The following is a 288358-nucleotide window of genomic DNA, read 5'->3' as shown; positions in this document are numbered from 1 at the left end:
CTATACACTGACATGTATTGTAACGTTAGGTACATTTCTTAAATGTTTAAGTGCTCTCTGGTTTAATCATTTTTTGTTAAATTTCATGTCGTTTTTTATATCCATAACGTATTCCTCAGATTTTTATTTATTTATATATTTCACATTATCATATCGACTTCGAAAATTAAGAAAAAATGGTGAATCATACAACCTTTAATGAGGAGTGTTTTCCGCTTTTACGTGGGATGCCAAACGCCGATGCCTGTTCAGGATAAAATTACAATTTCATCAGGTAATCTATAAGTAATATATCTAATCAACATCACCTAGTGTTCAATCAGTCTCGTTACAATTTACTAATAAACTAAAATACTAAGTAAACGTTTAAAAAGTTACAGTTAAATGCTGCTCTAAAGATTATTAACCACACACAAACCACCACATAGTTATAACATAAAATCAAATATCTTTATCATTACAGAATATATAAAATTATAGGATCATTTTGATTTTGAGTTTATATTGGTTGTCAATCTCACCAACTGTGTTCTTGATAAATTTCTGTTTCCGCTCTCAGTAGATAAGGTATTAGGATATCCCGAGGTTGCCATCTGTCCATTTAAAAATATCGTTTATTATATCTACATGTACCTGTATATAATGCTAATGCGATGGATTCTGCTGCTTTTCGGTATTGGATAGCCAGATGTTATCAAGTCTCATCATCAATAACCAATTACTTAAAAGATAACCACATGAATTATATTGTATTAGTTCTTGAATTCGTTTTATTTACAAATACGTTATAACCCCATTGGTCTTCCTCTTTTATTCTTTTAGACAACCAGCAATACAATTTCTATTTCATCTGGGCCTGGAATCGGCTCAGGCCTTCAGAAAGAGCATGAGATTTGTACCTGCTAGTTCAATTAACGTTTATAAGAGGCGACTAAATGTGGAAACATACTTAATCTTTTCCTATCACTAACGGAAGTTTTCAAATGCCTTCATGAAGACTTTGTCGGGTTTTTTTTTTCCATTTAACTGAGCGTTTGCCCATCTGATGATGATGTTGTATTTCAGTATGAGAACACTATAAATCCGTCCGTCAGTGGGGATATCATTCGTGTATATCATTCTAAAATTCTTGTTAAATCGAGCACTACCAGACCAAAAGTCTTTCTCTTCGTCCAGACAAGCGTCTTGTTTTTAGTTTTAATACTACGAAAAAGTAAGAATATTTTCTGTACAAAATTCATTGATTAATCAAACTTTTTCCCAACAAAAGGTATTACGACTCGGCAAATCATTTGTTTTAATTCTTTAAAAAAAACACAACTAAATAACAATTACCACATGCATTAGACTACTTCCTGATACAATAGACAATTCAACTAACGGTTAATGCTATCACTACATCGCCAGACAGATCACACATCTTTAGTACTAACGTCGAATTGCTGCAAATCAGTCATATCTTGCACTTAATATAATCTAAAAACGAAATCGATCGATTATATTTCATGATTTTTTTTTCTATTTCTTGATAAACGAAAGAAGAAAAGAAAGAGCATCACGTTTGTATCATTCAAATGTTTATACACTAACACATCTTAGACATCCCGTAGAGTTCATAGTTACAGTTGATTTGCTAACACTTTCCAGATGAATTGAGATTTGGACAAGAGAAAATATTGGTATGTAACACAGTGTTAAAGGGGTCAATAATGAAATATGAAGTCCTATTTCTTTCTTGTTTTAATTATCGGTATTGATGTTTTGCGAAAGCGTGTTTTTCTATAATTCTGCATGCAAGAGTAACGTAAAATTACTTTGGACAGTGTGGTTAGCAAATCAAACGGAACAGACATTTTTCGAGATTTAAACATCCGGAAGTTAATTTACAAAGGTGAGACAAATTAAAAACTACCAAAGGCATCATATTGTCACGGACTCTGGACGAAAACTATATAAAATTGAAGATGTATAGTTTATACATGTATTCCAGGAATCATCAAGATGAAAATTTGCTATTAAGATCAAATCTACGACTTACTAAATAATCAGGGAAAAAATGTTGACGTACCTTTGATGAACGTAGAACGGACAGGCGATGAATTGAGTTTAGAATGTATTGCGACGAAAATATCACAGTATACACCAAAACTGCTGCCACTATCAAAATTTTCATCCATTCTCGATTCCGCTGAGACATCTTCTCTAGTTACAATTCTGGAAAATACATCACAAAAGATCACCAAGGAATACCCCATACCACAGACCATTAGGATCATTGGTGTGATAGATACCTGTATAATGAATATTAACTTAATATGATATGTATGATAATTATAATTGATGTGATACTTACTAATTGTATTGTCAAATTAAAGAAATTATCCATTTTAATTCTTAATTTATTCTAAATAGTAAAACATATGTAATCAGTGTAATTGTATCAGTGAAAGCCTATGTTGTCCATGCATATGTTGAGTAATGTCCAGATCATTTATTAATAGGCAATTGTTTATTTCATTGTAGAGTATTTACGTACACGTGTAACGGAAATAAAATAATGTTTATCAAGAAATACACCAGGGTTAATGATAAGTCAGCAATGGATCACCTCTTGTTAGTTTAGTCATTAAGACTAATGTCTCCTTTTTGGGGGCCATTTCGTACTGTCCATATGAGTCACAACAAAAACTATTTCCTAAGGAAATAATTGGCGTTTAGATGATATATGTTAAAGTTCACATGTTTACATGGAGGTTCAAACTCATATCCTCTTCTTAATACTGATATTCCCACTGTTATAATAAAACTGGCAACGCAAGTTAAAAAGCTTTCATTTTGAAATGAAAAAAAAACGAAATGGTTTGGAGATGTTCCCTGTGTTAAAAACATATCTTCCGGTCATTTTTTCCAATTTTTTGGCAGACTGAGCTGCGGAGTTTGAGGTTTTTTTTCAGTAATCTACCTCTCTTATCTTAATATATGCGGTTAAACTATATTTTACAAAACAAAAAAACAAAAAACAAAACATTTTCCGGGCCATGTTTTAAGTTCTTTACAGTGTCCAATAAGAACATTGATCATTGAAATGCCTCTCTATATGATATGTATGTATGATATAAGTCACACCTGTCAAACAGATTTCATGGTCAACAACAGATCATGCTTCCAAGTATATATAATCAAATTCGGTCAAACAGTTCCCCTATCATATATAATTATAGACACTTGAATGCAGAATGGCCTGTTTATTCCGTGCATTGTGATACACATTAGCTAACTATGGTCCCATAAAGCATACATTTTTCGGATTTATCGCAGTGTATATATAAGTTTACAAACACAGTACACAAACAAATGTATATTGTCAATCAAATATCACTAATCTATTTCATTTTTAGGGAAGACATCCATACAAGTGTAGCTAAGCATATATAAAATGTTGAGTTTTAATATCGGTCAAATATCGGCAAATATCTTAATTTTGAAGTATGTTTTATACAGCTAAGTGTATATGAAATAGCTTACTGACACAATCGGTTGTCGGCCGAATATCAATTGCTATGATTCTTTTTATAGAATAATAAATCATGTATTTACCAGTGGATTCAGTGCATATACAAAATACTTACATTGTCGGATATCGCTCAAATATTAGCAAGTAAGCTTCTTTATAGAATACATCACTTCTCTGAATGCTTCTTGCGATTTTCTTTCAATTAAGACTTGACCACAGAAGTATTGTTTTAGGCCGGGGTGCTTCTCCACCGTAAGTCTTGGGTACATTTGTACGTCTTGATCATAAGCTTGGGGTACGTATCGATTAGGTTACATTACGATCGTAAAGTATAAAGTGTACTGACAATTGTTTGACAATGTTAAAAGATCGCAATCTTCCGTTTGATATGCCGGGGTACGTCTCGGTTAATGTATTGTGTATACTGTGAATGGACTAACAATATTATACCAATACTTCACGGATAATTGAATCAAAATTAAATACACACAGATATCAAAACGATCGTCCAACCTGACGGACAGGATAGCCTCGGTTATGTTATGGCTAAAACGTATATGTTACATTCGGCGTAATGTATTTTAAGGCATATGAGAGCGGGTGTCGTGAAGATAAAACAAAGAGCGCTACAGTCATATATTACGTTTGAAGTTGGTCACGGTGAGAGGTCACGTTTGTTTGTTTGTTTTTTTAGGAAGCACACTTTTAGCCCACCTTTCCAAAAGAGCCGTGCATGAACTTTACGCTATGGCCCAGCGTCCGTCGTCTGTCAACATTTCCGTTAAATCGCTTTTGAACCTGAACGCCTTGATGGATATTAATGAAATTTAGTCTAGGGAATTATAAGTTAAATGAGATTAATGTTGTATATATGGGGTGGAGAGTGGCTGAATATGATGAAAATTGGTCTTGTTCTTCATTGAGTAGGCAGGTCTAATGTTTTATACACGGATGTTGGGGCTCCCTTGGAGCCTGAGAGAGGAGCCTCATCATTACTGAAATAACCAGGCGATAGATACAGGTCTGTCGAGTCGCTCGTTTAATGAGTAGTGTCGAGTACTGAATGCGACCTTTTTAGGGTAACCAAAAGTACGTTTTATTATATTACTTACGATATAACTGAGCATTTAGTGCTATTAATTCCGTCGGTAGTTACTCGTCAGAGGTACCGACAGAATAAACGAAGGGAAGTAACTCTGATATGTCAGAATGGGTGACCTGCTTGTTGTCTTTGGCGGTATGCTTCATTGACGTACACTGAAGTGTTATACATTCGCCATCAATCCCGTGCTACTACAAGGAGACAGACACAACCATACCACACACAGACACACTTGAACAGACGTACCCTTAAACAGAAACTCCATACTTACGGTAGCATACTTGCATATATACGTGCTTATTTATATTCAGCCCACACAAAAATAGACAATACATGCACCATCTTTCTCACAGTAAAAGCACCATCACCATCATCACCACCAATACACACGCAGCGTATAGCGTATATATACGTCCTTTTCATGTAAACATAATACTTTAACTTAACCATCTTTACACATGGATCATAACTTTACGTTTTAGTACATTTTAAGGGCTAAGAATCTCACAGAGCCATGTTTATCATCAGTCCACCTTTTCTATTGATTCTTTTAATCATTGTATTCGTTGTTTTACATGTTACTCGTTTAAATAAATTCCTATGCATTTCAATAATTTTATATCTCTATATCGTTGTAGGAGTAATTTTCTCTCAAGGAAAATTTTGAATAAAGACACAGTTGAACAACTGCCTACCCTTCTATTAGAGACGTGGTAGTGTTTGTATATTGTATAACCAATCAGGGACATAAGAATGGTAAATTCTTTATACTTCTTATCAACAATCGTATATCCTATCACGACATAATATATATTTCTTAGCTGAACATTGTAATTATGTTTTTGTAAAACATCATCTATCAAATTCCATACATCTGCAGTATGACTCTAATTTTGTTTTATAAATGCTAAGTAAAGAAACGTATTATCTACCTGGGCAATTTTTACACCCCGTCCTTTATCAAAGACCAATAAATAATTGTTTTGTTTCCACTATTATTTTTTTTCTAGATATTTTAAACAACCACTTTATAGGTTATCAAACAATTTTTCATTTTTCATCGGTGACTGAGTGGTTAAGATGTCCCGACAATTTATCACTAGCCCTTCACCTCTAGGTTGCGAGTTTGAAATCAACGCGGGGTAGTTGCCAGGTTCTGACCGTAGGCCACTCCCCGGTTACTCTTTTTTCTCTATCCCAAAACCTGGAACGTCCTTAAATGACCATGCCCGTTAATAGGACGTTAAACAAAATAAAACCTACATCATTTTATATACTCGTTTTTATTTTGTTTCTTTTCTCACTGGCTTTCACTTTATCCCCCTTAACCTATTTTACTGAAAATAGAAAATAAGTGTTTTACAAAGATTTCTTGCAAAGTTGGTTTTTCTAAAGATTTTCGAAAATGGTATCACTAATTTTTTGAAACCAGCTTGATCAGAAGGCTTGATTTAAAAATCCATCAAAAGGCACCCTGGATACTTAAAGGGCCTGCATCTCTGAAATCGTGATAATGAGAACGAATCCTTGATTATTGGATCACCTGGAATTTGTAAAAACAATATGTAGGAGGAATATGGATGAAACTTACCTTAAATGGGAATTTAAAAACTTTTTACATGTTTTTTTATAAAGCTTAATCGAAAGATGTCAATGCAAGTTACGTTGATAACGAAAACGTTGTTGAAACCGTCGACTGGAAATAAATACCGAAACTTGTTCGGTGTTAAGGGAGATTATTGGAAGCAAAATGTTATCAGGATAAAAAAAAAATCAGATCACTAACACAATCTTACGAACCGTGCTTTAGGGCTATCAGATATTGGATATATAGTTGTCTGAAAGTCACACGCCGGTGTTCATCTAGGTACAGCTTTATATAGTACTTTAGGAAGTTAATAGCAACCGCCTTATTATTTATTGTTCTCAGAATAACCTTAAACATTACAATTCCACAGCAAAGATACCACGTATACTAGTATAACATTAAAATTGAATTCGTCATTTGATATACCTTGGTAATGGGAGCGTCACAAAATACATATCGTAGCGACGAGGTGCATATTAGGATAAACTTTAAGGATATAAGAGAGGGGGAAATATAGAAATAAAATAAATGATTGAACCTCCACTACAAATAGAAAGAAGATAAAAAATACCTTTTTTGGTGTTTGTTCCTACCCCTATAACCGTGATAATTTAACTTGTATTGGAGGCTTGGTTACCACATTATTATCAGCGTAATCATTATTGTATGTGGTATGTCAAGGTTGAATGCATTGCCAGATAGGCTATGTTTTATCTATATGTTATCTCGAAAGTATCAACGACATTGTGATTCGAGGGCCCTTTAGTTTATCATGTAGCGATTTACATGTCCTTCAAGTGTAACGTTGACAGGATACGAGGTTAGGATTTAAAGCCTAGTGTTAAATGGTACCCATATCTAATACTACGTTTTTTTTTATCTCGGTAAAGCATAGACACTGTCATCAGGCTATTCCTAATTGATTACTATCATTTCATTTTGTCCATGTGTTATCAACGAGCTGTGTTAGTATCAGTAATAATTTCATCAGAATTACATCCATGCCAAAAACCCTTGTAGATCATTACATCTGCTAAGCACGATATAGCAGTTCTAATTTCCTACCTTTTACTTTCTCAATGACTGTGTTACGGTTAGAGCGTCGGCCACATAACCTCCTGTTAAATCCGAGGTGCACGATTCCCTATCCTTGTTGGTTCACGGGAAGCTAAAACTGGCCAGTATGTGCTGTAGTGGTTGTGTCCTTTGTCAATACGCTTACCCTCATTTCTCCGGATAGCATGCGACGAGCCTCGCGTATGTTGGAAAAATGTTTCATGGAGAGAGAAAAAGATTGTATTTATGGAATAACATTAAGGGCAGTGATATGACGGATTTATCAAGATGACTGGGTATTTATTAAAATGAAACATGATCGACAGATTATTCCATAAACATATATCACTGGAGAATTATTACAATGAAATATGATCGACAACTTATTCCATAAACATCCAGGAGACAACAGAAACAGGTAAAAATCCCACTAAGTGACCTTTGCTGTTGACAGGATTCAAAACAACGAAACCAAACCCATATACAAGCGATCAATTAACATAAACAGAGGGACAGGTGTGTTTAGACTGTAAATGTTTTGGCTTGTGTCACTTCTAATGAGCAGAACAGATCAATGAGAAAAGAAACAAGTATCTTTGATTTACGTTCAACCATTTTGTTCTTACAACCAGGTATAGAATCAAAGAAATATAGATATGAAATTATAAATATGTTCTTACTAATTCTAATGCTATTTTAATAACAGGAAATACCCAACTTTCTATTTAGGTTATTTATATCACATCTATAAAAAGCTCAAACGTCACATGGTAAGTTTTATGAATGAATGTCACATGTGAACATGGGGCCTTTATCGATGTATAGGAGAAACGTAAAATGGTTGGGTATTGAGTTGAGTATGTGGGTGTAAAAAGTACACGATCTAAGGGTGGTTGCGTTCAGTGTTGTTTAAACGTCCTCTAAATAGTCAAGGTCATTTAAATACATCAATCACGACGTAAAAGCCTTAACATGCAAACAATAGATAGGAAATCTTACCTTTAATCAGGTCGGATATATGCTAAGTACGTCTTCCAAGGCAAGAGTCTCTATATTGTTGTTCGTATCCTACCATCGACTTTGAATGGTAATCAAACGCTGTAATAAATTTTTTTTTCTGTTTTTTTTTTTTTATTTAAGATGTACTTTTATAATATCTATAACATTGTCTTCAAAGTGTAGGGATCAGCCGATAATAAAAATAAATAATTGTATTATATCGACAATAAATATTCATATTTACTATTAAATGATCTTTACTAGAAAGAAAGTTTGTCTTGAATTTATAATCATTTGTTAAAGGGAATTATCATTTATGTTAAGCCTCTTTTTAAATATCTCCATATCTTGATAACATTGTGTCTGTTCTGAACTGTTTGAATTTACATTGTGTACAATACATTATGTCTTTGGTAATGGTTATATTGTATATACATTTATAGTTTACTGCACACTCCATGAACTCTGATATATAGCTCAGTTGTAAATAGGCTTTTGTCAATAAATTAAATTTAAAAGGCGTCTACAGGTGACAAACTGGAGCGTGATTGTATCTCCACTCACACTTCGTGCTGTTTACAGTACCGCCGATTACATAATATTTGCAACGTCAGACATTTGATAAAAGGAAAGTAAGAACGGGTATATCGGTAAGGTGTGATTGCTTACGATTTACATTTAACATGGTTAACAAATGATGGACACGTTTCTATAGTTTTTACGTTTTACTTAACAGATTGTTACCCAGTCATAAGCACTGTATTTCTCTTGAAAGCATGTCTAAGACACTGACAAAAAGGTTATCACAATGCACTTCATGGATATTATATATCCTTTATCGGAAAATGATTCTTCTGTAACGTTGCTTGAGCTGTTTTTCACAAAGGAATGATACGGTACTGTGACAATTCTCCAATAACGTCAGTGCTGTGCTAAATATTTTGCTGTTGTTGAGAATTCGTAGTTTTTAATGGAAACGCAAATATAGCCAAAATAAAACTCCCGCGAAATAGAACCGCTAAGTTTCTCTTACTTTCCGTCTTTTCTACTTAGGTAAAGATCCCAACAGGAGGTACTCTATATAGCGGTGTGATATGATTAATTTGTTAAATGATCGTTGATATGATACGACACAAATAAAGACCTTTTATATTTATCTGGTTTTCACCGAGATTTACACCAGGGGTCGAGTCAGAATAAGTTGCTTACCGTTCTATTACAAATGTTCCGTACTTCTTTATATATAATATATATGCATATTTTGTCTTTGTCTTCCCGTGTTTATAGTTACAATTTTGCTGAGGTGTCGGTATTGTATATTTGTTGATGTTTCATTATTTTGACGTCGCAAGTTACTACAAGTTATATCACAAATACAATTTCACACACTCACTTCCCTCACACACGAATCCCCTCTCTCACACACGAGCTTCCCTCACACACGATCACTCCCTCAGACTCACCTCCCGCACACACTTACCTCCCTTACACACTCACCGCCCTCTCATACGAGTCCCCTCTCTCACACACTCACCTCCCTCACTCACAAGTCTCCTCTATCAAAGACGGACCTTTATCAAACACGGACCTCCCTGACACACGGACCTCCCTCACACACTCACCTCCCTCACTCACAAGTCTCCTCTATCAAAGATGGACCTTTATCAAACACGGACCTCCCTCACACACCCACCTCCCTCACACACCCACCTCCCTCACAAACGAGTTCTATGTCTCCGTCAGCCTTCCCTCCGTCACACACTAACCTCCCTTCACACACGAGTCCCCTCTCAAACACGCGGGTTCCCTCACAAATGAGGCCTTTCTCACACACTCTCACCTCCTCAAACACGAGCCCTTTCTCTCGCACATGAACCTCCCTCACACACTCACCTCTCTCACACACGATCACTCTCTCATACACGATCACTCTCTCACACACTCACACTCTCTCACACACGATCACTCTCTCATACACGATCACTCTCACACACGAACACTCTCTCACACACGAACACTCTCTCACACACGAACACTCTCTCACACACGAACACTCTCTCACACACGATCACTCTCTCACACACGATCACTCTCTCACACACGAACACTCTCTCACACACTCACCTCTCTCACACACGAACACTCTCTCACACACTCACCTCCCTCACACACATACCTCCCTCACAGACTCACCTTCCTAACACACGAGTCCCCTCTATCAAACACGGACCTTCCTCACACTCACCTCCCTCACAAACGAAACCTCTGTCTCCGTCAGCCTTACCTCCGTGACACACGAGCCCTTTCTCTCACACGCTCACCTCCCTTCAAACACGAGTCCCCTCTCTTACATACAGACCTCCCTCACACACGAGCCCCCTCTCTCAATACACTCACCTCCCCCAAACACAAGCCATTTCTCTCGCACGAGAACCTCACTCACACACGAGTCCCCTCTCACACGTGGACCTCCCTCAAGCACAAGCTATCTCTCTCACATGGACCTCTCTCTCTCACACACATGGACCTCTCTTAAACAAGAGCCCTCTCTCCATACACTAACCTCCCTCACACACGAACCCTCTCTCACACACTCACCTCCCTAAAACAAGAGCCCTCTCTTCATACACTCACCTCCCTCACACACGAGCCCTTTCTCTCGCATACGAACCTCCCTCACACACGAGTCCCCTCTTGCACGCGGACCTCATGCTCGAGCCATCTCTCTCATACCGACCTCCCTCATACACGAGACCTCTCTCTCACACATGGACCTCCCTAAAACAACAGCCCTCTCTCCATACACTAATCTCCCTCACACACAAGTCTTCTCTCTCACAAACGATCCCTCTCTCCATACACTCTTTTCCCTAAGACATGAGCCCTCTCTGTCACATACTCACCTCCCTCCCTCACCCACGAGACCTCTTACACACGCACCTCACTCACACAGGAATTTTTTCTCTATCTCACACACGTATTAAGTATGTATTAAAATAATTCATCTAATTATTTCACACAGATGTAATTCACATTTCAACAAAGTCGTCTTCGTAGCAGTAATACTGACTTGAATGCCGCTGTATAAAGGATATGGAAATGTTTAATAGTCTTAAGCCAGCAGGTAACATGCAATTCTTGTATTACTCCATGAAAAAAAAAGATAAGTAGGTCAAGGTTAATTACAACTAAATGTCCACGTTATTTCAGAAGCTTCACAAATAACAGCTTTCGATTTCTTATACGTCGCAGTGACAGTGAGTAGAGGTCGTATGATTTCGGTGAGTGGTCCACTTGATAATTCAAGTTTAATAATTTACATATATATGTGTATAAATTGTTGCCCCTTGTTTATCATTCACACTTCAGGGAACTTGAACTCTTGACTATCTCCTCATCAGGATTCCACTTAAAAAGGATCTACAGTCATATCAATAGCCTGTCAAGCATTTAGAATGGTGAGTATATTTAAAAAAAAAAGCTTGTTTTCCTTTGTTGGATACCAGGATATACCGTCATATATGCGTTTTTACCAATATCGATAACCTCACTATCTGGACACTGACTGGTAGGAACTTGGCCGTCCGAGGACGTAAAATTATAAGGCTAGTATTTATTTGAAATCCCATTTTCAGAAGGAGGCAGAAAATACCTCATTACTGAAAAACGTAACTAAGCAATATATATGACTCCTATTTGACTGATATCAACCAAATGTTGTGAGAGAATTAACACTGTATAATAAGGTAAGGCTGACTCTTAAGAGAAATGAGGGGCGAGACCATAAGGGACATTTTGATTATATTGCTAAAAACGACTACTTTACCAGTTATGACATTATAGTGAACTTGATCATGATTAAACAGAGAGTCAACTGACCAAAGGTCAGTGTAACAGGATCTTGGTCAAAGGTCAATTTTTTTTTTTTTGTTTTCTTCACTGGTCATCATTTTTGTGGCACGATGAAGCAAAGTTGATAAGGACTCAACAAGGAGTCAAGTGACCAAAGGTCAAGGTAATCAATTCAGAGGTCAATGTCAATATTCTTTAGATCAATTCTATATCAAAAGGCTTACAGTGAGCTTATGCCATACTGTGTCGTCTGTCATCTGTCTGTTATCTGACTACAAGTCAAGGTTATTAAAACAGAATTACACATAGAATCAAGTGACCCAAAAGTGAAATCAGTAGCGCAGAAGATAGGGTCAAACATAATATTTTCTCACTGATAAACATGTTATTTTGAAATTATATAGCAAAGATAGTGGAATATATAGTGGAATATAGTGGAATATATATAAGTCAACTGACTAGGATCTCAGGATCACTGGGTCAATTTTTACAATGGGAGTCCAGGTCACATATACACTGTTAACCCCATCGCCCAAAATAGATTAAATAAGAGTTTTGATATTGACGAAGATACAAATATCGTTTCAATACCTGTACCAGTTACAAACTGATATGGCAACAATACAGTGATCTTAATATAAAGAGACATTTTTATAAAAGTCTAAAAGAAACAATTACCCATGTATTATGGAATTGTATAAAAAAAAGTATCTTATCTGATTGAAAAAGAAAAAGATATCATTAACAAGGTTCGTATAAGGATGACTTTCTGTGACAACAGGAGAAAAAATTAAAATGAAGAAATGATAAATTTACCGGCTTTTGTTCTTATATTACCGTGCTATTAAACCTTGTATTAGAGGCTCAGGTTACGCACGGTATCATTGACGTATTACTGGGTGTATTTTCTTGTTCTTTGAAGGTATGATATATATACAGATCAGCTTTATTTAATTTGAATGTTATCTTCAGTATCTGCATACTAACAACGTTAACGTATTAAAACTCGAGGGTCCTTTAAATCGTTTACCTGCCATTCATGTATTTCTGTGGGGATACCAAAATAGGATTTAAAAGCTGATAAAAATGTTGTTGTTTAGCGATACACAGCACCCCTATTAAGTTATTTGGACAGGGGAGGGTCTGACGTATCAACCTGCTTAACTAAACATGCCTTTTATAATGTTAAGGGTGCTTAATATATCGCCACCTAAATATTTCCCATTGTCTGGGTTTACATGTGCGATTCAAACGACACTCACTGCATACCTGCCCATTCACAAATCTTATTTATGGGATTGCATCAAGGATAGATAGAGGACAGCTTATATATCGAAATTAATGGTTATTTATTTATTTGCTCTTTGTTTAACGAATCCGTCTTGGTAGCATGATACTGACTTTCATACAATTATGAAAATATTATGAAGCGAACAGGTAACATGCTATGTTGGTGTATGCATATACTGCGTAAAAAAGAATAAGAATGTCCAGGTAAATCACGATGTCAATGCGTGTACATAAATAGGTATCTGCTTGCGTATCTTGCTTTACACTTGAATAACGATTGGTTGATATCGAGGAGTGACCGTCCCGAAATTCCTAGCAGCTATAAAAAGAGTTATGTAATACACATCTACCTGGGTATAAACTATTGCCTGGCTTTTTATCACTCACACTTCAGTCAAGGTACTTGATAACAACTCTTGACTATCTCCTCTTCATTTTCAGATAAAATGGAACTTACGCTGATCGCAGCCTTTCTTACATTCACAATAGTAACCTGTCGGTTATTAAGTATGGTGAGTATATTGTTAGAATTTGTTTTCATTTGTTGGATACCAGGATAGGAATTGTCGAAAAGCCGACGCAATCTGCTCCTTTATCAAGACACAGGTAAATCACAAACGATCACACATAGACATAGCACTTGGAACAATTACATAAATTTAGTAGCTTAACAAATAAAGATATCGTTATGTTTGTGAAAATGACCGTTTCGGTCGCTAATTAATTTGCCGAGAGCCTTTCCTAATTAATTAGAAAACATCTTAGGTGGTTAGATGGTAAAAGTAAATAAATAAACAAACAATATAACTAAAGGTTCAACAAAATAACATCGCTAGTTAATCGATGAGATGGCAGCGCGTGCTATGTAGTAAATGTTTTTGGTTTTCTACGCAGTATATTCATTTCGTCTCACAAACAACAAGATATATATACGTTTTCATCAAAATCGATAGCCCAATTATCTAAACACTGATATCATCCTACCCTGGCGGTGCGATGACGTAAGCATTATTAGGCTATTATTCATCACAAATATATTTCTTTCAGAATGAGGCAGAAAATACCTATATTACTGAAAAGGGTATAGCATGTATCCTCTGTCCCCCGGGATACTTCTACATAGATGACTGTCGAATTGAAAACACTATGGCGGTGTGTAAGTCTTGTCCTAAAGGCAGCTTCTCTAGTACCTATAGCAGAGCTATACACTGTGAGGTCTGTATGAAACACTGTGAGTCCAACACTCTGGTAACGGTACAGGAGTGTAACGGTACAACAAACATGGTGTGTGATTGTCCACCTGGAATGATACTGGAGAACCCGGATGACAAACACCATGCCAAGTGCACACCTTTCCAGGGATGCGATCCAGGTTTTGGTGTACTCGTTCAAGGTAGGTGTTCTTATATGTTTCCCGAATTGTTTAGGACCGAGCATAGAACAAAAGCTGTTCAATTAATGAAACCATATTTTTGTTCTTATTCATATTTTGACATGTTTAGATTTTTATTTTATCTGTATCTGCCTGTCCGAAGCACAAACAGATGTTGTACTAAATCAATTAAATCCTATTATCTGATCTCGTTAACAACCTCCCTATCTTGTATGAGTTCGGTTATTAACCGATTTGGTTACAAAAATGTCACCGTTCAGACACGTGTTACAATAACTACAACAAGAGGCCAAGGGCCTCGTAGCTCTCTGGACGTTGATTTGAAATCCAGCTTGTTTGTATATACAGTTACGTGCCAATTTTAGTCTTTCAATTTTTTATAATTTTGCTATATATTCTTTGTATTTTCAACTTTTCCAATGAATTTTCCTGACTTTGTGTATTGATCGTTTTAAATGAAATTTTGTACTCTTATAGAGAATTGTTTCCTGTTTCATCTCATAATATTTTCACTGTTTGCCGATGTATATGACTACAGAAATCATTTTTTTTTTTTACAATACCTAATTTTTTGAACGCCATTTTGACGTTATTTTAGTAACATCATATAGAGAAATGGCGTCACACGGAAATTATCAGTGTAGACAATTCTGTATTGCTCCATAAATACTCAACGGAAAAATAAATAAATATTATGAGAAGACACTATGGATATTTTATAACAAATAGACAGATTTTGTCAAAATCCATTCATAAACAATTGGAAATACTAAGAATACATAGTAATGTTTCATATCAGTGTTTGCCAGGGATGTATATACGTATACCTCGCGAGACACTCTGTACACTGTAGCAGACGACATAATTTGTATAAAGTAACACGCATAGCAGCAAATTTTTGCAGCGGCATAGGGATACGTGTGTTGCAGCACATTACTATATACACATTACAGTGGGTTGATATAGGAACTTTGCCTCATAACTCCTCAGAATAACGTTCGGCATGTCCCTGTGACACCGAGTATGTCCAAAATGACACCGTAAATTGACGATTACTCTAAAATTAAAGCATTTAACAACTTAAATTTCTTGTCAAATCTAGTTCGTGTCGACCCCTATCATGTGTCTTGAAATCCATTCTGACAGTCCCACTGTTTCTGATATCCTCTGTCCACAAAATTTTGATAATTCTACTTCCGGCAAAAACATGAGAATGACTGCGTAAGCTCTCCTGGACTCCGTCCAGAGAGCTAATAACGATAACTTCCTGTAAATAAACTTCGTATGAGATGGTGAATTTATGTTTGATATACTTTCTGGATCTAGATTACGGTTAATTTTGAACTGCAGTTCACAGTGCGTTATAATACATAATCATTGTAATCATTCTCCTCCTTTCTTCTAAATATCTCCCGTGTCACTGCTGCATCTTTCAGCCTTTTTGTCGACCATTTTTAGCTCTCTGGACGTAGTCCAGGAGAGCTTACGCAGTCATTCTCATGTTTTTGCCGGAAGTAGAATTATTAAAATTTTGTGGACAGAGGATATCAGAAGTAGTGGGACTGTCAGAATGGATTTCAAGACACATGATTGGGGTCGACACGAACTAGATTTGACAAGAAATTTGAGTTGTTAAATGTTTTCATTTTCGAGTAATCGTCAATTTACGGTGTCATTTTGGACATACTCGGTGTCACAGGGACATGCCGAACGTTATTCTGAGGAGTTATGAGGCAAAGTTCCTATATCAACCCACTGTAATGTGTATATAGTAATGTGCTGCAACACACGTATCCCTGTGCCGCTGCAAAAAATTGCTGCTATGCGTGTTACTTTATACACATTATGTCGTCTGCTACAGTGTACAGGGTGTCTCGCGAAGTATACGTATACGTCCCTGGCAAACAACTAATTGTTTATCTTCTCTCATAATGATAACTTAATTTCTTGAAAGCATGGGAATGGAGCTTTCTATCTCCAGAGCTATTACTTAGCAATGAAATATGTCCTGTTACCCAGTGTATAGCTTTAAATAACTAATACATATAACTGTTGACAAATGTGTTTTGAGTATGTTTAAATATGGTAAATATCAGAAAACTTGTGATAATTTAAATCAAATTTGGAGAGAATATAGGTTTCTAATTGATTATAGTCATATGCATATATATTGATGATTTGTATTATGTAGTGATAATGTGTAAGCTGAAAGCATGTCGCATTGATACTATATTGATGACCAATTTGACATGTGACCTTTGATGACTTATAAATGTATATGATTTCTCTAGTCATATGCATCGGAAAACAGTGAAAATATTATGAGATGAAACAGGAAACAATTCTCTATAAGAGTACAAAATTTCATTTGAAACGATCAATACATAAAATCAAGAAAATTCATTGAAAAAGTTGAAAATACAAAGAAAACATACATGTAGCAAAATTAAAAAAAAAAAAAATGAAAGTACAAACAAGCTTGATTTCAAATCAACGTCCAGAGAGTTACGAGGCCCTTGGCCTCTTGTTTCTTGTGGAATTTGTTAGGATTTACATCCAGGCCATGGCATAATGCCAGGGAATAACTACTGCTTAAATAACATAATTACTTTGTTAATAGGTACATCCCAGAGAGAACCTGTATGCGCAGAATGCAAACCAGGTATAACATTTTCACCAAAACTGTCATCCAGCGAGCCCTGTTATCCGTGTACCCAATGTCCAGATGATGACTTTGTACAGGAATGTAACACTACACATGACAGAATATGTGATATCCAACGTAAGTGTTTGTCTTCACTATTTAGTTATTTTTTTCATACGAGCGGCTGTCGATGCCGTAATTTTTTCACTGTTATGGTATATCTAAGGTCCGGTTATTTTAATTATCTTTAGCCTGGATATTTTTATGATGTATGCGTCAAATCTCTCGTTTAAACAATTCAACACGATTAGTGTACATCCATTATTTCACAGGTTCAGCGAGAACTATATGGTACCGTCTTATTTCTGAGTTAGCTTAGGTCACTTAACATGTGTATGGCAAATGCATGATATCAACTTGTATGGAAACTGTATGATTTTAAGTGACTGTAAATGACAGCGTACCCGTTATGTTGTTAAGGTAACCATGGGGACGGTAAACTTTCAATGTCAAACCGGCTGTTCTATCAATAGGACTGTACGGTCGGTAAAATAACTCATCTTAGTTTTTATCAAACCAGTATCTACGTCATAAACAGCATAAAGATTTATATAGACTACAATAGACATATAATGTGATATAATTACTTTTCAGAATCTTGGAATGAAGACGCAGCGATACCTTCTCTGATAGTAAACAGTGTTTTGGTCTTCATAATCATGCTTATTACAATAATGATAGTAATAGCAAAGAAAAGAGGATGGTTTCAAATAGCTAAGAAAGAACAGTCTGCTGACATCGAAGAAAGCGAAGAGAGGCTTACTGTCTCGAGCAGGTAACATATTTGTGAAATGTCTTGAAGTCAATTTTAAACCATGGATTGAATGGGGTCGGCGTTTAATGCTTGATATGTTTAACATTTCCTTTGATCTGATTGATGCCACAGATGTTTTTCAATGACTGTTGACAATATGATCAAAATGATATCCGTTTGATTAAGTTTTACCTCTTCAGTTCTTACAGTCACTGATATTATAACAATATTATTGATGATAGAGACGAGAATCGGTTGGTTATGTTGACTCTTTCACGTGTCATTCAGATCGTTTATTCACTTGCTTGCATGGTTGGTTTTCCTTCCTTAAACTAGCCCGCACAATGTGACGGGGTGTAGTGTCTGTTTGAGTTGTCGTCGTCTATATGTTAATGGTGGTAATACTATGAAGTCAGCATCAGTTCCGCGCTGTAAATAAGGGTTAAACAGAAACATACCAAACACTCCCTAAACACATACATAGAGTACACTACACCCCTGTATATCGCACAGGAAGGAGTCGTCTTTAAATTATCGTAGTTGTTGATGGGACGTTTAACGATACTTCACTTATCAACACGACGGTCATTTAATGACGGTATATACTTTAATTAACCACTTCAAAGGCCGCTTCTTCATTTCACCTTAATTTGACAGCACAATTTTATGGACCATGTTAAGTTGTAACAACACACCCGTCCGCATGAGACCCGTTCTTATTGTGACAAGTTACACCCACTAAACAAACAACCGGACAATTACAAAATGCATTTAAACAATCGATTATGTCACAGGTAGAGTAGGTACATATAAACTGGCGCTGTAGGGATTAGATAATTTGACATTACATTAGGTGATTTCAGGTCACACAACCACGTCATTCATGCCTTATCAATCTATCTGCGAATTTTAAATCTTTAGCAGATATATCTATATTACCGCCTGCTTTATTTTCACAGCGATTCCGGTTTGGACAGATATTCCCAAGATATCCGGATAGATCAATTGACTTTATAACCCGGGACCAATAATCATATCCTCTTATTTACATTTGATTGGAAGAGAGTGATACGTGATCTCTATCGTGGTATGTTTCTTTAAATATTATATGAAAATTTAACCAATTGTTACACTGTATAAAGGTTTGCAGTTTCTGATTGTTTAATTTAAATATAACAATGTTGGTCATTATTAATTTTTGGTCAAATGATATCGTTGATGGAAACTTAGACATTAAGATACTCACTAGAAAAGTATGAGTCATCAATTACAAGTGTCTACTGAAGCGAAAAGTATGAGTCATCAATTACAAGTGTCTACTGGAGCGAAAAGTATGAGTCTTCAATAACAGGTGTCTACTGAAGCGAAAAGTATGAGTCATCAATTACAAGTGTCTACTGGAGCGAAAAGTATGAGTCATCAATTACAAGTGTCTACTGGAGCGAAAAGTATGAGTCATCAATTACAAGTGTCTACTGGAGCCAAAAGTATGAGTCATCAATTACAAGTGTCTACTGGAGCCAAAAGTATGAGTCATCAATTACAAGTGTCTACTGGAGCGAAAAATATGAGTCATCAATCTACGAAAACCGTAGCTTCCGTCCTTACCAAACATCAAAGGAATGCTCTTTTGAACAAACTGCTGACTAAGTTTCCATCTGAATTTCATGACAACTTTGCCACGACTTTAGCAAATCGGAAGAAGCGTTTGTCCAATGTTTCTAACCAACCCAAAGTAGGAGCAAAAACAGGCAATGGATTTTAAAAGTGACGAAAGTTTGTCAACCTGAGGATCTAACACGTAATATACTACGGTGAACGTGGTTATTTTAGCGGGGGGTTAATTTCGCGATTTCGATATGTAAAGTATAAGCGTAGTGGTAATTTTCTCCCGATCGATCCCCCTCTATTTGCAGTTTGATATTATTTGATATCAAAATGACACGCGTGGGGATATTTTCCCGATTGAAATGGCTCGAGTTCTAGTCAAAACAAAGCTCCTACTGTGTGCCAAATTTGTAAGCAATATGTGAATCAGATAGGCTTATTGTGTCCTCATGAAACATGCAGGTTTTGTTGAAATTTAAAACAGATAATACATTACCTGTCATTAGCATGGCCAATGGAGACCTTATCTAGTCATAACTGTATTAGGAATAAAGTAGAAAGGGGTGTGTCACTTGTATGATCTAATACTCTTCTTTTGTTGTTGAACTATTATTTATGTTTGTATGTGTATTGTAATCCAGTTCATTGTGTATTGTAGAACTATTATTTATGTTTGTATGTGTATTGTAATCCAGTTCATTGTGTATTGTAGAATTGATGCAATAAACGTTCAGAACTGTTGAAGCCTGGTTTACGTGATGTTTTTTTAGCTAAAAGTGTTTCGTTGTACATGAAGAAACTTTCCTCAACATATTTTCATTTCTTTCAGCCTGGTATTATTCCTGTATATTTTATTTATCTAACAGAAGACATTTAAAAAATCAATCATTCACAAATACTTTTGTACGAAAATCAGTTGGTTACATTTGTCGTTCGTGAAAATAAGGTTCTTGTTATATTACAGACATAATTCCAACCTAAACAAATGTCCTTTACAAATCTGAATGTGTATATATTAGATTGGGGTTATTAAGCCAGCCTCTATACGAGGCTGAAGCATTTTAGCAGCCATTAACCTCAGAATAACCAATGGGCAAAAAATGGCTCGACCTCATCACCAGGGAGACTGCTGCTGTGCATTCTCCACACCAACCAACCAACCAAAAACAAAACATGCATCGTAACAGCCGTTTAAATCCATATGGGGGTCTGTAAAGCCTAAATGTCGCACGAGGTCAAAATATGTTATAAGAAGTAAAACGAAACCAATTTTATGTTCTCCTTAATCATCTGAACAATATGAGACACTTCAATCGAACAAGCAATTTAAAAGTAAGTATTTCAACAATATCGGAATTTCTTAGTCAATCATTCTTTGATGCCATTCTTTGTAATCAGAACATCGTCACAAAATGCATCTCGAAGGAACAAGGTTCATATCGGTTTCTCAAGGAACGCAAAGAGAGACAAACAAAACGTAACACCGAAAATAAAACTAAAAATTAAAAAAAAAAATAAAAAAAAATTATATCCAGATTACCTATGATTGGTGTCATGTTCATATAAATATATATTAAGATTTGTATTGTTTCCAACTTTATAATTAGGGTATTGGTTATTGAATTGATTTGCCATTACAAGATATACACAAGATGTGTTGTTTACACATAAAGTCCATTGATACTGCTATCATTGGAGTATCAATTATCATAATGACTATGGCCAATCCGCCTATTTCATCACCAATCGTCCCACAGTCTCATCAGGCTTGAACTGCCTGATTGAAACATATCATTACATAATGTATCCACGAACTGTGACGGCATCCGAAATATTGCAAGCAAATGCATGATTTAAAAGTGTCGACCTTTACTTTATGAACGCTTTGATATTCACATGAGAATTCAGGCTATTTGCCAATCGAATAGTTTCCTTTGTTAGCATGTACATGTGTTATCCATACAACACTCCCAGTTTACCAGCTCATTCAGCTTTAATTATTTATATACTCGAGGACAGAAAGAGGGCGGGTTGTTTGTTTGTAATCTACGGCGTATAGAAAGAAAGTTGTATATTTATGGGTGACTATTTGTGACGGGTTCATGCTGATTCGGTAACAATGGAGATCACGTTCCAATAAGTTCACGCCTTAGAATCAGGAACGTGACAGGAACGCAAATATTGGCGTCCTTAAAAACATAACAGGACAGTCATTTTATCTTTATTGAAGCGCCATTAGTTACTTAATACATTCGATTCTTTCTTTTTTTTTTTGAAGGGGGGGGGGGGGGGGGGGGTTAATGATGTTAAACTTACTCTTAATAGCCAGTCATATGAACGAGCAAAGTGTCTGGGTCACTTATGACGTTTGGCAGTTTACATATGCCGCCATCTTTGCTCTTCATGTTTTTGCCTTAGAAGTGATGTGAGATTCTTGTTTCTGGAACATGTTCTGTGCTTCATTATCGATGTTAGGTAAATATGAACATTGTTTTTGTGTTCGGGAACAGACAAGAGCAATGTAGTGGTCCCAAAGATACTCCTGCAGATATAGTTTTAAGCCTTATATGAATATTAGACTACAATACAGATATTTAGCCTTTCTAGGACTAGTCGGTGATGCGACATCAGACAGCATTTTCGTCCCTCTGGAAAACGTCAGTGATACCAAACATACAAGAGCAGTTTCATACCAGGTGTAAGTGTAACTACAACAACACCTTACGTCATTAGACACCCACGAAACAAAAGAGGCCGCGACCCCTTAACTGGGATAAATTACTGATGAACAAGTAGAAAGTCCATCAAGAGAAAACGGGAATATAATCCACATAATTGATAACTTTAAATAAATAAATTATTTGCTGCGCTCTTTATTGAGACAGAAAACCTATAATAAAAACTTATCGTCGAAAGTTAAATGGCTTGCAAGGTCTTTACTTTTTACTTACTCATTTCTAATGGAACGCAAAATATTTTATGCTATCTTGTAAGCTTGTGTGTGACTTGTGTGACTACGAGATGGCATTATTATATGAAGGACAGAAAACAACCCAGGAATAAACCATATCATGTATATTCATGTTCACACATATTTTATGTCAGAGGTGCGTTCTAGTATTTACCCTTTAATGTACCTAGCTAGATGTATTACGTAATTTAAACAAAAAATGTCATAGGCGCTATAAATAAAAAAGGTGGAGTCATCAGTGAACTTTACAAAAAGGAGTGGCGTACAACGTCACACGAAACCGAGGTATACCACGTACCTCTACGCCAGACTTTTATTAATGAACCGGAGTTACATAGGATACCGGTGTACTCTGTAGGTGAGTGATATTGTGTAAATTGTACACGATCTGAAGAGAACTGGGATTGTATAGTTATCTTTTAATTCCATGAAGACTTGCTTTAGCTGGTAAAAGGAGATAAAATCGTTGACAACCCTCACGTTAACCTAGTAATAACGGGTAAGTAAACACAATGTCTATACTGTACATATGTATAGTTATTGTTATACATGTTTAATTATATTTTAAAAAAGAAAGGATTAAAATGAATTTACAAAATGCAACTGATATGTTTTATTAAAATGTTTTTGTTGTTGGGTAACAAAACTGGCGCTTTTAAGTAAGTAAAGTCCAAAAATGAAATATATTTTGTATTCCGTTTTGTATAAGCGTTTCACAATTTCGTAGAATATAACATTCAATATCAATAATGACTCCAGTATAAATCAGTTCCACACCGATATCGATATCGAACACAGTGAGTAAAACTATACTATGTATATATAGAAAAGCTGAATAGGGATGGGTACGTGTGTGTGTGTGTATATATACGCTGTGTCCTGCTGAACAGCCATACACCTACGCACCTGTATATATATATATTCTTTATTGTTCAAAAGGCGGCCTATTTTCTTACACTTAACATTGTTTCATTGCTCCCCCCCCCCCCCCCTCCCCCCCCCCCCCCCTTTTTTTTTTTTTACACCATGGCAAGAGCGTCGTACGATTTCGGTGATTGGTCCGCTGAAGTAACACCATGATATATAAATAGATACAGGTGTCTGTATACCTACATGTGTATATAAAGATTTGCGGAGCCCATTTCCTGATTATTTATTCTACATCCAGTAACAACTAATTTCTATTCATTTTCTATTTCAGTTGCAATGGAAAGGTTCACAAAAATTGCCATTTCTGTAACGGTCCTTACAGTTTCCTGTCTTGCATCTGATATGGTGAGTATATCTATATGAACTTTCCCGGACGGACTATTTAAATCGACTTTATTAATTCTAATTAGGGCTTTTCACTTCGTGGTGAAAAGACCTATTGTTTCTGTTATGTTTCTTCTTATTATTATTCTTCTTCTGCATTTCATTTTGTAGAAACTGTAACGCCAAACTGGTTAAAGTTATTCAGATTTCTTTTTCAGCCTTTATTATAGAATGATTTGAAGGGGTGCAGGAAATAAAAATTAAATAGGTAGAAAAATCCAAAATGGCCGCCATGACGTCAAAGCTTATTTTGCTTAAATAGCCACAACTCAAAAACAGTATAAGGTTTAAAATATTCAAAGGTATATTCATGTAGGATTAATCTGGGGCCAACTTTTACATAATTACGGCTTTGAGGTTAGAGGTCAAACAAAAAAGCTCGCTGGAGGTCAAGTTATGCTATTTTTAATTTTTTTTCATTTTTTTACTATTTTTGAAAACTTCTTCTACAGATCAATAGAGTATGTCATTCCAATGATATTGATACCTTCGGTGTCTTAATAGCACTTCCGGTTAATGTAGTACGCCATTTTGAAAATGTCCCTTTATATTCTATATTAAAAATCGTTTTACATTTTAAACTTCTCAAATTCCACCAGTGCAACTCAGCACAAACTTTGACAAAATGACAAGGAGATAATACTGACCAAGTCTTGCTATCATGTGGTCAGTCCAAAATCCAATATGGCCACCATGACGTCATGTATTGAAAAGTTTAAAATGGCCATAACTAAAAAAAATATTCTTCTACACAGGTTATGTAATTATGTTATTTGTAGATAATTCCTTGAGCTAGCTTTTTGCTACTAAAAGTTTTCAGGTCAGAGGTCAAACAAAAAAGCTCGCTGGAGGTCAAGTTATGCTATTTTTAGATTTTTTTTCATTTTTTACTAAGTTTGAAAACTTCTACAGATCAATAGAGTATGTCATTCCGATGATATTGATACCATCCGTGTCTTAATAACACTTCCGGTTAATGTAATACGTCATTTTGAAAATTTCCCTATATATTCTATATTAAAAATCGTTTTACATTTTAAACTTCTTCTCAAATTCCACCAGTGCAACTCAGCACAAACTTTGACAAAATGACAAGGAGATAGTACTGACCAAGTCTTGTTATCATGTGGTCAGTCCGAAATCCAATATGGCCACCATGACGTCATGTATTGAAAAGTTTAAAATGGACATAACTAAAAAATAACTGTTATCTCCCCTCGTCCAACTCCTTTGTTGAAACGTTATATCTCAGATGCCAGATTAATTCAATACTAGAATGTGGATGACCTATCAATTGTTCTAAAATAGTTTTTTATGTTTGGAAATACCAAGCCTTTAGGTCATTTATGCTAAGTAGTGAAAAGCCCGTCAAATTGTTAACCAACAATTTCTAGTTGTTCATTGTCATCGTGGGTCTCACCTTCCATAGACACGACCTTCCGTATTACCTTGACTAAGTTTCAATGTTACCTCCCGCACCCCTCCTCACCCCAAGGAGACCACAGAGTCACTGATAGCGGGACATGGACCACGGAAAGGATATTTTTTCAACAAGGAGTCCGCTCTGTGGTCCACCCCAAGTGGCACTCCTGGATAATACGATCTCTTCGACAAATTAGCAATGCAGCATAATGGTCATTTGGGAGTCTGACTTAATCATACAATAGAATATATTGTAAAATGTTTTTTTTCATATACCACAATCCAACATTCGTAATATGAAATGGCTGTAGATTCACCCCATGCCTAAACTATTACATATATAAACTTTGTTATTACATACAAGATGAAAATTCTATGGAAATTTGAAATTCTGAAATTTATCAGACTTGTGATATATTCCGTCCCCATCCAGCATTGTCCATTCCGTGTCCATCCTCCATTTTATTAGTCAAACTTCGTCTATATAGACTCTTAGATTCGTTGACGATTCAATAATGTTAATTTAATTTCGTTTTCTCTTTTTTGTTTGATTGGTTGTTTTTGTTTTTGTTTTTTTTTGGGGGGGGGGGGATGTTTTTTGTTTTTGTTTGGAGGGGGGGGGGGGGGGGGGGGGTTGTTAACAATACATCATACAAACAAATATGAATGTATACAACACCGCATTGTCAAAAGAATCAGACAGGATGCTCAGCAAAAACAAATTCAAGTTAGACTTGACAAAAACATGTTAAGGTCAGTATAAAAGTTATATATATTTAAAAGAGTTAAGTGGAGAGAAACAATATTCGCCAATCCAAAACTTTAATAGAAGGTTAAATTTACAAAAATAGATCAATGCCAATGCAAGATTTTTTTTAAGTAGTATTAATCTTTAATTACGTGAAAGCACATTATCTTTCTGTCAGGTCTTTTAATGATTCGATGTTATTTCTATTGCATCTATCTCACAACTTGGAGCTGCTAATGCTTTGTGTTTTTTACGATCATTTCAGACAGAAAACACCTACAACACAGAAAGTGGCATGGAATGTATCGTGTGTCCTCCCGGACATTTCTACACAAATGACTGTCAGGTTCCGAATACTATAGCCGTGTGTAAGAGGTGCCCTGATGGTACCTTTATCGGGAACTATAGCAAAGCTATATACTGTGAGAAATGTATGCCTCATTGTGAATCACCTATCCTGGTCACAGTTCAACATTGTACCGCTACAACAAATATGGTGTGTGATTGTCCACCTGGAATGATACTGGAGAATCCTCATGACAAGTACCATCCCAACTGTACACCTTTCCAGGGATGTGAACCAGGATTCGGAGTACTTGTTCAAGGTAGGTTTTGTTATAAGGGACTTGTTTGAATTTTTTTTTTCTGTTTCCACCCGACGTAGTGATCCACTTTCCACTGTTTGTGTCATTTCACCCAGATTCACATTGGTGTCATTTCTGCCTCTCCTCACCAGTTATGTCAATGACCCACAGAGCCCTCTACATAAACCTTTGTTACTAATATCCACAGCCAGCACTATATCAGCCTCGAATTCGTACCTCCACTGACAGGTACCACACTTTCCTTCTCGTCTGTGACAGTTTATAACCATGTCGACATACCTGGTCCTCTATCGTTTGTTGTCGTCATCAATTCTCCGTACCTACCAGACTGACTGGAAGACAAAACAGTGTCTGACCTTTTGTTGGCTGTTGTTGGGATTTACTCGCAGCTGACAACCTGCTGCAGCACTCAGTAGTCAACTATCGTCCGTACTTCCTCCATTACTCTACTCCCCTGACAAAATTGACGAATACCAGGCATCCTTCGTCTCTCTTAGAGGTTTTTTTCTGTTCCTATCCAAGATCACTCCTTCAGAGGCTGATAAATGCTCCATAGTTACATTGTTGGTAATGTCCTGACGCAAGTAAACTTGTTTGAGAAGGTTAACACAACTTTATTAACTCTCGGCGATATCATTTGAAATTTTCAAGAATACACTTGGTATGCAAGCTACACACATGTAGCTAATCCAGTAAGGAGGGTATCAAGTTCCGCCAACCTCTCCCATTACAGTGTGTTTGTCATATGCATCATTTTGCATAGCTAGCATTCTAGATACATATGCATGTGTAGGTGTATATCTATGACCGTTGATTTATGATTACGTCTATAATTATTATCATTGTAAAAACGATATATGATCTTAATCACAGTAAGGACATTAAAATAGAGACAGTCTATAGATAATATGTCGTCAAGAACAGCAACAGATATCTGCTACTGACCTAGTTATGATAGGGTAGCATGTCCCGCCTGTCACTCCTGTGTTTAAGTATTTTATTATTCTGCACTGCACTCAGATAACCTGTCGTCAGATTCAGTAATGAATAGATATCTACAATATTTCGACTTCGTATATATAGTAAATTAAGAAAATGATAAAACGAATAGATTGAAGTCAGTTGGGAATAAAATCAGAATAATGGGTATGATTTCTTTTTCGGGCCAAGAGCTTCGTGACCTTTAGCCTCTTGTTTTCAAATCTCTCAAATTAAAGTACAGGTATGATGACATATTTAAATAACAGTTCAAGGCGTGTTAGCATAACAGAGGACACATTTTAGATAGCTCTATGTTTACTGCTTTATATCTTAACTTTTTTATGTTTTTACCATTTAAACCTATTGCTATGGGCTTACCCCCAAGAAATTGACATGCCGGTTACAAGGATGAAATACCGAGTTATATATAGCACAATCACTTTATTTACAGGTACATCTATACAGGAACCTAAATGTGAGGAATGCAGACCAGGCCTTACATTTTCACCAGAACTGTCATCCAGCGAGCCCTGTTATCCGTGTACACAATGTCCAGATGATGACTTTGTACAGGAATGTAACACTACACATAACAGTATATGTAATGTCCCACGTAAGTATTTAACTTCACTGATTCATGCGCCGGCAATCGATTGGGTATTTTTTTACAGTTATGATATACATGGCGATGTATATTATGCTCCATTTTTTTCGTAGTAATTACATCTTTTGTGTATGTAATAACATTTATGGAAAGTCAATCTTTCAGGCCGAAATTACAAGCAAATATAACTTATTCTCTTATCATCTTGCAACAAGCACAGGTTGGCTGTTTATTGCAAAATACATATGGAAGTGAACTCACTGATGTAACCCGAGCATGATTTAGTGTACGACTACTAGTAGTACTAATATTATAATACGTCGTGTATTTTACTTTTGCATGCCAAACTCTAGATAGATCGACCCGAGGGAATTTCCATTAGAGTAACAAATTGTACAAAATTAAGTATTAAAAGGAGTTACGAAAAAATATATTTAAGATACTTAAATTAAATTGTAGATATCATCATCAGAAGAAAAATAGATGCGTTGTCTTTGAATTACAGTATATTTACAGTCGATTGTATAACCCAGTAAAACAGGAAATCTAGGAAATTACAGGCTCCTCAACATCATTTACCTGCCTCCATCGTAATGTAATACGGCAACATCTTACAACTAAGCTATCAAGCTGTATAATCTGAGTTACTATTTAAGTTTTATAACTGAAAACTATTATTATACTATTATATTCGCCTGTGTTATACTTGTCAGTTGGACGGCACTGGAACAGTTAATCACTGGTGTTACTGTGTTAATAGGAAGTGAATCAAAACAAAACATGACAACACTTGACATTACTTTATATACTTTTATTTAGATTAATTAGAGATATGGAAAGCAAAATATGGTTTATCAAGTATTTTCAATTTTCAGAACCCTGGTGTGAAGTTGTGGTAATACCTTCTTTAATATCAAACGGCGTCCTTGCTATTGTCATAATCGCATTATTAGCGATAATAACAGGGATGAAAAGAGGATGGTTTTGTAAACTCAACAGAAATCAGTATAACAACAACGACGAGGAAATACTACCAAATCAACAGCAAACACAGCAGGTAAGCGTTTCTATATAACTCCTTTAATATAACATACTGTTAATATCGCCAGTGAATTATGACGGCGTATATGTAATAGAATTTGGAATCATTTTATTCTCAACTTTTATCGATCATAGGAACTAATGTCCAAATCTTCTATTAATTGTCCATTTCACGGGAACCTGAACTTTATTTTTGCATCGAATGCTATAAAGTTAACTCGACTGCACTTTAATATCTTTTGGGGGTTGGTTGGATGGTTGGTTTATTGGGAAAATATTATTTTGTGATTCACGTGCTTCTGTTCTGATACAATTATAGTTTTATACCGCCTCATCTTAAATGCACTTCTATGTTATAAATACTGTAACATTATTGTACACTTACATACACTTTGTTGAACAGCTGATTAATAAAACATAATATGATACAGTATAAATCCTATGATCTGACCCTCTCGATATATCCTGACCTCACTGCACATAAAATAAGTATTTGGAGGGAAATGGAAAAGTTTTTGTTATATAATTCGTCGTTAATATTTGTTTTTAATAAGTATCTTACCTTGAAAATTACACATTTAAGTTCATCAACATCAACTAAATAATCAAAACGTTTATTAAGTAAATTTTAAACGGGCGACCATACACTTTTTTCACAGTGATTCCGGACTGGACAGGTATTATGATGACACGGAACTGAAGCAATTGCCTACAGAACCGATGATGACCTGGGACGCGATATTTCGTTACTTATCCTGTCAATTAACATCGAACTGGAGGGCCGTTATCAGCGATCTATTCAAAGGTATGTTTCTATGAAATGCTCCATTTGCTCTTAATTGACATGCGGCATATAAATCCTTTATTAGATTTTAATAGTATAAATAGACCTTCGGTTTTTACAATAAAACCATGAAAATTGATATCATATGAATTCAATAAATCTAGTTGGGCAAATAAACAGAATTAAATTATAGTGTAATCGTGTATTTTCTCTTTGTTTTAGCCATTGATGTAGGGGATTGTGATACAATCATAGAACAGATAGAACTCGACAATCACACAGTCAAGGAGAAGATTTACCAGTGTCTATTGAAGTGGAACGAAAGCGGACGTCCTCGATCAACTAGCACCCTGGTACTCGTCCTATCCAAACACAGAATGGAAACTCTTCTGAAAAACTTGAAAACCAAATTTCCATCTGAATTTCCTCCCGGCTCGTGTATGACATGACGCCAGTCTGGAGACGTGATTCAATGTTTCTAGTAAACCCAAACTAGGAACCCAAATTGGAATCTGCAATCAGTGGATTATAAAAGCGGAATAATTCGTCATCAAAATGCAATAAGATGATGAAATAACATTGCTTCGATTCTATCTACAGAGGTGTTTTCACTTTGGCAAACCGGTTTTGATTACCCGATCAGATCTGTCATCAGTATGACAACCTGGGGTGTTCGGATACTGCAATGTTCTTCCGCAATATAGCATTACTCGCGCTTCAATCTGGTTGTAGAGTGATTTATATCAGCTGATATAACTTGTTTCGCAATTGATGAAAGACATGGATCAATGCATCAAATTACATCATTATGCTATCGAATAACCCTCATTTTGTATCGACAAGATTCTATGTCTTATGTATCTTTTGTAACCTCCTTTGACTTTAATGTATTTTACAAAGGCCATTTACAAAACGGGGTAATACAAACAAAGGTAATTCCTATATCCTGCGTCTATAAAGGTGAGCAAACTCATTGTAATTACAATGCGTAAGCTTCTCGTTTTAACGAATTCATTCAAACAGATGTTTAATGTTCGAATAATTCTTTTATTTGAGTGAAGCGATAGGAAAATGGCAGATATGTTGTGATTTAAATCTATGTTCAAACATTCTGTCTTCAATTTAATTCAATTGCTATTATTTAGCTGAGCATAATAATGATTTATGTAACAAGCTCATTTTCTATTGTAACCGAAGATTTGGCTATTTAAATACTTGCAGTTGTAGTGAGATAATATATGATTCTTATATAGACATTGAACGTGATCTGTATTTCAGATCTTTTTTTTTTTTTTTTTTGTATAAATAGAGATTTGTATCTTATAGATCTGAGGACAAGATATTTTGTATATTTGGAATAAATCTGAAAAGTTATTAAAATAAGACGAGGAAAACAATCTAACATTTATTTTGTGTAATATTTTTGGTATTGTCCTCTTACCTTCTATTTAATTGAACATAATTACATCCCAATATACTAATATTTGAAACAAAAACTATGAAATCGAGTTTTACATACATGTTTTGTTTAGAGGAAAGATATTTTATGATCTGATATAACCTGGTATTATACGCTTTTAAATGTTTCTGTTTTGTTACTCCCTAGGTGTGGAACAACCTTCCTAATGAGCATAGCTAATCTAAAACCTTTGAGTCCTTTATTAATCCTTTAACTCTCTGGGTTTTGAACAACCTTCTTAATGAGCATAGTTTAGCTAAAACCTTTGAGTCATTTTCTGGGCTTTATCACTTCAAGGTTAACCCTTGTGCTAACTGCACACAACCTATCGTGTGAGGTGTCAGGTTACATGATATAGTCCAATACAACATGTGATACTTTAGTCAATTTCTGTTTTCAATACCATAAGCATTTCTGTGTCAGTTCCTAATGAAATGTTACATCATATTTCATATACGTATATATACTTGTTACACAATGCGATTTTTGTTCATCTTTGCTAAATAAACCATCGTTTAACCCCCTTACTCCCAACCACGCCAAACTACGCCAAACTACGCCAATAGCACTTCGGTGTAAGATAAATGGTCGTATCTCCTTTATTTGTTTACCTATTAAAATACCGAATATACCTAGTAAAACAGGAGAAAATATCCAACAACATTTGTTCTTTGTAAAATTTCATTTGACAAACTTTTTTGATGTATTTCATGAGTTGAAAAAACAAGCCAACTTTTATTTCGACTATTTTGAATTGTTGACGTCGTGTTTCAGCCGGCGTAATCGTCATAGCGCGGATTCGATTTTGTATCTCTCATTACATAAAAGATAGCGAGATGTAATGTCTGTAATTCACAGTAGTGGTAGTTTATACTCTTAATTTTATGTTTATTCCACTATTTTACAGGAATCCTCCAAAATGTGATGTTTTTTGTCAATAAAGTACATGTGATGTCTATGGTTCTATACCGTACGCAGCACAAATCGACAAATTTTAATGATTTTTTTCATAAGAAATAGTAATACATTACATATACAATTGAAGCCAAGAAAAAACTGATCAAAATGCACAATTCTATCATTCATAACGTACCAAATAAATGATGCAAAGTTTCCACAAATCCGCATATATATATGAACGAAACACCGCAGTAACTTGAATTGACGTCGTGCAAGAGCGAGTCGATAACAAGCACTTGCGCGAGTACGATCGACAACTTTTAGTTTCTGCTGTTTTCATAACGCAATAAAATGGTCTTGGTTTCATCAGAAAAAATTACTTTTGTCTCAAGATAAGTAAAGTGATAGCACGTATTTTGATATCTACAAATAAGAAATAAATAAAAATAAAGCCGACGACAGCAAAATCTATTTATAGTAATCGGGTATTTCCTAGATGATCACTTTCGGTTTCTAAATGGTGAGACAGACATGTGCCTGGTGTCGATTGATTTCGCGGACCTCACATATTACCGATACAAGTCGTCACCAAAATAATATACAGTGACCACTGTCAACTCAACTAACAAACTGTGAAGTGACACTGGGCATTATGAAGAGTTGCAGACGTACAGTGTAAATGGACACAAACAGACAAACAATCGTGTTCAGATTGAGATAGGCCTACATAATTATGTAGGTAAGGTAAGTACATTGTACATGTACATAAAGGGAAGTTCTGTGAACACGAGAATACAAAATGTACCAGCAATATCTGATATGTTAACTTTACAAATATATAGATATACATTGTGTGTATACATGAGTTTCTGCATTTAATGTTGTTTTAATTTCATTTATTGTGTTATAAGATAGGCCTGCATTTGTACAGATACAATTGGGTCCAAATGAAATGTGACCAGTTAAAAAAATATTCACTTTAAAAACAACGCTTTAGTTCTTGTAATATTTTCTCTCTCTCTCTCTCTTTTTTTTTTTTTTTTTTTCTATTTTTTTTTTGGGGGGGGGGGGGGGGGATGGGGGTGTTACACTTGATTTCATCAATACTGTATTTTGTATCAGAATTATCAATATTTATCTCTACAAATTTAATTTAGATTTTACTTTACCTCAGTACATTACATGCTTTTGTATATAATCATACTGGAACAAATAGTAAAAAGTTCTTGTTGTATGTATGTATGAACTAAAATTGGATAAATTTGTTTTTATTGCATTTTACATAATGAAATAAATGGGAGATGAAAAAGTGAGACCTTTTAATGAATTTCAGTTTTGCAACAGAGGAACATTATATATATAATTAAGAAAAAAATTTGCATGGTATTGTTGTTATACCAAATAGCTGTTCTTGAGTTTAGCTGGTTGTGATTTCTACAATGTTTGGATCATGGTGTGCTAGTATAGGTTGGATTCATACAAATGTAATCATGTAAGGGCACATATCCCCAACCCCATATATATAAAGTTTGTGTAGTGTTACTGTGCTTACCGCAAATGGATTAGGATCAACATATGACACCCCAGCTTTGGTCCGAATTCAAGCATTATTTGTTGTGTCACAGTGTCAGACTTTTTTTTATGTGAAATAGACTGATACATGTATAAATTTATACAGATATAGAGATATAGATAGATGTACATGTACCAGTAAGTATTCTATGCCAGTAAAGACTGGAAACATTATTGAAAAAAAATAATTTGAATAAATCAAAGGCAGAATGCTGGTTAGCTAGTAATTATCATTTTATGCTTCATTATGATTAATCCTCTAAGGATGCACACAATACAGAAATAATAGGTAATTACAAGTTTTCGAAGTTATTATTAGTGAGGAGGGGGCACTGAAGCAGGTTGGGCGAGTTTGTTTAACTTTCTAAAAGTTCATTTCAAGGCTTTTTGAAATATTCCACATTAATAATCTCAAGTTATTTTTTTTCTTGTATTTTTTAAGCAGGACCATGGGAAATAGGATTTTTTTAAAGTGAAACAAGCAATCAATGACATGTGAATAATATAGCTTATTTTGTATTTCAGGTATTGCCCAATTACTTGTACAATTGGAGCTGTCTCAATTTTACTAGCAAGCTTGGTGTACAAAATTTAATGTGAACATTGGCTTATGGATGATTCTGCCTAATATATGACATCAAAGGTAAGTTAATAGACTTACCTAATTACAAATTCACTACAATTAAAATGTTTATTATCTTATAGCTTCTGAGGATATTTGGTTTTGTTTAAATTGATCATTATTTCTGCTTTGCTATATGTATGTGAGCTCATTTCCTATACTTCATTATTGACTGTTTCATTTGAAATTTTGAAGTGAGCATTATATATTACCATATTCTTTAGAATAAATCTGTAATGCCTTGCAAATAAGATATTTTATTAGTGTATATACATGTATCTGGATGCTTATGATATTGATTTTCTCCCATTTCAAATTTCAGGTACATCAGCTTTAGGACTTTATTTATATGGATATATGTGGTGTGACCAGTATTGAAGATAAATGCCATCCCCTGCCACCAGAGACAGCAGATTTAGGCATCTTTTCCCTTTAGCTACACTCTCCTACTATTCTGTCATTGATTAAAATTACAGAACTTAATATTTGTGTTGTTGTTGTTTTTGCAACTGGTACCAAGTTGAAACATGCAATTTTGATTGAGTAAATTATTATTTTCAAAAACATGGTACATCAATTTATCATTTATACCAAATATGGCTTGTCTGGCCATGGTAATAAATATAGTTCAGAATTCTTTATAATCCATAATAAACATGTAACCAACCAAGTTTAAATGTTTATATCAATCAACTTGTTTGTCTGCCAAACTGGATTATTCAAGCTGAACATTTCATCAATAACATATGTCCTTTGGGGAGCTTGGACTTTCTTCACCTGTCTATATTTCTACATGTCTATTGTCTATGAATTATTGTCTATGAATTAAGTCTAGGATTGCTCAGCCAGGAAGACATACATACATAGAATGATGCACAAAGATGGTTATAACCATTTGATTTGCATGCCTTCAATAATTTTAATTTTTATCAGTAAATCTGTTTTTAGTATACTAGTAGTACCAAATGCTAGTTATTATGACCTTTTTGTTAATCATCCTATCTCTGTGAACAAGTGTCTAATTATGGCAGGTATAGAGAAACTAGAACAAATACAACAAGTGAAGTAGATATGAAACATCAAAATGGTCACTTGCTAAATTGGTAGCCATGACAACTAGAAATGGATACAGAATGTACATAGATTCTACATATTGAAGAGAGAAATTGCAATTTTACATTTTCTACATAATGGTAAAATTCACATTGATAAAATCAGCTTTAATATCTTGATTTGGAGACACATGTTAGCTGTTGAATAAAACCATAAAATAGGAAAGGAATATATACATGTATAACTAAATATAACTTTTGAAAGATTAATTATTAATGTTTGAACCATTAAAACAACAACCTACTTATGGATATGATTTATACAATGTAATTAACATTTATAATCATATACAGCAATCTAAGCTGCAAACTGTTTTGCATTTTACATTTTTATTCAGATGGGAGCACATGCGCATGTTTCTTTAGGTAAAATATCGCATTTTTACATATTTTCACTTCTGGTTGCCATGGTAACGTTTTAAATAATAATAAAAGAACTTTTGATATAAAATCTGGATAGGTCCCCTTTACAAGTTTCAATATATATATAGACTGCTGACTAAACTATTATACCTGTAATACAAAACCAAATTTCTTACCATGAAGTCTAGGCAGATAAAACGGAAATAAAAACATAAACAAAAATAACTACTTTTAATTTCAGTCGGTAACCATAACAACAACTGCAAATAAATAGAAAATACTACTTTTGTTTGTATTAATCCTCCTTCCTCAAGAATCTGATATATCATTAATGTTATAAATTAGCATTTAATTCACTCTCATTGGCTTAAAATTTATAAACATATAAAATAAGTTACTTTTTTCAAAAAATCATAAATTTTGGTTACCATGGTAACATCAATAATGCAAAAACAACACTTTTATTACCAAATTTGAAAAGGTTATATTCTCAAGTTTCTAAATATATATGGGTTGTTTACCAAAAATATTGACGCAAAAGTGTGAAAAATCATGATGAACTAAAATGTTGGATTTTTTTCAGTTCCATTAAAAAATCCTGGGAGTTAAGGGGTTAAACTGTTTGTATGGTTGTGTGGCATTCCTTATGATAATAGCGGACAGAACAAAACACACGAAGTCAACTCCAAAAAAAACCAGTTCATAGATGTGAACTAAGTAGGAGTGGTTAAGATAGGAAAAACGCTAAGAGCTAACAAAGTAAAAGAATTCTGATCGACAATATCTTTGTGACCAGACCTTTCAACAAAAAATCGAATGAAGCGTGTTTCGTTGATTTGACCTAGATTTGTATGACGAGTGCCGTTGATTTGACATATTTCTTTATGAAGGGTGTCGTCGATTTGACCTAGATTTGTGTGACGAGTGTCGTTGATTTGACATATTTCTTTATGGGGGGTGTCGTCGATTTGACCTAGATTTGTGTGAATGGTGTCGTCGATTTGACCTAGATTTGAATAGCGCGTGTAGTTGATTTGACCGAGATTGATGTGACGGGTATCGTTGTTACCTAAATTTGTATTACGGGTGTCGTTTTGACTTAGATATGTATGACGGGGTGTCATTGTGACCTAGATTTGTATAACGAGTTTCGTTGTGACATAGATTTGTATGACGGGTGTCATTGTGACCTAGATTTGTATAACGAGTTTCGTTGTGACAGATTTGTATGACGGGTGTCGTTGTGACCTAGATTTGTATGATGGGTGTCGTTGTGACCTAGATTTGTATGACGGGTGTCGTCGATAAGGCAGAAGACGCTTACTCCTTCGGAACATCTGATCTTATCTTCCTGATACTAGAATGACAGTTAGACAAATAATTACAGCCACACATACATAAATATTAAAAAAGATTTTGACGAACACGAACTAGATTGAGGCTATAAAGAGGGTGTTTTCTACTTACTTGCAGTTCAGTTATTAGAGGTGTCATAAGGAACTACCGATGGGCAATTATGTTTGTTGTACATTTTAATTATGTAGGAGTATATATTTTACCTATAATCCTAATTAACATATGGTTTTTACTGGTATATGTGAGTGGTGTATACTTGACGTATCAGACATGCCCATTCAATAACTGATCACTGATAAACAGGCGACAAAATATATCGGAATGGGTATTTAATCATGACAAAAAGATAACAGCCTGGCAGATAGTTATAACGTGTTAATGTCATAAGTACCTATAAGCAGTCGTTATGTCAGAGCACCTCACTTCCAAGGCAAAAGAAACAGGGTTACTCGACATTGCCTCGGTGGATACGGAACGCCGTCTTGTTTTATTCTGTGAAAACAGAACCGTACAGGACTTATGTGTGTTTACATTATGCATGATATCAGTATCATTGGTATTTGTATCATCATTTATTTCAATCAAACATGACCTTAGCTGTTGCGAGGAAAAAAATCAGAACCAAACAAACATCACCACAGCTTTAATATAATGAGTTAAGCGACAGCATTTTCTAGAATACATATATTTAATGAGTTTGATTTTTAAAATGTAAGGGTGTATTTAAATGAATATGCATAATGACATAAAACTGTTATTGATGTGTGCTGTATAAAACTCCTGTTATGTATATACCGAGATGATCATTATAGCTTGGCGACTGGAAAATGTGAACTCGCAATCCTAAGATACCCCCCCCCCCCCCCCCCCCCGTTTTTTTTTCTCATTCCGTTTTTAACCTGTTGAGACGTTGACGTTATTATCGGTATTTTTATCTCTTACCCAAAACCCATTTTTATTTTCCGTGACAAACTATTTTATCATGACTATTTTTATCTGCTAGTCTTTCCTCTTTTATCCTGTTTACGCTCTACTTCATTATTTCCATTTCTTTACTCTAACCCTTTAATTCTGTTAACCCTTAATTATGGACATTTTCATCTCTTTGCTCCATCCCTTCTACTTCATCATAGTTATTTTCATCTCCCTGCGAAAACCTTTTTTATCCTGTTGATATTTACCTAATTATGGATATATCAATCCCGTTACCTCACCTCTTTTATCTTGTAGATACACTACTTTATTATGAGTAATTTTACCACCTTTTCTATCTTGTTTTTTTGTAGACATTTTCATACCCTTTCCCCATCTCTATTATCCTCGTGAACTGTGTTTACTTTATTATGTGTATCTTTATATCCTTGCTCCCATCTTTTATCTTGTTGATACTCTACTTAATCTTGCTTATATCTATCTTCTTGTCCCAACTTTTTTATCCTGTAGACACTCTACTTTTTCGTTGTAATGTTTATATTATGTATATAATGTTGTATATTCGGTCATCTTTCACAATTATATTTTAATTTCCTTGCCCGATCTCTTTTACCCTTCAACAATTTATTTATTATGTGTATTTTTATCTCCTTGCAAAAAAAACAACAATAAAAATAAATAAAACAAACAAACAAACAAAAAACCCTCTTATCCTCTTCAACAACATCCATTCATTGAATCGTCATACTAGTGTTATTATTCAGGTTAGCATTATTTATGTATTTCTACAATGTACATATTTAATTAGTGTGTTATTAAACATAATTTTTCTTATAAGAGTGTGTTTAAATGAATCAGATTAACGACAATAAACTGTTTTATTTAAATGGAGAAATGCTTTTGGACGTGGGTTTACTTGATTCGGGTTGACCTAATACTTACAATAGCAAGCTAAATATGCGACGCGTGTTTTATATAACTCCTTTTATGTGTATCTCAAGAGGGGCTATTATAGCAGGTTCGTCGACTGGAAAATGTGCTCTTATGATCCAACAATATAATTCGCTTATTGAAAGATTTTATCAATAGATCATATTTTTTAAGTGACGTATACGTTGGCAGTACAGAAATGTAATTGTACCTTCCTTAACAAACCGAAGTAGTTTCTAGCAACGCCGTAAATAGATAATAACATTATACATTGCGTAATGTTTCAGACGAGGGACACAGGTAAAAAGCGAGTAACCGCAGTTTGATATTCAGGTTTTGTTTGAGATATGAAGACGGTGTTCATGGATGACGAACACTTAGGAGGTGTTATCATAGAGAAATGATCACCTCTGAGCCCGATCACATGATCACTTCTTTTCTTTCTTTCCTCCTGTTGGTGTCCCCCACAAACACATTTATCATTTACTATCAAATGAATTCATTGTAGATAACTATTAGTGCCATTTTTATCATTTAATCGTTTACAAATGGTTAGAAATTAAGCGTTTTGTTGTTTTAGTTTGTTTAAACTTTCAACAATGTGTCGTGTTAAGATAATGTTGACGTTGAACATTTTAGAACGAAGAGCGAAGAATCACGGCGCATATATATATATTTATATGTGTGTGTTTACGTAATGCATTGGTAAATATCATATGATTTCAATTATTGTCATCAGCGATAACATCATTATATATAAGTAGATACCGATGTAATCATATAACATTAACTGATACCAAGCATCTACCCTTCAGTCTGCGTTTTTAGTATTGAATATTTTGTTTTTGAGATTTCATTTGAAATGGAAAGGTCCACACATATTGCTACTTTCCTAACGGTCATGACTGTTATTTGTTTGGCAGTTTGTTTGGTGAGTTAATGTTTTCTAAACTTTTTGAATGTTTAAAGGAACAAACTATATCACCTAATGATGACTTGTAGAATTATTCATTTTGTTTGTCGTTACGATCTAATGAAAGGACATATTTATTTCTCAATTGTGTAAATGTAATCGTGATAATTGGTCAATTTATTATGATTCTATTTTAACTAAATCTCAATTTTAATTGAAAGCTACTACTATCTTATGCGTGTTTTGTACAATGCTTTCAGAAGGTGGAAAATACCTACATCACTGACGATGATAGGACATGTGTGTTGTGTCCCCCCGGACACTTCTACACAAATGACTGCGTGGTTGAAGACACAAGAGCCTTATGTGAGCAGTGTCCTACAGGTACTTTTATGAGTAGCCATAACAGGGCTATATACTGTGAGAGATGTATGCCTAATTGCGAATCATCTATCCTGATTACGGTTCAGAAGTGTACAGCTACAACCAATATGGTGTGTGATTGTCCACCTGGAATGATACTCGAGAATCCCAATGACAAAGGTAATGCCAAGTGTAAACGTTTTGAGGGATGTGAACCAGGATTCGGAGTACTCGAGCAAGGTAGGTTTTGTTATTAGTGGCTCAAGTCGCTCAACGAACAAACGCTGTTCAATCAATACATATATATCATACTAATCAGTTATAATCACTTAAATTTTCTTAAATTTCGCAAAGTTATCACCAGACACTTGTTTGCGAATACACGATATTCCAATCGTTGATCTAAAATTGACTTTGCGAATGAATAGCTTTTAGAATCATGGACATTTCAATATCCCCATATTAGTAACAGTGAAAATTAATTACATGCCATATTTAAGTGTATTTCTGTATGTGACATTTCTTAAGTTGTAGACATTTTCCCTTTTACGTTATCTGCCCGTACTAAGCCAAAAGCGTCAGTCTACTATTTGTAAATGAAATGCAGTTTATACGCATGTTCTCAGCCATATCATCCTGTATTATATTGAGTATAAGTTGTCTTAGGTCAAACTGAGGTCAATGTTGCAATGAAGGATGTTATCTTGACCTTAAGGACCCCAGTTTAATCCATTCGTATTTATTTATTGCACAATCACTTTGTTTACAGGTACATCCCTTCATGAACCTAAATGTGCGGAGTGCATACAAGGCAATACATTTTCACCAATATTGTCAGCCAACGAGTCTTGCTATCTGTGTACTCCTTGTTCAGATGATGACTTTGTACAGGAATGTAACACTACACATAACAGTATATGTAATGTCCCACGTAAGTTGTTCTTCATTGATGAATTCTTTTTTCTCATGCAGGGACTAAACGATAGGATATTTTTTCCACAGTTCATATCTTCATAGATGTTGTTACTATCGAACTCTATCAAATCAATATTTCAAACCAACAAAAATAACTGAACTAACATCAACTATATCTTTGAGTTTATATGTTGACCACAAAGGCTTATTACATAATATATTCATTTTTTGAATAATTGACTGCGTTGTCTTTCAATGGCAACATCTTTGTTGACCTTGTCAATTACATAAATCCTAAAATCTAAGAAATTACAAACTCCTCAACATCATTCACTCTACTCCATCATAATTTACTACGTCACCATCTTACAACTGCGTGAAAGGTTCAACGTGACGATTTCATTTTTATCATTGTTAACTTGACATATTCATCTGTATAATATTTGTCAGTGGGATGACAATGTAATAATTAATCGGTGACGTTGATATCAATACGCCTTAATGTGTTATAGGATTTGGATCAGTGCAAGAAAAACACAACATTTGACATGCTATACTTTAATATAGATTGAGCAGACCTAACGGAAGCAGTATATTAAGATTTTTTGATTTTTTTTTTCTATTTTCAGAACACTGGAGTGAAGATGTAGTAATACCTTCTTTAATTATAAACGGCGTCCTTATTGTCGTGATCGTTTTAATGATAAGTATAGGCAAGAAGCGAGGATGGTTTTGTAAATCGAGACAAAAACCTTCCGACAATACGGAGGAGGAACGCCACACCATGAACAGCGAACAAAGCAGGTAACATTTTCTATATAACTTTTATAACATAGTATTAAAATCGCCATTGAATTTTGATGTCGTATTTTGTTGCATTTTCCATTATCTCATTCTCACCCTCTATTCATCATAGTACTTATGTTTAAACCTTCAATGAATTGTTTATTCCACTGGAGCTTTAAGTTATTGGTAGCATAGAATACGATAAAGATAACTAGGTTGCACTAAGATATGGTTGGTTGGTTTATTTTATGGCTGGCTTACTGGCAGGCTTGTTGGTTTGGTTGTCAGTTAGTTTGATGGTTCGAGTAGTTTACATGTTAGTATTGACCAACTGTATGATGACATAGAGCTACTTGTAGAGGAATTTGTGAATGTTTCAACTACCCTTAAGAAAACTGTATATTGTGTCCACCTTTATAATCACCTATACTTTTTTCACAGAGAATCCGGAGTGGACAGGTGCTCTGTTGACAGAGACCTTGAGCCTACAGCGATCTGTTCAAATTCGACGGTATGTTTCTAAAAATACAAATGTAAGATGTTAAAAAATCTCAAATGAAATGCTCCATATGCACTTTATAAGCAAGCTGTAACTAAATTATATTTATGTTTTTATCTGATATTAATAGATTTTCAATGACTGAGTTCTTTGGATTACGTGTTTGCCTTTAAATATATCAGCGTTATCTGAATAATGTGTAATCAGGCTTTGCTCACAATTGACTTATCTGATAATCTGATACAGATAGTAGTTTGTTTTATATTGTTTGGTTTGGGAGTCGTTTATTCCATTTAAATTACTATAAGTCACAAGTGATATAGGCCAAATGTTTTATATTGGTTAGATTGGGGGTCGATTAACCCATTAAAATTACTAGAAGTCACAAGCAAATATACCTAATATTTTATATTGGTTAGTTTGGGAGTCGATTAACCCATTAAAATTACTAGAAGTCACAAGTAAATATACCTAATATTTTATATTGGTTAGTTTGGGAGAAGATTAATTATGCATATATATATATATATATATACATACATGCATGTTTACATGCATACATACATACATACATACATACATACATACACACACACACACACACACATACATACATACATACATACATACATACATACATACACACATACATACATACATACATACATACATACACACACACACACACACATACATACATACATACATACATACATACACACATACATACATACATACATACATACACACATACATATATACATACATTCATACATACACACATACACACATACATACATACATACATACATACATACATACATACATACATTCATTCATTACATTTAACTGTTGTGTAATTGTGTATTTTTTTTACTATCTCTTTGTTTCTGAGATAGGTGTTGGAGACTGCGATATAATCATAGAACAGATAGAAATGGACAATCACACAGTCAAGGGCCTATTTACCAGTGTCTATTGAAGTGGAACGAACTCTTTTGAAAAACGTGTTCCATCTGTTTCCATCTGAATGTCAACACATTTCCAGTTCTAACAATATATAGTACAGGAAAACATGTTACTGTTTAAATAAAAGACTTTATTTCAAGTCGATAACACTTTGATTTATTTATTTATTTATTTATTCAACGGGCTTTGCGTCCGCTATTACTGCGTTCTGGCCTTTCAGCTGACGAGGATAACGCTTTGAGTAAAAAGACTTGTTTTAACAAGTGGTCGACAAGAGAATGTACGATATCTACACTATACAAATATTATTAAAATAACATTATCGCAGACAAATTTAAGAGTATCATATTAAAGTCATGAAAATTGTTTATTACATAAAAGTAGTGCATACAAAGTAGAAATAAAAGCACGTTACAACTGTTCGATATACATGTACATACATATCAATCTGAAAAATTGTAAAATTTGACAGATTACATGCTAAGGTAGCTTGTACAGATAAATGTATATATAATTTGTCAAGTAGTAATCACGACAGTACAGACAAGTAAAGTGTCGAATTTCCGAGGCAATCTGCCTCTTTAACAAGAAACAAGTAAATTACAAACGATCACATATAGCCATAGAACATGGAACAGTTACACAAATTTAGTAGGTAAACAACGAAAATGTCGTTATGTTGGTGAAAACGATCCCCTCGGTCGATAATTAATTCGCCAATGGCCTATTATAATTAACTAGAAAAAGTCGTAGGTGTTGTACAGATGGTAAAAGAGTAAATTAATATATATAAATGTTGACTGAAGGTCAGTATTGGCCTTTACAAAAATGTATAATGGTTTGGATAAACTGTGAACGTGGGTTTGCATTCATCTTTGAAGGTTTCCAGTTTTCGACCCTTAGTCACATTTTCAGGTCAATCATTCCAATGTGATGGTCCATTATATTTGAAAGAATATTTCATCTTTTCTGTCTTATGTTTGGGTAATACGTTTTACCTGCAGTTCCTGACCTAGTTTTATTTATCATGGACACTGGAAACCAGGATATTGAATTTTAAATACTTTGGATATAGTTTGCTGATAACCTTAACCATCCGTACAAATTCATTGTACTTGATCCGGTTTCTGAAAGGTAGCCATTTAAGATTTACATGTTCAAGCTATCTCAAGTTCACATCCTAACATCACAGCACATAGTTGTGTGCCTGATTATATTTCTGACCTGACCTTAATGTTACGTCATAGCCACCTAATCTAAAGGTATCTATATATAAAACATAAAGCTTATCGGCGATAGCCACCAGCCAGTGGGCCTTAACTGGCACCCCTCCATTGAAATGTGATAACTTTACGGACAGTGCCTTTTGGACGGCTATAGGTGTAAGGCGATCCTAGCCCTTCGGATCAGATTATCTAAAATCCATAGAGACCTATGAACCTGATATGCATATCCCTTTTCTATGTTTATAATACATGGGGAGTGGACGCTATATGACTACTAATTGCTTTCTATTGTCTAGGTGCTCGTACGTGTTTGGTCCATACACTCATACATTGAGAGAGAACGGATTGTTATTCGTGAACCAATGGTTCTTGGGACTGTTTAGGTATTCAGTACAAATTCAACAGACAGGATGCACATAAGGGATCGGTATTTACTTGTTTGCAAATTAAAAAAGAGGTGTATTTGAAAAAAGATACTGGCCGAAGATGAATATAAAATCTACCCTACATCCATTTTCCCTTGTACGATTCGTCGGCGATCCTAGGGACCAGAAGTGTCTTTAATGCCACATATATGAAGTTGAGAAGCGAACAAATTGTCATTTGAATGTTTATCAGAAAGAAGCAAATTAACATGGAATTATATTCTTTGATGATGCCGCTATTTATAAACGTTCCTCGGAAACAAAAGAATCAATGTTCACCCTAACAAACGCTAAACCCCTGACGAATACATCACGAGGTCATCAATTGAAATAATTTGCGTTTTAGATTTAAAATTGTCTAAGAATCGGTGGGAATGGCAGATGAAAACAAATATATTTGCTTGATGTTGTCTATCTAAACCTTAACTATCACAAAAAGAAAGCAAATACACCCACGTATGAAACTTTAATTTGATATGTTATGTATTTTATTGACAGACACAATAAATGTCGTAACTAATAATTACTACGGAGATAATATTAAATACATTAAGAAAGATCGTCATTTTACTGATAGATTAAGTCAAATAAACTGTTAGGTCGTGGGCGATAGACGTACGGCCAGTAGGGACACTATGAAAACATTTATAGGTGTACTATCCAGAAATATGCGTTCTGGTTTGCACCCTTTACGTGTAGTTATATATGTACCTGAGGTAGCCCAGCTATATGTAGGTATATTGGTGTAATTGTACAGTGCAGCAATAACTACCTTACGTCACTTCCTTCAAGTCACGAGATTCGATGAATGGTTACGGTACATGTGTTGGTGGAAAGATTACGCTATCCCTCGTGGGTATGTATTGTGTGTCAACGTGTTATACGATCTCAGGAAAACACGGATTTCTGCATTATCTTTATATCCGTCAAACATGACTTAGGTAGTGAAGTAAAGTCATAAACAACCTGTCCTTTAATATAGGGTAAGTGAGAGAAAGTTCTAGAATATTCACATTTACTTGTTCATTTAACCAAAAAAAATGTCCGTGTTGTATTTTAAAGAAGGACACATTGAATTGAATCTGTATCACGTAATTCAACTATTTGATTTAGATTGAGAATGTTTGTATCGTGGGGTGACTTACTTTGTGTTAGCTCGATATACGCAGTAGTTAACACAATACTAAGGTGTGTTAACCAAACCCATGTATACAGACATAGTGATCACTTAAGTTATGTAGGTTTCTTTATGTTGACAAGAACATGTAATTTAATCAATACATTATCATAAAAGACTAGCTGAATAGCTCTACTTGGACATGGTGACGAGACAAACAAACCACTCACAAAATAACTTGGTTGCTCTTTATCTTCCCCTGCTGTTGTAAGCACAAACAGTTTGTGCTATTTATTCTAAATAACTGAAGGTAATGTATATAAGTCGTATCTTTCATTTCGATAATTTTAATGCAAATATTTTACAGACCTTGAACATTCTAGAACGAAGACACACGGCGTTCGTAAATAAGTTTACATGTACACACACACACACCCTCACACACACACATACTACACGGAGATATATACAAATAGCATATATAGAGATTGGCCGTTTCTCCAAATAATTTTATCAAGAAGTTTCAGATGCCTCTCAGAAGAACAATACATGTGGTAGAGGTATGCATTTTTTCTATAATATGCTGGGGTGGTGTGACATTGTTTATATATCGTACGATATTCAAGGATTGGCCCATTAAGATAACACCATTATATAAAAATAGGTATATGCAATGATATATTCACCTGTGTATTAACGGTAACAGATACAAAGTCACTATGATTCTAGAGTTATTATTTTCAGCTGTGCTTATTCCTCATGGGATCAGGTAAAATGGGAAGGTCTACGCTTCTAACAGTTATAACAGTGACCTGTCTGGCAGTTAAAGTGGTGAGTAAATCTATACTGTTTCTTGTTGACGGAGTATCCTATTTCACCCAATGATTATACATTTATAGTGTACCCTGAACGAAAAATTATATTTAAATATGTTATTGGTATTGATTAATAAACAAGAATGCAGAAAACCGCATCAAAATCGGTCGACCAATTACCGAGTAATTGCGATTTTTCTCGAAAACACACCTGAAGCCCAAAGCCGAATACCTCGTTTTGGTGACCTCGACCTGTGACGTCACAGGTTGAACACGATCGGAGCCGCCATATAGGAAATATATAGAAACAAACGTGAACACGTGCCTGTAATTAATGCGAATAAGACAACAAAAATGAAAGTGCTGAATAAACTCTCTGAGTTATATTTGTGAATTAGTTAATTACAAGTGCTACCGAAACCAAGGACATATAATTTTCTTTTTAAACGGGCCATATACAACATGTAGCATCTTACTAATTTTCTATTATAACAGGCAAAATACAACGTGTATCATCTTATTTATTTTCTATTATAACAGGTCGTATAAAACATGTGTATTTAGATATTTTTATTTTTTTATTTTAACGGGTCGTTGTAACATGTATGACATTTGAATAACGGGCCGTTTATAGCGACTTACATCATATAGCCTTTATTATGAGGGCATGACCGGTTTGTTTCGGTTATAATACTTCTAGTAATACAAGTTTAAAATGCAATTCATACAAGATGTGAAATAAATGCTAATCATTTTGAATTTTTTATTAGCCAAAACAACAATGATACCGTTATTTGTGACTTTTGGGTAATTGTCCGCAATTGATAAAACGTGTCCATGAAAGATCAGTTACTCCCAGACAAGATTCATGGAGTAAATTTTCAACAGAATGGGTATATATATATATATGAATGAGGTAACTTAGGTTAATTATTCTATAGCCAAACCTTTGAGATACGATTTTTTTTCGTTTGTAAGGAAAACGAAGCTCACTGAATTCCAAAAAGAATGTGTTTGATTTCAGCAATTTGAAAATGTATTCCCTCTAGTATACACGCAAACTGTAAAAGCATGTCTTCGGAACTGAATTGAAGTGCACAGAAACCAAACGCGTGAACTCACAAGCAATTATCTGCGTGTGCCGATTAGAACACCAGAAATCACAGGTGCAGTGACAGGTGTGACGAGCTTGTGGACCGTAATTTCACACCTGGTAATTGTTTAGCGGTATACTAACCCATTCAATTTTGAGAATTCGTAATTCTCCGAACATGTTTATACATCTTTTAAAAGCCCCTTTTTAAGTGAAGATATGACTTGCGACACGAATGGAAAGCAAAACCACAAGGATCTCGATCACTTCATAATAATGACACAATTAAAAAAATAATAGCAAAAATACATAAAATTAAAAAAAATATCATACACGAAAATCATTGCGAGTTAATAAGTTTTAGTATTGATTATGATTAGTCACGATGAAATCAATTGTATGTTTTTTATCATAAAATACGGAGCTAAAATGATGGTTTTAATAAGTACCTATGCTTTATACCTGTACAGAAAATCGAAAGTATCAATTATATTATAATTGTTGCGAATCATTTTTATATAATTTCCCTGACAACGATCGTATATGAATTATATCTTTCTCAAGCATTTAATCGTCCTTAATCCCCGAGACTATGGCATGTAAAATATGGGATAAAATCTGTATATGTAGAAGTTTGTTGTAGACTTCAACACTGGTATTCATACGGGAGAGGGATTTAGTCTATTGTAGATCATGATGATTATAATATATTACTTTCTAAATTAAGTGTCCTTCATGACTAGAAGCGGGTTTTGTATAGACTATAACGCATGAATATACTGTACGTGTGTTCGTCTTTTCTCACAAACCAGAGTATCCAGAACTGTTGTATTGTTCGTATGTTTATTTGAATAATATTTTGCGAATGAAATGGCACATTATTTTATTTTAAAATGTTGATGCTGTGTTCCTTTCTTTATGAGTAATGAGTAAAAAATGGTAAACACATAACTAATATACATTTATTGGTGATTGACCGATTATTACACCAGTCTGTGTTAACCAAGCGGTCATTTTCAGAGTCAATTTCACTAAAAAAAAATTTCAACTTAAACTTATATTGTTGGATTCCGACTTCTTGTCGGCAATATTCGCCAAATTCAACAACCTCAAATCTCATGTCCAGATCGTATTCAGACATGTTTGTGCTGCTACTGTTCACACTGTCCTCTATGTTGCTGGCCACCATACCAGTCACTCCGTTCAACCTTTGACGTCATAGACTGAAGAGTTCCAAATCAGCGTGACTGACCGATACGCTGATTAGCAGTCGACCGACAGGTGCAAATCGCGTACTTCGATGTGCGATATCTCGGCACTCGGCCAACCGATTTTGATGCGGTTTGCGACATTCTTCTTTGGTGGTTACAAAGAATAACATATTTGATTATCGTTTTTCGTTCAGGGTACACTTTTATGTTCTTTGTCATGAATCTTATCGCAATATACACAACATTGACTGTGGTGTTCATATATCATTGACTGTGTTGTTTATATATCATTGACTGTTGTTTATACATCATTAACTGGATCGAATATGTGACATTAACTGTGATGAGGCGGAAACACTATCTAGCTGATGATATCTGCATTATGAAATTCATTAAAACTGGGTATCAACACTAAAAACCTTTATCTTACATGTAGAGTCCTAAAGTATTTCATTACTGACATTAGTCATTCTAGAGCGACGACGCACGGCCCACGATCCATACAGATATATTTAGGATTTTAAGTTACTTTTTTAGATATGTCACTTCATTTTCCATATTATACCGTCACAATTGATTAATGACTGGTACAGTCCGTGAAATCCGACCCAGTGTATATTAACTAGTGCCGTGTGCAAAAATTGTATACGGCCACATTAACCTGACAACAAGGCGAGAATGTACAATTTAAATTCATGGACATGGTAGATGTATCGTTTATAACGAAGCCACCCTAGCAAAAGATCAATGTACCATTCTAGTTATATGTGCATATTCTTTGTTGAAAGTTCAAAAGCCAAGCAAAACAAAAAAAACTTTTTGTTCCATCCCATTGAGGCTTAATGAGTGTTAGAGGAAGAACTTTGTTTAATTGACAAGATATTATTGTTTTAAAGGTTTAATTCATTTTTGTTCTATTTCATGAATCTTTAAAGCTAATACATTGTCTGTTTTTTTGTACAATACTTTCAGAAAGCAGAAAATACCTACATAACTGACAATGGTAGGACATGTGTGTTGTGTCCCCCCGGACACTTCTACATAGATGACTGCCGGGTTCCAGACACAATAGCCTTATGTAAGCCATGTCCACAAGGCACTTTCTCGAGTAACTTCAACAGAGCTAAACACTGTGCAGCATGTATGCCTCATTGTGAGTCCGATATCCTGGTCACGGTTCAGATGTGTAACGCCACAACCAATATGGTGTGTGATTGTCCTCCAGGGGAAATACTGGCGAACCCACATGACAAATACCATGCCAACTGTACACCTTTCCAGGGATGTGAACCAGGATCAGGAGTACTTGTTCAAGGTAGGTTTTGTTATGAGCAGATCGAGTATATATATTGTTACGAACAAACTGTGTTCAACCAATGAAATATATACTGTATATCACTAAGATAATCGCGAATACTTTTTTTGAGACCTTGGCAAATGAAAAACAAGACTCTGCAATACTCCCATGTCTACCACAATATGCTATGTAATTCCACTCTCCCAAGCCATTGTATAAATGTGCCGACTGTTGAATACATATGTGATATTCCACTTCCAATAATGGAATATAACTTTTCGGTCTTATGATTGGTCAAGAGTTCGAACATTGACCCGAGCTGCAATTGTTATTGACGTCATCAATAATCGAATGTCTTCACATCACCGGGTCCCACGTCACATCACCGGGTCCCGGCCGTCACATGTACACCTTATTTGCATACGCGAAATAAGACTTGGTCATGTTTTCCTGATTCAAGCCGATGTTATTGTGGTAGAAACAGGTCACACGACTCGTGATTTTTGGATATGGTATTTATTTCACATTCGTAAGTTATGTTTTTTAAAGTTGCCAAAGACACTCACTAAAGCTTTTGTCTTCTGTAACCTTAAAAAATAACTTACTCATGTAAAATAAATTATATATCCAGCAATCAATTGTTGTGTTACCTCTATGTCTTTAATCGATAGCTTAGTCGACATCCAAAAGTGTTAATTTCTTTCAATATTCCCGAAGGATTTAAATTTGAAATTGATTCTCAGTGCGCATTAACGCTCAATATAATTTCATGTGAAATATAAGTGATTTACAGTATGTTTCATTTATTGAATTCTGAAGTTGTTCGGATTTTCCACTGAGGTCACGGCTGCAATAAAAAGTTTTGTGATACCCTGACCCTGGTGACTGCAGTGTATTTTCAACTGTCGCTGAAATTAAATCATGATACAAAAAAGAAATATTGAGATTAAAACACACAATCTTTTTTTACAGGTACATCGCTTCAGGAACCTAAATGTGCAAAATGCCGACCAGGCATAACATTTTCACCAGAACTGTCATCCAGCGAGCCCTGTTATCCGTGTACCCAATGTCCAAATGATGACTTTGTACAGGAATGTAACACTACACATGACAGAATATGTAATGTCCCACGTAAGTTTTTCTGTGTTGGCTGAAACCCTTTTTTTATTGTTTGTTATCAGATAGCAATGCAGGAAGTTCATAATTTTGCGGTTCAGACATTTTATATTGATTGTAGTTGCCATTATTGTATGGGTGTAACTACTTTGCAATCACAAAAAATATTTCATGTTATAAGTCACTAGGTGGCTTTCTCAGTAATTAATTTAAACGTCACCCTGTGGGTGGCCATTTCAATTTCATATAGTTGTTGGAGTTATTCTTGATATGTTTGGAGGGCCATAATTGTAGCGTTCTTACAACCTATAAATTCCATGCAGGGATTTTACAGCAGACAATAAATATATACGGACCTTCTTATACGCATTAGGATATGGAGACTAAAAATAGTAATTTTTCTGATGTTGGTACTTTTCCGTCGATCATTTATTCTAAGTACGTTGTCATTATTTCAGTTGAAATAAAACAGAAAAATCAGCTTTAAAGAGTAACATTGTCAGTAGCGATTGTAACTTACTCAGTGTAAACTCAAATGATAATGCATAAGAAAACACAACACTTTATTGCTAATTGCAGCATGATGTTTGACTTCAAATCTGGCATTCATTAGACTATAAATACAATTCAAAGATCGCCTAATACTTAATACTAGTATGAATATACAGTAATATTCGACTTTATCACTTGTTTACATTTTCAGAACCCTGGTATGACAAAGTGGCTATTCCGTCTTTGATATTAAACGGAAGTTTTATCATAATAGCCATGATAAAAATAATGATGATGGTAATGAAATTAGTCTCAAAGAATGGCGGATGTCCTCGGAAAGCGAACAGAGAGAAGTCTGCTAATCAGGAGGAATGCATACCCATGAATACCGGCTCCAATGTATCCAGCAGGTAACGATTTTGCATTTCTGTAACATCAAAACGAAAATGGAAAATGTAACGTTCTTTTTTATTTCTCTTATTACTATGACCTTTCCTGGTATACGACAATTAAAAGTGTCCTCAGACGAATACAATTACAATTTGGTATATTCTACAAGAAAGCAGAACGCTTTCCATGGATTCATTACTCGACTCAAGTGACTCGATTCGGCTTCGTCCGTGTTTCATTCAACCTTGGTAAACATATGTTTGCATAACGTTGTTTACCGTATAGGCTCTGATATCGCTATTAGTCAGCCCATTTCATTTTAGTTTATTCTGATTTTTGGATATAATCACCTCCGTTGTATTGCTGATATCTCGGGGTCTTAATAGGGTATTACGTTTATGTACAATCGTTAGATTTAAGCTTCAACATGAATTTATTCAATGGTATCAGTTTGGATTTTCAGCGTTTTATTTTACAACTTAGTTTGCCCATTTCTCAAAAGTACAAGAAAAAGAAAGGTTCTGTCAACATACTAGTAATTCGGTCATTCGATGGTACATGGTACTTGCAGCTTAATAAAGATTAACTGTTGTAGCAGTACATATGTATTTAGTCTACTTAAGCCACCTATTTATTTCTATAGTGAACTGGAACTTACAAAGACAAAACAGTCGACTTGGGCACCAATATTTCAGTTCCCTGGGTATCGTTTCACAAAGCTTCGTAACTTACGAACTTGCATAAGTCACATTTACGAATTACTAAGCGTTTCACAAAAACTTCGTTCGTAAGTTACGCAAAAACCATTGGGTAACTTTACGACATATCAACCCTGTCGTAGCTTACGAAAAAAAATTGAAATCCCGCGCAGGCATGCCCTTTTGAACAGAAACGTCGTACTCATTTAAAAATTAGCATAAGAGAACGACTATGCCTTGTGAGCGATTGTTTCGAGGTTAAACCGGGTTTTGAAAGTCGAGGAGGGTGCCGGCAAAATACACATTGTCATGAAACTAATTGTACGCATTTTCGCAGACTGTGCCAACCTATGGTCTATTTTAAGAACATTATGTATGTCTTTGGGCATTGAGCAAAATCTGTGAAAATTGCGTTGTTACTGTTTGTTTTAACCCATGATGATTTATTTCTTTAAAAAACTATCGACTCGATTGAAGACGAGAATATCTGGTTCCTACATTTAATTAATGCGATACTTTTTTTCTATATTGAGATCAGTAAGTCTTTACTGGTGATATCGGAAGGAGATTCTGCGAAGGCAATATCAATTTTTCTCGAAATGAAAGCGGAAGAACTGAACTAACATATGCCGAGGAGTTAACTTTTTTCAGGGAGGAGAGGGCTTTGGGCTTATTATAACGAATTATTCAGATTTCTATTATTTCAAACACACTTAAATAGTCGATCTTGTTGTATATTGACATTTCATTCCTTTGCCTTCTGTGTTTCAGCCCTTGATGTAAGAGATTGCAATACAATTATACAGCAAGTAATACACGACAATGACACGGACAAAGAGAGGATTTATCAGTGTCTGCTAAAGTGGCAAGAACTCGGGAATCCTCCATCAACAAACATCCTGGTCCATGTCTTATCCAAACATCAGAAGAAAACTCTTTTGAAAAAATTGCACACTAAGATGTCATCTGAATTTAATACCAGTTCCGGTACATGACGCCGGTCACAGCACGTGTTTCCAAGTTTCTTAAAAGCCAAACCTACGAACAAAAACCTGGAATCTGCACTTAATGGATTTTAAGAGCGGAAAGGTGTTCGTCATCAACACGCGATGTAGAGATAGCATCTTCTCTCTTTCATAATAATGATAACGAGTGCTAATTGTAATGCGGGACCGTAACAGAAAGCTCAAACCTCAAAGCCCTTATTACATTTCATCAAAATCGAATAATATTTAGATGTCCCCCAACCAAAGGCCAGAAAATGGTGGCCATTTCGTTTTGGGAAATTCATAATTGGAGTTTTATATGCCAATATATTATAAATACATAGACGTCTCAAAATGGTTCACAAATTCGATAATGAGTGGCCGGGTGACGCAGTAAGTGGCACAGTTATTTAATATAGGTTAATGCTGAATCGATCAAGAAAGTGGGTTATACATAAAGATATACCAGATAATGTTGTTATCGCCATTACGTAATGCTATTTCTATACACAAAAGAGTTTCAATGTGCATAACTTGCCATGCGCCTTTAATGTGCATAACCTACCATGCGCCTTTAATCTGTGACGGACTCATTACCATTACGCCATACTATTTATATACACAAAAGATTTTCAGTGTACATCATTGTCATGCGCCTTTAATCTGTGATGGACCTAGAAGGATTAATTTGTTGTATGGTATAACCACTGCGTCATGTTATATCTATTTGTAAAGGAGACCTTTAATCTGTGACAAAGCTAGAAGGATTAACTAGTTGCATGTTATCACAATTGCGTCATGTTATTCATATATATGTGTCATTATTAATATTTCACCTTTGTTCTCTGACGAACTTAAAAGGATTAACTACTATGTTGTGGTCATAATTAAGTCATAGTATTTCTATTTTAAATGGTGACTCTTTACATATATAAAGATATATATAAATTTGAATTTCCTATCGTAGTTGTACCGAGAGAAATATTTATAATATATTTACAATTCCTATCCATGTATGTAAATACATTGCGATCCATGTATTCATATCATCTAATAGACGACTTCCACAATGGTCATGTCAGGGTATTAAGCTGACCATCACTGCGCCATTGAAACGTTCTTTTTTAAGAACGCCGATGTGGCGCAGCGTTATAAGTTGCGGGTATTTCTGGCTAGGCGATTGGGTGCCGTAGAGAGTTCGAGGCCCGGTCAAAAAGTTGTCTTCCTTCGTCATTTGTGTTGCTAAGTTATATAAAGAGATATATATATGTATGTGTGTGTGTATTTGAATTCTACTAAAGTGACTGTTTCTTTTGAGTATGAATTTGAGCAGCTTATCATCATATATATGGATTAATAACGTTTCATTCGACATACAGGTTGAAAGGTTTAGATGGATTTCTCTAAAATTGAAAATATTGACTAATATTATGTTTTCTACTGTAAGAAACATGCTTCTTTAAGGCATAATTATTTGCATCACGTTTATTTAAAATCATTTAAGGGGCATCTAAACAGCAAATCCAGTCAAAACATTGATATTTTACAGGCCTATAAATCCCTATAATGGTGCAATGTCACAGTAGTAACATGATGAACTTTTAGTATGTATCATGGCAAACCCTGGGTCTTGCTGTTGACATGGAATTTGTTAAGCTGTTTGTAAATTTCAACAAAACGTTGTTTTTTTTTAATGATCGCTTCCCAAGTAAGTGATATCTTAAAAAAACAAATCAACGTCTTACATCTGTAAAATACAATGACATGCAAGATGTGGTGCTGATGTTTGTTATAAGTATTCGTCTTCAATTTTACAGAAAGTAGTTAGGGGAAAGAAGGTTTTCATTTTAATTGACAATATCATAAAGTGAATGTGACTAAAAGGAATTATCCTCATATATGGTAATAAAACAACTCTGCTTTGTGACTCCCTGTGTGTGGCAAAACTTTCCAAATGCATTTCAGATGAATGTTTGTCATACGTGTTAGGTCTGCGTCTCATCTGGAACAGCAAGATCTGCCTACTTACTTATCTGCCATGTGTGATGACTTGTACACCTTTAACTTAGTTCTACATGTTTTACAACAAAAAGGTTACATTCATATTTGTGCAATATATATTTGCAATACATTGTATTTTCTTTCTTACGTAGCATAGAACAATAACGCCTGTGATGTTCCTATTTTAGATCTTAGTTGACTTAATTTCATTTTTTTACCAAGATTATCACTTTGTATTGTATAATGTCTTATGCTGATCTCATATTAATTAAGATATACATGATAGACATTTTCATATTTTTTTTTATATAAACATGTACAATATAAGATGAGTATATTTTCTGAACATTTCGGTTTAAGAACATTATTGAATAACATTGCTTACCAAATTTCTTGCGTTATATTCCAATATTGTATCCCTGTCCAGTGATGTAGTATATAAGTACTGAGGTATGATTGTAGCATTGAATAGCATTACAATGCTAGTATCATTATATGTCCATATACGTGACGGTAATTAAAAAAATACAAAAATGAATACGGTTATAATTATTTTTATTGCTAGTATTAACAAACAACAGACAATATCAATATAAAAACAAAATATTAAGTCTATCGCGAAATCTAGACGAAGGTAAAATAAAACGAATGATTTTCATTGAGATAAAATGTGTTCAGGAGTGTGTTAGCGTTTTCTTCTTCATCGACAACATCAAGCAAGCAAATCTGAGTGTAATTCAGGTTAAGTCTCATTTCTTAAGATGATAATTATGATTGTGACAATTAACCAATAAACATTCAAACAAGAATGGGACCCTAATGATCTTCATCAACCTGTACCTCTCCAAATCAGTCGCTGAAATCGTGATGACGGCCCTTGAATAATTAAACAGAATGAAATATTAGGTTCTAAGTAGTCATCGTTTATCTTATCATTTAGATAGAAATTAGATACGATTTTAGAGTATTTGATGTTAAAACTGTATATGTCAAAAGGGTTATAAGAATATATATATGCAATACCCAAATTATACCTGCCTTTTGACGTTTATTCTTCTTGGCCTAGTTGATTAAAAATGTGATTAGCTTGTTTTGTAAAAAAAAAAATCATTTCCCATTTACTGTCAAGCCTTCGTGTATATATTCCTTATACCAAAACAAGTAGGGAAATATTGAGGAGTGTTTAATTTAATTAAATTTTGTCAAGCTAGTTTTTACCAAAAATATTTTATGGAGAATCGAAAGAGTGACATAGTATTTAGCCTAATCACAAATAAAAGATCTATGAGAATACTGATTGTAGGTCAAACTTGGATACACAAAACGAAGGCAAAATATACACAAACTATAGGCGGTATCTATATACAACACACAAAAGATGTAAAAACATACACAAGCATATTCGCACTATCTCAAATTAAATATTTGTAAATAGGTTATTCATGTACATAGATATATATGTGGGCACGACCAAGGTAAATGAAATTCCTTCTATAATGTGCTCGTTTGTGGAATTGTTGATACGCATCCTTATTGAAAATCGACAGGAGCTACTTCCCTGGCGAGGAACTACGTAAAACTCCTGTTTGAAATGTTGGCAAAAGAGAAATTTGTCGTTTTCTTTAGTTATTATTAGGTTATTACATATTTTGTCGGTATTCACGGGGCTGCAGTATTCTTGTTTCATGAATAATTAATTATATTCTTTTCTTACCCTTCACGTGCGTTACCCTGTACCTATGTACTATTTTAACCTATCGAATTTTTTTTTTTTGGGGGGGGGGGGGGGGGGGGGGGCAAACTGACGAGAAACATCACAAAACCACATTCGTTTCCATGTCTAAAATATATCCAAAACTGCAGCTGAGATGATACGATTTTTATGCACTGAGAGTCATTACTATCTATTAATTGGTGGCGTCATAACTACATTCCTTGAATCCCTTGTCACCTTAGCTATTTTTTGGATGAGATCTCATTGAAATACCAATTAAATTCGTCTGCATTTTTGACACAGTATCGTCATACAAAACAAAACGATAGAAAATAGACACAAAGATATAGACAGTATCGTCATACAAAACAATGCGAAGGCAAAATTAACACAAAAAATATAGGCAGTATCGTCATACAAAACAATGCGAAGGCAAAATAAACACAAAAAATATAGGCAGTATCGTCAATTACAAGATTCAAAAATAAAAATAAAAAACAGCTTCAAACCACTAAAATAAATTTTCGTTATGGAGTTGGTTCATGTTCAGCAGCAGCTGATATACTATACTTGTCTGGTTCCCTTAACGAGGTGTTAAAATGTAGTGCCGTTAAGGGGAAACAACTCCATTATATGTAATGGCATGTTGTACTGGTAGAAAGGAATCAGTTGGCAACATTTCATTATAAATAGAACCTAGCCGTCACTTTCCCATGTACGACCAGTTGGAAGTAAGAAGTGGATCCATGTCTTAGATACCAGTCGTCTCCCCAAACTGTACCCTACTTCTACCGTATTGTCCGTTTAGATGTTTGTCAAATACAGCAACACAAACAAATGTACGTGAAAATACAAGTGCAAAAAAGAATCCATGTTCAACAAGTTATAAAATTCTGGTAATCATCCTTCAAGGTTCAAGGCCGAAGGTCACAATTTACATTCAAAATAAAAATTGAAAAAGCTTGTGTTCAAGATTTATGATAAAGTCATCAACATATTCTGTTCAAATCCACACATGGCAATGTATCATCATGTTCTAAGATCATATGTCGGACTTGACCACTCTTTAGTTTTCAGTCGAAATTAAAAATGACCTACTTGAAAAATATCTTAAAAGTCTATCTGTATAATTACATACAGTGTAACTTTCTGAGCGGATGGGCCATATCTATGTGGGCCGCTGCTCGGTATCCTTTTTATATTGATTAAATGGATTATAATATTAAATTTGAAACATAACGGTCCTGATCGCAGAGGTGGACGCGTTATTTCTTGATCATTAAGGCTACAATGTCCAGAAAGACGACTGCCGATACCACGCCAACAATGATGACCACTCCAAGAGATCCGATACCATTCGCAGATGTCCTCATGTCCATCATGCTTATCTTTCTTGCCCGGTGTAGCGTCAGAGTTGACTTGTTAACGGTAAGCTCGGTTTTCAGATCATGTAACAGGGTCAGTATTTTCTCTATCTCGGTTTTGTTTCCAGACGCAAGCAGGGATGCCATGGTAACGCTATCCCAAGTAGCTTTGTGACAGCACATTTCTGCACAGCTTTCCGCGGGAGTAGTCTGGGGGACTAAATAATGAAAATGTTAAGCTTTATGTCATGTTTATGCATATTACGTCATGAGTTTGGTTATGTTTACTCAGTTTATCGAGACGTAACTTACACACACCGTTTTATTTGAAGATGTTGCGTAAATGTTTGGCATTTGTTGAATCTCATTATGTTTCAATAACTACGCGTTGTACAATGTAAAAATGACTGTACAGCAAGCCGGAGAACTATAATCATTGCTTTACCAAAGAGGAATAAAAGAAATCATTTGATAAACATATATATGACTGACCTTCTGAACTGGTTGTGGTCCGCTGTAACCCGGATGCAGTTTTGGGTTCAGGATCGACGGACTTGATTTCAGTTGTAATCTGTCTACCTTCTGATTCCGAAACAGTGCTGGAGCTGACTGTTGAGACTGTTGATCCATGAATGGTGCTAAAATTTCAACAAAACATAAAGATGTGATGTGAATGGTAGTGAAAGAAGTATGCAACACGTTAGTCAATGACCGCGGGTCATCGGCCGAAAGTTTATGATATCTAATCAGCAAACGAGGACCAAAGGGCATGCATAACTCACCTGGATATTTCAGCAATATTTAAAAATCACTTTCAGTTATATTTAAATTATTTTCCTATTTCTTAGGCTGCTTCTCCCATTAATGGTTCCCCTATTGGACACCATCCTTGCGGTCCAAGGAAAGCAGTGACCAACATTGGATCACCTTTGACCTTCAATGTCAAGCTCCAGATCAAATGTCATCAAAACCGATTGAGTTGAGACTTAGCGGCGGTTTAGAGTATTTACTGTCATTTCCCCGTATTTGGTCCCCGTCTCTCGCCCAAAAGGAGCAACAATCTGATAATAAATGTTGGATCTCATTTGTCCATTAATACAGAAGACCAAACTTAATCAAAATCCGTTGAGCCTTTCAGGATAAGTAGCGATTTAAATCATTTACCCTCTTTTTCAAATCGAACGGACATACGACGGGCGCTTCACCATGGCATAAATTAAAACATTTTTATTCAGAATTGATTGATTTTTTTTCATCTGATCAACGTGAGAGAGGATAGTCACCGAAGCATCATACAAAGTCTTGTCTGTGATGTACCATCGGTCATTCACGTAGATAAATGGTCAGCTATGGTTCTTGATGAAGGTAGTAACAATTAGCATTGCTTTTGTTTGGTGAATACCTGGGGTCGACAGTGAATAGACTAGGTGTTGACGGGTCAGCTGTTGTAGAGACCAAGGAGGCGGATGGTGCTCTGGTTGTTGGATAGTAGGTTGATAAAGGTGTGTCCTCTCTGGCTGCCACAGCATCCCCCGGTTTACCGTTAATATCAGCTGTATTCATATGTAAACGAAACATTTATAACAATTTTACCTGTAAAAATTATCAATGAAAAAAATGATATTTTCACTGCAGTGATGAGCAGTGAAAATATAATATTTTTGTCGGAACTACCTTCCTGATGTACGCCAGGACGAGTTACATTTTATGATCAATAATATATATATATATCCAATTATACTGTTTACATAAATAGTGGATCAAATATTACGTTTTGGTGATTAATAAACACGAGGAGGAGTTTATCAGTGGTGTTTATTATTTCAATATATGTTTTTAATATAGAGCTATTGTGTAGCGTATAAGCATTTTGAAAAGCAAACTAAGACTGATCAGCTAACTCGATCAGTTGTCATTTAGACGGATTCATCCAGCTACTTTCCAGTAGGCAGGTAAAGTAATACATTTAATAAAAGCATTTGAAGGCCTCTTTCGAAATGTTATAAAAAGTTCATTCAATGGTACCAACGAGTGAAAAAATAAAAAATAAACTGCCATATCAGTTAAATATATTTGATAATAAACGGTAAGCTAATGAATTTGCTCTATATACATGGTAAATGTCTGTATGTGAAGGATTTGCAGAAAATTGCATTGTTCAGTTCTTAAAAAAGAAGTTCAAACAGGCAAACTCTATGACACCCGTCCTCAAAGTAAAGAGATAGTTAATCGTATACATTTATAATTATCAGCATGTAATTTGGACACCATGATTACAAGATGTAAATATCATAGTAACGGATGTTTTTGGTCACTCTGTTTTATCATCATTACAGGTAATTAACATTAAACATTAATTGTTTTACAACCAGTGCAAATACCAGGTGGTTCGATTCCATTGAATTAAGTATATTTCAGACAACATCAATACGTATGACACTCTTTTGAAATACAAAACTGAATATATTACATTTATTGGACTATGTTGCTCCTCATAAACATTTGGAAATGTCACTCTCCCTAATATGGGTGTGATATATCTTAAAGTATTTTTTCTGGTCTTACCAAATGACACACTTTGAGTGTTTAACAAATTAAAGTAAAACAAGACGAACTAAAGTTAGTCATCACATTATAGCGCCTATTGTTCCAAATGAGTTCTTAATTCTTGACCAATACAATATGTATATAGGAAAATAACGCCGTCTTGTCAAGGATTCTTATCTTCTACTCACGATAGTATCCTTGTATAACCAGGAAATCGGCTTGTTCGTATGGCATGTCTTCAAAATATAAAACGAAAAAGAGGCAGCAGATGTGATTCAGACACAATTATGATGACACTACAATCAGTGACGCAGACCTGTTTGACTATGCGTCCCTTAAAGTGCTGGGCAGTAATTGATTTTAAATTGACATGTCCTGGAAAAATTTCCAACAAGAACGAATGCTCAAATTAAGATAATAATGATGCAATTAAAAGGAAGTAACATGTTATTTACACAGAATTCATTAACATTTATCATCCGTTGACACCGTTCTTAAATGGCACTGTATGAAGGACAACACCGAGCGACACATAACTAAAATATGTGTTGCAAAAGGTAAAAGCCGAAACAAACATCCATTTCCGTCCTGTATATATATATCCATGAATACATAGACTTAAGGAAGATTAAGGGTTCCCACCTTTGAATGAAAAAATATCTTTGTTGGAGTGTGATGTATCAGTGTTCGGTGTGGGACGTTTCAATAAGTCTTGTGTGGCTTTTCAATCCTTTTAAATTGTACATGTTTTACACATAATTAATTCAAATCACGAACAGACAACGTTTCACTTAACGGGAGGGGAAAAAAGAAAATTGGGTGTCGCATATATTCATCATCAACGTCGCTAGTCCATCGTCACAGTCGGTAGTCATTGATCATCACAGTCGGTAATCATTTATCATCACAGTCGGTAATCATTTATCATCACAGTCGGTAATCATTTATCATCACAGTCGGTAGTTATTTATCATCACAGTCGGTAGTTATTTATCATCACAGTCAGTAATCATGTATCATCACAGTCGGTAATCATTTATCATCACAGTCGGTAATCATTTATCATCACAGTCGGTAGTTATTTATCATCACAGTCAGTAATCATGTATCATCACAGTCGGTAGTTATTAACCATCACAGTCGGTAGTCATTTATCATCACAATCGGTAGTTATTTATCATCACAGTCAGTAATCATGTATCATCACAGTCGGTAATCATTTATCATCACAGTCGGTAATCATTTATCATCACAGTCGGTAGTTATTTATCATCACAGTCAGTAATCATTTATCATCACAGTGGTAGTTATTTATCATCACAGTCGGTAGTTATTTATCATCACAGTCGGTAGATATTTATCATCACCGTTGGTAGTTATTTATCATCACAGTCGGTAGTTATTTACCATCACAGTCGGTAGTTATTTATCATCACAGTCAGTAATCATTTATCATCACAGTCGGTAGTTATTTATCATCACAGTCGATAGTTATTTACCATCACAGTCGGTAGATATTTATCATCACAGTTGGTAATCATTTATCATCACAGTCGGTAGTTATTTATCATCACAGTCGGTAGTTATTTATCATCACAGTCGATAGTTATTTACCATCACAGTCGGTAATCATTTATCATCACAGTCGGTAGTTATTTATCATCACAGTCGATAGTTATTTACCATCACAGTCGGTAGATATTTATCATCACCGTTGGTAATCATTTATCATCACAGTCGGTAGTTATTTATCATCACAGTCGGTAGTTATTCATCATCACAGTCGGTAGTTATTTATCATCACAGTCGGTAGTTATTTATCATCACAGTCGGTAGTTATTTATCATTACAGTCGGTAGTCATTTATCATCACAGTCGGTAGTTATTTATCATCATAGTCGGTAGTTATTTATCATCACAGTCGGTAGTTATTTACCATCACAGTCGGTAGTTATTTATCATCACAGTCGGTAGTCATTTATCATCACAGTCGGTAGTCATTTATCATCACAGTCGGTAGTTATTTACCATCACAGTCGGTAGTTATTTATCATCACAGTCGGTAGTCATTTATCATCACAGTCGGTAGTTATTTATCATCACAGTCAGTAATCATTTATCATCACAGTCGGTAGTTATTTATCATCACAGTCGGTAGTTATTTATCATCACAGTCGGTAGTCATTTATCATCACAGTCGGTAGTCATTTATCATCACAGTCGGTAGTTATTTACCATCACAGTCGGTAGTTATTTATCATCACAGTCGGTAGTCATTTATCATCACAGTCGGTAGTCATTTATCATCACAGTCGGTAATCATTTATCATCACAGTCGGTAGTTATTTATCATCACAGTCGGTAGTTATTTATCATCACAGTCGGTTGACATTGATCATCACAGTCGGTAGTTATTAGTCATTACAAACTTATTATAAATTATCAGATAACACATGTGATTCAATTTACTAAGCTACTTACATGAGTATTGGAAGGTCAAGCCAACAGTTCCTAATTTTGTGTTTTCTTGTATGAGTAAATCAACAAATTGAACTCCCTCATACAGATGCGAACCGGTCTCCTCATCCTCACTTTCCTGTAATAACCAGAAAAAATAAGCTAACATAACTCACTCTTCCCACAAAGGGTTCACCTTCCAATTTAAATCATACTGAAGGAGGAAGAAATTCAAATATCGAAAAATATGTGATGTTTTAACGATATAAATACGTATGACCAGCCGAGTAATTCCAATTATATTCGAAGCAATACAAAGAAATTCGGACCATCGGGAGATCATGCCAGCATTGCACAATATCAAGATTGCTGGCACTTCTATCTTAATTAGAATAATGTTAACTCTTGCCCAATCCTGCCAATGTCTATTTCTGTCCAAAGGATATAAACGCATTTTAATATTGACACACACGTCAAACAAAAATAGACTAGCATATCCCTTCACTTACTTTGCCCGCTAAGTATACATGTTAAATAAAAATAGACTAACATATCCCACCACTTACTTCGTCCTCTAGGTTTACATGTTTCGCGCCACTTACTTAGACCTCTAGGTTTACTTGTTTCGCGCCACTTACTTCGTCCTCTAGGTTTACATGTTTCGCGCTACTTACTTCGTCCTCTAGGTTTACATGTTTCGCGAAACTGACTTCTACTTCGTCCTCTAGGTTTACATGTTTCGCGCTACTTACTTCGTCCTCTAGGTTTACATGTTTCGCGAAACTGACTTCTACTTCGTCCTCTAGGTTTACATGTTTCGCGCTACTTACTTCGTCCTCTAGGTTTACATGTTTCGCGCCACTTACTTCGTCCTCTAGGTTTACATGTTTCGCGCTACTTACTTCGTCCTCTAGGTTTACATGTTTCGCGCCACTTACTTCGTCCTCTAGGTTTACATGTTTCGCTCTACTTACTTCGTCCTCTAGGTTTACTCGTTTCGCGCCACCTACTTCGTCCTCTACGTTTACTTGTTTCGCGCCACTTTCTTCGTCCTCTATGTGTACTTGTTTCGCGCCACTTACTTCTACTTCGTCCTCTAGGTTTACTTGTTTCGCGCCACTTACTTCTACTTCGTCCTCTAGGTTTACTTGTTTCGCTCTACTTACTTCGTCCTCTAGGTTTACATGTTTCGCGCCACTTACTTCGTCTTCTAGGTTTACATGTTTCGCGAAACTGACTTCTACTTCGACCTCTAGGCTTACTTGTTTCGCTCTACTTACTTCGTCCTCTAGGTTTACATGTTTCGCGAAACTGACTTCTACTTCGTCCTCTAGGTTTACATGTTTCGCGCTACTTACTTCGTCCTCTAGGTTTACATGTTTCGCGCCACTTACTTCGTCCTCTAGGTTTAAATGTTTCGCGCTACTTACTTCGTCCTCTAGGTTTACATGTTTCGCGCCACTTACTTCGTCCTCTAGGTTTACATGTTTCGCTCTACTTACTTCGTCCTCTAGGTTTACTCGTTTCGCGCCACTTACTTCGTCCTCTAGGTTTACTTGTTTCGCGCCACTTACTTCGTCCTCTATGTTTACTTGTTTCGCGCCACTTACTTCTACTTCGTCCTCTAGGTTTACTTGTTTCGCGCCACTTACTTCTACTTCGTCCTCTAGGTTTACTTGTTTCGCACTACTTACTTCGTCCTCTAGGTTTACTTGTTTCGCGCCACTTACTTCGTCCTCTAGGTTTACATGTTTCGCGCCACTTACTTCGTCCTCTAGGTTTACATGTTTCGCGCTACTTACTTCTACTTCGTCCTCTAGGTTTACTTGTTTCGCGCCACTTACTTCTACTTCGTCCTCTAGGTTTACTTGTTTCGCACTACTTACTTCGTCCTCTAGGTTTACATGTTTCGCGCCACTTACTTCGTCCTCTAGGTTTACATGTTTCGCGCCACTTACTTCGTCCTCTAGGTTTACATGTTTCGTGCCACTTACTTAGACCTCTAGGTTTACATGTTTCGCGCCACTTACTTCGTCCTCTAGGTTTACATGTGTCGCTCTACTTACTTCGTCCTCTAGGTTTACTCGTTTCGCGCCACTTACTTCGTCCTCTAGGTTTACTTGTTTCGCGCCACTTACTTCGTCCTCTATGTTTACTTGTTTCGCGCCACTTACTTCTACTTCGTCCTCTAGGTTTACTTGTTTCGCGCCACTTACTTCTACTTCGTCCTCTAGGTTTACATGTTTCGCGCTACTTACTTCGTCCTCTAGGTTTACATGTTTCGCGCCACTTACTTCGTCCTCTAGGTTTACATGTGTCGCTCTACTTACTTCGTCCTCTAGGTTTACTCGTTTCGCGCCACTTACTTCGTCCTCTAGGTTTACTTGTTTCGCCGCCACTTACTCGTCCTCTAGTTTACTTGTTTCGCGCCACTTACTTCTACTTCGTCCTCTAGGTTTACTTGTTTCGCGCCACTTACTTCTACTTCGTCCTCTAGGTTTACATGTTTCGCGCTACTTACTTCGTCCTCTAGGTTTACATGTTTCGCGCCACTTACTTCGTCCTCTAGGTTTACATGTGTCGCTCTACTTACTTCGTCCTCTAGGTTTACTCGTTTCGCGCCACTTACTTCGTCCTTTAGGTTTACTTGTTTCGCGCCACTTACTTCGTCCTCTATGTTTACTTGTTTCGCGCCACTTACTTCTACTTCGTCCTCTAGGTTTACTTGTTTTCGCGCCACTTACTTCTACTTCGTCCTCTAGGTTTACTTGTTTCGCTCTACTTACTTCGTCCTCTAGGTTTACATGTTTCGCGCCACTTACTTCGTCCTCTAGGTTTACATGTTTCGCGAAACTGACTTCTACTTCGACCTCTAGGCTTACTTGTTTCGCTCTACTTACTTCGTCCTCTAGGTTTACATGTTTCGCGCCACTTACTTCGTCCTCTAGGTTTACATGTTTCGCGAAACTGACTTCTACTTCGTCCTCTAGGTTTACATGTTTCGCGCTACTTACTTCGTCCTCTAGGTTTACATGTTTCGCGCCACTTACTTCGTCCTCTAGGTTTACATGTTTCGCGCTACTTACTTCGTCCTCTAGGTTTACATGTTTCGCGCCACTTACTTCGTCCTCTAGGTTTACATGTTTCGCTCTACTTACTTCGTCCTCTAGGTTTACTCGTTTCGCGCCACTTACTTCGTCCTCTAGGTTTACTTGTTTCGCGCCACTTACTTCGTCCTCTATGTTTACTTGTTTCGCGCCACTTACTTCTACTTCGTCCTCTAGGTTTACATGTTTCGCGCCACTTACTTCGTCCTCTAGGTTTACTTGTTTCGCGCCACTTACTTCTACTTCGTCCTCTAGGTTTACATGTTTCGCGCCACTTACTTCGTCGTCTAGGTTTACATGTTTCGCGCCACTTACTTCTACTTCGTCCTCTAGGTTTACATGTTTCGCGCCACTAACTTCTACTTCGTCCTCTAGGTTTACATGTTTCGTTCCACTAACTTCTACTTCGTCCTCTAGGTTTACATGTTTCGCACTACTTACTTCGTCCTCTAGGTTTACATGTTTCGCGCCACTAACTTCTACTTCGTCCTCTAGGTTTACATTTTTCGCGGCACTTACTTCGTCCTCTAGGTTTACATGTTTCGCGCTACTTACTTCGTCCTCTAGGTTTACATGTTTCGCGCTACTTACTTCGTCCTCTAGGTTTACATGTTTCGCGCTACTTACTTCGTCCTCTAGGTTTACATGTTTCGCGCCACTTACTTCGTCCTCTAGGTTTACATGTTTCGCGCCACTTACTTCGTGCTCTAGGTTTACATGTTTCGCGCCACTTACTTCGTCCTCTAGGTTTACATGTTTCGCGCCACTTACTTCGTCCTCTAGGTTTACATGTTTCGCGCTACTTACTTCGTCCTCTAGGTTTACATGTTTCGCGCCACTTACTTCGTCCTCTAGGTTTACATGTTTCGCGCGATTTACTTCGTGCTCTAGGTTTACATGTTTCGCGCTACTTACTTCGTCCTCTAGGTTTACATGTTTCGCGCCACTTACTTCGTCCTCTAGGTTTACATGTTTCGCGCCACTTACTTCGTCCTCTAGGTTTACATGTTTCGCGCCACTTACTTCGTCCTCTAGGTTTACATGTTTCGTTCCACTTACTTCTACCTCGTCCTCTAGGTTTACATGTTTCGCGCTACTTACTTCGTCCTCTAGGTTTACATGTTTCGCGACACTTACTTCGTCCTCTGGGTTTACATGTTTCGCGCCACTTACTTCGTCCTCTAGGTTTACATGTTTCGCGCCACTAACTTCTACTTCGTCCTCTAGGTTTACATGTTTCGCGCTACTTACTTCGTCCTATAGGTTTACATGTTTCGCGCTACTTACTTCGTCCTCTGGGTTTACATGTTTCGCGCCACTTACTTCGTCCTCTAGGTTGACATGTTTCGCGCCACTTACTTCTACTTCGTCCTCTATGTTTACATGTTTCCCGTCGCTGTATCGTAGTTCCAGAACGTACGGGTTATCATCACCATCAACTTTTACGACGGGGGTGTTATAAAGTAATATCCCAAGGGAAAGTTTGCAAGTAAGGGAGAAAACTGATGTTCTGTTGTAAACATATCTGCATTCAGCGAATCTAGTGAGTACTGTCGCACTCTTGCTGTTTTCCAATTGAACAAAAACTCTTTCTGTGTTGACTTCCATGTCATCAAGAATTTCTGAAAACGAATATAAATCACATTTTTCATATAAAGGAAGCATTTAAAAAACAAAAAACAAAAAATTTTCTTACCATTTCAAGATAAGCTGACCTGCTTTGCCATCAATCTCACTTCAAAACTCTTAATTCAGTCTTTTTATATATACAAATATTTTACCAGCAATGTCACCGATCGTTTCCCGTGTTGACGTCAGCAGTAATGCTTGATTTTCCTCCCTCTTTGAATCCCAAACAAACGCCATGCCTCCATACTGCCCGGTAGAGTTGTCCGTGTACTCGTATTTGAATAAGACACCAGAACTACAAAATCAATATAACAATAACAAATAGTTCTCTCCCATGTCCTTCCGTATTCAAATCATCATTGAAATGTTATAATATTTCGTCTTCTACACAATCCTTCTAATAGCATTTATCAATATTTAAAAAAAATATAGAGCAAAACTTCTCCAAATTATCAGATTGATTTTGTAAAAAAAAAAAAAAAAAAAACACAATTGGAATTGACAAATTATAGATAACCCAATTTCCCTACAGGTCCCATGTTTACTGGTCGGATTTAAATAGAATGAAACCACACTTTTATTTTTAAAAGTCTAATAAGTAGTAAACTGTAGTTGACAGTCATAACTTGAGATGTGTGTTGATACATGTATATATTAGTCTGTTCTAGGTCTTAATGCGATAGCACGCGTACTTTCAAAGAAACATTTGTTTCCTGGTTTGAACAGATAGTGTCATTTTGAGACGAGGTCTCTTTTTAACAATTGGTGACTACCTCAATGAACATCCTACGGGAGGTACATCGTATGCTGTTCAGGACAACTAAATGTCTTGACCAAGGACAAAACCACTACTGCACAGAGCGACCCGTTTCTCAGCCTTAGAAGAAATACAAACCGTGAAGCGTAGGGAGTGTTGGTTCATGCATCTCGAAATTTCACCTTGAGTTACACGCGTACGGTCACCGCTGTAATCGACTGAGATATCACGGCCATACGCAGAGAATCTAGCCCGGTTGTTTACCAAGCTAAACATGCCACTGTAGGAACATGCGTTCAGACTAATTAAACTTAACCCAGTACCAAACTAAATCGGTCACGGTAGGAACATGCGTTCAGACTAATTAAAGTTAACCCAGTACCAAACTAAACCAGTCACTGTAGGAACATGCGTTCAGACTAATTAAACTTAACCAAGTATACCAAGCTAAACCAGTCACTGTGGGACAATGCGTTCAGACTAATTAAAGTTAACCCAGTACCAAACTAAACCAGTCACTGTAGGAACATGCGTTTAGACTAATTGAATCAATGAATGAACGTTCTCTTTAGTCCAATACCGATGTTGATACCGAACCTACATATTGATTATTATGTTTCTTTAAGTATGAAAGACAAATTGCTTATTAATGTGAGCTTCATCTAATATATATAAATTATATACTAGTACGTAAATTCAGTTTCTCTTATTCTTCCATGAATCGGCAAAATCTTTTTCCCATAATAGACACAAGTCATGGAATATCGAATCAACTGTGGCATGCAATCACCGTAGGTGGGTGAATCAGGGAAGAAAGGACCCTTTTCATATATTTTAAGAAATGAAAATAAAAAGAAATTTGTCAGGGCTAACAGAGTATTCAGAATGGTACTGTATACAACAAATGTGATACTATGATTTGATATGGCATTGTTATTAAGGCTGTTTAAATCTGAAGGCTGTGATACCAAACTCATATGTCGTTTTTTGTGTTAAGCTCGCAGTATTTTAATAACTACAGGTTATGTTATCATTAAAATATACCGATGTTGCTGTTTTTATCAGAAATACGAACACATTTACCTGTTTGGGAAAATCAACTCATATTTATACCGAAATCAATTTGGAGGACTATCCGATAATGCACTTGACCTCGAAATGCATTCCGTGGAAGATAACCCCCGGTTTTGTACCGGAGATGACTATCTAAAGATGTATATTCACAATTCGAAAGGAATGTGTAATAACAAAAGACTAAATGGCAATGTTGTATCGGTAGGACGCGAACAATCTTCATAATGCCGCCAGAATTAGACCAAAACAAAAAAAAAACACATTTTCTTCTACATCACTGACAACATCTGCTCTCACGTACATTATAATATCGCTATTTAAATCTCGTTAGTTAATAATTTATAAACAGTATGATCAAAAGCGTACAACCAACCAGCCCTGATAAAAAATTAAATATCAAATTTAAAATCATTTTTCCACGGTATATGACTATGACAACCCATGCCTTCCTTTATTATCTAAATAATAAATGTCGGCGTGTCCATGACCCTGATTGTTTGGTGGGCTTTTTTTGTGTTTTTGTTTGTTAATTTATTTATATATTTTGAATGTTGTTGATGGGTCATTAAGAATTATCGAGGTTAACCATTTATTAATATCCGCCAGGTAACTAGGGAGTTTTATCCTCTGCTGTGAGCCGCTCAAACGACCAGACAATGTTGCCGTATGGATCTATTTGGATCTATACCTCATGACTTCCTTATGATTCTCTAGTAATTCGTCGCCTAAATGACGTTTATAGTATCAACCAAGACCACCATGAAATCAGCACTTGGTGCTCTCGGCTTACGAAAGGATAAAGGGAGAAAACAAGGGAAATTGGAGATATGAGGGCACTTAGCAATACTCTTGTGTATATCGGTCTCCACTTAGCAATACTCTTGTGTATATCAGTCTTCGTGTATTTTATTTGAACATCCCCTAGTGTGTATAGTATACTTTTATTAAGTGTTACATGAGAACATAACCTTTTGTATAATCCATAATTGCCATATCGAATTCAAGAATTTTAATCATATACTCCAAAACATTAACACTAAAGTCTATGGAAAAACAATTGGTTGTTGATTTCTATAATGATAATACAATGTAATATAATTATTCAATACGGCATTGATATTTAAGGATGACTAAGTCTGCCCTGTGCGCGAGCACCATAAATCGCGGCCTGGATCGGCTGCCATGGCAACGATAAGGACGGTGATTTACCGGTGTTTAATCTACATACTTACATGATATGTTTTGAATTGTTTTTTTAGATACAGTAACTGTAAAATAAATTACGATCCATTTTATCCGTGTATAAGCGTTGTTCGATCATGCCGCCTTCAATTCTAGAAACACTCAATAGTTCCAATATCGATACATAAACATAATCACTTGCTCTGTGAATCGCCCCAGTGTATATCCAGTTACTATAAATCACTGCTGATCAAAGAAATGCAATAAGGAAAAATATTTTTTGTAAAAATATCTGAATTCGTCAAAACAAAACATGAATATAATGTGCTGATTTGGCAACCTTGCTTTATTTTTACACCGCAGAATACTTTCAAATAATACTAGAAATTATCACGGACAATTTGACAGGCATTTAACACCCTTGACAAACTTATGGGAGCATTTACCTTGATGGCCTTTCATGTCGGTCAAGGTCATCCATTTAAATAAACTTGTTAGACCGTCATTCAAGCATGCGATAGACCCAATTTCAACTCCCTTGGCCTCTTGGCTATTCAGAGGTCAGTTAAAGATTTTAGCCAATTTGACACCTGTGGCATTGACTGTACATCAGGGTCATTCATTTTAACAAACTTGGTATCGCTTTACCCCAGCATGCTACAGACTAAATATCAAGTCCTTGAGCATCTCGATCATTAGGATCATTGAGACATTAAAATCATTAGAATGACATACTGCATCATACTTTGAAAGAATCTAAAATATCTTCTGAAAATAGACGAACTCAACCCCTTAGCGAGCTTTTTAAATCAACCTCTGGCCTTAAATACGTTTGGAGTTATGGCCATTTTAAACTATTTGGAGATGACGTTATGGCGGCCATATTTGATTGTGTGACCAACTTAATGATAGATGACCGCACACCTTTGACATATGTCATACAATTTTGAGAAATACCCTTGTCTCAAGAAGAAGAAGAAGAAGAAGAAAATAGAAGAAAAACAATAAGTAGTTTCACCATTTGGTGAAAAGCCCAAAATATGAAGATTGAACGGCACTCTTCTTTAGTATCAAAGTATGCTTAAGAATCACATCGTGTTTGTTAAAACAATAAAATGCGGTAAATAAGTATTGTGTTATGGCGTCCCTCGTGTCGATCTCGTTACTAAATCAATTAATTAATTGTATTCTACGGTTTAATTTTGATGGTTTTCAATTGCAAGTTCGAGAAAATATGCGTCTGGGAATGTTATCATTCGAGTAGGCTGTAAGTAACATAGGAAAATGGTCGAAATTGAATGAGTTGGATATTGTGTTCTGTGGTCAATAAAACGCTAACCCGAAGTGTCGAGATCAACACTTCTTAACAACGAGACGTGGGTAGAGGACAAACGTACTGTATACTAGGTTATATTTATATTGTATCTCAAAGTTGATTTCTTATATGAAATTAACGAGCAAACCAGCACTCTGATGACAACGTTTCAAGGTTTGACATCAAATCAAACTTTGATTACAATGGGCCGAGACAAGGAACAGGGTAATCTATAGTTATAAACAGTGATTACAATGGGCCGAGACAAACAAACAGGGTAATCTATAGTTATAAACAGTGATTACAATGGACTGAGACAAACAACCGGGTAATCTATAGTTATAAACAGTGATTACAATGGGCCGAGACAAACAAACAGGGTAATCTATAGTTATAAACAGTGATTACAATGGGCTGAGACAAGGAACAGGGTAATCTATAGTTATAAACATTGATTACAATGGGCTGAGACAAACAACAGGGTAATATATAGTTATAAACAGTGATTACAATGGGCTGAGACAAGGGACAGGGTAATCTATAGTTATAAACAGTGATTATAATGGACTGAGACAAGGGACAGGGTAATCTATAGTTATAAACAGTGATTACAATGGGCTGAGACAAGGAACAGGGTAATCTATAGTTATAAACAGTGATTACAATGGGCTGAGACAAGGAACAGGGTAATCTATAGTTATAAACAGTGATTACAATGGACTGAGACAAACAACACGGTAATCTATAGTTATAAACAGTGATTATAATGGACTGAGACAAACAACACGGTAATCTATAGTTATAAACAGTGATTATAATGGACTGAGACAAGGAACAGGGTAATCTATAGTTATAAACAGTGAATACAATGGACTGAGACAAACAACACGGTAATCTATAGTTATAAACAGTGATTACAATGGGCTGAGACACACAACACGGTAATCTATAGTTATAAACAGTGATTACAATGGGCTGAGACAAGGAACAGGGTAATCTATAGTTATAAACAGTGAATACAATGGGCTGAGACAAACAACACGGTAATCTATAGTTATAAACAGTGATTATAATGGACTGAGACAAGGAACAGGGTAATCTATAGTTATAAACAGTGAATACAATGGACTGAGACAAACAACACGGTAATTTATAGTTATAAACAGTGATTACAATGGACTGAGACAAGGAACAGGGTAATCTATAGTTATAAACATTGATTACAATGGGCCGAGACAAACAACAGGGTAATCTTTACTTATAAACAGTGATTACAATGGGCCGAGACAAAACAAACAGGGTAATCTATAGTTATAAACAGTGATTACAATGGGCCGAGACAAACAACACGGTAATCTATAGTTATACACAGTGATTACAATGGGCCGAGACAAACAACACGGTAATATATAGTTATAAACAGTGATAACAATGGGCTGAGACAAACAACCGGGTAATCTATAGTTATAAACAGTGATTACAATGGACTGAGACAAAAAACAGGGTAATCTATAGTTATAAACAGTGATTACAATGGACTGAGACAAACAACGGGGTAATCTTTAGTTATAAACAGTGATTACAATGGGCTGAGACAAACAACAGGGTAATCTATAGTTATAAATAGTGATTACAATGGGCCGAAACAATCAACAGGGTAATCTTAAACATTGATTACAATGGGCTGCGACAAACAACAACGTAATCTATAGTTATACACAGTGATTACAATGAGCTGGGATAAGAAACAGGTTAATCTATAGTTATAAACAGTGATTACAATGGGCCGAGACAAACAATAAGGTAATCTATAGTTATAAACAGTGATTACAATTGGCTGAGACAAACAACAAGGTAATCTATAGTTATAAACAGGGATTACAATTGGCTGAGACAAACAACAGTGTAATATATAGTTATAAACAGTGATTACAATGGGCCGAGACAAACAATAAGGTAATCTATAGTTATAAACAGTGATTACAATGGGCTGAGACGAATAACAGGGTAATCTATAGTTATAAACCGTGGTTACAATGGGCTGTGACAAACAACAGGGTAATATATAGTTATAAACAGTGATTACAATGGGCTGAGACGAATAACAGGGTAATCTATAGTTATAAACCGTGGTTACAATGGGCTGTGACAAACAACAGGGTAATTTATAGTTATAAACATTGATTACAATGGGCCGAGACAAGGAACAGGGTAATCTATAGTTATAAACAGTGATTACAATGGGCCGAGACAAACAAACAGGGTAATCTATAGTTATAAACAGTGATTACAATGGACTGAGACAAACAACCGGGTAATCTATAGTTATAAACAGTGATTACAATGGGCCGAGACAAACAAACAGGGTAATCTATAGTTATAAACAGTGATTACAATGGGCTGAGACAAGGAACAGGGTAATCTATAGTTATAAACATTGATTACAATGGGCTGAGACAAACAACAGGGTAATATATAGTTATAAACAGTGATTACAATAGGCTGAGACAAGGGACAGGGTAATCTATAGTTATAAACAGTGATTATAATGGACTGAGACAAGGGACAGGGTAATCTATAGTTATAAACAGTGATTACAATGGGCTGAGACAAGGAACAGGGTAATCTATAGTTATAAACAGTGATTACAATGGGCTGAGACAAGGAACAGGGTAATCTATAGTTATAAACAGTGATTACAATGGACTGAGACAAACAACACGGTAATCTATAGTTATAAACAGTGATTATAATGGACTGAGACAAACAACACGGTAATCTATAGTTATAAACAGTGATTATAATGGACTGAGACAAGGAACAGGGTAATCTATAGTTATAAACAGTGAATACAATGGACTGAGACAAACAACACGGTAATCTATAGTTATAAACAGTGATTACAATGGGCTGAGACAAACAACACGGTAATCTATAGTTATAAACAGTGATTACAATGGGCTGAGACAAGGAACAGGGTAATCTATAGTTATAAACAGTGATTACAATGGGCTGAGACAAACAACACGGTAATCTATAGTTATAAACAGTGATTATAATGGACTGAGACAAGGAACAGGGTAATCTATAGTTATAAACAGTGAATACAATGGGCTGAGACAAACAACACGGTAATCTATAGTTATAAACATGATAAAAGGGGACGGGGAAAGGGAAACGGGGTAATCTATAGTATAACTTGATTAAAAATGGGCCGAGAAAAACAAAAGGAAATCTTTATTTAAAAACCAGTGATTACAAGGGGAGACAAAAAAAAACAGGGTAATCTATAGTTTAAACAGGTTTACAAGGGCCGAGACAAAAAACAGGTAACTATAGTTTAACGTGATTACAAGGGCCGAGACAAACAAAGGAAAATTATATTTATAAACAGTGAAACAATGGGCTGGACAAAAAAGGGTACAAAAGTTATAACCTGTTAACGGACGGGGAAAAAAACGGGGAAAACAGGGGATAAAACGGAAAAAAAACCCCCCCCCCCCCCCCCCCCCCCCCCCCCCCCCCCAAAAAAACCCCCCCCCCCCCCCCCCACCCCCCCCCCCCCTTTCCCCCCCCCCCCCCCCCCCCCCCCCCCCCCCCCCCCCCCCCCCCCCCCCCCTTTTTTCCCCTGGGTAACATAGTTAAAACCGGGGTTCAAGGGCGTGACAAAAAAACGGGGTTTAATTTATAGTTATAAAATTGATTAAATGGGCCGTCAAAAAATAAAAAATTTAGTTATAAACAGTGATTAAAAGGGGTAGCAAACAACGGTAATTATTTTATAAACAGTGATTACTGGGCAACGAATAACGGGGTAATATAGTTAAAAACCGTGGTTACAATGGCTGTGCAAACACGGGAATCTTATTTTAAAAACATGATACAGGGGCTAGAGAAGGAACGGGGAATCTAAGTTAAAAAAAATGATTAAAAAGGGCTGAGCAAAAAAAACAGGGTAATCAATTTATAAAAAGTGATAAAAGGGCCGGAAAAAAAAAAAGGGAACAAAATTACAAACTGATTAAATGGGCCGGACAAACAATGGTAATCTTAGTTATAAACAGGTTACAATTGGCTGAGAAAAACAAAAAGGGTTTAATTATAGTTATAAAGGTTTACAGGTTTGGGCGTAAACAGGGTAATTAAGTTATAAACCGGGTTACAAGGGCTTGACAAAAAACAGGGGAACTTTTTATAAACAGTGTTAAAAGGGCTGGGGACAAACAAATGAATATTAGTTAAAAAACATGATACAATGGGCTGAGGAAAAACGGGAATCTAATTATAAACCGGGTTTTTACAAGGGCTGTGACAAAAAAACGGGTAATCTATGTAAAAAACCTGAACAAGGGGCGAGCAAACAACACGGTAATCTAGGGTTAAAAAACAGTGATTACAATGGGCTGACAACAACAAGGTAATCTATAGTTTTAAACAGTGTTTACAAGGGGCTGAGACAAACACCGGAATCTATGGTTTAAACGGTTAAAATGGGCTGAGAAAAACAAAATCTATATTTTTAAAAACTTTGTTAAAATGGGCTGAGACAAACAACAGTGTAATATTATAACATAACAATGAGCTAGACAATACATCAGGTATCATTTTACAACTGGTACATGGCTTTAAAACAACAACATTGACAAACATGGACTTATGATGGCCTTGGCATATCGGTCAAGGTCATCAGTTTAAAAAATCATTGGTAGACAAACCGATCATTTAAATGCATGCGATAAAACCAAGTACTATATTTACAGACTCCCATGGCCTGAAACATAGAGGAATCAAGTTTAAAAGTTTTACAATTCTGGACACCGTCATTATAGTATCAACAGGGATTACAATTTTAACAAACTTATTATAGATACGTTTACTGGGCCGAGATCTACAACTAATAATCAAGTTTGAGCACTCGTATTAGATCATTGAGACTTTAGAAATAGAAGCTACTGTCATCATATTTGAAAAGTGTAAAATAGCTTGAAAACAGACGAATCAACCCTTAACGTGTTATCAACTGGCTGAGACCTAAATACGTTGTATTATCCATTTTAAACAGTATGCTGGGATGACGATACGGTAATTTATTGTTACCAACTGTAATGCGTATAAAGAGGTTTACGCTTAACACCTGTTGACATATACAACAACGGTAATCTATAGTTATAAACTAGTGATTACAATGGGCTGAGACGAATACAACAGGGTAATCTATAGTTATAAACAGTGATTACAATGGGCCTGATGAACAAACAACAGGGTATCTATAGTTATAAACAGTAATTACGAATGGGCTGAAGACAAACAACAGTAGTAATCATATAGGTATAAACAGTGATTTACAATGGGCTGAGACCTGAACTAACAGGTTAATCTATAGTTATAAACAGTGATTACAATGGGCTGAGACAAACAACAAGGGTAATCTATAGTTATAAACAGTGATTACAATGGGCTGAGACAAACAACACGGTAATCTATGGTTATAAACAGTGATTACAATGGGCTGAGACAAACAACAAGGTAATCTATAGTTATAAACAGTGATTACAATGGGCTGAGACAAACAACAGGGTAATCTATAGTTATAAACAGTGATTACAATGGGCTGAGACAAACAACGGGGTAATCTTTAGTTATAAACAGTGATTACAATGGGCTGAGACAAACAACAGGGTAATCTATAGTTATAAATAGTGATTACAATGGGCCGAAACAATCAACAGGGTAATCTTAAACATTGATTACAATGGGCTGCGACAAACAACAACGTAATCTATAGTTATACACAGTGATTACAATGAGCTGGGATAAGAAACAGGTTAATCTATAGTTATAAACAGTGATTACAATGGGCCGAGACAAACAATAAGGTAATCTATAGTTATAAACAGTGATTACAATTGGCTGAGACAAACAACAAGGTAATCTATAGTTATAAACAGGGATTACAATTGGCTGAGACAAACAACAGTGTAATATATAGTTATAAACAGTGATTACAATGGGCCGAGACAAACAATAAGGTAATCTATAGTTATAAACAGTGATTACAATGGGCTGAGACGAATAACAGGGTAATCTATAGTTATAAACAGTGGTTACAATGGGCTGTGACAAACAACAGGGTAATCTATAGTTATAAACAGTGATTACAATGGGCTGAGACAAACAACAGTGTAATATATAGTTATAAACAGTGATTACAATGGGCTGAGACGAATAACAGGGTAATCTATAGTTATAAACCGTGGTTACAATGGGCTGTGACAAACAACAGGGTAATTTATAGTTATAAACATTGATTACAATGGGCCGATACAAACAATAAGATAATCTATAGTTATAAACAGTGATTACAATGGGCTGAGACACACAACACGGTAATCTATAGTTATAAACAGTGATTACAATGGGCTGAGACAAGGAACAGGGTAATCTATAGTTATAAACAGTGAATACAATGGGCTGAGACAAACAACACGGTAATCTATAGTTATAAACAGTGATTATAATGGACTGAGACAAGGAACAGGGTAATCTATAGTTATAAACAGTGAATACAATGGGCTGAGACAAACAACAGGGTAATCTATAGTTATAAACAGTGATTACAATGGGCCGAGAAAAACAACAAGGTAATCAAAAGTTACAAACAGTGATTACAATGGGCCGGGACAAACAATAAGGTAATCTATAGTTATAAACAGTGATTACAATTGGCTGAGACAAACAACAAGGTAATCTATAGTTATAAACAGTGATTACAATGGGCTGAGACGAATAACAGGGTAATCTATAGTTATAAACCGTGGTTACAATGGGCTGTGACAAACAACAGGGTAATCTATAGTTATAAACAGTGATTACAATGGGCTGAGACAAACAACAGTGTAATATATAGTTATAAACAGTGATTACAATGGGCTGAGACGAATAACAGGGTAATCTATAGTTATAAACCGTGGTTACAATGGGCTGTGACAAACAACAGGGTAATCTATAGTTATAAACAGTGATTACAATGGGCTGAGACAAACAACACGGTAATCTATAGTTATAAACAGTGATTACAATGGGCTGAGACAAACAACAAGGTAATCTATAGTTATAAACAGTGATTACAATGGGCTGAGAGAAGGAACAGGGTAATCTATAGTTATAAACAGTGATTACAATGGGCCGAGACAAACAACAGGGTAATCTATAGTTATAAACAGTGATTACAATGGGCTGAGACAAACAACAGTGTAATATATAGTTATAAACAGTGATAACAATGGGCTGAGACGAATAACAGGGTAATCTATAGTTATAACAGTGGTTACAATGGGCTGTGACAAACAACAGGGTAATCTATAGTTATAAACACTGATTACAATGGGCTGAGATGAACAACGAGTTATCTATAGTTATAAAAGTGATAACAATGGACTGAGACAAACAACAGTGTAATATATAGTTATAAATAGTGATTACAATGGGCCGAGACAAACAACAAGGTAATCTATAGTTATAAACAGTGATTACAATGGACTGAGACAAACAACGGGGTAATCTTTAGTTATAAACAGTGATTACAATGGGCCGAGACAAACAACAGGGTAATCTTAAACAGTGATTACAATGGGCTGCGACAAACAACAGGGTAATCTATAGTTATAAACAATGATTACAATTGGCCGAGACAAACAACAGGGTAATCTATAGTTATAAACAGTGATTACAATGGGCTGAGACAAACAACAGGGTAATCTATAGTTATAAACAGTGATTACAATGGGCCGAGACAAAACAACAGGGTAATCTATAGTTATAAACAGTAATTACGATGGGCTGAGACAAACAACAGAGTAATCTATAGTTATAAACAGTGATTACAATGGGCTGAGACAAACAACAGTGTAATCTATAGTTATAAACAGTGATTACAATTGGCTGAGACAAACAACAAGGTAATCTATAGTTATAAACAGTGATTACAATGGGCTGAGACGAATAACAGGGTAATCTATAGTTATAAACAGTGATTACAATGGGCCGAGACAAACAACAAGGTAATCTATAGTTATAAACAGTGATTACAATGGGCTGAGACAAACAACAGTGTAATATATAGTTATAAACAGTGATTACAATGGGCTGAGACGAATAACAGGGTAATCTATAGTTATAAACAGTGGTTACAATGGGCTGAGACAAACAACAGGGTAATCTATAGTTATAAACACTGATTACAATGGGCTGAGATAAACAACGAGGTTATCTATAGTTATAAACAGTGATTACAATGGGCTGAGACAAACAACAGGGTAATATATAGTTATAAACAGTGATTACAATGGACTGAGACAAGAACAGGGTAATCTATAGTTATAAACAGTGATTACAATGGGCCTGAGACAAACAACAGGGTAATCTATAGTTATAAACAGTGATTACAATGGGCTGAGACAAACAACAGGGTAATCTATAGTTATAAACAGTGATTACAATGGGCCGAGACAAACAACACGGTAATCTATAGTTATAAACAGTGATTACAATGGGCTGAGACAAGGAACAGGGTAATCTATAGTTATAAACAGTGATTACAATGGGCTGAGACAAACAACAGGGTAATCTATAGTTATAAACAGTGATTACAATGGGCTGAGACAAGGAACAGAGTAATCTATAGTTATAAACAGTGATTACAATGGGCTGAGACAAACAACATGGTAATCTATAGTTATAAACAGTGATAACAATGGGCTGAGACAAACAACAGGGTAATCTATAGTTATAAACAGTGATTACAATGGGCTGAGACAAACAACAGGGTAATCTATAGTTATAAACAGTGATTACAATGGGCCGAGACAAACAACAAGGTAATCTATAGTTATAAACAGTGATTACAATGGGCCGAGACAAACAACAAGGTAATCTATAGTTATAAACAGTGATTACAATGGACTGAGACAAACAACGGGGTAATCTATAGTTATAAACAGTGATTACAATGGGCCGAGACAAACAACAGGGTAATCTATAGTTATAAATAGTGATTACAATGGGCTGAGACAAACAACAGGGTAATCTATAGTTATAAACAGTGATTACAATTGGCTGAGACAAACAACAAGGTAATCTATAGTTATAAACAGTGATTACAATGGGCTGAGAGAAGGAACAGGGTAATCTATAGTTATAAACAGTGATTACAATGGGCCGAGACAAACAACAAAGTAATCTATAGTTATAAACAGTGATTACAATGGGCTGAGACAAACAACGGGGTAATCTTTAGTTATAAACAGTGATTACAATGGGCCGAGACAAACAACAGGGTAATCTTAAACAGTGATTACAATGGGCTGCGACAAACAACAGGGTAATCTATAGTTACAAACAGTGATTACAATGGGCCGAGACAAACAACAACGTAATCTATAGTTATAAATAGTGATTACAATGGGCTGAGACAAACAACAGGGTAATCTATAGTTATAAACAGTGATTACAATGGGCCGAGACAAAACAACAGGGTAATCTATAGTTATAAACAGTAATTACGATGGGCTGAGACAAACAACAGGGTAATCTATAGTTATAAACAGTGATTACAATTGGCTGAGACAAACAACAAGGTAATCTATAGTTATAAACAGTGATTACAATGGGCTGAGAGAAGGAACAGGGTAATCTATAGTTATAAACAGTGATTACAATGGGCCGAGACAAACAACAAAGTAATCTATAGTTATAAACAGTGATTACAATGGGCTGAGACAAACAACAGTGTAATATATAGTTATAAACAGTGATTACAATGGGCTGAGACGAATAACAAGGTAATCTATAGTTATAAACAGTGGTTACAATGGGCTGTGACAAACAACAGGGTAATCTATAGTTATAAACACTGATTACAATGGGCTGAGATGAACAACGAGTTATCTATAGTTATAAAAAGTGATAACAATGGACTGAGACAAACAACAGTGTAATATATAGTTATAAATAGTGATTACAATGGGCCGAGACAAACAACAAGGTAATCTATAGTTATAAACAGTGATTACAATGGACTGAGACAAACAACGGGGTAATCTTTAGTTATAAACAGTGATTACAATGGGCCGAGACAAACAACAGGGTAATCTTAAACAGTGATTACAATGGGCTGCGACAAACAACAGGGTAATCTATAGTTACAAACAATGATTACAATTGGCCGAGACAAACAACAACGTAATCTATAGTTATAAATAGTGATTACAATGGGCTGAGACAAACAACAGGGTAATCTATAGTTATAAACAGTGATTACAATGGGCCGAGACAAAACAACAGGGTAATCTATAGTTATAAACAGTAATTACGATGGGCTGAGACAAACAACAGAGTAATCTATAGTTATAAACAGTGATTACAATGGGCTGAGACAAACAACAGTGTAATCTATAGTTATAAACAGTGATTACAATTGGCTGAGACAAACAACAAGGTAATCTATAGTTATAAACAGTGATTACAATGGGCTGAGAGAAGGAACAGGGTAATCTATAGTTACAAACAGTGATTACAATGGGCCGAGACAAACAACAAAGTAATCTATAGTTATAAACAGTGATTACAATGGGCTGAGACAAACAACAGTGTAATATATAGTTATAAACAGTGATTACAATGGGCTGAGACGAATAACAGGGTAATCTATAGTTATAAACAGTGGTTACAATGGGCTGTGACAAACAACAGGGTAATCTATAGTTATAAACACTGATTACAATGGGCTGAGATGAACAACGAGTTATCTATAGTTATAAACAGTGATAACAATGGGCTGAGACAAACAACAGTGTAATATATAGTTATAAACAGTGATTACAATGGACTGAGACAAGGAACAGGGTAATCTATAGTTATAAACATTGATTACAATGGGCCGAGACAAACAACAGGGTAATCTATAGTTATAAACAGTGATTACAATGGGCCGAGACAAAACAAACAGGGTAATCTATAGTTATAAACAGTGATTACAATGGGCCGAGACAAACAACACGGTAATCTATAGTTATAAACAGTGATTACAATGGGCCGAGACAAACAACAGGGTAATCTTAAACAGTGATTACAATGGGCTGAGACAAACAACAGGGTAATCTATAGTTATAAACAGTAATTACGATGGGCTGGGATTAGGAACAGGTTAATCTATAGTTATAAACAGTGATTACAATGGGCTGAGACAAACAACAGAGTAATATATAGTTATAAACAGTGATTACAATGGGCTGAGACAAACAACAGTGTAATATATAGTTATAAACAGTGATTACAATGGGCCGAGACAAACAATAAGGTAATCTATAGTTATAAACAGTGATTACAATTGGCTGAGACAAACAACAAGGTAATCTATAGTTATAAACAGTGATTACAATGGGCTGAGACAAGGAACAGGGTAATCTATAGTTATAAACAGTGATTACAATGGGCCGAGACAAACAACAAGGTAATATATAGTTATAAACAGTGATTACAATGGGCTGAGACAAGGAACAGGGTAATCTATAGTTATAAACAGTGATTACAATGGGCCGAGACAAACAACAAGGTAATATATAGTTATAAACAGTGATTACAATGGGCTGAGACAAACAACAGTGTAATATATAGTTTTAAACAGTGATTACAATGGGCTGAGACGAATAACAGGGTAATCTATAGTTATAAACAGTGGTTACAATGGGCTGTGACAAACAACAGGGTAATCTATAGTTATAAACAGTGATTACAATGGGCTGAGACAAACAACAAGGTAATCTATAGTTATAAACAGTGATTACAATGGGCTGAGACAAACAACAGTGTAATATATAGTTATAAACAGTGATTACAATGGGCTGAGACGAATAACAGGGTAATCTATAGTTATAAACAGTGGTTACAATGGGCTGTGACAAACAACAGGATAATATATAGTTATAAACAGTGATTACATTGGGCTGAGACGAATAACAGGGTAATCTATAGTTATAAACAGTGATTACAATGGGCTGAGACTAACAACAGGGTAATCTATGTAGTTGTAAACAGTGATTACAATGGGCTGAGACAAGGAAGGCAAATCCTAGTCGTCCGCATTTCCTCTATGGATAAAAAATTCATACAGAGCCTTTAAGATTTTAATACTAATCATAACGTAATCACCTGTTCAGATCGACTCGGCTGTTCTCAGTGAAGTGATTTGTCAGGTACATTGATTTCATCCATGAATCAAATGTGAAGAGATTGGATTCAATTCTGAATTCCGCTGACATCAACACCTTTGAAGCTCCATCTTTGTACTGCACGGCGTCTACATGGACCTTAAACACAGAAAATAGGTTCCAACATTAGCCCATTGATTTTAAATTCGTTCATGCAAACTATCAAGAACGTTACAAATAAAACAATATATATATAACATCAGTTGTTACACACGAAATAAAGTAACACATATAAACAAAATATTTATATATGAATTCAGTAATCCTAATACCATCCTTTTTCAAATCACTGATCGTAGACTGTGTTGGTTGTGTTTTATTCTCAGAGGTTTTGGCGTTAATGTTCTCGTCATGTTTTTATTACTTTGAATAGCGACCCCATGACTTAACATATATTAATAATTAAACGCTTATAAGATTGTATTGATTGTCAATATACATATAATCTATAAATAGAATGGTTCCCGTTAAGCGTTTACTTGTTATATTTACGGTAAGCTATGTTTAACATCCTTAATAAATACGTGCTTTATTTTCACCCATTTCACTTATTGTTCTTTTGAAATGGTAGTATCTTTAAATCAAATTCTTTTCTGTAATTGATTCAAAACCAATCTGACACAAAGGATAAAGCCTTTACGTGACGATGATCAACATAGCTCCAAAATTTATAATAGTTGATAACAATGGTCTTAGAATCACGTCATATAAACTGGACTGCATCTAACTGCACAAAGATGCAACCTAGAGTACAATTGAAGCAATTTGATACTTCGGCGCCAAATATAGATATCAACAAAAAAAGTAGAAGCAAGTATTCATGCGAATATATATATAGGGATTGGATTTCACTTTTATGTTAACCATGCTTTTATGGAGCAATTCCTCTAAGAATATATTCTATGGGGCGCGCGCTAGCGCCCCATTTAGAATATATTCTTAGAGGAATTGCTCCATAAAAGCATGGTTAACATAAAAGTGAAATCCAATCCCTATATTTACACTTACGGATGTTGTTTCTATAAGTCTTTGTGATTACAATGTTTTTTCTTTGTAAAAAAAAATCATATAAAAGTCGGACACAGTGGGAGGAGTCAATTATTAGAACAGCCAATGGTGACGCTTCACAACAAATTGAGACTTTTTTTCCGCGGTAAAAAAAAGTTCTGTTTTTTATTATGATATTAACATAAATAACAAAAACATTTTGATAGATTATCATATTTAATATTGTCAAACGTTATTTTTATACATTTGTAACTTAAATTGTAAATGTAAACAAAGCCATGTGCTTGGCGAAAGTAGTTCCCGTACCTTGTCATATTTTCATACGCAAGTTCAAAGGTCAATGTTTCCATGCAAGAATGGTAAACAAATCGGTCTGGTATTGTTATATAGTGACAAAACTTTGCAAGTGTAAATATACTGTTATATCCCGAGTTTTCCCTTGCCAACGGTCAGAACAACCACGCCTGTTGTCAGGGCCAGAGGGAACTTGGAATAATACTGATACAGATCCATCGCCTCTCATTTTGATGGAGTGGATCATAGGAACTGGGATTTGGTAGTAAGTTTTATTTCTTGTTCTGGCTGTGAGAAGAATCCGGGGTTGTTTCTGATTTTCAAGAAGCATGAATTTTACATAATAAAAAAATATCTACTACAGAAATTCAACACAACCCTGAATAAAAAGAAATCACTTACAATAGAAATTCAACATATTCCAGTAAAATGAATTACCCACTACAGAATTGTAGCATCTTCCCAGTAAAAATCACATACTACAGAATATTTTCATCTTCCCAGTAAAACTTAAGTGGCTTTGTTCGCCACGAGAAGAGCTGCACTCTCACCAAATATTCAACAATAGAGTAAAATGTAAAAGTAATTCCCAACTTTGTTCCAACGAACCTTCAACAGCCCCACACCTTTGTCCCCTAACATCACCGACGAGTGCTAGAAGGACGAAAAAAATGTATAATATCCCTAGCATCAATGGCGTATCCTGAAAGGACGAAACAACTGTATAATGGCACTAACATCACTGGCGAGTCCTAGAAGGACATAAGACGTCCCTAGGCATCACGATGTGCAAGGAAGGTTTTATTTCACGATTTAGCTTATATTGTGTTTTATTAAATTGATATTGGTGCGTCTTTTATACAATGTCTAAAATGACGAATACACATTGTTACCTCTAGCGGTGGGTAGTTTGACCAGATATCGACCAGCGATGAGACAAATGGGTCATCACCCTTTACATGAGGTAGAAGGTCCAATACTGTCGTGTTTGTTGTTGAGGTCCTCTTAATTGCCTCCCAGGCGTCAATGGGACTAATGGTAGCAGCATGCGTAACGTTGTACACAAGGAGAGGTTCCAATTCGAAAGTAGCAGCACCTGAGATGACACAAAACAGACGGCACCATCATAAAAGGACGCAGTGGGTATGGAATCTCGATATATAACTACAAAAATGTGAACTGTTAATTATCATACTGTTCAAGATGCGATAATAGATGATATATTAAGGGAGCCCTGTTGCCCGAGAACACGACTTCAATCCAATAAATATATATTATGGCGGAATTAAAAGAATCTATATATATATAGAGGACATCTAACAGTGTCTCCAGTAATACCAATTATATTTCACGATCTTTTGATCTTTCTCACTCGTGAAATCAAAATCAAAATGTTAGCCATACAAGTAAAATAAATTTGGTTTTACTATTGACATATTTGACATTCTGTTTATTACATTTTTATAGCAAAATATACCGGGTCAGCTTTCAAGTTTCCCCATTGTCCTTTGTAAGCAGTATTTTGATTGGTCAAATCAGAAAAAGAGAATTTGTTCACTAATGAAAATATCACTTTTAGTTTAGAGAATGATTAAGTGTCGATACTTCAATGGTAAAAATGTAATAAATATATATATTATGCTGCAGGGAAATGAAATATGTGTACCGTAAAAAACATAAACAAAAACATAAACAACTTGCAATGTGAACAGAGAGGTGATATGTTATCTTCTGTTTTGGTTGACATTGTTATGTTCCATTGACAAGGTAAGGTCAAGGTCATTAAAGAACGGCTTTCTCAGCTCAAACAAACCGGTCACCTATGGCATGGCGCAAGGGCCATCGTCCATCAACATTTCCTAAAATTGCTGCTAGTATAGAAAGACTGATCAGATTTTAAATATTTATAGTATGGAGCTACAGTTGGCGGATGAGACGCAACGTTAAAGAAACATGGTGTATGACTTTCATGTGAGAATGTCCAGCAGGTATGGGATTAAAATGGTACTTGCCAAATTGAATAATTGGAAAGAGGCAAATACGATTCTACCCTTTTTTCTTCTTTTTTTTTTCTAATATATGTCTTGTAATTGATCAACGAAACAAAGTCTATAAATGTGTACTGGAGCTGTTTGGATTAACATTTACGTTCTATTAACACAATGTTGGACGATGATTAAAAGCAAAAGGACCGCTGAATGGACACTTATATATTACTCTCAGAACATGCACCAAATGTACAGTTTGTCGCGACAAAAGAGAACGAATAGCCTACTGTTTAGGGGCAAACTTGTCTCGCCATTTTGACAACACCATTCCCTAAATGATATAACATAGCTTTTTTAAAAGTAGATGTTGCTTTACGATAAATTATCTACCTGGCGTAGGTTAATGATAAAGTTATGATATAAAGTAAAGTTACCTGTACAGATCAATAAATCCACGATGATAACAGTCACTTGTATTATAGTCATTCTCATGTTCTTCACTCGACACACTAGTCTCCCCACGCAGTGCTGGCTGATGGGTCCTCGACTTCGGGTTACAATCTAAAACTGTAAACTCTTTTATGACAGTAAACACCTATTCAATATTTGATCGATAAAAGTAATTTACCTTAACAAAGCTGTGCCGCTTTATCAGATATGGAGATTCTATAAAGGACAATTCCTTTCTATTATTCATACATTTAAGTTTAAAAATTGATACAATGTTTAAGATACTCGAAAAACACAGTGGATTAATGGGCTGTAACTGTTATATGTCCTATAAACATGAACAAAGCACTATTCTCTATAAAGCAGTCCAGCCTTGGGAATAATATAGTTGAAAATGTCGGGGGGGGGGGGGGGGGGGGGGGGGGGGGATTGCAAAAAAAAAAAAAAAAAGACAAAAAGAAAACAGAATCAACTCAATAAGTTATCCCATGAAATATCAAGATAAGTGCAATTTTACAAGTAATATATATCCAGGGTGTGTTAATTTCCATATCATTCAGTGTAGGTAAAATGTGTGCATATTCAAGTTATCTATCAAGCCCATTTCTTCCCGTCGTATGTTAATTTCAGTACAAATATTACTACTCTTTTACCAACGGTAGAGTATTATTGGGTATGATAAATTTAGGGATAGGTCAGTTTCTAAACATCTTGATGAATGAATATATTGTTTCATGATTAAGTGTATCATATTAATTACCTTGTTACTGATCTCATTCAGGTTAGAAGAAAATATATGAAAGAAAGAGAGTGAACAATTTATGCATTTTGTGAAAAACAGTGGGTGCGATGTTGGCTATGTAACGTCTTTAAATCCCTTTAAATGATTCATGTATAAGTTTGAAATCTAACAAAAGTCCATGATGTTATTCACAATTACCCTGTGTCTCATTAATCAGTAATGACTTTACAGACAACTAACTTACAAGGAGTGTTTTCACGGTATAGATAAACAAAGGTCATCCTGTAGAAGATATTTTGATTGGCTGCTTAATGGAATATTGCTTAATTTGCATATCAATATGGATAATTATAGACCCACAGTCATATGAGAACAAACGGTATACAACAAGCAGCGAAAATGTACGTGCATGTGTTGTGTGCTTTGGTTTGCTTATTTCGAATTTTTTCCATGGGAACAATTATCAATAACAAATTCAGAGAGGTTACAAAGATAAGGGAGGAAAACTTTGCTGGATCCGTTTTAGGTTCATCATTCGTTCGTTTCAAGATGGATTGTGCTAAAACCTGTTCGTCGTCCATATGTGTGTCCTTCTCCTTCAACTCTATCACGCGAGAGTGCAAGTCATACGGTGTCGAATTCTGCCACAAGGACGACAGCATGACGTCATCAGTTGTCAAGTTCTACACGAAGATCGTAAAGTTTGAATGTAAGTGTAATACGTTTAATTCATTTCACGATGTCCTCAGCTCTTTATAAATAGATTTGCCCTTCGTCCCTTAATAGCAGTATAGAATGTTTCCCCAATACACCTACAGTATTTTGTTTTCATGTAAAATAATGTAAACACAATAATAGTAATGATATCCATAAAGGACTTTGAAAACAGCATTACCCCCAAAAAAATACTACATCTTACATGTGTCAAAACATTAAAGCTATCGAATAAGTAGTATACAGATACAAAGTTTAAGAGTAATTGATTATTGATATAAGCATAAAGTTACAATACTAGACTACGAGATCCACTTGGGACCTCGATCCTTATAATAAAAAAAATAAAATTATGAAATTGCCATCACATATAAATAATTTCATCTACGAAATGAGGATTGGTCTTGCATTTAAGCAAATGTGATTATTTTGGGTGCCACAAAATAACAGAAAGGGTCAAAGTCGAAATTTTCCAAATAACAAATCGCCATACTACACTTTTAATTTAAAGCAAGTTTGAGTATTTTCCAAAGCACAGTAAAATGCATTATTTTTACCATGATATAAAGAATATTTCGAGATAACTTGCACAGGAAACTTACCGCAAAAAACGCAAAACATTTTTCAACCAAATCTAGCATCACTATCTTCACATGATTTTCTTCACTATTTATCTTAATTTATCATCGTTTGCCTTAGATGATTTTCTTTACGTTTTGCCGTATCTTATTGTCTTAACGTATTGCATTGTCTTTACTTATAACATTATCCTTACTTATTACCTTATCAAAACTTATTACATTGTCTTTACTTATTACATTATCTCAACTTATTACATTATCCTTACTTATTACTCATGACATTATCTTTACTTATTACTCATTCATCTATGCCTTTGGTCGACGCTGCAGTTCACCATACATGAATGAGTAGTTTAAAATTCCAGTTTGATTTAACATGTCAATGTAACTTGATTTCCTATGGTATTGATTGACTATTTACTGTACATGCAATCCGTTCACAACACACAGCGCGCCAATGGACCATGACAATCTACAGTATTTTGATAATATGGGAATCACTGGGGCCACATGATATTTTACCTGTATTTTAAGCCCAGACTATCGTTGTCCGTGGCCTAAGTCAGGATAAGCGGAAAACGGACATAACTCTTTGAATGGTATATATGTTGATATGTTATGTAGCTGTTTAAATATAGCTAAAATATATGTTTTTATTGTAATAACTTTGATCACTTTATATTGAGCAAATGTTAGAAATGATCATGTTCTGGATATGTTAACCCTCTTCTGATTAGTCAGACAGTTGATCACGTGTTGGTTTATAAAAGCTTTAAGTCTCGACGACCACACCATTTGCATTTCATTAGAAAGAACCTGACTGTGATGTCCGTTTCCAAGATGTCAGACGACTTTCAAGAATTTAATTAACGTTTCTGTTGCTGGCAACACAAGGAAATAATAGAGGACAACCTTGAATGTTGCCCGGCAATATCCTGGCGAGATACGTACCCAAACTGACTTCGGTCATTTTCTAAATAACGGCTTGTCAAACTTCCAATTAAACTGCTTTACTTACAGTGCTTCGAATGAAAAGAAATCAAATCATTACAAATAGGCGTGACTTTTAGATAATATTTATGACGACGAGGATTTTAAATCTTGGCATAATTCATTATAATTTCATTATCTTTACTTATTACATTATCTTTACTTATTACATTATCTTTGCTTATTACATTTATCTTTACTTATTGCATTATCTTTACTTATTATCTAAATGTAATCACTTCACGTAGTGCCCTAGCAAGTTGTCTTAACATATACCATAACTGCTTGTCTGAACCTGTCGTATAAGGTATAATCTTAACTCATTAATTTAATTGATTGTCTTAAATTAGTGTCTTTACTTATTGTCCTACTCCATTATCTGAACTCTTGTCTTAATTCATTGCCTTAACTTATTGTTTTAAATTCTTTCCATAGCTGATTGTCTGAACTTATCTAAATGTATCATCTTAACTCATTATCTTACCTTACTACCGTATTTTTTATCTGAAATTATTGTTTTAACTTCACTGATGTTAACCGTATGCTGTACATTGGAAGTCTTTACATTGCCAAGTAAGACGATCATCGTTCTTACTATCAAACATTACTTAGAGTAATTATGAAAGGTTTCAGTGAAAGAAATTCTGTTTTGCACAGTGTTCTATACATCAGCGACATGAATCATTGTTATTCCATATTAAAATCATTGTCTGAGAAATAGCGGTTTGTTTTATCTGTATGTCTATATTCCTAAATAATGCTGATGCCCTTGTTTAGTGGGGTTCGAGCTTCTGTGAATGGTTGACTACCAATGAATTATGGTACGCCGCTGTAACATGCACTGTATATATAAACGTATATGTTTAAACTTATCGTCATTTAATTGAATCAAGGTTAAATTTTGTATAGCCTCGGTGCAATTCAATTTAACATAAGTTTAAATAAAACGATGTAAATATATGTAAAGTGAACAGAACCTATGTAAAATGAATTGAACCGAGGAATGTTTTCTTGACAAAGAAATCAAACAGGTCAGAAAGTGACAAACACGTATAGAGAATATTTATTTTCAGATCTTTTTACATCACATAGATATCAGAAAGCGAGCTTTGATAAGCTCTAATGAAAATTATAGTTAATAGACATGAACATTAAAAGAACTTGTCAAATAACAATGATGTATATCTACATATACTGCAATCTAGTGTTATGAAAAGCATCTAATGCATGAATTGTAACATATAGTTATAATGTTCATAAACATAAATGTGTTTAACAGCATATATATATGTGCGTGTGTTTGTGTGTATATAATTAAAAGTAAAAAGTGTCCTTGTGATGGATATACATAAAATTTGATAAAAACACAAACCAGAAAATCACAAGCGCTCTGAAAGTAAGGGAAATCGCTGAGCAAGCTCTGAAAGTAAATGTTTAAAAAGGGTGTCATAATTATAAATGACTAATCAAAAGATAATAATCATTTTACTTCTTGTAATTTTGTATGATTTTTCACAAAAAATGATGTTAAAACTACCTTTCTCTCAAACCAATGTAGTATTGGTATCATTGACACTATTAAAACTATATGACCAGTGTTGATATTTAAATACCTCGTTTGGTTACCCTTACACCTAGAAATACTGATGAAGCATAAAAGAGGAACTCAAGATTTGTACAAGTTATTATGCCAAGATAGTACTGTATTCGCTGGAGAAAAACAAGTGAAAAGAATCAATGAATTTGATGATGACACATGGAAATTGATATATATGATTTCTTTCACAGTAACTAAGCATTCATAATTACAATGGCTTCACTACAGAATAAATCAACAAAACAACAACTAAGTCTACACCTACAGCGGCTCTTAACAATAGTGTTCTTTGTTTTCAATGTAAGACTATGATATACACTATAACTCACACACTATGGGAATGAGAGAAAGTACAATACTTTTTGCAAAATGTTGAGTTCCTTCTTGATGCATTGTTCATCCTATTTGATTTTAACAAGGTATCCTTCGTTTTAGGATTCAATAAAAATAGTATAGGAAGTAGGGTAGATCATACCATCATCTTTATAAAACTATACATGTATAAACCGAGATGTTTATCATTGTCATTGTCAGTAGCTGCTTTTAGAAACTTTATCAAAGATACATATTTTACTCAGAGATTTTTTCTTATGATAAAAGTGAATTATTTTGATTGAAATTTAATTCCAAAAGGAAAAAATCGGAAAATCTTATTGATATTGCTCAAACCATGTTTTTGCCGAAATATCAACATAATATCTTTAGAATATATACTTCTAAATACATCAATGTTAGACTCCTTTAACTTTTTTAGTCTTATTTTCCAATCTACACGACTAGAGCCTGATTTTCCTATCACTTCTTCACAATGCTCATTTATAACGGACATAACCTAGAGTTCGCTGTAGGTTGAGTTGATATTAACATTATAAGTCATATCTGGAAATATTATAGAGATAATGTGACCGTATCTGCAGTTTATTAATTATGAATAATCAGTGAATGAATGGAAATGTATGGAAATGTATGGGAGTTATAATGTTTATGTACGATATACAGTATTAGCATAGTTTTCAACTCGAAAAAAGGGCAATTCTTTTAATGACAATACTAGTCATACTGTTGACGAATTTAGATATCAAACTTCCTCAGTATGGTCAGTCCTGATCTCAAACTCCCTAACAGGTCAGATATTTATGGACGAGTTCGGATTTCCAACTTCCCTAAGAGTCCCTATGAACCGGATTGTCAACTTTGTCACTATCCGATATTGCCTGGTCACCTCCCCTATCACGCGTTCAAACCTAACTCGTTATACACAGTATTACAGATCTCATCAATGTTCAGTGTTAATTGACGACAGCATTTATACCTATCGCTTCTGATAGACAGTATTACAGATCTCATCAAATCTCCTTATACAAAGTATTACAGATCTCATCAATGTTCAGTATTAATTGACGTCCGTGTTTATACCTATCTCTGCTCATAGACAGTATTACATATCTCATCAAATCTCGTTATACAAAGTATTACAGATCTCATCAATGTTCAGTATTAATTGACGTCCGTGTTTATACCTAGCTCTGCTGATAGACAGTATTACAGATCTCATCAAATCTCGTTATACAAAGTATTACAGATCTCATCAATGTTCAGTATTAATTGACGTCCACGTTTATACCTATCGCTTCTGATAGACAGTATTACCGATCTCATCAATATTCAGTATTAATTGACGTCCGTGTTTATACCTATCTCTCCTAATAGACAGTATTACAAATCTCATCAATGTTCAGTGTTAATTGACGACCGTTTTTATGCATACCTCTCGTGATACACAGTATTACTGATCTCATCAATGTTCATTGTTAATTGACGACAGCATTTATACCTATCTCTTCTGATAGACAGTATTACATATCTCATCAATGTTCAGTGTTAATTGACATCCGCGTTTATACCCATTTCCTGGTAGACATTATTACTGATCTCATCAATGTTCAGTTGATTATAGTCGTTTCCATCATCTTGGGGTTCATCCCGAAGCCCCGCGTGTATACCCATTTCCTGATAGACAGTATTACCAATCTCTTCAATGTTCAGTTGATTACAGTCGTTTCCATCATCTTGTTGTTCATCCCGAAGCCCCGCGTTTATACCCATGTCCTGATAGTCATTATTACTGATCTCATCAATGTTCACTTGATTATAGTCGTGTACATATATCTTGGGGTTCATCCCGGAGGTGGCGCATCTCTATGGAAACATTTCTGTCCCTGACAATTTTAGTTGTTTTAGATTTTCGATAATTGATATCAAAACCAGCCACAGATATAACAAGTAATAAAAGAATTACGATGATAATAGCGATGAATCCTGCGGTACTGATACATATAACACCGTCGTCCTCCTCCATCGGTCTGACGTCAGTTATTGTGTTACAGTCATGGCCGGGGGTACAACCGTCAACTGGAATAGTTTGTGTACTGGGTGTTAGTATACTGGGTGTTAGTGTGGTGGGTGACAGTGTGGTGGGTGTCAGTGTGGTGGGTGACAGTGTGGTGGGTGTCAGTGTGGTGGGTGACAGTGTGGTGGGTGTCAGTGTGGTGGGTGACAGTGTGGTGGGTGACAGTGTGGTGGGTGTCAGTGTGGAGGGTATCAGTGTTGTGGGTGTCAGTGTTGTAGACGGAGGTATCAAAGAAGAGCCACCATTTATCACACATAACCTTGGGTACGAGTTTTTACATCTCTTTATATTATATCGGACTGACCCTCTTCCATCTTTCACCAACACAACACAAAGCTCCACTGTGGTTGGACGTTCGGTTACAAGGTTTTGTTTTCTAAAGACGCCTGTCCAGTACAAAGTATCATGTTTTAAAGCGATACTTCTTTTTAAGTATGTTTCATTGGCGAAAAAGAATAAATGTTTTTGGACTTCTAAGGCCGCTGTCCACCAGTCAAATTTAGGGAATACGCGATTGATTCTTCCTCTTTCACCGATATTTTTCAAATACCTGTCACAGTTTCTAGGCTGGACCCGTTCATTCTGTCGTCCTGTATGACGTAGTGCCAAACAATTGTACGGTCCACCACTAACCTTCTGTTCGATTGGACGATATTGGCAAAAACAACCTAAATTCGGGTCCCTAAAATATTCACCACAAAATCCATTGTAACTAGGAAAACAGTTTTTAGTTTGACATAAGGTGGGCCTTCTGTGATCATACTCCTTACAATAACAACACCTATCAAACAATGAGAATATTGACTTGTTACAGTAATGATAACATTCCACGATAGGGTCCGTTCGTCCACTCAGTCTATGAACACATTGCCCGTCATGGAGGGGGGCTGTACACCCTTCAAAGTTTATCCACTGGGTATGTTCCACGTACACGCCGATCTGTACTGGTGACGTGGATATCAGTGTAGATTGAGGACCAACATACACTTTGCCATGAGTTAACGTTTTGAAATCAGGCGGTATCCATAATTTACAGTTTTCTCCTGATTTTCCCAGAGCCAATTCGCATGATAGAGGCTTACATAACCACGACAACATGGCCAACAACAGTAAATCCGTGTTACACTCCATTTTCGGCGGCATGTCAACAGTTAATATGCGATGGCGTCAATACCTTGAACACGTCTAAACCTTCCAAATGTATATATATGTGTATCTAGCTGTAGTTATCTGTAATCAATTTCATTTCCGTTTAACGTTATCATTCATAGTAACATGAATCAGGTTTCCGTTAATCTACTTGCATAAGAATACATTGACAAAAAGGTACTTGGTATATCGTGCGTGTCTCCCGGAACTGCCTCTTAAAGATGTGGCCGAGCGCCATGAAACTAAGTTATATACATCGCCCTTTAATTAGAGTTTGAGTGGGATAAGACCATCACTTTATCTGTCCACGACTTGATATCCGGGATGTGATTCAACATTAATGTTCAATCTGTGCTATGACATATATTATATTAAAAAACAATCATTTAAACAAAGCTTTCATTGAATTCAACCTCGATTATACCTATACAGTCTAAAAAGGGTTCAATTTAACCTAAATGTAACTGAATTGAACTTAGATGCAATTTGATTATAGAGTACTTATGTTCGATTGAATTAAATCTTGGTATAAATACAACAGTTTTTGAGTTCTCTTTCAATTTTACATTAGCCCTTGATGCTATTTTGTTTACTTGTACTTCACACTTCAAACTTTCTGCCGGCCACCGTCAAATCCTATTAACATAGTGTCGGGACACTTTAACACTAGCCCTCCACCTCTGGGCTGCGAGTTCGAAACCTACGTGGGGCAGTTGCCAGGTTCTGACCGTAGGCCAGTGGTTTTTCTCTGGGTACTCCGGCTTTCCTCCACCGCCAAAATCTGGCACGTCCTTAAATGACCCTGGCTGTTAATAGGACGTTAAACAAAAAAAAAAAAAAAAAAAAAAACCAAACCGTCAAATCCTATTAACATAATGTTGAATGATGATGTATTTTTATCAGATTCATCATAATTTTATTAACTTTCACAATATCAAATGGATTGGACATCAGGCTAAGACTATGTAAGTCCTTTACGATTAATTCTCGTAAAGGGAGAGAACTCCAATTTATTTTTTAGTGTTACATAAATTATCACCATACCATTGATGCAGATTTAGTGATAAGCTGCCATGTAAACAGGTCATAATGTCCCTGTGTATAAACTAATCGACCATTTACCCGACAGAGGTTCCTGACAGACCATCGGTAACTCTATATGCATATTATGGTATTGCATATTAGAAAGAGCTTTAATATGTAGGGGAAAAGTACTTAATGTTTTAAGATCATTCATATAATATGATAAGTATAGTATGATTATAAATCAACAGTATAGTGTACAAAAGACTGTTGGTGACACATAACAATATCCATCATGTTCAGTTAGTCAAAACTTAATATTATTTTTTTTTCATTTTTTTATTCAAAATTCTTGCATTTAGGAATTACATAATAAAGTTTTATCTTACATATTCTTCCTCACAACTTCCATCCAGATACATTACAAAATATTTGATTGCATAAGGATTCGTTGTCAAATGAGGCTTACTAATCTTGAACCTTAATGCTTTTTGAAAATGATATACATGGTCTATGTGTCAAATGTGTTTATCAATGCGTCCTATAAATAGTAAAATTTCTTTGAAGTTTTAAGAATAAACACAATATTTCTAATGGAATTCATGATGTTATTAACTATGCATATTCTCCTTTCCCCGTGGTGTTCAAATTTTCGTTTGTTTCTGGATTTGCCATTTTGTAACAAAGTATTCAAAATTAAAGACGAATTAAAATCTAAATGATAACAAGAAAACATAACATCTGTTTCAGGAATAGTATCAAATTCATCTTGGTTGGAAATTCTGTTGATTGCTATATTTTTAAATGGTGCTAAAGTTTTCCATATTCTTTTGTTAAAAAAACATCAAAAATAAGTGTTGTTGCGTTTCATGATTGACATAACAAAAATTAAATTGTCCATCTGATAGACCCATTTTCATCAGTTTATAATTTGTAGAGACTAAATTATGAATACATTTCCACTGAAACTCTTTACTTTTTCTGTCTGCTAGAGATATTTTTAGCTTTTTCCATACAATTTCCCCATCAAATAATTTATTTACTTATAATGATTCCCATTTTTGCTGCGCTTTAGGTTCATATCTTTGTTCCAGTATAATATTTAACAGTAATTTGTTGCCAGTTAAGTTAACCACTTATTAGGTATTGCATGTTTAATTCTTGAAAATTCCGAAATCCAGTTTTCTTTTTTTCTTAGCTTTTACAGTAGCATTGTCTGATGTCATCAAAGTGTTGCTTTGTTTTTAATCGTGGTTATTCCGGATTGTGTCCAGTTCTTTGGAAATAAGGGATTTCTTTTTGAAGATTATGTTATTATTTCCAAAAAGCATTTGATTTTTAATACCATCTTTTCCTGGATATCTTGGATAGATATTGTAAAATATTGCCACTCTGATAGTTGAACTATACAACATTCTGTATTCTCTATATATCTGCTATTTAGTGTTATGATACCTTGATAAATCTGAGTATGAAAAGCATCTAATGCATAAATTGTAACATATAGTTATAATGTTCATAAACATAAAGGTGTTCAACAGCATATATATATATATGTGTGTGTTTATAATAAAAATAAATAGTGTCCTTGCGATGTATATACATAATTTAAATAAAAACACAAACCAGAAAATCCCAAGTGCTTTTGCTTGCTTTAGGTAAGCGAAAGCGCTTGTGATTTTCTGGTTTGTGTTAATAAACTTTACATGTGGCTGTTCCAGTATTGCTATTTGTGCATCCTAAGTTTAAGCAAAGAAAAAGTTTTGGCCAATTCAAGTCTATCTGAAAATCAAATTGATTTGAAAGCTATATTGAATGCTGAATGAAAGTTATAAATGTGTAAAGTATTTCATACTGAAAAATACTTCCATGTGTACATATATACACTATATTCATGTACTAGATTTTAGAGGGGGAAATCAAAGGGGTTTATATGGAAGAATGCTTAATGTAAGATACCAGTGTGTATGAAACTGGATTCGATATGCAAGTGTTTTTACTTTCATCTACGGTATATTTTTCTTCCTGTTTATGTACATGCAGATTGTAATCTGGTAACAGTGTACAGAGGAAAAAGGTTTGTGCAAGTCTACACATATGCATATCGTATCAAAATAAAACTAGAGTAAACAAATTTTTGAAATATATAATATAAATTATTGTTATGATATAGTAACAATACATGAAAAGCAAAAATATATATATATATATATACAAAGTAGTATGGAATGATAAACATAAAATCTATGATGTCATATACCATATTAATACATAAACAATACATGAAAGATTGCAAATACTAAGACATGGTAAATTCAAATATAGATATATACATTTGCAAAAAAAACTCTTGAATTAAAATTAATTAATTTAATTAAATTAATATCCAGAACTAAAACTGCAATGAAGAAGTCGACAGTCTAGTACAAGGAATAGAATTCCATGTAGACTTAGCGATTATTCAAAGCAATTGTAAAAAAGACACTTTATTGGAAAGATATGTTTCAATCATGGAAGAAATTACAGATAAAAAAAAATTTTATGAAAGAAAAAAAATAGATTGAAAATGCCTATTGGGAATAACTATTTTGGTGGAGAACAAGAGTTGTAATTTGCATAATTTTTCACAAACATTATGTGGAAAACTATCTTTCACTCAAATCAATGTTTTATTGGTATAATTGACACTATTAAAAACTATATGTCCTGTGTTGATACTTTAAATACTTCGATTAGTTATCCTTACCCTTAAACCTAGAAATATTGATGAAGCATAAAAGAGGAACTCAAGATTTGTACAAGTTATTACAAGATAGTACTATATTCGCTGGGGGAAAAAAACAAGTGAAATGAATCAATGAATTTGATGATGACACATGGAAATTGATTCATATGATTTCTTTTACAGTAACTAAACATTCAAAATTACAATATCTTCACTACAGAATAAATCAACACATTTCAACAAGAAATTCTATACCTACAGCGGCTCTTAACAACAGTGTTCTTTGTTTTCAATGTAAGATTATGATATACACTATAACTCACACACTATGGGAATGAGACAAATTACAATACTTTTTTCAAAATGTTGAGTTCCTTCTTGATGCATTGTTCATCCTATTTGATTTTAACAAGGTATCCTTCGTTTTAGGATTCAATAAAAATAGTATAGGAAGTAGGGTAGATCATACCATCATCTTTATAAAACTATACATGTATAAACCGAGATGTTTATCATTGTCATTGTCAGTAGCTGCTTTTAGAAACTTTATCAAAGATACATATTTTACTCAAAGATTTTTTCTTATGATAAAAGTGAATTATTTTGATTGAAATTTAATTCCAAAAGGAAAAAATCGGAAAATCTTATTGATATTGCTCAAACCATGTTTTTGCCGAAATATCAACATAATATCTTTAGAATATATACTTCTAAATACATCAATGTTAGACTCCTTTAACTTTTTTAGTCTTATTTTCCAATCTACACGACTAGAGCCTGATTTTCCTATCACTTCTTCACAATGCTCATATATAACGGACATAACCTAGAGTTCGCTGTAGGTTGAGTTGATATTAACATTATAAGTCATATCTGGAAATATTATAGAGATTATGTGACCGTATCTGCAGTTTATTAATTATGAATAATCAGTGAATGAATGGAAATGTATGGAAATGTATGGGAGTTATAATGTTATGTACGATATAATAGTTATCAACTCGAAAAAAGGGCAATTTTATTTAATGACAATACTAGTCATACTGTTGACGAATTTAGATATCTAACGTCCTTAGCATGGTCAGTTCTGATCTCAAACTTCGCTAACAGGTCAGATATTTATGGACGAGTTCGGATTTCCAACTTCCCTAAGTGAATCATAGTGTCCCTATGAACCGGATTGTCAACGTTGCCACTATCTGATATTGCCTGGTCACCTCCCCTATCACGCGTTTAAACCTATCTCGTTATACACAGTATTTCTGACCTCATCAATGTTCAGTGTTAATTGACGACAGCGTTTATACCTATCTCTTCTGATACACAGTATTACAGATCTCATCAATGTTCAATGTTAATTGACGTCCACGTTTATACCTATCTCTCCTGATAGACATTATTATAGATCTTATCAATGTTCCGTGTTAAGTCATGTCCGTGTTTATATCTATCTCTTCTGATAGACAGTATTACAGATCTCATCAATGTTCAGTGTTAATTGACATCCGCGTTTGTACCTATCTCGTGATAGGCAGTATTACCCATCTCATCAATGTTCAGTTGATTATAGTCGTTTCCATCATCTTGTTGTTCATCCCGAAGCCCCGCGTTTATACCCATCTCCTGATAAACATTATTACTGATCTCATCAATGTTCAGTTGATTGTAGTCGTTTCCATCATGTTGGGGTTCATTCCGGAGCTGGCGCATCTCTGTGGAAACATTTCTGTCCCTGACCAGTTCAGATGTTTTAGATTTTCGATAATTGATAACAAAACCAGCCACAGATATAACAAGTAATAAAATAATTACGATGATAATAGCAATGAATCCTGCGGTACTGATACATATAACATCGTCCTCCGTCGGTCTGACGTCGGTTGTGTTGCATACATGTCCAGGGGTACAACTGTCGACTGGAATGGTTTGTGTACTGGGTGTTAGTATACTGGGTGTTAGTGTGGTGGGTGTCAGTGTTGTAGTCGGAGGTATCAAAGAAGAGCCACCATTTATCACACATAACCTTGGGTACGAATTATTACATCTCTTTATATTAAATCGGACTGATCCTCCTCCATCTTTCACCAACACACCACAAAACTCCACTGTGTTTGGGCGTTCGGTTACAAGCATGTGTTTTCTGAAGACGCCTGTCCAGTACAAAGTATTTTGATTGAAAGCGATACTTCTTTTTAAGTATGTTTCATTGGCGAAAAAGTACAAATCTCTTTGTACTCCTAAGGCCGCTGTCCACCAGTCAGATTTAGTGAATACGTGATTTTGTTTTCCTCTTTTACCGATATATTTCAAATCCTTGTCACAGCTTTCAGGCTGGACTCGTACATTCTGTCCTGTTGTATGACGTAGTGCCAAACAGTTGTACGGTCCACCGCTAACAGTCTGTTCGATTGGACGATATTGACAAAAACAACCTGAATTCCGGTCCCTAAAATATTCACCACAAAATCCATTGTATTTAGGAAAACAGTTTTTAGTTTGACATAAGGTGGGCCTTCTGTGATCATACTCCTTACAATAACAACACCCATTAAACAATGAGAATATTGACTTGTTACAGTAATGATAACATTCCACGATAGGGTCCGTTCGTCCACTCAGTCTATGAACACATTGTCCGTCATGGAGGTGGGCTGTACATCCTTCAAAGTTAATCCACTTGGTATGTTCCACATACTGTATAGTTGTTTAATTTCGCGGGGTGAACATTTCGCGTTTTTCTGTTCAGGACTATTTCGCGGGGAGAAAATTTCGCGTATTTTCAATTTCTTACAAACATGAATTATATAGGGAAATAGAAGAAATTATACTTACGATGTACACATTTTATGTGACTCTAATATGATATCGTGAAACAGTAGAAACTACATGTATACTTACGATGTACATGTTCTGCTTAACAATATGCTTTAAATAAAGATTGTTTATTATTCATTGTCATAGTGGTCACTCATCACAATGTGAAAAATATTCACGGGTATTTAATTTCGCGGACATTACCTTGACCGCAAATATAGCGAAATTAAACCCCCCGTGAATAAAAGCAACTATACAGTACACGCCGATCTGCACAAGAGACACAGAACTTAGTACAGATGGGGAACCAACATCCACTTTGTCGTTTGGAGTTACAGTTTTGAAATCAGGAGGTACCCATAATTTACAGTTTTCACCTGGTTGTCCCAGAGCCAATTCGCATGATAGAGGCTTACATAACCACGACAACATGGCCAACAACAGTAAATCCGTGTTACACTCCATTTTCGGCGGCATGTCAACAGTTAATATGCGATGGCGTCAATACCTTGAACACGTCTAAACCTTCCAAATGTATATATGTGTATCTAGCTGTAGTTATCTGTAATCAATTTCATTTCCGTTTAACGTTATCATTCATAGTAACATGAATCAGGTTTCCGTTAATCTACTTGCATAAGAATACATTGACAAAAAGGTACTTGGTATATCGTGCGTGTCTCCCGGAACTGCCTCTTAAATATGTGGCCGAGCGCCATGAAACTAAGTTATATACATCGCCCTTTAATTAGAGTTTGAGTGGGATAAGACCATCACTTTATCTGTCCACGACTTGATATCCGGGATGTGATTCAACATTAATGTTCAATCTGTGCTATGACATATATTATATTAAAAAACAATCATTTAAACAAAGCTTTCATTGAATTCAACCTCGATTATACCTATACAGTCTAAAAAGGGTTCAATTTAACCTAAATGTAACTGAATTGAACTTAGATGCAATTTGATTATAGAGTACTTATGTTCGATTGAATTAAATCTTGGTATAAATACGACAGTTTTTAAGTTCTCTTTCAATTTTACATTAGCCCTTGATGCTATTTTGTATACTTGTACTTCACACCTCAAACTTCCTGCCGGCCACAGTCAAATCCTATCAACATAGTGTTGAATGATGATCTGTATTTTTATCAGATTTATCATAATTTTATTGACTTTCACAATATCAAATGGATTGGACATCAGGCTAAGACTATGTAAGTCCTTTACGATTAATTCTCGTAAATGGAGAGAACTCCAATTCATTTTTTAGTGTTACATCAATTATCACCATACCATTGGTGCAGATTTAGTGATAAGCTGCCATGTAAACAGGTCATAAATGTCCCTGTGTATAAACTAATCGACCATTTACCCGACAGAGATTCCTGACAGATCATCGGTTACTCTATATGCATATTATGGTATTGCATATTAGAAAGAGCTTTAATTTGAAGAAAAAAAAGTACTTACTGTTTTAAGATCATTCATATAATATGATAAGTATAGTATGATTATAAATCAACATTATAGTGTACAAAAGACTGTTGGTGACAAATAACCATATCCATCATGTTCAGTCAGTCAAAACTTAATATTATTTTTTCATTTTCATACTCAAAATTTTTGCATTTAGGAATTACTTGATAAAGTTTTATCTTACATGTTTTTCCTCACAATATCCATCCAGATACATTAAAAAATATTTGATCGCATAAGGATTCATTATAGTAATTTTGGGTTATACAGTATGTATTTGATTAAATTTAGTGTATTTTCTCAAATATTTTGAGACTAACTAATCTAGAACCTTAATGTTTTTTGAAAATAATAAACATGTGTCAAATGTGTTTATCAAAGCGACCATTCATAGTAAAATATTTTTGAAGTTTTGATAATAAACACAATATTTCTAATGGAATTCATGATGTTATTAACTATTCATATTTACTTTCCCCATGGCTTTCAAATTTTCGGGGTTTTTTTTCTGGATTTCCAAATATGACATTTTGCAATTAAGAAGATAGTATTCAAAATTAAAGACAAATTAAGATTTAAATGATAACAAGCAAACATAACATCTGTTTCGGAAATAGTATAAAGTTGGTTTGAAATTCTGTTGATTGCTCTATTTATAAATGGTGCTAAAGTTTGCCATATTCCTTTGGTAAATACATATAAAAATAAGTGTTGTTGCGTTTCATTATTGATATTACAAAAAAATAATTTTCCATCTGATTGACCCATTTTCATAAGTTTATAATTTGTAGACTATATTGTTAATACATTTCCCCTGAAACCCTTTACTTTTTCTGTCTGCTATAGATATTTTCCCAATCAAATAGTGTATTTACTTATAATGATTCCCATTGTTCATATCTTTGTTCCAGTATAATATCTAACAGTAATTTGTTGCCAGTTAAGTTAACCACTTATTAGGTATAGCATGTTTAATTCTTGAAAATTCCGAAATCCAATTATCTTTTTGTCTTAGCTTTTGTAGTAGTGTTTCTGATGTTATAAAAGTTTTGCTTTGTTCATCCCATATGTCTTTGGGGCCGCGTTGGCCGTGTGGTTAAGGTGTCTCAACACTTTAACATTAGCCCTCCACCTCCGCGTGGGGCAGTTGCCAGGTACTCACCGTAGGCCGGTGGTTTTTCTCCGGGTACTCCGGCTTTCCATCACCTTGAAAACCAGGCTGCTAATAGGACGTTTAACAAAAACAAAACAAAATGTCTTTGATCGTGGATATTTTGGATTATGCAGTTCTTTAAAATGAAGGGATTTCTTCTGAAGATTATGTTATCAATTCCAAAAAGCATTTGATTTGTAATACCATCTTTTCCTGGATGTCTTGGATAGATATTGTAAAATATTACCACTCTGATGGTTGAACTACATGATATGCTGGTGTTTTACTGAGATCTAGAGATTTTAAACTGCTACATTTACAAAGAAACAGGTTTACACCATTTATCGTCATATGATTGATGTCAATAATTTCCCCAATTCATTCCATGTTTGAAGTTCCGAATCTATGTTCTTTTATTCTTTTATGTTTGCAAATCATATCAATGCCATATTTAGTCTACCCTTCAGTTTGTCTCTATAGCAAGTTTCTTTCGACACTTTTTTTTAAACTTTGCTTTTCCATGGAAAGGAATATATAAGGAGGCTTGGAAGAAAGCCATTTGTTAGGCTGACTATTAGATTTAGTGTAAGTCGTTTCAATCCATTGTGTAAGTCTGTTACGAAAACCAAATTTCTCTAGACTTGTTTAACCCATTCCCATTCTACTCGATCAAATGCCTTTTCTTGATCCAAATTGATTATACCACCCTAAATATGTTCCACGTTTACATATTTCGTGATGTCTTGAATTAATCGTATATTTTCCTCGATGTTACTGCCTTTTACGAAACATTTTTGATCTGGATATATGATGTTTGGTAAAAAAAAAAAAGTGTTTATTTCCCCAGCTAATATTTTAGTTATTATCTTGTAGTTATTATTTAATAGAGTAATTCGAAACCAATTTTTTATTTCTTCTCTTATTCCTTGTTTATACAGCAAAGTTATTATACCTCTATTCTGGCTCTCAGTTAATTCGTTTGTCTGGAAAACATGTGGCATTACCTCTATGAGCTAATTTTTATCAAGTTACCATAGTTATTGTAAAATTCTGAAATTATATTATCGGTACCCGGTGATTTATTTCATTTAAGGTAATCAACATCAGAATTTATTTCATTTTCAGTAGGAATTACATCACCAATTTCTTTTTCATTGTCACTTAATTTCATGTCTACATTTTGTAATAGCTCATATACCATAACTTCATCTATAAATTCAGTTTTAAATAAGTTTGAATAAAAGAGTACTTCCTCTTTCAAAATATCTTCAATATTGTATTTGTATGTACCATCTTTTGATAGAACCCCAATTTTATTAACCCCTCTAGTTTTTTCAAAACCGACAGAAAATATTTAGTTGATTTTTCACTTAATTCATACCATTTAACCCTTGATCTAATTCTGGCCGCTGTAGCCTTTTGTTGATAATAGGCCTCTAATGTTTGCTGAATAGCATTTAATGCTGCATCATTTATGTCTTTAGTTTATTTTCCTCTTCCTTAATGTGATTTTCCTTCACATTTACTATTTTACTTGCAGTTATGCAAATATCTTTTATTTTTAGTTTTGGTATGTCCCAATATTCTTTAATCGTCCCGAATTCCTGCTTTTTTGTTGTCCACGAGTTCCAAAAACTAGTGAATGCATTTTTAAATGGATCACTCTCTAAATCATTTTCAATACCCTGGCGCTTTTTACAATTTATACGTTTTATATTGAGCACCATAGTGAAGGGACAAGACTATATGGATACATTGGTGACATTAGCATCAAGATCTTTAGATATATAAAACTTATCAACTCGAGAACGTGTATGTCCTCTTCTAAAAGTAAATGCCCTTTTGTTAGGATATCTCCTTCTCCAAATATCTTCTAACTTAACTGCCATATCCTCTAGTTTCTCATTCCCCGCATCATTTACGTCCCTTGAAATATCTCTATCTAAATCTGTATTCAATACACAATTAAATTCTCCCCCAATGATCACTTTATTTACACTGTACTTATTTGTTGATAGTTCCTGTTTCAAAGAAGAGTAAAACATTTTATTTTCCTTAGCTTCGTTTGGTGCGTATGCATTAACTAATGTTATGATAGAAACATTGTATTGAAATGTTATTATAATATACCGTCCATCTTTATCCCTTAGTTCTTCAGTAGGTTTTACATTTAATCCTTTCCTAAATGAAACAGTCACTCCTCTCGAAGCTGATGTTCCATTTGACCAATAACTATCACTATCCCATTCACCTTTCCTTCTAAATAAAGAATTATTATCACCACAGTGAGTTTCTTGACAAAAGGCAAAATAGAAAAGATGGGACCTTTTTTGCTTTGGCATTTAAGACATTAACATTAATTGTGAATATCTTCAAATTATCCATAATAATTAATAGATATGAAAAAGAAAAATTCCAAGTACAATTAAAACATTTAAATGGTTAGACGTAAACACGATACACATAATTGATATATACTGAAACGAAAAAGAAACGCAACTTCAAATTGTAGGTTTAATAAAATAATACTTGTGAGCATTATGTTTAAATTTCATATGTAATAGTTAATATTGAATATTGATGTAACATCCTTTAAATGTTTAGAGATTTTTAAGAACAGGTCACTTTGCTAGAAGGTCATGATTGGTAGTACCCTACGTGAATCCAAGTTGAAATGGCAGCAGTTTTGAAACCGTGCCCTAATATCGTGTGTGTCCTCCTCGAACAGTTATCACATCTCTAATTCTTTGTTGCATTGAGTTCATCAGGGCATTGACTTTCCGTATTGGAATGTTATTCCATTCTTGGACGAGTGCATTTGCTAACTGAGGGAGGGTATTTGGGGGGTTACGGCGATTTCGAATTCTTCTGTCTAATTCATCCCACAAATGCTCGATTGGGGACAGGTCGGGGCTATATGGAGGCCAATCTATAGGAACAATGTTCTGTGTCGCAAGAAAGTCTCTACAGACTCTTGCAACGTGTGGTCTCGCGTTATCTTGCTGAAAGGTTAGATGATGCTGCCTAACAAACGGCACAACATGGGGCCTAAGGATCTCATCCCGATAGCGTACGGCCGTTAAATTCCCATTGACTATCACCAAAGGCGTCTTCAAACCATGGGAGATTCCCGCCCAAACCATAACTGATCCACCCCCAAATCGGTCGTGTTCCAAAACACAGGCGTCAGCAAAACGTTCGCCTCGACGCCGGTACACACGTTGACGGCCATCTGCTCGAAATAACGTGAATCGAGATTCATCGGTGAAGAGCATAGACCTCCAACGTCTCATAGGAAAACGTCTGGGCATATGTGCCGTTGCCCATTGCATACGACGTGCTCGACGTTGCGGTGTTAGTGGTAAACCAACGTACTGTCGCCTTGCACGCAAATTAGCCTCACGCAGTCTGTTGATCACTGTTTGGGGATGAATTCGACGGTTATGATTACCAATCGTATTCCTTGCCGTTTCAGCGGCCGTTAATCTCCTGTTACGCAGGTGTGCCAACCTAAGAACCCGGTCTTGACGTCGCGACGTTACGCGTGGACGTCCTGATCTCGGCTGGTCATCGACTCTTCCTGTTGCGTTAAGACGTGAAACTAATCGACTAATAGTCGATTTGTGAACTCTGAATTGTCGAGCGACGTGAAGTTGCGTGTTCCCTGCCAGAAGCATCGCTATAGCACGTCCTCTATCAACCTTTGATAACCGTGGCATAATTGTAAAAGGAATTATTGTTTGCAAAAGTATTGGCGATGATGTGGCTCAATGTTAGTGATGAATTGATACTGGTTTGAATGAAAAAAGAACGCATATGTTTGTACAGGCACGGTTTTTGATGTTTTTACCGCGCCGGAAGTGCATAGGTCTCTAGTCACACTTGGGTGATTTTGAAGATTGGTATGGGTGTTAGGCAGGGTGCATGTTTATTTCCGCGATTTTTATACAGATATGTATATTTAATACAAAATTAATCACAATTTTCCATGTTGCGTTTCTTTTTCGTTTCAGTATATAATATTAGCATTTAAAGTCAAGTACAAATTTAACTTTAAATGGCAATTAATGATATAACAACAAAAACAAGTATTACTTAAACATTCTTTATCTGTTCCTTATAAAACATATATTCGTGCTGTATTGGATTACGCACCTGCAGGCTGGGATGGGTGTTTTAGCAAGATTCAGAAAATCTTGCGAAAGTCCAGTTAATTGCAGCTCAATTAGTTACTGGTCTACCCATATATATATCAACAGAAAACCTTACTAAGAGACAGGATGGGTACTTTGATCTGAAGGTTGCAAACATTCTATAACACATTTGAATATATTTTATATATTTTATTATTAATATTGCGTTTTTGCACATATTTTATTATTAATGTGTTATTTGTACATATTTTATTACTAATATTATATTTGTACATATCTTATTACTAATATTATATTTGTACATATTTTATTACAAATATTATATTTGTACAGATTGTATTACTAATATCATATTTGCACATATTTTATTACAAATATTATATTTGTACATATTTTTTACTAATATTATATTTGTACAGATTTTATTACTAATATCATATTTGTACATATTTTATTACTAATATTATATTTGTTCATATTTTACTGCTTATATCCTTCTAATAAAGCTCTCCGTCACTGTGGAGACATCCCCACCGGCTACTGTTCTGGAGTGTACACCCTTCACCCGACTGGCCACAGTAAAGTCGATGTGTTTTGTGATATGGATACTGCTGGTGGACCATGGACGGTAAGTCGTCTGCAAAAAATCACAGGCGCTTGCAAAATGTTATTTTCATTTTTTTTTTTTTTTTTTTACAGTGGTATGTGTAATCTGTTAAGCTGAAGCTTGTACTTAACAGATTACACATACCACTGTCATATCAAACAAAAATTGAAAGTCATATTTTCTATGCAAGCGCCTGCGCAACAAATAATAAATATGGACAAAATGTCAGTTTAGCTAGTTACAGATTTACTGTCTGATAACCTCGTCTATTTTTAGAAACATAAACGCTGTAAAATTGTCCAAGAATTGTCCGTATTTGTAACAGTAGCATTTCGACTTTTAATGCTAAAGTAAACAACACATGTTTCGAGAATTGCAGGCAGGTATATATGTCAATCATCTTGAACACTTAAGGCCAACAACATGATCTGTAGTCAGACGTGTTTGTAGATACACCTGTTGGTGTTTCCAACTACAGAATTGACCTAGATTTAAACCCCCATTAGTTACCCCGGGGGAGCTGTAGTTTGATACAACACATTTTCAACCTACGACTTACCCCGGGGAATTGTAGTTTGGTACAACTCTATACACCCCACTAGTTACCCCGGGGAATTGTAGTTTGGTACAACTCTATACACCCCACTAGTTACCCCGGGGAATTGTAGTTTGGTACAACTCTATACACCCCACTAGTTACCCCGGGGAATTGTAGTTTGGTACAACTCTATACACCCCACTAGTTACCCCGGGGGAGCTCTAGTTTGGTACAACTCTATACACCCCACTAGTTACCCCGGGGGAGTTCTAGTTTGGTACAACTCTTTACACCCCACTAGTTACCCCGGGGGAGCTCTAGTTTGGTACAACACTTTACACCCCACTAGTTACCCCGGGGAGCTCTAGTTTGGTACAACTCTATACACCCCACTAGTTACCCCGGGGGATCTGTAGTGTAATACAACTCTTTACACCCCACTACTTACCCCGGGGAGCTGTAGTTTTCTGGACCCGTTTGACTGATAAGCAAACCTATTCAGCATGCTGTTCGGCACCATTAACTGTGGGATACTGTCTATATAGAACGTACACCTTGAAGATCGTGTAGAGATAACTTTCTGTCCTCGCCAATATAATGAATATTTTATAGAACTGGAACGTTTTATTTACAGGACTGAAATGATTATATAAATATTGAATGTATAAACATTTGACATCCTCTCTACAGCTTAGGTCGTTTTGGTTTATATTTTGATCCTTTATGGCAGTGCAAGAACTATGTTTATAAAGCTTAAACAACGTATTAAAAAAAAATTCAAACTAGAAAAAAATGGTAAAGGTAGAATTCTAAAAAGACAGCATTAATAAGGAACTGGTAACTAAACTCATATACTATAGTACAGGTATTTCACAAGGCATATCCTATAGTACAGGTATTCCACAAGGCATATCCTATAGAACAGGTATTTCACAAGGCATATTCTATAGTACAGGTATGTCACAAGGCATATCCTATAGTACAGGTATTTCACAAGGCATATCCCATAGAACAGGTATTTCACAAGGCATATCTTATAGTACAGGTATTTCACAAGGCATATCCCATAGAACAGGTATTTAACAAAGCATATCTTATAGTACAGGTATTTCACAAGGCATATATGATAGTACAGGTATTTCACAAGGCATATCCTATAGTACAGGTATTTCTCACAAGGCATATCCTATAGTACAGGTATTCCACAAGGCATATCCTATAGTACAAGTATTTCACAAGGCATATCTTATAGTTCAGGTAATTCACAAGGCATATCCTATAGTACAGGTATTTCACAAGGCATTTCCTATAGTACAGGTATTTCAAAAGGCATATCTTATAGTACATGTATTTCACAAGGCATATCCTATAGTACAGGTATTTCACAAGTCATATCTTATAGTACAAGTATTTCACAAGGCATATCCTATAGTACAGGTTTTTGCACAAGGCATATCCTATAGTACAGATATGTCACAAGGCATATCCTATAGTACAGGTTTTTGCACAAGGCATATCCTATAGTACAGGTATGTCACAAGGCATATATCCTATAGTACATGTATTTCACAAGGCATTTCCTATAGTACAGGTATTTCAAAAGGCATATCTGATAGTACAGGTATTTCACAAGGCATATCCTATAGTACAGGTATTTCACAAGGCATATCCTATAGTACAGGTATTTCACAAGGCATATCTTATAGTACAAGTATTTCACAAGGCATATCCTATAGTACAGGTATTTCTCACAAGGCATATCCTATAGTACAGGTATTCCACAAGGCATATCCTATAGTACAAGTATTTCACAAGGCATATCTTATAGTTCAGGTAATTAACAAGGCATATCCTATAGTACAGGTATTTCACAAGGCATTTCCTATAGTACAGGTATTTCAAAAGGCATATCTTATAGTACAGGTATTTCACAAGGCATATCCTATAGTACAGGTATTTCACAAGGCATATCTTATAGTACAGGTATTTCACAAGGCATATCCTATAGTACAGGTTTTCGCACAAGGCATATCCTATAGTACAGGTATGTCACAAGGCACATCCTATAGTACAGGTTTTTGCACAAGGCATATCCTATAGTACAGGTATTTCACAAGGCCTATCCTATAGTACAAGTATTTCACAAGGCATATCCTACAGTACAGGTATTTCACAGGGCATATCCTATAGTACAGGTATTTCACAAGGCATATCATATAGTACAAGTATTTCACAAGGCATATCCTACAGTACAGGTATTTCACAAGGCCTATCCTATAGTACAAGTATTTCACAAGGAATATCCTATAGTACAGGTATTTCACAGGGCATATCCTATAGTACAAGTATTTCACAAGGCATATCTGATAGTACAGGTATTTTACAAGCCATATCAGATAGTACAGGTATTTCACAAGGCCTATCCTATAGTACAAGTATTTCACAAGGAATATCCTATAGTACAGGTATTTCACAAGGCATATCCTATAGTACAGGTATTTCACAAGGCATATCTGATAGTACAAGTATTCCACAAGGTATATCTGATAGTACAGGTATTTCACAAGGCATATCCTATAGAACAGGTATTTCACAAGGCATATCCTATAGTACAGGTATTTCACAAGGAATATCCTATAGTACAGCTATTTCACAAGGCATATCTTATAGTACAGGTATTTCACAAGGCATATCCTATAGAACAGGTATTTCACAAGGCATATCTTATAGTACAGGTATTTCACAAGGCATATCCTATAGAACAGGTATTTCACAAGGCATATCCTATAGTACAGGTATTTCACAAGGCATATCCTATAGTACAGCTATTTCACAAGGCATATCTTATAGTACAGGTATTTCACAAGGCATCTCTTATAGTACAAGTATTTCACAAGGCATATCCTATAGTACAGGTTTTTGCACAAGGCATATCCTATAGTACAGGTATGTCACAAGGCATATCCTATAGTACAGGTTTTTGCACAAGGCATATCCTATAGTACAGGTATGTCACCAGGCATATCCTATAGTACAGGTATTTCACAAGGCATATCTGATAGTACAGGTATTTCACAAGGCATATCCTATAGTACAGATATTTCACAAGGCATATCCATTAGTACAGGTATTTCACAAGCCATATCAGATAGTACAGGTATTTCACAAGGCATATCCTATAGTACATGTATTTCACAAGGCATATCCTATAGTACGGGTATTTCACAAAGCATATCTGATAGTACATGTATTTCACAAGGCATATCCTATAGTACAGGTATTTCACAAGGCATATCTGATAGTACAAGTATTTTACAAGGCATATCCTATAGTACAGGTTTTTGCACAAGGCATATCCTATAGTACAGGTATGTCACAAGGCATATCCTATAGTACAGGTTTTTGCACAAGGCATATCCTATAGTACAGGTATGTCACAAGGCATATATCCTATAGTACATGTATTTCACAAGGCATATCCTATAGTACGGGTATTTCACAAGGCATATCTGATAGTACAGGTATTTCACAAGGCATATCCTATAGTACAGGTATTTCACAAGGCATATCCTATAGTACAGGTATTTCACAAGCCATATCCTATAGTACAAGTATTTCACAAGGCATATCCTATAGTACAGGTATTTCACAAGGTATATCTGATAGTACAGGTATTTCACAAGGCATATCCTATAGTACAAGTATTTCACAAGGCATTTCCTATAGTACAGGTATTTCAAAAGGCATTTCCTATAGTACAGGTATTTCACAAGGCATATCCTATAGTACGGGTATTTCACAAGGCATATCTGATAGTACAGGTATTTCACAAGGCATATCCTATAGTACAGGTATTTCACAAGGCATATCCTATAGTACAGGTATTTTACAAGCCATATCCTATAGTACAAGTATTTCACAAGGCATATCTTATAGTACAAGTATTTCACAAGGCATATCCTATAGTACAGGTATTTCTCACAAGGCATATCCTATAGTACAGGTATTCCACAAGGCATATCCTATAGTACAAGTATTTCACAAGGCATATCTTATAGTTCAGGTAATTAACAAGGCATATCCTATAGTACAGGTATTTCACAAGGCATTTCCTATAGTACAGGTATTTCAAAAGGCATATCTTATAGTACAGGTATTTCACAAGGCATATCCTATAGTACAGGTATTTCACAAGGCCTATCTTATAGTACAGGTATTTCACAAGTCATATCTTATAGTACAAGTATTTCACAAGGCATATCCTATAGTACAGGTTTTTGCACAAGGCATATCCTATAGTACAGGTATGTCACAAGGCATATCCTATAGTACAGGTTTTTGCATAAGGCATATCCTATAGTACAGGTATTTTACAAGCCATATCAGATAGTACAGGTATTTCACAAGGCATATCCTATAGTACATGTATTTCACAAGGCATATCCTATAGTACAGGTATTTCACAAGGCATATCCTATAGTACAAGTATTTCACAAGGCATATCTTATAGTACAAGTATTTCACAAGGCTTATTATATAGTACAAGTATTTCACAAGGCATATCCTATAGAACATGTATTTCACAAGGCATATCCTATAGTACAGGTATTTCACAAGGCATATCCTATAGTACAGGTATTTCACAAGGCATATCCTATAGTACAAGTATTTCACAAGGCATATCCTATAGTACAGGTATTTCACAAGGCATATCCTATAGTACAGGTATTTCACAAGGCATATCCTATAGTACAAGTATTTCACAAGGCATATCTGATAGTTCAGGTAATTCACAAGGCATATCCTATAGTACAGGTATTTCACAAGGCATATCTTATAGAACAGGTATTTCAAAAGGCATATCTTATAGTACAGGTATTTCACAAGGCATATCATATAGTACAGCTATTTCACAAGGCATATCTTACAGTACAGGTATTTCACAAGTCATATCTTATAGTACAAGTATTTCACAAGGCATATCCTATAGTACAGGTTTTTGCACAAGGCATATCCTATAGTACAGGTATGACACAAGGCATATCCTATAGTACAGCTATTTCACAAGGCATATCCTATAGTACAGCTATTTCACAAGGCATATTCTATAGTACAAGTATTTCACAAGGCATATCCTATAGTACAAGTATTTCACAATGCATATCCTATAGTACAGGTATTTCACAAGGCATATCCTATAGTACAAGTATTTCACAAGGCATATCTTATAGTTCAGGTAATTCACAAGGCATCTCCTATAGTACAGGTATTTCACAAGGCATTTCCTATAGTACAGGTATTTCACAAGGCATATCCTATAGTACAGCTATTTCACAAGGCATATCTTATAGTACAGGTATTTCACAAGGCATCTCTTATAGTACAAGTATTTCACAAGGCATATCCTATAGTACAGGTTTTTGCACAAGGCATATCCTATAGTACAGGTATGTCACAAGGCATATCCTATAGTACAGGTTTTTGCACAAGGCATATCCTATAGTACAGGTATGTCACAAGGCATATCCTATAGTACAGGTATTTCACAAGGCATATCTGATAGTACAGGTATTTCACAAGGCATATCCTATAGTACAGGTATTTCACAAGGCATATCTGATAGTACAGGTATTTCACAAGGCATATCCTATAGTACAGGTATGTCACAAGGCATATCCTATAGTACATGTATTTCACAAGGCATATCTTATAGAACATGTATTTCACAAGGCATATCCTGTAGTACGGGTATTTCACAAAGCATATCTGATAGTACATGTATTTCACAAGGCATATCCTATAGTACAGGTATTTCACAAGGCATATCTGATAGTACAAGTATTTTACAAGGCATATCCTATAGTACAGGTTTTTGCACAAGGCATATCCTATAGTACAGGTATGTCACAAGGCATATCCTATAGTACAGGTTTTTGCACAAGGCATATCCTATAGTACAGGTATGTCACAAGGCATATATCCTATAGTACATGTATTTCACAAGGCATATCCTATAGTACGGGTATTTCACAAGGCATATCTGATAGTACAGGTATTTCACAAGGCATATCCTATAGTACAGGTATTTCACAAGGCATAGTCTATAGTACATGTATTTCAAAAGGCATTTCCTATAGTACAGGTATTTCACAAGGCATAGTCTATAGTACAAGTATTTCACAAGGCATATCCTATAGAACATGTATTTCACAAGGCATATCCTATAGTACAGGTATTTAACAAAGCATATCTTATAGTACAGGTATTTCACAAGGCATATCCTATAGAACATGTATTTCACAAGGCATATCTTATAGTACAGGTATTTCACAAGTCATATCCTATAGTACAAGTATTTCACAAGGCATTTCCTATAGTACAGGTATTTCACAAGGCATATCTTATAGTACAGGTATTTCACAAGTCATATCCTATAGTACAAGTATTTCACAAGGCATATCTGATAGTACAGGTATTTCACAAGGCATATCCTATAGTACAGGTATGTCACAAGGCATATCCTATAGTACAGGTTTTTGCACAAGGCATATCCTATAGTACAGGTATGTCACAAAGCATATCTTATAGTACAGGTATTTCACAAGGCATATTCCATAGTACAGGTATTTCACAAGGCATATCTGATAGTACAGGTATTTCACAAGGCATATCCTATAGTACAGGTATTTCACAAGGCATATCTTATAGTACAGGTAATTCACAAGGCATATCCTATAGTACAGGTATTGCACAAGGCATATATGATAGTACAGGTATTTCACAAGGCATATCTGATAGTACAGGTATTTCCCAAGCAGTATTTCAAATGTAAGCCATAGAGAAATTGTATGAAATAATCTCATAGAGGGGTTGTTAAAAAGGGAGTCGTGGTGTGCAAACAACTTTCTTTCAATTTCGATTATAACGAAGTGAACCGAAGCAGCAGAATTTACCGGAAACTATGACGGCACACATAGCCGTTGATCACCGGCATGACAAGAATCTAACTCTGCCGAGACCAAATCACAATTGACATTCAACAATGAAGGCAGAATTTCATCATACTGTGACTGGGGCGGTGTTAAACTACCGTTTCCATATATGGAATTATAAGTAGGAATTATGTTACCATTTTATGTAACGTTCTTAAACATTTATGTACAACAATAAATATTTCTACAAATATCTACTTGTTTTATTTTCTAGATTTTCGCTAGACGATACGATGGCTCAGTGGACTTTTTCAGAACGTGGAAAGGTTACAGGAACGGCTTTGGATATTTGTTAGGAGAGTTCTGGCTAGGTATGCTGTATCATACTGTCACTTCATTTAGATTTAAAATGTATAGAGGATATCTAACAGTGTCTTAAGACACTGTAAGATATTCTGTTTATTACATTTTTTATCAACGAAAAACCTACCCCGTATGCTAACATAATTGTCGGGCTTTCTGATTGGTCAATTATTTTGGTATTTTCTAATCATTAATTTGATTGGTCAAATCAGCAAAAGTGATATTTTTCACAATATGATGAAAAATATCACTTTTATAGAATGAATTATTTATATTTCACTGGTAAAAATGTAAATAAAAAACAACAATTGCGAAACAAATTAGTATACTACGACGATGTATGCATAAACAAGAACAAAACTTGTACATTTCCGAAATCCATCGGTTTCACTTACAGAAGCAGTGTTTCAGTGTGGTACACATAACATGGTAATAAGATACTCGGAATGTGGATGAATGAGTAAGGGGATACGAAACGGCTAGGAAATCAGCGCTCACAGGGGGTGGGGGTGGTAACTCTTACGAACTGAACGTAGACGTCACGTTCGATTGGAGGTTTCTTAATCGGCTAGTAGGGCGCTATGAAAACTTATAGAAAAGCATACTTCTATAAGAGGAATGTCCCATGTCAGAGACCGTGAGACATAGCAGAGTAGTTATCCTCGGTCAAAGAGAACGTTAGTGACGGTCGAGTAAGTATGATGATAAATGGGTTCGTGTCCGATTTTTAAGATTAAGAAACATGACAGACCGCGGTTTCAATTGAATTCTACCATACCTGGCTATGAAGGATCACCTGTGGGGTCGAGAAAAGACACATACACGCACGCACACTCTCTCCTCACACTCACACTCCCACACACACGCACACAGCCACACACACCCACATGCACTCAGTACTATGACTATTACCTATCTGTTTTCTTTTCACAGGATTTGAGAATCTTAGGCTCCTGCTAGCTCAGGATATGCTACTTCGGATCGAAATGGAAGGATGGACCACAGGCTTAAAGTATGCCGAGTACAGCACGTTCTACATATCTGACGAGGCATCCAAGTACGCGTTGACCATTGGTGGTTTTAGCTCTCCAGACGGACTGTGTAAGTTTCCGGGCTCCATCTGGTTGGTTTGTCTAATCAGACAACATCCAATCAAGACATACTCGTTTTTATTTGTATATCCATGCTTCGGTACATCAGTATTGTGTCCCTATGTACTAGTACATTGCATCTCATCTAAAATCATTACTTTCACTCTAATAACTATATAACCTTTGACCTTTACTGTTTTGGTCAACTTAGGTACAAAGGTCGTATCATGAATGTCTTTGTCTTTCTGGGTTACAAAGCAAAGGTTCCGTTCCTATGTATAGACAATCATTGATATTAATCTAGAAATGCTGCATTCAAAGTTCAGAACGAGATCGTCGACTATTGCTAAGTTTCCCTCACGTGCATGACAGATAACCTGACGTGAGCCCTAAGTCGGTTACTAAGCAGAGTAAACTGTTTTGTTTTTCGCCTCGAGAGGCTGCGATCTTACGTGATGGAGACACTTTAAAAGCGTGATTCGGTGGACGACAACCCCAGAACAATGGTTGTTGTAGGAACCAAGTAATTTTAACTTTAAAAAGGTTAGACTGTCCGATCCATTATGTGTAGGGAAGTCTAAGTTTCGTTATATCAGGCAGACGGGGCAGGCGACGTGTCTATAACTGGACGAAATCCAACAACTTTAGTTTTACTTTATTTAGATCATTTCCTTCTCTCATTTATCATAATTATTGTAGAATCGGAATATAAAAGCAGAGCAGTCCCAAATAAAGTATTTTATTCGAGTAAGTTGACGGTTAAGACTGTAAGGACAATTTTCTGAAATTTAACCGGATGTTGTGTTCAGAGTGTGTTTGTATTCCTTCCTTTTCGCTCGCTCAACGTTTAAGACAGGAACTAAGCAATGTCATCTGAGTCATTAGGAAAACATTGAAGTAGTAAGAAAATGCATACTTATTTTTAACGGTTACATAATTATGTAAATGTCCTACATTTCAATTTCCAATTTTGCTTGGGATTCCAAGCCTCCGAAATATACAGATGGAAAACTCACATTAGTGTACATCAACAAAAATGTCAATTCTAGAAAGTAAATAATAAACAAAAGAAAACTGTCCCTTATGTTTCAGTATACATTGTAGGATAAAGATTCAAAAATATTTTCTTGTTACAGTTGACGCCTTGAAATATCACAACAACAGATGTTTCACCACCTTTGACAATGTTAACAGCGGCTTCAGTCGTGACTGTACTACTGACGCACATGGAGCATGGTGGTACGGCGCATGTCTAGATTCCAACCTGTTTGGTATGTACAAACAAGAGGACGATTACAACGCCATGGTATGGGAGTACTTCTACAGCACTGATACCAGATACACAGCTGTTAGGACAGTGGTAATGATGCTTCGTAAAGCATAGACTATTAGTGTCGGGGATCTAGTTTGTACTAGACATACAACACAACAGACCCTGTATCGGGCACCTGTTCATCAAAGTCAGAAGCTCTGTTGATTCTCAAAGTCGTTTAAGATCAAATCTACCCCAATATAACTCTTCTACGATTAGTGAATCATTTTCGGCGTACCGCTGGATTTTTCGTTTCTATGTCCTCTGTATTAGGACGACACAATGGTACATTAGCGGTACCTCATACAAATCTGCGTCTAACCAGAGCTGATTTGGTGACAACGTAACCCCTTTTTTTCAAATAAGATCATGACGTCACCCATAGAACTTTACCACGGTCTTCATCAATCTGTATATCTCAAAACGTTGTCTTGTCAACAAAAAATGAATGGAATAGTAGCTAGTTATCGGAGATATTCGAAAGAATATTGGTCGGTCATCCAGATGAAAGCTCTAGTTCTACCTATTGTTTGCCCGTTGTTAGTATAATGTGACCGATATGTCTTTCCATTGTCATCGACATTCAGTATACGTCGGTATACTTCGTTTTACTTCGTTTTACTTCGTTATACTTAAGGGATAGAAACACGAACGTAACGCGGCCTCCCAAAACACAGACACTCATCAAACGCATGTATGTCATACACAGGGGAGGTTGTCCTTATATGGCAATAGCTGTCGATGTATCTCATACACAGGGGAGGTTGTCCTTATATGACAATAGCTGTCGATGACACACAGGGGAGGTTGTCCTTATATGGCAATAGCTGTCGATGTATCTCATATACAGGGGAGGTTGTCCGTACATGACAATAGCTGTCGATGTATCTCATACACAGGGGAGGTTGTCCTTATATTACAATAGCTGTAGATGTATGTCATACACAGGGGAGGTCGTCCTTATATGACAATAGCTGTCGATGTATCTCATACACAGGGGAGGTCGTCCTTATATGACAATAGCTGTAGATGTATGTCACACACAGGGGAGGTCGTCCTTATATGACAATAGCTGTAGATGTATGTCATACACAGGGGAGGTCGTCCTTATATAACAATAGCTGTCGATAGTACGTTAAGTAAGACAAAACCAACCTAAACTCCTCTGACTCTGTCCCACTTGTTTAACCCATGCAGAAAACATTACCATAAAAACCCGTGAAATTTGCGCACCAGTGTAGTTTGAGCAGGTACTTTTTGGGGCTGAAAATGCTGGGGGAAAAGCTTATATCGTATTAAAAACGATGTCCTGAAGTCGATGTATGAAAATGACACTACCACAGATAAGCACAAAATTTTGTTCAAATCATTCTACTAAATACTTGATGAAGTAAATAATTTTGTCATTTTGTGTTTGTAATGGGGAAATAGCAAATTTGCGTCTTATTTTCTCTAAATAGTATCACTGTATCCCTGTACATCCCATAACAGGTGACCGCTTGTTCATAAAAAGGTGTGTCTGTGCCCTCCCTCTGTATGGAGACGCGAAAGTGATCTTAATGAGTCTTTATATTTCCTTTTTTTCGTAACGCTTCAAATCTTCGTTTTTTGCATTAGTAGTCAGGGCGTAATCGTAAATGAGTGGAATAGCAGATTATTATCAGAAATGAAACAATTCAGATGTTTATATCTCACTTCTATTTTCACTGATATGATTGGGTTAAACGTTACCACGTGACATACTATAGCTGAGACATTTTCCCGAAACTGCAGTACGAGGGCGACAACTCCGTGCCAAGCTCGCGGGCCATATTATGACGTCAATATGTCACTGTTCCCACTGACGACAAGTGGAACAGTACACTTGGTGGAGAACTTGAATCTACGATAAAGAAAATAAGGTCCAACAAGTGCTGCAGTAAAATTACCTGTCAATGGATTTACACTTTACATCACTGTCTGTGTGGTCAACTTCATTGTTAAATGTTAAAAAATATTGGTTTTTGAATTTTTCTTTATGTTTATTAAATAATAAAGAACATTTACATTTGTTCATTTTCGTTCTGTATAATAAATTAACTATGGCACTATGTGCCGGGACAAATGCAGTATTGTCTCCCTGGTCAGGGTTATTTCTCCATGAGGGTCCCTCTTCAAAGGGCCATATTTGCATTTTAACGTCATTGGTTATGGTTGATAAAATTTAGAAAAATAGCGATATTCTTCGATATATCATGTGATATGGGGTCGTGGATTTATGTGAAATTATCAATTTGTTGTTCAATAGGAACGGCGGGCAATATATGGTTACAATGAGGCCGCTTTTGTGGTGCAATCTGCCTTCCCCTTACCTGGTATTTATCTCAAAGGAGCCGATCTCTGTATAATCGGATTGTTTCCTAAAAGGAGTCCTGAATGAGGCGCAAATTACTCTGCGGCTGCCATCCAACATTGGGGACCTTAATATTCTTTGTTCCTGGCCTTTTCCCTGTGTTTGGTGTCTCTCCGAAACTCATTTCGTAAAGATAGGACTTTATAATTTAATATCTCTCTCTCGATCGATCGATCGAAACAACTAGGTATACCCCATCAACGATGTTTTGGTGGAGTGTACTATAATACCTGCATTAAGGTTATAGGATTTGTAGCTGTTGTCTCTATGGCATGGTCGATAGAGGCGAAAAAACAAGGGGAACTTATTTTCTTCGTAATGGTTCGTTTGACACTGCCTCATTCTTTGTCATTAGCTGAGCGTTCGCCCCTTTGAGTAGTCTTCTTCCTTGGCCGGGATATAACAATGTCTAAAAATGAAAGCTGCCACTCCTGATTATCACTCAGCATTTTGGGAGTATGACGACTGTTTCACCTGGTGACAGTATAATGTGACCGGGGAGAGTATGACGACTGTTTCGGCTGGTGTCAGTATGCGCGATAGTAACTGACTATGTTTAGAGACTCTGGTATGTCTCGGCCAGGGGACAGAATCCAAAACTTCCTCACAGGGTCGAACGCTCAAGTAAAGGCCATAGAACATAACCCAAAGCCTTCCTCCCACGGGCGAACTCTCAACTAAAGGTCAGGGGACAGAATCCAAAGCTTTCCTCATAGAGGTGAGCGCTCAACTAAAGAACAGGAGACATAACCCCGAGCTTACTCACATGGGCGAATTCCCAACTAAAGGCCTTAGGGCAGAACCCAAAGCTTCTTCACAGGGGCGAACTCCCAACTAAAGGCTTTGGGGCAGAACCCAAAGCTTCTGCACAGGGGCGAACACTCAGCTAAAGGCTAGGTGACAGCACCCAAAGTTTCATCACGGGGGCGAACGCTGAATTAAAGGCCAAATATAATGGTTCGTTTGACACTGCCTCATTCTTTGTCATTAGCTGAGCGTTCGCCCCTTTGAGTAGTCTTGTTCCTTGGCCGGGATATAACAATGTCTAAAAATGAAAGCTGCCACTCCTGATTATCACTCAGCATTTTGGGAGTATGACGACTGTTTCACCTGGTGACAGTATAATGTGACCGGGGAGAGTATGACGACTGTTTCGCCCGGTGTCAGTATGTGACCGGGGAGAATATGACGACTGTTTCGGCTGGTGTCAGTATAATGTGACCGGGGAGAGTATGACGACTGTTTCGCCCGGTGTCAGTATAATGTGACCGGGGAGAGTATGACGACTGTTTCGCCTGGTGACAGTATAATGTGACCGGGGAGAGTATGACGACTGTTTCGCCCGGTGTCAGTATAATGTGACCGGGGAGAGTATGACGACTGTTTCGCCTGGTGACAGTATAATGTGACCGGGGAGAGTATGACGACTGTTTCGCCCGGTGTCAGTATAATGTGACCGGGGAGAATATGACGACTGTTTCGCCCGGTGTCAGTATAATGTGACCGGGGAGAGTATGACGACTGTTTCGGCTGGTGTCAGTATGCGCGATAGTAACTGACTATGTTTAGAGACTCTGGTATGTCTCGGCCAGGGAACAGAACCCAAAACTTCCTCACAGGGTCGAACGCTCAAATAAAGGCCATAGAACATAACCCAAAGCCTTCCTCCCACGGGCGAACTCTCAACTAAAGGCCAGGGGACAGAACCCAAAACTTCCTCACATGGACGAACGCTCAAATAAAGGCCATAGAACATAACCCAAAGCCTTCCTCACACGGGCGAACTCTCAACTTAAGGTCAGGGGACAGAATCCAAAGCTTTCCTCATAGAGGTGAGCGCTCAACTAAAGAACAAGAGACATAACCCCGAGCTTACTCCTAGGGGCGAACGCTCAACTAAAGGTCAGGGGACAGAACCCAAAGCTTTCTCAAAGGGGCGAACGCTCAGCTAAAAGCCAGGGGCAGAACCCAAAGCTTCCTCACATGGGCGAACTCCCAACTAAAGGCCTTTGGGCAGAACCCAAGGCTTCTTCACAGGGGCGAACGCTCAGCTAAAGGCGAGGTGACAGCACCCAAAGTTTCCTCACAGGGGCGAACGCTGAATTAAAGGCCAAAAGTTGAAATTTCAAGAATTGTATATTGACAGCAGTGAACTCCATTAGATAATACTCGTTACTTATTATATTTACGTTGGTCAAAACTTATCAAATGGATAACTATATTTAAGTAAAAGGGACCACACCTCTCAGTCCAACCAGTCATAGGAACCGAATTCCTATTCTGAAAACACTGTAACTTTACACAACGACATAAATAAATGAAATAATATACATATGCATTGTAGATATTTTATTAATATTTTTATACATGAAGCCTTGTAAAGAATTGTATAAAATATCGACTAATTTAAGTTACGTATAACCATTCTCGTTGATTTTATACAAATAAATATACAGATGAAAGCATGCAGTCATCTAACATCACTTTTACTAAATCATCAACAATTGTAAAGTCTTGTAGTCTTTAATGCATTATTTAAAACAGTTAGTATAATGTCATCTTCATATTATTGATCAGGTGTATTAAGTTAATATGACATTCTGGGTTAAGTTTTAAGTTCCAACAAGGAAGTATGCTGGTATTTCACTGGGCTTACGACCGACTCCGAAGGATGGGTATTGGTCTTATTAGACTGTTAGTCGCCGTTTAAACCGTTCTCTATGCAGTCGACGTCTTATTTCGCTAATTAGTTATTCGCTTCGAGTTAATTTGTATCCACATAATATAAACGTATTTAACTTAGAGATAAAACATTGATATGTGTAAAAAGGTTTTCTTTAAACGTACTGAAATGAAACCACCAGTCAGCCACAGTACACAGTCACTTGTATGTTTTATTTAGAATTCAGACGTATACATATCGTACTGCCACAAATCACAGTCATTTGTATGTTTGATTTAGAATTTAGACGCAGCGTACTGCCACAAATCACAGTCACTTGTAAGTTTGATTTAGAATTTAGACGTATACATAGCGTACTGCCACAAATCACAGTCACTTGTATGTTTGATTTAGAATTTAGACGTAGCGTACTGTTTGACTTAGAATTTAGACGCAGCGTACTGCCACAGATCACAGTCACTTGTATGTTTGATTTAGAATTAAGACGTAGCGTACTGCCACAAATCACAGTCACTTGTATATTTGATTTAGAATTTAGACGCAGCGTACAGCTACAAATCACTGTCACTTGTATGTTTGATTTAGAATTTAGACGCAGCTTACAGCTACAAATCACAGTCACTTGTATGTTTTATTTAGAATTTAGACGTATACATAGCGTACTGCCACAAATCACTGTCACTTGTATGTTTTATTTAGAATTTAGACGTAGCGTACTGTTTGACTTAGAATTTAGACGCAACGTACTGCCACAGATCACAGTCACTTGTATATTTGATTTAGAATTTAGACGCAGCGTACAGCTACAAATCACTGTCACTTGTATGTTTGATTTAGAATTTAGACGCAGCTTACAGCTACAAATCACAGTCACTTGTATGTTTGATTTAGAATTAAGACGTAGCGTACAGCTACAAATCACAGTCACTTGTATGTTTGATTTAGAATTAAGACGTAGCGTACTGCCACAAAGCACAGTCAATTGTATGTATGACTTTAACGTAATGTACTCGTTGTCGTCAATAGTTATAGGATCGCTGTAGCCCAACATACTTCTTTCTCAAAGAAAGACAGGGTTCGACACTTAGGCAACATAAAACGATAACATGTTTCACGGAAAGGGCTTCATATAAGTTTGAAAACTTGTGCCCAATCCTCTTGTATATATTGATACAAATAAAATATGTTTAAATCAATGTTTCACGGAACTACAGTAACATATTATTCCGGAAAAGTGAGAAAAACAACAAAATAAAAAAGTTACGTAACACGTTTTTTCTCGCCGATTTAATTAGCGTGTTTATAAGTTACACGAATTAGAAAAGAAAAAAAACGTCCCTGTAGATACAAAAAAAAATGGACCTCGCATGCATTTGTGTGGTCCTTTAGAAAATGTATACTTCCGGTTTCATAATTTAAGTTCAGAAATTGAGTTTCTGTAAGCCGAATCCTGCTAAGCAAGATTATCTAATATATCTTTGTTCTGCTTACGGCGAATGTGATATTTATTTACCGTAAATGGTGTACACAAACAAGATAATAACAAAAGCAATCACCAACATGTAATCAGTTAAACGAACAAAAATAAAAACTCTACTAAGTATTAAAAAAATATAAACTTAACTATTCTACGAAACTAATAAAACAAAATATGCACAAAAACATCAAACTAAGACAGAAGCTAACAATTAATATGAACATGATTTTCTTTTGGCATTTTACGATTATAAGTATCATATGGGAGTTATTTCCCTTGTATTACCACATACTGGGAATGAATTGCGTGGATTTTTATAACATTCGAGATATATGAAAGCAGCTATAGGTGAGGTTTTTGTTTGGGTTTTTTTATGGTTATTCATTTTCCCCTTTGACCTACTTAAGTAGTAACTAAATATATCTATTGTATACATGTTTCTCACAGGAAATGAAAACTCCTGAGCCACTTTACGAAAAACATTGCTAAACAACTTAGAGACTGAGACCAGGATGCATGTGACGTCATGAAGACGTGGGCTGTAACAACGAGATTTTAAAGCCAATCACAGCTCCTATGTGTCATCACACCGTACCTCGATACACAGAAAACAAGATGGTCGATCGTCATCACTTCACTATAGCCAGGCTGTTCCGTCTAATGTGATTACATATGTGTATAAACAACAACCAATCACTGCACTGTTTCCAAATGGTGACGCATGCTCAAACAAAGTCTGTTTGCGATAGCTGGACCAAGAGGATGAGCAAAGTCGACCAGACATGCGCATTGTAACTTCTTATTTCTCTACACATGCACATTACATGTTCGCTTCTACAATAGTTAGATCGTAGGCCATAAGGCCGTGTGGTAGTCGTTATAGATACCAAGTCGTGTGGTAGTCGTTGTAGATAGATTTCGAGAACAAAGGAAACAATGAGATCATATAACAATATAATACATGTATAACTTACAGTTTGATAACAATTACATTTCGTGTAATAAAGGTTAATCTCGGAGATGTACGTATATCGTGTAGTTTTAACAAGTGTCGGTGTTCGACCAATCGACAATTTTGTAGATGTAACGAGGAACTAGATATCATTTTCAAAATATATATTCAAACATTTATTTGAACCATTATATTGATAATCAAAGTGACCGACTTTGACAGCTTGTCCATCATTAATGCTGTGCCTTCAACACGACAATTTACTTCAATTGCTTATCAACGTTATTGCAAGAACGTGATTTTGCCAAAAAGTGTTGAATCGCAAACATTTCTCATGATCAAAACATCCTAATTTACCAATTTATACTTTTCGCGTAATATAATTCGCAATGAAAAAGAGCACTTTGCGGGGGGGGGGTTGAAAGAAAAAAAGTCAGAGCGTCGTGCGAGCAACGTTTGAGATCGACTTCAGAAACATTGAAAAATAATATCTACACGTCACAAACGACAGAAAAAAAACATGATAAAGAGATATTAATTGTAGTTCTGAGGTAAACTCCAATCGTAAAACAGAAAGAGTACAACGGAATATTATGAAGACTAGATGATACAATGAGATATTTTACATCGGTTCCTGATTCTATAAGTAAACTGTTTATTATTATTATAAAAGACACAATAAATACAAAAGCACTATTTAAAAAAAAGTTCAATAAAAACGATGAACATATCATTCTAGATAAAAAAAAAATGAAAATAAGAAATCTATTTGTAAAAACTATATAGGTATTAATATTAAAAGAGCTGGTTTGAAAGTAACCATCAGAATGACTAGTACTAGTACATAGATATCACCCATGTATTTCTACTTTAACAGTTACAAACGGATGTAAACTCGACAGATGAACGGCTGTGACAAAATAATTTCATTTGAACTCATTTTTACTATTAATAGGTTATCATGATAGTCACCGTGTGTAATGAAATCAGAGTTATATATATATGAGATCAATCGCAACATCCCGGCCGATTCCGTCGAATTACGGAATCAATCGCAACATCCCGGCCGATTCCGTCGAATAACGGAATCAATCGCAACACATTCCGACCCTTGACGAAATTGGCCGACATTGTGCAGGCATTGTGACGTCAGAGTTAAATGAGCACTGTGAAAGGCTGTTAATTATAAACCATAGTCAATAGAGTATAGTTAAATACACACTGCATAGTGTGTTAAAGGCACATAAACTCCTAAACTTAACAACATTAAAATCAAAAGGTTTAAGGAATATCAGATTTTTTTTTCTCGAGGATGTCCCTCAGTCCATGGTTTCAGCAACGTTCGTCACTTAAGGAAACTCTTAGCTTGTGTAAAGGAACGTTGTTGAAATGGGACCAGGCCACATATACAGTACATATATAATTGTTTGGAAACGTAAAAATAACAATACTTTATACAAACCGTTTCCTTAATTTGGTTCTTATCAAAATGGTCGAGAAATGCACAAATGTGGCAGAAATAAAACTCAAACACGAACGTGAAGCAACGACCTTAAGCTCCCCAGCCGTTCTATCGATTGAACAAAAGGGAAACCCGCCACACATACATTGCAAAAATTAAGTGTTATAGCCAACATTTTTGCTTAGATTCACACTGATAGAAAGACTGATATTATTCATTTTTGGCTAATTATGATAGCATTACCAGACACTTGGCTGATTACAGTAGCACCCTAGATAGTACAGTCTTAAAGAAGTGAGACCACACGTTCTGTGTTGTATCTCTAACAAAGAAAACTTGTATCCAAACTGTACAATAAAAATAATGGCGGGACTCTCTACCGCAATGTCACATGAATGACCAAACGGTAAACGTGTAATGTGAACCGCCAAAGCTATGGTTCCTGGAATTCTTTACTGTAAACAGAAAGTCTATAATCCCGTAAGATCCAATGTTTTTCTGCCCGGCTGTTCTATCTTAAAACCTCAGCCTTTGTGCGAAAATTTTCATTGCCTTTAGTTTCGTACACAACTCTTCGTAACCAACGATGTGAAATACCCGGATGAGCTCGTCGATGGTCGCTAGGGGCCCTTTAAAGTCCTTCCAAAACAACATGGCGTTGTAGACTCTGTCCTGAATTCTGTCTTTCCCGTGATATGTCTGTTCCAGTTCCGTGATTTTTGTGTCTGGGAATCGGAATTTCTTCATCATGTACCGGATTTCGTTTTTATCCAAAGACGTTTTGATCTCCTCAAACATCTTCAGCAGCAGTAGTTCTGACGTAAATAAGAAAAATGTTACATGGGGATGTGTAGCTCACAGGGGGATAACTCAATGAAAATGGAATTTACCATACATATTTCGTATTTACTGGATGGACTGGTCAATATACTTAACGACCATATGATTTTTTTCAGAAAAAGTATAAATATCGTAAATCTCATTTTTAAAGGCTTCGCCAAAGATCTATTTTATTTGGTTGTATACCTGACGAACGTTACTACTATATTGTCCGACCATTTCTATAATACATACACTTAACGTTTTACGAAGGGACGAACTATATATCATGAATTCAAGCATGTGGTCAACAAAGACACTTTGGTTGTTAAAGGCAGTGAATTTAAACAAACAGTTGTTAATTGATCCAAGTTACAAACAGTCCATTCGACACAGACTCTTTAAAAATGATATACAGTAAATTGATCATTTTCATCTCATTTAAACATATTCATTATGATTTAATATCGGTTAATCATGAATTGCACTTAGAGAAACAACACTTCTTACATGTCTTAAATATATTGTAATTTGTAGATTTTGTCCCACTGGACATCCATTTTAAGGTATTTTGCTTGCTGCTCACTATCTATCAAGATGCCATACTAAAAATTAGCGTTTCAAATGAGATCACCGTGATAAAAATGTTAACATAAAAGAAAAAATGTGTGACAGATCAACTTGAGTTTTCTTATGAACTAAAGGACATGGAACAAGAAAAAACTGATGCACCTCGTAATTAACGACGTCATATAAAAAAGAACCCTCTCTTTTATGTTATGGAATCGTTTGCCGGATATTGTCTCAATTGTGTATGAGCGACAAAATATTCACAGATAGATATATACATTGATATTTGATTTTGTAAAAGGTGCTGTGTGTTCACCCGTTGTCAGTATAATATGATGGGGTTGAGTGTCCTGCTGATTATCTTCGACAGTATGCTTCAGTGAGGTAGCACTATAAATCGGTATCAGTTCCACTCTATCACAAGGAGACAAACATACCGCATACTCCTAACACATACACCACACGAATGGATCTGGTACACAGGGGAGGTCGACTTTAAATAGATGTCGCTGGCGATACGACGTTAAACAATACTAAACCTGAACAGGTGTTGTTATTATACCCCAGGATTATACTTCTTCAAATCGTCTGTAACGTAAACAATGCTTTAACATATCCTACTCATATGTTAGTGAATTAGAAATAATCAAACTAGCCCAAAACAAATATGTTCGAATGAAAATTATGAGGTCTTAACTTACCTTCACGTTCCATCGCTCGTCTAATGAACCGACCAATCGGTTGCATGACACCACTAACACAGATATCCATTGGCGGAGTCTTCATCGGGTTGTTATAGAGACGCAGGTCTTTTAATCCTGATAGGTTGTCAAAATTTTCCGGAAGTGACGTCAATGAGTTATTATTCAAATGAAGCACTTTGAGATTTTTTAGCTCACATAGAGCCTCTGGCAATACGCAAATGTCGTTGTTATCTGCTACAAACGACTGGATGTTCTTCATGCCGTTGATGGTGTTGGGGAGGGTTCGCAGTGAGTTATTGGACACTATTAGATAGGACAGCCCAGAAAACTCAACCTCGTCTGGAAGTGATGGCGTCGGATGGCCGTTTTTCTGGTCGTACTTTAGACGCTCAAGATTTGGTATAGCAAACACAATTTTTGGAAATTGCAAAAACTGGTTATTTGAAATATCCAAATCGGTAAGTTCATCCATCCCTTCAAATTCTTCTGGAATGTCGTCCAGTAAGTTGTCAGAAAGATCTAACACATGGAGGTTTTTGATGCCACAAAACTCCGGGTCCAGACTTCGGATCTGATTATTACTCAAATTTAGAACACGCATTCGCTCAAATCTGGAAACTTCATTTGGTATAACCTGTAGCTGGTTATGACGTATGTCTAAGACCTCCAGTCCGCGGAGTGAACACAACGATTTCGGGAACTCAGTGAACGCATTTCTGCTAAGGTTTATCTGCTTCATTTTACTCATATTTCCAAAATCTTCCGGAAGTTCTGAAGCTTTGTTTCCGTCAGCGAGAAATATTTCCAGACCATGAAGGGAACTGATAGCTGGAGGGAGTATTTCAAAAGCATTGTCCGATAAAACTAAAGAATGTAATCGACGCAGATTCTCGAGCTCAACCGGAAGGTCAGAAATCTTGTTCTTCAGCAAGCTTATGACCTCCAAATTTGAGCACCAGCAAAGATTCTCCGGGATTTCCTCGATGCAGTTGTTTCCGACGTATATTTCCTTGAGATTGTACAAGTTGGATATATTATCCGGGATAACCTTTATCTTATTGTTTTCAAGACCTAACACCTCTATCAAATTTAGGTCACAAAGTTCATCTGGAATGGCCTCAATCTGGTTATTGTTAAGTCCTAATATTATCAGATTCTTGAGATTGCCGATTTCCGGTTGTATCTCTTTTAACTTGTTTCCACTGAAAGCAAGCTCTGTCAAAGTTTCCATCCAATATACTTGAACGGGAACGAACTCAAACTCATTGTCGTCCAGGAGAAGTTGTTCAAGACAAGTGAAATTTTCTGTTTCTCTCGGTAGGTTTGTGATATGGTTTCCGGATAAAGCGAGTCTGCGCAGTTCTTCTATCTTGCACACTTCCGGTGTGATGAAGTCCAGTATATTTCTTTCCAATGCAAGTACTTTCAAACTTTGACAGTGACCTATGGTGTTTGGAAGTTCGGAAATCCTGTTTTCACTCAGAATAAGATATTCCAGCTGCTCCAGATATCCAATCTGTGCTGGGATACGTGTCAGTCTGTTTCCGTTTAAAACCAACTCGCGCATGTCCAGAAGACTTGCAATATCCGGTCGTATTTCACAGATCTCGTTATTTGAACAATCAAGAACGCGGAGATGATAGAGCAGATATACACTACTGGAAATGGAACCGAGTTTATTGTTGGGCACTTCGAGTATCTCTAGATTTACTAGTCTCTCTATGTCGTCCGGGATACTCGTTAAGCCATTGTCTGCAAGCATCAGATGTGTGAGCTTTTCGAACGCAAAAACACCTTCCGGTACGACCATTAACATCTGCTCGTTCAGGTCCATTGTCACATTTTGTCCGTCGTCAAATAAATAGTCTTCTACGTTCAGTGGTTCTGGCTCCTCTTCCACTTCTGTCAATTCCTGTGAAGTTTCTCCGACGCCATTAGGAGCATCCTCGGGATTCTCCTGAGGAACGTCCTGATCCTCCGGGGGTTCTAATGGATCCACGGACCCGTCCATGCCTGTAAATTGTAAAAAAAAATATACCAATTAAAACCAAATGCAAAGTTCATATTTAAAAGTATACATGTACTATGATATACGTCCCTCATACGATGTCTGATACCACGCCATTATAGGACTGAATTTTACCATCTTTTTTCATGGGTTATTTGGTTTACGACCAAAGCCTTGCAGTCAGGACCGGAAGTCAAGTAAATCAGTCAAACCGATACACATAACAGGACAGTTCTCATACATAGTTCATTCTCCGTCATGATTAATGAGGTCATTCTGTGATTTACCAAACTTTAGAACCGTATTTTACGAAGAACAGTTATAAAGTTAAAGTCATTGTTATAGGTACTTTCTCCTTTGTCAATCTCTTCCTTTCTGAGACCTGAAAACAAATCTAATTTGTCTGTTCAATCTAGTCGCTGACACTATAAATAATCAGTTCGACATTTGTCACGTGGCTCTACTTAGCTTTTTCCTCTCTCAGGAAACCTGTAATCAGTCGACATGAAAAATCAATACGGAATTCAGTTTAACACTTTTTTCTGTCTATATAGAAGTTAAAAATACAACTCGGTGTGAAGTTTATATCGCAGGACTACCTTATTAGCGATCTTTGGTTTATCGATTTCTTTCGAGACAGATTCCAGCACTTTCTTCACAGCGAGTAAAAAACTTCTTGTGACGTTTGTTATGAAAGCGTAGCCTTATAAATCGTATTGTGTGTATGACTGGGACCGTAAGCAATAGTAAACAAATTTTAACCTTATACATCTATAGGTAGTATTCTAATACACCGAAAACTCCATACTGGATATCTATGAACTTTAGGTGAGGTGGATATGATGTGTTTGTGAACCCGATAATAACATATTAACAGAGAGTCTATAGAACACGGAATTTTCGGTATACATATACAGTTTATTGGGATACCGTTTACTAGAGAAGTGCGATTAACGGAATGTGGATTTTGAAAGCTTAAAGATCTTCTGATTGATATTAAACCCTCAAAACGTTTTGATTTGTCTTCACTTTACACTGCCATTCTACGTACATTCCAAACTTATTGAACGCCTTCGTTCTCTTGTAGTCAGATTTTTTTTCAAAAAAAAGGCGAACGGCGATATAAGTACATTTGGACATAGTTGTAAACTATACGGGATTTATACATGCAACTAGCTCATAGAAAGTACATCGAAATCGTGAGGATGATTGAATTTCTGATCGACAACATATTTCTTCAGTTCAGTGACCAGGTCCCCCAACAAGTTAATGGCATGAGAACAGACTGTATCCCTCAGTTGGATGACTTGGGTTTTTTTTTTATTTATTAATTATTTTTTCCTACGAAGCTGATGATGTTGAAGAGCTTGTTGTCGGATCAGGTGACGGAGGCCTTGAAGTGTCCTTCAATTTCAGCTACGGATATATTGACGACATGTTATCTACTTGATTGAGCCTGTGGGACTTGAAACCAATGACACTATACATACTCTTTACTTACATCGTAAACACATGAACAGCTTACAACTATTTAAAGCATTATGAAAAATGATTTCAGTTTCCTAGTTGTTAATGTTCCCATTTATAGGTATTAGCATATCCTTTGTCGATGCTTTTTACATGCCTAGTGGTTCTCCCCTTTTCTCCTTTTCTTCCTCAAAAAAAATGGTATGATAATGTAAATTTATGTATAATATACCAATTGCATATTCTTCTTTATTTTGTACATTATTAAGGAAAGAGTGGTCACATAAGTTGCAATAACTTGTACCTAATCCGTTTGTAAACTTTTTGCAACAAAATATGTTTAAACATTGTGTTGTCAAATACTGCTCACTCAAGCGCCACACTTTTAAAAATTGAATATAATTAAAACATATAAATGTAATGGTGTATTACGTGGTGTGGGTAACTGACTGATCCATTGGACCGAGATAGAATCTGATGTCACAATAACGCCAGGGCCACTAATCACTGTGGGGTGTTTAATATATACTGCAAGCACGGTCCAAATGGATATGTATGTACATATTTATACTGCAAACACGGTCCAAATGGATATATGTACATATTATATACATATTAATCATATATATAGCTATGTACATGTATATGGACCGCGGGTCGGGATTCCGGGCCAAGTCCTATCAATACTTACACGTTTACTCTGACGGACTAATGGCTTGTCCATTACCCCCGACACCTAGTTTACAAACTAGGTGTTGGAATCGATTTCTATATTGACATAAATGATTACGTGTAGTAATTATTTATAATCACCGATGTGACATTTTTTTACCGTATTCAGATATGTGATATAGCCTACATTGACCCGCTAGACAGAGGCGGAATGTATGAGGTATTCTGAATAACGAATGTCATGTTCGGCTTCAGATTTCAGTGTTTTTAATTCATGTTACATATAGGGCCAGGTCGTGAAAGCATGGTTAGCTTACAAACAAAAATGAAACAAATACTCATCAAACATAAGCAATAATATTATTCAAAACAAATTGCAATACGCTGAATACAAATTTGAACAAAATAAATATTATTTTTTATTTTGCTTGTATATATCTCAAAAGTTTTATTTTCGAAACTTGTGTTATGTACATGACATTACTGGTCTTTAGAAATCATATTATTTTAATTAAGTTGGTTTATGATTTAAAGAAAGATAATTCAAATTCCGGATATTTTTATATTTTCTAATTTTGTTTTATTAGTTTATACTTGATCCGGATTCTCCGAATCCGTTTTGCGAGTTAGTTGGAAAGAAGAATATAAGATGGAAGCTGTTATAAAGATTCTCCTGTTTTATAGTACATTTTAGATAATTCCCTCACAGCCAAGCATAAACATTACATGGTGGAGAATCCTCAGGTCATCTTAAGCGAATATGTAAGGTAAATGTAGGTTATGGACAAGTGTATCGTTTTCACCGACTCGAGATTTGCCGGTGCTCGATTGGGCGAGTTGACTCTAAAAGTTTCCCGGGGTTCGACGCTTGGGGACCACGCACGATTTTTACGGGATTTTGACCACTCTGGATATGAACTATATGTTATATGTGCTGGTAGTAACGATATCCCGGACAATATTGCGGATTAATCAGACAACAACAAAAATACTAAATACAACAACATCGTTTTGACAATTTTAGACATTGAACGTGAAATTCTAAATCGAAATCCTACTGCTCGCGTATTATTTGGCACCATTCCTCCAATAGATCTCCAAAACTCGATCAGAAAGTACCCTCATAAATCATGTTTGACTCCATCAGCAGTATGTGTAAGACGTCAAAAGCAATTTGAGGACTTTGTCATGAAATTGAACACTTTTATTTGTAATTTTAATAACACACGCACAAGATCACACTTGGCCCTCCATACAGATCTTCGCATCCACAGATCACGTGGGAGGATTTCACAATTTTCTTACTTTAAACTGTATGATGGCCTACACCCACGACGCAGCCTGTTAACAGTATGGCAGGAGAAAATAGTCCATGTGTGTCAGGGGCTAGTTCAATAAATTAACATTTTGTGTTGTGTTTACTTAATTAACAGCTGACTAGTAATTTTCATATATATATTGTCGAAAGCCCACCGGCCGACATTCTTATACTAATTATTCATTTATTGACATTATTCAATTTGTTCAATATATTGTTAATTTGCTTGTGGACATTTGTCGAAAGCCCACCGGCCGACTTATATATTGTGTTTATTTTGTGTCGAAAGCCCACCGGCCGACATATATTGATTATTTTGTGGACATATGTCGAAAGCCCACCGGCCGACTTATATATTGTGTTTATTTTGTGTCGAAAGCCCACCGGCCGACATATATTGATTATTTTGTGGACATATGTCGAAAGCCCACTGGCCGACATATATTGTGTTTATTTTGTGTCGAAAGCCCACCGGCCGACATATTTATTATTTTGTGGACATATGTCGAAAGCCCACCGGCCGACTGATATATTGTGATTATTTTGTGTCGAAAGCCCACCGGCCGACATTGTCATGCTGGGTATTGCCATAACATTATTGTTATAGTCTGTCGAAAGCCCACAGGCCGACAAAGTGCACTATATCATGCTATGAATGTAACACCAGTGACAGTGGCTGCGGACCCTGATGAAACATCTTTACAAATTCTTTCGGATAGCTTTTTGGAACTGAACACAAATTTTGTTACACCTTGTTATAATCAACGCCAACCAACTATACATGAAAGTACTCCAATACCACTTTTAAACTTGGAATATGATATTACTTTTCCAAGCCTTCCAGAATTTTCTCTAGATTCACTACAGCATGATTTAGAGTCATGTACAGATTCTACTCTAGAGTTTTCTATAGATTCATTGAATGTTAGGTCAGGTGATCATTTTACCACTGAGACTGTCACCACCGACACTTCATCAATAACAAATTCAGTAGAGACATCAATTAAGACCATACCTTCAGAACATTTAGAAGTTAATTTGCCTGTGGACATTTGTGAAATGGCTAAATCAATTAGTTGTCAAAAATTTTCGGGGTACCCACATGAAAATGGAGATAAATTTATAAATGAATTCAATTCATATGCAACTTTAATCAATGTGGACTCTGTAAATACATCAAGGAAAATAGCAGCATTTCACCTACATCTGCAGGGACCTGCCTTGACCTGGTTTAATACATTAGACAGTGCCCACAAACAATCATGGGACAATCTTTTGGGTGCGTTCAAAGAGAGATTCCTGACACTAGATTGGCAGAGCCCACGCATGATGGTGGAGAGCACCAACTTTCAGGGACTGTCTCTTATTTCTGGCCAGCCTTTGGAGGACTTTTACTGTCAAGTCCTTGAAAAAGGTAACTTGATTGGAAAACCCGATTTTGAAGTGCTCTCCAAATTTATAAGTGGCTTGCCCCATGAGCTTGCCTTCTTTGTTCGTGCAGGATGTCCACGCAACATTGATGCAGCCCTGTCATCGGCGAAGATGGGTGAAACCTGTGGGTACAGGAAACATGATGTCCCTTCATCACCCACCGAAAAAATATGTGCTGCGGTCAAACCCAGGGATGATGACATCAATGATCTCAAAACCCAGGTACAAGCATTAACAGACTTGGTCAAAGACTTTGCTGTTGGCCAAGCCAAAGGTACAGGAACAACATCATACAGGCCCAGACAGTCGCAGCACAAAACATCCTTTCAGCAACAACCCTGGCAAAATCAAGCACCACACCAGAGTCCAGCACATCAGGGTAAACATCAAGCACATCAGGGTCAACATCAACCAAATCAGGGTCAACATCAACCACATCAGGGTCAACATTATGCACATCAGGGTCAACATCAAGTACATCGGGGTCAACATCAATCACATCAGGGTCAACATCAAGCACACCAGGGTCAACATCTACCACACCAGAGAAGAGTTGAGTGTTTTGCTTGTTTTGGTGAAGGTCACACTAAACGGACGTGTTACTGGAATGGAGTAGGGGAATCAACACCTTCTCTTCAGTGCCAGCTTTGCTTTCAGTATGGACACAGAGCACTTGCCTGCCTTATGTTTGTTACACGGGGACAGGGAAACCTGCAAGACCTGACGGGAACACACCCCAGCCCGCCGGGAACAGCTATGTAAATGGTTTGGGGTCTGAGAAGAAAAATAGTAACTTTATATACATGCCTGTTACAGTACATACTTTGAAATTAGCAGCGCTCATCGACTCAGGGAGTTCAATCAACGTTGTAAGCAACAAACTCTTTGAGGCTCTTCCAAATCATGCTAAATTTAATTTTCAACCAACACCTGATGACAAAATTATTTTGGCAAACAACCAGTCAGTGTCAATCTTCGGTACTGTAATCCTCAAGATACAAGTACAAAACAAGGTACATAATGTGCTTGCTCATATCTTGCCACATACTTCACATCCGTTGATTCTGGGATCTTGCTATTTAAGAGAAAAAGGTGTTATTCTCAACTTTGCGGACAATTCATATAGCTTTCCATCAACACGTGTGAGATGCATGGAGCGCACCATCATCCAGCCAAATTCTGAAGTAGTAATATGGGGACAGTTACCAGTCCAAGCCTTATATGGATGTCAAGGAATGTGTACTAGTAGCTCATACAGTGCTCACAATCACCTTCTTGTAGCCAAGACCCTTGTTACAGTTTCACAACAGAACACTGTTCCAGTAAAGCTTTTGAACCCAACATCATCGCCTATCACTATTTTTAAGGGCAAGCCAATCGCACATTTTGACCACGTTTCTTCTGACGATGAAGTTTCCGATGTCGATGACAAAGTTGTGCAAAACATTCAACTTTCAACATCATCGACTGATACAGATACTCAATGTAATTATTCCGAGGCCAGATTTCAAGAAAATTTTAATCTTTCAGACCATCTGTCATCAATACAAAAGGAACAGATGAGAACATTGCTATCAAACCACAAGGATTTGTTTGTGACTTCAGACAATCCTGGATTAGGTTTCACCAAGGTTGTTCAACACAAGATTCTTTTGAAACCGGATGTAAAACCTAAACACCAAAGACCATATCGGCTACCTCCTGATAAGCGAGAAGTTCTTCGTCATCAGCTGGATGAACTCCTTGAACAAGGGATCATTGTTCCAGTCAGCGAGACTGAAGAAATTATCATCACAAGTCCTGTTGTGTTGGTCACTAAGAGAGCACAGACAAGTCAGCCAATCACAAGACAGTCTAGTTTATCTCAATTCAGGTTTTGTGTTGACTTTCGTTATTTAAATTCTCAAACGCAGCCATTTCAATATGAGATTCCGAATCTACAAGAACTAACTGAGTCGTTCTCAAATCAAACTCCTCGATACTTTACTTCAATAGATTTGAGTTCAGGATTTTTTCAAATGCCTATTGACGTTGACAGTTCTAAATATACAGCTTTCAATACATGTTTTGGAACCTTCAAGTTTCATCGTCTTCCCATGGGTCTCAGTTCAGCACCGAGTACATTTCAATTACTCATGGATAAAGTACTGAGGGGATTAACATTTAAGTCATGTTTATGTTATCTTGATGACATTTTGATAACATCTGCAACCTTTGATCAACATTTGAAGGACATATCAGAGGTATTTCAGAGACTACAGTCTTCAGGACTCAAATTAGGACCAAGGAAATGTTCCTTTGCAGAAGAGTCTTGTGTGTTTCTAGGTCACCACATTTCCAAGGACGGGATTTCACCACCTCCAGAAAGAGTTCAAGCAATCAGAGCTCTCCCTACACCGACGGACCTCAAAGGGTTGCGTAGACTTCTAGGCATGTTCAATTGGTTTCGGAAATTCATTCCACAATATAGTTCTGTTGCTGAACCTTTACTTCGCCTGACCAGAAAGGGGATCTCTTTCCGGTGGACAGCATTACAAGAAGAGGCATTGCAACGGTTGAAGGACTTACTAGTACATTCTGAAGTACTCGCCTTTCCAAACTATGATATCCCTTTCCACCTGGCAGTTGATACATCTTCACATGGCATTGGATACATGTTGTACCAGTGTTATCCCAGTGAGTCCGGAAATAAATCGGATGTCGTACAACGTGTTGTACGTTTTGGTTCCAAATCACTGAGTCGATATCAGCGTTCGTACGGTCCTACAAAGCTAGAACTTTTAGGAATGGTTACGGCAGTATTAGATTGCAAGTCCTATGTCCAAGGTCGTCACTTCTTTGTTGAATGTGACCATCAGGCTTTGCGGCCTCTGTTTCAGAAACAGATGAGAGGAGCCATATATGAAAGATGGGTCGCCATCCTCCAACAGTTCAACTTCAAGCTAGAGTATAAGCCAGCGGCTGAAATGATTGTACCAGATGCATTGTCTCGCTGTATTGAGCACAACCCACGTGATCCCATTCAAAGCCCTGTTGAGGACGATCCTTTCTTTCCATATGCAGATGACAACACAGGACATATTCAACTACCTGGAGGACATCATCTTAAAGATCTCGTCGGAGTTGCATCATCTGATTTCCACTCGCTTGACGAGGTGAACAATATTCGGTCTATTCAACCTCATTTACAGGTTCCTGTTGTTCACTCTAAGCCTGGTAACGTTCCTTCTCATGATGAGGATGACGGATATGACGGTGATTCCGAAGACAAACATCATGCTCGGAGTAACAGAAGGCGAAAGACTCGTCAAAACAGACATCCTTCGTTTTTACGGAAGGATCCCGTGTTTTATGGTTCAGAGGACAAATCTGACATTAGAGGCCACACTCACAATGACAAGAACAAAATTTCTGTTCCGGTTGACAGTCAAACAGGAAAAATGAAGAAGCAGATTGATTGTGAGTTTAGCAAGAAAGATTCAACATCAGAAATAATATCTACTTCTGAAGACAATATATTCATGGCAACTACTCAGAACGATACTTCAGGACACGAACAGTTTGCTTTCACTACACAAGATGATGATACTGATCTTAAACATTTCACTGCATCAACAGACATTGATTTGTCATCTGACCAGACAATGTCTGCCTTTAAGGCTATGAAGGACATGGAGAAGGTAAACTTTGACCACAATAGCATATGCAAAATGCAGCGAAAGGATTCGAAGTTTGGACCAATCATCTCTTATCTGGAAAGACAGGAACTACCAAAGGATGTTCACTCTTATGTCACAGAGCTGACCAAGCGCCTTGAGCTAATTCGGAAAGAATCGAAGAGCAATGCTGTTGCAGCTAAAGTGGCTCTGCAGGATAGGATTAATTTAAAGGCTAAACCTTTGGACCTTGATAACGGCGACTATGTGTATATGGCCAAGGACCCTACGGGTCAAGGACAGAAATTGCAAGATCGTTATGTAGGTCCATTTGTGGTTATTGACTTGCCAAGTCCACACATGGTGTCCTTACGCAACAAGGAGACAAACAAAGCTCTTCCGAGGCCTGTGCATATAAATAGACTCAAGATGGCCTATATCCGTACAACGGACCCAGTTAGATTCTTCAAAAACAATGAAGAATCTTCGGATTCAACCGATGACATTTCTGTTGAGCCCACAGGCCACAGCTTACAAGGCGATTCCAAAATATATGTTGTTAACGAAGGAAAAACTCTTTCATCCGACTCCACAGCCGATGCATCTGTTGAGCCCACCGGCCACAGTTCAGATCGAAATCATGAAGCTTCTAAACAAGCCACCGTCACCCCGGAAACTTACAAGAATGAAAACAGCGAAGTTCCTGCTCGACCTATATCTGCTCCAAGGCCAATACGAACTGTCCGAAAACCAGTTAGATTTCGTGATGTGGACCACATCAACCCGTCCGACGTCTCGTGTACCAGTAGTGCCTCTGGAAAGGTACAGAGAATTTTGGCTAAGAGACAGAATGGTAGAACTTTTGAGTACCTTGTACATATGAAGGGAGAACCAGCGCAGAACGCAATTTGGCTTCCTTTGCGTGACTTGGCTAGCAATGCTAGGCAAGGACTTAAGCGACGCCCTCCGCCGCTCATTTAGAAATATATAGATTAAAGGATAATCAGTATTAACGTTCTTAACTGAACAATACATGTACGAGTTACTTTTGATACATACATTCCATTTTATAATACATGTTTACATAATGATGTTGTATGTAGTACATAATGACATACTGTTGAATTAGTATTTTGACTATCATCATATATTTCATTCATCTTATTATTGATGAATGTTTTGAAAATATTATATTTCTACTAGCCATGGTTGTAATGATAGTATTTTGATGTTGAATTTTCTCACACAAAAGTTGAGTTGTATTACTATACTAGTCATACTAGATTTTCTAGTCAGGACATAGTTTGTATTTGTATTATCACACTAGGGATACTAGATTTTTGTATTACTATACTAGTCACACTAGATTCTCTAGTCAGGACATAGTTTGTATTTGTATTATCACTAGTGATACTAAGTTTGTATTCTATTATCACACTAGTGAAACTAGATTTTTGTATTACTTTACTAGTCATACTAGATTCTCTAGTCAGGACCTAGTAAAGCCATTTTCAGGTCATAGTAAAAGTCCTGCTTTGTTGATTTTGCCTGTCATTTATCTTCTTACATATCTTGTGGCACATCCTGTTGATATTATTCACAGAGTTGCAAGTACTCATGTATTGTTAGTATTTGGCAAAGCAATATGCTTAATTTTGTTTAGGTAGCACATTTTCTGTTTTTGGATTTTGAATTTAATTTGATTTTCTTGTTTCTAAAACTGTACACCAGTATATTCCTATATTGAACTTTGAATAATTCAAATATTGGCTAATAAGTAATACTCTACTTATCATTGTCGAACTGGTTCATTTGAATGGATTTATATTACAAGATGTTTGTGATATGATAACATTTTGTATAGCATTGTACTCTGTATTTCTAATTTTTGATTGAAGATTGAATTCCTATGTTTATTGTCATTAGGTTAGGGTGTGATTTCTTATGACCAGTGTATAAATTCACAGGGTTCATTTTTTGAAGGGGGGCATGTTATGTACATGACATTACTGGTCTTTAGAAATCATATTATTTTAATTAAGTTGGTTTATGATTTAAAGAAAGATAATTCAAATTCCGGATATTTTTATATTTTCTAATTTTGTTTTATTAGTTTATACTTGATCCGGATTCTCCGAATCCGTTTTGCGAGTTAGTTTAAGAAGAATAAAAGATGGAAGCTGTTATAAAGATTCTCCTGTTTTATAGTACATTTTAGATAATTCCCTCACAGCCAAGCATAAACATTACACTTGTATTAAAATCTTATCAAGCTTGTCCTTTTTTAACAAACAGTCTGGCCGCGACGTGTATTATTTTAGTCCAGGTGTGTTTTTGTATGTCATTAATTAGGTAGGCTCGAAAAGCTTAATATATTACAAACATATCAAGTAGCATTTATCGATTACACCTTTATATAATGTATTCGTGTATGTATTGATCTGTTTTCAAATTATCCACATCTGTCTTTTAATCCCCTCTATATCGCGTTCTATATACGGTTTATGTATTTGTACAGAAATCATAACGGCGAGTTATTAATCAAAACGTTTTGATATCATTGTGGTAGTTAAAATCAGCCCAAATGTACATCAACGAAATCCGTCTTTGAAAACTATTCCTGTACATAATGCATGTATTGACAGCTTAAAATATTGATAAAAACGTCACTGGCCTTTTACTCTGATTCAGGTTTGTAAAGAGATCTGCTAAAAAGCATGCCACACTAACTCCGAATAAAAACACGTGTCTGCCAACTCTCTCCCCAAACCCTGTACTATAAAACACTATTCTACTTCGTATTCAATCACTTGTTTTGGTATTCTATATTAGTATATTATATTCTAAGGACATGTAGTTTCTGCGTTTTAGTGTTTCAATAGTTTGTCTCGTTGGCTGACAGACCTTGTTATAGTCAATAGATATTGTTTATTTTGTTTAACGTCTTATTAACAACCAGTGTCATTTAAGGACGTGTCAGGTTTTGGAGGTGGAGGAAAGCCGGAGTACTCGGAGAAAAGAATAAGCTCTAGTTCTTTTAATTTGTAATGATCATCGTGGGAGATTTCACAATGATAAAGTATTGACATTTTGTTATCGGGAAAACCCTAGTATGTTCACAGCACATACATCACTTTATACCAAGATAATTCAATACCCTAGTTTCTGAATCTCCCGGCATTCCTTTATTGTCCACGTCGCAATCTTCTTTACCATGTTTTCTCACAAGATGATGAACCCGTAACCCGTAAAATACCCACTGATAAAAGGTCGTCACGTGTAATATAAAGCTATATAGGTAGACAAATGATATTGATTTCCACTTTACATCAAATCAGGATCCATTTTGAATTACAAATTTTTCGAGCGAATGATTTACAAGTAAATGACAAAACAAATATTGGCCGCCCAGCCTAAATGTTTCAACAGGATTTTTAATGATCGAAATACCAATTCATTTCAGTACAACATTGTTTCTTGTACATATAAACTTTCAGCTGATTGACATTTTCAAATGCTTTTAAAAGTAATTTACAGTAGAAATGGATAGAGCATTAAGACAGCTGTATCCTTTTAAAGATCTAAGTGGTGGCTGATTTATAGACAACGGGATTGTCAGTTAATAGTAGGGTCGATAACAGTGTACATGTGATACCGCGTGACTTGGATATACATAACTTTGTAACAACAATATGTATGTAGTCGGGAATCTAGGGACGACTATGAAAATCAAAGTGGTGATACAAATCCGGAACATTGATACAGAGGGGAAACCATGACTATTAAAATGTCGAGGGACTCAAAAGTTGGCATGGAGGTTTGGGTGGGAGAGGATAGTGTGTGGTTATGGGCAAATCATGTAGGGGGAATAAGCTTTAACATTTAGCAAACAAATCCGATACACAGAGGTATGAAAGCATAATTAAGGTTCCTTGTTTTATTGTAAACATTGAAAAATGGGAATTAAATTCAAGGCATTATGAAGGGATGGAATGGTTTCAAAACGGGCAAGTGGTCATTGTAATAGAAAAAAAAACTAGCGTGAAAAATTGTGTACAGTAAGGTTTAGCGATAGATAGACTAGATTTGATCAAACTTCGGTAAATACCTTTATTTAACACACCATATCTAAAGTGATTAATACGGGGATTTTCAACCGCCAGTCAACAGACAGATCCAACCAACTGGTTTTAAAAACTAACGATGACTGACGAATATTGGAATTAAAGGCAGTTAATTGATGGGTCCGGATACATATACAATTTTTGTATTGTAATGGCAACTAATGATAATTAAATCGACGGTAATAATAATTTCAAAATGGAGAAAAAACAAAGCAGATATCAATATCATGTACGAATAATAATTATCATAATCTAAAAAAGAGTCGATACAAAAACATGATATCGACTTCATTTTTTAGCATCATCATTCAATCCTCCATGCCCGGCAAAATTAAGCAGGTGCCCCTTTTAATTAAATCTACCATTTAAACGGCATATCTAATTTAATTTAAGTAGCTCAACACTTTTTTTAAATGTCACTGTATTATTACTGTGTTGATAGTGCTTCTTTAAGTATATTTACTAGTATACATATATGTGCGCTACATATACATATGTATATTACATATGTGTATATATTACATTAATACACATACACGTATAATGTACGTGTATACATCAATGTTGTGCGAACACTGTCTAATCACAATTACGACTGACATACAAGCATTCGTTAAAACAGATATTACTATAGCAACATACCTGTCTCTTTCATTTAACTGTAATTGACACACATATATCCAGATAAAATTGGAATTAGCCGGTCCCGTCAAATCACCGAGGACGCTTTGGGTTGCCAAGTGCGAATAACGCGATCGGCGATAAGTCTGCGTGAAGTAACGAGAAGTGGGAGTAATCACGCGCATGACCGGAACTGAAAAACTATAAACATAAACAGCTTGCGTTCTGGGTGCTCCGACAAGTCAACAGAGGAACCTGCGAAGAACAGAACATGGCAGCCTCCACCACACACACATACCGAAGAAAGAAACTGCTGTAGATTGCTTCATTTGTGACTGATCGGCTTTGACCATTGCTTTTTGTGAGAAAATGTGCTACAATATTTCCAACATATGAGCACCGTTTATCTCGAACGAGGCGTTGGACAGTTGCATTACACAAGTCTCTATGCAGAAGCTGTTATACGCGACTGAGGTGAAGAATGGTATGTCTGGGGTAATATGTCATCGAAGCATGTGACATTATACATGGTCACTCCAAAGACTTTTATCAGCTCTGACAACGTGAGCGTGACAACAAATCGTTCAAGTTTTAAAAGATAAAATGTAAATAGTAGTACGCATCTTACGTTAGTAACACTATAGCCCGAGATTCCTCTGGCCCTGATACCATTTCCGACGTAGGAAGGTGTCAGGGTCAGAGGAAACTCGTGTTAGTAACACTGTATATAGCTATAAATTGAAGTGTACGTCTATATATGTAAACATAAAGAGTAACGAAACTTGGTATACATTTGTTTTTTTCGAAAAACCATTTTTCAAAAAAAAAAAAAATAGGAAATGAATAGGTGCACTTCTAGCTCAGGCAGGGGACTTTGTATTGCTGTTGCAATACTATCCATCCTTGTTGATATTCCATTACCTTCAATTTAAAAAGAATTATTTATTGTTATCACCTATCAATCAGTTACAATTTGAAATGTTTTCCTTTATTTATATTACAGACTATTTCAAAGCCTAGAACACAAATCACATGATCCTTTTATTACTAGTGTAGTAGGAGTCAGTGGGAACATACAGTGGCCAGAACGGGGGTTTGAACCCGGGACCTCCGAACACTAGCCGGATGCTCTACTGATTGAGCCACCTTGTCTTCGATTAGCGACCCGGTCCAGTGTTGCTACACTAGTACTGCCAATGAACATGGGTATACAAAAAAGTGTATTATTCTGGTTATATATTTTGGATAATGTTTACATTATTTCAATAATGTTACAGTATATTATTCTCAGTTATTTTTGGGTTTATGAAGTCATAGAAAAAAAACGTGAAGTGTCTATGAATAAAAATGCCCCTCCATTTTTAGGTCATTTGACCCAAAGTGTCAGGATGACCTAAAGTCATCATGCTTCGTCCATTGTCATGTGCCGTGCATACACTTTTCACATTTCAAACTTCTCAAATTCCAATAGTGGGATTGAGCTGAAACTTGCATGAAATGATCTTGAGATGGTCCTTGTAACTGGGGTGGGTTAGGTCCCAGGTGGATGAGAAAATAGGACAACTCCAAAAGGTTGTTCTTATAATTTATTTAATCCATTTCGGTTCAGTATCCGAATTCCAGATTCAATTCAAGTTCTGTAATAAATACAAATAAAACACAATTAGATCTCACAAATGCAAAACACTTGCATTCATAAATACATCCATGCATTCATACATGTATACATGCATACATGTATACCCCACACACACACATACATACATACATACATACATACATATCCTAGGCCTTATTCATTTAACTAACTTCTAACAATGTATAAAATGCTAGATCAATTAACTACACAATATATGAATGCATCACATCCACAGTATAAGGGGAGATAATCTATCCCTTATCTACATTTAACCTTATATTAATAAATATAATACAGAATTATATTTCCAAGTTACAAATACTTATTTTACACGAAACTACATCATTCATGTACTCATAATAAACATGTACCTGCTATGGGCTGAACTTTCTCTGGCAATCTAATCTTCTGATTAGATCTAAACAGGTTGACCCAGGGTCCTATACACAAATAAAATATACTAATTAGCAAAGTTGCAATAATTAAGGTATCTCCACATAAAATACAATATTGACATTATGTCTTTACAATAATACATTGTATACACTTGATATACACTTGATAGATTATTATGGATTTACAAAATCAGTCTTACAACATTTTGTCAGACTTGTATCAAACCAACATCAAAAATAGACAATTTCATACTATTTACAAGAGTATGTGAAATACATGTTAGTAAAGAATAGAAAGAAAACTTACAGGAGTAGATCACTGAATTTATCTTCCAAAACCACGTCAGAAATCTATCGCCATAACTTTTGAAATGCCGGACGGATGTACAGGTAGAACTGGTACCACCTTCTTGAACTTCCAGCAGAAAAACTGCCAGATTCAACACAAAGACTTAGACACAAACAATAAAAGTGGAGGGAAAATATAAACCAATAAAAACATATGTACTATCTTATCATAACCAATAAAACCCATGTTGACAATCATGTGACCAACATAATGGTTTGACGCAAAAGCCTTATTACTTACACCTGTATATACCTATACAGGTAACAACCTGTATCTACCTATACAGGTAACATACACTCTTCCATACTCACACACACACACATTCCTAGTCACTACAGGTAAACACACACACAAAGACATGCATGGACATACCTGGACAACACACTGCATAGTGATTAGATGAATGTGAGGTGCTGGTGCATTGATGATGATGCTACTTAATAAATGACTAATTACTAAATTAGATACAATATAACTATATAAATCACCCTGCCACAGTCCTGACCAAGCATTGTTATTTTTCAGGTCGGTCGGAAATCCAAGTGTTGTTATTTTTTTGCCTCATAGAAACTTTGACATGGCAGCCACGGCAGCCATTTTGTAACATATGATTGCACAATCATGGTTTTCCTGAACACACCTATTTCAAACTTCTTCTCAAATTCCACCAGTGAGATTCAGCTCTAACTTACCAGAAATGATCCTGAGATAGTCTTGATCAAGTGTTGTTATTTTTCGGGTTGATCCAAATTACAAGATGGCCACTATGGCTAACATAGAGATGAAAATGTTCAGCCTTTTTGAGAATATCAGTGTAATGTAAACTTGTAATTTTTCGCATTGAAAAGATTGAGTAATCTAATTTTCAGCCTTTTTGCCCTTAGTCCATTTTCATCTCTGCTAACAGTTTCACTATACTCGCTACAGAGAATGCATACTACAATATTATACGGGTCTTTAATTTAGAGTCAGATGACCGTTAAGGCCCTTGGGCCTCTTGTTTGTCTATGACTTCATAAACCCAAAAATAATTGAGAGTAATGCTTATAATTTAAGTTAAATAACTCAATGCAATACTAATAAGACAATTCCCATTTATTTATTTATCTATTTATTTGCAATAAAAAAAAAGGTAAGTGTGGCGCATTTATATCAAAACCATAAATAATTTTAACCAATGCTTGTGCCACTTTTGAATTTCCTGCGAAAAGGGCAGTGATAAATCGGTTTGATCCAGTTCGCACGGGTCTCGTTTGCAGCTTTATCAACAACTCATTTTCGAAGGACCAAGGTGAGCTTATGCCATACCGTGGCGTCCGTCCGTCCGTCGGTCCGTCAACAATTGACTTCTTCTTCATAACCACTGATCAGAATTTGACCAAATTTGGTCAGAAGCATCCCTATGGGTAGGGGACTCAAAATTGCACAAATTATGGGGCTGACCCCCCAGGGGCCTGAGGGGCGGGGCCAAAAGGGGTCAATTTGGCTATATTGATATAAACAACTTCTTCTCTGAAACCGAGCAAAGGATACTGCTCCTATTTGTCTGGAAGTATCACTATGGGGTGGGGATTCAAAATTGTACAAATGGTGGTGCTGACCCCCAGGGGCCTGAGGGGCGGGGCCAAAAGGGTCAATTTGGCCATATTGATATAAACGACTTCTTCTCTGAAACCGAGCAAAGGATATTGCTCCTATTTGTCTGGAAGCATCACTATGGGGTGGGGATTCAAAATTGTACAAATGGTGGTGCTGACCCCCTAGGGGCCTGAGGGGCGAGGCAAAAATGGGTCAATATAGCTACCATATTGATATAAACGACTTCTTCTCTGGAACAGAGCAAAGGATATCACTCATATTTGCCTGGTAGCATAACTTTGGGGTGGGGATTCAAAATTGTACAAATGATGGGACTGACCCCCTAGGGGCCTGAGGGGCGAGGCAAAAATGGGTCAATATAGCTATATTGATATAAACGACTTCTTCTCTGGAACCGAGCAAAGGATATCACTCATATTTGCCTGGTAGCATCACTTTGGGGTGAGGATTCAAAATTGTACAAATGATGGGGCTGAACCCAGGGGCCGGAAGGGCGGGGCCAAATGTGGTCATTTGGGCTATATTGATATAAACGACTTCTTCTCTGAAACCGAACAAACGATATTGCTCATATTTGCCTGGTAGCAACACTATGGGGTGGGGATTCAAAATTGTACAAATGGTGTGGCTGACCCCCGGGGGGCCTGAGGGGCGGGGCCAAGAGGGGTCAATTTTGCTGTATTGATATTAACGACTTCTTCTCTGAAACCGAGCAAAGGATATTGCTCCTATTTGCCTGGAAGCAATCACTATGGGGTGGGGATTCAAAATTGTACAAATGGTGGTGCTGACCCCCTAGGGGCCTGTGAGGCGGGGCAAAAATGGGTCAATATAGCTATATTGATATTAACGACTTCTTCTCTGAAACTAAGCAATGGATATCACTCATATTTGCCTGGTAGCAACCCCCTAGGGTAGCAATACCAGCGACAAATATACTTAAGCATCATTCTTGTTTCATATCTCATGAAACCAGGTGAGCGATACAGGCCCTCTGGGCCTCTTGTTATTGGAATGTGCCTAGCTGGGTTACTCTATTGAAATGTGTTTGTTCTGTTTAATTTCAAGGAAATGAAAAACACAGCTGTTGAATAGAGAGTATGGAAACATTACAGATGACAACACATTTCTATTTGAGGATGCGTATGCCATCGGGAATTTCCGGAGTGATGCTGACACAAGTGTTACATTTTGATTAGGCCTACTGGGACATATATCTATCACTTTCTGCAGTTTGGATTCGTTATCGGGGCCAAAGTTTTTCTGATGACACGTTTTTGATTTGTTGAACACTTTCATTATGGTGTCCAGAATAGTACATTATTATATGATGGAGTTCAACTTCAATGTCAGCTTTGCTGAGTTTTGAAATACTGGTGGCCTGTACATCATCGAACAACAGACGTTTTGGGAAAGGTCTGGCATAGATCTTGAGAACTGGTAGGATTTAGTAGGTGTATTCAATTCTGGTAATTTCATACCATCTAATGATCTTAATCACAGTAGTTGAAAAGTTGTTTTGCACAAGAATGGATATATTTTTATCTGAACATTGTCAACATCAGTTAATTGTGAGTAAAATCTAATCCACGGGAGACGAAGTGAATTGATAGTTATACCACACCATGCATCTAAGGATAACTGGATTTAAACTCTGGTTAGGTAAACTTACCAATCGTAGCAATGTCATCATTGTCAATGATGGCTTTGTGTTAGGTCTATGGTAGGCGCAATTTACCTCAAACAATATTATGCTTTAATTCAACACCCAATATTTTGTTTGCCGACTGAAAATCACGATAAAATTGGCGTTTGAATAACATCACGCTAGACTTAAATCGTAACATAAAAAGAAGTTTCGATTGTATATACATTTGAACTTGAGACACAGGTAGCTCAATGTAGAGTTCTCAGACTTCATGTCTGAGAGATCCAGGTTCAATTCCTGGTCTGTGTAGCTGAAATGTGCAAGTGAAATTTCTTTGAAATGAATCAATTATTCAAGTTATAAATGTGGTAGTCTATTTAAGCGTTATTCTCAATAATTTTTGGGTTTATGAAGTCACAGACAAAAAACTATGGTCATTCTTCATAGACGTTGAGCGCCATGATTGACTGTAAATCAGATGATGTAAGTAGTTATATGTGATGTAAGTAGTTATATGTGATGTAAGTAGTTATATGTGATGTAAGTAGTTATATGTGATGTAAGTAGTTATATGTGATGTAAGTAGTTATATGTGTATTATGTCATAAAAAACTGACACATTTTTAGCTCACTGGTTACGAGTAACCAAGAGCTAATGCTGTCACCTCGGCGTCGGCGTTGACGTCGGCGTCCCACCCCAAAACTTTAAAGTTTTTGGAAAGCTTGTAAGTCCAAAAGTGTACACCTCATGCCCTTCTAAGTTGGTTAATACATTCATTAGAGGCCTAGGAATGATGTTATGGCAAAATCATGCAGAAAAAAAATGTGATTTTTTCGTATTTTACCATTTTGTGGACTTAACTTTTTTGGCACCAAAACCCACTTTAAGGTTTTTGGAGTAAGTTTTTTGAAAGATTGTAAGTCCAAAAGTATACACCTATCACCCTTCTAATTTGGTTTATACATTCATTAGAGATCCAGGAGTGATGCTGTGGCAAATCATGCAGAAAAAAATTGGCATTTTGGAATTTTACTATTTAGTGGACTTACTTTTTTTGACACAAAAACTCACTTTAAAGATTTTGGGGGTTAGTTTTGAAAAGCTTGTAAGTCCACACTCTTCTTATTTGGTTTATACATCCATTAGAGGTCAAGGAGCGATATTATGTGACATACAATTTCAAAATGACATGCTTATACATACATAAAAAATGAATGAAAAGTGTGATTGCTGCCGCCGGTGAGCTTTCGCAATCATTGATTGCACTTGTTTAGTCTATGCGGAAATAACCTTAATTTTATTCAAACCAATGAAAATGAGTGTAACAAATGAAATTAATTATATATATATATCTGTATTTGTAAGGAACTGTGAATGACAGATATATAACTTGTTATAACCTGTTATTGCATGCATACACATCCAATTTGATCCATAATGTAAGTCTTATATTAAGATGAATATTATTTAAAATTGATTGACCCGAATATCTCATCTAATTGTTGACAAAAACACATGTAGCCATGTCCATAGAACTAAGGGAGTGTTTAAACACCTAAGAGTTTCGTTGAACATTCCTAGTAAATTTAGAAAATCAAAATCATTTAAAATATTACACAAAACCAATCTTGCACACATTCTCATTATATAGGTCCCATACATAAATGAAGGAAATGGCTAGACTTATTACTGAGATGAATACACAATATCTTTGTTTGATTTACTGTACAAGTTTCCCATTTACCTTTCAGTTTATAACATATAATTATTCCAACAACTTATTGCCCCTATAATGTGTTCAAGGAAATGTTTAAGGCCAATGTCCTGATGTTGTGTGACCTCTCCAGAGTTAATTATATCTTTAAACAACTTCTTGAGAATGACCACATTTTATTCTTTATCATAAAGAGATATTATATAACAGTGTATTGTTCTGTAGAATGTAGGTTATCCAATTTATGTGATGTTTTTTAAGTGTTGCTGTTTGATTGCAGTTCTTGCTGTTTACTTTGATACTTTATGCAATATGGAAGCTTTATGAGAATTTGAACCTTATTGATTTTCATAGCAAGGGTAAAAAGGTAATACCAATTAATATGGAATTTTCTGCTTCATGGTTACTATGTTGTACAATTTTATTTTTTAATATATTATAGATACAATGACATCTAATGTAAAGTGGTGATTGAGTATATATCTCTGAGATATGATTTTTAAGTCGCCCGAGACACAGTCTCATGTGACCTATTACAATCACCTTTGTCTGTCGTCGCCTGTTGACCATTCTTAAACAATCTATATTTTCAACTTCTTTCTAATAACCAAGAGCCAAGCAACCTAACATTGGAAATACAGCATGCTGAGGTGAAGGGCTATCAAGATTGTTAAAATGAATGGCCTTGATCTTCATTAAGATCACAGGGTCAAATATGCTAAAATCTTCAAACAACTTCTTGATAACCTAGAGATCTGATATTAATTAGGTTTGTAGCATGCTGGGATGAAGGGCTACAAAGTTAATTCAAATTGATGACCTTGACCTTCATCCAAGGTCACACGGGTGAAATATGTTAAAATCAACACCTCAGTTTGCTTGGAAAATATGCTTAAATATGACATTATCTCGCATATTAATACAAAAATACAAATATAAACATACTCTTTATACCAGGTAGCTACAAACATGAAATTTATGACTTATCAACACTTGCAAACACACAATTCAATAAAAAGTACATAATATTCTCATATAAACCCTTGCAAAGTAACAATATTTTCTGACATTTTACAGAAATGTTACAAGACTTGTACAAAGCAGAAAACTTCCCTGGAACTCTGCATCGCTTCAAGACTATTCTACACTGCTCTGGTGTAAATGGGAAAGTGAAAGGGAGATTTGAACCCCACCACAACCTCCTGATTGTTATAGAAAGAAAAGATTTTGCAATTTTTCAATATGGAAGATGGACATAATCACCCACAACATACCCTTTTGGGTGACTTTGCAAGGCAAACACTTCCAGAGAAGAAGAACACTGCCAAAAAATATCTTCAGGGAATTCCTTTGTCATTATGGGTATGAAAATGTAGGAGATGATAAAACTGCATCTTCTGTTAGACATTACAAGGTTTCCGATGTCACTGCTGATATAAAAAAAAATTGTTTTACAAGAAGGATTCAGAGGATGAGCTGCCAGAGTTAATGCCACTGGGTCTTAGACTTGATGGAACTGTGAATTATATTGTACAAATATGAAATAAAGGGAGGCATTTCAATTAGTAAAAATGTCCATATTAGACATTATCAAAACATCTGGGCGCAGGAGAAGAATGTTTTCGAGACACATAGTTCAGAAATCTGAATATTTTACCTCAAACTCTGCTGTTGAACTATTTCTCCTAAAGACGGGCTACTTGCTATGATCATAGTTCTTTTATATAGTGTCTTATAAGAGCGTTTTAGAAGATAGAAATTTCCCCTCCTTTGTGCCAAAAATGTGTTATGTAATTGACAGCCGCCATTTGCATTTCAAGGTCAAAAGAGAATCGACGTTTGTGCTTTTATAAAGTAAAATCTGGTCAAACAAGCGCTCGCACTACCTGCTATAGACACTATGACCATAACGGCATGATTATTTTGTGCAATATGTCTGATCTATATATAACAGAATAGTGATTTTTAGCTCACCTGGACCGAAGGTCCGGTGAGCTTATGTCATGGCGCAGCGTCCGTCGTCCGTCCGTCCGTCGTCCGTCAACATTTGCTTCAAATCGCTACTAGTCAAAAAGTTCTTACTTGATTTTGACCAAATTCGGCCAGAAACATCCTTGGCAGAAGGGGAACAGATTTTGCATAAATGGTGACTCTGACCCCCGAAGGGCCAAAGGGGCGGGGCCCAATAGGGGAAATAGAGGTAATTCCTTTAAAGCGCTACTAGTCATAAAGTTATGAATGGATTTGAACCCAATTTGGTCAGAAACATCCTTGGGGGAAGGGGAACAGATTTTGCATAAATGGTAGCTCTGACCCCGGAGGGGCCAAAGGGACGGGGCCCAATAGGGGAAATAGAGGTAATTCCTTTAAAGCGCTACTAGGCATAAAGTTATGAATGGATTTGAACCCAATTTGGTCAGAAACATCCTTGGCAGAAGGGGAACAGATTTTGCATAAATGGTGACTCTGACCCCAGAGGGGCCAAAAGGGCGGGGCCCATTAGGGGAAATAGAGGTAATTCCTTTAAATCGCTACTAGTTGTTAAGTTATGAAGGGATTTGAACCCAATTTGGTCAGAAACATCCTTGGGAGAAGGGGAACAGATTTTGCATAAATGGTGACTCTGACCCCCGAGGGGCCTAGGGGCGGGGCCCAATAGGGGAAATAGAGGTAATTCCTTTAAATCGCTACTTGTCATAAAGTTATGAATGGATTTGAACCCAATTTGGTCAGAAACATCCTTGGGGGAAGGGGAACAGATTTTGCATAAATGGTGACTCTGACCCCCGAGGGGCCAAAGGGGCGGGGCCCAATAGGGGAAATAGAGGTAATTCCTTTGAATCACTACTAGGCATAAAGTTATGAATGGATTTGAACCCAATTTGGTCAGAAACATCCTTGGGGGAAGAAGAACAGATTTTGCATAAATGGTGACTCTGACCGCAAAGGGGCCAAAGGGGCGGCGCCCAATAGGGGAAATAGAGGTAATTCCTTTAAATCGCTACTAGTCATAAAGATTTAAATGGATTTGAACCCAAGTTGGTCAGAAGCATCCTTTGGGGAAGGGGAACAGATTTTGCATAAATGGTAGCTCTGACCCCAGAGGGGCCAAAGGGGCGGGGCCCAATAGGGGAAATAGAGGTAATTCCTTTAAATCGCTACTTGTCATAAAATTATGAATGGATTTGAACCCAATTTGGTCAGAAACATCCTTGGTGGAAGGGGAACAGATTGTGCATAAATGGTGACTCTGACCCCCGAGGGGCCAAAAGGGCGGGGCCCAATAGGTGAAATAGAGGTAATTCCTTTGAATCGCTACTAGTCATAAAGTTATGAATGGATTTGAACCCAATTTGGTCAGAAACATCCTTGGGGGAAGAAGAACAGATTTTGCATAAATGGTGACTCTGACCCCAAAGGGGCCAAAGGGGCGGGGCCCAATAGGGGAAATAGAGGTAATTCCTTTAAATCGCTACTAGTTATTAAGTTATGAATGGATTTGAACCCAATTTGGTCAGAAACATCCTTGGGGGAAGGGGAAGAGATATTGCATAAATGGTGACTCTGACCCCAAAGGGGCGGGGCCCAATAGGGGAAATAGGGGTAATTATTTTAAATCGCTACTAATCATAAAGTTATGAATGGATTTGAACCCAATTTAATTAGAAACATCCTTGGGGGAAGAAGAACAGATTTTGCGTAAATGGTGACTCTGACCCCAAAGGGGCCAAAGGGACGGGGCCCAATAGGGGAAATAGAGGTAATTCCTTTAAATCACTACTAGTCATACAGATTTGAATGGATTTGAACCCAATTTGGTCAGAAACATCCTTGGGGGAAGGGGAACAGATTTTGCATAAATGGTGACTCTGACCCCAGAGGGGCCAAAGGGACGGGGCCCAATAGGGGAAATAGAGGTAATTCCTTTAAATCGCTACTAGTCATAAAGTTATGAATGGATTTGAACCCAATTTGGTCAGAAACATCCTTGGCAGAAGGGGAACAGATTTTGCATAAATGGTGACTCTGACCCCAGAGGGGCCAAAAGGGCGGGGCCCATTAGGGGAAATAGAGGTAATTCCTTTAAATCGCTACTAGTTGTTAAGTTATGAAGGGATTTGAACCCAATTTGGTCAGAAACATCCTTGGGAGAAGGGGAACAGATTTTGCATAAATGGTGACTCTGACCCCCGAGGGGCCAAAGGGACGGGGCCCAATAGGGGAAATAGAGGTAATTCCTTTAAATCGCTACTTGTCATAAAGTTATGAATGGATTTGAACCCAATTTGGTCAGAAACATCCTTGGGGGAAGGGAAACAGATTTTGCATAAATGGTGACTCTGACCCCCGAGGGGCCAAAGATGCGGTGCCCAATAGGGGAAATAGAGGTAATTCCTTTGAATCACTACTAGTCATAAAGTTATGAATGGATTTGAACCCAATTTGGTCAGAAACATCCTTCGGGGAAGAAGAACAGATTTTGCATAAATGGTGACTCTGACCGCAAAGGGGCCAAAGGGGCGGGGCCCAATAGGGGAAATAGAGGTAATTCCTTTAAATCGCTACTAGTCATAAAGATTTGAATGGATTTGAACCCAAGTTGGTCAGAAGCATCCTTTGGGGAAGGGGAACAGATTTTGCATAAATGGTAGCTCTGACCCCAGAGGGGCCAAAGGGGCGGGGCCCAATAGGGGAAATAGAGGTAATTCCTTTAAATCGCTACTTGTCATAAAATTATGAATGGATTTGAACCCAATTTGGTCAGAAACATCCTTGGTGGAAGGGGAACAGATTGTGCATAAATGGTGACTCTGACCCCCGAGGGGCCAAAAGGGCGGGGCCCAATAGGTGAAATAGAGGTCATTCCTTTGAATCGCTACTAGTCATAAAGTTATGAATGGATTTGAACCCAATTTGGTCAGAAACATCCTTGGGGGAAGAAGAACAGATTTTGCATAAATGGTGACTCTGACCCCAAAGGGGCCAAAAGGGCGGGGCCCAATAGGGGAAATAGAGGTAATTCCTTTAAATCGCTACTAGTTATTAAGTTATGAATGGATTTGAACCCAATTTGGTCAGAAACATCCTTGGGGGAAGGGGAAGAGATATTGCATAAATGGTGACTCTGACCCGAAAGGGGCGGGGCCCAATAGGGGAAATAGGGGTAATTATTTTAAATCGCTACTTATCATAAAGTTATGAATGGATTTGAACCCAATTTAATTAGAAACATCCTTGGGGGAAGAAGAACAGATTTTGCATAAATGGTGACTCTGACCCCCGAGGGGCCAAAGGGGCGGGGCCCAATAGGTGAAATAGAGGTAATTCCTTTGAATCACTACTAGTCATAAAGTGAGGAATGCATGTTCTAAAAGCAATTCTTGAGGTCTTTCAGACCTTAGAGAGTCAGGACTTCATTAATCTTTAAAGCAGTTTGGATTCCCACACTATAACCATATATAGCATTGTTAGAGATTAACAAATAAAACAAATTGAATATGAACATTATTTTGACATTTGGCCTAATCCAACCAGGTGAGCGATGCAGGCCCCATGGGCCTCTTGTTAATCTGTATAAATATCACTTGACTTACTATTTATCTGCAGTAAATACATGTACCTGGATGCTGGAACTGCTTTACTATGATTTTGTCATTTTTTAAATGTCATCGGACTCCTATGTTTCAAAATGGGACTTTTTCATAATGAGAGTCCCTGGGACCCTGCACAACAAATGTACAGGGGAAACCCTGTTGACATCATACTGTTTAATAGAACCTACAGTCTTTGTGGTTTCATTCACTTCAGATTTGATGTCCAGTTTGCATGATAAAATGCTGTTTCGGCAGTGATTCCAACTGGTCTTTTTGAATGATATTCAATGGTGAGACAACAACAGTGATTGATAAGCTTCGGAGTGTCGACAAGTTATTTTGGCAGCAGGTGGAATACTTTTACCATTTGATTTTATAATTGTAAATTTATCAATAAGTCAGTTTCTACTGCATATACAATGTACATTTTAAAGCTGCGATATGTTTGTCTTTTTAGTTTTTACACCAGACCCGGTTGATAGTCGTTCGCTATCTTGTTGATATCTTTTCTGGTGGCCATTGTCGCCGATTTCGAGCATAATGATATAGTTTACCTTTTAACGAGTCATACCGGTTAATTGGCTAGCACATGTCCTCTTCGTTAAAAGTTTTCAGAATGTAAGCACAGCGTAAACTTATGTGACAATTTTATTACATTCTACAAATACGTTTTTCAAGAATCTTGTAATTGCGTGTTCGTTAACTGAGGTGTTATGAAGGGAACCGCAATGTACTTTGGGAAAGATTGATACTAGGTACTGTACCACAGGTGCCTGACTCGTTTTATAAAATAATAACATATAGAGTACATGTCTCATTTATATGTACTCTATATGTTATTATTTTATAAAACGAGTCAGGCACCTGTGACTGTACAAAGCAATGGGGAGTTTTATCGTCAGACGGTAGTTATCGTCAGTTTTTACCTATTTCATTAAATGAGGCAGTCAAGTTGCTGTAATTTTCACGAAACACATATATTGGTTTTGTGAACGTTTCTGACCTTATTTTCATTCAGACTAAGTTTCCAAAAAGATAATGTTGATGTTTAAATATTTTAATAATATTTACGTCACAATTTTCTTATGTGCTAACGTCACTTAATAAGGTAAGTGCATAATTTTTCTACAAATCTCGAAGAAAACGTTGGGCTGATTGATATGTTGTGAGCCTCATATTGAAGGATTTGAAATCTGCCTGCGATTATTTTTTTTTTCAACATAATCTCCTGGTGCCTGAAAAACCTGTTTTCACTTTTCAGAAATAGATGAAAGTCTGATGGGGCGCGATCAAGTGAATAAGGTGGATGCTCAATTAATTTAAAGCCACAATCGGGAATAGCAGCCATGGCAATGAGACTTGCGAACAGGGGCATTGTCCTGATGGAACACACATTTAGTGAGCTTTCCGCGGCTCTTAAGTAAAGTTTTTCTCGTAACTGCCTCAGAAGTGAAGCATAGTATATGCCATTGCTTTTTTGTCCCTTTGGAGATAATATATCAGCAGAATACCATCTGCATTCCAGAAAACCGAGGCCGTAACCTTCCAAGCTGATGGAACCGTCTTTGCCTTATTTGGCGGGGGAGAGCCAGGTTGTTTCCAATGTTTCGATTCTTGTTGGCCTCTTGGGTTAAATGATGGACCCATGTTTCATCCATAGTGACAAATATCTGAAGAAAGTTGGTAGGATATTCCTCAAAAGGTTTAGGTAGCAGTGTACAGTAAAAATGCCAAATTCTGAAAAATATGGCACATGCTTTAGATATGTAAACATTGCCAGTTAACCTTACATATAACCTCTAATAAAGTATATATATTTGAAATCTGTACAACATTTGCAATTTTAATAGAGCTCTGAAGGATAAGTAAACTGATATTTTCTGTGATTTTTAGAGCTGTGAATACCATGGTAACAGCTTAAAAAATTCTCAAAAATTGCAAAATATTATGATATTTGACCCAAAATGGCACAATTCTCTACACAATTTTTTTTCTGAAACCTATTTAAAATTAAATATCTCTATCCCAAAGACAGAATTAATCTTGTTTGGACATATGTTGTAAATTAAGTTTTTCCGCTATCTTACCTTTTCTGTGGGCTTCCATTTTGCGCTGTAGGCGAAACTAAATTTCCTGTGTAAACACACGTTCGGAAAATCCGGATATTTAAAATCCGGAACCAATTTATTGATTTTTGTTTTAATAAATGTGAAGCCTGTATGTACTACTTCATACTGGATATACCAATTATAGTGTACATTTATTTTTTCATTTTTTATACATATCATAATACAGGAGTTATTTGCTTAACAAAAAAATTGCCCATTGCCAGGCTGTCTTACTGTGGTGTGCTACCTTATACATCACTTTTGTTAATTCTAATTTTATTAAAAACCCCATGAATGTCTAGAATATGTTCCGACGAACAAAATGACATATCGGGTTACTGTGTATCTTTAATAGTCACCGAGTATTGCTGATTTCCCTGACAGGTGTATTTTGACAACTTTTTCTCCCAATCCAGTAATAAGGGGAGGTAATTTTAAAGATGAAAACTCCCATAATTCTGTATATCTCTTGAATAAAGTTGTGTTTTGAGTTGAATGTGGTACTTTGAGTCTCTGTGCATGTAATCAAGCAAAAAATACTATACAACTATCAAATTTAGCCTTGTAATATGACGTCATAGTTACCATGACGTCATCAGTAACTATGACGTCATCAGATGGTATCTATGACGTCATAAATACTCAATGGTGTCATAATAAATAACCAAATTCCTTTCCAAACCTCAGCTTAGCAACACATGCAATATTCTAACTGATAAATCATGACATGACATCCAAGATTTCAAAATGTCATGCCTATGACATCACAGTCATCTGTTTCCACCCCGGTAATTCAGATATGTACCAATGATCATATGAAAGTGTCCGCTGATCCCATTTTATGCGGAAAATGCTATTTTTTCTGCTTTACCGAAGGAAGTGACAATAATTGACAATATTGTATCAACCGTACACTCCATCAATTGAAATTACATGCTTACCAATGTATAAATAAATTGAAAATAATGGTTTCACCAAATATTTCAAAAAATAACACTTACTGTAATAGTTTCCATGGATACGGGGTAATAAATCAGGTAAAACAAACCAGAATTCAGTCTATATGGTTTGTTAGATACCCAATAAGTTATTTTGGGTTTGTTATAATACATAGAATATCTTTTCAATTTACACTGACTCATTAACATTATGCTTAATTAACCCACCCTTAAAATGGGTAAATATGCGAGTTACCTCCCTTGATTCCTCTAATATGACAAGCCAGATAATAAACAAGTTTTAAATTGTTTTTATGCATTTTTGAGCAAAAATGAACTAAAATGAAGCTTAATCAAGCATAATTAAGCACAATTTCCAAAAAATAACATTTTTCAGCCCTTATAAGGTAGCAGTGTACAGTAAAAATGCCAAATTCTGAAAAATATGGCACATGCTTTAGATATGTAAACATTGCCAGTTAACCTTACATATAACCTCTAATAAAGTATATATATTTGAAATCTGTACAACATTTGCAATTTTAATAGAGCTCTGAAGGATAAGTAAACTGATATTTTCTGTGATTTTTAGAGCTGTGAATACCATGGTAACAGCTTAAAAAATTCTCAAAAATTGCAAAATATTATGATATTTGACCCAAAATGGCACAATTCTCTACACAATTTTTTTTCTGAAACCTATTTAAAATTAAATATCTCTATCCCAAAGACAGAATTAATCTTGTTTGGACATATGTTGTAAATTAAGTTTTTCCGCTATCTTACCTTTTCTGTGGGCTTCCATTTTGCGCTGTAGGCGAAACTAAATTTCCTGTGTAAACACACGTTCGGAAAATCCGGATATTTAAAATCCGGAACCAATTTATTGATTTTTGTTTTAATAAATGTGAAGCCTGTATGTACTACTTCATACTGGATATACCAATTATAGTGTACATTTATTTTTTCATTTTTTATACATATCATAATACAGGAGTTATTTGCTTAACAAAAAAATTGCCCATTGCCAGGCTGTCTTACTGTGGTGTGCTACCTTAGAATAGAACGCGATAATGTGCGCCCTATGTGCTTTTGATCAACTGTCAGACGTCTTGGTACCCAACCTTACCGAAAGCTTTATCATTAGCTTTCTCATTACAAGATCCTCGGTCAGAATGGAATGGAAGGTACTCTTTCCTGTAAAATGCAAACTCTATATATATCTTTCTGTGACTTGTTTGTCAGTCATAACAATATCATGAACTACATGTATATTGACCATTTCTTGGGTTGCAACATTGACAGGCTTTCCAGGAGGGGGGAGGGGGTCATCCACAATGCTCTGTCGGCCGCGCTTAAATTCTTCACTGTAGCATATGAAGGGACATCTTTCCGTAGTGTTACTACCTTATCCGTATGGACATCCTTAGCTTTTACCCTTTATATGCAATTATTGGATCAGTGCTCTTTCGGCGAATTGTCCATTTTGCAGAAGCCGTTTGTCTTGTTTACTTTAGAGTGCTACCTCGTCGATATAATCAAATGCGACCAGTCCCTGGAGTTCACGGCCCAATATAGTCAGAGAACAGTAGGACTTAAAAAGATCATTATAGAGTACCTCCTTCAATACGAGGATCACAACCTATCAATCATTCCTCGTACTTCGAGTTTTAATTCAAAAGTTTTCAGTGGTTGCGTATTTATTCTTTTGAAATCTTTCATCATAATAAAGACACATTTAATGCTAGTTGTGATGAACGGTAGGTACGCTCTGTGTCTGTCTATGCAAAACTACATTTCTTGTTCATATTTTCGTCTCGTTCAATCGATTTTGAGTTAGAATTATAGTTTCTTTATTATGGCGATATTCTCCTGGTTTTTCTTTTTATTTGCTCAGAACATTTTAACGGTCGCTACCTTTTTTATCCTCTTATACTTTAAGAATTTCAGATTATTTAGATTTGGTCACAAGACGTTTTTCACCATTTGTAAAAGTTTAGATAGGTTGGTTTTGATACATTTGTCAAAATACTTCATTTAGAGAAGAATAAATGATACAATAACTTCTTGACAGCATGCCAAGTACCGCTAGACAGCAGGCCTAGTACCTCTCAACAACAGGCCTAGTACCTCAACAACAGGCCTAGTACCTCTCAACAACAAACCTAGTACCTCTCGACAACAGGCCTAGTACATCTCGACAACAGGCCTAGTACCTCTCAACAACAGGCCTAGTACATCTCGACAACAGGCCTAGTACCTCTCGACAACAGGCCTAGTATATCTTGACAACAGGCCTAGTACCTCTCAACAACAGACCTAGTACCTCTCGACAACAGGCCTAGTACCTCTCAACAACAGGCCTAGTACCTCTCGACAACAGGCCTAGTACCTCTCGACAACAGGCCTAGTACATCTTGACAACAGGCCTAGTACCTCTCAACAACAGGCCTAGTACATCTTGACAACAGGCCTAGTACCTCTCAACAACAGGCCTAGTACATCTTGACAACAGGCCTAGTACCTCATGACAACAGGCCCGGTACCTCTCGACAACAGGCCTAGTACATCTTGACAACAGCCCTAGTACCTCTTCACAACACTAATCGTGTGCATTTTACATAAAATCGTCGAAAAGATCTGTCTAGATTGCATTATAATGCATTTATTTTTCATGAATCAACGAAATTATTTTTAAATTGTTCTGTTAAGAATGTTGCTCATATTGTTTTTAATCAAATAGCAAAGGGTTGAAAAAGAAATAGAAAAATTAAGAAAGGTCTCTGGATCCATACTACTATGTATGATCGAGGTAACAATCGAACCCTATTGTGTGATATTTTTACAATGGGTATCTTACTAAATAAACTAAATTCATTTTTGCTAGACGATAACTGGCCCTAAAATTGTTTGTGTTAATATCATGTGCGAAATCAGAAGTTAGGATCCTGCTACATACCTATTAACCAGTATAAGTCTCAATTGTGACAGCGTTGTCCTATCCAATAATATCAGATAGCATAGGTTTTGCCCGATACATCATTAAAAGTTCCACGAAACTAATGTAATTCGGAAGATAACTCGAAAACCATTTTAGAACCGGTCAGGGAATCGTGCTTGGGCATCTATCAAACATTCCATCGTTTATGTAATATGGCCTTCAAATACACTTGAACATGGAACGTTAGTCTGGCATTAGATATATATACTATAATATTTGAAAGACGTCAAAAACTATATTAAATTGAGCGGAATGTTCGTGTGACCTGTTTCAACCACAATGATATCGGCTGGAATGAAAAAGAAACGTGGTTGCATATGCAAAAATGGTGTACAAGTGACGGCCGTGACCCGGTTATGTGACATCATTCGAATGTTGATGACGTTTATAACAACTGCAGTTCGGATCAAAGATTATTATTGATCAACCAAAAGACCGGAGGGAACATACATATCCAAGTCAGCACATTTATACGATTACATTGGAGGGGGAAAAACGCATCGTATTGTTGTAGAAAACGTGTTCCAAATCCCTTTGCTTTTAATACTGAAAGTATAATACTAAAAAAAAGTATGATACGTTTAACACAAACAAAATGACACTTTAACATTGCCTCCTTCATACCCCACAGAGGGCGTAGACTTTATTCATATACAACGAATCCGTATAACAAATTGTATGCAAAAGATTTTAACAGGATAAATCAAGTCCAGTAACCTTTCAAAGGAAACGGGTGCTGTTGTAGAATAGCATAGGTTGTCTCGCAAATGTTTGTCAAAAAATAATCAAAATCTATATTTGTATTGTGTTGCATATCGAGTTATATTGTGTACTTGACAGAATTAATTTGTGATACTCAACCCTAATTGACATAATTCATAAATAGCTGAAAATATAAGAAATGCAGAAAATGTCGAAGTCCAAAACATGTCATAAAGCAGGTTTTTGAAAAATCCCTTAGTTTGACTCCGGGAGTGAATAGCCAAACCCCACAGGAACCTTAATGACAATTATCAGTACCCCAGTACAATTATAAAGTGATGTGTTAAAGCGTTTCAACACTTGTACTAAAAACTAGTTTTTGTCTAAGTTCAAGACACGTTAAAAAGCAGAAATTGTCCTAAAAATATGTCAGTTCGCCTCCAGGAGAGGATAGTATAATTCCACAGGGTGCCTTAACTTAAATATCAGCACTTTAGTACAATTATAAAGTGGTTTACTAATGACTTTAAACACTTGCACCAAAAACTTAAAGTTGGAAAACCAACGCCGACGTCGGGGTGACAACATTAGCTCTCCCTATTCTTCGAGACGAGCTAAAAATGAAAAAAATGGATCTCCGTACATAAACCCGTAAATAAACAAAGGTGGATACAAATCATTGTATAAAGACATATGGAAACAGCATATTTGTAAACGGAGGGGACTTACATGTTTACACAGTTTTCTATTTTAAGAATTTGTGTTAGGATGCAACATGAGGATATTAATGTCACAATCACAACATTAGTATATTTACAGAGAACTGCACAAGTAAAATGTTTTATGATTGAACTAGTCAATAATTTACTAAGTTTGAGGACATATTGTTTTTCGAGCATTGAGAACAATATTTCTTGTGCCCAATCATCTTGATTGATTTTAAGAAACAATAAGATATGTTGAAAATTAATCATATTGGACGGATGTGTTTGATTAATTTGTTTTCAATTATACATGCATATAAATCTGTTAAACAGGACAAATGTTAAGGTGATAGAGAAATCATCAAAACAATCTGGACACGGTAATGTTTTAAATAAATAGTTCATAAAGTGAGAAGATATACTAAGTTTACGAGTTTTATTCAATAATGCATTTAAATCTGGACGTATTCCGGAATCGTGGTCAAAAGGATATATTTTACCTGTTTTAAAGGATGGAGATGCCATCGATTAAAATAATCATTGGAATACAACACTAGTAAGCTATAAAACGTTCAACATCTATTATTTATAACAGGCACGGTAAGTTTGATATCACTTACAACATCATACCTGATGCGCAGTAGACATGTCTACCATTGACTCGTTTTTGTATAACAATCAATCGTGAAAAGACCTTTGTGCCCATTTATTGATTATAGGAAAGCTTTCGATTTTGAAATGTTGTGATAACGTTAATCGTTCTTGTCTAATTAATTTACATAAATTAGGTGTCATAATGGATTATTTCAGGGGAGATTTCATCTCCTATATTGTCTGTTAATGTTTGTGAAAAGCAATAATGTAAAGATAATACTTGATTTAAGGTATTATATCGATCGAGATCCAAACTATTGATATACATATTTATTTTACTTTATCTGGGACTTATGAAGTGCTAAATGAGTACGTGGAAGGGCAGTGCAACTAATGCTGTAAGTGACGAAATGGCAGCTCCGGCTCCCCAGGGAGTTGAGAAAGACGTTGGCTGGTTGCTGAAGGCCCAATCACCACGGATTATAATTTGTGAACCACTTTGACGACTTTGGTTTCGGTGATAAATTTGAATATAAAAATCCAAATCATTATTATCATATTGCAACTCACATCACAACTCGTTAGTTCTCCTTACGTCTTACGTCATTCTCAATTTTTAGATATGAAACTTCATGGCAACCATAAATATATTTTAAAGTTAATTCAGATTTCACTGTACATGGTAGATTTCTATTGACCCAGAAACTCCTGTAGCCTGCATCGTATAAGTCTTTAAGGATCCACAAGCGATGAAGCCATATGACTTTCTTTGTGGTATGACTCGCGTCCCAAAGATGGTACTCTATAGCGAACTGTTTTGGCAGGAGACTACTAGACAGTATATTAGGGAGGACGTCCCATTCCCAGTACTCTATATCCATCTTGATAACATCTGGAATCTGTAAAGTATAAATGTAATCAGTATTGTACTACATTGATATGGCTTTTCTTTCTTTTTTCCCTTTATTTTTCGACGACTTTTCACATATTTAACAATAGACCTATGACAAAGGCATCCGCACAAAACATACAGACACATACTCTCACATTTGCATGCTGTGCCATCATCATCATCAGCAGCAGCAGCAGCACATGCATCGATCATTTTCCTCACAAAACCTCATTCTCACACACATAGCAGACCGACTTCACCACGAACACACACATAACATACTGACTTCACCACGAACACACACATATAGAAGACTCACACACAGATACAAAATTATACACAAATCACAAAAGCATCATCACACGCATGTATACACACAAACACATCGCACATCCTATCAAGGAGAGAGAGGCAGAGAAGAGGATGGAGAGAGAGAAGAAGAATGAAATAGAGAGAGAAGATATAAACATTAAATTGTGTAAGGTCGTTGGGAAAAGAATTGCTTGTGCATTATTATTCTATAATGGATATCCCTTTTTTCAAATAACTCTCAGATTTTGTTTTCATAGTAACATTTTTACTAGAAATTATATATTTTTTGTACATAGAAATGATCCTTGATCGTATTAAGGAGATAATTTAAATTAAGAGATTGTGCAGATATCTCGAGTTATAGACATAATGTTTAATAAGAATTAAATTTCATTATCTAGAGCGTTAGCATTAGAATGAATGATACCAAATAAATATGTATGTTTTACCCAGAGAGGAAACAAAAGAATATCAAGAAGAGATTCAAATCTCTCTTACAAAGTCTGCACCTGTATACACTCCATCAACAGTGAACAATTCCCTCCCGTTCCATATTACACAGTGTACATATAGGACTAGGAATTAAATCAATATTGAAAAGAAGTGTTTGTTACCAGAATGTGGTGTATAATCCTTATTTGAAACCATTTAAGCTCCTAACATTTTGTAATAGTAAATGGAATCTTTCGTATATTTTCCACTTCTGGTCATTGAAGTCAAAATCATCATTTTATTTTCGAATACCAGAAGGAGTTGGAGCTGGTTTAATAATATTGTTGTAGAAAGCATGGACCCTGTTGTACTTTTAAAGAAAATTTCAAGTAGAAGAGGTATGTATGAATGAGATAGTCCTAGTGGATGGAAGTCATGTTTCCAAAGAAATGATTGACAGCTACGTTCAAGGCAAGATACTGTTAATAGTTGGTATTAATAGGAAATTTATGAAGAAATTCATCAAAAGAGAAAAGTGTCAAATTATCAGAATTGTTAACTAAGTCATTTATAGTATATACACCAGCATTAAACCAAATTGGAGAAAAATTATGATTATACCCAATATGAATATCATTATTATACCATAAAGGAGTTATTAAAATTGACTCTGACTTACTTTCCTTCATAGCAAAGGACTTGTTTAGTCTAACCCAGCTTTTAAATACGTCTTTCCAGAATGTATTGCTACAAGTCCACAATGAAACGATTTCTTCACCTCTACAATTGAGTTCAATAGAACATTCCATTTTCCTGATGATTGAGTGATTCTTCTAATGCATAAACTTTTAAGGGAATCGATGAAAGCTCCTAAATCTATCATTTAAGCCCCCTCCCCCATCTATGTAGCTTTGAATCCCCATATCCTCTTTTTAATGTCATGTAGTTTACCATTCCAGAGAAACAGATAAAAAATCAAAAAATAATTTATTATATTAATTCTACCAATAGGAGTAAGACTAAAACAGTTAAACTATTTGTTTGTCAAAATTCATTCTAGGAAACACACTTAGGATGACCGAAAATTCCATACCCAAAAAAAGGAAACTTATTCATATCCCAAAGTAGGTTCAATTCTGGATGGAAAGACTCACTATATTGTTCACTTCCTATCCAAATAACTGAATGCAGTATAATTTATGTATATGTCTTGCACATTAGGTGTAGGTCAACTTAATCAAACATAGCTTATTCATTATCGACAACCAGTGGCCGTTTTTATATGAGAGAGAGAGAGAGAGAGAGAGAGGTATACTTACAGTTTTATGGCCCAATTCTGTCATGGTATCCTTCATGGTTAACATTCTCCATTCATTATTTCCGATTACTTGCTGGGATTTACTGGCGATACCAATGTCGTGAAAGTACACAAAGGGGTTCTTACTTCGTTGGTAGCTCTCTTGATCCATACTTTCAAAACATGAAAAAGGTCATACCGTAAAAATAAAGTAAAAATTAAAAAAAAACTTCATATCATAAAAATAAATAAAAAATAATAAAGTAAAAACAAATATATAAATGCCAAACTTATTTGAAGAGGAATGAATTGCGCAATACTGTCAATTTGAACAAATTGTCCTTAGCATTTAGGGTTCCTGTGTCTCTCAGATTTAATGTTCAGCAGTCATAGTAAACAATTCCTGTTAATTATACAAGGGTATTCCCACGTTACATTGTAGGACAGTTCCCAGTACCATGGGGAATACCACGAGGAACCCCACGGGGGAACCACACGGGGGACACCATCAGCCTTTTATTTTGAGCTCCTTGTTTCAAAGATGATTTATATCGAATTTCATTTGATCGTTAGGTTGATGGTTAAAGACGTCATCTTAAATCTAAAACCTTTCCGAAACATCTGTGATTTGCTGATATACAAAGAGGTTTCATTGTCACGGGGGTCACCAGATGTTAAGGCGTAGTACGTCGTTAACGTTGCCAGCCATGTAACAGCTGATTTAAATCAGATTTCAAGGGAGCGAGATAGATCGCAATGTTTGGTGACATTTTTTAATCGTCAACCTTATTTACATCCTCGTTTTATCAAGTTACAAGACATAGTTCTGTCGTGGATGTTTTGCCACTCTGATGATTACCTGATAAATACCTCAAATAGTTCACATGAGTGACGTCATGAAGATGATAACCATACGCATGCCTTACCTGGGGTCAAAGGAATGGACCTTACAGTCGAATTCTTTGCTATCTCGTCATCAAAGGTGAAATCGTAATTAATACTGAAAAAATAAGATACATTATTTAAAAAAAAAATTAAATGATTTGTTAAAATTTTTACAAACATGTTATCGAGAGTCAAATATTTAGATATCTACATACATATGTATCTGAATTTTAAGCCCAGTAAGACTCACGGACGATAGGTTGTGTCATTTGACTGAAAATCTATAAATATCTGTACATTTTTGCTTACCTCTGCTGAACTTCTTGAATCTGCTTTGGGGATTATACTAGGGATACAGGGACTTAGGTCCGTGTTCCAATCCATGGTTTATAGATATGTAACGTATATTATAGTATAGTTACAAATACAGAAATATTATATATTTTAGACAAACCATTGGTCTGCATATTGAAATACTCATTACCCTGTGTCCTTATTTGATATATCTTTTCTTTTAATTCAGACTATATTATGCACTGATTAATTAAAGTGATTGGTAAACTTTTGTATTGCTATACGTGTATGACAGACGCGACATCGATACGCTGTGAATAATTACCTCCGATCCTTTTGTGCAATATTTAAGAAAAGAATTGATTGAAATTCAAATACTTATTACAGAAATCATATACCGGATTTAAAAGGCCTACTCGCTGTTCTTATCTGGGGGTTGCACAGGCCGTATGATTACCATGGTTACATGAAAATGAAATTGATTCAATGCCTCTTGACCTGATGATGGTAACAATATATCAAAAGTTAAAAAAAATAAATGCAATTAAATTACCAAATTATTCGCATTCAAACTCTTCATAATTACATTTGGATGTTGTCGAATTCTTAACATTTTCAGTTATTTTACCTTGATTCCGACCTACCAGAGTGACTTCCCTTCGTTTAACTATGATATTGCGATAACCTGACAGCCGATAAGGGCGATATTGTCTTACCTTATATTGGTTAGAATAAATTATGGACTTTCAAACTTTTGTAGCATAGTGTGTAAGGTTTTACTGACCCGAACGAGTAGACCTGACATGCCCCGGGGGTGAGGAACTGTTTCTCCACACAGATGTCCCATCCGCCATCATTCCTTTTCCCGAGCCGGAGGGGTCTCTTACAAATCGTCTGGATGGTACCTAAATACCTGTGTTGAATTATTCAAAAATATCTTTAAATCAAATTCGTGATTGAATTAATAAATAAAGGCTGTATAGGGTGACTCACGTTTCATTTGAAATATTTCCCAAGAAAAAATGAATGGGCTCGGATTTAATTTGGCAAATGATCTGTGGCTGAGGAAGTCATGGTCTCGTGTCCGAAGAAATATAGTGTTGCATAATTTGTTACTTATACGGCCTATCAATCTTTATTCAGAACTTTAGCGTGAAATATTCTAAAACAGAATTGATAGTTATCAACCTGACAGCTATCAATCTCGTCTATGTTCTTCCCCTTCGTCCCAAAGTAATGTGAAAGAAAGACAATCGAAGCCTTCAACATTTCTGTGTACGACAGTTGATTTGAACACCTTCAGCTAAACAAAAACAATATAGAAGGCGCCTTCGGTAAGAAGCTCCGCCCATCGGTCTTCACGAAAAAGAATAAGGCTAACGTGACAATCAGGGTAAACTATCATCACATTACCCGGATTTTCTAAACACAAAATATTTTCTCAGTGTTGCGATCTTTCAGAATATCAGATAGCGAGAACAATAAGGATCTATTTCGTTTATACTGGATACCTAAATTTCATAAGAATCGTTTAAACAACGTTCGATAGCTTACTATAGTCCTATAAGAGTTCTGTTGACTGCAGAAGTGGAAAGTGAAATATTGAACAAGAGGCCCATGTGCTTTAACGGTCACCTGAGTTTTGATATATTTCAGCATATTTGGTATCTTTGACCTTAAATGAAATTCAAGCTCCTGCATTTGGACAAACTTGGTAGCCCTTCATCCCAGCATGTTAAAGATCTAATACTAGGTCTGGGCCTTTTTGTTATCAAGGAGAAGTCGTTTAACTTTAACATATTGTTGTATCTGAAAACAAACCAAGCAAGTCCAGTATCCTGGCTGACCAATGAAATGCCGACGGTAATGATATATGGTGGGTAAAGGTAACACATCTCTGATCAACGAAATAAACTAAGTACATGAATAAACATAACTTACATCTGATAAAGCTTCTCTAAATCTTCTGCTTTCATCTCACACATGTTTTCCTTACTCGGCAGCAGGTAGAGGTCGGTATTATCAAAATCATATTCGTAGGTCTTTGTTGTCTTCACGCACGAGTAAATATCATCCGGAATATTCCTGTACTACAAAAGAAAATAACAGTACGTAATACATAATTATTATTAACGTTAATTGTTTGCGAATTCACAGCAGTGTTAAATCATGGGATTATGTAAATTAAAAAATTATAGATTTTAATCAATATTAGTATAGAAAACATGCTGATCCATAAAGTAAATTATAAAATACGTACAAAATCTGGTGTCAGATCGTCAATGCTTATTGCACGTTGTGGGTTTGGTGAGAACGTACGTTGTAGTTTTGGTGAGAACGTGACACTATTACGGCTGATTTTCAGCAGTAAAAAGGCAGTCACCACTATCACAGTAATCGACACCAGCTTTATGTACACCGGCTTCATCCTGGACGAACTGCTAAAACAGAGTAAAAGCATAGCATATTAATATTACATATCATCATGATAAATATAGAAATCTTATATAAGTCAGATCTGACCGAAAGTTGGACATGGCCCATTATCATGTCAGTTGCAACGAATTGTTATGATTTTGCATTTTTACAAAACGATTTGTGACGAATCATTTGTGGAGTACTGATTGTGAAGGGTTATTTAACATCGTGATTCAGTTATCATAGTCATCAATTTCAACGTATTTCCTACATGAACCATACATAGCTGATACAGCTATATATATATATAAAGCTGATGTATCCATCCTACGTTCACGATGTGAACGTGCAACGGCGCAATTATTCCAAGTTGGGTTTTTTTTTTCTTCGTTACCTCTCGTATCTTTTCTGAAATACTTACCTGTTCGCGACTGCGGTATTTTAGGTTGCTTCCCACCAACAAGTCATACTTACAAAATATAGCGAAACGCCTACTAACTTCATTGATATTATTATATACATACATACAAATATATATGCGAGTGGGACACATCCCCCTCGCATAACACAACGAAGCAAATGTAAACACTCGCATAACACAACGAAGCAAATGTAAACAGTCTTCCTGGTATTCTGGAAATGACGATGATTGTCATCAACGTCCCATACTATATCAAATATATGTACATTGTATCTACTCATATAATACGCCCCAACGTTGTAATAGCCCTTGTAAGGCTACAACAACAAAGCCCATATCATCAGCATTACGACGGGTGCAGCATAAGACGATTCTGAAGGCTCTGTGATATCCATATCTATTATTCTCTTCACTTCTTCCATAAGCACATCCTTAGTGATGTATGGCAATGGATAATGTTTAACACCAACAGGTTCTGATGTGATTGTGTGTATATCTTGTTGAACCAAGTTGGCGTGACCCAGCATGTCCGTAAGAACATCCTTGTACGAATGCAGCAATTCATCGACTTCTTCCAACTGTGTTGGTGTCAATTCCTCTGATATGACATCATCCACATTTTCTTTACCTGTCGTAGACGGAAGTGTCTCCGGTTTCCTTCACTGTCGTCCTCGTCCTCAAGCAATTCTGCTGTGGCTATACATCCAAGGTTTTGATTTGTGGTTCCAGATGTTTCTTCAAAAGATTGACATGAAGTGTCTTCATCTTCCCGTCTCGATTGATACGGTAAGTCCAATTCTCTCTACTACCTCATGAAGTCCACGTCACTGCATTAACAATCGATTGGCCTTTGTATTCATCATAGGTATCAGCAGACAATCAAGTCATTGATGTGGACCAGGCAGATGGTAAGGTCGAGATCCCCATGCACTGTTCCATCAGACGTTGAAAGGTAGTATGATTTGGTGTCACCCAGACTTTTTTTCAATCAAGTAAAAAAAAACTTTGACCCTGACAAGCCCTTCAAAATGTTGTCAATCCTAGGTATCGCATAGGAATCGTGAATGGTTACCCGATTCAGCTGTCTAAACTCAACGCGCATGCGCAGTGACCCATCATTCTTCCTCACTAGCACAATGTTACAGGCGAAACGATTGATGCTAAGGCGTATGAATCCCGCTGACAAAAGCTGCTGTAAATGCGTCCTTACTTCTTTATACATAGATGGTGGGATCTTTCTGTGTCTCTGCTTAAAGGCTCGGTCATCAACCAGCTCAATATTGTGCTCTACAAGATTAGTACAGCCAATGTCTTCATCACCATGAGAAAAGATATCCTCATAATCCTTGATCAGGTTGATGCCCATCTGCAGATCTTCACCATCTACAGCAGACTCGCTGAAGTATATTTTCTCCATAAACTTTGGTTAATCGTCCTCCTTGGTAACTGGCATCTCTTGTACGGTTACGGGCTGAATCTCGCACAAGATGGCTCCAATGTCGCTAAAACCTGGCTAGACGTAACCGGTGATCCAATGATGTCTCGGCTTCAGGACCACGTACATGTAAGTACTTCCTGATGGACTCGCAGATAACCTCATCATTCTTTCCAGCATCTATCAGGCACTGAACATCGTATGGCCAAAGTTCAAATGACGACTCTCATTTCTCATGCTCACCAGAAAATGTACGCAACTGATAAAATCTAGTATCCAAAACTGACTGGTTGGCACTCGAAGGAGAAACACCCGCATGTGCTACACCGTTCTGCTGCTCACTAACTTCAAGTAAACCCTTGGTAGCTCTCAGAAAATGTATCATCTGCTTCTGTAGCTGCTAGAAGCTCTCACCACCCTTGCCTTCTTTTGTCGACATCTTATGAAACATCTCGGCCATCTTTCTGAATGGATCTTCTTATTCCTCCTGTGTCCGGGGTAGTTTCAAGCTGCCTTTGTCTTCAGCTATGGCCATGTATGACACTAATATTAGCACAATCAAATATACATAAACCATACAAGTATACAACATTGACTTCTGATACTAGAATTGGATAATTATGTCAGCAATATTAACTCAAAGATGTAATTCAAAAGAGGTATTTGTATGTTTTATATAAACAAAGCCAAAAAATGATTTAAGTTGCAGTGATGTGTAAAACAAGAATATCAATGAAGAATTACAGTAAAAAGTATGAAAAACGATTGGTAAATGCACATGAAAAAATGCTCAGTAAGTCTATGTAAATAAATAAAGCAGCATATGAAAACATTCCAAGCCAGATAAACAAAATGTCCACATGTTATCTGAATGACTATAAAGCAAATGTCTGATCTTGTAGACTACATGCAATGACAACACTGGCCACGTACATCGAATGTAAACGAGAGCACCGGAAATAGCAAAACGTCACAGGCAAAGTAATCAAACAGCATCATAAACACTCCAACAAAGTTTTCCCCATTCAAATGTTTATAACCCTAACATAACAAATAACATTACTAAGTAAAAATGAAAACGACGAATTTCACTTTTGCCAACATTTTCCCATTTATTTATCCACTATTAACGTCGATGAATAACTAATTTTGTATGAAAACGTTCCTATGCATGTTTTCTGAATGACCTATTTTCATCTGATAGTGTCGGCCATTGCACCTGCAATACCCCTTAACGCCTATCTTACAATCAATAAGATTTGACACACTAGTAACTGATGATACTTCAGTTATGACAGTACATTTCATGGATAAAATTAAACAAAGCTACTGACAATACAAAAGTCATATAGAAACCTGCCTCTTCATACTCGGACGAAGAGGGCTCGGAACTTGTGTAACAAATACTACAAACAATAAAACAACGACATTTACTAAAAAATGTACTGACGCCGGACATTAACCGACAAGAATAAAGTATAAAGATTGGTTAGAGAAATTAGGTGTAGCTTGTTACCGGGTGAGATTTGTGTTACTGATAGTATGAATTCTACACACCATTTCATGACGGTAGCATCCGTGCATCTCTGACGTCACTGGTGACGCCCGTACACACCCTGCATGTAGTGGTTTCCTCTCTTTAGGGGTGAGGATTACCACCACAGGGTTGGCAGGAGTTGGAGCAATATTTCATGTTTGTGAGAACAGATAAAAAAAGAAGAGGAGAACGTAATTTAACCGGAAATAAAAGGTACTAGAAACGTGTTGTATACGTTATCAGTGCAAGGGGAGGTAACTCTTATAAAGACCAGAGTGCTTATACAGGATCCTGTTCGTTTATGCGGACCGGTTCGTCAGTTTTTAAATGTAATATTGCAACATATATCTTGATGGACCTGCAAATGTTAATACAAGTCTTGGGAGTCTTTGTCAAGGCTCGTCTGAAAACAATATGAAATCATCAGGTCCGTCTTTATTGCATAAACGAACAACACCGGTTTAACTGGTCCATCCGTTTGGACGGCAAAAAAGAAAATGGCCCAGGTGTCTGGTACAGGTGACCAAGAGGGGTCAGTCAGGCGTAAAGTTGAGATACCTGGCCAGAGGTAGACAATAGAACCTACCCTGGAGAAGGTGTTTCTATTGTTAGGGGATTAAAAGGCAATTTATAAGGGGGTATTAAATCTGAGAGAGAAGACAAGATAGAGATTTATGTGTTCCTAAGAACAGATGGCTATATATGTAATATTCTATTGAATTAAGTGGATAATTTAAAATCAATTAGCTTTCTGTATATACTTTACAAAAGAAAATATGATAAAAAAATTGTTTTGTAGCTTAATAAAATCAGACTCGGTCGCCCAAGGCACTCACAGATATACTACAAATTTAAAAAAAAAAGATAAAGGTACTGCTATAGATCTTTAACTTATCTAAAGGCCGAGATTTTATATACGAGGTGTATTGGTTCCGCTTCTGTAATATAACTTATAACTAACAACTTAATGATTCACAATAACTTAAAGCTAAAACTACAGTATTTCTCCTTCTTATTGAAACATGTGTGACATAGAAACTTAATGTGAGAACATATTGTATCGAGAATAATTATGTGAGATGTCTCTCTACACTATACAAACGTGTACGCTGGAGTGTGTTGTGTGTCTGTACATATGGTATTGTTTTTCCTGTCTGCACTGTATATATATGCACTGTACTGATAAACCAAATGGTTTAAAGTAATAAAGAACTGAACTGAACTGAACTGAACCTTCGGCAGGATTTCTCGGGAATTCTGGTGACTAAACACTAGTTTCGGCCTGGAGAGGTGAAAATACCAGGATACACAACATAATGTATAATCCAGAGAATAACACTTAAAATTGTCCACAAAAAGGAAATCCCAATTCAACCATGTACGTATCACTGGGTGGATTACAGGGGAATTAATTATTCTATATCCTAACACTGTAACAGCTGTCGACACTAACTACTTCTACGGTAGAGGAAACGTGCGGACAGCCCGGGGTTTTGGAATCGAAGGTGCCCAGTATATAGCAAGCCAAAGTGGAAAAAAGTCACTATTTATGGATATCCATCAATGAATTATGGACGAGTATACGTAATAACACCCCGGATTTATCACATTAAATGATACAAAACTGTAAGGACCAGTCACAACAGAGAATTCACAGGAGTACACAGGAACAATACATTACAAAAACATCGACCAGAGACGGAACATGTGAACAGAGGATTAACAAAGGTCATGGTGACACAGGTACACCTAGAACAGACACAACATAAGCTTCACCCTGTCAGCTTAACCTGTCAATACATACAATCATAATAACTGAATAATAAGCAGATAATTTACATCAATAATATGCCTAAACATTATGGCAGGTTATACAAAAAATATATAACAATAACTAATTAAAGTACTCACATTGGCAAACGATGTAAGATGCGCTGAATAACGTATTGCACATGTATATCATGTACACGTCCGATCGTGTCAACTTCCTGTACGGGAGTCGCGCTACCACAAAAAGCGCGAGTGCGCATTGACCGCTGGTCATTGATCAATAGTGAAAATAACATGACCTCTTTACTGAACTCTACCAAACAGGTTTACACAGGTGAACTGGACACGAGGCACTACATTTATAAACATGTAACGCTCAATATATGGATAGATGCGTACACTTTACATGTAAATATACGCCAAGGGAGAGCCAATATGTATGTATACGGTTAGAAATAAATATACATATATTTATATATAAAATACTTCAATGTCAAGAAATGATGACAATATTACATTAATACCCCGATTGTCAACCACCAGTCAGCAGGCAGATCCAACCGACTGGTTTTAAAAATTACCGATGACTGACAAATATTGGAATTAAAGGCAATTAATTGAAAGGTCATATTGTAATGAAAAGATAATGATAATATTAATTAAAAAAACAGAGCCGATATCAATAATAAAAAATAGAGTCGATACATAAACATGATATCGACTTCATTTTATCATCATCATTTTTTAAACCCCCGGGCCCGACAAAATTAAGAAGGTGTCCCCTTTTAATTAAACCTAACACTTTTAAACGGCATAATTATGATTTAAGTAGATCAACATTTTTTTTAATGTCTCGATAATATAAATATTACTGAGTTGACTAGTATGCATATGTGTGCGTGTACATATATATTACATAATTACACATGCGTACAATGTACATGTACTAGATACATGTGGAGTAGGCCTAGGTAATGTTGCGCAAACAATGTCTAATCACAATTACGACTGACATACAAACATTCGTTAATACAGATATTACTACAGCAACATACCTGTCTCTTTCATTTACTGTATTCGACACATATATATCGAGATAAAGCTGTCAACCGAGAACCCTTTGGGTTGCCAAGTGCGAATAAAGCTCAGCAATAAGTCTGTGCTCGACTGGATTACCTGCCGTAGTTTTTCTACTCGCCGCTAGGCTTCGCTTCGAAAATACAAGTGGGAGTAGTCACGCGCATGACCGGAACTATAAGAAATATCAACATGGCAGCCACCTAGTTCGGCGAAACTTATGATGTTGTACGAAGAGATTGAGCCGAATTTTGGCAATGAATATTGATTGTTTGCAACTTTAAGACTATCTTGAATGAAGTTGTGTTAATCTTAAGTGTAAGTAATGATGAATTTTGATGATAAAACATTGCTTATTTGATTTGATTTGAACATCAAGGAAGTGTATTCTGATAGTTCTACTTCATGTCATAGTGGACCCCTCCCCCTTACACACATATGTGTATCACCAGAAGATCGCGTCGTATTTTACTAAAGTAACATTAAAGTCCAACTATCAGTGATGGCGAAATAAATAAGTCCCTTGCATAAAAACTCGTACCAAAAGTGTAAAATAAGACAATTTATCCTCCATTTCAATATTCAGAGAAAACGAAATTGAACGATTCGTCATCACGAAAATTTGCTTTCTAATTTGCATGTTCAGGAAAATATAAAAACAAATACTGTGCCTCATTGCTCTCTGTGTTCTATGAATTCTGCTTGTGTTTTGCATTTGAGCAACAAAAATCTGTATACATTAGGTGTCTGTGTTAGAAACCTATACAGAACTGCACTCTTTCAGACCGCTTTCGGTTTCATACTTTTCTGTGTTCGGTCGAGCTACTGTTGTAGCGAAAAAAAAGAAATTGACATTTTTTGCTGCAACATTTATTGAGTAGCCATGTAAGGCCCATCAGTCAAGACACCTCTGGTAAGAATATCATGTCAAAAAGGACTGTCACACAATTTGTATTCAGACTATATTGCAGTGGGATAACTTGTCGCTTGAGCAATCAGTTGTGGGACTGGTATTGATACTTGTCATTTTAGTATACTTGACCTAAATCAGTGGTTACATTTAACGCAGGTAATATAATCCGACTATCAGCTAAATATAACGGAACAATCTGATAAAGATTATTATTTACACAATGTATACAGGTGTTTATCTTTTGAATGGCTTATTTACTCACACTCCTTTTACATTTTGACAAAATGAATAAAATTGTTATATTAAGCAAATCATTCTTTATTATACCAAGAAATCTAATTACACCAATATAAATCATTTTTTGATAATAGATTTATTAATATTTGATGATCAGTCATCTGCTGTTGTCTAAATTTAGGAGTTATATAATAACGATTGATTAAATTATTAGAATAATGCAGACTATTGTTACACTGACATATAGCGAATGAGAAAACAAAGAAAATTATATCCAATGATTCCAGTAGTGAGAGTTATTGAATTACCTGGATCCACATGTGCCTTGTCTTTAGATATAATTTTTGTTGTATTAACGTTTACCTGTATCGTTAGTGTTAAAATATTTTAATCTGACTGTTTATTTTGTTTCAGAAATCCCGCAAAATGGGTTCCATGAAGGATAACAAGGATTTAGCTTGCTATTTCATAACGAAGCACTCATGGAAAGGGAAGTAAGTATGATAAATCATATATACCATATTCAATCTAATAAGTGGCCTGCGCTTACAATAACACAAAAGTGGTATGCTTAAACCATGTACAGGGATAGTGGATGGGGAAATGTCGTTATGTGGAGAAAACAATACAAAGTCTTTGGTAAAAAGACTGAAGATTACATTGGTAGATCAGTGTTATAAGTATCAATTAGCACACCCATCCTCTTCACCTGAGAAAAGGTCAAGTGCACTCATAGGGGCAGGTATACATGTATATGCTAATTAGGTTGAATACATCACATTAATACTTACCTGTTTACGCTGAATTTTATCTAAAGAAAATACCTTTTTATCCGTTGTTGTACAATGACTTTATAAGGGTTTCAAACAGCATTAAGGATTAAAGGAAATTCTGTTCAATCATTAAAATTAAATTGACAATTATCTATTTCTATATTGACTATTATCTATTTCTAAATAAATTTATCATTCCATCAATTTGTTTTCAGGATACAATAGAATAGTATATGTTGAGAAAGTTTTCAAACCACAAGTTTTTATTTCTGATATTGTAAATAACATTTTGCTTTCATACAGCATTAAACATGAAATTCATTGGGATTTTGAAACTTTTAATGTGATATCAGAAACTTGTTTTCAAATGAATTTGTAACTTTATCAATACATTTCCAGATACAAAAGGATTTTCTCTGTTGGAACACTTGGGATCACAACATACAACCCTCAGACTTTGGAGGTCACTAACCAGGCAAGTCAACACTGAAATCCTATGGCAACTTAAAGTTTCAAGTAACCTATTGCGATCACTATTTGTGCAGCGTTGTCCGTTGTGTGTCGTAAACAATTGATATATTTCACTTTTCAATAACCAAGGGGCACAATGTTATAATATCAATCTAGTAGCATGCTGGAATGAAGGGTCACAAAGTTTATTCAAATCAATATCAATGACCTTGACCTACTTTTGGTGTCACATGGGTCAAATGACTTAAAATCTTCCAATGACTTCTTCTCAATGACTAAGAGACACATGGCCATGGTATTGGAGCTATAGCATGCTGGGATGAAGGGTAACCATGTGTGCTTAATGGATGACCTTGACTTATTTTCAAGGTCATATGGGTCAAATTTACTAAAATATTTTAAGCAAGTTCTTCTTAGTAGTGATCAGGAGGCACATGGGCCATGAGACAAATGGCTGCATTGTACACAGTTTGTTCAAATGAATGACCTTCACCTACTTCCAAGGTCTCGGGGTCAAATGACTTAAATCATTAAAAGAATTCTTCTCAATATCCAAGAGGCCCAGGCCATGATATTCAGACAGTAGCATGCTTTGATTAATGAAGGTGACCTATTTTCTAAGTCAGATGGTGACCTATTTGCAAGATCACAGGGTCAAATGTACAAAAAAACTTCTAAAGACTTCCTTGTATTAACCAAGAGCAAAGAGTCACGATATTGGGCCAGTAGCATGCTTGGATGAAAGGCTATAAAGTTTGTTCAAATCAATGACCTTGACCTACTTTCAATGTTTTGGGGGGTGAAATGACTTAATATCTTCAAACAACATCTTCCCAATAACCAAGATGCCCAGGGCCTGCCTGGGTCAAGGGCTACAAACTGTATTCAAAATAATGACCTGCTCTACTTTCAAGGTCACAGGGGTCAAATGATTTTTAAAAGAAAAATTAACAACTTCTTCTCAATAGCCAAGAAGCACAGGGTCACGATATTTGGCCAGTAGCATATTGGGAGGAAGACTTACTAAGTTTGTTCAAATGAATGACCTTTGCCTTCTGTTAAGGTCAAAGGGCTGAGATGTGTTTGATGTTTGTTTAAAAGCAAAATATCATCTATCAGTATATATATATGCATCAGAACTCAAGTGGCAGTTAAGCCCCCCTGGGCCTCATGTTTTCTGGTGGTTTAGATGATAGGTCAACTACCATTAAACAGGGCATTCGTTAGAGCACCTGTTATCTAGCTGTGTCGGAAGTCAACCACAAAGTTAAACTGAAGGTAGAGGTTAAAAAATAATTCTGGGGACACAAAAATCATGATCAGGGTCAAGAGAAAGGTGTAATTGTAATATTTTGTTTTCAAGGAAACAGAAAATTCTTGGATAAAAAATACTAATTAGACTAAGAGATAATATGTTATTGAGGTAATGGTGCTTTTAAAACTAAAGTATCTTAAAATGACAAATATTTATTATAGTGCAGAAAAAGGAAAACTCATGTTTTGATGTTTATTTTTAGTGGTCGTATGAGGAGTTCATAAGTATTGCTCCCAATGTGAGGGCCCCGACCAACAATGAGTTCATTATTACCATGAAGAAGGGTAAGAAGACTGACTCAATGAAATTCTCCACAGATCACCGGCCAGATCTCCTCACTGAAGCATTGGTAGGTAGAGGTTGGAGTTTGTGCATCTCATACTGAATCAAAAGTAATTTTATTTGAGGACTTGATGAGTCTGTTAAAGACAAAATAGGAATCAGTTTTTTGGGGTTCATTGAGGTAAATTACATTGATATTTTTAATTTTTAGGTCACCTGAGACAAAGTCTCAAGTGACCTATTCTAATCCCCTTTTGTCCGTCGTCGTCCGTCGTCCGTCGTGCGTCCGTAAACAATTTACATTTTCGACTTCTTCTCCAAAACCCACAAACCAAATTCTATGAAATTTGGCAGGAAGCTTCTATGGCTAAAGGTCAACCAAAATTGTAAATTATATGGTCCCCACCCCCCAGGGGCTTGAGGGACGGGGCCAATAAGGGTCAAATTGACTAAAACTTCAAAAATCTTCTTCTCTACTCTCAGATATGCTGGAATCAAACACTCTTCATAGATGGAAGGGTCTTAAGGTGCTTTACCAAAATTGTAAATTTCATGACCCAGGGGTTTCACGTTTGCCCCTGGGGAGGGGGTAAACTTTACTATAGTTTATATAGGGAAATCACATTTTTGACTTTAATTTATTTTTTATCTATTGGAATTCATTCTAATTTTGTAACCATTGTCAGCATGGGATGACAGTTTGATGGCATGCACATGTTGGCCCTGACTGACCCCCAGGGGCTGATGGGCGGGGCTAAAAAGGGCCAAATTGACTGAAATTTCACAAATCTTCTTCTCTACTCTCAGATATGATAGAATCAAATACACTTCATAGGTGGCTGGGTTTGAAGGTTCTTAACCAAAATTGTTAATTTCATGACCCTGGGATCTCAAGTTTGCCCCTGGGGCGGGGGTAAACTTTACTATAGTTTATATAGGGAAATAACATTTTTTACTTTTATTTGTTTTATTTGTTTTGGAATTCATTCTAATTTTGTAAACATTGTCAGCATGGGATGACAGTTTGATGGCATGCACATGTTGGCCCTGACTGACCCCCAGGGGCTGATGGGCGGGGCTAAAAAGGGCCAAATTGACTGAAATTTCACAAATCTTCTTCTCTACTCTCAGATATGATAGAATCAAATACACTTCATAGGTGGCTGGGTTTGAAGGTTCTTAACCAAAATTGTTAATTTCATGACCCTGGGATCTCAAGTTTGCCCCTGGGGTGGGGATAAACTTTACTATAGTTTATATAGGGAAATAACATTTTTGACTTTTATTTGTTTTATTTCTATTGGAATTCATTCTAATTTTGTAACCATTGTCAGCATGGGATGACAGTTTGATGGCATTCACATGTTGGCCCTGACTGACCCCCAGGGGCTGATGGGCAGGGCTTAAAAGGGCCAAATTGACTGAAATTTAAAAAATCTTCTTCTCTACTCTCAGATATGATAGAATCAAATACACTTCATAGATGGCAGGGTCTGAAGGTGCTTTACCAAAATTGTGAATTTTATGACCCTGGGGTCTCAAGTTTGCCCCTGGGGCGGGGGTAAACTTTACTATAGTTTATATAGGGAAATAACATTTTTTACTTTTATTTGTTTTATTTGTTTTGGAATTCATTCTAATTTTGTAAACATTGTCAGCATGGGATGATAGTTTGATGGCATGCATATGTTGGCCCTGACTGACAATTGCAATTTACATACATCATTTCATGTATTGATATGATTGATATTGTTTCTGAGTTGAACTATGTCACAGTTTTAATAAATACCCAATATTTTGACTATCTAGACTATGACTTACACTGAAAAGATAAGAAACTAATTTTTAAACTTCAAGATATTTGGAACAGATTTATTTACGTTTTCTTTTTTATTCTACAGAAATTTCGGAACAAATTTGCTGAAGTTAGCAAAACAATAAAGGTGAGCATTGTGTTAAAATTTTGAAAACATAGTTAAGTATCGTTTTCAAAAATGTTTATTGATTTCATTATTATTGATTATTATAATCAATGATTAAATTTTAGTCATAATTGCCTACATTTGAAAATTGTAATCACAATATTTTTATGTTACAGTTTTAAACTTTTAATTTTCATTTGACAGAGATTCAATGCTTACAAATGCCACTGGTCGGAAAGCCGTGTCCCTGTGATTCTAGAGGTCAACCCAGGGTCACTGGATCAGATTGACCCATCCAGCAACAAAACACTGTGTTCATACTTGTACAAAGACATGGAGGGACTTACCCAGGTACCTCCCATTTCTAAAACATAAATTTACAGGAGATCAAGACCTGCTTTCACTTTCCATATATTTATCATAGCATACTAATATACTTAATATATGCTTTCACTTTTCGTAATGTAATATTTATTTTTCATTGATTTTATGACTTCCTAAATAGTAAATGTGTATATTTTCACAATATGATTTAGAATTAACCCTTTTAATGCCTGTTTCTGCTCTATGGATGTACCAGTCATTGTAAATTCATTTTGTTTTGAGAATAAGAAGACCTTCCTCAGTGATCTGCATGTCGCCTAAATGTTTACTGTAAATGTGGAAATTTATGAGAGGGGAAATTTACACTGATTACACGGAGTCCATTTTACATCGAAATCCCCCCTTGTGTATTATTTTGATACCAATTTGCCTAATCTCGAAATACAGATCGTTGGATCGGTCGCGAAACTGACCCCCACTTATAGAGTTTACATATCAAAATCGTGAAATAAACCCTACAAAAATAACCACATTTACAGTACATTAAATACACTTTCCTAAAGATGTGATCTATTATAATGATTCAATACAAGCTCAGTTTTTATCATGCAGTAAGTCCACACCTTTTGTTTAAATTCATTTCGATGAATACGTTTTCCGTTGTTATACAGTAAGCCTTCCCTCTCATTTTGACTTAGAAATTATGTGTTGAATCTATTAACCCTTTGCCACATGTAAGCGCCTCTGGACGCCTTTACCCCTTGCCACATGTAAGCGCTTCTCGACGCCTCTGCATTATCTCCATGTAAGCGCTTCTCGACGCCTCTACGTTATCTCAATGTAAGCGCCTCTCGACGCCATGCCGGTTCGGTAAACTTAGACATGGAAAATCCCGTGATTGAAAGCGACACCTATCTGGAAATCCCTGATACTATTTTAAGAAGATATCAATGCATCGACCAATCAGATTTGTACACGTCATTCATACGAAAGTTTTTGAATAAATTAACCTAGAAAGTGTGAGTCATGAGTGTAGAAAAGTGTGACAACAACGAGGCGTAATGGCGGCTGTGGCTACGATTTTGCGCGACATTTTTGACGACGAAGTTGATAATTTAGAGTTCGATGGCTTTGGACCTGAATACATTGAGTCTGATATTGATCTTAACGATGCTCTAAATGAACTGTCAACAGATAACGAGTCCAAAAATGAGGACGAACGGCGACTAGTTGTACCGCCGCCATTAGGTAATGTTGACCAAGATTTTTCGCCGATCACAGTAAATGATTTTGTTAGGGAAACGGGGCCAGTACTTCCAGAAACTTTTGATATTGATACTGCAAGTCCCATTGATTATTTCTACCTTTTCTTCAATGAGAATCAGTTTTCCACCATAGCTCGATACACTAATAACTACGCTCGCTGGCATTTGAAAAACGAAGGTAGATTTGACCCAAAATGGTCGGATACACATTCCTTCGTCGCGACATCGGATATAAAATATTCTAGGCTTAAGCCTGAACTGTTGAAATATTCTTGTGAAAACTTTGAAAATTCAGTTTGTTTCATTTGGGAGTTAATGTTGAATCATTTCATGTACAGGAATTCAATGAATTATAAATTACATTGTCAAAATATTTTGAAATTTGTCTGTTCTGTTTGTATACAGCTGATTTCGTGGTTATGTGTTGTTGGTTTTATAAAGAAAATAGCACAGAATTAAAATTTAAGAAATTCTGAACATAATTGTAACTTACTAAAAATGTCTAAAACAACTATTTCACTTTCAAAATTAGGTTTAGAAAAATTAATCAAAACAAAGCTTAATTTCTCAAAAACTGCCATTGAGATGGTGTATGTACATTTCAGTCAGCGCAATAATGTTGCATTGCAACAATGTATCTTTGCACTATTGGCACAGAGTGCTGAAGTGTTATAACCTGCATGTGGCAAAGGGTTAAAGCTAATTACAGGAATATGGTTCATAATGATGTAATATTAGATAAGTTTGTTATCTTTAATCACAGGTGACCGATTACCCTGGTGGAGTGGCAATCATCCATGGCGGGTTCAGCCGATTGGTGTGTACAATCTATACATTTCCAATAAAGTCATGATAATACCATGTTGTAATTATAGAATTGATGATGCATTAAGATTTGGCAGTCTTGTGTCATCTCAGCTAATCTCTGATGTTAATATTTCAAGTTTTAGTTAGGGCTGCTATTTATCTGACGGGAGGAGTCTAGATATAGAGAAATTGTATGCCCAGTGGGTACTTGAGAAAATGACTCTTATCAAAATCTCCAATTGAATTAAATCATTCCAATTTAACAAACCTAGAGTCCTCCTGTACGGTAGATATTTTACTGGAATAGCCCCTAGTGGCTTCCAGTGAAGTTAACAAACTGAAGGCAAAATTACATAATGACAGTTTTTACCTTTAAACTATAAATAAATTCTGTATTACATAAATGAAGACTCTTGATTCCGTGTTCACCAAAAAAAAAACCTTTGTAATCACAAAAACCTTTCTATAAATAAAATGTTTGTTTCATTTTAAGATAATTTAAAAGAAATTGGTTGATAGATGTTGTATAATATGAGGTTACCTCTCTTCTAACACCACTTTGATACAAAAACAAGGGAAAGTTCTTATAATTTCTCAGTTGTCTTCATGGTGACACCTCTTGGGTTATAAAAGAGTAGGAATAGAAAGATGTTATTATATAATTTGTAACTTCCATTGTAGCACCTCTTTGCTCTGGAGCAGAAAGATGAACTAATTAAGCATGTGATGGAATCGGCTGCAGCTTATGTTGGAATAGCTGTAAAACAGCGTCGGGAACCGATAACATTCCAACAGTTCATCCTCAACCGGATGGGAAAACACAGGTGGGTGATGGAGACAAAGGTGTTATGAAGAGATGGTGCTGTATTATATTATAAAGAGATGGTGCTGTATTATATTATAAAGAGATGGTGCTGTATTATATTATAAAGAGATGGTGCTGTATTATATTATAAAGAGATGGTGCTGTATTATATTATAAAGAGATGGTGCTGTAGTATATTATAAAGAGATGGTGCTGTAGTATATTATAAAGAGATGGTGCTGTAGTATATTATAAAGAGATGGTGCTGTATTATATTATAAAGAGATGGTGCTGCTCTAAACATTTTACCAACAACTGATTCTATCCTCAATTAGTAAGGCTGCTGTATCATAATAATTATAATGGGGAGATTTTCTAAAAATCTATCGGTATACCCGTCTAAAAAGTATTATTGTTAGGCCAGTGTTCCCAAATTACCCTGTATCACTTAAAACTGACCTCTTCTACTATATGATACGGAAATATCATCAGTATTCGGGAGACATGTAATAACATAATTGTGATGTCATAAATTGTTTATGATGTCACAATAACATCGCATGATTGTCTCTGTGGAGAAAAAAAAACAGCCTCACTTGAGTTGAAATTGAACTGCTGTCTTACAAAGAAATGAATTAAGTTATATTCCCATATTTAATAGGAGTGATGTGATTAATATAATCTTACATTGGCCTGTTCTTAGGACAGGGATATCTCAACCCAATTGTTTTCATCTTTTAAAAGAAATGAAAATAACAGCAAATTGAATGATTTCCGTTAAATTTAACTTTTAGTTCACGCTTATGACAGAATAAACATATACTCTGCCATAATGATATTGTACGTTGATACAAATGATACAAATAATTTGTATTAAAATGCCTTTTTACCTGATGGATAATATTTATCTATATGAGAATAAATTTATTTCAATTGGAAGAAGTAGCTAAATGTCTTGCTGATCCATTTTTCCAGTACTGATGAAGCGCTGACATCATATGCAGAATTTGTGGTACAGAAGATATCACCACGTCACAATGACAATGTGCGGCGAACTCTGTGTTTATCAGAGACATGTATGGTAGAGAGAGATCCCGCTACATACAATGTGGTCACTTGTAAACCCCTCTGTGATGTAAGTATGTCATTTGTATCATACCCCTCATCCATAAAACATCTCTGATCCATACAATATCTCATCCATACAACATCACTTATTCGTACAATATCTCTCATCCATGCAATATATCTCATCCATACAAGGCCTCTCATCTATATACATCTCTCATCAGTCATCTGTACAAACCCCGCTAAAACATCTCTCATCCATAGGATATCTGATCCATCATCATTTTTGTTTGGTACAATATCTTCTCTCATCCGATAAATATTTCTCATCCTTACAATATCTCTTATCCATACAGTATCTATCATCCATACATCTCTCACCAAATAAAATCTCATCTATACAATATCTCTCATCCATACAACATATCTCATCCATGCAATATCTCTCACCATACAACATCTTTCATCCATACAACATCTCTCATCCATACAACATCTCTCATCTATGCAATATCTCTCATCCATACAACATATCTCATCCATGCAATATCTCTCACCATACAACATCTTTCATCCATACAACATCTCTCACCATACAGCATCTTTCATCCATACAACATCTCTCACCATACAACATCTCTCATCTATACAATATCTCTCACTATACATCTCTCATCCATACAATATCTCTCACCATACAACATCTCTCATCCATACATCTCTCATCCATACAGCATCTCTCATCCATGCAACATCTCTCATCTATTATACAATATCTCTCATCCATACAACATATCTCATCCATGCAACATCTCTCATCCATACAACATCTCTCACCATACAACATCTCTCATCCATACGTCTCTCATCCATACAGCATCTCTCATCCATGCAACATCTCTCATCCATACAACATCTCTCACCATACAACATCTCTCATCCATACATCTCTCATCCATACAGCATCTCTCATCCATACAACATCTATCATCCATACAATATCTTTCATCCATACATCTGTCACCGTACATCTCTCATCTATACAACATCTCTCACCGTACTACATCTCTCAGCCATACAATATCTTTCATCCATACAACATCTGTCATCCATACAATATCTCTAATCCATACAACATTTCTCACCATACAACATCTCTCATTCATACCATATCTTTCATCCATACAACATCTGTCACCGTACAATATTTCTTATTCAAACAATATCTCTCACTATACAACATCTCTCACCGTACAACATCTCTCATCTATACAATATCTCTCATCCATACAACATCTTTCATCCATACAACATCTCTCATCCATACAACATCTCTCATCTATACAATATTTCTAATCCATACAACATTTCTCACCACACAACATCTCTCATTCATACAATATCTCTCATCCATAGAATATCTCTCATCCATACAACATCTGTCACCGTACATCTCTCATCTATACAATATCTCTCATCCATACAACATTTTTCACCACACAACATCTCATACAATATTTCTTATTCATACAATTATCTCTCACTATACATCTCTCATCCATAAAATATATCTCATCTATATGTCTCTCATCCATACATTAATATCTCTCATCCATCCTTGAAATTTGTAGCAGACTTGATGAAAAAAACATTTTGATATCAGTTACCAGGTAGTAAATTTAGGAACTTCATTTTATTTTAAAGATTTATGAGAATTGCAGTACAAAGATGAATATTTCCGGATTTATTGTTTAGAAATGAAAAGTCATGATTCAAAATTTTTTTTTAATATTTGATTATTATTTTTTCTTTCAGATTTTTGCAATAATTCGTGATAGTGAAAACCCACAAAAGTTTAGTATAGAATATGTAAAAGGTGCAATACGGACATACCTCTCCACCGACAGAGATGCGTTGATAGCGTCATTACTGGACGGTGTGAGAGCTTCCGGGAACCGTGACGTCTGTGTCAGAATGACATTCACACACCGAGGCTTTCGATTAGGTTGGTAAAATAATGAGGAGTTGAGGAATCAACAAGATTTGAAAGGATACTTTAATATAACAGTCATAGGAAATAAATGTTGTTTCAGTTCAAAGTTGAACCAGTAGGTTTTTATTTTGAAAATGAAGTTACAATAAGTTTAAAGGTATGGAACATATAACATAAAGATTCTTTCAAAATTATCCATGTTGGAGGGGTAGGAGGCATTTTATCAGAGACTTGACCTCACATCAAATATTCATTGGATAAAACATATTTAGTATAGCAGGGTTTTTTTCTTGCTGGTTTGGGAAAGAGCCTTTTGTCTCATTTTGGGAAGAAATTTGGTTAATGAGGAAAGATTTTTTCACAAGGAAACTGGGTTTGGGAATTTTGCAAAATAATTTCAATTGGCAATGGGGCCCATTAATGGCCCCAAAAAGCCCCCAGAAAAAGCCCTGTATAAAGATTACTTAGAAGAATGGGGCTTCACACCACCACTCATTGAATATTGAAACTTATTTAGTATAAAGAATACAAGAAAAATGGTATTTTTCCCACCACCCATCAAATTTTAATGCAAGTACTTTTTGTGTGTCATCTTTATTTTATATAACATGGGCCTCTGGTGATAATTCTGGCTCTTCTTCTGAGCCAAAGAAGCATACTTTTTCATCTGAGTAACAGATTGTTTAACACCAACGTTAACCAGCTGCTCCTTTATCAGTTAAATGATGTGTAAGATGTAACAATTATTTGTATCAAAAGAACCATAAGATAGTATTGTATTATTGTGTTATTTCTCTGACCATCATCTTACCAATCTATCGACAGGTCCCTTCACTGTTCCTGTGGATGAAGAAGTGGAAAGCCAGCATTTAAAATTAATGATACAACCAGGTAACCAATAGGGCCATATTTGTCTACTGCAGTTTAAGTTTAATGTTATTTAAGCATTGATGTTAATTTTTTGTTTCATTGGGGTATGAAGGAAATATTGTTTGCAAACAAATTTTTTTCTCATACCCCTACGAAACTGAAAAATGATTGACATCAGATTCTATGCTTATAATTAATTTTCGAAATTGATTTTCAAAGTTAAAACATGTGTTATGTAACATTTAACTGATCTTATAAGGGATTCTTTTTCACAAATCAGTACGCAACATCAATGGCCGTATCGTGATGTCATATTTTTTGCGCCATTTTCAGATTTTTTTTCATAGAGGTATGAAACAAATCTCAACCAATCAGAATGCCAAGGCTAAAGCTAAGGCAACAAATGGTAGCCATAGCAACACAAAAAACTTGTAGGACTTATATATTAGGATTATATATGATTCTTTCCCTCAAATCACCTGTTAAAATACCTGTATTGTATTTTTTTTCAGTCACAATGACATTTGATGAAGCAGTGGCCAGATTCAACAGTAATATCTCCTATAGTGGACTACTTCATGCCGTTACCCAGGATGTAAGTCAAGTCGTGATAGGTAACAGTTAATTCTCAATGAGGTCAAAGTTCATATCTCCTATAGTGGACTACTTCACGCCGTTACCCAGGATGTAAGTCAAGTCGTGATAGGTAACAGTTAATTCTCAATGAGGTCAAAGTTCATATCTCCTATAGTGGACTACTTCACACCGTTACCCAGGATGTAAGTCAAGCCGTGATAGGTAACAGTTAATTCTCAATGAGGTCAAAGTTCATATCTCCTATAGTGGACTACTTCACGCCGTTACCCAGGATGTAAGTCAAGCCGTGATAGGTAACAGTTAATTCTCAATGAGGTCAAAGTTCATATCTCCTATAGTGGACTACTTCACGCCGTTACCCAGGATGTAAGTCAAGTCGTGATAGGTAACAGTTAATTCTCAATGAGGTCAAAGTTCATATCTCCTATAGTGGACTACTTCACGCCGTTACCCAGGATGTAAGTCAAGTCGTGATAGGTAACAGTTAATTCTCAATGAGGTCAAAGCTCATGTCAGATCTAAAATGTCAAATATTAAGAAGCAATGATTTTTACATATTTAATCTATTTTCAGGGCCTGTTTGCAGAGAATAAGGAAAAGTTAATTAATGGTGCCCTAGGGAGCTTACTGGACCGAGAGGGAGACCAGAACTCTATCCCTTCAGCTTGTTTAGAAGCTCAATTTCATGCTCTCAGACGATTGGTGGCTTCAAAGGCTGGCTTCCAGGCCTTCACAAACTTACCAAAGTAGGTCACAAGGACAAAATAGAACTCCGGCTTACATGATAGAAAACCTACGAAATTCAATGTGGGTTAAACCCTGATATAAGTCAGTGTTTTATAAATAGGTCGCAGTGATATAAGTAGGTAACAATGTTGTAGAGGTAGGTCACTATGTTATTGAAGTAGTTTACTATTTGTAAGTAGGTTGCCTTGATTTTAAAGTAGGTCACCATGATTTGTAAGTAGGTCACTTTGATATGTAAGTAGGTCACTATTAGAGCTGTGTATCGCAAGGTGGGTAGCGATATGATTCGTGTCATGATACAGGGGTCACATTACAATACGTATTGCGATATATGAGAAACATGACCTATCAGATATCTAGTATTCTATTGTACATGTTTGTATTTGTGGTATTTCCAGAATATTAGAGTCTTTGTCTACATTTGTTACAAAAACATACATTTTGTCTGTTTCCCACAAAGAGTTCTTTCCCACAAAGAGTTCTTGAATTTAGATAATTTGGATTTGAAAGAACTCAAACATGCAGCTTTATAAGCCGCAGGAATGGCCTTGTCAGCCATGTTGTTTACCTCAAAAGTAAGCTAACGTTGGTCAAGGGAAATAAGTTCAAATTTTCAAGGATCACAATACAAATCATGGATAGACGCAGCATCGATTCACCACTCTGCGATTCTATACAACAAATTACAATGCATCGATGAATCTTTACACCACTGGTCACTTTGATTTGTAAGTAGGTCACTATGATTTGTAAGAAGGTCACTTTTATTTGTAAGTAGGTCGTCATAATTTGGAAGTAGGTCACCAAGATTTGTAAATTGTTCAAAAATTTGTAGGTGCACAAATAGGATACACATTGTGAAAAACAATCTAGTTGTCAACAGTGAATGTATTGACCTCTTGCCATTTATTTTAGGATGCGTGAGAGAGTTGGTTTAAAAGTGGTTAAAGCTTTAAAGCGGAGTGACGCAGGTGTAACACATTCGGCTGTTGACATGCTCTGTGCTCTCATGCAGGTAAAATAATTAATTTCTCACAGCTACTAGTTAGCTTACCCAGACTTTTATATCTATATCAGCCCTTAGATCTAAGGTATTTACGTTATTGTTTCTATCATCTGTAAAGTGGTATGTACACTTTGTTTGTGTTTTACTGTACAGTTGTGATTAATTCCAATTAAGTACAGAGTAGAAATGTGATATGTGCAGTTCTGGTGAACCCTTTGATTGTGAAGACGACCTTTGATCTATTTATAGAAAATGTTATTTAAATCTTAGATCTATTTATAGTAAACCTATTTAGATATTTGATCTATTCATAGTAACTGTTATTTAGATATTTGCTCTATTTAAAGTAACTTATTTATTATATCTCTTCACTGTTGTTTTCAGCCGATGCACGACGACTATGACCTACGACAAGAACAAATGAATAAGTACTCACTGCTGTCATCGCAGAAATTCCTCAAGACCCTGCTTGAAATGTTCAACGAAAATGTGGTACGGGATACCGTTTACGTGTAATTGACGCCGTTTATATGTAATGAACGCTGTTTATGTGTAATGGACACTGTTTATGTGTATGACTGGTATTTTACGACTTTTTAGGTCACTTGACACTTAGTCTCCAGTGACCAAGTCTCCAGTGACCAATTCTAATCGCATTTTGTCATGTGTTGTGTGTCATGCATCCGTATCAATTAACATTTTTGACTTCTTCTTAGAAACCCCTGAACCAATTTTAATGAAATTTTGCAGAAACTTTTCATGGCCAATGGTCAACCAAAATTGTGAATTATATGAGATTAAGGGCTACCAAGTTTGTTCAATTGAATGACCTTGATCTAATTTCAACTTTAATGGCAGGTGCACAACACTGCTGCATTGGTGATATCGGCCATGTTGGACTTCCTCACATTCTCCCTCTGTGCACCGTACAGCGAGACGACTGATGGCGGGCATTTTGATATGTTACTAGAAATGATTGCCGCGAATGGCCGAATTGTCTTCAAGCTGTTTCAGGTATACTATCTCTTAATATCAATGTCAAACGTAGCAATTTTCACTTCAAAGCAGTTAATATGTTATTGTTTTACTAACATCATACAGGTCCTATCTGATGATTTTACAAGAACTTTTATTAGTAAATTTAGTGAATAAATGACAATTATTTACATTAATGGGACAATTTAAATTGCATGTTAAGCAGTTGATAAAGATTTTTCAATTAACAGCTCTGCAGTGTAAGTCAAATGATGATTTGTGAAGTTCAACTAATAAATAGAATTATTGTATGATTTTTCAGCATCCTTCCATGGCTATTGTGAAGGGATCAGGACTTGTAATGAAAGCTATCATTGAGGTAAGGACATATGTTATCAGGCTTGTGATAAAACTGATGGTATTATAAACAGGATTTGTGTAGGTTTTGTACCAATTTCGAAGGTGTACTTATAATAAACATGACCAGGATTTTTGCGGTGAAAAATTTAAGGTAAACATTGATAGGAAAAGGAACCATGTGTAATTTGTGTTTATAAATTTTTCTAAACACAAAATATTTAATGATATAGAATATTTCTGTCATGTATTAAGAGACATACAATCAGTTTGAAAGTTAGAGAAGATATCACCAAAATAACAAAACAGAAAATATCACCAAAATAACAAAACAGAGAAAATATCACCAAAATAAGAAAACAGAGAAAATATCACCAAAATAACAAAACAACAGAGAAAATATCACCAAAATAACAAAACAACAGAAAATATCACCAAAATAACAAAACAGAGAAAATATCACTAAAATAACAAAACAACAGAGAAAATATCACCAAAATAACAAAACAGAGAAAATATCACCAAAATAACAAAACAACAGAGAAAATATCACTAAAACCACAAAACAACAGAAAATATAACCAAAATAACAAAACCACAGAGAAAATATCACCAAAATAACAAAACAACAGAGAAAATATAACCAAAATAACAAAACAGAGAAAATATAACCAAAAATATAACAAAACAACAGAGAAAATATCACCAAAATAACAAAACAGAGAAAATATCACCAAAATAACAAAACAACAGAGAAAATATAACCAAAATAACAAAACCACAGAGAAAATATAACCAAAATAACAAAACAACAGAGAAAATATCACCAAAATAACAAAACAGAGAAAATATCACCAAAATAACAACAACAGAGAAAATATAACCAAAATAACAAAACCACAGAGAAAATATAACCAAAATAACAAAACAACAGAGAAAATATCACCAAAATAACAAAACAGAGAAAATATCACCAAAATAACAAAACAGAGAAAATATCACCAAAATAACAAAACAACAGAGAAAATATCACCAAAATAACAAAACCACAGAGAAAATATCACCAAAATAACAAAACAACAGAGAAAATATCACCAAAATAACAAAACAGAGAAAATATCACCAAAATTACAAAACAGTTATCCTATTAAGTGTAAGAAAATTGATTATTGTATTGACAGGAGGGAGATGCTGAAACGGCAGCCAAGATGCAAGAGTTAGCTTTGTCAGAAGGGGCCCTCCCTAAACACCTCCACACTGCCATGTTTACACAGAGTACAGACGGTCGAATGTTAACCAACAGGTAAGAGGAATAGACCTCTAGAGAGATATCTTATAGCTTTGTCAGAGGGAGCCCTCCCTAGGGTTGTAACTTATAGCTTTGTCAGAAGGGGCCCTCCCTAAACATCTCCACACCGCCATGTTTACACAAAGTACAGACGGTGGAATGTTAACCAACAGGTAAGGAGGAATAGACCTCTAGAGAGATGTCTTATAGCTTTGTCAGAGGGAGCACTCTCTAGGGTTATAACTTATAGCTTTGTCAGAGGGAGCCCTCCCTGGGGTTTTAACTTTAAGTTATAGCTTTGTCAGAGGGAGCCCTCCCTAGGGTTATAACTTATAGCTTTGTCAGAGGGAGCCCTCCCTAGGGTTATAACTTATAGCTTTGTCAGAGGGAGTCCTCCCTAGGGTTATAACTTATAGCTTTGTCAGAGGGAGCCCTCCCTCGGGTTATAACTTATAGCTTTGTCAGAGGGAGCCCTCCCTAGGGTTATAACTTTGTCAGAGGGAGCCCTCCCTAGTTATAACTTATAGCTTTGACAGAGGGAGCCCTCCCTAGGGTTATAACTTTGTCAGAGGGAGCCCTCCCTATTAATAACTTATAGCTTTGTCAGAGGGAGCCCTCCCTAGGGTTATAACTTATAGCTTTGACAGAGGGAGCCCTCCCTAGGGTTATAACTTATAGCTTTGTCAGAGGGAGCCCTCCCTAGGGTTATAACTTACAGCTTTGTCAGAGGGAGCCCTCCCTAGGGTTATAACTTATAGCTTTGTCAGAGGGAGCCCTCCCTAGGGTTATAACTTATAGCTTTGTCAGAGGGAGCCCTCCCTAGGGTTATAACTTATAGCTTTGTCAGAGGGAGCTCTCCCTAAGGTTATAACTTATAGCTTTGTCAGAGGGAGCCCTCTCTAGGGTTATAACTTATAGCTTTGTCAGAGGGAGCCCTCCCTAGGGTTATAACTTATAGCTTTGTCGGAGGGAGCCCTCCCTAGGGTTATAACTTATAGCTTTGTCGGAGGGAGCCCTCCCTAGAGTTATAACTTATAGCTTTGTCGGAGGGAGCCCTCTCTAGGGTTATAACTTATAGCTTTGTCGGAGGGAGCCCTCCCTAGGGTTATAACTTATAGCTTTGTCGGAGGGAGCCCTCCCTAGGGTTATAACTTATAACTTTGTCAGAGGGAGCCCTCCCTAGGGTTATAACTTATAACTTTGTCAGAGGGAGCCCTCCCTAGGGTTATAACTTATAGCTTTGTCAGAGGGAGCCCTCCCTAGGGTTATAACTTATAGCTTTGTCAGAGGGAGCCCTCCCTAGGGTTATAACTTATAGCTTTGTCAGAGGGAGCTCTCCCTAAGGTTATAACTTATAGTTTGACAGAAGGAGCCCTCCCTAGGGTTATAACTTATAACTTTGTCAGAGGGAGCCCTCCCTAGGGTTATAACTTATAGCTTTGTCGGAGGGAGCCCTCCCTAGGGTTATAACTTATAACTTTGTCAGAGGGAGCCCTCCCTAGGGTTATAACTTATAGCTTTGTCAGAGGGAGCCCTCCCTAGGGTTATAGCTTTGTCAGAGGGAGCCCTCTCTAGAGTTATAACTTATAACTTTGTCAGAGGGAGACCTCCCTAGGGTTATAGCTTTGTCAGAGGGAGCCCTCTCTAGGGTTATAACTTATAGCTTTGTCAGAGGGAGCCCTCCCTAGGGTTATAACTTATAACTTTGTCAGAGGGAGCCCTCCCTAGGGTTATAACTTATAGCTTTGTCAGAGGGAGCCCTCCCTAGGGTTATAACTTATAGCTTTGTCAGAGGGAGCCCTCTCTAGGGTTATAACTTATAACTTTGTCAGAGGGAGCCCTCCCTAGGATTATAACTTATAGCTTTGTCAGAGGGAGCCCTCTCTAGTTATAACTTATAGCTTTGTCAAAGGGGTTGAAGAATACATGTGATTTATGGTCCCAAATCAGACACAAATTTATCTTACAGCCAGTAGAGTCAAACGTCATTTTCCTGAATTTACTGTTAATAAGCCCGATGATAAGGTCTAAAGTGAGAATTAGTGGCTTCCACTCCCATTACATCTAGCAGTAGAACCTCTATGTGTGATTTAATTCAGGGTTTAGTAATAGGCAGTCATTGGAGAAGACATTTCAGAGTCTGACTGAGCATGTTTTTATTATCATTATAACATTTCCCCAATGTCATTTGTTGATAGACAGCTGAGTCGACATCTTGTGGGACTTTGGGTGACAGGACATCCGACGGCTATGGGACTTCTTCGGCGCATTCTGGTGAGAAATTTTATTTATAACATTTTGAATATTTTACCTCTAAAGTTGGTAAAACATAGGTTCAAGCATATGATGATTTTATTTATTAGAAATTTTTAATTAATTCACAAATCTGAAAAGTTTCATACATTCCAGGAAATAATCAAAAACTTTTTTTTATGTTTTTTGTAAAGCAGTAATAGGCATAGCTGTGAATTATATAGCTGACTTGTAGCTGTGTTCGATCAAGCCTGTTTCTAAAATCTTTTAAAAAATAAAAATATCTTATCCAAGGTGTTTGAACTTTCTTCGTTATACTTTCGAGGTTGTAAAGATCTCCAAGGATATGCTAATTGTAGTTTTAAACTCTGTCTTTCAGCCCAGCGGTCTGTTACTATTTTTAGACTCTGAAGATGCAGTACCAACTTCAGAGGAGGACAGAATCAACATCAGGGACAATGTCAAAATGGCTCAGGTGAGGAGATCAAGAGAGGGTTCTTAATGTCAAAATGGCTCAGGTGAGATCAAGAGAGGGTTCAAAATGGCTCAGGTGAGGATATAAAGAGAGGGTTCTTAATGTCAAAATGGCTCAGGTGAGATCAAGATAGGGTTCAAAATGGCTCCGGTGAGGAGATCAAGAGAGGGTTCAAAATGGCTCAGGTGAGGATATAAAGAGCGGGTTCTTAATGTCAAAATGGCTCAGGTGAGATCAAGATAGGGTTCTTAATGTCAAAATGGCTCAGGTGAGATCAAGATAGGGTTCAAAATGGCTCAGGTGAGATCAAGATAGGGTTCAAAATGGCTCAGGTGAGGATATAAAGAGAGGGTTCTTAATGTCAAAATGGCTCAGGTGAGATCAAGATAGGGTTCAAAATGGCTCCGGTGAGGACATAAAGAGAGGGTTCAAAATGGCTCCGGTGAGGAGATCAAGAGAGGGTTCTTATGGAAAATGTTTAAAATTATCAGGTTTTGATGATGATCATATGGTTAAGGCTTATAATTGTTGGATTTTAGGAAATTCAGAAGAAGAACAAGAAAAATCCCCAGCTCCTGATGGTGGAGATGAAGATCGATGGCTTCCTACAGCATTGGCGTTCACGGATCGGGCTTGAGAAAACTAAACAGGTATTTTGTCTCAGCAATATTCTCTCTTTCCTAAAAACAACAAACCAAAGTGTAACTGAGAGTTTGGGTGGTGACAACAGAAACCAAAGTTTTAATGAGAGTTTGGGTGGTGACAACAGAAACCAAAGTTTAACTGAGAGTTTGGGTGATGACAACAGAAACCAAAGTTAAACTGAGAGTTTGGGTGATGACAACAGAAACCAAAGTTAAACTGAGATTTTGGGTGGTGACAACAGAAACCAAATTTTTAATGAGTGTGTTATGGTCTTTTACCTCCACAACAAGTTTTGGTAAAATTCCATCGTGCCTTCATGGACACATGTTATTGTGATGTTAGTATCAAAACATTTAGTTAATTGTAATCCTACTTTTAATTCTATCACAGCAAAATGACTTGAAGCCAGTCACCCTAAGAAAGCGGCGTCAGCGCATCAAGAGTGAGGCGAATTGGCCATTGTTTTATTATGGCTTCAACAAAGACCACGCCAAACCCAACCTGATCTGGAACTACAAGGTAGGCAATCTGTAAGGAACAGTGTAGAGGACACACATGTTTTATACACAACTTCTGGAAGTGAAACTTTCAAAACTGTTATTTTGCGTTAAAAGTTATGAATGTATTGAAATCCCTAAAATCTAAATTAATGTACATTACAGAAAAAGTGACACATTAATCCTCAAAATGTGAAAACAGATGTGTCTCTTAGTGTTTTAGGAATTAATTTGCTAAGACCCTCACATAGCCACTATGAGATGGGATGGAGTCCTTGTAACGTACCTTTAAGGTTATACATTAGTTTTGTTATACTACTTGAATTTCGATAAGCCTATTATTGTTTGCTGTCCATCCAGTCCATCATCTGTCTGCCCTCTAACAGTTGGTTAAGGTTTTGTTACAAGTTTCCGGGGTGGTCTGGATTTACAGTTGACAGTTCAAGTTGAAAGTTTCCACTTGAGATTAAAAAGACATCATGTTTCAGTTTTCAGAAATCTTTTCTAAGATATCCATATGATGAAAATACTTTCCGTCATCATATTCAAGGAAGTGCCAACGTTTTGATTTTTTTCTCTGCTTGGAGACAAGTTTGCACATCCAAGCCTATAAAAAGCTTGTCAAAGTCAGATTCAAGTTCTTTAAATCGAATAATGTGTTATTGTAAAATTCCAATTAGATTGAATGTTCTTGAGGGACTAAAAACAGTCAGTTGTGGTATGTGTTCAATTTATTTTTATTTATTTTTCTACAAATTTTTTGATATTTGGAAGAATTTTTCAGTTCTGAATACACAGGCAAAAGTGCCACACATATGCCACATGCGTAAAACGCATGAAAATCATATGGAAATTTACATGCGTGGTTTAGCAGTTTTAAAAGATCACACGCTTAAATCGTGCGTTGAGTTCATATGAATATCGTGCATAATACGCATGTGTCATGTGAAAATCATGCGTGTGGGAAATCATATGATATACGCATGAGAATCGTGTGAAAATCGCATAAAAAATGGTACGCATGTGGCACATGTGTGGCACTTTTGCCTGTGTAGGGTCAGACAGATATGTATATTTCGGGTCAGTTTGCAGTGCTTTTATTTTATCAGTAATAAAATTACACATTTTAATACTATGGGCATATAATAAAACCTGCCATTTCGGTTCACCTAATTCAGACAAGAGAAGAACTAAGGGAAGCCCTGGAGAATGAGATCCGAGCTTTTTCAGTCGATAAGGAGCTTGGCTTGAACTGTATCATAGGATGGAACCATCAAGAGTTTGAAGTACCCTACCTCTGTCTGTCAGATGAGATCAAAATAGGTAAGTAAATAAAACTTTCAGGTAACAATACAAACTGAATTGAGTTTATTAGGTCACCTTAAACAAAGTCTCTAGTGACCTATTCTATGTAATATTATGTGAGAGGGGTGGGAGACATTTTCAGAGACCCCGCCACCTATCAAATATTAAAACATATTTAGTGTATAGCATACTTAGTCTTGAAAAATGGGGTTTTACCCCTTCACACATCAGTTTAAGTACAATAGCCTCTCCACCCTCTCACACAGATAATTGTGGAATAGCCCGAAGGATACTGTATATGTTTCTGTCCAATGTTAATAGTTTGTGTATCTTACAGGTGACTACTACCTACGACTGTTGTTGGAGGAGGGAGAAAACGAGTCCGAGGAAACTAATGCAATTAAAAGATCGTAAGTATTAACAGATTTTTGTGGAGACACGATCAAGCAGTGTGGGCCTACTTGATGGATTCACGTGGGTTTGCTGTCTGTCAGTCACAAGACAACTTGGCTCAGCAGGCGTGTTAATCCATTAAACAAAACTTCTGCCAGTATGTGATGCAACACGCACCAAACTACATAGTAAAGTATGACCAAGGCCCAGTCTGGCATTATCGGATAGCTTGTCAGGTTTATTGTTGTCTATTTTAGAAATATGTACACTTGTGAGCCTGCTAGGATCAAATTAAGAATAAGTATTTACTAGCCTAGAATACTCAATAGAAAAAAATAGAAAATAAAAACAAAAATTGCATATATTTGTTTAATTTGCAACAAATGTGGTAGGAATTCCCGGACACAACCTCAGTCTGTTAGGAATTCCTAGATACAACCTCAGTCTGTTAGGAATTCCCAGACACAACCTCAGTCTGTTAGGAATTCATGGACACAACCTCAGTCTGTTAGGAATTCCTAGATACAACCTCAGTCTGTAAGGAATTCCCAGACACAACCTCAGTCTGTTAGGAATTCCCAGATACAACCTCAGTCTGTTAGGAATTCCCGAATACAACCTCAGTCTGTTAGGAATTCACAGACACAACCTCAGTCTGTTAGGAATTCACAGACACAATCTCAGTCTGTTAGGAATTCACAGACACAACCTCAGTCTGTTAGGAATTCACAGACACAATCTCAGTCTGTTAGGAATTCACAGACACAACCTCAGTCTGTAAGGAATTCCCAGACACAACCTCAGTCTGTTAGGAATTCACAGACACAACCTCAGTCTGTTAGGAATTCACGGACACAACCTCAGTCTGTAAGGAATTCCCGAATACAACCTCAGTCTGTTAGGAATTCACAGACACAACCTCAGTCTGTTAGGAATTCACAGACACAACCTCAGTCTGTTAGGAATTCCCGGACACAACCTCAGTCTGTTAGGAATTCATGGACACAACCTCAGTCTGTTAGGAATTCACGGACACAACCTCAGTCTGTTAGGAATTCACAGACACAACCTCAGTCTGTTAGGAATTCCCGGACACAACCTCAGTCTGTTAGGAATTCCCGGACACAACCTCAGTCTGTTAGGAATTCACAGACACAACCTCAGTCTGTTAGGAATTCACAGACACAACCTCAGTCTGTTAGGAATTCCCGGACACAACCTCAGTCTGTTAGGAATTCCCAGACACAACCTCAGTCTGTTAGGAATTCCCGGACACAACCTCAGTCTGTTAGGAATTCACAGACACAACCTCAGTCTGTTAGGAATTCATGGACACAACCTCAGTCTGTTAGGAATTCACAGACACAACCTCAGTCTGTTAGGAATTCACAGATACAACCTCAGTCTGTTAGGAATTCCCAGATACAACCTCAGTCTGCTAGGAATTCCCGAATACAACCTCAGTCTGTTAGGAATTCCCGGACACAACCTCAGTCTGTTAGGAATTCCCAGACACAACCTCAGTCTGTTAGGAATTCACAGACACAACCTCAGTCTGTTAGGAATTCATGGACACAACCTCAGTCTGTTAGGAATTCACAGACACAACCTCAGTCTGTAAGGAATTCACAGACACAACCTCAGTCTGTTAGGAATTCACAGACACAACCTCAGTCTGTTAGGAATTCACAGACACAACCTCAATCTGTTAGGAATTCATGGACACAACCTCAGTCTGTTAGGAATTCACAGACACAACCTCAGTCTGTTCGGAATTCCCAGACACAACCTCAGTCTGTTAGGAATTCACAGACACAACCTCAGTCTGTTAGGAATTCCTGGACACAACCTCAGTCTGTTAGGAATTCACAGATACAACCTCAGTCTGTTAGGAATTCACAGACACAACCTCAGTCTGTTCGGAATTCCCAGACACAACCTCAGTCTGTTAGGAATTCACAGACACAATCTCAGTCTGTTAGGAATTCCCGGACACAACCTCAGTCTGTTAGGAATTCACAGACACAACCTCAGTCTGTTAGGAATTCCTAGATACAACCTCAGTCTGTTAGGAATTCAGATACAACCTCAGTCTGTTAGGAATTCCTGAATACAACCTCAGTCTGTTAGGAATTCCTGAATACAACCTCAGTCTGTTAGGAATTCCTGAATACAACCTCAGTCTGTTAGGAATTCCTGAATACAACCTCAGTCTGTTAGGAATTCCTGAATACAACCTCAGTCTGTTAGGAATTCCTGAATACAACCTCAGTCTGTTAGGAATTCCTGAATACAACCTCAGTCTGTTAGGAATTCCTGGACACAACCTCAGTCTGTTAGGAATTCACAGACACAACCTCAGTCTGCTAGGAATTCCCGAATACAACCTCAGTCTGTTAGGAATTCACAGATACAACCTCAGTCTGTTAGGAATTCCCGGACACAACCTCAGTCTGTTAGGAATTCACAGATACAACCTCAGTCTGTTAGGAATTCCCGGACACAACCTCAGTCTGTTTGGAATTCCCAGACACAACCTCAGTCTGTTAGGAATTCACAGATACAACCTCAGTCTGTTAGGAATTCCCGGACACAACCTCAGTCTGTTAGGAATTCACAGACACAACCTCAGTCTGTTAGGAATTCACAGACACAACCTCAGTCTGTTAGGAATTTCCGGACACAACCTCAGTCTGTTAGGAATTCTCGAATACAACCTCAGTCTGTTAGGAATTTCTGGACACAACCTCAGTCTGTTAGGAATTCCCGAATACAACCTCAGTCTGTTAGGAATTCACAGATACAACCTCAGTCTGTTAGGAATTTCTGGACACAACCTCAGTCTGTTAGGAATTCCCAGACACAACCTCAGTCTGTTAGGAATTCCCAGATACAACCTCAGTCTGTTAGGAATTCCCGGACACAACCTCAGTCTGTTAGGAATTCACAGACACAACCTCAGTCTGTTAGGAATTCACAGACACAACCTCAGTCTGTTAGGAATTCACAGACACAACCTCAGTCTGTAAGGAATTCCCGAATACAACCTCAGTCTGTTAGGAATTCATGGACACAACCTCAGTCTGTTAGGAATTCACAGACACAACCTCACTCAGTCTGTTAGGAATTCCCGAATACAACCTCAGTCTGTTAGGAATTCATGGACACAACCTCAGTCTGTTAGGAATTCCCGAATACAATCTCAGTCTGTTAGGAATTCCCGAATACAACCTCAGTCTGTTAGGAATTCATGGACACAACCTCAGTCTGTTAGGAATTGCCGAATACAATCTCAGTCTGTTAGGAATTCCCGAATACAACCTCAGTCTGTTAGGAATTCACGGACACAACCTCAGTCTGTTAGGAATTCACAGACACAACCTCAGTCTGTTAGGAATTCACAGACACAACCTCAGTCTGTTAGGAATTCCTGAATACAACCTCAGTCTGTTAGGAATTCCCAGACACTAATTCACAGACACTAGCCCTGTTTTACTAATTCTAAGGAGTTACCATGGAAACATCAAATAGTCTCTCTTTATTTTGTTTACCAGGTATGAGTTCTTTAACGATCTCTACCACCGGTTCCTGCTGACGCCCAAAACAGCCATGAAATGCATGTGTTTACAAGCTATGACCATCGTGTACAACAAGTGTCACGAGGAGATCGGAGCGTTTAACGACACACGCTACATCGTAGGCATGTTAGAGCGGGTAAGTTAAAGTCGTCGGAGCATTTAATGACACATGTTACATCGTAGACATGTTAGAGCGGGTAAGTTAAAGTCGTCTTGTTGTAAGGATTGGAAAAAAAGCAGAAAAAGTGTAAATAGTGTTCTACACAGTCTCTACGACATATTCTATAGCAATTATCTTAATCGAGGATTAAGTTTTATCTTGATATAATAAAACAAGAACAACACAGAAACTCTAATAACAAATAATAGACACAACTGTTACAATTATATACCAGATGACAAAAGAGGTTAAGTAGGGAAGGTAAACTAGTTATTACAGATAACTGTACCTGTATAAAAGAAAATCTACAAATTAATATGAATATCTGATTTTCCGGTGGGCATCTGTTAATTTCGACATCAGACATGTTTAGCAATCATCAGGTTTTGACTAGTAACCTCACTGTCTAAGGTTTTCAGGATGTTTTCATTTTCGTCATTTCTTAAAAATTTTGTAAACAAATCTGCTTTTTCATTGCAGTGTACAGACAAATTAGAGAGAGACCGTCTGATTCTCTTCCTCAACAAACTAATACTACACCCGGTAAGTGAAATAAAACATCAGTGTGTTGGATGATATATATGTCCTGATTATAGTAAGGGAAGTTATTAAAATCATATGGGGAATTACATTCACTTTCATTTTATATCTGATTCGGAATCAGTTAAATTATTAGCTATACTTTGATAAGATAGATTGATATTTTTAAATTGATAATAATTTTGAATACAAATGCAAAATTTATTATATTCAAATTTTATTCGTAAGAGCTTTATTCCATCAGTTTCCAGATATGAACGTAATATTAGATAAAAAAAAAATTGTTGAGTCAGTAGTTTCTAGAATTCAAATGGTGAACATTTTGTAATTGGTGTTTTATTCCTGCGACTTTCAGTGGTAAAATGTATCCCGCATTTTAGTTATAATTTTCTCCTGAACTTTTCAGAGGAATGTTAAAGACATTCTGGATGCAAACGGCGTGAAAATCATGGTGGACCTGCTGACGTTAGCCCATCTACACACGACACGCGCCACTGTCCCTCTACAAGTAGGTCACCCTGACCTCGTTTTTTATAATCAATGATTATACACTAGACAAACTAACAGAACCACAAGTCTGGTCCACTGACGTGGTTCTGTTATCATGACATTGTGGGCATTGACTGCTAGTCATAACAAACCTATTATAACTGGTCATAGAGTAATTGACTACAACTGATATTTGGACTTAATTGGTTGTAAAGTAATTGACTACAACTGATATTTGGACTTAATTGGTTGTAAAGTAATTGACTACAACTGATATTTGGACTTAATTGGTTGTAAAGTAATTGACTACAAGTGATATTTGGATTTAATTGGTTGTAAAGTAATTGACTACAAGTGATATTTGGATTTAATTGGTTGTAAAGTAATTGACTACAACTGATATTTGGATTTAATTGGTTGTAAAGTAATTGACTACAACTGATATTTGGACTTAATTGGTTGTAAAGTAATTGACTACAACTGATATTTGGACTTAATTGGTTGTAAAGTAATTGACTACAACTGATATTTGGATTTAATTGGTTGTAAAGTAATTGACTACAACTGATATTTGGACTTATTTTCCCAACTAAATTTTATCAACCACTGTAACCTATAATGTATGAGTAAATTAAAATCAGTGTTTCATTTTCTGTCAGCACATGAATTTTTAGTACTATACCAGTTGTCAGTGAGTTAAGTTGTTAATATTTTGTAGACAAATGTGATAGAAGCTTCGCCTGACATGAATCGAGAAAGTGAAAAAGAGTGGTACTATGGAAACAAGGACAAAGAAAGACTGGGGCCCTACAGCTTCGAGGAGGTAAGCTGGAAAAGAACCTTAATCACTCCATTCATTGAAGCCCTCAAAATTGATGTTATAAAGATGGTTGTTGTCGAGTTGCTGAGAAAATTCTGTAAAAAAAAAGAAAAAAAAGACAAAAGAAAATGATGAATCTCCTCTTCAATTGCCCTGCAGATCTAGTGGTTATCACATGTACAGCATCAGTGGATGACTGGAAAGAATTCTGTAAAAGATAACTTTGATTTTTCCCCCAGATTAAACTTGTTAAACTTGCATGAATATTTTTGATTTTTGAAAAAAAAATTATAGATGAAAGAGCTCTATGAAGAAGGTACTGTTCATGCAAAAACAAGATGCTGGGCACAAGGAATGGATGGGTGGCGCCCTCTACAATCTGTTCCCCAACTCAAGTGGACACTAATGGCCACTGGTCAAGCAGTGATGAACGAGAGTGACCTGGCCTGTCTCATACTCAATATGTTCATCAAAATGACTGATTATTATCCTAGTCGGTGAGTTAGGCCAAGGAAATCCTGTATTTGTTTCTTGATGATAGTATGTATTTGTTGGATCAAATAAAACTTTTCTTCTGTTTCCCAACCTCTACCTTATACGATAATTTATGCCAAATAATTTGTTTCTCTGTTTCCCATTTACTGCCTTCATTATAATTAAATCCGGATAGATAGACTGTTTCCCACTCACTGCCCTGAGATGGTAATTAAGGCCAAATAAGTGCATTCTCTGTTTCCCAATCATTGCCCCGAGATGGTAATTAAGGCCAAATAAGTGCATTCTCTGTTTCCCAATCATTGCCCTGAGATGGTAATTAAGGCCAAATAAGTGCATTCTCTGTTTCCCAATCATTGCCCTGAGATGGTAATTAAGGCCAAATCAGCGGTTTCTCTGTTTCCCAATCACTGCCCTTGTAGGCTAAATGAATAGATTCTCTATTTCTTTAAAGCTATGTATCTGAGGCTAGATGTGGTACTGTTAGAGTTTGGTAAATAAATAATCATTTGGATTTGTTGAAATTTGGACTCTACATATTTTCGACAAGTTATTTGTTGTTTGTGATATTGACTTCATCATTCATGCCATACTCATGTTTCAGTTGAAAAATTCAGTTTTTCCCAGGCTGATAATTAAATGAAATATTTATTTGAAATGATTAAATGTTTATATTTACTGTTTCCAGAGACTCTGAAGGTGCAATAGTACGACCACTGCCAAAAATCAAACGTGTCCTGTCTGACGCTGTCTGCCTCCCACATATAGTCCAGGTAACTTTACAGACCTATCAGCAATTTTGTCTCCATTTGATGTCCATCTGGAGCATACCAGTGACCTGTACTTAGCTTGGAATTGTAACGTTTCTCTAAATCATAACATAGTTAAATTTACCCTCTTGTTAGGCAAAAATGGTGACAGTTACCCTGTACAGGTACAGATCCTGTATATGGTTGACAGTACATGGACAGATCCTGTATGTGGTTGACTGTACAGGTACAGATCCTGTATGTGGTTGACTGTACAGGTACAGATCCTGTATGTGGTTGACAGTACGGGTACAGATCCTGTATATGGTTGACTGTACAGGGACAGATCCTGTATGTGGTTGACAGTACGGGAACAGATCCTGTATGTGGTTGACAGTACAGGTACAGATCCTGTATGTGGTTGAAAGTACGGGGACAGATCCTGTATGTGGTTGACAGTACAGGGACAGATCCTGTATGTGGTTGACTGTACAGGTACAGATCCTGTATGTGGTTGACTGTACAGGTACAGATCCTGTATGTGGTTGACTGTACAGGTACAGATCCTGTATGTGGTTGACAGTACAGGTACAGATCCTGTATGTGGTTGACTGTACAGGTACAGATCCTGTATATGGTTGACTGTACAGGTACAGATCCTGTATGTGGTTGACTGTACAGGTACAGGTCCTGTATATGGTTGACAGTACAGGTACAGATCCTGTATGTGGTTGACAGTACGGGTACAGATCCTGTATGTGGTTGACTGTACAGGTACAGATCCTGTATGTGGTTGACAGTACAGGGACAGATCCTGTATGTGGTTGACAGTACAGGGACAGATCCTGTATGTGGTTGACAGTACAGGGACAGATCCTGTATGTGGTTGACAGTACGGGTACAGATCCTGTATGTGGTTGACTGTACGGGTACAGATCCTTTATGTGGTTGACAGTACGGGTACAGATCCTGTATGTGGTTGACATCACATGCTCATGATGTTTTAGTCTTAAGGTGGCAGTAATGCTGGAATTATCTACATCTTACTAATTCAATAGCTCATACTATTGAGATATTTTAAGCAGGTTGTTATAGTTGAAACTCTCATAATTCTACAAATGTATTTGTTTTCAAGGCAAATTTTGTCTTATACGATACACTGTTCATGTTCTCTACAATCATGTGACGTCATGTATTCATGATGTCATGACAGCATTATCCCATGTGTCCAGTTACAATAACACTTCTATCAATATGATTTGGTGAGTGTTTATAGTTGCTCTTGACCTTTGACCCTATGATTATGATTTGCATTTACAGTTGCTGTTGACCTTTGACCCTATGATTATGATTTGTATTTACAGTTGTTGTTGACCTTTGACCCAATCCTGGTAGAGAAGGTTGCTGTGCTGCTGTACAGTATCATGCAGGACAACCCCAACATATCACGGCTATACCTTACAGGTGTCTTCTTCTTCATCCTCATGTACACTGGCTCCAACGTCCTGCCCATCGCACGATTCCTCAAATATACCCACCTCACGCAGGCCTTCCGATCCGACGAGGTGAGTAAACATTGGCTTTCTGATTCAAGCAGTGTATAAGATTTCCAATTTGATAAAGTTAAATAACGCGAGAAATTTGAAAGACACATTAATTGATGAAATTGTTAGCTCTTAGCCCTGTTAGGCTAGGCTTAGCTAATAGTAAAACATTGTAATCTCAAAGTCTGATATCTCAAAGACTCAACTTGTATTAAAGATTCCACATGGAACTTAATCGGTTATGAGATAAGGACGGTACATAATTCATTAGAACTACATATTTTGGTCAACCTCGTAGCATTTACAGTATTTTAACGGCATGATGTACATTGAGTATAAGTTTTATTGTTGTCTATATTCAGTTTTCAAGTTCAGACATTATGATGCGGAGTGTGATGTAGACCGATTAATTTTCATTGTTGTCTATATTCAGTTTTCAAGTTCAGAAATTATGATGCGGAGTGTAATAGGACACATACTGCCAGAAGCTATGGTATGCTACCTCGAAAATTACTCCCCAGAAAAATTTGCCCAAATTTTCCTTGGAGAATTTGACACACCAGAAGCAATTTGGAACAGTGAAATGAGGTATGGTGTTAGTGGACAAAACCAAAATCAGGAAAATAATAACTGTTGCTTAATATGTAGTGAAGATGGAATATCAAATGTTTGAATACCTGTTATTTATGAGAATTTTTTAGCTGTGTCATTCTATAATATAAGAAATCTGTAAGTAGCGTAGAGGAAATGTCACAATCAGTACTGTTTGTAAAAATTAGGAAGAAGAATTTTTGATTCAGCATTTTAATTTACATGAAAATCAAAACAGCAAGTGTTAAGATAAAAAGTAAAAGTTTGATTTTGATATTTACAGGCGACTAATGATTGAGAAGATTGCCTCTCACCTGGCCGACTTTTCACCTCGTCTCCAGAGCAACACACGCTCCCTGTATCAGTACTGCCCAATACCTCTAGTCACCTACCCACAGTTAGAGAATGAACTCTTCTGTAATATCTACTATCTCAAACATCTATGTGATACAACGCGCTTCCCAGACTGGCCGATCAAAGACCCGGTAAGTTTTACATCCTTTCTTGTGACTGATTGACCGATCAGTGAATTTATGGTCATTTGTTAGGATGATTGACCGATCAGTAAATTTATAATCATTTGTTAGGACTCAGTAAAACCAAAGTTAATAATAAGTATGATACTAACAATTTATTAGTAAATTCCATGGGACTAGGGGAATTATTTCATCATATCCAAAATTTATTGTAGGGTTTTAAGATTGAGCCAGATTCAGGATTATAATTTACTTTCAATGTTATAAACAGAAATTTGGATCAAGGCTTAAGAAAATTTTACTGTACCCTATCATTGTCTGGACATTACTGTCATGTGACTTCCCTGACCTTGTTACTGTCTAGACATTACTGTCATGTGACTTCCCTGACCTTGTTACTGTCTAGACATTACTGTCATGTGACTTCCCTGACCTTGTTACTGTCATGTGACTTCCCTGACCTTGTTACTGTCTGGACATTACTGTCATGTGACTTCCCTGACCTTGTTACTGTCTAGACATTACTGCCATGTGACTTCCCTGACCTTGTTACTGTTTGGACATTACTGTCATGTGACTTCCCTGACCTTGTTACTGTCTGGACATTACTGTCATGTGACTTCCCTGACCTTGTTACTGTCTAGACATTACTGCCATGTGACTTCCCTGACCTTGTTACTGTCTAGACATTACTGCCATGTGACTTCCCTGACCTTGTTACTGTCTAGACATTACTGCCATGTGACTTCCCTGACCTTGTTACTGTCTAGACATTACTGCCATGTGACTTCCCTGACCTTGTTACTGTCTGGACATTACTGTCATGTGACTTCCCTGACCTTGTTACTGTCTAGACATTACTGCCATGTGACTTCCCTGACCTTGTTACTGTCTAGACATTACTGCCATGTGACTTCCCTGACCTTGTTACTGTCTGGACATTACTGTCATGTGACTTCCCTGACCTTGTTACTGTCTAGACATTACTGCCATGTGACTTCCCTGACCTTGTTACTGTCTAGACATTACTGCCATGTGACTTCCCTGACCTTGTTACTGTCTGGACATTACTGCCATGTGACTTCCCTGACCTTGTTACTGTCTGGACATTACTGCCATGTGACTTCCCTGACCTTGTTACTGTCTAGACATTACTGCCATGTGACTTCCCTGACCTTGTTACTGTCTGGACATTACTGCCATGTGACTTCCCTGACCTTGTTACTGTCTGGACATTACTGTCATGTGACTTCCCTGACCTTGTTACTGTCTGGACATTACTGTCATGTGACTTCCCTGACCTTGTTACTGTCTGGACATTACTGCCATGTGACTTCCCTGACCTTGTTACTGTCTGGACATTACTGTCATGTGACTTCCCTGACCTTGTTACTGTCTGGACATTACTGTCATGTGACTTCCCTGACCTTGTTACTGTCTGGACATTACTGTCATGTGACTTCCCTGACCTTGTTACTTTGTGGACATTACTGTCATGTGACTTCCCTGACCTTGTTACTGTCTGGACATTACTGTCATGTGACTTCCCTGACCTTGTTACTGTCTGGACATTACTGCCATGTGACTTCCCTGACCTTGTTACTGTCTGGACATTACTGTCATGTGACTTCCCTGACCTTGTTACTGTTTGGACATTACTGTCATGTGACTTCCCTGACCTTGTTACTGTCTGGACATTACTGTCATGTGACTTCCCTGACCTTGTTACGGTTTGGACATTACTGTCATGTGACTTCCCTGACCTTGTTACTGTCTGGACATTACTGTCATGTGACTTCCCTGACCTTGTTACTGTCTGGACATTACTGTCATGTGACTTCCCTGACCTTGTTACTGTCTGGACATTACTGTCATGTGACTTCCCTGACCTTGTTACTGTCTGGACATTGCCATGACTTCCCTGACCTTGTTACTGTCTGGACATTACTGTCATGTGACTTCCCTGACCTTGTTACTGTCTGGACATTACTGTCATGTGACTTCCCTGACCTTGTTACTTTGTGGACATTACTGTCATGTGACTTCCCTGACCTTGACCTTGAATGTTTTAGGTGAAACTCCTGAAGGACATCCTGGAGGCGTGGAAGAAAGAAGTGGAGAAGAAGCCGCCCAGTATGTCACTAGACGAGGCTTTTGCCGTCCTCAACCTCAAGAAAGGCGTGGGCGGGTAGGTTACAAGCTACTTCCTTATAGGATAGCATTGTGCTGTATGACATTGTAGCAGCTACATTTATTGAGGTGAACAGTTGACAGCTAGGTTAATGTTTTTATAAGTGTGTTTATTGTAACAAGACTTTTCCATTGGTTCTTCATTTTTGGACCTGCTGACCTTGACCTTTGATCTGCTTTTAAAAACTTTAACCTTAGCCACACTATGTCAACCATATAAGATAGGGCGTTCATATTTGACATATTTATTCCTTGTCACTAGACCCTTCTGTTGCTGCTCTATTGGCATATCTGCTGTAGAAATTTAATTCTAAATTTCCACCCACTCAGAGAGCTATGTTGTCTGGTTTTTATGCTCTATTTTGGGGGGATAGTGATAATAATGATAGTTCAGACACAATTAATTTTCAGTTCAGATATACAAAGTTTTTTTGTGGTGAAGTTTCAGCCGTTCCAGTACCATAACTAAGGGACATCAACCAGGCTTGTCAAATGTTTATAGTTGTTGATGATTTACTAACTTGACCCAAAATTTTGTCCACATTACAGACATGAAGAATCGAAAATCAGAAAAGCATACTTCAAACTAGCACAGAAATACCATCCCGACAAAAACCCAGAGGGACGGGTGAGTTACTGCAGATTTTACCATTTTTTTTTCCAGATCAGGAAATTTTTAAAGATAAAAAAGTATTTTGTAATATTCTTAATTTGATTTAATTGTTGTAAAAGTAGGTGAATATGCATTCATATCTCAATTCAGGAAATGTTTGAGCAAGTGAACAAAGCGTACGAGTTCCTGTGCAGTAAGTCAAGATTAAAGGATGGTCCCGATCCCCAGAACATCGTTTTAATTCTCCAGGCACAGTCCATACTCTTTAGGAGGTATAAGGATGGTAAGTCATACATTTGTTTAGTGAGACCCTGAACAACATCCTTACTCCCATATATTTATAAATGGAATAGCCTGGAAGAAATGTTCTGATTGCAACATCAGAGTCTTGTTTTCAACACAAGGTTATAATCCTTGAATATCTACTTCTAAATTAAAAATGGTCGATGGTCAAAGCAGTCTTCATCTACTTCCAAACAAAGCTGTAGATTACTACTTCCAAGCAAAGCTGTACAATACGCTTAAGTAATTCAAAGGAGAACTGGACCTAGCCGATTCAACTCCTTCATGAACCATTTCAAATAATAAAAAAAATGCTGCTTTGAAGTATTTGAACACCATTGCAATAAATGTCTTCATAAAACACCAGAACTGATTTTCCAGGAATAAAAGATATTTTTGAAGTTGCTGTTAAGTAACAGTTAGTACCTTTTTGATATAGAAATAATTTTCACTGCATTCTTTGTTAGATCTGGAACCGTACAAGTATGCTGGATATCCAATGCTGATCAAAACCATCCGAATGGAGACTAACGATGACTCTCTCTTCTCTAAGTCCGCCCCGCTACTCTCAGCAGCGACAGAGTTAGCTTATCACACAGTAAAATGTTCAGCACTGAATGCTGAGGAACTACGGAGGGAACATGGAATACAGGTATAGTAACATAGGGAATACAGGTATAGTAACATAGGGAATACAGGTATAGTAACATAGGGAATACAGGTATAGTAACATAGGGAATACAGGTATAGTGACATAGGGAATACAGGTATAGTGACATAGGGAATACAGGTATAGTGACATAGGGAATACAGGTATAGTGACATAGGGAATACAGGTATAGTGACATAGGGAATACAGGTATAGTGACATAGGGAATACAGGTATAGTGACATAGGGAATAAAGGTATAGTGACATAGGGAATACAGGTATAGTGACATAGGGAATACAGGTATAGTGACATAGGGAATACAGGTATAGTAACATAGGGAATACAGGTATAGTAACATAGGGAATACAGGTATAGTAACATAGGGAATACAGGTATAGTGACATAGGGAATACAGGTATAGTAACATAGGGATTACAGGTATAGTGACATAGGGATTACAGGTATAGTAACATAGGGAATACAGGTATAGTAACATATGGAATACAGGTATAGGGAATACAGGTATAGTAACACAGGGAATACAGGTATAGTGACACAGGGAATACAGGTATAGTGACATATGGAATACAGGTATAGTAACATAGGGAATACATGTATAGTGACATAGGGAATACAGGTATAGTAACAGGGAATACAGGTATAGTGACATAGAGAATACATGTATAGTGACATAGGGAATACAGGTATAGTGACATAGAGAATACAGGTATACTAACATAGGGAATACAGGTATAGTAACATAGAGAATACAGGTATAGTAACATAGAGAATACAGGTATAGTGACATAGGGAATACAGGTATAGTAACATAGGGAATACAGGTATAGTGACAGAGGAATACAGGTATAGTAACATAGGGAATACAGGTATAGTGAACATAGGGAATACAGGTATAGTGACATAGGGAATACAGGTATAGTAACATAGAGATATACAGGTATAGTAACATATGGAATACAGGTATAGTAACATAGGGAATACAGGTATAGTGACATAGGGAATACAGGTATAGTAACATAGGGAATACAGGTATAGTGACATAGGGAATACAGGTATAGTAACATAGGGAATACAGGTATAGTGACATAGGGAATACAGGTATAGTAACAGGGAATACAGGTATAGTAACATAGGGAATACAGGTATAGTAACATAGGGAATACAGGTATAGTAACATAGGGAATACAGGTATAGTGACATAGGGAATACAGGTATAGTAACATAGAGAATACAGGTATAGTGACATAGGGAATACAGGTATAGTGACATAGGAATACAGGTATAGTAACATAGGGAATACAGGTATAGTGACATAGGGAATACAGGTATAGTGACATAGGGAATACAGGTATACTAACATAGGGAATACAGGTATAGTAACATAGAGAATACAGGTATAGTAACATAGAGAATACAGGTATAGTGACATAGGGAATACAGGTATAGTAACATAGGGAATACAGGTATAGTGACAGAGAATACAGGTATAGTAACATAGGGAATACAGGTATAGTAACATGGGGAATACAGGTATAGTGACACAGGGAATACAGGTATAGTGACATAGGGAATACAGGTATAGTGACATAGGGAATACAGGTATAGTGACATAGGGAATACAGGTATAGTAACATGGGGAATACAGGTATAGTGACATAGAGATATACAGGTATAGTAACATATGGAATACAGGTATAGTAACATAGGGAATACATGTATAGTGACATAGGGAATACAGGTATAGTAACAGGGAATACAGGTATAGTGACATAGAGAATACATGTATAGTGACATAGGGAATACAGGTATAGTGACATAGAGAATACAGGTATACTAACATAGGGAATACAGGTATAGTAACATAGAGAATACAGGTATAGTAACATAGAGAATACAGGTATAGTGACATAGGGAATACAGGTATAGTAACATAGGGAATACAGGTATAGTAACATAGGGAATACAGGTATAGTAACATAGGGAATACAGGTATAGTAACATAGGAATACAGGTATAGGGAATACAGGTATAGTAACATAGGGAATACAGGTATAGTAACATAGGAATACAGGTATAGTAACATAGGAATACAGGTATAGTGACATAGGAATACAGGTATAGTGACATAGGGAATACAGGTATAGTAACATAGGGAATACAGGTATAGTGACATAGGGAATACAGGTATAGTGACATAGGGAATACAGGTATAGTAACATAGGGAATACAGGTATAGTAACATAGAGAATACAGGTATAGTAACATAGAGGAATACAGGTATAGTGACATAGGGAATACAGGTATAGTAACATAGGGAATACAGGTATAGTGACATAGGGATACAGGTATAGTACATAGGATCAGTATATACAGGTAGTATAGTGACATAGGGAATACAGGTATAGTACATAGGGAATACAGGTATAGTGACAAGGAATACAGGTATAGTACACAACCGTATTGCAGGAATACAGGTATAGGACAAGGAATACAGGTATAAGTAACATAGAATACAGGTATAGTACATAGAATACAGGATATAAGTAACATAGGGAATACAAGTATAGTAACACAGGGAATACAGGTATAGTACATAGGGAATACGGTATATAACAAGGGAATACAGGTATCATAACATAGGGAATACAGTATAGTAACATAGGGAATACCGGTATAGTAACAAGGAATACAGGTATAGTGAACAAAGGAATACAGGTATAGTAACATTGGAAACAGGTATAAAATGTAAGTACATAGGGAATACAGTATAGTAACATAGGAATACAGTATAGTTACATAGGAATACAGGTATACTGACATAGGGAATACAGGTATAGTGATATAGGGAATACAGGTATAGTAACATAGGGAATACAGGTATAGTGACATAGGGAATACAGGTATAGTAACATAGGGAATACAGGTATAGTGACATAGGGAATACAGGTATAGTAACATAGGGAATACAGGTATAGTGACATAGGGAATACAGGTATAGTGACATAGGGAATACAGGTATAGTAACATAGGGAATACAGGTATAGTAACATAGGGAATACAGGTATAGTAACATAGGGAATACAGGTATAGTGACATAGGGAATACAGGTATATAGTAACATAGGGAATACAGGTATAGTGACATAGGGAATACAGGTATAGTAACATAGGGAATACAGGTATAGTAACACAGGGAATACAGGTATAGTGACACAGGGAATACAGGTATAGTAACATAGGGAATACAGGTATAGTAACATAGGGAATACAGGTATAGTAACATAGGGAATACAGGTATAGTAACATAGGGAATACAGGTATAGTAACATAGGGAATACAGGTATAGTAACATAGGAAATACAGTAAGGGTTATAGTAACAGGGATTACAGGTATAGTGACATGGGATACAGGTATAGTGACATAGAGATACAGGTATGTAACATATGGAAATAAGGTAAAGGAATAGGGAATACAGGGATGTAACTAGGAATCCCAGGTAATAAGCAAGGAATACAGGATAGTGACATAGGGAATACATGGTATAGTGAACATAGGGAATACAGGTATAGTAACAAGGATACAGGTATAGTGACATAGGAATACATGTATACTGACATAGGGAAACAGGTATAGTGCAATAGAGAGATAACAGGGATAATAAACAAGAGAATACAGTATAGTAACATAGGAAATAGGTAATATGAAATAGGTAAAACAGGTATAGAACATGGGTGAATACGGGTATAGTAACATAGGGGATACAGGTATAGTGACATAGGGAATACAGGTATACTGACATAGGGAATACAGGTATAGTATCTCAGGGAATACAGGTATACTGACATAGGGAATACAGGTATAGTATCTCAGGGAATACAGGTATAGTAACATAGGGAATACAGGTATAGTGACTAGGGAATACAGGTATAGTAGACATATGGATACAGGTATAGTACATAGGGAATACAGTATAGTGACATAGGGAATACAGGTATAGTACAGGGAATACAGGTATAGTGACATAGAGAATACAGTATATGACATAGGGAATACAGGTATAGGTGACATAGGGAATACAGGTTATACTACATAGGGAATACAGGTATAGTGACATAGGAATACAGGTATAGTAACATAGGAATACAGGTATAGTGACATAGGGAATAAGGTAATACAGGGAATACAGTATCGTACAGGGAATACAGGTATACGTACATAGGGAATACAGGTATAGTACCAGGGAATACAGGTATAGACATAGGGAAATACAGGTATAGTAACTAGGGAATACAGTATGTAACCAAGGAATACAGGTATAGTAACATAGGGAATACAGGTATAGTACATAGGGAATACAGGTATAGTGACATATGAGAATACAGTATACTAATCATAGGGGATACAGGTATAGTCACATAGGAGAAATCCAGTATAGTAACCACGAAAATACAGTTAAGTGGACAATAGGGATACAGGTATAGTAACATAGGGAATTACCGGATAGTGACAGAGAATACAGGTATAGTAAAAGGGAATACAGTATAGTGACACAGGGAATAAGGTATAGTACCTAGGGAATACAGGTATAGGACATAGGGAATACAGGTATAGTAACCACCGGGAATACAGGTATAGTGACACAGGGAATACAGGTATAGAGACATAGGGAATACAGGTATAGTAACATAGATAATACAGGTATATATAGTAACATAGGGAATACAAGTATAGTAACACAGGGAATACAGGTATAGTAACATAGGGAATACAGGTATAATAACATAGGGAATACAGGTATGATAACATAGGGAATACAGGTATAGTAACATAGAGAATACCGGTAGAGTAACATAGGGAATACAGGTATAGTGACACAAGGAATACAGGTATAGTGACACAGGGAATACAGGTATAGTAACATAGGGAATACATGTATAGTAACATAGGGAATACAGGTATAGTAACATAGGGAATACAGGTATAGTAACATAGGGAATACAGGTATAGTGACATAGGGAATACAGGTATAGTAACATAGGGAATACATGTATAGTAACATAGGGAATACAGGTATAGTGACATAGGGAATACAGGTATAGTAACATAGGGAATACAGGTATAATGACACAGGGAATACAGGTATAGTGACATAGGGAATACAGGTATAGTGACATAGGGAATACAGGTATTGTGACATAGGGAATACAGGTACACCACAGATTAGAAGAGAGATATACAGGTAACATGAAATAAATAAAACGAGTGAGACAGAGGTTATTATATAGAGTATGGGTACAGCAATTAAAGCGTATTGATGAAATATACAATAAATAGAATTATTAATCTAGTGTCATTATTCATTTGCACATAAATGTAAAAAAAAACACCAAGCATTTGATTTAACAATCTTTTATGAATAGTGTGATGTTTGTTTGACTAATAATTGATGAAAGATTTGTTAGGTTAATAATTGTATAAACTTCAGATATTGACAAATATTGCTGCATTTCTCCCCTGTTAAATGATTTTCTAAGGGAGAACATTTCCAAGGGAGATAACCAATCAACAGAGCTTATTGCTGAATATGTAAGGTTACATGTACCCTTAACTCTGCCATCAACAGGTGCTACAGGAGGCGTTTGCCAGATGTGTCAGTGTTCTCAGTCTGTCCAGTAAACCAGAGGAACTCTCTGTTCAGGTAAGTCAGCACAAGTCATCGTTATCAGGTAAGTCAGCACAAATCATCGTTATAAACCGGAGGATCTCTCGGTTCAGTCAGCACAAGTCATCGTTATAAACCGGAGGATCTCTCGGTTCAGTCAGCACAAGTTATCGTTATAAACAGGAGGATCTCTCGGTTCAGGTAAGTCAGCACAAGTCATCGTTATAAACCGGAGGATCTCTCGGTTCAGGTAAGTCAGCACAAGTCATCGTTATAAACCGGAGGACCTCTCGGTTCAGGTAAGTCAGCACAAGTCATCGTTATAAACCGGAGGACCTCTCGGTTCAGGTAAGTCAGCACAAGTCATCGTTATAAACCTGAGGAACTCTCGGTTCAGGTAAGTCAGCACAAGTCATAGTTATTAACTGGAGGATCTCTCAGGTAAGTCGGCACAAGTTATCGTTATAAAACGGAGGATCTCTCGGTTCAGGTAAGTCGGCACAAGTCATCGTTATAAACCAGAGGAACTCTCGGTTCAGGTTAGTCAGCACAAATCACTAATCATTCGGCTGGAGAACATGACCTTATCATAAGGTCTTAGTTCTAGTCTGAAGTACTGGGATAATCCAGTAATAATAGGGTGTTCAATAGTGTTCCTTATGTCATATTGTACCTTCTACCATTTTAGCTGGAATTATTAAAAACTATAAGATAGCTGTCAGTATTGATTAGGATGAGTCTCTAATTACAGGTGTGTATGCATGTTGTTAAGTGCTACGCCGTGGCCTCACAGTTTGAAGGATGTCGAGAGAAAATCCAGGAGATTCCAGCCATCATCAAAGATATATGTAGAATACTTTATTTTAAGGTAAGGCCTTCACAGGGAACACTGGCAGCTAGACAATGATCAGCTTTAATAACCAAATAAATCCCATTTCTAAATTAGATGTTCCTCACTCTATACAGGCTGTCAAATAACAAGAATTAACAGTAGTTTTTCACTTTTAAAAGACACAGAATGGTATTTTTTTTCTGCATTCAAATACTTTCAGCCATTTCAGAAGGCATTTTCAGAGGTATTTTCTGAAAGTAAATGACCTTGCTTTAACTGTTCAGGATCTGCTACAACTGTTTTCAGTTTCTAGGAAGTAAATGTTTTTGCTGACCAGAATATTTCAAAGCTGATTCCTGTTTTAATAAGTTAACAAACTTGACATGTTTTTACTGACCAGAACTGTTTCCAGTTTTAATAAGTTAACTTACATGTTTTTACTGACCAGAATATTTCAGAGCTGATTCCAGTTTTAATAAGTTAACGTACATGGATTTTTTTTCTGACCAGAACCTTCCACAACTCTGCTCTGTGATATCAGAGTGTGTCAGTGCCTTTGCCGTGGATTTCTGGCTCCAGACGAACCTGTTTCAGTCTGGTATACTGTGGCACCTCCTCCTATTCCTGTTTAACTACGATTACACGCTGGAGGAAGGAGGCGTGGAGAAGAGTGACCAATCCAATCAACAGGTAAAATCAATGGCCGGATTGAATAGTTAAATTTTCCTTTTATTTTTGTGTACTCTTATAGATATACCTGTTTCTTGGTGAGGTGAGGGAGGTAAAATCAATGGCCGGATTGAATAGTTAAATTTTCCTTTTATTGTGTGTACTCTTATAGATATACCTGTTCCTTGGTGAGGTGAGGGAGGTAAAATCAATGGCCGGATTGAATATCCGTTCTAAAAACAAATATTGAGATTTCTGTTAGTAACACACTTAAATGGGAATTTTTTTGTTGAAAGTGTGAAAATATTTCCTACAATTCAAACTACAGGACTGGCAAATTTCCCTTAAATTTCTGAAAGGACAAAAAATGTCTTTCTTTATACCAAGGAAAGATATCTCACATGTAAATTTATTCTGAAAATAACACCACTCATAAAATGATAACATCATCACTTTTCGCTGTGTAACCTAGCACAATTTAATAACATTATCAATTTGTCGCACATTTCAGGGGCCGTTTATCACAGCAAGATGTATTAGGTTCACAAGTTCATTTTGTGTTATCTAATGACAAATAAGTTTCTTAAGAAAGTTACGGCTCTCTCATATTGCTCACTCTATCGAAACTAAAGTACAATATTGAATTGAAAAAAAAAGAGTGTAATGGTATTTTACACTTAGAATATTTGTATTCCTCTTGTTGAGACCTAGCCTGTGTATTAACACTCCCTGACGACGGTTGAGACCTAGCCTGTGTATTAACACTCCCTGACGACGGTTGAGACCTAGCCTGTGTATTAACACTCCCTGACGACGGTTGAGACCTAGCCTGTGTATTAACACTCCCTGACGACGGTTGAGACCTAGCCTGTGTATTAACACTCCCTGACGACGGTTGAGACCTAGCCTGTGTATTAACACTCCCTGACGACGGTTGAGACCTAGCCTGTGTATTAACACTCCCTGACGACGGTTGAGACCTAGCCTGTGTATTAACACTCCCTGACGACGGTTGAGACCTAGCCTGTGTATTAACACTCCCTGACGACGGTTGAGACCTAGCCTGTGTATTAACACTCCCTGACGACGGTTGAGACCTAGCCTGTGTATTAACACTCCCTGACGACGGTTGAGACCTAGCCTGTGTATTAACACTCCCTGACGACGGTTGAGACCTAGCCTGTGTATTAACACTCCCTGACGACGGTTGAGACCTAGCCTGTGTATTAACACTCCCTGACGACGGTTGAGACCTAGCCTGTGTATTAACACTCCCTGACGACGGTTGAGACCTAGCCTGTGTATTAACACTCCCTGACGACGGTTGAGACCTAGCCTGTGTATTAACACTCCCCGACGACGGTTGAGACCTAGCCTGTGTATTAACACTCCCTGATGACTTGATGATTTACAGGAGGTATCTAACCAGCTGGCCCGACTGTGTATACGAGCTTGTTCACGACTTGGGGGATACTTGCCCGAGAGCACAAACCTCTCAACGCCAGAAAATGTTCCAGTGAAAAAGTCTCTAGCAGCTTTGCTCACACCCTTTTTGGCACGGAAACTGGCCAGTGAGAACTCGGCTGAGGTAGATCTTCTAATAGTGCTTCATATCGATGTACATACCCAGTTATATATAGACGCAGATACTCTGTTGTTAATATTCTCATCTGATAAATAAACGGTAAATGCTGAAATGTTTAATAATTATGAGGCTTCAGTCAGAGTTTCAGTGAATTTTGCATATAAGATTTTATAAAATAAATCTTTAAAAGTTTTTGTTTTTTGGAGCTGTGTTGATGTGTAATTATAATGATTGCTGTTGAAGCAGATTTGAATTATGATAAAAATAAATGTTTGCTTTTTCCAGCTGTTGAAGATTTTAAACAGTAATACAGAGAGTCCATATCTGATTTGGGACAATGCAACGAGAGCTCAACTCTGCGAGTACTTGACCGACCAGCAGCAGAATGTGGTCAGAACAGTATGTATTCAATAACAACAGAGGATGGTCAGAACAGTATGTATTCAATAACAACAGAGGATGGTCAGAACAGTATGTATTCAATAACAACAGAGGGTGGTCAGAACAGTATGTATTCAATAACAACAGAGGGTGGTCAGAACAGTAGGTATTCAATAACAACAGAGGATGGTCAGAACAGTATGTATTCAATAACAACTGAGGGTGGTCAGAACAGTAGGTATTCAATAACAACAGAGGATGGTCAGAACAGTATGTATTCAATAACAACAGAGGATGGTCAGAACAGTAGGTATTCAATAACAACAGAGGATGGTCAGAATAGTATGTATTCAATAACAACAGAGGGTGGTCAGAACAGTAGGTATTCAATAACAACAAAGGATGGTCAGAACAGTAGGTATTCAATAGTAACAGAGGGTGGTCAGAACAGTATGTATTCAATAACAACAGAGGATGGTCAGAACAGTATGTATTCAATAACAACAGAGGGTGGTCAGAACAGTATGTATTCAATAACAACAGAGGATGGTCAGAACAGTAGGTATTCAATAACAACAGAGGGTGGTCAGAACAGTATGTATTCAATAACAACAGAGGATGGTCAGAACAGTAGGTATTCAATAACAACAGAGGATGGTCAGAACAGTATGTATTCAATAACAACAGAGGATGGTCAGAACAGTAGGTATTCAATAACAACAGAGGGTGGTCAGAACAGTATGTATTCAATAACAACAGAGGATGGTCAGAACAGTATGTATTCAATAACAACTGAGGGTGGTCAGAACAGTATGTATTCAATAACAACAGAGGATGGTCAGAACAGTATGTATTCAATAACAACAGAGGATGGTCAGAACAGTATGTATTCAATAACAACAGAGGATGGTCAGAACAGTAGGTATTCAATAACAACAGAGGGTGGTCAGAACAGTATGTATTCAATAACAACAGAGGATGGTCAGAACAGTATGTATTCAATAACAACTGAGGGTGGTCAGAACAGTATGTATTCAATAACAACAGAGGATGGTCAGAACAGTATGTATTCAATAACAACTGAGGGTGGTCAGAACAGTAGGTATTCAATAACAACAGAGGGTGGTCAGAACAGTAGGTATTCAATAACAACTGAGGGTGGTCAGAACAGTAGGTATTCAATAGCAACAGAGGGTGGTCAGAACAGTAGGTATTCAATAACAACTGAGGGTGGTCAGAACAGTAGGTATTCAATAACAACAGAGAATACCCATATGAAAATAAAACCATGAGTCAAACTTTAAATCCATTAAATAAGATACGAACAATAAAATGTTTCCACGGAAACCCTTGAAAAAGTAGAATAAGACCAGGTGTTCTGGAATGGGAAGCGTTTTCTGCTTCACCGACGACACCCGCCATACAAATCTTGGTCACCACGACACCCACCATACAAATAGAGTTCAGATTGACGGCACCCGCCATACAAATCTAGGTCACCACGACACCCGCCATACAAATCTAGGTCACCACGACACCCGCCATACAAATATAGGTCAGACTTACAACACCCGCCATACTAATCTAGGTCAGACTGACGACACCCGCCATACAAATCTAGGTCAAACTTATGACACCCGCTATACAAATCTAGGTCACCACGACACCCGCCATACAAATCTAGGTCAGACTGACGACACCCGCCATACAAATCTAGGTCAAACTGACGACACCCACCATGCAAATCTTGGTCAGACTGACGACACCGCCATACAAATATGGCTCACAAGACACCTGCAATACAAATCTAGGTCAGACTGACGACACCCACCATACAAATATAGGTCACCGACAACACCCGCCATACAAATATGGGTCACAAGACACTTGCCATACAAATATAGGTCAAACTGACGACACCTGCCATAAAATCTAGGTCACCACGACACCCGCCATGCAAATCTAGGTCACTACGACACCCGCCATGCAAATGTAGGTCAAATCGGGGTTGAGTCATATTCTCAAAATTGAAACAAGTATGGTGACTTGTCAAGACGAGTTTTGTTATCTGTTCTTGCTGACTATCTTCCTGTTACAATTGTGTATTAGTAAGATAATGATCCATACAGTAAATAATGCCTGGATAATGGACTGCTATGATGCATAGCAAATCAAGTCATAATCTTACAAATTCAAGAAATTTTATTGGATACTCAATCTTGAATCCAGGTGTTCATTTATTCTAATCAGTTTGACAAATGCATTTATTCATTCCACAAATAATTTGATTGCTAAAATTTCATAAAAGATTGTTTAATTGGACAATGATGGAGGTTGGAAGTGTGAAAAATCTTGATTTCAGGTATGCATTTATTTAGTTGATAAAAGAATGTAAACTATTCATTTTACAAAAGTTGTGAAGCAAGTTATACCAGCTTATATTAATCACTGTACAGTTGTTGACCCAGATGGAAGGGCGAGAGAGGCTGTAAGTGTTAATCACTGTACAGTTATTGTCCCAGATGGAAGGGCGAGAGAGGTTGTAAGTGTTAATCACTGTACAGTTATTGTCCCAGATGGAAGGGCGAGAGAGGTTGTAAGTGTGAGAGGAAACCGCAGTTACTGGAGAAAACCTATGTGGTTGAGAAAAAAAAACATGGAATTGTTGGGATGTAACTTTATGCATAGAATAATAAGTTTATTGTGTTTGTGTTACAGGGAGAGATTGATCCAGACTACGGCTCTACCTTCGTGTTCGAAATTCATGCCAAAGAATTGATTGTGGGAGAAATATTTGTACGAATCTACAATGAGCAGCCAACTTTTCCCTTAGATGTACGACCAACCTTACTCTATTCTCTCAATGTCAAAAATACATCTGATATAATTATACAAATAGTTTTGATAATGATAATTGTTTTCTCTCTCATCAATTCATTACTTAATGATGAATGATTCCTCTGTTAATTTTAGATGAGTCATTAACTAACTACTCTTAATTTAAAAGAAATCATTTACTGATACAATATGATTTATTTGTGGGTTTTTTTAATTACATTTTATAAGAAAACACTCATATTAATGTACAGTAAATGAATATTACAATGGAGAAGTTTTCTTATTGTCGACAGTCTATCACTGTAGGTTCAGGGAAATAAGCTTTTAAATGGACTGTGAAATGATATATTCTAACATGATGTTGATTTGCATTTCAGAATCCCAAAGGTTTTACAATCGACCTTTTAGACTTTTTAGGATCACAAGCACAGGTAAATATGACAAGTTTTATAGAGTTGGAAGATAAAGAACTGCTATTGTGTCATGATTTATTACCTGTTTCAGTACTATATTTTACCTGTATTAACAAGGTTTCTCACCTGTTTACATACCTATATTTTACCGGTACTGATGTTTCAGTACCATATTTTACCTGTACTTACAAGATTCTTACCTGTTTCAGTACTATATTTTACCTGTATTAACAAGGTTTCTCACTTGTTTCAGTACTATATTTTACCTGCACTAACTATATTTCTTACCTGTACTAATAATGTTTCTTACCTGTTTCAGTACTATATTTTACCTGTACTAACACGATTCTTACCTATTTCAGTACTATATTTTACCTGTACTAACACGATTCTTACCTGTTTCAGTACTATATTTTACCTGTACTTACAAGGTTTCTCACTTGTTTCAGTACTATATTTTACCTGCACTAACTATATTTCTTACCTGTACTAATAATGTTTCTTACCTGTTTCAGTACTATATTTTACCTGTACTAACAAGGTTTCTTACCTGTTTCAGTACTTACATTCCCTTATGATGCTACAGCAGCAGAGTCAAAACTCTAGTCAGAACAAACAGAACGATCGACTCCTTCATGTGGAGATGGCCCTGGAAGGTCTCCGAAATGTCATAAAAAATAATCCAGGTATGTCGCTAATGGTAATTTGGGTGTGTCATTAAAATCAGTCCAGGTATGTCATAAAAATTATCTAGGTATGTCATCAAAATAAGCAAAGGTATATGCCATCAAAATTAATCAAGTATGTTATAAAAATACAGGTATGTCATTAAAATATCCAGGAATGTCATAAAGATATCCAGGTATGTCATAAAAATATCCAGTTATGTACATATCCTGTTGTTTATCAGCTCCGATGACTGAATGTTCTACCTTATTTTCTGTTGAGCAGGTGTAGAAATCCAGTGTATAGGGCATTTTAAACTCCTCTTCTGTCTCCTGAGACTTGATGATTGTGCCAAACTTCAGCAGTTTGCCCTTGAGGTAGGTACAGGATACATTCTTTAAATGGAGCATCAGGGTCCATCATATAACTAAACTTGATGTAGTTAATTTGATAATTGGTAATTGCTCAGGAGACATTTTCCCTGAGCATAATTTGGTTGGGACTAATTTGACTGGTTGTGTAGTATTTAAGTTAGTATAACACATGCCAGATATGCAAAAACACTCAGATTTGTTTAACAGAAAATAACAGTTACAGTATGCATATGAACTAAATTAAATGAATTCACTTTTGAAATGTGTCAGGAGCACCCACATAAAGAAATCTTTATTTCAATACAATATTTGTATCTCCAGACTTTTGAGTGATATTTTAGATTGAGGTCAATTATATGTTTGTAGGTGGTTAGTTGTGTAACAACCAACCAGGAATGTGTCAATGATATCGCTGCCTCCGAAGTACTGTCCTATCTCCTACTGGCTATCCAGAGTCTTCCCACATGTAAGTCACAGTTTGTGTTGGTCATTGGTGGTAGAGAGTGTAGTTATACTGGTGATCTGCTTGTAGGATTTTACATAACACATACAAGATATTTGATTAGCACAATTCAAATAAAGAGTTAGATACAGTAGAGCCAAACAGCATCATACAGCTGTTTTGTCCTTTTAGGACTTTTTTGTTGATGTTATGGGCCACAAGTGTTACTACATAGAAGGTGACAGAGGAAACTAAAAATACACCAAAAGAAATTAATTTAAAAAAAAATCATGTATTCCAAAAGAATGTCAATGATATGTACATAACTTAGAACAGTGTCACTACTCAAATGAATTAAAACATGGCCCCCAGGTTACAGCGATCCTTGAGGACTAAAGTCCAAGATCAGTGTCTACCAGTCCACCTGGAATCTTAAAGGATCATACAAAAGACACATTTAGCATATAGATATTGGCAGAAGTAGACTTGAAGTTCAGACCATCTAACTTTTCATTGACAATTCAGTGGGAGTGTAAGAGTATTTTGATTATCCTCCTTGGGGGGTTGATGTCACAACAAAGTCTTGTTTACTTTTACCAGAATTTCCTGTCTGTTAATTAAGTATATAGTTAACTTATAGCCTGTACAGTTTTCTCGGGTTCCTCAAATTGTTAAGTGTCATATTAGGCAGCTGTAGCTTGCTCAACAGTCATATGTAACTAAAAACAAAAATAATACTATGATATAATAATGTGTAGTAACATCATAATTTACAGCATAGTTTATGATTTATACAGGACTACAGTTAACATAGTCATACTCTGTACTTGCATGTGTGGTACTATTACCTGGTATGGTAGTAAGGCTACGTCACAAGGGCCATACCTGGTCAAAGAAAACACACTAAGCCACAAGGGCCATACCTTGTCAAAGAAAACACAGATAGTCACAAGGGCCATACCTGGTCAAAGAAAACACACTAAGTCACAAGGGCCATACCTGGTCAAAGAAAACACACTAAGTCACAAGGGCCATACCTGGTCAAAGAAAACACAGATACGTCACATCACATGGGCCATACCTGGTCAAAGAAAACACAGATAGTCACAAGGGCCATACTTGGTCAAAGAAAACAGAGATAAGTCACATCACAAGGGCCATACCTGGTCAAAGAAAACACAGATAAGTCACAAGGGCCATACCTGGTCAAAGAAAACACAGATAAGTCACAAGGGCCATACCTGGTCAAAGAAAACACACTAAGTCACAAGGGCCATACCTGGTCAAAGAAAACACAGATAAGTCACAAGGGCCATACCTGGTCAAAGAAAACAAAGATAAGTCACATCACAAGGGCCATACCTGGTCAAAGAAAACACAGATAGTCACATGGGCCATACCTGGTCAAAGAAAACACAGATAAGTCACATCACATGGGCCTTTCCTTGTCAAAGAAAACACAGGTGATTAAGTTCTGTGTCACTCTTCCTTAAGAATCCTGTACTGTGTACGTACAGAGATATACGCGTACCTTCATGGTGTTATATTTTTTACTTTGTGTATGTTGAAGGTCGTCTGCTGACCTTGGAAAGTCTCTTCTCTCTAATGTCCAGTACAAAGATTGTAAAGGAGGCTTTAAGCAAGGGTAAGTATTTAAAAGTGCCATATATTGTGGCAGTTAAACTTTCATTCTTAATACTGTTCATTAACTGCCTGTTGAACTTGTTTTTTGTTTTCAATTATGTAGCTCAAAGGGAATCCATTGTATACTATGAATGTAGATATTGATATTTAGTGAAATTTCGAGTTGAAAAGCAAAACTAACACAAGATTTAATATATTTTACCATCAATAATGACTCATTAAGATTTGAATACAAGCTTGAATATACATGTATAACTAGGAGAATGTGATGTATAATTAAGACGGGTGAAATTTGACTGGAACGGCATGTGTTGTCATATATTAATTGTGATGTCAAAGTATTTATGACATCACAATTAGTATTATTACTGTAACATGTCTTACAATATTGATGACATGGCCATATTGTATGGTAGAATGGACCAGATATGTGATAAATTCATTTGTGAGTTTATTCAGAGATTAATTTTTGAGACATTGTTCAGTCGTCAATGTAACAGATCTTGTTGTAACAGAAAAGTTTTTGACATGAGAAATTAAAAAATCACAATTGTTTACTTAAGTATATTCTTAATTTTTTTTTTAAAACATCATTGGCCTTTGTTTTACAGGTGTGCCTGTGTACCTGTTGGATTTATTCTGTAATGCCACTAATCCAAATGTCCGAGAGAAGACTGCAGAGTTGATCGCCAAAATGCTGTCCGACAAACTAGTGGGACCAAAACTTAGGATAACACTGGCCAAGTTCCTTCCTCCAATCTTTATGGACGCCATGCGAGACTCACCGGAGGCTAGTGTTCATATGTTTGAGGGTAAGGTCAGAAGATTGATGTCTGTATCCATTAGAAAACTATAGAAGTGATTTAGGGCTGTCCTGGAAAATATGTATGGTACGGGTAAAGGCAGTTTTATATTAGGGGACCCACCTATAGAAGTGATTTAAAATTTTGATGACCATCCCACATAGCCACTTTTTCGTGAACAGTACCCTGGTATAGAAATAAATGTAAAAAATGGTACAAACACATCAAAGACACCCAACATTAGATTAAATTTAGTTCAAACCCCACCTACCCATAAATGTGATTTTAATTTGAACCCAACCCACCACATGGAGTTAATTAAAGTGCCTTCCCCCGTCCTATGTATGTTTTCCTGGAACAGCCATTATCAGATCAGTTCATGTTAAAGGATTTAGTAATAAGATCAGTCTTATTTTAGACGCTTTCAAATTGAAAACATCTAGATTATGTTAATTGAAGTTTTCATCCTAATGCTTATAGTACATTGTATAACATACGCTGACATCCATTAAAACTATACACACTCATTTGACTTATTGAAATATCATCAGAAATGTTAACTTAAATTTGCATTATGATATAAGTTATCCAATGGAAAATTACCATTCACAATTATCATATTGTAATCATATTTGCTAAATTTCAAAATATTGTCTGCATAGAGTTTTTATTTTAAACTTTTGGATGGCAAAGTATATTAAGGATCCACCAATTCATCAATGTACCAATTTGGTAAAATTTGAGTATATAAGATGATAAAATTATGTACAGGAACCGTATCTTCCTGTCACCACCATGTACTGTATTATATAATATATCATACTTGTTGATTCTCGACAGAAATCATAAATTTGTTGACAGATGACAGTTCTGTATTTAATGTTACTCCTTTCACCAGGTACACATGAAAATCCAGAATTGATTTGGAATGATGATTCAAGAGAGAAGGTGTCGGACGTGGTCAGGAAACTCAAAGACAGGTAATTTTATTGGCAGTACATGTACTATACATGTACTATAAATATCTTCATACAAACATATTTATTGTAGGAGGCCCTACAGGGGTTTGTTTTAGGAGGCTCCACGAGGATTTATTGAAGGAGGCTCTACAGGGGTTTGTTTTAGGAGGCTCCACGAGGATTTATTGAAGGAGGCTCCATGGGGATTTGTTTTATGAGGCTCCACAGGGGTTTGTTTCAGGAGGCTCCACAGGGATATGTTTAATGAGGCTCCACAGGGGTTTGTTTTAGGAGGCTCCACAGGGATATGTTTAAGGAGGCTCCACGGGGGTTTATTTTAAGAGGCTCTACAAGGATTTGTTTTAGGAGGCTCCAGAGGGGTTTGTTTCAGGAGGTCCACAGGGATATGTTTAAGGAGGCTCCACAGGGGTTTGTTTTAGGAGGCTCTACAGGGATATGTTTAAGGAGGCTCCACAGGGGTTTGTTTTAGGAGGCTCTACAAGGATTTGTTTTAGGAGGCTCCAGAGGGGTTTGTTTTAGGAGGCTCCACTAGGGTTTGTTTTAGGAGGCTCTACAGGGGTTTGTTTTAGGAGGCTCCACAGGGATATGTTTAAAGAGGCTCCACAGGGGTTTGTTTTGGCTCCACAGGGATATGTTTAAAGAGGCTCCACAGGGGTTTGTTTTAGGAAGCTCTACAGGGATTTGTTTTAGGAGGCTCCACAGGGGTTTGTTTTAGGAGGCTCCACAGGGCTTTATTTTAGGAGGCTGCATGGATTTATTTTGGGAGGCTCCACAGGGGTTTGTTGTAGGAGGCTCCATGGGGATTTATTTAAGGAGGCTCCATGGGGATTTGTTTAAGGAGGCTCCACAGGGATTTATTTTAGGAGGCTCCACAGGGGTTTGTTTTAGGAGGCTCCACAGGGATTTATTTAAGGAGGCTCCATGGGGATTTATTCTAGGAGGCTCCGTGGGGATTTGTTTAAGGAGGCTCCACAGGGGTTTGTTTTAGGAGGCTCCACATGGATTTATTTTAGAAGGTCTACAACAAATTCATCAAGTAGATCACTTTTGATGTCTGTAAGGTCAACTGGAATTTTAACTCAGAATATGTATTGTCATTAACCAGTCACTAGTAGGGCATGCAGACTATCATTTCATTCCTGACAATGTCAATCCTGTTGAGCACGTTTTGATGTTTGTAGTTCTCTTCTAAGTTTACAGGAGATTTTGTTGTAAGTTATTTCTTCATTTCATACCAGTTAAAGGTATGTGGACTATTTAAAAACTTACATAGTGTGGTATTTATCGTTGTGATTATGTGTATGCCTATGGTATCTGTATACCAGCCATTTCAAGGCCCAGCGTGACAACCCCGACACCAGATGGAGTTTGAGAGAGGACTTTGCTGTCGTGTACACTGATGTGGAAGGGGAGTTAACTATTGGAGGTGTGTTCCTTCGGATCTTCATTTCCAATCCTGGCTGGGTTCTCCGGAAACCTAAAGAGTTCCTCACAGAGCTCATGGAGAAATGGGCTCAACTCGTGGGCATGCAAGCACCTGATGTGAGTTACTGGTACAGACATGTACCCCATAATGCTAGATTGAACATTTTAACGAATTTTGAGTGAAATATCAATATAAGATGTTAATTATGTGACCAACATTATAGACATGTATAGTTAGAATTTGTCATTGAAATATATTTAAGAATCTTGTCAGATTTAAGTCAACATCATATTGTATTTCATAGTGTGAGGTGTTAGAGACGGTAACGACAGGTGTGATGTTAACACATTGTTTTATATTTCCCAGGGTGAGGTGTTATAGACAGGTGTGATGTTAACACATTGTTTTATATTTCCCAGGGTGAGGTGTTATAGACAGGTGTGATGTTAACACATTGTTTTATATTTCCCAGGGTGAGGTGTTAGAGACAGGTGTGATGTTATCACATTGTTTTATATTTCCCAGGGTGAGGTGTTAGAGACGGTTACGACAGGTGTGATGTTAACACATTGTTTTATATTTCCCAGGGTGAGGTGTTAGAGACAGGTGTGATGTTATCACATTGTTTTATATTTCCCAGGGTGAGGTGTTAGAGACGGTTACGACAGGTGTGGTATGCCTGTTCTCCTCTCAGTCATCACTCCTGGACCAGGTGCCACAGTTAGGCTACATCCCGAAGGTTTTCCAGGCCATGTCGAAACGTAACGATGCCATCCCAAAGTCAGCCATACAGGTGGCGCACCAACTCGCCAACAACGAGGTCAGTTGGTCATTCCATTAAATAAATCAGATTCTGTTGTGATACTGCAATAATTATATTAAGATATTATCATAATCATTGTTATATTGTAATCATTGTATCAAGATATTATCATAATCATTGTTATACTGTTATCATGTTATACTGTTATTATTGTATCAGGATATTATCGTAATCATTTTAATACTGTAATCATTGTATCAGGATATTATCGTAATCATTTTAAAACTGTAATCATTGTATCAGGATATTATCATAATCATTGTTATATTGTAATCATTGTATCATGATATTATCGTAATCATTGTTATACTGTTATCATTGTATCAGGATATTATCATGATCATTGTTATACTGTTATCATTGTATCAGGATATTATCGTAATCATTGTTATATTGTTATCATTGTATCAGGATATTATCGTATTCATTGTTATACTGTTATCATTGTATTAGGATATTATCATAATCATTGTTATACTGTTATCATTGTATCAGGATATTATCATGATCATTTTAATACTGTTATCATTGTATCAAGATATTATCGTAATCATTGTTATACTGTTATCATTGTATCAGGATATTATCATGATCATTGTTATACTGTTATCATTGTATCAGGATATTATCATGATCATTAGCCCACCATCATCAGATGGTGGGCTATTCAAATCGCCCTGCGTCCGTGGTCCGTCGTCCGTCCGTCCCTCCGTCCGTCCGTCAGTCCCTCCGTCCGTCCGTAAACAATTCTTGTTATCGCTATTTCTCAAAAAGTACTGAAGGGATCTTTCTCAAATTTCACATGAAGGTTCCCCTTGGTGCCTAGTTATGCATATTGCGTTTTGAGACCAATCGGATAACAACATGGCCGACAGGCAGCCATCTTGGATTTTGACAATTGAAGTTTGTTATCGCTATTTTTGAGAATGTACTGAAGGGATCTTTCTCAAATTTCATACGAAGGTTCCCCTTGGTGCCTAGTTGTGCATATTGCAATTTGAGACCAATCGGAAAACAACATGGCCGACAGGCAGCCATCTTTGATTTTGACAATTGAAGTTTGTTATCGCTATTTCTGAGAATGTACTGAATGGATCTTTCTCAAATTTCATACGAATGTTTCCCTTGGTGCCTAGTTATGCATATTGCGTTTTGAGACCAATCAGATAACAACATGGCCGACAGGCAGCCATCTTGGATTTTGACAATTGAAGTTTGTTATCACTATTTCTGAGAAAGTACTGAAGGGATCTTTCTCAAATTTCATATGTAAGTTCCCCTTGGTGCGTAGTTCTGCATATTGCATTTTGAGACCAATCTGAAAATAACATGGCCGACAGGCAGCCATCTTGGATTTTGACAATTGAAGTTTGTTATCACTATTTCTGAGAAAGTACTGAAGGGATCTTTCTCAAATTTCATATGTTAATCCCCCTTGGTGCCTAGTTATGCATATTGCAATTTGAGACCAATCGGAAAACAACATGGCCGAAAGGCAGCCATCTTGGATTTTGACAATTGAAGTTTGTTATCACTATTTCTGAGAAAGTTTTTAAGGGATCTTTCTCAAATTTCATATGTAAGTTTCCCTTGGTGCCTAGTTATGCATATTGCATTTTGAGACCAATCTGAAAATAACATGGCCAACAGGCAGCCATCTTGGATTTTGACAATTGAAGTTTGTTATCATTATTTCTGAGAAAGTACTGAATGGATCTTTCTCAAATTTCATACGAAGGTTCCCCTTGGTGCCTAGTTATGCATATTGCGTTTTGAGACCAATCGGATAACAACATGGCCGACAGGTAGCCATCTTGGATTTTGACAATTGAAGTTTGTTATCGCTATTTCTGAGAATGTACTGAATGGATCTTTCTCAAATTTCATACGAATGTTTCCCTTGGTGCCTAGTTATGCATATTGCGTTTTGAGACCAATCAGATAACAACATGGCCGACAGGCAGCCATCTTGGATTTTGACAATTGAAGTTTGTTATCACTATTTCTGAGAAAGTACTGAATGGATCTTTCTCAAATTTCATATGTAAGTTCCCCTTGGTGCGTAGTTATGCATATTGCATTTTGAGACCAATCTGAAAATAACATGGCCGACAGGCAGCCATCTTGGATTTTGACAATTGAAGTTTGTTATCACTATTTCTGAGAAAGTACTGAAGGGATCTTTCTCAAATTTCATATGTTAATCCCCCTTGGTGCCTAGTTATGCATATTGCAATTTGAGACCAATCGGAAAACAACATGGCCGAAAGGCAGCCATCTTGGATTTTGACAATTGAAGTTTGTTATCACTATTTCTGAGAAAGTTTTTAAGGGATCTTTCTCAAATTTCATATGTAAGTTTCCCTTGGTGCCTAGTTATGCATATTGCATTTTGAGACCAATCTGAAAATAACATGGCCAACAGGCAGCCATCTTGGATTTTGACAATTGAAGTTTGTTATCATTATTTCTGAGAAAGTACTGAATGGATCTTTCTCAAATTTCATACGAAGGTTCCCCTTGGTGCCTAGTTATGCATATTGCGTTTTGAGACCAATCGGATAACAACATGGCCGACAGGTAGCCATCTTGGATTTTGACAATTGAAGTTTGTTATCGCTATTTCTGAGAATGTACTGAATGGATCTTTCTCAAATTTCATACGAATGTTTCCCTTGGTGCCTAGTTATGCATATTGCGTTTTGAGACCAATCAGATAACAACATGGCCGACAGGCAGCCATCTTGGATTTTGACAATTGAAGTTTGTTATCACTATTTCTGAGAAAGTACTGAATGGATCTTTCTCAAATTTCATATGTAAGTTCCCCTTGGTGCGTAGTTATGCATATTGCATTTTGAGACCAATCTGAAAATAACATGGCCGACAGGCAGCCATCTTGGATATTGACAATTGAAGTTTGTTATCATTATTTCTGAGAAAGTACTGAATGGATCTTTCTCAAATTTCATAAGTAGGTTCCCCTTGGTCCCTTGTATTGCATTTTTGGACCAGTCTGTCCTGAAAACAACCTGGCAAACAAACAGCCATTATTGTTAAATCTCAAATTTCTTATATAGCTAGGATTCCCTTGTTTGAAAAGTACTGGAGGGATGTCTCAATTTGCACAGATTAGTAAAATGAAGGGAAAAGTAGAGAAAAGATCAATCTGACATGGAACCTATGAAGATCATTCAATGGTGGGCGCCAAGATCCCTCTGGGATCTCTTGTTTTAATACTGTTATCATTGTATCAGGATATTATCATAATCATTGTTATATTGTAATCATTGTATCAAGATATTATCATGATCATTGTTATACTATAATCATTGTATTAAGATGTTATCTTACATTAGGATATCATAATTAATTTATTGAAAATGCTCCTTGTTGAATTGTAGATTTGCATACGAAGCATGGCTCAGACAGAATGCATTGGCCCTATCAAGGTAGCTATGAAGGCTCGTCGTGACCAGATCGCTTTGGCTGCGGAGACGCTTGCTAAGTTGTTTGATAAAGGGGAGGAAGAACTCGTTTCACAGGTAGAATTAACAGTTTCTCAAAATCCAAATAATTATTAAATTTTATCTCTAATCAAACAGACTTTCATATCTAGTCATATATAACATCATGAAAATTATTTTTGATAAAAAAATTGGAAATAATTAATTTATGATATAATGATGATATTATATTGAATTTAATTATGATCTGTATAGTAACTTTCTGTTAGATAATTATGACCTACTACAACTGGAACAATAATAATCAGTTTTAAAGAAGATGTGAATTATAACATCCCCAGACATACTTTCAGAGGTCACAATTTCCTATAAAATTCTATGTTGAACTTCTTGTATGTATTTGTTAACAGGCGGTGAAGGCCGATATTGTCCCGTTCCTGCTGAAGTTACTAGACGCTGGTCTGGAACTGCTAGATAACCCATCATCAACTAAAGCCCAAATTGTCAAGGCACTTAAGGCCATGCAGCGTAGCCTTCTCTACGGGGAACAGGTAAGGTCATTTAGAGGTCACATCAACTAAGTCATAGTCAGAGGAATGTTTTATATGGATATTTTGTAATGAAAGACCTAGGGGTAACTTTACCTGACTACTTTAACATGCTAACCGTCTCCCAGTCAGGACAGTGTATGATATGATATGCCTCTCTATTTGTAGATTACGGGGATTTTGGACAAGTCACCAATCTGGAAAGAATATCGCGACCAGAAACATGATCTGTTTATATCAGATACCCCCATAGCTGGCTACTTAACAGGTGAGTTGTTCAGCTTTCATCAGGTTTGGCAAACATTGACTTCCAGACCAACAACAACAAGGTATTGTCAGTAGTAAACAGGTGGACCAACTCTCTAGGGTGTTATCAAGGAATGATGCCAAGAGGTCAGATCTGTTTCAAATGCTGGCCATTCACTAGATACAGTTATGATTTATGATGCTATTTTACAAATTGTCAATTGAAAAAATGTCCACAAATTATAGCTCATTAACCCTATGTGTGAAAAGAGAGATAGTTACATGAAGAAAGATTTATGAGAATAACAACTTTTCAATGTGTGTACACTTCATGCTAAAAAACTTATAAAAGCAGGTAATAACATAAATCTCTATCATAAAGGGAGGTAATAACACAAATCTCTATCATAAAGGGAGGTAATAACACAAATCTCTATCATAAAGGGAGGTAATAACACAAATATCTATCATAAAGGGAGGTAATAACAAATCTCTATCATAAAGGGAGGTAATAACACAAATCTCTATCATAAAGGGAGGTAATAACACAAACCTCTGTCATAAAGGGAGGTAATAACACAAACCTCTATCATAAAGGGAGGTAATAACACAAATCTCTATCATAAAGGGGGGTCATAACAAATCTCTATCATAAAGGGAGGTAATAACACAAATCTCTATCATAAAGGGAGGTAATAACACAAATCTTATCATAAAGGGAGGTAATAACACAAATCTCTATCATAAAGGGAGGTAATAACACAAACCTCTATCATAAAGGGAGGTAATAACACAAATCTCTATCATAAAGGGAGGTAATAACAAATCTCTATCATAAAGGGAGGTAATAACACAAATCTCTATCATAAAGGGAGGTAATAACACAAATCTCTATCATAAAGGGAGATAATAACACAAATCTCTATCATAAAGGGAGGTAATAACAAATCTCTATCATAAAGAGAGGTAATAACACAAATCTTTCTATCATACAAAGAGGTAATTCAGATGGTAGAGAAAAGGCCTAATGTTTCCGTTCTGTGTTGTGTCATCAATCAATCTGTACCTCACTGAGTCATCAAGTAGATTCTGCAATAAGGTCATTACTTAACAGAGTTATGATCCTTTCTTATACATTCTGACTTGGGTAGGTCTGATACAGTGTTATTATACCCCCGCAACGAAGTTAAGAGGGTATACTGGAATCAGGTTGTCCGTCCGTCTGTCTGTAGACACATTTTGTGCGGACAACTCCTCCTAAACCGATGGGCCGATTTCAATGAAACTTCACACAAATATAGAGGACCATGTGTAGATGTGCATGCCACTTTCTTTTTCTCAAAATTATGGTTGCTTTGGCAACTGGTCACTATAAACAGGTTTTCCGATAAGAACCATAACTTTAAGTTTGTGTGGACAACTCCTAAACTGAAGGGCCGATTTCAAGGAAACTTCACACACATATAGAGGACCATGTGTAGTTGTGCATGCCAATTACTTTTTCTCAAAATTATGGTTGCTATGGCAACTGGTCACTATAAACAGGTTTTCCGATAAGAACCATAACTTTAAGTTTGTGCGGACAACTCCTAAACTGAAGGGCCGATTTCAATGAAACTTCACACAAATATAGAGGACCATGTGTAGATGTGCATCTCACTTTCTTTTTCTCAAAATTATGGTTGCTATGGCAACTGGTCACTATATTACTGGGTTATCTTAGTTAGCCTCTAATTAACAGTTCCAATTCACCATTGACTTGTGCAAATTGCAGGGTTATTAGTCAGCCATCCTGGCGACAGTTCTAGTTGATGATTGCTATTCTCTCTGACTGGGGTATATCTTATATACAGAGTTATGGCCCTTTGTTATCCACTCTGACTTGGGTATATCTGATATACAGAGTTATGGCCCTTTGTTATCCACTCTGACTTGGGTATATCTGATATACAGAGTTATGGCCCTTTGTTATACAGTCTGACTGGGGTTTATCTGTTATACAGAGTTATGGCCCTTGTTATACAGTCTGACTGGGGTTTATCTGTTATACAGAGTTGTGGCCCTTGTTATACAGTCTGACTGGGGTATATCTGATATACAGAGTTATGGCCCTTGTTATACAGTCTGACTGGGGTATATCTGATATACAGAGTTATGGCCCTTTGTTATACAGTCTGACTTGGGTATATCTGATATACAGAGTTATGGCCCTTTGTTATACAGTCTGATTGGGGTATATCTGATATACAGAATTATGGCCCTTTGTTATACAGTCTGACTTGGGTATATCTGATAAACAGAGTTATGGCCCTTTGTTATACAGTCTGACTGGGGTATATCTGATATACAGAGTTACGGCCCTTTGTTATACAGTCTGACTGGGTTATATCTGATATACAGAGTTATCGCCCTTTGTTATACAGTCTGACTTGGGTATATCTGATATACAGAGTTATGGCCCTTTGTTAGTCACTCTGACTGGGATATATCTGATATACAGAGTTATGGCCCTTTGTTAGTCACTCTGAATGGATTATATCTGATATATAATAAAACAGAGTTATGGCCCTTTGTTATACAGTCTGACTGGGGTATATCCGATATACAGAGTTATGGCCCTTTGTTATACAGTCTGACCCTTTGTACATTTTAGATACCAGAATTTTTTGGTAAAGTGGACTATTGGGACTTTTGATTGATCACTTAATACAGATATTTAACAAAGATATTCATTATAACATACATAAAACATTGTGTGATACAACACCCAATATAATAACATAATCCTACATTATCGTATGATACAACATATTACCCGGGAATGTTTCTCACTCTATATTTACCACATATAGAAATGCATGATTATCAGACCTGCTTGTTGTCAGTACTTAAACAAATCTATAATGTCTTTATTTCTATTTTTCCTATTGTTAGATATTTTAATACTAACACAAACAAAATTGTAACAGTTCAAGATGAATTAATATTTCATTTTCATTAAATATTAATTGACTACGAATAATTAAATCTACTTGTAGTTAATTGTTTTGTTTATTATTTTATTATTTCTCCTAGATAAAGCCTCAGGTAATTCTGAAACATTGCCTGCCATATTTGGGCGTAGTGTCTTTTCTCCTGCATGTGAATGACCATATATGTATTAACTGGAATCTGATGCCTGTTTTTCCTCATAACACACTAACAGTTGAGGTGTCTTGTCAGATTAATGTATCTAATCTTCAGATGTGCTGTTGATTGCCTTTTATCACACTTATAAATACCTGCAAGTTAGTAAATATGACAAGTAATCAGATCTGTAGTAAGCTTTCAGCTGTCCTTATATAACCACTTCCAGAAGAGAGTGCATTTATACAACTATGAATGCAATACTGCCTGTCATTTTGGTGCTTCTCCACTCCATACCATTGTCCATTTGGATTTACAGGCCATAACTGTATTAGCTTTCCACAAAACCCCATATAGAAAGGATTTTGCATCCACACCTCTTTAAATTTAAGGCCATCTGAGACTTACATACTGGCCTTTGGATGAAATATACCAGAATTTAGGTGATTATTATGTCGCATGAGGCCTCATGTCTTATACAAAGAAGGTCAGAATGAAATTCTTATTTCCTGATCTTATGTTTTCTGGAAAACCGTGTTACATTCCAAATGTCACAAGTTTGGTAATATAACACAAACTGTACTTTACCGATACAAGCCCTGAAAACTTACCATTCAAAGGTCAAGGTCATGGGCACAGACCAATTTTATCTTAAAACCTTGAGATTTTTTTGTTTGGGTTGGGGGCCAAGCTGTTATTTAATTTGTATATTATTAAATATCTGAGACGTACAGGCACCTAGTCATGTTAATGCAGATAGAACCACTCAAGGGTATAAAAACTAATTTGGTGGATTAGAGTTTTAGTGGATTAGAGGTCTCATGTAAGGGTGTAAAAACTAATTTGGTGGATTAGAGTTTTAGTGGATTAGAGGTCACAAGTAAGGGTGTAAAAACTAATTTGGTAGATCAGAGGTCACAAGTAAGGGTATAAAAACTAATTTGGTTGATTAGAGTTTTAGTTGATTAGAGGTCTCATGTAAGGGTGTAAAAACTAATTTGGTGGATTAGAGTTTTAGTGGATTAGAGGTCTCATGTAAGGGTGTAAAAACTAATTTGGTGGATTAGAGTTTTAGTGGATTAGAGGTCTCATGTAAGGGTGTAAAAACTAATTTGGTGGATTAGAGTTTTAGTGGATTAGAGGTCTCATGTAAGGGTGTAAAAACTAATTTGGTGGATTAGAGTTTTAGTGGATTAGAGGTCTCAGTGATGCGTAAGGATGTAAAAACTAAGTTGGTGGATCAGAGTTTTAGTGGATTAGAGGTCTCATGTAAGGGTGTAAAAACTAATTTGGTGGATTAGAGTTTTAGTTGATTAGAGGTCACATGTAAGGGTGTAAAAACTAATTTGGTAGATCAGAGGTCACAAGTAAGGGTATAAAAACTAATTTGGTAGATCAGAGGTCACAGTGATGCGTAGGGGTGTAAAAACTAATTTGGTGGATCAGAGGTCACAGTGACAAGTAAGGGCATAAAAACTAATTTGGTGGATCAGAGGTCACAAGTAAGGGTGTAAAAACTAATTTGGTGGATCAGAGGTCACAAGTAAGGGTGTAAAAACTAATTTGGTGGATCAGATGTCACATTTAAGGGTGTAAAACTAATTTGGTTGATCAGAGGTCACAGTGACATGTAAGGGTGTAAAACTAATTAGGGGATCAGAGGTCACAAGTAAGGGTGTAAAAACTAATTTGAGGGATTACATCTAGAGGTCACAGTGATACTGCACAATGCATGTTAAACTTTAACTTGTGTTTGCACTCCAGATATTTAATACCAACACATTACAAACAGGATCTTTAAGGTGTCATGCTACCTTCCTCTATCGTCCTAGTCCCACATAAGGAACTGAGGATATCTTTTGATGTCCTTGGGTGAGATTCTTTAGTTGACTCTGGAATTATGTGGAGTATGTTCTATTTAAGTCTCACCCAAACAAATAGAATTGAGATATTCACCTTAAGATTGGTCTGGTTATTTATACAGACAAAGTGATTTGTTTGTTTAAAATGTGATTCAGACATAGATCTTGATGGTTCTGCAAATGTTAAGACTCGTTTGAAAACAACATGAAAACACCCGTTTTCATAATCGAACAACACTGGTCAAACTGATAAATTAAAATGGCTATATGTGGGCAGCCATTTGCATTCTTCTTACTTTACTAATTTATGGGTGGTGTGAGAATTTGTTCTGAGAACAGTGTTCCAGGTTGATGTTCTTCATTTTCGGGTGAAATTTTCACCACAAGAGCGATGTTCCTGTGTCAAAAATATCTCTCGCCCAAGGACACCTTTGTGAAAGGTTATAAGTGCCTAATTAATTAATTGATAACAATTGATATTATGCACAGGAATGTATTTGTTAATATGCTCAGGTGATCTTAATTGATTACTCACCAATAACAAATAAAAGGGAGGTAACAGTGTCTTGATGGAGATAACTCTGCAGGCTTAAGGGAGATAATTCAGTAGTTTCAGGGAGATAACTCTGAATGTAAATCATGAATAGAGCATTTTAAACGTAGCCAATAATAAAAACTAAACTACATGTAACATGTATTTTCAAAATTAGGATGATTGGCCTTTTAGTCTTTAATTTCTAGTCATTTTTGTCTTTGAACAAGACATATACTAGTATTCAAACTGGGTCAAACAGTTTTGAGAATTTGAAACTATAACAAATAGGGTGTCAATCAATTTGAGGCTACATTAAGTAGTAGACAAATTGTTTTAAATCAAACAATAGATAGTCCAGTCTTCTCATCTGGTCAGTTTTTCTTGATGTTTGCTGTGAATTTTGTTGTAAATTGTCTCCATAGATTTCTGGTACATTTGTATTGTTGTGGGACTAAAGAATATCTCTAACTCTCTCAATTTACAGCTTTTAAATGGCTTTAAATATTCAGAGATAAACTTGAAGAGCTTTTTTTTTTTTTTTTTTTACGCATATTTCATCTTCTTTTTACTTAATGAAATATTCTTGTTATCTTAAAGGCAAAGCATTGGAAATGCATTGTTAATTACTTGTAGTTTCTTTTTTTTTACTATTTCTTTTTTTTTTAATCAAATGATATTGATCTGCTTTCAATTGCTTGATTCATTTACCTCAGTAAAATCGATTTTTTGACTATATGTAGCCATTATCATAATCAGTGTGATATGCATGGCTTACAATCTATCTTATGATATGACAATATTATGGTTGTAATATTTATCATTGATGTGATATTATGGTGTAATATTTATCATTGTGATATCAGATGTTACAATGACAGGGACATCAGTAATGTACTACCATATTTGTCCTGTGGTAGGCCAAGGGACATGATGTACTACCATATTTGTCCTGTGATAGGCCCAGGGACATCAGTAATGTACTACCATATTTGTCCTGTGATAGGCCCAGGGACATCCGTAATGTACTACCATATTTGTCCTGTGATAGGCCCAGGGACATCAGTAATGTACTACCATATTTGTCCTGTGATAGGCCCAGGGACATCAGTAATGTACTACCATATTTGTCCTGTGATAGGTCCAGGGACATCAGTAATGTACTACCATATTTGTCCTGTGATAGGCCCAGGGACATTAGTAATAATGTACTACCATATTTGTCCTGTGATAGGCCCAGGGACATCAGTAATGTACTACCATATTTGTCCTGTGATAGGTCCAGGGACATCAGTAATGTACTACCATATTTGTCCTGTGATAGGCCCAGGGACATCAGTAATGTACTACCATATTTGTCCTGTGATAGGCCCAGGGACATCAGTAATGTACTACCATATTTGTCCTGTGATAGGTCCAGGGACATCAGTAATGTACTACCATATTTGTCCTGTGATAGCCCCAGGGGCATCAGTAATGTGCTACCATATTTTTCCTGTGATAGGCCCAGGGACATCAGTAATGTGCTACCATATTTGTCCTGTGATAGGTCCAGGGACATCAGTAATGTACTACCATATTTGTCCTGTGATAGGTCCAGGGACATCAGTAATTACTACCATATTTGTCCTGTTATAGGTCCAGGAACATCAGTAATGTACTACCATATTTGTCCTGTGATAGGCCCAGGGACATCAGTAATGTACTACCATATTTGTCCTGTGATAGGCCCAGGGACATCAGTAATGTACTACCATATTTGTCCTGTGATAGGCCCAGGGACATTAGTAATGTACTACCATATTTGTCCTGTGATAGCCCCAGGGACATCAGTAATGTACTACCATATTTGTCCTGTGATAGGTCCAGGAACATCAGTAATGTACTACCATATTTGTCCTGTGATAGGTCCAGGGACATCAGTAATGTACTACCATATTTGTCCTGTGAAAGGCCCAGGGACATCAGTAATGTACTACCATATTTGTCCTGTGATAGGTCCAGGGACATCAGTAATGTACTACCATATTTGTCCTGTGATAGGCCCAGGGACATCAGTAATGTACTACCATATTTGTCCTGTGATAGGTCCGGGGACACCAGTAATGTACTACCATATTTGTCCTGTGATAGGCCCAGGGACATCAGTAATGTACTACCATATTTGTCCTGTGATAGGCCCAGGGACATCAGTAATGTACTACCATATTTGTCCTGTGATAGCCCCAGGGACATCAGTAATGTACTACCATATTTGTCCTGTGATAGGTCCAGGGACATCAGTAATGTACTACCATATTTTTCCTGTGATAGGCCCAGGGACATCAGTAATGTACTACCATATTTGTCCTGTGATAGCCCCAGGACAATCAGTAATGTACTACCATATTTGTCCTGTGATAGGCCCAGGAACATCAGTAATGCACTACCATATTTGTCCTGTGATAGGTCCAGGGACATCAGTAATGTACTACCATATTTGTCCTGTGATAGGTCCAGGGACATCAGTAATGTACTACCATATTTGTCCTGTGATAGGTCCAGGGACATCAGTAATTACTACCATATTTGTCCTGTGATAGGTCCAGGGACATCAGTAATGCACTACCATATTTGTCCTGTGATAGGTCCAGGGACATCAGTAATGCACTACCATATTTGTCCTGTGATAGGTCCAGGGACATCAGTAATGTACTACCATATTTGTCCTGTGATAGGTCCAGGGACATCAGTAATGTACTACCATATTTGTCCTGTGATAGGTCCAGGGACATCAGTAATTACTACCATATTTGTCCTGTGATAGGTCCAGGGACATCAGTAATGTACTACCATATTTGTCCTGTGATAGGTCCAGGGACATCAGTAATGTACTACCATATTTGTCCTGTGATAGGCCCAGTTAGCCACACATTACTTGGATAGGAAAATGATGTAACAGTTTTTGGAACTAACAATGTAAATTTGGGCTTATTACAAGGCATGGACATATAGCATATAGACAATTTAGAGTCTGGAAAGTATCTAGGTCACCATCAAGTCTGATCTAAATTAGAACAAGCAAATTCAAACTGCCATGGGGCCGCGATGGCTTAGTGGTTAAGGTGTCCTGACCGTAGGCCGGTGGTTTTTAGCTCACCTGCCCGAAGGGCAAGTGAGCTTATGCCGTGGCGCGGCGTCCGTCGTCCGTCCGGCCGTCTGGCCGTCCGGCGTCAACTTTTCCATTCAAGCAACTTCTTCTCAATAACCAAAAGGCCCAGAGACCTAATATTGGGCCTGTAGCATGCTGGGGTGAAGGGCTACCAAGTTTGTTCAAATGAATAACGTTGACCTTCATTCAAGGTCACAGGAGTCAAAAAGGCTAAAATCTTTGAACGACTTCTTCTCAATAACCAAGAGGCCCAGGGAGTTGATATTTGGCCTGTAGCATGCTGGGGTGAAGGGCTACCAAGTTTGTTCAAATGAATGACCTTGACCTTCATTCAAGGTCACAGGAGTCAAAAAGGCTAAAATGTTTTAAACGACTTCTTCTCAATAACCAACAGATCCAGAGACCTAATATTTGGCCTGCAGCATGCTAGGGTGAAGGGCTCCCAAGTTTGTTCAAATGAATGACCTTGACCTTCATTCAAGGTCACAGGAGTCAAAAAGGCTAAAATCTTTAAATGACTTCTTCTCAATAACCAAGAGGCCCAGGGAGTTGATATTGGGTCTGTAGCATGCTGGGGTAAAGGGCTACCAAGTTTGTTGAAATGAATGACCTTGACCTTCATTCAAGGTCACAGGAGTCAAAAAGGCTAAAATCTTTAAACAACTTCTTCTCAATAACCAAGAGTCCCAGAGACCTAATATTTGGCCTGTAGCATGCTGGGGTGAAGGGCTCCCAAGTTTGTTCAAATGAATGACCTTGCTCTTCATTCAAGGTCACAGGAGTCAAAAAGGCTGAAATCTTTTAACGACTTCTTCTCAATAACCAAGAGGCCCAGGGAGTTGATATTGGGTCTGTAGCATGCTGGGGTAAAGGGCTACCAAGTTTGTTCAAATGAATGACCTTGATCTTTATTCAAGGTCACAGGAGTCAAAAAGGCTAAAATCTTTAAACGACTTCTTCTCAATAACCAACAGTCCCAGGGAGTTGATATTGGGTCTGTAGCATGCTGGGGTGAAGGGCTACCTAGTTTGTTCAAATGAATGACCTTGACCTTCATTCAATGTCACAGGGACCAAACAGGCTAAAATCTTTAAACGACTTCTTCTCAATAACCAAGAGTCCCAGGGAGTTGATATTGGGTTTGTAGCATGCTGCGGTAAAGGGCTACCAAATTTGTTCAAATGAATGACCTTGACCTTCATTCAAGGTCAGAGGAGTCAAAAAGGCTAAAATATTTAAACAACTTCTTCTCAATAACCAACAGTCCCAGAGACCTAATATTTGGCCTGTAGCATGCTGGGGTGAAGGGCTCCCAAGTTTGTTCAAATGAATGACCTTGCTCTTCATTCAAGGTCACAGGAGTCAAAAAGGCTGAAATCTTTTAACGACTTCTTCTCAATAACCAAGAGGCCCAGGGAGTTGATATTGGGTCTGTAGCATGCTGGGGTAAAGGGCTACCAAGTTTGTTCAAATGAATGACCTTGACCTTCATTCAAGGTCACTGGAGTCAAAAAGGCTAACATTTTAAAACGACTTCTTCTCAATAACCAAGAGTCCCAGGGAGTTTATATTGGGTCTGTAGCATGCTGCGGTAAAGGGTTACCAAGTTTGTTCAATTGAATGACCTTGACCTTCATTCAAGGTCACAGCGGTCAAAAAGGCTAAAATTTTTAACAACTTCTTCTCAATTACCAACAGTCCCAGAGACCTAATATTTGGCCTGTAGCATGCTGGGGTGAAGGGCTCGCAAGTTTGTTCAAATGAATGACCTTGATCTTCATTCAAGGTCACAGGAGTCAAAAATGCTAAAATCTTTAAACGACTTCTTCTCAATAACCAAGAGTCCCAGGGAGTTGATATTAGGTCTGTAGCATGCTTGGGTAAAGGGCTACCAAGTTTGTTGAAATGAATGACCTTGACCTTCATTCAAGGTCACAGGAGTCAAAAAGGCTAAAATCTTGAAACGACTTCTTCTCAATAACCAAGAGTCCCATGGAGTTAATATTGGGTCTGTAGCATGCTGGGGTAAAGGGCTACCAAGTTTGTTCAAATGAATGACCCTGACTCGCATTCAAGGTCACGTCGATCAAGTATGCCTAAATCTTTGAATGACTTTTAGTGAAAAGCCAAAGTGCAGAGAGACATTATTATATTGGTCCTGTAGCATGCTTTCAAATAACTGCAGGATCCATATATGAAAAGATCACTGCATTGCAGGTGAGCGATTTGGGCCCATTGGGCCCTTGTTTTACAGCATGCTACCATATTTATGGAGAAGCTAAGCTGTCTAATAAATGTATAACTACCCTGAGTATCACACTGTTGGTGATGTGCATGATAAAGTATTTTAGTGCACAATAGTGATGGCCACTATGATTACATCATTTGTTTTATTATTAAAACGGTAGAATTTTATGGATTGGTGTGCCTGCAAAATGAAAGTGATACTCCCATGTTCAAAAAGACAATTGTTGATGCCTGGTTAAGTTTTGGTGATCATTTGTTATGATTGAAATTGTAAAGGTCATGTAACTTGATGATAACTGTTTTTTAGAGTTATTACAGGAAAAACGTACATATCAGGGGGTTGTGGGTAATATCATACACTATATTAAACTTATCAGGGAGGGGGGGGGGGGGGGGGGGGGGTATTTATTTGAGATGTCACTGTACGGTGGTGGCCTGTTGTGTAGTTATTCTCTATAGTTCTGGCTTTAGTGTAGATAAACTTCTGATTATAATGTAGAGAATGCTCCTGAGATACAGATCGGCTGGTCATGAAAGCTTATGACTTAGTTTTGAAGTGGAACAGGTTAAGATTAATATGTTTAATGTGTAGGGGAACAGCAAACATTGAGTGGGCGGTAATAGTAGTACACACATTTCTCATTGGTTAATAATTTGTAATACCTGTTAAATTGTTTATTTGTTACTCTCAAACTTTATCTCAAACACTGATAACTCAAAAGTGCTTAACTTAAAGTACAATATTTAGTTTAGACGACTTAAAGTAAAATATTCAGTTTGGACCGTAAAAATTTTAAATAAAATATACTTGATTACTGAAGATTCCTGGATATTGCTGTAAAATATTGAACAATCAGATTATTTTAACAATGTAAACAAACGCTTAATAAATGAGACATAATGTTGAATTTTTATGATTATTTAGGTCCAGCTGGCCCGAATGTTGCGGGATACCTGACCGCGGGGACGAGAACCACCATGCCAGATGCTCCACCCCCTCTAGAAGTACCGGATGACCACTAATTTTCCATATCTAACAGACATTTTCATTGGCTACACAAGATCATGTGATACAGCTTTCCAGTGATTCTGCAATATTTTGTGATAAGAAAGGGATGTATTTAAAAGGCATTATGTATTTCATGGACTGAAAAATTCATTTCATAGTATACTTATAAGTTGACCTCATACGTATTCATTGTTAATTTACTTTTAGATATTATAAAGAATTTTCATTTCTTTGTTATAATGTTATACATTAAGTGAACACAAACTCCTTTGTTGTCCTAATTGATAAAATACATCATGAACATTCATTGTTGGTAATTACATTGTCTCAAATGTAATGAAAATTCATTTATGTATTAATTCAAAGATTCTATGGATATTCATTATTTCAAAGTTTGTTTCAAAGTCAAGTTTCAAATTTCTATGATGCGTATATCCTAAAGGCAATAATATGTTATTAACAAGAGACTTTGACGTAATGGAGGACTTTGTCTTGTTAACCTGTTCAACCCTAACAGACTTAAGTGGACTCTGCCATTCATTTATCATGTAAATTCCATCTTGGTCAGTAGGGGTGAACAAGTTAACCAGAATGTTTTTCTTTTTACTTTTCCCCATCTTATATTTATATACCTATTGATAAACAGCTCATAATGCTGGAGATATATTCCTGGTCATCAGACAAAACATGATATTAACAGGAAAGTTACATTAAGTGATATGTGTTATATTATTATGTTATGTGATATTTACAAACCAAAACACAAAGGACGTAGATTGACAGGTATTGTTATGTAACAAAGGATGTAGATTTACAGGTATTGTTATGTAACAAAGGACGTAGATTGACAGCTATTGTTATGTAACAAAGGACATAGATTGACAGCTATTGTTATGTAACAATGGACGTAGATTTACAGCTATTGTTATGTAACAATGGACGTAGATTTACAGGTATTGTTATGTAACAAAGGATGTAGATTGACAGGTATTGTTATGTAACGAAGGACGTAGATTGACAGGTATTGTTATGTAACAAAGGATGTAGATTGACAGGTATTGTTATGTAACGAAGGACGTAGATTGACAGGTATTGTTATGTAACAAAGGACGTAGATTTACAGGTGTATTGTTATGTAACAAAGGACGTAGATTGACAGGTATTGTTATGTAACAAAGGATGTAGATTTATAGGTATTGTTATGTAACAATGGACGTAGATTGACAGGTATTGTTATGTAACAAAGGACGTAGATTGACAGGTATTGTTATGTAACGAAGGATGTAGATTGACAGGTATTGTTATGTAACAAAGGATGTAGATTGACAGGTATTGTAATGTAACAAAGGATGTAGATTTACAGCTATTGTTATGTAGAAGAGTGGACAATTTAAACTACTCAGATATTGGCTTAAACTTGGATACTATATATACTCACAAATAAACTTAATGGGCAATGTTTCAATATTGCCAATTTGACCAAAGTTGATAATATGAGCGTGTTAATGATGTCTTTGTTGAGCATGGTTGATCATGTTAAATGTTGTGGATGCAAATTTGGGTAAATGTAGTTTTAGTTCTTTTAAATATTTTACAAAATATTTCAAATTTTCCTGTTTAAATTGTTAAAAGATATACTTAATAGCATTATTCTATCATTGCAATCAGCACTTTCACAAGGCAGGATGTTGTTTCCTTTGTCAGGTGTACGTAGGAAAGGCTACTCAGAAATCAGTTTATCCTCGATTGTTACCATTATGAGTATTTGGTATTTCCAGTCATCAGCTTTGTGTTCAAAGTCCCTTTAATTAATATCTCAGTTTCCGTGTATGCTGCGGTATGGCTTAGGTGGACTGGGGTTGTACTGTTTTACCCGATTCTGACTGTCCCTCCGCCGGTTACCATAACATAGGTTTGTTTATTGAAGTCGTTTGTGGTGGTCGAAATAAAACAGAAAACAGGGACATTCATGTTGCACTTTAAGACATTTCCAGTTTTTGGTTTTGTATATTAGTTGTACATGGTAATTTAAATGACAAATTACTAAATACTCAAGTCATTAACTGTTTCTTAATGAGCTGTCGATGACATGTTGTAATCGTTCTGCAATATTTATTTTAGCATCCTCATTCTATAAGTATTTATTAATATGAGACTTCTTTCATGATAGTTGTTTTGATTACCAATTATTTCTTCCACTGAAATCAACAAAACCCAATTAACCAATCTATTTCAGTACTCCCCTGTCAGGACTTAAGGTGAATGAAGCTGAATGAGAAGGAGGGGGCATTTTACAGTGGACTGAATGAATAGATTAATCATTTGAGATGAAAACATTGTACAAGATTGGTCAAAATATTTGTGATCATATGACAACAATGTACACAATGACGACCAGGGATATGATTGTCACGAGTTGATGATGGTGACAGACACATACAGTTCATAAAATTGATGTCAGAACTATATAACACAAGTGTTAAGGTGTCACTTGTGTCACTTTCCATATAGGTAACACTAATCTGAGTCAGATTTCAGAAAACTTCAAAGGCAAATAAAAAAAAAAATATTTCAATGTTTTTAAGAATGTGTATTACCCCACTTTCAGAGTTAAATTTCCTTCTTAATCTGTAATGATATTTATATGATTAAATTCTACTGGCTCAACTACACATTGCCATAATACTTAATTTGCTACTTTACAATCATGAAGTATAACCACAAGTTTTGGACTACACTAGGGATATTCACAAAAAGTAAGCATATCTTTTCTTCTTTTTTATCAATTTTTCCTGATATCTTTTATTTAATTTTGATTGAATTAATATATGAGAGAGTTATCGTCAGACACTACAGACCTAGCTGTTACCATTGTATCGGTCTGTTAAATGGCGGTGTTTAGTTACAGTTAACTGATTTTGAGCCTTCATGGTGTGGAAATATGAAATACAGAAACAAAATGCTCATCATTTGAACAATCATGTAAAAAAAGTCCCTGTTTTCTAAGGAAGTATTTTATATTATCTGTATAAATCATCTGGCACCATTTTCATTATGCTTCCTAAGGGAAATTCTTAGTTAAGGGATTACCTTAAGTTAAAGAATGTAGTTGAAATTTGGTCCTTTTATGATTTTAGTAAATGTCTCCTTTTGTGTATAGATTAAGATTTCATGATTTTATGTTTTCATTGTTAAAAGTTTAAAAGAAATTTTTCTGACTTTTCCTTCATCATTTGATATTCAAATTCAGTTTCAGTTTCAAATGGAACATATTTTAAAAGTTAATCTAATGTTGTATTACAAAATTGACATATCAAAATGTGATGGAATAATTATAAATTATACCAATACTACAGTGATTAACTATGAAAATGTGAAATTGTGATTCTTTAGAATATTAAAATTATTAATGTTGTTTCATCAGGTATTAAACATTATATTGTGCAATACTGACCAGCTCTGATAACTTCTCCCTTTTTTCAATTCTCGAATTGATACAGTGTGTATAATAACCGAAGAAAATTAGACACATTAATAAATAATGCATGTGACATACATATTTATCTGACAATATGTGTCTGACAATATTTGCCCTTTCATCTCAATTTCTGTTAAATGTAAAATCCTTTTTCATTGTCCTGCAATAAGCCTAGCACAAATAAAATTGTATGTGTTCCCCGGGGCTTATAACAGGATGATATGATATTAAGAACTCCTAATTAGTGCTAGAAATGTATGTTTCCTTAGAAGATTTCAATGAAGTTTGATGAGCTCAGGAAGTATTTTTTTAAACAAGGTTATTAGCTCTGGGATTATTTTTGGAACCAACTTCAAAACCAATGTTCAACGTTTAAACCAGTTGTCTGTCCTTTATAAATGTATGACGCATTTTCTGCTAAATGTCTGGAGCATTTTTTTCAGGAAAATTTTCAGATAAAATATAAAACAGTATAATCATGTCTCAGACGGAGTTATCTACCTTCATCACTGAACACCTGTACCTGTGGTTATGTTTACATTAGAATGTCTGTTTGTGAGATTGTTATTACGTGTAACTTGTTAGCTATGTTAAGGAGTAAAGTTATGTCCCTTTGTAGGACAATATGGAAGTGCTCTGTTTGCCAGGTTTGTTATCTTGTTAAGTGGCAATGTGGTTTTTTTCTTGCTTTCCCCCCAAATGTTTTTAATATATGTTCAAGTGCTATTTTCATTCACGGAAGTATATTCACATGTTACCATGATATAAAATGTGTCTCAAGGTATCACATTTCTCATTAATATGTTAAACATCTCATTAACATATTGTGCATGTCATTAACATATTGTGCATCTCATTTACATATCATGCATCTCATTATCATATCACATGTCATTTGCATAAAATTGATCCATTTTAATGCGTATGCTGCAGATCAAGAATCACTGTTGCCATTTAATTTGCTTTGCTATAATATGTATTACATAAACACTGCACATTGTTATGAATGATTTGTGAGAGATATGTGTGTCTTGGAATTTTTGATAGGTATTAAAGTTGAAAACAGCTACATTTTGAAATTGAATTATTGTCATAGAGAAATTGTGTATGCTGTGTATATAAGGCAATGTATAAAATTGAAATTTTCTAATTGTAACTGTAAATATGCAAGTATCTTAATATATAAATATTGAATGAAGTTATGTTGTTCTTGTGGAACTCTTTTGTAATTGAGATTACACATCTGTAAGGTAGCATACAACCTTAAACCAATTCAGTTTAGTTAAGTCTTTACTATAAACACACATTAGATTTGTAATTTGTTAAATCGTATACCAACAGTTTTATACCAGCAGTTGATTTTAAATGAAACGATTGTAGTAGAAATCAAGTCCAATAGCTTTGTCTTCCGTGTATGCTATGGCTGTTTTCCATGCGTAGACTTCGTTGATTATAATCTTATTTAGTTTAATAAGTGTTCTTCTTGTTAATTTCTTACTATGAAATAAATTTTGTTAATTTCTCACAATGAAATGATAAAATATGCTTATCTTTGATGAGCATAACATGTATACATTTATTTGGTATTTTTTTCAATTATTTTTATTCCTGGAATGGTTTGTTGCTTTTGCAGTAAACTGTCTGAATGGATGGGTGAAACAATATTTATATGGCAGTGGTATGATATGGTAAAATTGTGTTAAATTCAAGATTATTGAACACTGAAACCTGCCTGGTCTGTCACAAGTAATCCGACATGTCGTTTATGAAGAGAACTGCCCAATAAAACCTCTGTATTTTATGTTGACATATATATTGTTTTGTACAGGTGTCAGATTAGTCAGGTTTTACAGTGTTAAATGTATGAATTATTGAGGTAGATGGATCAAATGCTGTTTTTACGAGTCATGTTCTGATGGTTTTACCTGTTAAGCTGCGCTACATACGTTCTTCCATTTGCTTGATATCAGTAGAGAGGAACAATGTTGTACTATTAAATCTGTGTCAGTGATGTGTTTGTCAAACAGTGTAGTATGGTTAAATCTGTGTCAGTGATGTGTTTGTCAAACAATGTGGTACAGTTAAATCTGTATCAGTGATATGTTTGTCAAACAATGTGGTACAGTTAAATCTGTATCAGTGATATGTTTGTCAAACTATGTGGTACAGTGAAATCTGTATTAGTGATATGTTTGTCACACTTCTATTCTATTGTATATATGTACAGAGAGGTTACGATCAAAAGCTTACAATGTCAAAATAAATCATGACAAAAGAGTTTATTGTTTTCTGTGGTAGATTACCTGATGGATAAGTTGACTTGGAGATCAGACGCAAGTGTCAGCTGATACATTGGGTGACTTAGAGAGGAAATGTAAGTCACAGTTGATACATGGGGTGACTTAGAGAGGAGATGTAAGTCACACCTGATACATTGGGTGACTTAGAGAGGAGATGTAAGTCACACCTGATACATGGGGTGACTTAGAGAGATGTAAGTCACACCTGATACATTGGGGGACTAAGAGAGGAGATGTAAGTCACACCTGATACATTGGGGGACTTAGAGAGGAGATGTAAGTCATACCTGATACATTGGGGGACTTAGAGAGGAGATGTAAGTCACACCTGATACACTGGGTGACTTAGAGAGATGTAAGTCACACCTGATACACTGGGGGACTAAGAGAGGAGATGTAAGTCACACCTGATACATTGGGTGACTTAGAGAGATGTAAGTCACACCTGATACACTGGGGGACTAAGAGAGGAGATGTAAGTCACACCTGATACACTGGGGGACTTAGAGAGGAGATGTAAGTCACACCTGATACACTGGGGACTTAGAGAGGAGATGTAAGTCACACCTGATACACTGGGTGACTTAGAGATGTAAGTCACACCTGATACACTGGGGGACTAAGAGAGGAGATGTAAGTCACACCTGATACACTGGGGGACTTAGAGAGGAGATGTAAGTCACAGTTGATACACTGGGGGACTTAGAGAGGAGATGTAAGTCACAGTTGATACATTGGGTGACTTGGAGATCAGACGTAAGTCACAGTTGATATATTGGGTGACTTGGAGAGAAGATGTAAGTCACACCTGATACACTGGGGGACTTAGAGAGGAGACGTAAGTCACACCTGATACATTGGGTGACTTAGAGAGGAGATGTAAGTCACACCTGATACACTGGGGGACTTAGAGAGGAGATGTAGGTCACACCTGATACATTGGGTGACTTAGAGAGGAGATGTAAGTCACACCTGATACACTGGGTGACTTAGAGAGATGTAAGTCACACCTGATACACTGGGGGACTAAGAGAGGAGATGTAAGTCACACCTGATACATTGGGTGACTTAGAGATGTAAGTCACACCTGATACACTGGGGGACTTAGAGAGGAGATGTAAGTCACACCTGATACATTGGGTGACTTAGAGATGTAAGTCACACCTGATACACTGGGGGACTAAGAGATGTAAGTCACACCTGATACATTGGGTGACTTAGAGATGTAAGTCACACCTGATACATTGGGTGACTTAGAGATGTAAGTCACACCTGATACACTGGGGGACTAAGAGAGGAGATGTAAGTCACACCTGATACATTGGGTGACTTAGAGATGTAAGTCACACCTGATACACTGGGGGACTTAGAGAGGAGATGTAAGTCACACCTGATACACTGGGTGACTTAGAGAGGAGATGTAAGTCACACCTGATACACTGGGGGACTTAGAGAGGAGATGTAAGTCACAGTTGATACATTGGGTGACTTGGAGATCAGACGTAAGTCACAGTTGATATATTGGGTGACTTGGAGAGAAGATGTAAGTCACACCTGATACACTGGGGGACTTAGAGAGGAGACGTAAGTCACACCTGATACACTGGGTGACTTAGAGAGGAGATGTAAGTCACACCTGATACACTGGGGGACTTAGAGAGGAGATGTAGGTCACACCTGATACATTGGGGGACTTAAAGAGGAGATGTAAGTCACACCTGATACACTGGGTGACTTAGAGAGATGTAAGTCACACCTGATACACTGGGGGACTAAGAGAGGAGATGTAAGTCACACCTGATACATTGGGTGACTTAGAGATGTAAGTCACACCTGATACACTGGGGGACTAAGAGAGGAGATGTAAGTCACACCTGATACACTGGGTGACTTAGAGAGGAGATGTAAGTCACAGTTGATACACTGGGGGACTTAGAGAGGAGATGTAAGTCACAGTTGATACATTGGGTGACTTGGAGATCAGACGTAAGTCACAGTTGATATATTGGGTGACTTGGAGAGAAGATGTAAGTCACACCTGATACACTGGGGGACTTAGAGAGGAGACGTAAGTCACACCTGATACATTGGGTGACTTAGAGAGGAGATGTAAGTCACACCTGATACACTGGGGGACTTAGAGAGGAGATGTAGGTCACACCTGATACATTGGGGGACTTAGAGAGGAGATGTAAGTCACACCTGATACATTGGGTGACTTAGAGAGGAGATGTAAGTCACACCTGATACACTGGGGGACTTAGAGAGATGTAAGTCACACCTGATACACTGGGGGACTTAGAGAGGAGATGTAAGTCACAGTTGATACATTGGGTGACTTGGAGATCAGACGTAAGTCACAGTTGATATATTGGGTGACTTGGAGAGAAGATGTAAGTCACACCTGATACACTGGGGGACTTAGAGAGGAGACGTAAGTCACACCTGATACACTGGGTGACTTAGAGAGGAGATGTAAGTCACACCTGATACACTGGGGGACTTAGAGAGGAGATGTAGGTCACACCTGATACATTGGGGGACTTAAAGAGGAGATGTAAGTCACACCTGATACACTGGGTGACTTAGAGAGATGTAAGTCACACCTGATACACTGGGGGACTAAGAGAGGAGATGTAAGTCACACCTGATACATTGGGTGACTTAGAGATGTAAGTCACACCTGATACACTGGGGGACTAAGAGAGGAGATGTAAGTCACACCTGATACACTGGGTGACTTAGAGAGGAGATGTAAGTCACAGTTGATACACTGGGGGACTTAGAGAGGAGATGTAAGTCACAGTTGATACATTGGGTGACTTGGAGATCAGACGTAAGTCACAGTTGATATATTGGGTGACTTGGAGAGAAGATGTAAGTCACACCTGATACACTGGGGGACTTAGAGAGGAGACGTAAGTCACACCTGATACATTGGGTGACTTAGAGAGGAGATGTAAGTCACACCTGATACACTGGGGGACTTAGAGAGGAGATGTAGGTCACACCTGATACATTGGGGGACTTAGAGAGGAGATGTAAGTCACACCTGATACATTGGGTGACTTAGAGAGGAGATGTAAGTCACACCTGATACACTGGGGGACTTAGAGAGATGTAAGTCACACCTGATACATTGGGGGACTTAGAGAGGAGATGTAAGTCACACCTGATACATTGGGTGACTTAGAGAGGAGATGTAAGTCACACCTGATACACTGGGGGACCTAGAGAGGAGATGTAAGTCACACCTGATACATTGGGTGACTTAGAGAGGAGATGTAAGTCACACCTGATACATTGGGGGACTTAGAGAGGAGATGTAAGTCACACCTGATACATTGGGTGACTTAGAGAGGAGATGTAAGTCACACCTGATACATTGGGTGACTTAGAGAGGAGATGTAAGTCACACTTGATACATTGGGTGACTTAGAGAGGAGATGTAAGTCACACCTGATACATTGGGTGACTTAGCGAGGAGATCTAAGTCACACCTGATACATTGGGTGACTTAGAGAGGAGATGTAAGTCAGCTAATACATTGGGTGACTTAGAGAGGAGATGTAAGTCATAGCTGATACAACGGGTGACTTAGAGAGGAGATGTAAGTCACACTTGATACATTGGGTGACTTAGAGAGGAGATGTAAGTCAGCTAATACATTGGGTGACTTAGAGAGGAGATGTAAGTCATAGCTGATACATTGGGTGACTTAGAGAGGAGATGTAAGTCACACCTGATACAACGGGTGACTTAGAGAGGAGATGTAAGTCACACTTGATACACTGGGTGACTTAGAGAGGAGATGTAAGTCATAGCTGATACAACGGGTGACTTAGAGAGGAGATGTAAGTCACACCTGATACATTGAGTGACTTAGAGAGGAGATGTAAGTCACACCTGATACATTGGGTGACTTAGAGAGGAGATGTAAGTCACAGTTGATACATTGGGTGACTTAGAGAGGAGATGTAAGTCACACCTGATACACTGGGGGACTTAGAGAGGAGATGTAAGTCACACCTGATACATTGGGTGACTTAGAGAGGAGATGTAAGTCACACCTGATACACTGGGGGACTTAGAGAGGAGATGTAAGTCACACCTGATACATTGGGGGACTTAGAGAGGAGATGTAAGTCACACCTGATACATTGGGTGACTTAGAGAGGAGATGTAAGTCACACCTGATACATTGGGGGACTTAGAGAGGAGATGTAAGTCACATCTGATACACTGGGGGACTAAGAGAGGAGATGTAAGTCACACCTGATACATTGGGTGACTTAGAGAGGAGATGTAAGTCACACCTGATACATTGGGTGACTTAGAGAGGAGATGTAAGTCACACCTGATACACTGGGGTACTTAGAGAGGAGATGTAAGTCACACCTGATACACTGGGGGACTAAGAGAGGAGATGTAAATCACACCTGATACATTAGGTGACTTAGAGAGAAGATGTAAGTCACACCTGATACATTGGGTGACTTAGAGAGGAGATGTAAGTCACACCTGATACACTGGGTGACTTAGAGAGGAGATGTAAGTCACACCTGATACATTGGGGGACTTAGAGAGGAGATGTAAGTCACACCTGATACATTGGGGGACTTAGAGAGGAGATGTAAGTCACATCTGATACACTGGGGGACTAAGAGAGGAGATGTAAGTCACACCTGATACATTGGGTGACTTAGAGTGGAGATGTAAGTCACAGTTGATATATTGGGTGACTTGGAGAGAGCTACTCTACCCATTCTACGTCTTTTATCCTTTCTTTCCTGTCTGCTGTTCTCGTAGACTCCACAAATCCTCATCACAACATACATTTCTGGTTACCATGATGCCTTGTTGATGTGTCCGATAAACACCAGTTCAAAAATAGATAAAAACAAGTGTGTGGCAAGAAAGTTTTAGAAGTGGTCACAAGCTTTATTTTTTTCTGGAAAGAGTAATTCAATTGATGATTTCATAAGAACACAACGATTTACTATCTTTAAAACAAACTATTTCCTTAAATTTGCATATATCTGTTAATTTAAGCAAAGTTGTTAAAAAAGCGACAAAATAACTGCAAAATGTATCTTAGGTTTGAAAAACTGTGATTAGTAAAGTTACAAGATTACTTGTTATTAAAGCAACAGTTCATTGATACAACAAACGATCACATTCATTAAGGACAACAGTTCATTGATAAAACAAACGACCACATTTGCCAGTTTTGGTTTGCTGTATCAACAGGCTCTTGGATGAAATCAACATTGTGTGAAAAAACGGTCGTCAGCATTGTAAGATATGGACACGGTTTGTTTCCAGTTAATGGACTTTCTTGTTTACAAACTACGAATTACAAAACTATGGCAGCATATCTGTTCCAAATCCGGAATACACGCAAGTGTTCCGATGATCTTTGTTTGGCACTAAATGCATTGTGTGACTTTCCACTTTGTTGCCATCAGACGTCATTTTGAATAGTGACGTCATCGATGGTATTCCTTAATCACAGACCTACCATCATCTAAAACGCCAGAAAATGGTAAACTGTTATCACATTTTGAATGTCAAAAAATGTTTGACCAGATGTTGCTACCTTTTTGCCGGTGTAACGTTGAAAATGGACCCCCGTGGAAAATGGAACCCGGTTCCATTTTCAACGTTGAAAATGGAACCGGGATGCCGTGGAAAACTGACCCTCCTGTTGAAAATGGACCCCATCAGGTCTCTCTTTTCCACGTGTAGCCTGTTGAAAACGGAACCCGTTGAAAAGTGAGGCACATGTACATGTTTCTCTGAATAATAGCACTGTTATAAGATACAAGTCTGTATACAAGCATAGAATTTTGATCGATATTGATTAACATTTCGATCTTTGGTGACCCATATAATGACCTTTGGTATATCTTCAAACTGTAGTATAATATGCATATAAAATGTATACAATATTGATCAACATTGGTAAAACATTTGACCTTTGACCTTTGGTGACCCATATTATGACCTTTGGCATAACTTATCACTATGATAAATTATTCATCTAACACGTTCACGATATTGATCGACACAGTTTGACAATTTGACCTGTGACCTTTGGTGACCCATATTATGACCTTTGGTATAACTTATCACTGTTATCAGATATGCATATCACATGTAAACGATATCGATCGACATTGGTTGATAATTTGACCTTTGACCTTTGGTGACCCATATAATGACCTTTGGTATATCTTCAAACTGTAATAGAATATGCTTATAAAATGTACACAATATTGATCAACATTTCACCTTTGACCTTTGGTGACCCATATAATGACCTTTGGTATAACTTATCACTGTTATCAGATATGCATTTGACATGTACGCGATATTGATCTACATTGTTTGATAATTTGACCTTTGACCTTTGGTGACCCATATAATGACCTTTGGTATATCTTCAAACTGTAATATGATATGCTTATAAAATGTACAAAATATTGATCAACATTTCACTTTTGACCTTTTGTGACCTATATTATGAACTTTGGTAAACCTTATCACTATGATTAGATATTCATCTAACACGTACACGATATTGATCGACATTGATTGGCGATGTGACCTGTGGCCTTTGGTAACCTATATAATAGCCTTTGGTTTATCTTCAAGCTGTAATAAGATATGCATATAAAATGTATACGATATTGATCGATATTTACCATTGACCTTGGTTGACCCATATAATGACCTTTCGTATATATTCAAACAATAGTAAGATAATCATGTATATAATATTCATCGACATGAATAAGCAATTTCTTTTTTTTTCATAAACCGAGATCCGCTGTAACATTTGAATACGGAGCCGGTGTCATTTAAAACATATAATATGGAAATGGGTCAGTATGTTGAGGAGTCCATTTTCAACGTTGAATATGGAACCGGGGTCATTTTCAGCAAATGATATGCAAATTGGTCAGTATACTGTGGGGTCCATTTTCAACGTTGAATATGGAACCGGGGTCATAAAAAAAAAAAAAAAAAAAAAGCAAATGGGTCAGTATGTTATGAGGTCCATTTTCAACGTTTAACATGGAACCGGTGTCATTTTCAGCAAATGATGTTGAAATGGGTCAGTATGTTGTGGGGTCCATTTTCAACGTTAAATATGGAACTGGGGTCATTTAAAAAAAATGATATGGAAATGGGTCAGTATGTCGTGGGGTCCATTTTTAACGTTGAATATGGCACAAGTTCAATTTCCCTTCGGGCAGGTGAGCTAAAAACGTTTAATAAAATGGAAATATTGAAACATACTATTGATAGTATTCAGGTTTATCGTTTAGGCGTGAATCAACATTGCATATAAAACAAACAAAAAATAAGAAAGAAAGACTATCATCAGGTTATATAAAAGTAAACATTGTATATAATCACATCATTGACATCACTCTATATTTCTCTATATTAAGTCTTTTCTAACCAGGAAAAATAATGTTAACTTTTACAACTTTTAATTCAAAAGGAGTACGTGTAAATGGTAAAAGACTCTTGGAAGGTGTGAACTTTAAATTATTCCCTCTGTTCCAATAGTGTGGGGACTGATAATCCGAAAAGGAGAGTATCGTATTGAACACCCTTGGCTAGCGAAGTTGATAATCCATATGCCGTCAAGAATTATAGGACGTTAAACAAAATAAACCAAACCAAAACAATATGATAATGATTGAATACAGTAAAACCCCACTTACTCGAACCCGGTTTACTCGAATACCCTCATTCGTCGAACATTTCCTTTCGTCCCGACAGAGTTCATACCTATTAAATCTACCTCGAATTACTCGAATACTATGTATTCCCCGAACCTCGACCAGGTCCGCACGAATTCGAGTAAGTGGGGGTTTACTGTATATGAATGTGCATTATAGATACACTTTGCAACGGAAGCTTTCATAAACTTTTGCATCAAATAAATTTAAACTGTCAAGTCATTATTGCTCAATAAGAAATAACCATTTCTCTTTTTTTAGTCCAAGCACCAAAAGCCATAAGAAATATATAATGGGCAATATCATAGATTTAGAATATGAGACATTGCGTCAGCAGTGGCGGCATTGGTAACTACAGTATACATTGTATACATATCTGGTAAATAAGATATGAAGTCATCGTTACATTCATTAAGTATGGAAAATGATGTCATAAGTAATTATATATATACATTGTATAACATGGGACATATCAACATCGATAACTGTGTAGCATAATTATGCTATGTTAAATAACCAGGAAATAACAATGCTCAAGAACTGGCATTACCATCTATGAAGATATGGCGACGGTTATCAGTAATTATGCACAATTTGAGACCTGATGTCATTGGTTACTACAAAGCATGCGAGACATGATGTCAAAAGTAATAGAAATAAACTGAGCAGGAGCTCTGATAGATATACCCCCATACCCCCACAGAGTGGTCGAGTGGTCTAGAGTGGTCTGTGGTCCTATAATGGACCCCACAACATATTGACCCATTTCCATATTATTTTTAAAAAGTAACCCCGGTTCCATATTTTTTAACGTTGAAAATGGACCCTACAACAAACTGACAAATTTCCATTTTTTTTTTAAATTGACCCCGGTTCCATATTCAACGTTGAAAATGGACCCTACAACACACTGAACAATTTCCATATTATTTACTGAAAATGACCCGGTTCCATAGTCAACGTTGAATATGGACCCCACAATATACTGAAACATTTCCATAGCATTAGTTTAAAATGACCCCGGTTCCATATTCAACGTTGAAAATGGACCCCACGACATACTGATCCACTTCCATATTATTCACTGAAAATGACCCCGGTTCCATTTTCAACGTTGAAAATGGACCCAACGACAAACTGACCTACTTTCATATTATTTACTGAAAATGACCCCGGTTCCATATTCAACGTTGAAAATGGACCCCACGACAAACTGACCCATTTCCATATCATTTGCTGAAAATGACCCCGGTTCCATATTCAACGTTGAAAATGGACCCCACAATATACTGACCCATTTCCATATCATTAGTTTAAAATGATCCCGGTTCAATAATCAACGTTGAAAATGGACCCCACGACATACTGACCAATTTCCATATTATTTACTGAAAATGACCCCGGTTCCATATTCAACGTTGAAAATGGACCCCACGACATACTGACCCATTTCCATATCATTTACTGAAAAAGACCCCGGTTCCATAGTCAACGTTGAATATGGACCCCACAATATACTGACCCATTTCCATAGCATTAGTTTAAAATGACCCCGGTTCCATATTCAACGTTGAAAATGGACCCCACGACATAATGACCCACTTCCATATTATTCACTAAAAATGACCCCGGTTCCATTTTCAACGTTGAAAATGGACCCAACGACAAACTGACCTACTTCCATATTATTTACTGAAAATGACCCCGGTTCCATATTCAACGTTGGAAATGGACCCCACGACATACTGACCCATTTCCATATCATTTGCTGAAAATGACCCCGGTTCCATATTCAACGTTGAAAATGGACCCCACAATATACTGACCCATTTCCATATCATTAGTTTAAAATGATCCCGGTTCAATAATCAACGTTGAAAATGGACCCCACGACATACTGACCAATTTCAATATTATTTACTGAAAATGACCCCGGTTCCATATTCAACGTTGAAAATGGACCCCACGACATACTGACCCATTTCCATATTATTTACTGAAAATGACCCCGGTTCCATAATCAACGTTGAAAATGGACCCCACAATATACTGACCCATTTCCATAGCATTTGTTTAAAATGACCCCGGTTCCATATTCAACGTGGAAAATGGACCCCACGACATATTGACCCATTTCCATATCATTTGTTGAAAATGACCCCGGTTCCATATTCAACGTTGGAAATGGACCCCACGACATACTGACCCATTTCAATATATTTTACTTTTAAATGACGCGGATCCATATTCAACGTTGAAAATGGACCCCACAACATACTGACCCATTTCCATATTATTTACTGAAAATGACCCCGGTTCCATAATCAACGTTGAAAATGGACCCCACAATATACTGACCCATTTCAATATCATTTGTTTAAAATGGCCCCGGTTCCATATTCAACGTTGAAAATGGACCCCACGACATACTGACCAACTTCCATATTATTCACTGAAAATGACCCCGGGTTCATATTCAACGTTGAAAATGGACCCCACGATATACTGACCGATTTCCATATCATTTGCTGAAAATTACCCCGTTGATTAAATTTTCAAAGTGACACCAGTTCCATATTCAAACGTTACAGAAGATATTGGTTAATGAATAAATTACTGAAAACATTATTGGACAAATCTATGTCGATCAATATCGTATACATGTTTTATGTAGCTTATGATAGTTAATATTTATACAATATGTCATTATATGTGTCACCAAACTTCAAAGGTCAATGTCGATTAGCATCGTATACGTAAGAGTTTGTACCAAAGAAATTGACACCAAAGGTCACAAGTCAGATTCTTCTAAAATATGGACAAACGTCGTGAACATGCCCTATGCGTATATAGTTGAAAGTTACACAAAAGGTCATTATATGGGTCACCAAAGATCATAGGTCAAAATGTGTATCAAGGTCGATCTATATCGTTTTCATGCTATGTGAATATTATATAGCAGTGATAAGTTATACCAAAGTTTATTAAATGGCTTACCGAAGGTCAAAGGTCAAATTGTGTTTCAATGTTGATCAATATCATATACATTTCATATGTACATCGTGTATAACCTATTACAGATTAAATATATACCAAAGGTCATTATCTGTGTCACCAAAGGTCAAAGTTCAAATTGTGTATCAATGTCGATCAAATATCGTGTACATGTTAAATGAATATCTTATAACAGTAATGAGTTATAGCAAAGGTCATTATATGGGTCACAAGAGGTCACATGTCAAATTGTTAATCAATGTCGATCAAAATCGTGTTCATGTTACGTGAATATCTTGTAACAGTTATAAGTTATTTCAAAGGTCATTTTATGGGTCACCAAGGGTCAAAGGTCAAATTATTAATCAATGTCGATCAATATCGTATACATCCCGTATACATATTATATTTCAGTTTGAATATATACCAAAGGTCATTATACGGGTCACCAAAGGTCACAGGTCAAATTATTAATTAGTGAGGACCAATGTCGTATACATTTCATATGCATAACTTATAACGGTGATGATTTATACGAAAGGTCATTATCTGGGTCACCAAAGGTCAAAGGTTGAATTGTGTACTAATGTCGATCAATATCCTGTACATGTTAAATGAATATCTTATAACAGTAATGCGTTATAGCAAAGGTCATTATATGGGTCACACGAGGTCACAGGTCAAATTGTTAATCAATGTCGATCAATATCGTATACATTCACTATGCATATCATAATTTAGTTTGAATATATACCAAAGGTCATTATATGGGTCACCAAAGGTCACAGGTAAAATTCTTAATTAATGTAGACCAATGTCGCATACATTTTATATGCATATTTTAAAACAGTGCAAAGTTATACGAAATGTCATTATCAGGTTCAATTAAGGTCACGGGTCAAATTATCGATCAATGTCGATAAATGGTATACATGTATAGGGACATCTTATTTAAAGTGATGCTAATGGTCATTATCTGGGTCACCAGATGTCACGAGTTAAAGTGTTAATCAATGTACATAATTATTATTTACATTTTATATACACTTCTCATAACAGCCTAATGTGATATCAAAGGTCACCTAAGGTCACGGGCGATTTTATTTTACCATTGCCCTTCAATATCGTTTATACATTGTAGCATGTAAGCATAATTTATCGCAACGTCTATGACAATATAAACTGGTACCGAGATCCAATACTTTTATGTGGTTCAATATTCAACGGGGTCCATTTTCAACGGGTATGTAAAAAAAATTATATTTTGTTCCGTTTTCCACGGCATCCCGGTTCCATTTTCAACGTTGAAAATGGACCCGGGTTCCATTTTCCACGGGGGTCCATTTTCAACGTTACACCGGTCCAGCGATTTAATTTAAAAAAAACGAAGTATGTGTAATCGCAATCAACACACCACTTTATACAAGAAGGTAAATTGAAGCGGATTGATCAAAACATGTCGCCTTTACAGTCGATACTCGTGAGCTGTACTACGAGGCCAGTGCGGATCCCACCACTAGCACAATCATAAATGTCGCTGTTGTCAACAAGTTTAGTACAGCGTAAAGGTAGAAACAGAACCGGTCAATGATCTCCGCCACATCTTTATTGTTATAGGGACAGTCATCAAAATCTTTCGGGTTTTCCTCGTCACCCTCCTTCACAGTATCGTCGTCGGGGTTCCAGGCCGAAGTGACTGGTTTTCTCTTCAGCTTTTCTTTCATGATCTTTTTGATTTTTGTCTCTTTTTTAATATCCTCGGTTTCCTGGTTGTCCTTTGTATTTAGCTCTACTACATCGTCCTTTTTGTAACATATGATCTTGACTAAGCAGGATGTACAGAGTTTCTGGAGCCATCTTGGTACTTTTGTGCCCTCTGGTTTTACTTGGAGGCGGAGAGTGAGGACTGTGATGACAATCGCTATCATGGCGTAGCTCAGGGTTACTGACAAAAACACACCTGTCAAAAATACAAAATCAGGGTTACTGACAAATACACACCTGTCAAAAATACAAAATCAGGGTTAAAGATAAAAACACAGCTGTAGGGAATACAAAATCAAGGTTGATGATAAAAACACAGCTGTATGGAATAAAAAATCAGGGTTACTGACAAAAATACAAAATCAGGGATATTACAACGGAAAGAAAAAGCTGTTACGTGATGATAACAGAAAGATTAAAACCGGCAGCTGAACTTTATGTTAATAATTCAAATCTTTAATTCTGATTTTGAATTTGTTCCCGGACACCAGCCTCCAATTTCGGTTACGTGGTAATAACAGAAAGATTAAAACCGACAGCTAAATTTAAAACACAATTTAATGATTTATACAAGACTAATGAATTTACAGAGATAATTCACAATTACAATTAAGTTGTATTCAAGTTTGTGTGTTAAATCAGCAGTGTTAATTATCTTAACACGGCTGTCCCTTTTAATTCTTTTTCTATCCGTTTCTCCAGAATGTTTATAAATCCAACAATTCACAGTTCCAGGTAATGAATGTAAAACATTTTTGGATAACAATTTGTCTCTCGTGGTATTCATACTGTATTGTCAAATCTTTCAAGTACGTTCTTCAATCATATCTTTCCTGGAATAATCTAAAGCCCTCTTGTAAACAACTACTTGGCAATAAACACTTGAAAATCTTCCAGATTGGCCTAAATATGCCTATACAGGACCTTTGATTTACTTTTAATTACATGTAAGGTCGCAAGAGTTTTTCCCATGTGTGCACCCGCCGCTCGACCGATATTTAATTTGATTATAGGACTGTTTCATTTCCCCCGTCCAGATTTTGACATACATTTTAAGAAGTACTTACCCAGCACGGAGGTGTGTAGGGAAGTGGTAGGTATGGCGTCAGCTATGATCGTCAGGAGAACAGCCAGGGCAAGTAGGATAGTTAGGATGTAAGAGATCTTCTCGCCAGAGTCGGCCGGAAGCAAAAACGTAACCGTCGTCAACACGGCGACCAGTGTTATCGGGTAAATGACGTTGAGGATGTAGTACCCTGATCTCCGCTGGATCTCCATGGAGAACACAAGCTGGGAGAATGTCTCCCCTTCCTCTGTGAGTATACTGGAGGAAAGTTCCGTACTCAAAAGGTTCCATTCCCCGTTTGATTCGTAATTCTCCATATTGACGTAGGTCACGTAATGTTCCAATGTCACGTGATTTGATATAAAACCCCAGCTCGTGAGTTCGATGCTGCACTTCTGTTTGTCGAATGGATACCAAGTAATGTCTATTTCACAGTGGGTTTCATACAAACCTGGTGGATCCCACTTCACCTCGCCGGTATACTTCACCCGAAACAGAAGATCTGATGAACCCAAGGTCTCTATCTCTCCAACACTGAATAAAATAAAATACAAAACGATAATTAAGTGGATATTTAAGTGTATTTATTGACATCTAACAATATATCAATAAGTTTGGGAATTGAATCCATGACCTCCACGAACATCAATTAATTAAAATACGTTGCCACCGGCGACTGACCCATTCGAGATGCGTATCATGTTTTTCTCTCTTAAGTTCTAAACAGGTAAACTACAAAACCAAGAACAAATGCTTGTATATTTTGAATCCAAATTTGTTTATCATTACGGCACTAAAGGCCAGAGCCAGCACCTGGAGACAAACTAGCTGACGAGTTGTGTCTCGATACATTGACTGAATAATATACATGTAAATAATTTAATGTGACTACCTAGTGTTTCCATGTTTTGGCCGTAAAATGTTTGAGTTGCGGTTTCCTATAAACGTCTCATTTGTATTTCCATAAAGCGGCTGAGTTGTGGCTTCCACAACCCAGTTAATGAACGGAAAACTTACGTATTGTCTACGACGAGTTCGGGCTTCCATATCTTAGAGGCTGCTAGATAGATGTATTCTATATCTCTATAGGTGGAGGGTGTCCAGGTGAGGCGACTGTCGGTCCAGTACTGTATAAAATATCGGCGTATATTATAATCCAACTTTGAGAAATTGTCTCAAATATCTAGGAATTGTAGAGTAGAAATATAAAATAAATGTAATATATTTAAACATCATTTATTGCTTCAGCTAATGTTTTGAAAGATAGAAATGTTTCACAAAGCCCTATCATATTTGTTGATACAGAATACCTGAAAACTTTGTGATTAAAACGTATTTTGTTTATATAACACATGGCTTTCAAAATATGGTTAAAGTCATCTATTCATGGCCTCGTACATACTTTAGATGTTCAGACTTTCCATGTAATAAACGAATCAATGGACATTTTACTTACAGATTAGGTTTGTGTCTCGGTACTATCAGTACTATGATAAACAGATTAGGGCTTGCGTTACAGTAAGTACTCTCAGTACTTTGATTAACATATTAGTTTTTTTAAATCTCAGTATTTTCAGTCCTTTGATTACTAGATTAGGTTGCGGCTTTCCATGTCCATCGAGACGAGCATACTTAAAACGAAATTTACTGTCGCCGTCTTTATTGGAGACCTAACTGTCGTCTTCGTTACTGGAGACTTTACTGCTGTCTTCGTTCCTGGAGATTTTGCTGGTTCTTTCCTTGCTGTCATTATGAAAAATACCCCTATAGTAGGCGACAGTAAAGCTAAAGAATGATGTGAAGAAAGGAGATGTAAAAAAGTAAAAAAAAAAAAAAAAAAAAGACAACAGAGAAGGCATACTTACAAACGATATCCAGCCGGAAGAGGACATCTTCTGTGCCCGAATATCCTGAAAATTGCAACACGTTTATGAACATATTGTTGCGAAAAAAAGTATAAAAAACTGAATAAATAAATTAGATTAAAAAAACAAGAAATATATTTAAAAAAGATAAACGGCATACTTTTAATGCTGGTGGTTATACTGTAAAACTGCTGGTGAAATAAATTAACGGACTAATGTGTTTCAGCACAGAAAACACAATTATATCAGTTTGAATCATTTTTGGCGATAATAAGACTGCATTTGAATCAGGAATATCATTTTATTTATGTGTCATTTGAAAAGATACATCCACTTATTCAGCTTGCATTCAATCTTAACTTTGTTTCGTTTTTAACTGCATATCTGCATTTTGCATTGACCGCTACATTGACGAATCACATACTTCATCTTGACCAGTAACGCCACCTGTAGCGTCATATCCGGGCCAAAAGAATATTATACGGCTATGCCGAAAAATAAAAATATGAATAAATAAATAAAGTCATCGAGAGAACAGGACGCTTAACCTTCCGGGCCATCCGGCCTTTCATAGTTTATATCTATATCTGTTAATCTATATTTTGTTCTTGTTTTTTCCTCGGTTTGAGTTTTGAATTTTTAGTTACAATAAATATCTTTAACATATTGCATATATTACCTGAATTATGGTTTTGAAAAGTTCGTCCTTGTCTTGGTTTTTTAGCACTGTTAACTTCTTTTATATGTATTGATTACTTACTTCTTCCAAAGGTAAAAATGGAACTGTTATTTTTACCTCTCTACTACCAAGCCGTTAATAGCTTTTTTACACTTTAATTGCTATAGAAATAACCTCTATCAGGATAAACTACCCGTAACCCTGAATACGTACCACGTCGTTAATGGTCAGCACACTGAGCTCGGCCCTGACGGTGACCGTGGCCGAAGGTCGGACTAGGTAGTTATAATTGGTCATCACTGCTGTGTGGATGTCGTTGGCGAGTGTTGTATTGAATACAGCCCTCACACATCCTGGAGAAACACAGACGTTTGGTTAACTTAAGAAGCTTTGACGAAGAGGTAAACTTATATGGTAGAATAAACTTACGTTAAAGTGGGATTTTAGAGCAGGTCGCTATGGTGTCTACCCTAGTCTCTATGACCTAAAGGGTGGCAACGCTAAGTTAACCAGATAAAACCAGCATGTTCATTTTAGATACTACTTGTTCCAATTTTAATCTATTTCAGTTTTTAATTTTAGTTATTTTGGTAAACATGTAGTAATTGTACTAAACCAACGTATTATTCAATATTTACGTCTTAGCTGAAATAGCTAATACTGGGTCTAAAATAACCCCCAACAACTACTGGACATAAATAACACCAACAACTACTTGACATAAATAACACCAACAACTACTGGATGTAAATAACACCAACAACTACTGGATGTAAATAACACCAACAACTACTGGATGTAAATAACACCAACAACTACTGGATGTAAAGGCCCCACGTGAGAGTGTCCCTACGGGTAGATATTCAAAACATAAACACGGTCTATATTACAAAATAACTAGTTCAAATTACACCGCATTTAATTAATTCAAGGCTCCCCAGTACAACTACCGGATGTAAATAACACCAACAACTACTGGCTGTAAAGGCCCCACGTGAGAGTGTCCCTACGGGTACATATTCAAAACATAAACACGGTCTATATTACAAAATAACTAGTTCAAATTACACCGAATTTAATTAATTCACGGCTCCCCAGTAGTCGAAAGTCTCGCTGATCGGGTTGAACTTTTATGTGTTTTGTACACAGACATTATCGGATCGCCCTCTGTCAATCACACGTCGGTACCGGGTAGCGGCCATGGTCGAGTTAATGTCAGGCTTAAGTAATCTACATGTAAAATATTGGATTGAATCCTTATGGTTAATAGTTTACATATTAGATGATTGTATTAAGTTCTACTGTCGACATCTGTTTACATGTGGTATATCTTATGGTCTTCAAATGACATTTTATTTTGTATGGCTATAACAAGGGCGAAGCTTAACTATACCTTTGTGTTCTTTTAATGGATGTATCATATAAAGACTGCACACAGGTAATCATCTGCTATGTTTTGGACATAATTATATAAAAAAAAAACACAAATACATGACATACATTGTCAAAATTAAGCACTTATTAGTTTAAATGGCAATAAACAAAATATGATCAACACATATAGATACATCCTGAACATGAAAATTGTCCAAAAGATGGGAACATTCACCCTAAAAACGCCTTAACACATATAGATACATCCTGAACATTGAAATTGTCCAAAAGATGAGGGTATTCATTCTAAAAACGCCTTAACACATATAGATACATCCTGAACATTGAAATTGTCCAAAAGATGAGGGTATTCACTCTAAAAGCGCCTTAACACATATAGATACATCCTGAACATTGAAATTGTCCAAAAGATGAGGGTATTCACTCTAAAAACGCCTTAACACATATAGATACATCCTGAACATTGAAATTGTCCAAAAGATGAGGGTATTCACTCTAAAAGCGCCTTAACACATATAGATACATCCTGAACATTGAAATTGTCCAAAAGATGAGGGTATTCACTCTAAAAGCGCCTTAACACGTATAGATACATCCTGAACATTGAAATTGTCCAAAAGATGAGGGTATTCACTCTAAAAGCGCCTTAACACGTATAGATACATCCTGAACATTGAAATTGTCCAAAAGATGAGGGTATTCACTCTAAAAGCGCCTTAACACATATAGATACAATCCTGAACATAAAACGTGTCCAAAAGATGAAGGTATTCACTCTTAAAACCCCCATTTTTTAAACCTAAATATGACGCTATCACTTTCGTAAAAAAAACGTTAATTTTAGGCCATTGTTTGGGTGGAAGCATCCCGCTAAATCATGATATCGGTTATATTGTAGTGCTTAAATTTGTTTTTGCGCTAAACTGTTAGTGCACCCATAATGTACAGTGCCTTAAAATCTCACCATTTCATTTAAATACAATCAGCTCATAATGTTAATTCAGGCATGTAAAACGCCTAACTTATACTAACATATTAACGAACGGTAATTCTAGCTAAAAAAAACAAAGGGAAAATATAACGATAACAAAGTTTTTTATTTAGATTTTTGAAAGAGCACAATGAAGATAAAATCCAGTATTCTTGACGGTAAGTTTCTTCTGCTTCATAAACGGTATCCGATATGTACATCTACATCAAATCCAAGTGATGTCACGTTCTCTAAGTAAGAATCAGGGTGATAACGATACCACCAGGTAAATAACCCAGGACCAAACAGTTTTCTCATTGTCAATATCATTCGCAATGGTCCGTCTGTCTCTCTCTCTCTCTCTCTCTCTCTCTCTCTCTGCCTTCTATAACTAAAGCATTGACGAGAACAATACACATTCACTCTCTTTCTTTTTGTTTTAACCGACAAACAGTAATTTTTTATCGATTGAAATCAAAAATGGCCATAATAAAATATTTCTTTACAAAACCAAAAGTTACATAGTATATGTTATTATCTTTTAAAATCAAAGTGGATAAATATTTCTTAAAGAGATTATGACCGTGGATGTAATAGTTTGGTTGGAATCATTGTATTTGTTGTCAGCGATGTAACAATTATAACCAATCTCTGTGGCCTGTATAGTTTCCACGTGTGTAAATATACCCTGTTAAAGAGCTGGCCGAATTTCAACTATCACCTGTGCAGGGACACAAAGCTCACCATTTACTCAATTTACTAAAAAAGAAAATAAATAATTCATTGGTGATTAGTTATATTAATGTCCGATCAATAATATAAGAGCATTAATTTCCAGGGCGGCCTATCCTTGAACAGGCTAACTTAAAGGGCATTCCGTCGTTAAAATGAATTGATGCTATAAAATTAAAAGTAAACAGGAACCTTATATTTTTCCTCAAACAGTGAAAGTTATAAACTTGACCGTAATACCACGCTCAAAGTCCGAAGATAACCGAAAGTTCTTAAAAATGTAAGTTTTTAAAATGTAATTTCGACTGGAAGTCGCCGCCAACAACTATCAACACGAGCACATGCAGACAAGTTCACGAACAGTAACGAAAATGGCGTACACGGCTACCCGGGCTAGCGATTAGCTATTGGGTCACAGAAATCGGAATCTTCCGTTCGAATGAAGGAATGCCCCTTTAATGAACATTGGATTACCTTAACTGCAATATGTTGTCCTTTTAGCCAATGCCATCTTAGAACATTATGGCCATATATATCAAACCGATATCGTTTGGTGAGTAAATAGATACTTTTTGACGGTAATTGTTTTCGGATATTTTCTTGTTGTAATACGAGCTGTATTGGTATTATATGGAAACTGAGAGCAAAATCAATATAACATAACATACAATAATACTTAACAGGTTAAACTACAATAAATATATCATTAACACAGTCTCACTTTTTTTTTAAAGTTCTCAAACTGAGAATATTTAACAGCCTGTTTTATCTACCTAGGCCCGGGGAATAGGACCGAGTATTTAAATTATCTCCTATTTCACTTGGTAAATATTCTGAGTTTGAGAACTTTACAAAAAGTGAGACTTTGTTAATGATATATTTATTGTGACATGTGCCCCCAGTACTTCCCTCTCTGTGGTGGGTTTGTCTACTGAAATGAGTTTCCCAAGATCAAATACACAGATACACGTAATTATGCAAGTGACATGTCACACTTGAGTTCGAAATTAACTCATATCTTAGCCACTCTATCTAAATACAAATCGTATGACCTTGTCAGTGTTTAAAGTATTATTAGTGGTAAGATGGATGTCATGTTACAGTCAGTATCTGATTGGCCCTGTCCAATGTCAGTATGATAGATGTCATGTTATAGTCAATATCTGATTAGCCCTGTCCAATGTCAGTATGATAGATGTCATGTTGTGGTTAATATCTGATTGGCCCTGTCCAATGTCAGTATGAGGGATGTCATGTTACAGTCAATATCTGATTGTCCCTGTCCGATGTCAGTATGATAGATGTCATGTTATAGTCAATATCTGATTGGCCCTGTCCAATGTCAGTATGATAGATGTCATGTTATAGTCAATATCTGATTGGTCCTGTCCAATGTCAGTATAATGTATGTCATGTTACAGTCAATATCTGATTGGCCCTGTTCAATGTCAGTATGATGGATGTCATATTATTGTCAGTATCTGATTGGCCCTGTCCAATGTCAGTATGATGGATGTCATGTTATAGTCAGTATCTGATTGGCCCTGTCCAATGTCAGTATGATGGATGTGCATGTTACAGTCAATATCTGATTGTCTCTGTCCAATATCAGTATGATGGATGTCATGTTACAGTCAATATCTGATTGGCCCTGTCCAATGTCAGTATGATAAATGTCATGTTGTGGTTAATATCTGATTGGCCCTGTCCAATGTCAGTATGATAGATGTCATGTTACAGTCAATATCTGATTGCCCCTGTCCAATGTCAGTATGATAGATGTCATGTTGTGGTTAATATCTGATTGGCCCTGTCCAATATCAGTATGAGGGATGTCATGTTACAGTCGATATCTGATTGGCCCTGTCCGATGTCAGTATGATAGATGTCATGTTATAGTCAATATCTGATTGGTCCTGTCCAATGTCAGTATAATGTATGTCATGTTACAGTCAATATCTGATTGGCCCTGTTCAATGTCAGTATGATGGATGTCATGTTATAGTCAGTATCTGATTGGCCCTGTCCAATGTCAGTATGATGGATGTCATGTTACAGTCAATATCTGATTGGCCCTGTCCAATGTCAGTATGATGGATGTCATGTTACAGTCAATATCTGATTGGCCCTGTCCAATGTCAGTATGATAGATGTCATGTTGTAGGTCAATATCTGATTGGTCCCTGTCCAATGTCAGTATGATGGATGTCATGTTACAGTCAATATCTGATTGTCCCTGTCCAATGTCAGTATGATAGATGTCATGTTGTGGTCAATATCTGATTGGCCCTGTCCAATGTCAGTATGATGGATGTCATGTTATAGTCAATATCTGATTGGCCCTGTCCAATGTCAGTATGAGGGATGTCATGTTACAGTCAATATCTTATTGTCCCTGTCCAATGTCAGTATGATGGATGTCATGTTACAGTCAATATCTGATTGGCCCTGTCCAATGTCAAACAATATCACAATAATGTGTATTGCTATATATAATGGAATGATACCACACAATATTGTGAATAATATCATTTAAATCTGATTATAAATGTATCACATATAATGTTTACGTAAATGGAAACTAATATTTTGTTGTTCTTTTCCTTTTCTTTGTTCAAAATTATTATCGTAACAATTGGCCATGTTAATTCAGACAATCAGTACTTAGCTAGTCTTCCATATGGTCAAAATCAATTAAATGTAACAACACCTAAGATTGTGTGTTACCACAGAATAATAACCGAGTAGACCTGATCCTATAGGTAAAATGAAATAAAATATAAAAATATATATATAATGAATTTACTTACCCAAACAACTCAGTATTAATATTGATATCCTGGAAATATGCATGATGATAATTCCGTATCACCTATACATTATAGTCACGTGAGATTGTTCTATGTATGATTCTCTAGTGTTGGTAACACCAACAACTACTGGATGTAAATAACACCAACAACTACTGGACATAAATAACACCAACAACTACTGGACATAAATAACACCAACAACTACTGGATGTAAATAACACCAACAACTACTGGACATAAATAACACCAACAACTACTGGATGTAAAGGCCCCACGTGAGAGTGTCCCTACGGGTAGATATTCAAAACATAAACACGGTCTATATTACATAATAACTAGTTCAAATTACACCGAATTCAATTCTGTTTTGTACACAGACATTATCGGATCGCCCTCTGTCAATCACACGTCGGTACCGGGTAGCGGCCATGGTCGAGTTAATGTCAGGCTTAAGTAATCTACATGTAAAATATTGGATTGAATCCTTATGGTTAATAGTTTACATATTAGATGATTGTATTAAGTTCTACTGTCGACATATGTTTACATGTGGTATATCTTATGGTCTTCAAATGACATTTTATTTTGTATGGCTATAACAAGGGCGAAGCTTAACTATACCTTTGTGTTCTGTTAATGGATGTATCATATAAAGACTGCACACAGGTAATCATCTGCTATGTTTTGGACATAATTATATAAAAAAAAACCACAAATACATGACATACATTGTCAAAATTAAGCACTTATTAGTTTAAATGGCAATAAACAAAATATGATCAAAACATATAGATACATCCTGAACATGAAAATTGTCCAAAAGATAGGAATATTCACCCTAAAAACGCCTTAACACATATAGATACATCCTGAACATTGAAATTGTCCAAAAGATGAGGGTACTCACTCTAAAAACGCCTTAACACATATAGATACATCCTGAACATTGAAATTGTCCAAAAGATGAGGGTACTCACTCTAAAAACGCCTTAACACATATAGATACATCCTGAACATTGAAATTGTCCAAAAGATGAGGGTATTCACTCTAAAAACGCCTTAACACATATAGATACATCCTGAACATTGAAATTGTCCAAAAGATGAGGGTATTCACTCTAAAAGCGCCTTAACACATATAGATACATCCTGAACATTGAAATTGTCCAAAAGATGAGGGTATTCACTCTAAAAGCGCCTTAACACATATAGATACATCCTGAACATAAAACTTGTCCAAAAGATGAAGGTATTCACTCTTAAAACGCCATTTTTTAAACCTAAATATGACGCTATCACTTTCGTAAAAAAACCCGTTAATTTTAGGCCATTGTTTGGGTGGAAGCATCCCGCTAAATCATGATATCGGTTATATTGTAGTGCTTAAATTTGTTTTTGCGCTAAACTGTTAGTGCACCCATAATGTACAGTGCCTTAAAATCTCACCATTTCATTTAAATGCAATCAGCTCATAATGTTAATTCAGGCATGTAAAACGCCTAACTTATACTAACATATTAACGAACGGTAATTCTAGCTAAAAAAAAACAAAGGGAAAATATAACGATAACAAAGTTTTTTATTTAGATTTTTGAAAGAGCACAATGAAGATAAAATCCAGCATTCTTGACGGTAAGTTTCTTCTGCTTCATAAACGGTATCCGATATGTACATCTACATCAAATCCAAGTGATGTCACGTTCTCTAAGTAAGAATCAGGGTGATAACGATACCACCAGGTAAATAACCCAGGACCAAACAGTTTTCTCATTGTCAATATCATTCGCAATGGTCCGTCTGTCTCTCTCTCTCTCTCTCTCTCTCTCTCTCTCTCTCTCTCTGCCTTCTATAACTAAAGCATTGACGAGAACAATACACATTCACTCTCTTTCTTTTTGTTTTAACCGACAAACAGTAATTTTTTATCGATTGAAATCAAAAATGGCCATAATAAAATATTTCTTTACAAAACCAAAAGTTACATAGTATATGTTATTATCTTTTAAAATCAAAGTGGATAAATATTTCTTAAAGAGATTATGACCGTGGATGTAATAGTTTGGTTGGAATCATTGTATTTGTTGTCAGCGATGTAACAATTATAACCAATCTCTGTGGCCTGTATAGTTTCCACGTGTGTAAATATACCCTGTTAAAGAGCTGGCCGAATTTCAACTATCACCTGTGCAGGGACACAAAGCTCACCATTTACTCAATTTACTAAAAAAGAAAATAAATAATTCATTGGTGATTAGTTATATTAATGTCCGATCAATAATATAAGAGCATTAATTTCCAGGGCGGCCTATCCTTGAACAGCCTAACTTAAAGGGCATTCCGTCGTTAAAATGAATTGATGCTATAAAATTAAAAGTAAACAGGAACCTTATATTTTTCCTCAAACAGTGAAAGTTATAAACTTGACCGTAATACCACGCTCAAAGTCCGAAGATAACCGAAAGTTCTTAAAAATGTAAGTTTTTAAAATGTAATTTCGACTGGAAGTCGCCGCCAACAACTATCAATACGAGCACATGCAGACAAGTTCACGAACAGTAACGAAAATGGCGTACACGGCTACCCGGGCTAGCGATTAGCTATTGGGTCACAGAAATCGGAATCTTCCGTTCAAATGAAGGAATGCCCCTTTAATGAACATTGGATTACCTTAACTGCAATATGTTGTCCTTTTAGCCAATGCCATCTTAGAACATTATGGCCATATATATCAAACCGATATCGTTTGGTGAGTAAATAGATACTTTTTGACGGTAATTGTTTTCGGATATTTTCTTGTTGTAATACGAGCTGTATTGGTATTATATGGAAACTGAGAGCAAAATCAATATAACATAACATACAATAATACTTAACAGGTTAAACTACAATAAATATATCATTAACACAGTCTCACTTTTTTTTAAAGTTCTCAAACTGAGAATATTTAACAGCCTGTTTTATCTACCTAGGCCCGGGGAATAGGACCGAGTATTTAAATTATCTCCTATTTCACTTGGTAAATATTCTGAGTTTGAGAACTTTACAAAAAGTGAGACTTTGTTAATGATATATCTATTATGACATGTGCCCCCAGTACTTCCCTCTCTGTGGTGGGTTTGTCTACTGAAATGAGTTTCCCAAGATCAAATACACAGATACACGTAATTATGCAAGTGACATGTCACACTTGAGTTCGAAATTAACTCATATCTTAGCCACTCTATCTAAATACAAATCGTATGACCTTGTCAGTGTTTGAAGTAATATTAGTGGTAAGATGGATGTCATGTTACAGTCAGTATCTGATTGGCCCTGTCCAATGTCAGTATGATAGATGTCATATTATAGTCAGTATCTGATTGGCCCTGTCCAATGTCAGTATGATGGATGTCATGTTATAGTCAGTATCTGATTGGCCCTGTCCAATGTCAGTATGATGGATGTGCATGTTACAGTCAATATCTGATTGTCTCTGTCCAATATCAGTATGATGGATGTCATGTTACAGTCAATATCTGATTGGCCCTGTCCAATGTCAGTATGATAGATGTCATGTTGTGGTTAATATCTGATTGGCCCTGTCCAATGTCAGTATGATAGATGTCATGTTACAGTCAATATCTGATTGCCCCTGTCCAATGTCAGTATGATAGATGTCATGTTGTGGTTAATATCTGATTGGCCCTGTCCAATATCAGTATGAGGGATGTCATGTTACAGTCAATATCTGATTGGCCCTGTCCGATGTCAGTATGATAGATGTCATGTTATAGTCAATATCTGATTGGTCCCTGTCCAATGTCAGTATGATGTATGTCATGTTACAGTCAATATCTGATTGGCCCTGTCCAATGTCAGTATGATGGATGTCATGTTATAGTCAGTATCTGATTGGCCCTGTCCAATGTCAGTATGATGGATGTCATGTTACAGTCAATATCTGATTGGCCCTGTCCAATGTCAGTATGATGGATGTCATGTTACAGTCAATATCTGATTGGCCCTGTCCAATGTCAGTATGATAAATGTCATGTTGTGGTTAATATCTGATTGGCCCTGTCCAATGTCAGTATGATGGATGTCATGTTACAGTCAATATCTGATTGTCCCTGTCCAATGTCAGTATGATAGATGTCATGTTGTGGTTAATATCTGATTGGCCCTGTCCAATATCAGTATGATCGATGTCATGTTACAGTCAATATCTGATTGGCCCTGTCCGATGTCAGTATGATAGATGTCATGTTATAGTCAATATCTGATTGGCCCTGTCCAATGTCAGTATAATGTATGTCATGTTACAGTCAATATCTGATTGGCCCTGTCCAATGTCGGTATGATGGATGTCATGTTATAGTCAGTATCTGATTGGCCCTGTCCAATGTCAGTATGATGGATGTCATGTTACAGTCAATATCTGATTGGCCCTGTCCAATGTCAGTATGATGGATGTCATGTTACAGGAAATACCTGATTGGTCCTGTCCAATGTCAGAATGATGTATGTCATGTTGTTGTCAATATGTGATTGGCCCTGTCCAATGTCAGTATGATAGATGTCATTTTTTAGTCAACATCTGATTGGCCCTGTCCAATGTCAGTATGATGGATGTCATGTTTTAGTCAATATGTGATTGGTCCTGTCCAATGTCAGTATGATGGATGTCATGTTATAGTCAGTATCTGATTGGCCCTGTCCAATGTCAGTATGATGGATGTGCATGTTACAGTCAATATCTTATTGTCTCTGTCCAATATCAGTATGATGGATGTCATGTTACAGTCAATATCTGATTGGCCCTGTCCAATGTCAGTATGATAGATGTCATGTTGTGGTTAATATCTGATTAGCCCTGTCCAATGTCAGTATGATAGATGTCATGTTACAGTCAATATCTGATTGCCCCTGTCCAATGTCAGTATGATAGATGTCATGTTGTGGTTAATATCTGATTGGCCCTGTCCAATGTCAGTATGATGGATGTCATGTTTTAGTCAGTATGTGATTGGCCCTGTCCAATATCAGTATGAGGGATGTCATGTTACAGTCAATATCTGATTGGCCCTGTCCGATGTCAGTATGATAGATGTCATGTTATAGTCAATATCTGATTGGTCCTGTCCAATGTCAGTATGATAGATGTCATGTTATAGTCAATATCTGATTGGTCCTGTCCAATGTCAGTATGATAGATGTCATGTTATAGTCAATATCTGATTGGCCCTGTCCAATGTCAGTATAATGTATGTCATGTTACAGTCAATATCTGATTGGCCCTGTTCAATGTCAGTATGGTGGATGTCATGTTATAGTCAGTATCTGATTGGCCCTGTCCAATGTCAGTATGATGGATGTCATGTTACAGTCAATATCTGATTGGCCCTGTCCAATGTCAGTATGATGGATGTCATGTTACAGTCAATATCTGATTGGCCCTGTCCAATGTCAGTATGATAAATGTCATGTTGTGGTTAATATCTGATTGGCCCTGTCCAATGTCAGTA

At 36.4% G+C, this 288358-nt stretch overlaps 9 protein-coding genes and 2 long non-coding RNA genes across 15 annotated transcripts; 6 read left to right on the top strand and 5 right to left on the bottom strand.

The window, feature by feature from the left end:
* Nucleotides 1–13795: 13795 nt before the first annotated feature.
* LOC117318036 lies at nt 13796–32787 on the top strand. Its single transcript, XM_033873037.1, has 11 exons — nt 13796–13913; nt 14449–14794; nt 17415–17576; nt 18093–18273; nt 20519–20535; nt 24033–24106; nt 26581–26920; nt 28353–28514; nt 29505–29562; nt 30206–30351; nt 30553–32787. The coding sequence occupies exons 1-11, from the start codon at nt 13848–13850 to the stop codon at nt 30777–30779; spliced, it is 1779 nt and encodes a 592-aa protein (XP_033728928.1). The 5' UTR covers nt 13796–13847; the 3' UTR covers nt 30780–32787.
* A 61-nt stretch (nt 32788–32848) lies between these two features.
* LOC117317627 lies at nt 32849–35366 on the top strand. Its single transcript, XR_004530214.1, has 3 exons — nt 32849–33433; nt 34787–34904; nt 35206–35366. It is a non-coding gene; the product is annotated as an uncharacterized LOC117317627 (long non-coding RNA).
* Nucleotides 35367–40325: 4959 nt separating this feature from the next.
* Nucleotides 40326–42315, top strand: LOC117318035 (tumor necrosis factor receptor superfamily member 11B-like). Its single transcript, XM_033873036.1, has 4 exons — nt 40326–40508; nt 40751–41093; nt 41623–41784; nt 42281–42315. Exons 1-4 carry the CDS (start codon nt 40440–40442, stop codon nt 42313–42315), a joined length of 609 nt encoding a protein of 202 aa, XP_033728927.1. The 5' UTR covers nt 40326–40439.
* Nucleotides 42316–47265: 4950 nt separating this feature from the next.
* On the top strand, nt 47266–55446 carry LOC117317626 (tumor necrosis factor receptor superfamily member 11B-like). The gene is made up of 5 exons (XM_033872476.1): nt 47266–47621; nt 50882–51224; nt 52179–52340; nt 53029–53227; nt 54677–55446. The coding sequence occupies exons 1-5, from the start codon at nt 47550–47552 to the stop codon at nt 54681–54683; spliced, it is 783 nt and encodes a 260-aa protein (XP_033728367.1). The 5' UTR covers nt 47266–47549; the 3' UTR covers nt 54684–55446.
* Nucleotides 55447–102589: 47143 nt separating this feature from the next.
* LOC117317624 lies at nt 102590–105345 on the bottom strand. The gene is made up of 2 exons (XM_033872475.1): nt 105049–105345; nt 102590–104667 (listed from the first exon to the last, which is right to left on the bottom strand). Exons 1-2 carry the CDS (start codon nt 105264–105266, stop codon nt 103470–103472), a joined length of 1416 nt encoding a protein of 471 aa, XP_033728366.1. The 5' UTR covers nt 105267–105345; the 3' UTR covers nt 102590–103469.
* A 6834-nt stretch (nt 105346–112179) lies between these two features.
* On the top strand, nt 112180–122493 carry LOC117318033 (ficolin-2-like). Its single transcript, XM_033873033.1, has 4 exons — nt 112180–112206; nt 119930–120026; nt 120952–121119; nt 122246–122493. The coding sequence occupies exons 1-4, from the start codon at nt 112180–112182 to the stop codon at nt 122491–122493; spliced, it is 540 nt and encodes a 179-aa protein (XP_033728924.1).
* A 7846-nt stretch (nt 122494–130339) lies between these two features.
* On the bottom strand, nt 130340–148905 carry LOC117317623 (leucine-rich repeat and death domain-containing protein 1-like). The gene is made up of 3 exons (XM_033872474.1): nt 148799–148905; nt 133478–135493; nt 130340–132202 (listed from the first exon to the last, which is right to left on the bottom strand). The coding sequence occupies exons 1-3, from the start codon at nt 148809–148811 to the stop codon at nt 131904–131906; spliced, it is 2328 nt and encodes a 775-aa protein (XP_033728365.1). The 5' UTR covers nt 148812–148905; the 3' UTR covers nt 130340–131903.
* Nucleotides 148906–150349: 1444 nt separating this feature from the next.
* Nucleotides 150350–151227, bottom strand: LOC117317622. Of its 2 annotated transcripts, XR_004530213.1 has the most exons (3): nt 151119–151227; nt 150788–150856; nt 150350–150414 (listed from the first exon to the last, which is right to left on the bottom strand). It is a non-coding gene; the product is annotated as an uncharacterized LOC117317622 (long non-coding RNA). The 2 variants fall into 2 exon arrangements; XR_004530212.1 differs by having other exon boundaries at nt 150788–151167.
* Nucleotides 151228–168371: 17144 nt separating this feature from the next.
* On the bottom strand, nt 168372–182626 carry LOC117317621. 4 transcript variants are annotated; one of them, XM_033872472.1, is made up of 7 exons: nt 182512–182626; nt 176136–176316; nt 175817–175965; nt 174660–174788; nt 173623–173696; nt 172719–172869; nt 168372–170662 (listed from the first exon to the last, which is right to left on the bottom strand). In XM_033872472.1, the coding sequence occupies exons 2-6, from the start codon at nt 176301–176303 to the stop codon at nt 172784–172786; spliced, it is 606 nt and encodes a 201-aa protein (XP_033728363.1). In that variant the 5' UTR covers nt 176304–176316; nt 182512–182626; the 3' UTR covers nt 168372–170662; nt 172719–172783. The 4 variants fall into 4 exon arrangements, with proteins under 4 accessions (XP_033728363.1, XP_033728364.1, XP_033728361.1 ...); XM_033872473.1 differs by having other exon boundaries at nt 176136–176313; XM_033872470.1 differs by lacking the exon at nt 182512–182626 and adding an exon at nt 181598–181942.
* Nucleotides 182627–182728: 102 nt separating this feature from the next.
* Nucleotides 182729–260797, top strand: LOC117317309 (dnaJ homolog subfamily C member 13-like). The gene is made up of 57 exons (XM_033872096.1): nt 182729–182851; nt 184098–184177; nt 184856–184931; nt 186445–186591; nt 188426–188467; nt 188651–188797; nt 190799–190852; nt 191524–191666; nt 192623–192782; nt 194531–194720; nt 195534–195599; nt 196091–196173; nt 196749–196921; nt 197838–197937; nt 198313–198420; nt 198787–198942; nt 199226–199282; nt 200442–200563; nt 202747–202822; nt 203181–203276; nt 203816–203926; nt 204312–204440; nt 205597–205741; nt 206061–206133; nt 209671–209830; nt 210335–210397; nt 210801–210902; nt 211602–211706; nt 211998–212200; nt 212887–212971; nt 214312–214512; nt 214925–215079; nt 215366–215567; nt 217631–217746; nt 218298–218376; nt 218512–218644; nt 219111–219295; nt 224939–225013; nt 225729–225845; nt 226320–226499; nt 227893–228066; nt 228349–228462; nt 231163–231279; nt 231660–231713; nt 232255–232381; nt 232647–232738; nt 233102–233201; nt 234748–234822; nt 235433–235633; nt 236523–236604; nt 237930–238146; nt 238671–238850; nt 242258–242398; nt 242731–242871; nt 243037–243136; nt 246190–246201; nt 254958–260797. The coding sequence occupies exons 2-57, from the start codon at nt 184110–184112 to the stop codon at nt 255053–255055; spliced, it is 6708 nt and encodes a 2235-aa protein (XP_033727987.1). The 5' UTR covers nt 182729–182851; nt 184098–184109; the 3' UTR covers nt 255056–260797.
* A 12172-nt stretch (nt 260798–272969) lies between these two features.
* On the bottom strand, nt 272970–282969 carry LOC117317611 (neuronal acetylcholine receptor subunit alpha-3-like). Its single transcript, XM_033872459.1, has 6 exons — nt 282852–282969; nt 277158–277297; nt 276266–276310; nt 275418–275527; nt 274402–274934; nt 272970–273530 (listed from the first exon to the last, which is right to left on the bottom strand). The coding sequence occupies exons 1-6, from the start codon at nt 282892–282894 to the stop codon at nt 273061–273063; spliced, it is 1341 nt and encodes a 446-aa protein (XP_033728350.1). The 5' UTR covers nt 282895–282969; the 3' UTR covers nt 272970–273060.
* Between the last annotated feature and the right edge of the window lie 5389 nt (nt 282970–288358).

Source organism: Pecten maximus, chromosome 19 (genome assembly GCF_902652985.1).
Source record: "Pecten maximus chromosome 19, xPecMax1.1, whole genome shotgun sequence".
NCBI lineage: Eukaryota > Metazoa > Mollusca > Bivalvia > Pectinida > Pectinidae > Pecten > Pecten maximus.
The sequence above is the reverse complement of the archived record's forward strand: the minus strand, read 5'-3'. Positions and strand labels throughout refer to the sequence as shown.

Coding starts and splice junctions, on each gene's coding strand:
- LOC117318036 (XM_033873037.1), top strand. CDS start 13,848: ATGGAACTTACGCTGATCGCAGCCTTTCTTACATTCACAATAGTAACC. Junction 26,921..28,352: donor ATTCGGAGTACTTGTTCAAG/GTAGGTTTTGTT, acceptor CTTTATTTACAG/GTACATCTATACAGGAACCT. Junction 30,352..30,552: donor TATCAGCGATCTATTCAAAG/GTATGTTTCTAT, acceptor TCTTTGTTTTAG/CCATTGATGTAGGGGATTGT.
- LOC117318035 (XM_033873036.1), top strand. CDS start 40,440: ATGGAAAGGTCCACACATATTGCTACTTTCCTAACGGTCATGACTGTT. Junction 40,509..40,750: donor TTTGTTTGGCAGTTTGTTTG/GTGAGTTAATGT, acceptor CAATGCTTTCAG/AAGGTGGAAAATACCTACAT. Junction 41,094..41,622: donor ATTCGGAGTACTCGAGCAAG/GTAGGTTTTGTT, acceptor CTTTGTTTACAG/GTACATCCCTTCATGAACCT.
- LOC117317626 (XM_033872476.1), top strand. CDS start 47,550: ATGGGATCAGGTAAAATGGGAAGGTCTACGCTTCTAACAGTTATAACA. Junction 51,225..52,178: donor ATCAGGAGTACTTGTTCAAG/GTAGGTTTTGTT, acceptor CTTTTTTTACAG/GTACATCGCTTCAGGAACCT. Junction 52,341..53,028: donor CAGAATATGTAATGTCCCAC/GTAAGTTTTTCT, acceptor TTACATTTTCAG/AACCCTGGTATGACAAAGTG.
- LOC117317624 (XM_033872475.1), bottom strand. CDS start 105,266: ATGCCGCCGAAAATGGAGTGTAACACGGATTTACTGTTGTTGGCCATG. Junction 104,668..105,048: donor CTTGTGCAGATCGGCGTGTA/CTGTATAGTTGC, acceptor AACTATACAGTA/TGTGGAACATACCAAGTGGA.
- LOC117318033 (XM_033873033.1), top strand. CDS start 112,180: ATGGATACTGCTGGTGGACCATGGACG. Junction 120,027..120,951: donor GTTAGGAGAGTTCTGGCTAG/GTATGCTGTATC, acceptor TTCTTTTCACAG/GATTTGAGAATCTTAGGCTC. Junction 121,120..122,245: donor TAGCTCTCCAGACGGACTGT/GTAAGTTTCCGG, acceptor TTCTTGTTACAG/TTGACGCCTTGAAATATCAC.
- LOC117317623 (XM_033872474.1), bottom strand. Junction 132,203..133,477: donor ACGAGCGATGGAACGTGAAG/GTAAGTTAAGAC, acceptor TATTTACGTCAG/AACTACTGCTGCTGAAGATG.
- LOC117317621 (XM_033872470.1), bottom strand. CDS start 181,752: ATGTTATTTTCACTATTGATCAATGACCAGCGGTCAATGCGCACTCGC. Junction 176,317..181,597: donor ATCTTACATCGTTTGCCAAT/GTGAGTACTTTA, acceptor ACTCTGTTTTAG/CAGTTCGTCCAGGATGAAGC. Junction 173,697..174,659: donor TGTCAGGTCTACTCGTTCGG/GTCAGTAAAACC, acceptor TTATTTTTTCAG/TATTAATTACGATTTCACCT.
- LOC117317309 (XM_033872096.1), top strand. CDS start 184,110: ATGGGTTCCATGAAGGATAACAAGGATTTAGCTTGCTATTTCATAACG. Junction 210,398..210,800: donor ACAAACTAATACTACACCCG/GTAAGTGAAATA, acceptor TGAACTTTTCAG/AGGAATGTTAAAGACATTCT. Junction 228,463..231,162: donor AGCAGAATGTGGTCAGAACA/GTATGTATTCAA, acceptor TTTGTGTTACAG/GGAGAGATTGATCCAGACTA.
- LOC117317611 (XM_033872459.1), bottom strand. CDS start 282,894: ATGCATATTTCCAGGATATCAATATTAATACTGAGTTGTTTGG. Junction 275,528..276,265: donor CTTCCGGCTGGATATCGTTT/GTAAGTATGCCT, acceptor TATTTTATACAG/TACTGGACCGACAGTCGCCT. Junction 274,935..275,417: donor GAACTCGTCGTAGACAATAC/GTAAGTTTTCCG, acceptor TATTTTATTCAG/TGTTGGAGAGATAGAGACCT.